General features: G+C 39.4%; 2 protein-coding genes and 1 pseudogene across 4 annotated transcripts; all 3 read right to left on the bottom strand.

The window, feature by feature from the left end:
* Nucleotides 1–8,388: 8,388 nt before the first annotated feature.
* Nucleotides 8,389–30,730, bottom strand: TENT5C (terminal nucleotidyltransferase 5C). Of its 2 annotated transcripts, none has more exons than XM_025361627.1 (2): nucleotides 30,512–30,730; nucleotides 8,389–13,936 (listed from the first exon to the last, which is right to left on the bottom strand). In XM_025361627.1, exon 2 carries the CDS (start codon nucleotides 13,907–13,909, stop codon nucleotides 12,734–12,736), a length of 1,176 nt encoding a protein of 391 aa, XP_025217412.1. In that variant the 5' UTR covers nucleotides 13,910–13,936; nucleotides 30,512–30,730; the 3' UTR covers nucleotides 8,389–12,733. The 2 variants fall into 2 exon arrangements, with proteins under 2 accessions (XP_025217412.1, XP_025217404.1); XM_025361619.1 differs by lacking the exon at nucleotides 30,512–30,730 and adding an exon at nucleotides 29,684–29,876.
* A 55,934-nt stretch (nucleotides 30,731–86,664) lies between these two features.
* LOC112609587 lies at nucleotides 86,665–87,173 on the bottom strand (annotated as a pseudogene).
* A 22,760-nt stretch (nucleotides 87,174–109,933) lies between these two features.
* MAN1A2 (mannosidase alpha class 1A member 2) lies at nucleotides 109,934–276,587 on the bottom strand. 2 transcript variants are annotated; one of them, XM_025397250.1, is made up of 14 exons: nucleotides 274,910–276,587; nucleotides 240,237–240,492; nucleotides 237,017–237,113; nucleotides 227,814–227,932; nucleotides 221,972–222,052; nucleotides 202,016–202,110; nucleotides 183,838–183,961; nucleotides 178,083–178,176; nucleotides 143,523–143,638; nucleotides 139,887–140,106; nucleotides 137,214–137,386; nucleotides 133,792–133,907; nucleotides 113,730–113,842; nucleotides 109,934–111,604 (listed from the first exon to the last, which is right to left on the bottom strand). In XM_025397250.1, the coding sequence occupies exons 1-14, from the start codon at nucleotides 275,209–275,211 to the stop codon at nucleotides 111,534–111,536; spliced, it is 1,977 nt and encodes a 658-aa protein (XP_025253035.1). In that variant the 5' UTR covers nucleotides 275,212–276,587; the 3' UTR covers nucleotides 109,934–111,533. The 2 variants fall into 2 exon arrangements, with proteins under 2 accessions (XP_025253035.1, XP_025253041.1); XM_025397256.1 differs by having other exon boundaries at nucleotides 110,124–113,842.
* Between the last annotated feature and the right edge of the window lie 11,771 nt (nucleotides 276,588–288,358).

Here is a 288,358-nt window from a genome sequence, read left to right as displayed (position 1 = left end):
TGTTCTACTCACCACAAACCCCCTTGATTTTATCACCACTGGAGCATAATAATTTCGTATCAAAATCTGAAGTAAACATGTGCTGTTCTAACAACAGGCCACTAAAAACACAAAACAAAATTGTCTTTCCACCCCCAATCTAATAGTCTACAAAAATGACAGGCAAATTGATCCCTTTAATCAAATCCATCTTTTAAAAATTGAATCCTAAGTGTGGACATCCAGCTTACTGGTCTGATGTTTTCCTCGTGCAGATCTGTGACATGGGTTCAAGTGTCCTCTGTCCCCTGGGATGTCACCTTCTAGGCTGGTCGCCCTCATTCCAGCTCTAAGGACTCTCCCACTGTACCTGTTCCCATCCTGCACCTCCTCCTTAACCCTTATGACTGCGGTTTCCAAACTCCAGGGCACCCGAGAACTTTCTGGACATGATTCCCTGGCCCTTCCTCAGCCTTTCCCCCGTCCCTCTAAATCAGAATCTGAGGGCGGGATTCTGGGAGTCTGCGTTTTGAACTAGCACTCTAGGTGATTTTCATCAGGCATCAGAAGACCAAAACGAAGGTTGCTACTTTACTGATGAATCGCCTTGTTGACGCACCCGTACACACATATCTGGGCTACCGTTTATTAACCGTCGACATTGTGCTAGGGTCTTTACTAAGTTTACCTCCTCTAATCCTTATACTAACTGCAGCAGGTAAGCATCCCCATTTCTATAGCCGCAGAAACAGAACTTGCCAAATGCCAGAGGGTTAGGAAATGGCAGGGTAAAGTCCATCCGGCTCCCCAGCCCACTCAGTTCTCACTCTCAGTGCCTGTTCCTTCTGCAATGGAAAAGAGAGAAACCCTGGAGGAAGCAAGCACTGGGCTCTCCTCGCAGCCTCATCCACTTCAGTCTCCCCTCCCTAGGCAGTAGAGCCATCCTCTACCTGTTCTTATTGAAACTTACTATTTTTCAGATAGCTTCCTTCATGGCTTAAGCATTCTTTTAAAAATAAATTGTTTTTAATGACTTGAGATGGGGTCTCGCTATGTTGCCCAGGCTCGTCTTGAAATCCTGGGCCCAAGCAATCCTCCTGCTTCAGCCTCTCAAAGCACTAGGATTACAGGCGTGAGCCGCTGCGCCCAGCCAACTTGAGTATTCTTGACTTATTCTCGGCAGGGTGAAGCCTTTTTCATGATGGCCTCTCCTTCATCTTTTCCCTTGCAAACCTGAACGGCCCGCAGAGTCACACTGATATCGTCGGGGCCCTCCCTATCCCCCTTTGGATTCATCAAGGCTGAGTCTGAATGGATAGTTTTCCATTTGGAACGTTCCCCCATCAGGAGCATTTGGCATGTCTGGATCTCATTTCTCCAGCCTCTGACAACCTGCATGCCTGCTGCAAGCAATGAGGCTGAGCTCCTGGGCCAGAAGTCTGGTTCCAGTGGGGCCAACTCTGCTGGCCGCACTTGGGAGTCCAGTGGGTTGCTGCATTTTCAAACAGTCCCTACCCCGTTGCCCCCTCAGGAAAGTGGTAAAGGGCTCTGCAGTCCACCCTCAGGACACCAGAACAAAGGGCTTGCTAAGTTAGCCTCGGAGGTGCACCTGGGGACTGTGGGCAAGAAGCACATATTGACCCAACAATATGGGGTGCAACTTTAAATTTCAAACAGATTGTCCCAAGCTCTTTCAGAGGAGTTCTAAGGAGTAGAGCCAGCCTGCCTAGCAGGTGTACTAACATTTGCGGGCTCTATGAAGAACCGAGGAAGGAAGTCCACACTTGCTGGGAACATAAGAAATTGTGACCCTGATGGGAAGAGGAGATTCTCCAGCGGTGAGGGGCATGGTGGAAGGTGGGCCAACAGGACCATCCGGGACCAGAGGGCAGTGACGCCCACGTGATTGGGACTTCGAGGCCCAGCTTCAGAGTTGCAGTGACAGCAACTCATGCTGTCAACGGGCAACTGCAACCAGCCCTGAGGAGGGGCAATGGAGGAACCACTAAGGAGGCAGGTAATACCCAGCTAACAGGACTGGCAGACTGCGGTCCTACCTCGCTGCGGAACATGGTGGGGGCACGGGGGAGGCAGACAACAACAGGGGGAGGGTCTTGCTGTGAGGCAGCCTGTCCTCTAGTTCATGGGTTGGAAACTCCAGCCAGTGGGCCAAATCTGTCCTGCTGCTGGTTTGTGAACAGCCAAAACAGGACTGGATTTTAAACGATTGGGGAAAATCAAAGGAATATTTCATGTTACGTGAAAACGACATGAAATTCGAATGTCAGTGTCCATAAATACAGTTCTATTGGAACAGTCTTGCCCATGCATTTGTGTGTCATTGGGGGCTACTTCCGTGATACAACGTTGGTGGAATATTTGTGACAGAGACGCGCAAGGCCTACAATATCGACTATTTAGACCTTTGCGGAAAAAGATTGTTGCCTCTGGATCCAGAACAACCCTCATCACGCCCCCAGTAAGTTATTTCTCGAATTGGTTTCCACCATGGTGGGGTCAGGTCACCCAAGCTGATCTCCCTGCCCTCTTTCACCAGGCCTGGACTGCTGACCCTATTGGAAGTCATTAAATGCTCTTAGGGTGGAAGAGGTACTTGTCTCACAGGAAAACACAAGCATGTTAGGGAGTGTGAGTTCGTCCCAGGTCCGGGGCTTGCATGGTGGAGGAACCTCTGAAACAGCAGCTTTGGAGGGAGGGCACGCCCCTGCCATGCAAAGTCCTCTTTGTTGATCAACACCATTATTAGAAATGTGCACATCCCAGCAAAACCAGCAGGTCACACATTTACAAAAGCGCCTGCCACACTAGAGCAGGAGGCTTCTGGGCCTTTTCAATGTGCAGATTCTAATTCCTGGTACGGGGAAGTTGCTCAGTGAAAGGACAAAATCACTTCATTGTATAGAGTTTGCCACAGTCCTCTGGAGCAGTACCTTTCATTCTCTGCTTACCCTCAGCAGACGAGTGGGGGAAGTGGGTCTGAAGTTCTGGGGAACTTCGGTGAGTTGGCAGTACCTCGAGAGTGAGGCTAATGGGTTGCTTAGTAGGAATTATGATGATATTGCAACCCACAGGCCAATGGGCATCGGGGCAGTCAGCCAGGACAGAGCACTGGCCGGTGCCCTAGGCTCCCAGCCCAGCAGCTGGACACGGTCCACGCTATCTTGGCGCCAGGTGTGCAATTGCCAGCCCAGGCAGCTGTGCAGGCTGTGGCATGTTGCTCAGCCTCTCTGAACTTTAGTTTCTCTTCAGTTAAGTAGCGGGTGGAGTAGGGGGAGAGACAACCGTCCTTAGCTGGCAGGGCTGTCACGAGCATCGTGAAAGTGTGTAGCGTGCCCTTAACCAGCCTCTGTAGGTATTAATCAATTGTAACCAGTGTTTTTACTTCCTGATGTCCAGCAGAACCAAAGAAGCTGCGGCACACATGTGTTAATGATTTAAATACCACTTAGACATTTCTCTTAACTCCCCAAGCAGACTGTAAACTCCTCTAGAGCAGAGGATATCAAGTAATAGATACTGTCTATGGGCACCTGGTACTGGGCTTGGAGCTTTATTAAAAAATACCTGGCTTTCCTAATTCTTAGGAACCCCAAAACTGGCATCATCATCACCTGCATTGTTCCCACAAGGACACTGGGCTTGGAGCGGTGTATGCAATCACTAGGGGAATGAGGAGCATGCTGAGCTGGAGTCTCCAGCTCCAAAGGTCCAGCTCTCCTGCCCCACTGCCTCTCTGTAAAGGGCTCCTCACTTTGAATCCCTTGAACCCTACTGGGCACCAAACTGCCACTCAAACAACAAGCCAGAAACCTGGCCACAAGCCTCTGGTTTAACGTTTCCTAAAGGAGGGACTGTGCCCGATTCAGCAGCATCCAAAATTCAAAAGCCGAAGTCAAAGAAGAGTTCATTTCCTTTCAGTAATATCTAAAGTAGGATGGAAAATAAGCCTGCTGAAAAGCTGCCTCTTTTGCCAGAGCTAGAGAGAGAGGGGACGCCTCTCCTGCTGTCCCTGGTCAGATCAGGTGAAGGCCAAGGAAACTGATCTCTCACGGTAGGGGGAGGGGATGAAGGGCACAGGGACAACGAGGTACATGCAGTTGACTTAAAAACAGGGATAAAACCACAGAGGAATGTTTTGTGTGGGATCCTGAGATAGCAGGGGATGTGAGGACCAGAGGCTACCGCAGACCATTCACAGCCACCCAAGCGCTGCTTCTCCCAGGCTCCCGCTTACCTGAGCCAATGTAAAGATTCAAAAAAGTCTTTGCTCCCTGTAGTGTTTATTTAAGGATAAGATGACCCAACTTCCACTATATTTAGTGCATGAAAACCCACAGGTGTTTGACTCCAGGAACTGCTTGGGGTTGTGCTATTAGTTGTCTGAGTCCCCTCCCTTCTTGGTTTCATTGTTTCAGCATTGCAGGTGAGCTGGTTTCCCGAGTTCTGCAAAAGCCGTCCTGCACTACGCCCCCCTCCTCTCCAGCCTGCAGGTAGTTTAAATACCCCCAGAGTACACGGCTGCCTGGATAAGGCGTGGGGGAAACCGTGATGCTGTTTCCATTTCAATTCTAATTTAAAACGTCATGCCAACCACAATAGGCACCCTATTTTAACTTCATCAGTTGGCTTAATTTTCAATTTTAACTAATCAATTTAATCAGTGGCTTTGTCCTCCTCCTTATTTCTCTTCAAAGGCTTCTAATGGAAGGCAGGATATTTGCTCTCCTGTGCCTCTTCTGTGTGCCACCCTGTAAAATATAGGACAAAGACAAAATAGCATACTGTGAAAGAACTGAGAGCTGGAGCCCCACAGTCAGACACCCCAGAGCTAGGTGCTGGCTGTGGCAGCTGTATGACGTTTAGAATTCCTCACCTGTAAACCTAATCATCCTATCTGAGAGTTGTTGGAAGATTAAATGCTAATGCCTAGCACGGGACCTGGTGCTCCATGAGCATTCCCCAAACATGTTAATGAGCCTGCAATGGGTCCCCCCACACCTGATTCACAAAGGGAGGGTTGTCTGAGGAAAGCTGCTGGTTTGTCCAAGGAATTCCTTTCCTGGATAAGTGGAAACGGATCTATTACCAAGCAACTCAACACCTCTTAGGCCCTTGAGAGGGGGTGACATAAAAATTAATATTTGCAGGGCGATTTATGGTTTACAGAGTGTTTCAGGGTTGCAATAGTGGGGGAACCAGGCTTTGCCAAATCTTTGTGCACCGCCTCTGTCTCTTACAAGATATGCAACCTTGGGCAACTCAGAAGTGCACTGAGCCTCTGGCTCCTGTGTACAGTGGAAACACTGCTACCAAGCCCACGTTTCTGAGGCCTGCAAGCTACGTATATGCATTGTGTACTTGGTCAACCGAAAGCCTTCGTCTAAAGCAAGGAGTTGTCATTCTGTTTTCTCATGGGTTTAGTTCCCAACAGGCCTCTTGAGCAAAACCTCATGCACTATCCATATGGAAGGGATGGATTGAAATGGTTGAAAACAGCCTGGCCGAAGTTGCTGTGGTGCTGCCCGTCTCCATGTCTCTCTCCTGAACACTACAACCTTGGATACCTTTTTCCCAGGGAAGCATCCGAAAGACAGGCGGCGACTCCAGCTTCTCATGCCTTTCCCTTAGGGACGTTTCTCATTTTCAGAAACTTCCTAAGTAAAAGGTGGCCCTGGGATGGCCTGCTATGGTGAAAATGCCCTGAGTTGTGATCCAGTCATGGCCAGAACAGGTAGCCTGGGTAGCTCTGAGCTGGGTGAGGAATAGTAGGAAACCAAGCCTCCTGATGTGTTCCAGCTCCCTGGATTCTGGGCAGCACCGACAGAAACCTGCTTGAGAGAATAATGATAGTCAGGGTCTGAGGAGTGGTTCATCGCCAGGGCAGCACATGCTTCTAGGTAGCACTTATCCCCAGGGAAGGACACAGTCCTATGTTGCAGAAGGCATAGGGCCAGGAGGCAGGAAAGCAGCACCGTGGCCCCAGCTCCAATGCCATCACTTCAGACAGGAAGTCACTTGACTCAGCTTTTAGGCAGGGGGCAGGGGTAGACCACTCAGCCCAGTATGGGCACCACCCCTAACTTGCCTCTGACTCCACCTGCCATAAGTGCATACGGAGCTGAAGGCCTCTGGAGAGGATGAAGCTCTATGCCAAGGTAAGGTGGCAGAGTGGCACCATCACACTGAGGTTCTGGCGGCTCAGAGGTCATGTGGGAAACCCCCACAGGTCCCGTTAATGCTCTCAGCATCTTCCAGCTGATACTCACCCCAGATTACAACCAAGTACATTACTATCCCGCCCAGGCGACTACTCGGACAGTGAAGGAGAAAAAGAATCCCCGCTCATTTAGAAGTGTACTTCTGGAACCCTAGAGGTCCCGGGTGGCAACGACGAGAGCTTCATTCCAAGGCTAAGGAATGAACACTTGGAGATGGCATGAGAGGAATTCTACTAAAACACCAGAAGGGTAGGTCTGCCAGGAGGACTGGGTGGGTGGGGAGTTTGAAATAATACCGCTGAGTGTCAAGACTGCAACCCTTAGTACTGACCTTGCTCAGGGGCCAAGAGCTTGTGTTCAATTGTGTTAGTGTCCAGGACATGACGACTCATTCCAGGAAGCCGAGCACCAGCACATCCCACACAAGTTGTCCTGCGTATAAATATTGGTCTGGACAATGTCTGGGACTGAAATGGTTTCTGGCACCAAAATGAGGCATTACAACACATTCAGGTAAACATCCAGGATTCAGCCTCTAAGTGGCTAGTGGCCCAAGGACAAGTCCTTCAGGGAAAAACCCATCCAGTTCAACATTTGAAGCACCAAATCTATGCCAGTTACATGAAAAGTGGGCAGAGAATGAAGCATGCAGGTGTTCACAATGTGGGTGAAGAGCTGATGCAACCCAGTAAGAATACGAATAGAAAGAGTAGGAAGGGGGAAGTGGCAGACATAGAGCCTGGCAAGCCAGAGGAGGTGAGGATGGGGGTGACGTTTAGCCGAGATTTTAGAAGCCTGCTGGGGTCATGTGCACAGAAGAAGCTGTGTGCTCCAGAACTCCAAGTAGGCCAGCTTAGTAGAGTAGGTCAAAGGATAGGAAGGTAGACTGGGACTAGCTAGCTATAAAGGGCTCCAGACATCTGCTCCTGCACAGTAGGGTCTTACACAGGTTTTAATGTATGGGAGGGGCCCAGGCACATCTGTTTTAGAAAGAGCCCTTGAAAGAGTCAAGAAAAATAGAGACAAGACTCATGAAATAGCCCAAGCAAGAATTGAAGACAACCAAGAGGGCAGAGTCAAGGAACATTTCAGAAGGCACGCACAGTAAAAATGAGGAGGAAGAAGATCCTGGGGATGGCAGATGGGCAAACATAAGATCAGAAAACTGCTCTTCAGTGATCCCAATTCTTGTAGGGAAAAGAGAAGAATGTCACTCCAGCCTTCGTGAACAGTTCTGGATCCAGATAGTGTTTAACCGATGTGAGTAAATGACTAGAACAGATGTAGTCCATCATAAAGCTAAAGAGGTCACTGACATCACGGATATGGATGGGCAGAATGAAGGGAGGAGTGAAGAGACAACATGGATAGTGTGAGCTGGCAGTCAGGGCTTAAGAGGAGCAAGGGTTACTTACTGAGTAACCATGCCAAAGAGGGACTCATACCAGACTCCAGAGCATGTGCATCCTAGGCTGAAAGGTTTGAGGAGGAGCAGGGACAGGTGGAAGCAAGGGGATGAAGGATTTTACACAACCAAAGACATAAGTTTAATGAGGACAATTAGGAGAATGCCATAGGAGTTCAAAGATATTCCACACAGAAGGGAGGCCATGGAAGGGGCAGGACTTGGGGTGGGCAGGGGTTGTTGTGAATTACATCAAAGGAATGAGGAGGAAGGTTGCTAACCAAAGTCTATAGCATCTCTTTATACCCTTCAAATATCGATCAATCACGCCAAGTATCACTTGTTCACTTCTATACTTCTTTAAAAATGTGAAGAAACTACAGTCTTTGTACATGTATGGCTGAAGTTGTTTTCTTTGCTGTTGTTGAAGTGGGCTAGAAGTTAAGGGGACTGAATCAAACAAGGTGCCAGCAAAGGCGGACTGCAAGACTCCACCTGCCGTGGGTATTAGCTGGAAGGCTGTGGTCAACAACCAAGACTAGTTTATGTTAGCTGGGCTCCTTGAAAAAGAGCCCAAATATTAAGGGATTTGTGGTCTCCAAGGTAACCACACAACCCTCCCCCCAAAGAAAGCATCTGTCCTTCAGAGAAGTATCCAAGGCTGATGTTGACAGCCTCGTATCTCTATTCAATATGTTTCCTGAAACGTAAAATAAATTCATCATTGAGGAGAAACAAATCAATGAGCATAAATGACAAGTTTTATTTAAATTTTAAATATACTTTTATTTCTCAAACTCAAAGCTTTATCAAGTTCTAACACATTTTGCATTGACAAGTGATTTTATCTGCATCAAGTAAGGTTAATGACCACTACCAAAGAGGAAACCCCAGACCTCCTAGGCACTGCTAAGAAATTAATATTTCAAAGGCTATGCAAATATAGAACAAAAAGCTTTCAATTCAGTCTAATGGGTATCTATTTTTCATCTATATTAATTTGGAAATAAGTTGCTACCTTAGGAAAATTACATTTTTATCCATTAAAATAAAATACCAGATAGGTTGAGTTTTTTTAAAAAACACCCACAGATCCGTATTTAGCTACTTCCTCTTTAGTAGATGGTCATCTCACCTTCCTATGCAAACACACACGAGAATTTGCACCAAGTCTCACTAAGCCCAGGCAAAACTCCAAGCATTTTATTTAGCTTACACTTCAATTATTTTTTAAAAAGTGATAGGTAAACAAGATTTAGGCACTTGAACTACACACACACACACACACACACACACACACACACACACAGTCTTTTCTTTCCTGATCTTCACCTTAGAGTTCTCAACAAATAATCCTGAAAAGTTGCCAGATCTTTAAAACTACCACTCCTCAACACCGCCCCCCGGCCCCACGACTTGGTCCTCTGATCTTAACTGGTTGAATTCGAATATGCTCCAAAGTGAGCTGTGAAATTCTAGTCTCTGCAAGATTAGGGATGTGAATCTAACCTTGGAAACTGGATTCTTACAGAATCCACCCAGAAGGTTTTGCCTGACACAGAGCCCTGGTCCGACACCCAGGAAGGAATGGCCCCCATGAGTATCAGGGTCTCTTCTCACCATTGGATAACTACTTTGCTCTCTAAAAGAGGACATCTGAGCTAAGAATATAGCTGTATCCCAATACAAGGCACCAACCAGTACCAGAAAGTAAACTACAAAGGAGTTATTCCTAAAGTTAGGAAGTTGCTTTTGAGTGGCACCATTTCCCAAAGTCAACAAAGCAGTACTAGTTAAAATCCTAACGTACCATAAGGGTGAGGGGTTAGTGCAGAGGTGAAGCTGAAGAATAAGCAGATTCAGGGCTTTAGCAATTTGATTATTAATGTGTCACCACAAAACACAAGTTCATACACAGCTTGCTGTGACTCAAACCCCAGTGAAAAATCAAACTGGAAAAAACTGAAATGCCAAACTACATCTGTAGCATCTATCAGGAACTAAGCATCATCTTCCTTACCCAACTCACCCCATCTGCCAGGTCCCCCAGGTGTGGGCCATACCACATCCCATAGGCATCCCATCAGGAACTCTGACTGGAAGGCATTAGTAATAGAGTTCAGTTTCAGCACTGAGATTATTGAATGAGGAATAGTGTGTCACTGCCAAGGTAAGATTTAAAGGGGAGACTAGAGCTCAAGGTCAGGCATCCCGTGCGTGCTGTTCTGCCAATGTTAGAGGAAAAGGTACTGTCTTCATCTCACTGATGCTCAACCTGACTCCAAGCAGCAGGCTAGGAGAACAGGCTGCAGACATGCCGAAACCATCAGAAAACAGTCAAACCAGAGTCCCGAAACAAACAAGAGACTGCTTAAATTTAGATTAGAACTTGCATGTGAACTTCAGTGCCCCCTGCTACTGCCAAGTTTCATGTTACTCAACATACACACACATACACACACACACAAAATAGGAACCACTGGACGCAGTATAAGTTCAGGGTACCTGGTGCTTGTGTGAGCATTAGGAAAGGCAGGTTTCAGCTAGAATTTCCAGGGACCTGAAATTCAAGGTCACCTCGCCTATTCTGAGGCTGGCAAAAGGCTCACAGAGCAAGTGGAGACATCACTAGCCCAGGGGTTGTGTTTTAAAAGTACAGCTTTGGTCAGTGAAGCTTTTAACCCTGATAGCTCTTGAACACATGTCTATTCTCAAACTACAAAAAGATCTGAGCTGACTAAAAAGATCAGGTGAAGGGACTCCGAGGCTACCATGGTGCAATGGTGGCAAAGACTGGGGACTGGGTCTTTCTTGCAACTTCTGTGCCTCCTTTCATCCTCAGAAGAGGACTATCACCAGACAGGAAAAAAAAAATAATAATAATAAGCAGAAAGAACCCCAAGGACAAACTGGAAATGTAATTACTTGATGCAGATCTTATCTCCATCTGGTGCCTCATTACTCTGGTCCCCAAACCTTCTAGGTAGAAGAAATACTGATTTCTGTTACGCAAGTGCTTCTGTTGGTGGCTTCATCCCATTTCAAAGCTTTGGTTAAACACATCTGTCATTTTTGTGCAAACACATGCCATTTGACCACAATGGCAGCTTTTTAAGGTCATGAATGACCAGATAGTTTTCAAGTTGGGATCACTCTTCATCGGGGTTCACTCTTCATCGCCCCACTCTTAACACTGAAGCACCCTGGGTCCCCTCAATTAGAACCGGCCTTGACTCAAAGCGGCTGAATTCAAATATAACTAAGGCTCGCAGCGAAACAGGAGCTGATTACACTAATAAGTGGCTTCTAGTCACCTAATACAGCACAACATAGATACCAGCTAAGCCTTGAGTTTCAGTCATGTCTGATCCGCTTTTAAGAGGACCAAGATATCACATTCCAGAATAAACTTGAAAATATACTTTTAGAAAAAGGTAAACCACTCATTTTCTACTAAGCTCTTTTGCATTAGGGTAACTTCATTGCTTAAAGCAAGGAGAAAACAATCACTCCGGGCTTTGGGTTTTTATAGCCAAAGGAAGGGAAAAAAAAAAATCAGGAGCATGAATTTGATTAAATCACTTTGGAACCCAAGCTGGCTGGCAATATTGAGTGTCTCTGCCCTAAAGTTACGCTAAGGGACCCCACAAAACATTTCAAAACACATAATCTCATCTAAATCTACTGGAAAAAGCCACAGTAGCCTAGAACTCTCTCATTTACTAAGCTTTCTTTCGACTAGAGATTAACACTGTTTTCCTTCTAAAGTGCAGAATATAAACAAGTCAAATCTACCAGAATAAGGAAGAGCATTCTCATTCACTCAATTCTTCCCAAATATACTGGAATGATTTCAAAGTGCCTTGGTAGCACCAATGCACACAAGGCCAAACTTAATGCTAACCCCCTACTTTCCCCTTCACACACAGCACGAAGACAGCAGGTTAGATTCTAAAGCAGTTCCACAGGTCACTCAGTTCTACTGAAATTCCTGAATTGAGTTGCTGTCAAACACACCTGGAGAAGGAAGTTACTATTTTTGAAAAAAAACAAAAAGAACAAAAACAAAAAATAGCCAAAGTACTCCAGAAGAACAGCTGTGTCATACTTGGAATGTGACCAAAATGGGTTTCCAATTAAAACATGGGAAGACCCTCATGTCAGTTACCACAATGACTCTGGACTCAGCACAATCCTTAGTCTTAGGAAGAATAAAACAAAAGTCAGCCATGAAAGAGCTGATGAGGAAAAAAGAAAAAAAAGGCAGGGAGTCATTTAATAAGAATTCTTTAAAGAAAAAAATGAACATTCATGTTTCCTATTTACAATTATTCCCTTCCACTACCACCAGCACAATTCTAATTAAACATTATGTTCCACATTTTATTTTGTTTTCAAGTTACATTTCAAGAAAAGGTCATTTTTTTTTTTCCTCAGCAATATCTCGCAATTCCTCAGGATAGTACAGCATGTAAACCATAAACCACTTTCAACCAGATCTCAATTCTCCAGCTATTGGCTTTGGTTTATTGATGAATGACATTCTCTGCTCTGCTGACAGGGAATAAACATAAGCAATTCAGTCCCTTGAACAAAAATTAAGTCACAAGAGCACCCTCATGTTTACCATTTTCTGCCTGACTAAAATTGATACAAGAGAAGAGATTGTCAGCACAACTTTCACGTAACTGCTGAGAATCCCAAGTGAGGGCCAACGCAGCCTACTCAGGCTCAAGTGAGAAAACAAGTAGCTTAGCACTTCTCATGCGCTGCCCAAACTCTCCCAATGTCGATTACTGCACAGAGCTCAACCCCCACATGCTAACGTTTGGGACGTGACATGGTAGTGTCTATCTTGGAAAGATGTGGCTAGGTCATGCTTCCTGTAGCATTTTCCAACGTGGCACTGTAATATGGGTCCTTTTAGGGTTGGCTCATGATACACTGTAGACCCATTCCAATGGGTACACAAAGAAAAAAAAAAAAAAAAGCAGAATCAGAGCTGAGTTCCCCTTTAAAAGCCAAACACCTACATCTAGAAGGAGGCTCCCCTACCTGAGAGCCCTAGCCCTATTGGGGTTGCCATTGTGGAAACCCTCAGGTCTCAAGGTTAGTTACAGGGCAGCCAGGTAGGGTAAGGCTGGCTGTAGGTAACTGGAGGATGGGCAACGTAGTAGTTGCTGAAGTTGCCATCACTGACATAAGGAGCCGGCTGGTAGTAACAGGTGACATTGGTTGCATTGGGGATGATGTTTTGTTCCGCCAGCACACGCAAGGCCAGGAGGGAGATGAGGTTCAGGGTCTGCCTGCGTTCATGCCCCATGAGACACACGGTGCTCTCGTTCACCACCCTGCGAAGGATCATGAGGTAGTCGTACTTGCTTCTCTCTTCTTCAGCAAAGTGGTTTTGAAGGTAGGTCTCCAACTTCCTCTGCTGTTCAAGGATGTCCGGGAAGTCGATGAAGAATCTGGAGCACATGTAGCGCTCTAGAGTTTTGATTTCTTCCTGGTCCGTGGGCCTGAAGTCCCGTACGAGAAGGTTGCTGTACTTGAGAAGTCCCCCGCCTCTGATTTCTTCTGGGTTCTTGGTGGCAATCAGTCTGTTCTGCAGATGGTCAAAAGCTTCCTCGAAGTCCCCGTACATGCTCTCCCCAATCACGGTGGGGTGGAAGTGCTCAGAGATGGGGTTATTGGAACAGTCATAGAAGAAAAGCAAAGAATCCAGGATGATTTGGAAAGAGTCCACACTGAACTCAAACTGACGCCGAATGGAGTCGACAAACTTCAGCTCCACGTTCTTCCCATTCTTGTTGGAGAGGGAGATCAGGCTCCAGCGGTCAGTGTCCGTGCAAACCTTCACTAGCTTCTGCACATATGCCTCCTTCAGAGTGACTGGACTGATTTTGAGCTTGTTCACACCCTCTGGCAGGAAGTTCAGAAGGGAACACAGAACCACATCTCTAACCAGCTGAAATTCTGCCTCTGTTGGAAGAGCCACATGGAAGATTAGGTCCAGGTCTTTGCAGCCCAAGCCATTGTCTTTGACCAAAACGTGGCCAGCTGCAGAGCCATTCAGCCGGACGTCCTGCACTTTGATGCCTGCCTCTTCCAGCCGACTGCGGACGGTCTGGACGATGTCCTTCAGAGTTATCTCCAAGGTTGGAAAGTTGCCTCGTCCGTGGATAGGTACAACCTCAGTCAGGACCTCGTGCAGCCGGCTAACCTGATCCCAGTTGAGCACGCTGAAGGACATGCAGTCCCTGGTACAGCTGCTCTCCTCTGCCATCTTCGGGGGATGTTCTGGCTGGGGAAACTGAAAGTGAGGGGTAAGAAACAGAGTTAGGATTCGCTTCTACATGGCAAAGCAGCTCAAGGAACTCACTATTTAATCTCTGAACATCTTCCTATAAAATGGTGATAAATAGCACTTACTGCTCAGTGTTGCTGTGAGGACTCAATGAGTTAAATATGTAAAAAACAGTGACTCCGCAGAGAAGGACAAAAACACACAAACTCATTCCATATTACTTTAGATTACTTCATAGTTTTGTTTTGTTTGGGGTTGTGTTGTTTTGCTTGTTTTTTCTGGGTGAGGGTGGAGTGTGCTGAGACAGAGTGTGTTTCGAATGTGCTGAAAACAGAATGTTAGCAAACCATATAGGACCGCAGAAGAATTAGTTACTTCTCCAGCTTTCTGGCTCCCTAACCACATCTTGACCTGTTTGACACCTAGGCTACAACACTCACACACAGAATATACAATACACACACACACACACACACACACACACACGACTTCCTTCACTCCACAAGTAGATGGATTCTCAACTTTGGGCTACCATCTCACCAATAAGTGGGAGTCCAACCCCTTCTACTGGAATAAAGCATGTTCCTTTAGCAAAATTCTCATGTCCCTTTCATTTACAGGAGAAGTCTGTCCTAACAAGTACTTGTCATCTAGGGTAGAAGCAAGGAGTTGTTTTTACGACGAAATTTCTAGTCAACAAAAGGTTAGGTCATCTATGTGGTGGAACCACTCTTCCTAGGATCGATGCCCGACACAGGACATGGCCAACTTCCTCAGGGCAGTGTGTACCTTTAAGTGGACTTGGGAAAAAAAAATAGTACCTTAAAGCTACCCGAGGAGAATAAAGTCGGCACTGAGTACTAGGAGAAAAACACCACTTCATCTGCTAGGACCACAAAGTTTCCCAAGTAATTTTCAGCTACGTTATACTTATCAAAAAATAAAACACAATGGATCCCTGGAAATCCTGATATATAAAAGCAAATACTCATATATTAAAATGTCAAGGTGCCTGTAGAGCCACGAGTCGAATATTTGCTAGATGGATGTAAAACCCAAAACAAAGAGTCAAGGTGCTGTCCTCAGATTTCACTGTGAACAGTTTTCCCACCCCCTCCGCCTTTCTGACTTGCTAGACACACACAAAACCCATCCCAATGACTTCTGCAGTTTCATTGTTTGGAAGCTGCTGTGTCTGAATACACATCGGCATGCATTCTCCTAGGGTTCCAACATGGATTTCTGGCCTTGCACCGGTGCCAGGGATCCCCTATGATTGTTACTTGGTTGTCAGGGCATTGCTAGGTACATGAAGATGAGCTCTTCAGGCTCTCCCATCAAGAAGGTAGTGAAAATATGAGGTATCAATACAAGGCAGTGTGTGGTATAGACAACTCTAGTAGTAGAAATAAAATGTAATATAAAAGTAGAAGAAAGGGTGTCCCTGGTTGGGGTGAACAGGAAGGCCACAGAGTTCACTTATAGAGAGGGGACACAAGCCAACAGAAAGAGAACATGAGCTCTTGGCTGGGGCCAAGAGGCAGAAAGCAGTGGGCTGAGTATGTGATCACAGCAGGATCTGCAGGACCTCTCTGGGGATGAGTGCTCTATTGCTTGCTACAGAGTACTTGTGGAGGGGAAGACAAAAGTGTCTCTGAACAGCATTAAAAAGTCCTAGGCTATCTACATCATCTTACAAAGCACTCGTAGGTTATGGATCGCAAGCAAAATCTGTGATGAATAATGTGACTGGCATTTGGTTTCAAGGCAGATTTGGGATAGTAGAGTTCTCTTTTTGCCATATCCTTTAAACACTTAGCAGTTCTTTGTGGTCTCCCATGATTAGCACACAGTACATTTGTGTCCACTGTATGTGCCACACCAGTGGTCCCCAGCCTTTTTCGTATCAGGGACCAGTTTTGTGGAAGACAACTTTTCCACGGACGTGGAAGTGGGGGTTGAGAGTTGCAGCATGAACCTGTTCCTGTTTCACCCTCAGATCATCAGGCATTAGAGTCTCATAAGGAGGGCACAACGTAGATCCCTCACATGCTCGGTTCATACTAGGGTTCACACTCCTATGAGCATCTAATGTGCTGCTGATCTGACAGGAGGCAGAACTGCGGTGGTAATGCTCGCTCACCTGCCACTCATCTCCTGCTGTGCTGCCCAGTTCCTAACAGGCCACGGACTGGTACTGCCCCGTGGTCTGGAGGGTGGAGAACCCTGAGCTACACAATTAAGTTCAAATAATTACAGAAAGTTATGGCACTGGCTTTACTGTGACCACAGCTAGACTATGATTTGGTGGCATGGGTTTTATAGATTTCAGGTACGTTGGTCTACCTAAAGAAATACAACTCACTTGCTACTGTGAATCACCTGTTATGTTTTCAAGGCTCATCTTTATGACACAGGCATGAGAAGTCACACGGCAACCAGAGGCAGTAATGCAATCAGTACTTGAGATACAAGCAACAATTTTTTAAAAAAATCTCCAGCCAGAACCTCAATAATGTTACAGAGGAGAATAACTGTAGGAATACATTCTGACTCAAGTCTTTTTTTAAGGAGTTGTTCAAAAAGACGACTTGTAGGATTAAAGTCACGCCTATGCTAGAACCGTGGTTCTGAACATTAGAGGAGGGACATCTGAGACTGGTGATAGTCTGGAAGCTATGAGCCTTTTTTTTTTGGTGGGGGGAAGTACACCAGGTTGAGAATTTTCATATATTTTAAAGTATGTGAACTTCTAGTAGACTCAAAGTTAGAATTTGTTTTAGACAGAATTTGTAAGGTTCATATGGTAGGAGAGGCAGAAATAGCCAGAAAACATTGTGAAAAATAGGAATGATACATACTAGCCTGTAACAGATATCACAAAACCACAATAATTGAAATGGCATGTTATTGGCCCAAAAAAACAAATCAATGGAACAAAATTTTTTAAATCTAGAAATAAAATCAGATATGTAAAGGGATTTAGTATATAATTAAAGGAGGCATTTTAGAATAGTAAAGTGAAGAAAAACATCTGGATGGTTATCTAAATTATCAAAAAGAAAAAAATAAAAGGGGCTCCCTATTTCATGCCAAACTAAGATCTAGATTGGACAGATCAAAGACTGAATGTAAAAGCATGAAATTCTAAGAGTACTGAGGGGGAAATGCGTTTATATATACTTACACACAGTGGGTAGTTTTTTTGTTTTTGTTTTTATAAGTCACGTAAAACCTAAAAGCCTCAAAAATGGCTATATTTGACTATATAATTCAAAAACACCATAAAGTCAGAAGGCAAAAGTTGGAAAAATATTTGTAACATGAGGCAAAGTACTCATTTTCTTAATGAATAAGGAGCTTCAACAAATCAGAAATACCAGAAGAACCCCAACAGATAAGACACAAAGGACACAAACTACATCTCAAACACATAATACAGTCACAACCTGACTTAAGAGACAGGCAGATTAAAACCTCAACGTATCATTTTTATCTATCAAATGGGCAAAGATCAGTAAGTCTGATGTGTGGGAATCAGACTAGTATACTGCTTGTGGGTTCTCTCTGGACATAAGGCACTTAATTTTAAGGAGATACACTCTTTGACATAGGGATTCTACTTCTACTTTGAATTTTATCCTTGGTATATTTGCAAGTATACACAAAATATTCATTGGAGAATTATTTATAAAGCTATAAGTATTCACCAATAGAAGATGGCTAAATGAGCTGATGTGTTTATAAAACAACAGAAATGCATGCAGTGGTTCCTACAGATTTAAGTATTCAGGGTTTGTTTTTGACAATTCAAGATGGCTGTTCTTTCTGTATGACTGTGAAATGCTCATCAAGACTCATTAATAGAAAAACAAGTTAATAGCAAAACTGTTAACAGCAAAACTGTTCAAGTCTATGCTTACGCAAGCATATAAAGTCTCTGGAAACATACACAGGTAGTAGTTACAGCCTGTACCAAATACTTCCTCTAGTTTGGGAGAAGTAGATTCAAAGTTAGAAGAAGAAAACTTATTTTGTACCCTTTGAATTTGGAATCTATATATGTATTAGTTGAAGAAAAATTAAAACCTTATGATCCATGTCCTAAAGCTTCTCCCTTAGGAGCCTTCTATTCATCTGTTGCCTTACGTAACTTCTTCAATTCCCGTTTTCCTCCCCTCCCCCCTACATTCCGCATTCCCACATCCATGTGCCAAAATTAAATACACTTGGAAGCTTCCTCTCCAAGACATAAATGTTGATCTCTACAGATAAGGGGATGAACAGGGGAAGAGAGACTTTTTTCTCTAGAATGCCTTTCTGTCAAGTTTCTACTCATCCTTTTTAAAAGATGCTCATTTAAAAAACCCTCAAACTCTCTAAATCACGCAAATCCATCTCCTCTCATCTCATTCAACGTTTGTTAACCAAAAGAAATTTTTTTTTTTTCAGTTTCACAGAATTGCTATTTCTCACTTCAAACACGGAGCTACCCTTGTGATACTGTTAAGTTGGTTACTGGCTACAGTTGCAAAAACTTTAACAAACACTTTTTTCAGAAATACATTATGCCTGTGGTTAGCATCTTCCATGCCAACTTCTTCTCATACATATATGAATACTGGAGTTAAATTCTGGGGGAGAAAGTCTGTATAAAAGCACAGTGTGGGACATGATGAATGCCAAGCCCATGGTGGAGTTTTTCACTTTCCCAATTTACCATGATTTACACAGAGAGGAGTTTAAGCCACTGGAGACACAAATTTAGGCTGAGTGCTTAGCTCATTAGAAGAGCATTAAATAAGTCACTTGTGCCTATTAGAAAGGGATTCTTCATTGTCCCTCACTCATCCAAACAATTTCAAATACCAAAAGTACATTTTTAAGTTACTTAGACAAACACTGGTATTACTAGAATAAATCCAAGTCATAGGCCCTCAGTGTTTAGATAACACATCAGTGCTTAGTCCAACAGTTTTTAGTTTTAATTAACCACGTTAAATCAACACTGATATAATCCCCACATAAAAGAATCACGTGGAACACACATTCCCAATTCATGAAAGGCCCTGGTTAAAGGCAAATTCTAGTTAGCAGAATTAACAAAATAGAGAACAAATTAATTTGAAGCCTAGTAAATTCAAACTAAAGTGTTTGATTTCCCTTTTACTGTTTGAGAAACAGATTAATTGTATTTGCACAGTAGAAATGGGGAAAGGTGGAAACCATCCTTTGTTCCTACAGATTTGAGAATTCAGGTTTTGTTTTTGACAATTCAAGATGACCAACTATCTCAGGTACTTTCGAACTCCCTTCTCTTCGGTTATCTGACTGCAGTAAAGGTAGAATACACACACTGAAGGTGGGGGAGAAAAAAAAAGAGGTTTGCAGAGACAGCAGCAAAAAAAGGAAAAGACAAACTAGGCCAGAAGGTTAAACCAAGGTCCCTGAGAAAAAGTTTGATGTCTAATCTAATCATTTCCCATTGCTCAGGACAGAGCTGCTCAACGCAGATTGGTCTGAAAAACCTACGTTTGAGCATTAAATAGAGGGGGGAAAAAAGCTATTTCTAGTCCTGCTTCATAGCTTATCTAGATTTCTGGACTAGCCAGTGAACTCCAGAAACACGATGAAAGTGTGAGGAACCCAAGGTGGGCGAGCAGGAGAGGCAGGTGCACAAGCTGGAGGGGAGGTAACTGTGAGCATTTATAACATTGGCACGCAGGTCTTTGGTCAAAGCAACACTAATTCTTATTTTGTGCCTGGCATTAGACATAGAAACTGTCCACAAGGTTCTTGGTATGTGTGGAGACATACATCTATCAAGTTAAGGACTGCATATATCTTAAGTCTAGGTCTGTGATCTTTAACATGAAAGCTATAGAAATGATTGTCTAGAAAATTTCAGGAAAATGCTCAGGCTTGAACTAAGGCTCTCAGCTATTGAGGGCTTTCAGCAGTCCAGAGGCAACTAAGCGTTACCTTCTTCTGACTCTCCTGAGGGTTTATGAATACAAAAGAAAACCAAACACATTTCAGCATTCCTTTGGTAACAAATTCTCTTTCACAGTTTCTGGATGTTACCTCAAATGTGTGGTTCTTCCCAGTAAAACTTTCTAACCCAGGGTAACAGCTGGAATCTTGGGCAATGGACCAAGCCTGGTGGCAGACTCCAAGAGGAGTGTGTACACGGAACAAAGACACCTGTGGGCCCTGGCTCCTGGCCAACAGGGGACCCGTGCACCTGTGGCTCTTCCCACACATCTTCCACACAAACCGCTCCGCCGTGTACAAGAGCTTTAGACAAAAAGAGACCATTCCATTATATATAAAAACCTGGAGAATTTAAGCAGAAGTAAAAGTGGTGGCGATATACTTCATGCTATCCTATCCCACTTCTTCCCTTAGCAAGATGAATGAGAACCACGACTCTGAGACTATTTCTTATTCACTTGTGAAATGAAGGGTGTAGCGGTGTGTGTCAAAGCAAATGAAATAGTACTCAGTATGAGCCACTTCACATCAATTCCCATCTAATCCTCATAGGCACTCTAAGGAAGCGACAACTGTCCCTTTTTCACAAATTAAGTAATAAGGTTCAGAAAAGATTAAGCGAATTGACCCCAGGTCCCCAATTGCAAGACGAGTGTCTGGGAATTGGTGACTCCCTCCCACCAAGCTCAAGGTCTGCCATGGTGGATGGGAGGTGGACACAGAGTGACAAGCACATGTCACAACCCACATGTGCACTGGGATCACCAGTTCTCAACGCCACTAAAGTGATCTTTTCTAAAACAGACGTTATTAGTCCTAACAAAAAAGGACACAGCAACCTTCTGTTCACTATGTAACCGTGACACCTAATCTTTCCATTGCCCCATCCCCACCATATGCACTGAAGATAACAAAAAGCTGGAGTCAGTCTTTACTCTCTCCTTTTGTGCAGATTCCAGTTAAGCAAAAGATGCCAGGCGGCTTAGAGGCGCTCCCCTCCACCCACCCGGCCAGAGACACCAAGGAAGATAATATATTGCCACAGTGTGTGGGAAATCCCACTTCTCAGTAGGGGAGCACATCAATTGTTTCATAATATAAACGTCTAGTTCTGCCCACATCCTTTTCTCCAGCAGGTGCTAATACATGCAGAGCCCTCCAAGGGCTCTTCATATAGCGGCAGCCACAGCCATGGCCAGGGGACACCAAATGTGACTAGATATTTAGCCGGGTACCCTAATGAGCCACCAAACTATTTTACAACATCACAAATAGGCAGTAAAACAGTGCTTTCAGGGCTCTGTCTGGATCAATCATTTGATTCCTATAACAACCCTATAAAATATACCATTCCCCCTACTCCCCCACTTAACAGATGGGAAAACTGGAGAACAGAGAGGATGTGCAAATTGTAAACTGTCCAAAGATGCACTGCTGGTGAGTAGCAGAAAAGGAATTTAAGAGTCTTCCTAAAAGGTGGATAGCTTTGGTGGGGCAGGGAGCTTGAAGAAGAGCTGGTTGCGCTTAGGTGGTCAGAGGAAGGAGATGGCAATAAGTAGAAAGAAAAGGAAGGAAGGTATAAAGATTTTTTAAAAATAAGATTCTAGGAAAGAAGTTTGGCTAGACCACTAAGGCCACCTGAGTGAGGTAAGGCCACATGGCAAATTCTGAAAGCAACGGAGAAGCATTTAGAACTGAAGTATCTAACAACTGTCAGCACAGAAACTCCAGGCTGGAGCCACCAGAACTGAAAGTGATTAAGTGTAGAAATGCTCATCGTTATGCTACTATTTGTTTTAAAGGAACAATGGCTGGGAGAAGAAGGCCTAGGATCCTAACTTCCCAGGGCACTCCAAGATGCTGGCTACGTTGCAGAGCAGTGGTTTTAGAGAAACCAAGTCCAGAAGAGAGAGAGAACCCAAGAGTGGAAGGTGCTGGGACAATCGCCTTGCTGAACTAGTAACAAGAGGAAAAATTAATGGCACAGGAGGGAGATGATCAGGAATGGGCTGATCCTGATCCAGAAAACAAAGGCATGCTGCTTTGCTCGTGGAATAAAGGAACAACTACTGAGAGTCGCTCTGATGGCTAGGAGATCAGAGTGTTGACAGGCTGATGAAGCAACAGAACAGGACACAAGCTGCAGTCAAGATGGCAACCTTCTCAGACCAAGAAGCCAATAACCCAACTGAGCTACAGAGAAATGGTTGATAAATTTGCAGCAAGTGACCAGGACTTAAAGGGCCAGCCTAGGAAGGAGAACTGGAACAAAACTGAAAGCAGAAAGTCTGGAACCTACACGGGACCTCATGAATGCTGAACCTGAGACCGGACACTGTCACTTCCCCCACACGCATGTAGTTTGACCCTTGACCCTTTCACCCATAAGAAAAGAGCCAGGCGCTTTGAATGACCAAGGACCTTGGTCATTTTGCTTGGCATGTGCAGCAGCAGATAATTGGGCAGAAAGGAGAAAAACCAGGGTCAACATGGATATGGCCTTCTGAAAAAAATAATCCTCCCTTACTCCTTGAATTCCTTGTGGGATGAAGGCCAGAAGTTATCTAGGAAGGGTTTGGAGGCAGTCTGAGGAAGCCTTTTGTCTGCCAGCTCCTCCCTAGGGCCTGACCCCCCAGTAAGGGAGGGGGCCGCATTCTGGAGACTCCTCCACAGCCCCAAACACATGAAAGTTACAGATAACAGACACTCGAGTGTTTCACGTACATGGAAAAGGAGCTCAGAGTATGAATGGCCTGAAGCAATAAAACCAGATAAAATAATGCTTTACTTTTTAAAAGGCCAATAAAATATATCCTATGCTCACTATTTTTCCAAGACTTTATTTTTACAGTTGCCCACTTAAATGCCCGCAACACATTCTACCTGAGTTTAAAGAAATAACTGCCCCAGGCCACAAAGCTGTGCCCAGAGAAAACATTTCTAAGTCAGTGACACAACAAACCCCACAGTTGGTCTTTTCTCACTCTCAGCTCCATGACATCCAGCCAGAGTCTCATTCTGTTTCCTCAAGGTTATCATCATCCTCCAGCCATTTACCAATGATGTTTACTAGGGTCAAAAAATTTGGTTAGATTCCCACATGAGCTGTGGAAAGCAGCCCTGGACTGAAACCCAGGCAGGCCACAGAACCAGGCTGTGATCTCGGCTGTCTAAGGGGCCTCCATAAATTCTCACTTCTGAGAAGTGAGAAGCCAACACACTGTCCGAAAGGTTATCACTGGGCTCCGTCCATAGACACCCACCAATGACAACTCCAAACGGAAAGCTCTTTCCCACCTTTGCAAATAGGATGCTTAAGCAAGTGTGGGTGGAGAGATAACGCTGGAAGAACCAACGCTGTGGCCGCAAAACAGCAAACAGAATCAAAACACTGGCCCAGATATTACAACAGGGGATGCCACACAAGTTCAAGTGTTGAAAGGAATACTCTGACGTGGTTGCAAATGGAAATATTAACAAGGTCAGAACACAGACATCTTTAGATGGAAGCTGGGCATAAAAGCCTTGATTTTTTTCCAAGGTGTCAGCATGAAGTGCTACACACACAACTCGAAATGGAAATAATCCTTGTTGCTACTTGGTAACCACCTTCCCACCATCAACTGCTTCTCTCTAAATCAAAGGTGTTACTGGTCTGAATTCATTTAAAGAGCTCCCCAAAGAGAGCCTGCCTTTCTGTTCTAGAGATCGCCTAGACTTGAGAAAAATGAGATGATTCCTACGGAGGAGACTGCTTACTGTAAGAACGACTCAGTTTACACGCAATCCACAGGGTTTAAGAGCTGACAGCCTCCCTCGGGGTTTCATCAAAGGCTGCTTCCACCGGCTACTTTACCATCTAACTCTCCAGCCTACAGCTTTAAACAGTTGTCCAAAAGGAAGACCTCAGTCAGTTAAAAGTCCTGTCTAATCACTAGCAGCTTCCCTGGCTGGGCCTTATCAGGAAAGGGACAAGCAACTCTTAGTTCCTCAAATGCCACCCTTATCATACGTTAGACCATAAACATACCCCGTTCACACGTGTCTAAGTGTGGGCTGACCTCCATTTCAGAGCAGATGCTAATTACGGGCACAGTTCCGTCCAGGTTTGGGTTTTGCATGGGTCCTTCCCTTAGGAGTTGGCATTCAAGTTGCAGGTTCCGGGCCTCCAGGTACTGCGCACAGCAGCAGCCCATGTTTAGCATTTATCAAGTAATTAATGTGCTGTCACTAGACAGTTCAAACACCTTTGACTCGAATGTTATTTCCTCTTGCAATTTCACTCAAATTTTAAATGTTGATAAAATTTAATTGTTGATAAACTGAGTCCTGGTCCCCCGCCAGTCTCAGAAGATTTTATCAGCAGTTCCTTGAAATTCTATTGCCTTATTATTATTCTCTAAGAAACTATAAAAAATGAGAGAATGGGCACTGGGCTAGGAATCCAACACCATGTGTTTTAGTGTCAAGTCTGACGCACAGGGTGAATGAATGTCAGTAAGTTAGCATAACTGACTTTCCTTTCACTCTTTCAAAAATGTGCGTGCCTACTGTGTTTTGAGCACTGCTCCAGGAGCTTGCGATACCCTGGGAAGAAAGAGAGAAAGATCCCTGGCCCTGTGGAGCTTATATCCTGCTTCATACTCTCCTTCCATAACTTTGGGTTGTTAACTCTTGCCTCCCACACACGCAGAATCAGAACTTGAGAGTGAAACATTTTTGCTGATGGTCTAGACTTATGCTGCCCAATACAGTAGGCACCGCTATAAGTGCAAAAACACACACTGAATTATCAAGGATATGATAACAGGAATGTAAACTGTCTCATTTAGATTTTTTACACTGACTACATACTGAAATGATGAAATTTGATATGTAGATTAAATACACTTACTAAAATGGATTTCATTCTTCTTGGACACAGGGTCTCACCCTATTGCCAAGGCTAGAGTGCAGTGGTTCGATCACAGCTCACTGCAGCCTTGACCTCCTGGGCTCAAGCAATTCTCCTGCCTCAGCCTCCTGAGTAGCTGGGACCACAGGCATGTGGTCACCACACTCAGCTAATTAAAAAAAAAATTTTTTTTATATAGATGGGGTCTTGCTGTGTCATACAGGCTGGTCTTAAACTCCTGGACTCAAGGGATCACCTGCCTCAGCCTCCCAAAGTCCTGAGATGACAGGTGTGAGTCACTGCCCCTGGCCAAATTTCACCTACTTCTACTCTTTAATGCGACTACTAGGAAGTTAATAGTGTCTCTCATATTTTTACTGGAAAGCACTGATCTAATTTATTGTCCTTATTATAATGAAGAAGCCGAAGACTGAAGAGGTAAAGGCTCTGCCAGGACCAGAGCCCAGGTCTCCCCACAGCTAAAGTCAGCCTCAGAGGCAGAGGAGGTAAAAAGATGACAAACAGCCTGGGCACAGGAGATAGCAGCAGCGCTAGCTCCAGCTGAGCTAGCTGTAAGCAAGCCTCTAGACACATATCAGGCACTCGATGAGTGTATGCGTCATCTCTGCTTCTGGATCAGTCCTCTGTCTGCTACTGCTGCGCTGCAGTTATTCCACAGGAATGGCAATTGAAACTGCCCAAGTCCATACAGCACTGGCCAGCTGTGGAGATCCTAATACCCATCTCTAACTACGACGAGCAGAGGGCAGTGATGGATAGACCGTGTTTGGGGATCGGGGGCAGGCAGCCAGGCAAGGTGGAGGATTACCTCTTCTATCTTCGCAAGGGCTAAACAAGTTGAGAGACACTTATGGCAATGTAAGAGGGTGTGGGCAGGTTCATGGATAATTTTCTTCTCAAAATGTTTTCACAGGAGGCTAAGTATGGTAACAGTATGGGACTTCGTGCTTACCCAATCAAAGATAAAATTTAAGAACTAGAAAAGAAGGTAGAAGGCAGAACTGTAAGAAAGTATTGGCCGGACGCAGTGGCTCATACCCGTAATCCCAGCGCTTTGAGAGGCCGAGACAGGCAGATCACAAGGTCAAGAGATCAAGACCATCACAGCCAACATGGTGAAACCCCACCTCTACTAAAAATACAAAAAATTAGCTGGGTGTGGTGGCGGGCACCTATAGTCCCAGCTACTCAGGAGGCTGAGGCAGGAGAACCGCTTGAACTTACAAGGTGGAGGTTGCAGTGAGCAGGGATCATGCCACTGCACTCCAGCCTGGTGACAGAGACTCCGTCTCAAAAAAACAAACAAACAACAACAACAACAAAGTATTAATGAAGCGAGGTATGAAATGAGCGGGTCCTCAGACAGGATAAGTTCAGTCAGAAGCCTGTGGGAAAGGCCTGAAGCTGGACTCAACGTTTGGTGAGAAAGGAGTAGCATTCCTTTGTGCAGATATGAGTATCTGTTCTGTGAGGCAAAGAAGGGCAGTTAGGGAGACTCGCCATGGGGGCGGTCAAGAGTAAAGAGTAAGAAAGGCACGGTCTTGAAGAGGAGGCTCAGCTTCCAGAGGTGCAGGCAGTCCCTGTGCGCTTGGATGGAGTTCCCAATGTACGGACTGTAGAACTAGCCAGAGGCAGAGGAGGTGGACTCACTTACTGCCCTCATCAAGTTGCTGTCTACGGGCCCCTAAACCAGGTCGGTGATGACAGTGGGAAACAATAAAAAAGAGAAAGAATCAGCAGAACTAGCAACTGAGTGAACAGAGAGAAAAGGCTGAGTGAGCCATGTGAGGCTGGTGTCAGGGAGGGTGGGAAGGATGGGAAGTGCTTAAGGGAGTGGGTCTGGAGCTCAGCTTGAGGAGTTTCAGCTGTTGGTCAATTAGCTAGTCACTGCCCCTCAGCTCCAAACCTATACCCCTGTGGCCTCTACTTAAAAGGATTCAGCCATTGGCCTGCCTGCCTCAGTCCACCAGGAGGACACCCACTTCAAGTACACCTCCCTCTTTGCAAGCCGCCAACTGAACATGTATCCAAATGACAGAACACCTTCTGTGTGCCAGGCCAGCTCTACAAGCAGGCACTGGGGAGTCAGCAGTGAGCACAGACCCCGCTTTCCGGCGCTCATATGCCAGTGGCTGAGACTAATGAGAGAAATCGGAGTGCCTCGACTGTGTGATAAAGCCAGCCCAGCTCCTCTCGCATCCAGAGCTCTTCCAGAGGCATTTCCAAACACCATTGCCTTGGCGTCCTCAGCACCTGGCACTAACTACTGCCTAGGAAGCACTTAACTACTTACTGACTCAATCACGGTTATCCAAGAAATAAACAACACTCCATGCAGTTTTGTGACCAAGACTCCAAGACTTTAGTCTCAAGCTCCGAAACTAAAAAACATACTACATGGAGAGAGTTGTTTAACATCAGCAATTTTTTTTCATATTTTTTTTTTTCCTGTTGTTCCAAGAAGTTTTCAAACAGTTCTAGAACAGACTGTAGGGGCCAGCTGTACAAAATCTATTAATTCTAAACAATTCTTAAGGTTTCCTTACCTAGTTGAGCTATATAAAGATGCTTCCTCTAAACTATTTGAATTCCAAATGTAAGCTTCTTTATGAGGCCTGCAATGAAAGTGTAAAAACGTTTGAGAGATCTTACCGCCTGAAAACATCACAAGAAATCAGCAGTACTAATGTACTCAAGCAGCTTTAAACACATGAACATTTCTTTAAACACAGAGGTGTCTGCTTCATTATAATACAATTTATGCCAATTTAATGTACTATAGTCAAAACATCAAGATGGCAGGAAGCATTTTCCTACAGTACCTTGTTTAATGACAACACAAAAAGCAACAGACCTTATCTAACCCAAGTAATGTTTTATTCCAAGTAACCTCACATTCCACATTACTCCTTAACTCCTAAACACACACACATGCACACAAAATAGCAAATGTTACACGCAGAGACAGGTGTGAAACCAAGAAATCCCAAAACACAAGTTTAGCTTAAACTCATGAAACTAGTTTTGGGCTTCCACGACTTCTCTCGGTAATACAAAAAAAAAAAAAAAAAGGTTCAACTCATCCACCGAGAGCCTTTGGGTTGCCATTCTTTAGTAGGTAACTCCATGAACACAACATTGACCGGAAACAAAAGATGAAGACAGGGTCCTATGTACTTTAGCAGTAAAAACAAGTTTTTAAATGAAGTTTTAAAATTTTCTATCAAATGTGTCTGGTTAAAGGTACTGTGAAAACACGTGCACTACCGTCCACTTTTAAGTTATCTTTACCGCTGCGCTGTTCCTTGGACTTCCAGAAATATGAGGAATTCTGTTGTCTGACCGGCAGTGCGAGATGTGAATGATCTGCTCCGGCCTTGAACACAGGAGGATGTGGGCTGAATGTGTGCACTATGGGGAGATACGGCTGAGTGGGGACGGGCCTCTGGAACTCAGGAGATTTCAGTGCCTACCTGTGCTCACAGTAGAACAGAAGAAACCAGGTAGAGACAGCCACAGGTGCACAACTAAGTCGTGCTCCCTCTGCCAAGCAGGCCAAGAGCCAAATCCTTTCCTTCAGAGTTACATGAATTTAATCCCTGGATACAAGGTAGGTATTGTGGAAAAAACAGCATAAGGAATATGGCTGTTAATTCTATGTGCTCACTAAAGTTGCTTATGAAATTAGGGGCCTTTGTTTTGGTAACAATTTAGAGGCCTCCTGGCAGAGTTTTTTTTTTTAAACTTCGTTATGGGAGCACACCCCCCCCTCAACGCGCCGCCCCGCATAGCTACCTGAACAATTATATACAATATACCAAAATCTTCCTCAAAACTCTTTATTGGGAATATATGTACTCTAAAGCTATGGGTATACCTTAAGAGAAAAAGTTTGTTATCTGAAATAAACTAAGCTTGACTCCAGAGATCATTTTCCATCTTCACAAACAAGAATGTCAAAGGACAGAACCCCTGCAGCCCAGCTCAGAGGTTTCCCTAAAAGCCCAGAGAAAAGTCAGCATTCTTTACTCCCCATCCCCCTCCCCCTTTAACACTGCAGGACCTAACGTGGCTGGTCTCACACCCTCAATGATACCCTTGGGGATTTAAGACAGTAACATTCTGGGTAAGCTCTCCTACCACTCTTGCGGCTGCCCAACTTACTTCCTGGCTCACTTCCTTGCCAAGTTACTCACGTTGAAAGGTTGCTGTGGCCAACAACGGTCACCCTCCTTCCTGCAGGCAGAGGGCAGCTGAGCCAGCCAGGAGTGTACTTTGGGAGGATCTAATCACCCTAACTTTATTTCCTGGGCTGGTTCAGTCTCCTAACCCACCTACAAAGTAACCTGAAGACCAAGTTGTCACAATACGAATAATTATGCACATAGTATTTATAAAAGCTTTCTTACTATAAGCGCATTTAAGCACTTCATTTGTATGCACTTTATATCTCCGTAAGAAAACAAATGTTAAAAAGGAAGCAGGCCCTGACTTAATTAAGCCAGGGAATTTGTTAGAGCCCTAGAAACGCCTACCTCCGGACAAAAAAAAAAGGCCGAAGGGGAAGGCAGCTGACACTATCCCTCCCGCAGGGTCCAGCCCTAACAGTGGGTTCTCCAGAAGCTCGCCAGGCATTCATTTCTCCAGGGGAACGCCCTTACTTAGAGGTAGCGCTGCTTGGTTCTCTCGCCCGCCGGCGTTGAGTTCAGGTGTGCAGGCTACCAACCTGTATTCTTCAGATAAGTCACCCTCCTCCGAGACTCGCCTCCCACCCTGCTCCCTCCTGCCTCGCTACCAGTGCGAAGGGAGTCCCCGAACTGCGACACCTCACCGGGCAGCCGCACCGCTATCCGTCCGAGTCGACCCTCTCGCCGTGGCTTTTCACCTACGCAGTAAGCAAGTTTCATTTTCAAAAGGGGAGGAAGCAGGTTTCACAGACACCGCATTCCCAAGAAGTTTCCGAGAGACGCGCAGCGCACAAGTCACTGGCTTGGATCCCTTTGCTGCTCATGGTGTCCATAGTCGAGTGAGTGCATTAAACTTAAGGATCTCCGCCCTTCTCCTTAAAACCCAGGACTTGGCAATGAGCCTAGGAAGCGCCCCTCCCCTCCCCTCCCCGATCCAAGCCCCGGACCGCTGCGTCTCCAACTGCGCCTAGTGAAACCGCCGAATTCGAATTCGCACTCCGCGGGCTGGCGTAGGTGTGCGCGCCAGCCGGAGCGTCGGGACGAGCCCGAGGGACTGCAAGCCAGGAAGGGGGGCAGGGGCGTCGTCTGATCCAGGTAGGAGCGGAGACGCAGATCACACACTCTTCGGACGCCCTGCCTGCGCTCAGCCAGCGCGCAGCCCGCAGGACGCGCGGAGCAGGAGCTCGCTGGAGTTTGCCAAGCCCCAGGTCTCTGGAAAGCTGTAGTTCCCTCTCGGAGCGTCTCTTCTGGCCCTCTGGGACCGCTGTGTCAGGGGCGGGGGTCCTCGAGGGAGCAGGAGGGGAAAGGAGCACCGGGTCTCGGCACCCGTCCGCAGCTCCCCTCGGGTCCGCCTGCCCCCTACCAGGCTGGGCAAAGACCTGAGCACCGCTTGCGGGGGGCGGACCCCCGCCAGAGCAGAGCTCGCGGCTCACTGGGGCTGCCGCCGCATCCCCGCACCTTTAGAGAAGGGGATCGTGGACTCACCTGGGCGATGGAAGAGGAGGCAACAGAGGAAGGTCCTTGGCGTGGGCAGGCCCCAGCAGGAGCAGCGCGACCTCTACAGCCCCCAGGCAGCGGCACCGAGTGAGCCGCCGCGCCGCCGCCCCCTCCGTTCTTATACGGCGGGACCACGCCCCCGTCCCCGCCCCTGAGCCGCCCTCCCGGGGGAGCCAGGGGCGGGGCGGGGCGGAGCCAGTCCTCTCGGCACCCTTCCGCCGGGTCCTGACGGCGGGGGCGGGGCGAGGGCTGCCCTCTGATTGGCTCCTCGGGTGAATGGTTGCCAAGAGACGAGTAAATCCTCAGCGGCTGGAAGGGGCGGGGTGCACAGGGAGGCAGCACTGAGCAAGCGCAACAGAGGGGGTGCGTCGACAACCCCTTAACTTCGGAGTTAGTGGGACACCTTTCTTTTTGCTTAGTACGCTTTTCTGCCATTCCTGCCGCATAACTCTCTCTCCCCCAAGGTTTTCCCATGTCCATCCTGTTCTCTTGCAGGCCGGTTTTTCTTCCGCCTCTCTGGGGATTTTTGCGTTGGTTCTCCCTGCCCCCAGGAGTGAGGCGGCTAACGCCCACACCTACCTGGGGTGTGTGTTTGCGAGGTCGGAAAAAACTTAATGGTTTCTGGGCCCTGGGGACCTTTCAGATTCCCCAAGCAAACTGGCTGGAGGTGAAGGCGTGGTCTTCGGGGAGAGAGCGCCGGCGGCTCTCTGGCCCCGGGGACCACCTGTGTGCAGTTAGTGGGACGAAGGGCCTCGGGGAGTCCATCGCCAATGTCGACAGCCGCAGCCGCTTCGGCCCCACTCGGAATGCCACAGCACTTGGTCCAGTGTGTTACATAACATGCAGGCAGGGCTTGGACACCATCCATTCATTCCATAGCGAGTGGTTTACAGCCCAGGTTCTGAATTCAGACTAATCTGACTTGAGATCTCCATTCACCGCTTAAACTTTCTGTAAGGCTTTAGGCAAGTAACTTAACTAACCCTCCAAAAATCTGCATCTCCAATCTGTAGGACAAGACTAAGAATGGGACAGCTTTGTAGAGTTATATAAGTATTAAGAAAATACTTGGGAAACAATTAGTGCAGTGACTAGTGCCTGTTAGAAAGTGTGTGGCAAATGCTGTATGTATCAGATAGTAGCCAATGTTGGACAGTGTTATTTATCAATAGACATTATTGTCTTGTATTGATCCTCTACTAGGTACTGGGGGAAAAGATTCCTTCCCAGATGCAGTATTTACATCTCCTCCGCCCTCCTCTCCCATCCCTGCCTGAAATAAGTGTGGTCCTCCTGTCTGTCAGACTTTGAAGAGTTCTCAAATACGTCTTTCCCAGTGAGGGAGAGGTGAGTGAGTATCCAGGAACTTAATGGGATAGGACATCAATATGAGTGCTTACAGGGAAAGCCAGTGATTCTATTGCTAGACACGAAATCAAGACGTACGATCTAATTTTTTGTTTTCCTTTTTTTTTTTTTTAGGTATAACATTCAGTAAAGTGCACAAATCTAAAGTGTCCAGAATGATAATTTTTTACATATGCATACACCCATGTAACTGCCACCCACATCAAGACGTGGAACCTTTCCAGCTCATTCCTGCCCCTTCCCATTCAGTATCCCACAAGGGTTACCACTATTTTAACCTCTGTCACCATAGATTAGTTTTACCAATATTTGAACTTGATATGGATGAAATACATAACACGTACAATTTTATCTCTGGCTTCTGTTGCTCAACAGTGTGTCTACGAGATTCATCCATACTGTTGTGTGTAACAATGGTCCATTCTTTTTCACTACTGTGTATTACTTCATTATATAAATATTCAACGATTTGTGTACTCATCCTACTGTTGGTGGACATTTGAGTTGCTTCGTGTTTCTGCCTTTAATGAGGCTGCTGCGAACATTCTTACACATGTCTTTTGGTGGACATAGCATTCATTTATGTTGGGTATATATATACCTAGGATTGGATTCCTGGTTCATAGAGTGTTCACATATTAAACTTTAAATACACTGCCAAATATAACAATTTAGGTTCCAACCAGTGACATGAGATTTCCGGTTGTTTCACATCTTTGCCAGTATTGGTATTTTCAGTCTTTTTAATTTAGAAACTGGGGGAGGATGTGTATTTCACTGTGATTTACAATTGCATTTTTTTTTTGATGATCAAGGATATTGAGCAATTTTTCAGATGCTTATTGTTCATTTCAATACCCTTTTAATAAAATGTCTGTTCAAGTTTTTTGCCCATTTGTGGGGAGTTGTTTGTCCTAATGTCTATGAGTTCTTTACATATTCTGAATATGAGCCCTTTGCCCAATATGTGTATAACAAATATCTTTTCCCAATCAGTGTTGACTTTTAATTATTTTAATGTTATATTTTGATGAACAGAAGCACTTAATTTTAAAGACATCTGAAATATTAATCTTATCTCTTATGATTAGTGTTTGGTATGTCCTGTTTAAAATAATCCTAAGCCCCTAAAAATAATCTTCTTTGTTTTCTTCTAAGAACTTCATTGTTTTAACTTTCACTATCTGTAAGGCCTTGGGCAAGTAACTCAACCATCCTTCCATGAACTTCCAACCACAATAAAGTTAATGCAAATTATTACATTGGCCTTCGGACCATTTCTACTCTTTCAGGACAAGACTAGAAACCTAACACAGTTAGCCTCAAGGTAGAACACAGGACAGAAATTCTTAACCTAACATTTGACCCAGCATGGTTTAGTTCTGCCTTTTCCTGGGTGAAATTTTGTTCAACTTCCTGAACAAAATTATTCTGTGGTAGGTAAGAGGTGAGAGCTAAGAACCAGAAAAGAAACTCATTATATATGAGTTCTCAAATATATATACATGTATATATGTATTTTTTTTCCTTGGGCCTCTTTTTATCCCTGATGCATTAATGGACTTTTCTATAATTTTGTTTTTTTTAATACACTGTGTTCTTTCTGCCTCATAAAACTGGCATCCTGGAGCTGGAAGGAGTCTTAGAAAGTGGCCAAGTTCTGCCCATTGGACATGGAACCACATATTGAAACTCTTCTTCCTGGATTATTGGTGCCTCCTTCTTGCCAAATTCCAGCCCCTGCTGAGCACATCCAATCAGAATGGTTTAAAGACCTTTTTTGCATTCTGAGTGATTCACTGGCTTCACTGATTTATACCTAGGGAAACCGAGGGACAAAACAGTCTTTAAAATGCAAGCGTACCTCACTTGTAGTGATGATCCTGAGTTTTCTGTCTCAATAGATTCTTATTTTAAATACTTCAGAAAAGCAAAGAAATTCTATCATAGTCCTACTGTAAGTCAAGAAAGACCTTTTGTATAGTGTCTAGTTATCTCCTGATCAGTTTCTTTGAGCTATTTCTTAAGTCTTGAGTTTTTTGTAATAAAAACATTACAAATGTTTATTCAAATGCGCTCATCTAAATATTTTATCTTTCTTGAAATGATTTTTACGTGAAGTTCTTATCCACATTTAACATACGTGTAGAGAAGTACACTGCTCATAAGAGCACAGCTCGATGAATTTTCGCAAATGGAATGAACCTGTGTTGCTAGCATACAGATCAAGAAACAAAGGAACATCAAAGCACTTGTGGACATATTTTAAAACCATCACAGTGGCACTGTGTACATCCTAGTGAGTTTCTGGTGGGGCAAAGACATGACTTGGCTTTTCAGTTCCCACCTACAACTCTCACCAGTAAATCTCTCTCTCCTCTCTGGCTCCTGCAGTCCGATATTTTTCTCGGGTGTTGCAGAAGGAGAACTGGGTTTGGAATAAAATGGTGTAAGTTTTATTTGGACAGATTCCAGAAGTAGTGGAACCTAGAGCTGGTCATATTTGGTGGGACAGGAAGAGAGGAAGGGGCTGCATCTTCAGGCATGGCTGTAGCAGCAGGCTGAAGCAGAGCATGGCAGCAGAGGCACTGCCACCAGAGCAGCATGAAGGGGTAAGGTAGGGATCCAGAAGGGGAATGGGAGTGATGGTGGCAGTGCCAGGGAAAAGATGATGCCAAATATAAACAGTGCTGACTTTATCCCTCCAATCTAGATGTCTCTAGACTCCTTTCCTGCCCACCCCACTATCAGTATGTCCCTGGAGAAAGGATGTAGACTTGAATGAGACAGCGGGCAAACCTTTTTTCAGGCAAGGTGAAACCTTAGACAAATCACTTAACATCTCTGAGTCTGAGCTTCTTAATCCAAAAATGGAAATGATAACAGCAGTTAGCCTACCTGCTTCGTGGTGTCTGGTTGCCAACCTTGTACCCCTTTCTCATTTCACTGTCAGGACACCTTGGGCAGCAAGTTGGATGAGAGCAGAAAAGGGTAGATTCTGAATACCTTGCTGTGGCTACATCACTTCTAGGGCCCCAGATTTCTTATCTAAGGATTAACATTTTTTCAAATCTCCCTTCTGGGAAAAGGGATTTCATAAAAATGCAAATTGTGAATTGATTATTTCATTACATCTCATGATCAACCACTGGGTCCACTCTGAACCTGCCTTGTATTTAGGCCCAGGATGTCTTTCCCACCATCCTGCCAGAATGCCTGAAGCTCCCAGCCCTGGAGTCCATTCCTGCTGGGGAAGAGATTCTGGTCATTCCCACATAGCTTGCCAGAGGAAGAGTACAGCCAACTGCCAGGGATGGCAATCTCCCCTAACATGTGTCATTCTCAGTGTTCATACGCTGGTCTTCCAGTCCTCGTATCAGTCTTGATTCTTAGTTGTCAGCACTCAAAAATGACTCTGGCTGATTTAAGCAAAATGGAATTTAGTTCCAAGATATTGGTGAGCCCACAGAATTAGCAGAATAGCTGGAGAACTTGGCCAATTGACTCTGCCACCAGAAACAAGGTCGAAAACTCATACTGTGGCACTGGCCCAGGAAAACACCATGAAGGACATAGGCAGCCTTGCCACTCCTGTCTCTGGAAACTGGATGTAATTGTCTCTGCCACCACACTGTCACCTGTAGATAGTGGGAGTCTCTGTGAACCTGTGTCCCTGCTTCTTCCCATCACTGGTTTCTGATTCGAACCCAGAGTGGGTGGGATTCTCTCAAATCAGCAAAGCCCAGATGCTATGGCCAAGCCCTGGCTTGGCTGCAAAGAAGGCTGGTGAACAGATCATCTGATATTTTGAGCTTTAACTCTGGGAAGTAGACTTTGCCTCTTAAAGGTAGAGGATTCTCTAAATAGAGGAAGGAGGTTCAGATGCTGGATGGCCAGAATACGCACATCTCCCTTCCAGCCTTCCGCCACAATCTCTTGTGAGCATTGCCTAAACAAATTGGCATTCTTTATTCCAGCTAGCTGTGGGACACAGATGCAGACAGGATTCCGAAGCCTCTGCATCTGAGGGCCAGAAAAATGGACTCTTGGGAAGCTCCTAGGAGGGACACCATCCAGCTGACCTTGCCCTGCCAATACTTTCTGCTCTTGGCCAGGTGACACTTTTCCTCTTCAGAATTCCTAGAATAGGCACTCAGCGAATATCTGATGGAAAAAAAAAAAAAAAAAAAAAAAGAGGACTTGGGTAACCACCCCTCCCTCAGGTCCTGGGATCTATCCCTGGCTCTGTGTGCTATGGTTCACTTCACTGCTGTGGGCTTCAGTTTCCCCATCTGTTTAAAAAAAAAAAAAAAAATGCAGCTTGACTAGCCTGCAGTGCCTTCAGCTCCAGCAGTGAGCATCAAGGAGCTAAAGGGTGTGGGGCTGTGCCGCCCACGGTGCTTCATGGGGTTGGCTGCACATAATGACAGTGTCCCAGAGCTGGCGCTTGTGTAACAGGCGGATTTACCGAGAGGGGACGACTGTTTGCTCAGCAGCCGAGAAGTCTATAATTAGACTGTCACAACATCAGCAAAAGTACAGGATCAATGTAATCAGAGAAGAAATGGAAAAGAACACGGCATCAGTAAAAGCCTCCAGTGGTTCCCCGTGGTTTCCGGAGCACTAATCACCCAGGCGAGGTTCAATGTCCTGCTTGTGGGTTTCCTCCTGGGTGACGACCAGGTTGGTTTAGGCCTGCTCTGCCTACCCCTCTCAGCAGCCTGGTGCTCCCCCTCCTCTCTCCCTTCTCCACTCCCTCTGCGCACTGAGTCTTAGCGATGAGGGGCCAAAAGATACAGGACTTGCACCCCAAACTCTGTGGCCCAAGCACCTCTATTCCTCATGATGTGCGTGGTGGGAGGAGAGGGGAGGGAGGAGAACCAGTCGCTTTAAAATGCAGATTCCAGGGCCCCATCTCAGCCCTATTGAATCAGAACCGATGGTGGAAGAGCCCTCGTATCTGCATTCTCAGACGATTCTATGCATGCTAAAGCTTGGACACTGCCAGGCTAAGCCACCCTCCTGCTGGTGATAGACTCTCCCTCTTGCATCTATTCTGTACCTGGTGTAGTTAGAGCACAGTCAGGCTGCAGTGAGATTCAGGGCAATCCAGGTTAAAGGGCCTTCCCAAAGTCAGGGAATGATAATGGGCTGCTTATTTCCTTTCTAATCACATTAAGAATTCAGAGGTGCCAACACGCTCCTCTCACTAATCCTCATGGCCTCTGAGCCAGGGGTAGTGTCTAGTGTCATTAGTTTCTTTCCACCAAAGTAGATCTGGGCTCAGATATGTCCCCAAAGGATTGGATCTGAGGGCTTCTAGTCTCCCCTGAGCCTGATCCTCATGGAAACTATTTTTTAAATCTGTAAACTTTTACTTTATTTCTTAAAAAATTTTTACATAAATGATATATAAAATTACATTACAGAAAAATCAGAAAATTCTGAGAAGCAAAAGGAAGAGATAAATCATGACTAACCCCACAGCAACTGTTCTATTAATGTGTTGGTGTTCATCCATCCACACGTGTGTGTGTGTGCACACTCACACTCAGACTCACACATTCTATTCCTGTCTCAGTCAGGGTCTCTGAGGAAACGAAGGGCAAACACTGGAACCGGGGATTGAGGAGAGCTAGTGGGGGCAAGGTTAAGGGAAACCTTAAGGCATGGGCGGCCCCATAGGATTGGCAACCAGTGGGGAACCATTTCCACTTAGGCCTAATGGGATGAGAGGGCAGAAGTTACCAGAACCTGGGAAGACTCACTGCGGCTCCGAGGAGCTGCCGCCTTTGGTTGAAGATTGTGATCACCCTTAATCTGCTCCCAGCAGGGAGGGAGCCAGAGGAGAAACACCTGAACTCTTCTTGCCCTCTGCCTGTGTGTGCCTCCTACTGGGACAACCCAATCAGGAGTCAGCCTCTGGAGACCCAGCAGAGTTAGAACGTTGTCTAGACAGGGTGTGGATAGCCAAATGGAGACGGTCTCAGTGCACTTCTTAAGTGTGTTTATGAGTTTCCAATACAGTAAACGATAATGGAAATAACTTAGATTTTAAAAACTCTTTGTATTCTCAGTAATTGTTAAGCGTACAAAGGGGTCTCAGCCATCCCATTACCGGGGATATACCCAAAGGATTATAAATCATGCTGCTATAAAGACACATGCACACGTATGTTTATTGCGGCACTATTCACAATAGCAAGGACTTGGAACCAACCCAAATGTCCATCGATGACAGACTGGATTAAGAAAATCTGGCACATATACACCACGGAATACTATGCAGCCACAAAAAAGGATGAGTTCATGTCCTTTATAGGGACATGGATGCAGCTGGAAACCGTCATTCTCAGCAAACTATTGCAAGAACGGAAAACCAAACACCGCATGTTCTCTCTCATAGGTGGGAATTGAACAATGAGATCACTTGGACACGGGAAGGAGAACATCACACACCAGGGCCTGTCGAGGGAGGGGGAAGAGGGGAGGGATAGCATTAGGAGGAATACCTAATGTAAATGACGAGTTAATGGGTGCAGCACACCAACATGGCACATATGTAACAAACCTGCACGTTGTGCACATGTACCCTAGAACTTAAAGTATAATAAAAAATAAATAAATAAATAAAAATTTAAAAAAAAAAAGAGTAAAAAGGGGTCTGAAGACCAAAATGTTTGAGAACCATTGCACTACTCTTTTCCTGTGGGGGTTCAGAGCAGGAGGATCCTATTAGATTATGGGATCAAACTGATTGTCACTAGTTCCCTTTCCTAAATCATAGATGAATACAAAGCAGATTCTACATTAGAAAACTACAGAGTCTGCAGGAACATGGAGAAGTCATCTGGCCCTTTTTTCCTAGCTTTGGGGAGGGGGACTCCAAGTGGACTGTGGGCTTCCCTTCCCCTGGCTGCCTCGTGGGCTTGCTGGTGGCCAAGATGGCCCTGCCAGTCTTGTCCAAGACCCCTGGGCCAAGTCCACATCAGGTCAGGGTTGGAAATCTTCCAAGGGAATTGAGAGTATCTCCTTTGCCTGTTTAAAGACCACAACTGGTGTGTGTGTGTGTGTGTGTGTATAAACACAACAGTAATATTTATCCTCTCATTTGCGATGCAGACTGAAGTTTATGGTTTTGCATTTTTCAGTAGAAGAGTAAAATTTTGATTATTTGTCAAGAATTATAAACATGCTTGTAATACGCTCTAGTTTTTTCAGTCTATGAAATAACGAGTTAAATAATAGCAATTGATTTTTATTAGTACATATTGGGAATTGTAACAAATGAATTTTAGACACTCTTAGGGAAAGGCTGGATACTAGGTAGGGTATAAAATAATTGGTGTTCCTTACTTAAGAGAGAAAAATAGGAAAATGTATGTCATGGGCACTCTAGGCTGGTGCCGAGCATCCATTTTGCCTTCCCTAACTGGGGAGCCAGGCTGCTTGAGTGGAATTGACACCCCCAGCCTCAAGGCTGGGTCCTCACTGGCCTAAGCCCATCAGTGTAATTCCATCCCCTCGCCCTGTGATCGTTCAAGGATGAGCAGGTATCTCATGCCTGCATTCAGTGGTTGGACAAAGAGAAGCAGAGAGCATTCATCTTGTTTGGGCAGGATGCTGGAATGGCTGTGTTGTTTTCCTGCCTGAGAAAAGCCAGGGAATGATGAATTCTACACACTGGCAAGGGCAGAACGAAAAACTCAAGGACAACCAAGCCAGGAGACCATACTGCCCCCAGACTCTCATCTTCCAGAAGCCCACGGCTCAGCTCCTTATAAGTGTTTAAGCCAATTTAATTATATTTTCTGATGCTTAGCAACCAAGAGTGTCTGATATAATTAAATATATTTTCCAATTCAAATACAATTTGGGAAAAAGTGGGACTGTGATGTTGACCCAAGAAAAACTATCAAATCTGACCAGTTCAGGGCAACCCTGATTTTACATCATCCACACTGAAGCTGACCTCCCAAATGATGCCTTCTTTGACTTAAAGTTCCCCTACTTGACCTTCCATGTAGGCATTTCCTGTAACGATTTTGTTTTTCTTTCTAAATAAACCCTCCCTCCCTGTTTTACTGTGTGGTGATCAAGCAACAGAAACTTTAGCCTCCACGATCAATGTTTCTCAAGTGACGAGGAAAATGGAACCTAGATGGGCAGCCCCACATGCATCGTGATGGGCATTCAAGCCGACGCATGTTCCAGGTCCTAGAACACAGTAACTTCCCATCTCAACACAATAAAATGGTGATGTAAGAATACCTGTCTCATGCGGATGTTCTGAGGATGAAGTGGGCTAATTCGCAAACAGGAAGTTTTCAAAAAATGTCAGCTATATTATTCAGGAGGCTTCCCTTTCTGGGACTGAGATTCTTCTCCTGAAAAAGGAGGGAATGTTCCAGAAAATCTTCAGGGCCCCTACCAGCCTGACATGCAGCTCTTGGCAGAGAACGGAGCTGAGGCAGGAGCTTCTTCAGAGACCCTCTCATTGAGGAGCAAGGGACCCTGACCAGCCATTGCCCACTATTCACCATGTGAGGCCACAGGGACTATCTGCTAGGCAGCCCCCATGCCCCTCAGGGAAGACACTGATGTTAGTTTTGTTTTTGTTTTGTTTTCGGTGTAGAAACTGTAGTCGAGAAACACAGGGCAAGTCCACCCTGATCATCACATACATAGGATATCCAGAGCAGGGCTGAGCACGCAGTCTAAGACACTGTGTCGTCCTCTGGGGCTCAGGCTCCTCATCCATACAATAGGGTCACCCTGCCTGTCACTTGGAGTGACCATGAGAATTACATAAGATAACCTGTGTGACCTGTGAAAGTGTGTCCCATCACAGCGCCTGGTGCATATCTGTTTTCCTTCCTCTTTTTGGAACCTGAGGCCACCAGCTACCACTGCAATGAGGAACAGAGTTGGACAGAGCTCTACCTTAGGTTGCAACAGAATAGGCTCTTACAGCTGGCTTCAGATAATGAATTTTTTGAAAGTTGCTGGGCTAATGAGGAGACAGGAGTCTCACAGGGACCCCGGACAAAGGTGAGGGAAAGCTGAGTCTACAGGACTGAATCTGGGGACTCAAATATGTCCTGGTAAATCTAGGAACCCATTTTTCTCATGGCCCTCTCAGCAGCATATTAATGATTTCTGATTATTAATAAGACCTGACTACTTTCTTTTCTAGAGTCTTCTTCCACCACAAATTTTCAACTCCTTTGGTATCCCTTTTTTTTTTTTTTTTTTTTTTTTTAAAGACAGGGTCTCACTCTGTTGGCCAGGATGGAGTGCAATGGCATGATTACATCTCACTGCAGCCTTGACCTCCCAGGTTCAAGCGGTCCTCTCACCTCAACCTCCTGAGCAGCTGGGACTACAGGTATGTACCACCGTACCTGGCTCATTTCTTTTTATTTTTTTGTAGAGATGGGGGGTCTCGCTATGTTACCAGGGCTGATCTTGAACTCCCGGGCTCAAGCAATCCCCTGGTCTTGGCCTCCTAAAGTACTGGGATTGCAGACATGACCACCACACTCGGCCTCCTTTGCTATCTAAAATTCAAACTCCCAGAGAGAATCCAACAGGGGAAGCTGGTACCAGCAATTTTATTTGAGAATGAAGTTTGTTTCTGGCAGCTTCTAGTCCCTCATCCAAATGTGCTCAGCTGAGGGCATGGGGGTGAGATCAAAGGGCACAGAATACGGCACCAGTGATTAAGGTACAGCCCAGGGAAACTTTTCTCAGCAGAAGGGATGCCAAGAGCCCCAGCGTTCATGGCTGGATTGAGCCGTCAGCTCCAGGGACACATCTGTGTCTACAAGCAGCCAGGTGATGCAGCTGTTACTCGGCTTTGGACTCTCCCTCCCTCCTTTCTCATTGTTTTATTTTGGGCAGAGCCATCCCGGGCCAAAGATCCTCTCCAACCAAGCTGGTGACATTCCCAAAGCAAAAGGGACTACTGTGCTCTGAGTCTGTGAGCTGCTGTAGCTGTCTCCCCAGTGGTTCATTTTTGTATGAAAGAGTGAAATAATCACAGGCCTGGCACCTGCAGACCATACAGGGAAGGTTTTATAACCACTTTGGCCCCAACTTGTGCCAAATTAGCTAAAGCAGAGGGTGAGATGCCTGTTATGGCCTGGCCTCTGGGGGTGCAGGTTTCCCGTAACAGTGTTTAGAAACCTATTTCTATTTCTGAACCATCAGGTTCACAGCCATGTAAACTGGAATGAGGTGACAGCTCTCTTTCTTTCTTGCTTACTGGGGGAGATGGGCAGAGGGCAAGACAGAGTAGACAGCGGAAAGTCACAGCAGTCAGGGGAGTGCTGACAGAAGATGCTCTGATCACTGTGCTATATCTGGACAGAGGACCCACACCGAGGACAAGACTGCCCTGGAAGAGGATGGAGGGTCTCGTCTCCAGGTGTCAGTTACCCAGATACAAGGCATGTCTCTCAGATTGGAAACAGGGCAGAGCTCCCAGGGAGGAAGTCCTTCCCCTGAGTCTTGACCTGAAGGGTCAAGAGAGGCCTATCTGTGAGCATTAAGTTTATTCCGTCACTGAAGACATTGTTCTTCAAACTTTGAGACCATTGAAACCCCCTGGGGGCACTTGTTATAAAGGTGCATTCCCATGTCCCGGCCCTATTCAACCCCTTATTCTGTAGCTCATGGATGGGACCCAGGGGTTTTTGATTTTTATAAGTAGCCCCGGATAGCCCATGTTCTGCAGGAATGAGTGTTAATTCTAACGTCCTGAAGAAATGCCAGTTTAGGCAGTTCCATTCAGAATCTTCATTGATAAACAAGTCAACCCTAACACCCCTCAGCCCTGGGCATACTCACGCCCTCCTTCCTTCTCTTTCCAACCCATCCTGGAAGTCCGCAGTGCTCCATATGCCTGTTTGCACAGGCTATTCCTCAGCCAGGAGCACGTCCCCCACCTTCACATCACAGCTATGCATATGCCCATGCAGCCACCGTGAGTGCTCTTAAGTCTTAGACTTCTGGTTTTTCAGTCTTCCAAAAACCCATGTCCATCACTGGAGAAGTAGGATATTCTGCATTGCCAAATATCCGGGCACACTGAGAGAGGTACAAATTAGATGCTTCACTGATTTTATGCACATTAATCTTTGAAGATGCCGACTTTTATTTATTTAATTGTTTCTAGAGACAAGGTCTCACTCTGTCACCAAGGCTGGAATGCAGTAACATAATGATAGCTCCCTGCAGCCTCAACTTCCTGGGCTCAAGTAATTTTCCCACCACAGCCTCCTGAGTAGCTGGGACTACAGGCACGTGCCATGATGCCTGGATTTTTTTTTTTTTTTTTTTTTGAGAGGGGTCTCGCTCTGTTGCCCAGGCTGGAGTGCAGTGGCGAGATCTCGGCTCACTGCAAGCTCTGCCTCCTGGGTTCACGCCATTCTCCTGCCTCAGCCTCCCAAGTAGCTGGGACTACAGGTGCCCGCCACCATGCCTGGCTAATTTTTTGTATTTTTTTTTTTTTTTTTTTAGTAGAGATGGGGTTTCACTGTGTTAGCCAGGATGGTCTCAATCTCCTGACCTTGTGATCCACCTGCCTTGGCCTCCCAAAGTGCTGGGATTACAGGCGTGATCCACCATGCCCAGCCTGGATAAGTTTTTCTCTTTTTTGTAGAGATGGAGTCTCCCTATGTTGCCCAGGCTAGTCTCACACTCTTGGGCTCAAATGATGCTCCCAAAGTGCCGGGATTGCAAGTGCTAGCCACTGCATCCAGCCTGAAGATGTCTACTTTTATGTTGAGCATTTGGCAATTCCCAAACTCTGCTCAACATAATTTAATCTTTGAAGATGAAAAAATTACTTTTAAATCTTCCAGAGCTCTGCTGTACTTATTATGGATAACCATTATCATTATATCTGAGAATTCCTAAATGGGCATTTCTAATAGTTAGAATTCAGGGCAAACCAGCTTCTACTTCATTGAGCTTAAAGCTCTGGAAAGCATCTAAGAATTATTTCTGTCCCATACAAAACCAGCTGGGGAACCTGGGTAGAGAGAGGTTCAGAGGTGTGGGTTCCAGTGTTGGCTCTCCTTAACTTGCTGTATGTCCTTGGGTAAGCTGCTTCTCCACTCTGAGTTTGGGGTTCCCATTCACACAGCAAAGGTGTTATCCCCAGGTCCCATGCCCCTTCCGGCCTGTAGTCTGTATCTCTTGAGGGGTGGGGGACTGGCCTTCATGGTTCCATGGAATGACACTTGGTCTTGGTTCTAGTTTAACAGGTTAGAGGGCAGTTAGAACTGCCCTTGCTGCCAGTGATCCAATTCAAAATACATTTTTATTTGTTTTGCACAGAACAAATTCCCCAGGGCAGCCATCCAAGCAGAGTGGGGTTGGTGGTCATGGAGAAAGCCCAAGATGAGGACGTACTTTCCAGGACCAGAAACAATAGCCGAGTCTTCCTGACGCCAGGACAGTGAGAGGAAGAGTGGACAGCTCTTCTGGGCAGCCGCTTGTTTGGTCACAGGGCGCCAAGAAGCGGCCTTGCACGGTCATGTCTGGGAGGGCAGGGCTGGCTTCTTAGCATCTGTCATTTCCAAAGTGGCACCTGGCAATGTCAGCCTGAAGGTCTGGCTGGGAAGGTGGCTTGTCCCTTCATCTGGCCTGCCTCAGTGGGCCCCTTGTCACACTGATTTGAGGAAAGTCTTTGGAGGGTGGATGATGAGGCCTTTTGAGCAAAGCTAACCTGAATCCTCTACTGGGTTTGCCTCATCTCTGCACTCGTCCTTGTGCCTGTTTCTTCCTGGCTGAATCCGGCCATACACCGGAGAATTTGCAGCTGAAAGTGAGGAGAGACCGCCTGGTCTGGTAGCGATAGTCACAGTAGCAGCCAACAATTATTAAGTGCCCATGTGCGCTGGGGCCTGTACCCAGGGCTGTTTCCTGGAGGTAGAATCTATTGTTTCATAAGGAAAAAAGTGAGGCTGAGAGATTAAATGACCTATTGAAGCCTCAGGGCTAGGAAGCTGAGGAGCCAGGATTCGAACTCAGGCCAGGTGGCTCCAGAGCTGGCCACTCTTGAAGAGCAGTGCATTTTTTAGGATGACGCTGACCCCTGGACAGCTCCTGGGTAGCTCTGGCACCCTCCTTTCCCTCTCCTTTTCTCCACTTTTCTTCCTCCTCTCCTCCTCTCCCTCTCCTCTCCCCCTCCGCTCCCCCTCCTTTCCCCCTCCTTTCTTGGAGCTTAATGCTGAGCCCTGGAGGGAAGCAGACCTCTACCTGGAGAAGTTTCTATTGTTTACACAGTACAACCTGTTTTGTTCCTTTTTCTCTGAGGGACTTGGTTGTAGCAGCCTCAGCTGGGAGCCACAGGCAGTGGGCAGAGCCTCCGCCCATCAAGCACCATCTCTAGGAACGCCCCTAGGTTGCCAACAGGGGCGACTGCTAAAAAGATCACTTCTTGAACACACCTCAAGCCCTCTAAATCAGAATTTTAAGCAACTGGGGAGAATATTTGGGAACCCCTGGCATAGGGAATGGAGCACCCAGCTTCTGGGTAAAAGACCTGGGCATGTGTGGCAGACAGCCCTCCACATAACCTCTCTGAACCTTTGCTTCCTCTGTAAAATGAGGACAATAATAATGCCTCATTCATATCACAGCTGTATTGGGAGGGGGAACTGTGATCATGTATGCAACAGCTTTTTCATGAACTTTGGTAACTAGCTAACAATTACTGAACTTTCAAACTCAGGGCTTGACAAGAATTATCTCCATTTTTAAGACATCCAGACAGGCCAGGAAAGCTCAGGAATGGCCCAAGGTCCCACTGCTTAGAAGTTGAGCAGGACCCAGGCTTGCTCTTGGCTCGGTCTGAATCAGAACTAACTTCCCTTCCAAACACTGGCTTCGCACAAATGCAATGTCATGCTGATCCAGTACCCGTTGTGAGGTAAGCCCCGCATTCTAGAGATCAGACAAAGCAGAGATGCTTAGCAGAGGCATAAGAACCACTCCACACACAGGAGAGCCTGAGGAACGTCTCCTGCTGATCAAAACCGCCACCTCGGGCATTCAGCCCACCTGCATGTATCCCAGCCTGCAGATAGGGAACCCCAGGGTGACTAGAATCTTCAGCCAAACCTGAGGCCACGTTGTGGGCAGTGGCTTCAACTGCTGCCTCCCATTATATGTTTTGTCTGAAGCATTACCAGGGAGCACGGAGACATCGAATCAGATCATGGCCCTGGAGCAGCTTCCTATGCTGATTCTGTTCCCTTTGCTCCCAGCTCCTCACAGCTGAGTCAACATCATCATCTGCAGACTTGCTCCACCCAGCCCTCAAGCCACACTGGCCTGAGAGGCCAACCTTCAGCTGCCTCCGCTCCCATCAAGAAGCTTAGTGACCTTCCTGAGAGCCTAGACACAGGCCACAGTATACCCATGGCCCAACTGGTATTCCTGGGAACTCCCGTTCTGCAAATGAGCTCTTGTGCCTAAATCTCCAAGCATGAGTCTTTCTAGGTCTCCAGTTTGTGTAACATACATTATTTTATGAATCATGTTAATTGTAAAAGAGATGTTAATATTTAACTGAGGACTGACTGGCTGTTGGGCATTGTGCTGTGTGCTCTACCTGCATTATCATAGGGAATCATCACAGCTGGAACCATTATTATTCCCGTATGACAGATAAGGAAACTGAGGTACAGAGATATTAAGTGATTAGCCAAGTCCAGTGAGTGACAGAGCTGGGAGTGAGCCAGGGCTCCTGGACGGTAAAGCCCGTGCTACACTGACATGGCCACCATCCTGTGTCCCTGGTTTGATAATCTGCCCCTCCGTTCCAGATCCTGCCCACGCCCCAGGGTCCTGCCTTCCTACAGACCTGGGTGTGTCATCCATGGACAGACCCTGTATTAGTCTGCGTTCTCCAGAGAAACAGAACCAATAGGAGATATATGTATATGTTCATTCTAGGAATAAAGTCACGTGATTATGAGGAACAGGAAATCCCACAATATGCCCATTGCAAGCTGGAGAACCAGGAAAGCCAGGGATGTGATTCAGACTGAGTCTGAAGGTCTGAGAACAAGAGAGACTGCTGGGTTTAAGTCCCAGAGTTTGAAGACCTAAGAACCAGGCACTCTGATGTCCAAGTGCAGAGAAGATGGATGTCCCAGATCAAGAAGAGAGAAAAAAAATTCATCCTTTCTCTGCCTTTTTGTTCTGTTCAGGCCCTCAAAGGATTGGATGCTGCTCACCCACATTGGTGAGGGTGATCTTCTTTACTCAGTCCATGGATCCAAATGTAAATCTCTTCTGGAAACAGCCTCACAGACTCACAGAAATAATGTTTTGCCAGCTATCTGGTCACCCCTTAGTCCAGTCAAGTTGACATATAAAATGAACCATTGCAGACCCCGAGCCCCTAAGTCTCATCTTCCTGGACTTGGTTCCTTCTGTACTCGACAAGCAAGTCCTGCTGGTTCCTCTTCAGGCCTTGGCAAGTCCATTCACACTGACCCCACGCTAGTCCATGTGACTCCTTAGCTAGGCCGACAGTATTTCCAAAGCCTCCCAACCTGGGTCTCAGCTTCCAAGTTTATCATGCTTCCAACTGTCCTGCTGGTGGCCGCCAAAGGTCTCCTCCTGAATGATTTTCTCCTCCATCCTCAGCAAGGCATTCCAGCCCCTCACTGCAAGGTACAGGGTCAGAGGCAGACTTTAGGCCTGGCATTTAAAGCCTCACAGACTGACCCACGTTCCCTTCAGGCTGGTCTCCTCACATTGCCCTTGACCCCTTCAGTCTGTCCAGGTGAGCCTCCTTCCTGTGCCTCATAATGTACCTAGTGATTTCTCAGTTCCGTTCACATCAATGTGTCCGTGTGGAAACTGCTCATTCAGACACTTGAAAATATGAATTGAGCACCTACATGAGCTAAGGATCAATTCAGCCACTATGAAAATGAAAGAGCCTAGTGCCTGTCCTGTGGAGCTTGTAGATGAGTGAAGAAGCAGAGTTCTGTGTCTCTGAGGAACTAAAAGCCAGGGTCATGGAGCGGGGTGAGCTAGGGGAGTGTAGCTGGAGAGGAAAGTTGAAAAAGTCAGCAGGGCTGGGTCATGCAGGCGCTTGTCAGCCACACAGAGGGCTCAGTGTGACTCTTGGTACAAATGGAAACCACTAGTAGGCTTTAAGCATAGGAGTGACATAATCTGATTTCACAAATACTGCTGTTATTCTTGAACCATTCCTGGGTTCCTGTCTGATCTCTCCACTTCCACTAGACACAGAGCTCCTGTCTCACTCCTCTCTGCGTCTGCAGAGGCTGGACCACAGGGAAGGGAGCAGGACGGTTAGTGGGATGCCACAGTGTTGATGACTGACACCCCACAGTGGCCCTTATCAAGCTCCAGCCCCAGTGGAGGAGCAGTGTGGAGGTGACACGTGGAAAAGAGTGCAGGACAAACCTTGTGCAAGGACCATCCCTCTGCAGGGTTAACAAGCCCCCTGGAAGGAAACGGTGATCGAAGAACACTGAGGAAGAGCTGGAATTGTTGAGCAGGAGGTGGATGGAATCAAGGAGGTGGGACTGCCCAGGGGTTGACAGGGCCACCTATGAGAAGCCATAGGAGGTGTGTGTTGTGCAACAGTAGGAGAATGGAGGGCTGGTCTCAAGTGGGACACATGATGGCTTGCTTGACTTGGGAACTGGGGCCTGAAGCCCGGTGCAGTGGGGTGCTGTTAGATGGCTGGAAAGTCCATGGGTGCCCACCAGACTCGCACCCTATTCAGAGCAGAGCACTCCCAGGCAGCTCCTTATACCCCATGCTGGGGGTCATGTGACCCTGCAACTATAGCTATAAATAACCACTTGATTTGTGGCTCAGCACCTGACTCAAAGAGAGCCATCTATAGGCTCATGATGATGATGCCAGAGACCTGTGAGTGGCCTGACACAGAACTCAGAGCCAGAAAGAAATGATCGCCCCAAGCTGCGTGCTCTTGAGGAGTACCGCTGTGGATTGAACGGGGAGGACCAAGGCTGTTGAGGTGGCTAAGCTTTGCTCCTGCTCCCCACATCCTGCCGGCAGCCCCCAAAAGTGCCTGAGTGCACTTCTGGTCCTTGTACCCTGAAAGCACCAAACACAACAGAGCACACGCTGCTACGAGCTGGGAGGGGGCTGGGTGCTGCTGGGCTGCACAGGCGGCTTCTCCAAGGCTTTCTGTGACAATTGCCCAGAGCGACCACACGGGCAAAGGAAAGTCTTCAGCGCAGTGAAAGCCTGCAAGCACTGGGTGGTAAATGACAGGACTGGAGACCACAGAAAGCCACAGGAAAATTCTTGTCAGGGCCAGCAGCAGACACGAGGAGTGAGAGGCTGTGAATGGCTGCCTGGTTGGGAGAGATGAGCAAAGCCACCAGAGCTCAGCGAGATGGTATGGAAAGCAAATGGAGAAACGATGGAACAATGCCTGGAATCCCCACGTGGTGGCTGGCAGGGAAAGGGGAACTATGCAACCAGATGTTTGCTTTGCCTCCTGGACGGAAAGCACTCCACATGGAAACTTTCCCGGCCCTGTGAGGTCAGAATCCATGAGCAGCCCCTCTTCCACAGAGCAAGATGGCGGGGTCCGCCAGCCAGACCCTCTGTGACCACTTGTGAGGACCACTGGCCAGAGGGCAGCACCACAGCATAGTCCTTGGCCTCTCCCTCTTGGGTTCCCACTTCTGGATTGAACAAAGTAGGACCACAAACCATTTTCTCCCCAAGTTTACAGACCTGGCTCTAGAAAGAAGACCCACGGGAAGGGAGCCACAGCCAACCGGAGGCCAGGAAATGTTTCCTTTGGTCTGTGGTGGGGGCTGATGTTGGCGTGCTTCCTTCTTGTCCACAACAGGATGGCACAAGTGAGAGCAAACAAAACAGAAGCCAATGCAAAGGGTTTCTTGGCCTTCCTCAGTGAGAACAACCCAGGAATCAAGGCCAGGAGTAAGAGAGGGGCTCCTGGGTTTGAGGTGGGGACCAGGAGAACTTGTGGGAAGGCTAGCTAGCTCCTGTGTCCTGCTAAGTCTGACAGTGACTTGTGTAAATAAAGGGCAGACAATGTTGAGGGCTTCTGTGTATGTGGTTCATGTGTGTTTTGCCTACCCCAATCCTCTCCTTGACTTCAGATGACAGGACTAAGCAGCTCTTCTCCCTGGTAGGCCACAGGACACCTCCTTGGAGATCCTTCTCCTTCTTCATACTGTATGTGTCAGGTTGGCTGTGGTAACAAGCAACCCCCCAAGTCTCAGTGGCTCACACCTATGAGCATTTATTTCTCACTGACATCACAGTGAGTGGGCAGGCCATTCTCATGGCAGTGGATAAAGCAAGCATGGTGGTGGTACAACTTCTGCTAAGACCTAGCGTGTGTCATGTGCTTTCACATTCTGTGAGCTGAAACATGCCATGCAGTGAAGCCCAAAGTCAAAGGGGTGAGGAAGTATGTCACTTTCAATGGGAACAAGAGCATGAACAATTGCAAATAGCAATACAGTCTACTTGCAGGCCAACAGACCTTTCTATAGCTCAGCAGTCTCCTCTGTGCAAGTTTGTTTTGTTCTTGTAAGAATCTTATGAAATAATAGCAATATTGGCCGGGAGTGTGACTCACGCCCATAATCCCAGCACTTTGGGAGGCCAAGGCGGGCCAATCACGAGGTCAGGAGTTCGAGATCAGCCTGGCCAACATGATGAAACCCTGTCTCTATTAAAAATACAAAATTAGCTGGGCGTGGTGGCAGGTGCTTGTAATCCCAGCTACTCAGGAGGCTGAGGCAGGAGAACCGCTTGAACCCAGGAGGCAGAGGTTGCAGTGAGCTGAGATCATGACATTGCACTCCAGCCTGGGTGACAAGGTGAGACTCTGTCTCAAAAAAAAGCACTATCAATGGTAATTAATATTTACTAGCCCCTTTCTTTATGCCAGGTGTGGTTCTGAGTGTTTTATAGGCATTATTTGAGTTAACCCTTGCAGCCCTATGAGGTAGAGATCACTGGTATCCCCATTTCACATACTAGAAAACAGACTGAGCAGTTTAGTGACTTGACCAACAACTAAGGATCTAAAGGTATCAAAGGCTGCACTTGTAACCCCAATATTAATCTGCTTTTTCCTATGAGGTAGGATTGGGCCTGGATAGGGGTTGTGGCCCCATTTGGCAGATATGCAAACTGAGGCTCAGAAAGGTGATTTGACTCGTCCAAAGATACATATCTTAGAACAGAACTAAACACCCTTGTCTAGGCCGAGTCCCTTTTCTATCCACCCACTGGCCTCCTGGAGCCCTCCTGCCTGCCCTGGCTTTCAAAGGCTTCAGGGCTGTCTTCTACTCAGCAACTCCTCCCCAACTGCAGGCCTGGGGCACTGTCTTCCAGCACTGCAGAGTCTTGCTCTCTGGTGCCCAACATCAACCACTCCCCACGTTGGAGCCAGTTGCCATCCCCAATATGAGGTGTCAATGCATCCTCTGCACATGCAGCTATGCCAAGTGAGGCCCAGTGACTGCACTAACCTCATCTGTCTCCCTTTCCCTAAGAGACAGTCAGGGTGGTGAAGGAGCCCAGGCCCCAGGATCAGACAGACTCTTGCTCCAGTCCTGGCTCTACTACTGATGACTCGAGGCAGGTTCCTCGACCTTTCTAAACTTTTCTTTCCTTGGCTGCGACATAAGAGCCCCAGAGCTTAGAGTACAGCATCTACTGCAGAGTAACTGGTCTTCCTTTCATCCTTCAGTCCCTTCAACCCCAATCCTGCTGAATTTCTTTGGCCAAAACATGTTTGTACCTCTTCTTACTTGCCACCCCCATCTTCCCCATCCCTCCTCCTTAGGTCTGAGTTACTTCCACTGCCCACTCAGATAGGTTCACGCCAAGGTGTGAAATGAGGTGGAGGCACATTCCCATCTGCACTCTAACAAAGAACCCAAATGGGCTGACTCTCTGTGCTCATCACATGGACACTCACACACACACATTCCCACACACAGTCGAATGTGTACACAAACTCTGACATACACACACACGCACATGCACACGCACACATATGCACAAATGTATATACACTTAAACATATATACACACATACACATGCACATATCAATGTAAACTAACGTGTATACACACATGCATACACAAACATACATATGCATACAAACACATAAATACACCCATACAGGCACATATCCACACATATATAAGGCACATATCCATGTAAACTCGCATGCATACACAAACATATACACACATGCATACAAACACAGATACATGCACACAATACAGATATGCAAATACCATGCTCACATGTATATGCACATACACATGTACAAACACATACATGCATGAATGCCAACACACACATACACATTCGTATACATATACACAAACATACATGTGCAAACACATACATGGATAGGCACACGAACACACACATACATGTACACACAAACACATGCACATGCACATATGTGTACATGCATGTACACACCAACCCATATATGCACATGTACATACACATACAAACACATATACAGTTGACCCTTGAACAACATGAACTTGCATTGCAAGGGTCCACTTATACATGAATTTTCTTCTGCCCCTGCCACTCCTGAGACTGCAAAACTAAGCCCTCCTCCTCCTCTTCCTCCTGGGCCCACACAACATGAAGACAATGAGGATGAAGACCTTCATGATGATCCACTTCCACTTAATGGATAGTAAATATTTCCTCTCTTATAATTTTCTTAGTAACACTTTCTTTTCTCTAAAGTACTTTATTGTAAAAATACAGCATTTCATGTGTGTTAACCAACTGTTTATGTTATCGATAAGGCTTCTCATCAACAGTAGGCTATTAGTACTTAAGTTTTTGGGGAGTGATATGGTTTGGCTGCGTCCTCACTCAAATCTCACATTGAATTATAATACTATCCACGTGTTAAGGGTGGGGCCAGGTGGAGATAATTGAATCACGGGGGTGGTTTCCTACATACTGGTCTTGTGGTAGTGAATAAGTCTCACAAGATCTGACGGTTTCATAAAGGGGAGTTCCCTGCACAAGCTCTCTTGCCTGCCGCCATGTAAGATGTGACTTTGCTCCTCCTTGCCTTCTGCCATGATTGTGAGGCCTCCCCAGTCATGTGGAACTGTGAGTCAATTAAGCCTCTTTCCTTTATAAATTACCCAGTCTTGGATATGTCTTAATTAGCAGCATAAGAACAGACTAATACAGGGTGTCACAAGTTATATGTGGATATTCAAGGGCACGTGGGTCAGTGCCCCAACTTGTGTTGTCCAAGGGTCAACTGTATACATATCATATACTCATGCATATATGCACACACACCCACAAACATATACATATACACACGCTTATGCACACACTCACACACACATTCCTTGCGTGCACAGCTACAGGGGGGTGTGTGGCTTGTGGGACCTGTAGTGCTGTCTGTCCAGCCAGTTCCTCCTTGGAGGGTAGGTGCCCTCCTGAGGGCAGGGCCTTGTTCATTGTGGAGCCCCATGCTGCTCCCACAGCCAGAGGACCCCAGCATGAAGACTGCCCTTGTTGGTCAAGTCCTACCCTCAGCTCCATCTTGCAGGTGAGGAAACTGAGGCCCAGAGAATAACAATAGGTAACACATAGTGCTCACAGTAGGCCAGGCAGAGTTCTAAGCTCTTTGTATGTATGAACCCATTTAATACTCATGACCATCCAGTGAGGTGCCTATTATTATCCTTGTTTTCCAAAGGAGGAAATTGAGACATGGAGGGGTCACTGGTTAGCGGTCATACAGCCAGTGGTAGAGTGGGATTTAGACCCACTGGCTGCAGTGCCTCTGCTCCTGCCCACTGAGCTGTGCTGCTTATCTGCCAACAGCTATATGTGTGAGCTGGGCAGAGGGACTTAGAGCAGCAGAGCGAGGGCTCCATCCCAGCCCTCTGACCCTGGGCTGCCTCACTCTGCTGTCTCACCTGGCTGAGATGCCTGCTACCAGGCCACATGGTGGATAGGAAGGCCTGGGGTGCAGTGGGGTGCTCCACTCCATTCTCCCCCACTGCCCACAGCTCCTGAGAAGCAAGGCCAGCATTGGAGAAGCCAGAGCAGGCCGGACGCCTGGTGTCTTTGGCAGGCTCACTCACATTCTCCTGGCTGTGCTCTTTTGGACTTGATTTAAGTTTAATTCCAGCTGGAATGACTGGAAATACCAAGTATTTCACTAGGATTAATGCCTGACTGGAAGAGCCAACTGCCTCCACCACAACCAGGTACCATGGACTTCAGAGGATTCTTAATCCCAAGGAAATCCTCTGTGACTCAGCTCCAATGGCTCCTCAGCCCCAGGAGGGCCGGCCCACTTTACAGATGCCCAGGCCCTAGCTTCTCCTTCACTGGGGTGAGGAGAGGACAGAACAGGATGGCTCAGCTTAGAGCAGCCCTGTTCTTCTCACCCTCACCCACAACAACAGCCCAGCCCACCCACCCCCATCACCAAGTTACAGGAAATGGGGAGCAGAGGGGAGGAACGGAGCCGGGCAGCTCAGTGCCCCGGGGACAGGCCGGAGGGCTGTGCAGTGGTTAGGGGCACAGCTCCCAGCTGCTCCATGCTTGGAGTTGCTTGGCCTTGGTTGTGTCTGGAAACATCCGCATGCCTTGCTTTTTTGCCTTTAAAATAGGGATGATGACCACCTCCTGCACAAAGTTGGAGTGAAGATTAAGTGAGACAAGGTTTCCAAACACAGCACAGTGTCTGGCACATGGGAAGCTCCACATAAATATGGGGTATTACTGCGAAATGTTAGGCTTGTCACACCTGCCAAGCCATGGACATTTTTTTGAGGACACAACCCAAAGTGACACTCTCCTCCCTGAGGCGATTGAGTTTGTTTTCCCTCCTGCCTGTAGGCTCCAGCCTCACCAAGGTCTCAGCCAACTATGCTAGAGGAAGAACGGCTAGCAGTGGGCTCAAGCCCCACCATGCGGCTCCCAGCTCCACTCTGCACTAACCCCTCTGCTGCTCCCCAGGACCAGGCATCCGGAACCGATGCCTTCACGCCACCACCCAAGAGGGAGAGGCCAAAATGGGTTTGCTCCGTTTTCTCTATCCCAGTTCCTATGCTGGTTCTGACCAGGCACCCTCCACCCTGCTGATACCCCAGCTGCCCTCTCAGGTAGAACCCTGCGCTAAGCTCCATTTGATGATCAGTGAGCAGTGAGGGTGCTTGCCCGTCCTTCCCTCTGCCTGTCTCCATGACTGGGGGCCTGCCACCCACAGACAGGTTCCAACCTGTCCCCTGAGAATCAACTGCCTCCTGGGATCCCTGCCCTGCACCTCACCTCTCCAGGCCTTGTTGTGTGACTGAGCAAATCCCGTAGTGACTTGCACCCAGAGAGGCAGGGGAATTCAAGGAAAAGAGAAGGGCCCGGGGAAAGAATGGCATGAAGCAGAACCTGGGGGAATGCCGACAAGACGTAGCTTGAGGCTGCAAAGCCATCAGTGTAGAGTTGCCCACGTTGTGAGATGAGCACCCTGCTTCCCAGAGCTGCTCCTGAACTCTAGCAACTCAGTAAGGACATTGTCAGTGATTATAGCTCTGGACCCTTCATTCTTCAGTCCTCCCTGTCCCTGCAGAAGCTGTTTCCCGCATGTAAAATGCCTGCCAACCTTTCATAATACACACCACGAATGAATTCCTATTTATCCTTCAAAACCCAGCTCAAACGTCACCTCCTCCAGGAGGCTTTCCCTGAACGCTCCCTCCACAGTTAATCACACTCTCTTGTGGTGTCTCACAGAGCCCTCTGCATCTCTGGTTCTTCTCTGTGTTGTGCCCTATTGGCTCATATGTCATCTTCCCTTGCTCTAATCAGGTCAGGGAGTAAGTCTTGTCCATCTCTACATCTCCACCTCCTATCACAGAGCTTGGCACTGGGTGGAGGCTCAGCTAAAATACGACGAAATGGATGACAACACCTTTTGACCAATCTTTCATGACCTCCTAGCAAAACAAATTTATTCCCAGTCCAAGCCCTCTGTGGGGCTGGACATCTTAGATAGGCAGCAAGACAAGGTTCCAAGCATCACATGGCCTCATGGAGGAACCAGGACATGCCCACTCTTGAGAAGGGGTGAGTCAAAAGGAAGCATGGAGGCAGCAGTGCACTGGGTGGGTTCAGGCAGGATTCAAGAAGTCCCAAGCTGGCCACTGTGAAGAGGAAAGAGCAGATGCAGATGCATGTGTGTGCATGAGTGAGTGTGTCTGTGCATGTGTCCACCTGTTTGTGTGTGTGTGTGTGTGCAGATCATGGAGGGGGCACAAATTCCAGTTCCATGTTCTGAGTGGGCCTAGGTATCAATCTCACAACCTTCTGCAGGATTGAGCACCACTAGTGTGGATAGAGCTTATTGGTAGCTGGCTCTCCAACTATGCTGAAAGCCCATGGAGGGTGGGGATTGGGCCATCTCTGCATCCCCAGGGTCTCCCTCCGTGCCTGGCACTGAAGAGTGCTTGGTAAATGGTGGGTGGATTTAAATGGTGTTGATTCAAACTGAATCACGCTGACAGGATTTGAAACTGTCTATGCCAGTGGGAGTCCCCCCAGGCTGGAGGAGCGGGGCCCAGCAAAGCTCGCTGTGGCTTTGTGCTGTGATAACCCTGTCTCCAGGCTCAAATGTTCCTGGGTGATGTATGAGGAGGGACAGTTGAGGCAAATACAGTTGATGATGCTAGACTCACTTTGCTTGTCAGTCATGTCCGGCTCCACACCCTCAAGGACACTAGGTTTCCCCCAACTCTGCCCTCACACCACAGGCCCCAGCCTGGGCCTGTATTCAGTGGCCTTAAGCCTGGGGCCTGTCAGCCTCGTCTGTTTTCAGGGACAAAGAAAGAGGATAGAAAAAGACGGCCAGGCAACTCAGGAGATCACACGAGGTTGGTTGGCAGAGGCCTTGAATGCCTGTGTCTGCATCTGTCACTGGAGATGCAGGCGACACCACTTTGGAAATTCTGGAGAACAGAGTTGTGAGGAAAAGATAGACTTTGAGAGGAGAGGAAACCCCACGTTTCTTGAGCAAACGCCATGTTGTAGGCACTGAGCCAGCACTTCACCTCTGTCATTGACGCACATTCACAGCAAACTGCAAGGGGCCCTGGGTCTTCGTTTTACAAATGTGGAAACTGAGTCACAGGGCAACTGAGTCATTGCCCAGAGCTGGTGTGGCAGAACTGAGGTTCAGTCCAAGTCTCCTCTGATCCCACAGTCAGCGCCCTCAGAGGCAGAGTGAGGAAGGGGCACTGGGAGGAAAGGCGCCCCCTAGAGGAGCTGGGAGGGACGGGGTGAGGGGGGCCCAGTGGCCGCAAGAGGGTTGTTTTGGCCAGAAGCCAAGGGGTGAGCCTGGGGCTCCGGGCAGAGAAGGCCATGTTTCCCCCAGGCTGAGGGTCAGTAAACCTGTTAGGGGCCTGGGGACAGAAGAGGTCCCAGGATAGGATTCGAGCCAGGGGCTGGAAGAGAGCACAAAAGAGAGAGGAGCTAGGAGACTTCACTTTCAACCTGAGTGTGGTGAGCCCCCATACCTGCAAGCCCTCCACTGCAGGGCCACAGACATAGCTTCTCAGGTCTTGGCAGGGTGCCATGTTTCACAATACCTACGGATGTTCATACATGACCATGTCCCGTTGCAAAGGCTGCCTTGTAAATCTATCAGGGCACGTGAGGAAACTAAACCCAGGAAAAGTTAAGTGATTGTTCAAGGTCCCACAGAGAGTAGATGGCAAACTCAAGGCACAAGCAGGCCCATCAAAGGACAATATCCTTTCCCTTGCCGACTTGTATCAGTGGTCTGTGTGCCTCCAGAAGGCCTCAATTACCAGGCTGGGTTGCCCTAGATGGGAGGTGGGAGGGTTAAACCAGGCCAAGGATGTCAGGATCTCAGCCTTTGGAGGAATAATATCACCCCTCTCCACCTGTGCTCCGTAGGGCTAAGGGCTAAGGGATGAGTTGACCAAAGCAAATGGTCCTGAGTTCAGTCAATGGCCATTTGGTTTGAGGACTGCATTTCATTTTAGCACTGGGGATGGCAAACATGCAGAGTGAAAATCATCCATCCGTCCATCCACCTATCCTTTCTTCCATCCATCCATCCATCCATCCATCCATCCATCCATCCATCCATCTATCCATCCTTTCTTCGCTCCTTCCTTCCTTCCTTTCCTTCCTTCCTTCTTTCCTTCCTTCCTTCCTTCCTTCCTTCCTTCCTTCCTTCCTTCCTTCCGTTCATCCATCCATCCATCTATCCATCCATTCATCTAACAAACTGAGCCTTGCTCAGAGCTTGGCACCGGGGAACTCTGGGAGGCAAAAGCCAGATCATCTTGAACCTCTGCAACCCGGTCAGGGAAGCAGATTTTAATTGGGTAGCACAATACAAGCAAAATTGCAGCAACAAAAAATGCTTCAAAGAACAAAGACATAGCCTTCTAAAATGAGGATTTGACCTGGTCGAGGAGGTCTGAGGGAAGAGTAGGTAATGAGCAGAAGAGTGGAAGGATCACTAGGAGAGAACAGCACCTGCCAAGGCTCCTGGGGTGTGCAGCAGCATGTCAATGACAGCGGCAGAGGCATGTGAGTGTGGCTGGGCTGAGAGAATGGGAAGGAGTGGGGAGCACAGTGAGCCAGAGCCTGGGAGGCCAGACCAGGCAGGGCCCTGGGCCTCACTCTTCTGAAGACAATGGAGAGGAAAGTGGTTGTGGGCTTTGAGTAGAGGTTTAGGAGCTCAGGCTTACATTTCCAAGAGGTCCCGCCCCTGGGAGTCTCGGTGCTGAGAGCCAGCTGGCTCCAAGCTCTCCCAGCACCAACCTGTTCAGCTGCTGAGAAGCTGGCACTACCCACAGGGTGCTCAGTGTCCTGCTGCCTGGCTCTCCAAACCATGGGCCTGGAGGGGCCTCGCTGCGTGCGTGCACACACACACACACCACACACACACACACACACCACACACACACACACACACCACACACACACACACACACCACAGTCCAGCTGCAGTCACTCAGGGTAAATAGAATTTGTAGGGTTTGGGGACTTCCCTGCATGTGCAGGTGAGCTGAGGCCCCAGTACATTCCAGTAACCTGGAAACAGGGTGCAATCCTAGGTAGAGAGCTTGGCGGAAGTGTTTTCCCATTTCTTGCTGCAGCCCTCCTGGTCCTGGCCTGGTTGTTGGGCTAAGCTAGGAATCCACTAATCTCTTAAAGGGCCAGCTCTCAGATTTTACTGTCTGAAAGCTTCCTATACCATCTCTGTGATACTGGAGTGCCCAGGATCTCTGTGACCACAGCAAACACACATTGGGTGGGCCCACACTGACCTCCCAGCAGCAGTGAAGAGGGTAGGCAGAGGTCCCATCCCTGCCCCATGATTCAGAGGTGAGGACTTAGACTCTGGAGATTTGAATGAGCAATGCTCAAGGCCTCAGGCTCAGCCAGGCACAGAGCTGAGCCCCAAATCCCACACTCCACAGGCCACAAGGGAGATGACTGGACAACACGGGCCTTTCCCCGCCTTGCCCATCACTGTTGTAGGACATTGTGCTATTGGGAAGGAGGAAGGGGGAAAAGGTAACCCCAGATTCTTAGCAGGAGAATGACACTCTCCCCTCTATTCTGCACAATTAGACCTGAACAGCTTTATGGAAACCTAGAAACCAGTGCCAACATCAGCTCAGGGAGAATCAGACCATCCCAGAAGGGCTGCCCATGCCAGGACAGTACCTGTGCTCCAGTTACCCATGGAGAGGCCAAGGGCAGATGGATTCTCTGACTGTAAGACTCCAGGGACAATTTCTTGACATAGCAACCCTTCTGTGGGCTCCAGGTTTTGTAGACTTTTCACCACTGACGGCCAGGGAAGCCATGGCTTTAGGAGGCCACAAGCTGAAGCAATGAAGGCCATCAAGAGTTGAAGGACAGACTAAAGTGAGCTTCCAGAAGGGAAAGGCTAAGGCAGCTGGAACTCTGGCTGTTATTAGACACATGTGGTCCTCCCTGCCAGCACTGCCATGGCAGAAGGCAAAGGGGCCCTGAATAACCGTCCGTACCTGTCTGATGAGGTGTCGCTGCCTCTCAGCAAAAGCCTGGGGACTCCCATCAGCACTAGTCTGTCTTTCTCAATGTCCTACTCACTTCTGAAGCGTAAAGATTCCCCGCCAAGACTCCAAACATGGAGCAAACAGGATGGATGAGGACAAGAGGAGGTGAAAGCCCTGGGACTGCTGTAGGCAAGAAGAGGGCCAAGGAGGCAGGTGGGAGATCACGCTGGGGCAGGGCCTGTCCCAGGTGGGTGCCAGATGAATGGGGGCAAAGAGAGGAACAGCTCCCCAGTGGTCTCCAGGGATGGGGGCTGCTATGACGGACAGACCTAACCTGTGGCCACACTGTACCCATGGAGAGTGGCCTGGGAAGACATAAACAGAGGCCCCACAGCCATACACCCACTGAGACCACTTTGGGGAAAGGGCCCATTCCAGGCCAGAGGGGCTCTCACTGGATGACGATTGACTGAGGTGAATGAGGTTCTGGGCTGGTGTGAGCCATTACCAGGTGTTCAGGAGACTCTGGTCTAGCCCCACGTCCACTCTGCTCTATCCCCACTCCTCCCCATCTCTGAGCTTCTCTCCAGAGCAATTAGGACTACCTCCCACCCCACTCCAACCCTACTCTGGCCTCAAATTGAGAGGCCCCTCCTGGGAGTCAAATTCGCTCTGTCATCTTCTTCCTCCTGCAGCTCTACTGGAATGGAGCTGGGACACCGTCCTCTGGGTGTCCCCCAACAGGGCACGAGGCCAAGGAGGCTTGGTGTTGACATTTGCTGTCTCAGATCAGCTGGGTGACGAGGGATTCTGCACACCCTCTCCTCTAACCACAGTGGGTGGGTGTAACATTCCACAGGTGTCCCAGAAAACTTCTTTCCCAGAGCTCCAGAGAAAACCTCTCTCTAGAAGAGGAACCTGAACTGGCAGGACCAGGAGCCCAAGCTTCCCACGCTGGGCACAGATGCCCTCCCTGGTGGTTAATCTCCCATGCAGGGCCTGGGCATAGCCCAGCTCTCCCCGACAGGGGCTCCACCCACGCCCACCCTGCCTTGACCAGGTCCCTGGGGGATGCAGATCCTCAAAGAGGGCAAAGCTTACTGGCTGTCATGAAGCTGGGAATAGGGAGGATGGGATGGCACTACCTTCCCTCAAATGCCAGCTTCCAGCTCACTCACTTATTGGTGATTTCCACCCTGCTCTGTGCTCCTGACCTCACATGCCTGGACTGTCAGAACACAGCCCATCCTGTGTCCAGACAGGAGGCGAGTGCACGTTGAGGGCATTGGGAACGCTCCTCTAAACTCTCGTCCAGCTGTCTGCCCATATTCCCGCGAGTCTTCCTCTATATCAAGGGTCCTCATGTGGGGTGACCATGACTCTATTTCCAGTGGCCTGCGGCTACAAGGCTCACGTGTAAGTGCGTGTGTGTGTGTGTGTACAGAGAGACCTCTGACCCGGGTATCAGGCTCCTCAGTGTCCTTGGCAGTCACCCCCCAAGGCCTCAGCATCTCTGTGGGAGTCTAGGGAAGGGGGAAGCCTCTCTAAGGCCTCCCTGGTGGAAGCCTGGAAGAAAAGGAAATCTTCCTTCCTACGCACAAATTAGAAGCTAGGTGAGAAAATGAAAAACTGCCTTCATTCCCATCCTACCCCTTACCTTTACCCTCCACCAGGTTCCCAGCCGTAGGGAGCAGATGCAAACCCCTGGGCAGATGACCTGGGGGCAGGTTCTCATGGTCTAAGAACCTGGGAATGGCCTGAGGCAACCCCTCCCTACCCCATGCTCAGAGAAGTCCCCCAGTGCATGGACGAGTTTATATTTATTGACGTCAGTGGTTCCCAAATTTATTATCTCTAGGGTGCTTTTTGATGTTTAGCACCTATTAGCCTAGGGCACTAGCTGCCATGGAACTCACTAGAAATCACTGTGCCAGAGAAATTTCCAACCTAGAAATGTCCCGGTAGGGGATTCTCATTTCCCCACTTGGGGTCAAATGATCAAGGGCTTTGCACACATACCCGCAGGGCTCTCACAGAATCAAAGTGCTTTGTTAAAGAGGTGTTTTTGGGTGTGCATCTGGAAAGCAGCTTTTGTGTTCTCTTATTCAACAGATATTTATTGAGCTTCTTTATTACCTTTCCCTTTATTAAATAATTGCTTCCTATGTACTTTTCAGCTGGGTCCACAGGAAGCAAGCATTTCCCAGCAGGACCAACACATTCCTGAGCCTTGGGTCCTGGATCCTTTACTTACTGTCACCTTCGCAAAGTTGGAGGAAATTTCCAAATAAGTTGTCCTGGTCAAACACAGGGCCCAGCAAGACAAAGGCCCAGGCTGGTGAGAGTTGGGTATATGTGGGAAGGGAGGACAGACAGGCGGGAAAGCTGCAGGATGAGGAGGACGGGGCTTCAGAGGCAGTGAGGGAGGCCCCTGTGAAAGCAGGCCTGTAAGGTGGGAGGCAATCCTGCAGGGCATGGTGGGCCTGGCCAGGACAGGAAGCTTCACAGGGGCCCCAAAGGCTGATGGAGCTGGGTTCTAGCAAAGGCTGAGGGAGGAGAGGAGGGTGAGTGGTTCTTTCTCTCCACTGGGCAGGGAGCTCCCAAGCTCAGTCCAGGTATAAGCACCCTCCCGAGCAGAGGGCTAAGGAAGCAGAGGTGGTCGGGGAGAAATGGTGGAAGGGAAGGGCCGGGGGGACAGAGCCGTGACAGATACCAGCGGCTGCAGCGGCAATGGGTGTTGAGGGTCCATGCTGAGCCACCCAGCAGCTACCAGCCTACAGAGGCTCCCAGAGCCCCTTGCTGGTGACATCAGACCTCAGCACCCTTTTACGTGGAATTGAGAATGCCTGGCAGAGGTGGGCCTAACACAGTTCTCAAAGGATGAATCATCCAGGAACTGGTTGGAAATGCAGATTCCTGGGTCCTACCTCCAACCTGCTGAATTAGAAATCCAGGGGTGGGGTCCGGGCATCTGTGTTTTTCCAAGACCTCCAGGGGATTCCCGTGCATACGCAAGTTTAAAAACCACGAGACTAATGGAATCCTTGACATGACAACCCCTGCCTTAGCATCCTACCGAGGGCTGGGATCAGGGCAGGCTGGGCCGGTAAGACTGTGCCTCTGAGAGCCAGACTGAGCAGAACTCAGGGCCACAGGAAGCTGGAATGGTTTGCCTCTGTGAGTCACGCCCTGCCTGAAGGGAAACCCCACAGATGAAAGGCAGCTGTCCTGCTGGGTTTTGCAGCCTGGCTTCTTGGACCTGGATGGTGGAAGCAGTGCCTCAGCTCCTCCACAGACCCACAGGCCCAGAGCTGGCTGGGGCCTGGGGCACAGCCACATGCAGGGACATCCTTCCTAACTCCAAAAAATGGAATGCTTTATTCAAATGTCTGACAGTCCTACAGCACCTGCCACCATTCATTCATCTAACATTTGTCCCCTACCAACCATGCATCGATTAGTGTTAGACCCTGGATACACCACAGTTAATGAAGCAACAGGGCCCCAGCTCTCATGGAGCTTACAATCTAGTGCAGACTAGTGAAAAAAAATGGTGCTGAGCTCTTTATCTATTTATTTATTTAGAGGCAGGGTCTCGCTCTGTCACCCAGGCTGTAGTGCAGTGGCACGAACAAGGCTTACTGTAGCCTCAACTTCCCGGGCTCAAGGGATCTTCCCACCTCAGTCTCCCAAGTAGTTGGGACCACAAGTATGTGCCACCACGTCTGGCTAATATACATATATTTTGCAGAGACGAGGTCTCACCATGTTGCCCAGGTTGGTCTCGAACCCCTGAGCTCAAGTGATCCTCTCACCTCAGCCTCCCGAAGTACTGGGGTTACAGGTGTGAGCCACTGCACCTGGCCTGAGTTCTTTATTGATCTATTTATCAATTTTTCTATCCATGCACATGCCTGACCCTTCCTCTCTCCATCCATCTCTTGGAGCACATGCTGTGTCCCCACCACATTGGGCTAGCACAATGCTTTCTGCCACGCAGGGCCCAGGTCTCAGTGTTGCACATTGCTGCACCAGCAAACCAGGAAGTGAACGTGACCGGCACACCATACCCCTCACAGCCCTGCGCAGGAGGGAGGAGAGCAGATGGGCATGGTTAAGCAGAAGCCAGAGGGTCTTGGTGGCCACATTGATTCTTAGTCCTGGTCACTCTTGGTAGCACGGGGAATAGGTACAAGGAAGAGGTACAAGGAATGTACCCTTTACCAGATGCCAAGGAAAGGGATAAAAACCATTTGCCATCTGCATTTTATACTTTGTCTCATCCAGTGGACAACAGCACCTCATCAGATTGCCTCAGGTGCTGCCAAAGCTTCTTTTCAGTGCTGTTCTCAGCAGTGTTTACCAGGAACTCAAGACTGGTTGGCCTAGAGTATCTGTTGCCCATCAGTCAAACAGTAGAGCAGTACAGTATGGTGGGTGGGTGTGTGGTCCGTAGAGTCAGACTGACCAGAATCGGTCCGGATCCACCACCTGTTTACTAACTGCGTGACCTCAGACAAACCACTTTCTGCATCTTATATAGTTTCCTCATTCCCACTATTAAAATGAGCATACTAATAAAGTCCACCTCCTAAGATTAATATCAGGATTACACTGATAAATATGCATAATGTATTGAGTAAATAATAAATGTTAGAATGTATCATTACTGGCAGGTTTGATGACAAGTCTTGTATTTCTTACACACAGGCTTAGTATTTTCATGCGGCAGATGACACCTCAGATCTCACCACAGAGTCTCTGGCCTGAGACCTCCTGCAGGACTAACTCCCCCTTGACTCGTCCACCTGGCCAAGCAGCATCCGTGGGAAGGTGCCTGCGGATGTTCAGAGATCCACAGAATAGGCCCATAGAGTTGACTATTCCAAATTACTTGCTACCGTACGTTTTAACAAGTTGAGGTTGGATAAGACCCGTCTTTGTGAGATCATCTGAACAGATGAGAGAAAAAACAGAGCTGAGCGTGGTTTCCAATCCTCCTGCATGGCCATCTCCTGTATGCCTCTCGTGGGAGTGTCGGGACCTCAGCTTTTCTCTTCTGGAAAGCCGCTTGGCAGCACACAGGGAGCAGTAAATGAGTTCATGCCCTTTGACCTAGTAACTCCATTTCCAGGAATCTACCTCAAGGAAATAAGCGTAGAGGTGCACAGAATTTTATGAGTTTGTCCACCATAGCGCTGTTTGTGTCTTAACGTACGAGCAAATGTCAAATACAAGGGAAATGATTAAAGGAGTTACATGTCTATGACGGAGTATTATATAGCCTTTAATAATCTCGTCAAAGACAAACAATGAATGTAAAGTTTAATGGAAAGAAATTAGGCCACAAACCTGCTAGCTCCTGTGCCTCCAATTGCTCCTCTGTGAAAGAGAGTGACCTCACCTCACTCAGAGGGTTGCCGTGAGCTTTACTGCCACTGCCACTTGCAGTTGCAGGTCCTGTGTCCGGTGGAGTGCAGGTCACCGGGTAAGCACTCAATAAACCGGTTATTATCAGTCCCCAGCTGCTCCCATGAAATAAGAACAAACCTTCCCACGTTAACAAGAAGGAACATAAAGCTCAGCATAGCTGATCAGGGGCTACACAGGTGGAAACAAATGCTGTTTCTGCCTCAGAAAAAGTGGGTGTGGAGTGACTCTCCCAGACCACACCTCTCCCATCGTCACTGGCTAAAACGATACACCACACGGCAGAGCACCTGCCACTTCTCAGAACAGGTTCTCGGACAGTGTGCTACGAACTCTCAGCAACCCAGTGACCCAGGCTGGGCAGATATTACTCACAGTGCCCAGCCTGACGGAAACGAATTCAAATCCACACACCACCACTTAGCAGCTGTGCGAGCCAAGGCAACTTGCCCTCACAGCACCTCAGATTTCATTTGTTGCTTTAACCACTTCTTGCAGATGCTGCAAAAAGCAGGTATGAAGTGTTCTTTCAACTGCACAATGCAAAGTGGCGTTATGGGCCATGTTTTTCAGATAAGGAAACCAAGGCTTGAAGATGCTGGGAAGAAAGCTTTCTTAAGGTCCTGGGATTAGCCAGAGACAAAGTTGGGAAGGACCCAGCTCTTCCAAAGTCTTAATTTTTCTTTTATTTTCTACATAGCTTTATAAAATATAATTCACATTCCATAAAATTCACCCCTTCAAAGTAGACAGTTTAGTTGTCTTTAGTATTATTTAGTATTTAGTAATTCACAGACTTGTACAACCATCAATGCGATCTAATTACAGAACATCTTTACACCCCAAAAGCAACGAGATGCCCGTTAGCGGTCACTTCCATTTCCTCCCAATTCCTTCCACCCTAGGCAGCCACGAATCTTTCTATCCCTATAGATTTACTTAATCTGGACATTTCCTATAAATGGAATCAGACTATGTGATCTTTTGTGAGTGGCTTCTTTCATTTAGTACTGTTTTCAAAGTTTGTTCAGGTTAGCATGAATGACTACTTCATTCTTTTTTATGGCTGAATAATATCCATTGTATAGATATTTTGCTATCTGTTCATCAGTTGATGGACATTTGGGTTGTATCTACCTCTTGACTATTATGAATAATGCTGTTATGAACATTCATAGACAAGTTTTGTGCAGACATATGTTTTCAATTTTCTTGGGCATATACCCAGGAGTGGAAAGGCTGGGTAATCTCTCTTTACTGTAATATTTCTCAGAACTTTTGACATGTTAATGTGCTTTTTCCAAACTTATTTGGCTGGGAAATTCTTTTTCCAAAAGAGCATCTCAGAAGACTTTGGAAAAGTCTGATTTAGTCCAGCTCCCTCCCTCAGGGGAAACGGAAGTCCAGAAGGGTTCAGCAACCTGCCAAGATCACACAAGCAGGTGAGAGGGGAAGCCATCGCAGCACAGGAAGCCAGGAGAAGCTTGTGACTTTTTGCATGGGAGAGAACTTCCTAAACATAAAGGATACAGAAGAAATCATAAAAGAAAAGGAAGAGAAATATGGCAACATACACAAACATTTAAACTTCTGAACCTCAAGTGTATATAAACAAAATTAGCAAGCAGATGACAATGTTAAAATAGAATACTGCATCTGAGCCCTGGCTGCAAAGGAGAATCGTCTCAAGTCCAGCCAACCATTCGGATGCCCCGGCTTTACCTGCAGACATCGATTTAACTTTTAAAACCTCTCAGATGATGCTGATGTGTATCTAGTGTCCAAAATTTAGAGGGTCTAATATTACATAACTAGCAGAGGAAGACGTGTGAAAAGATCAGTTAGAAAAGTCCTGTGCTTCAACAGTAAAGTGGGCAAAAATAAGTAAATTTTTTTTGCCAGAGTTCTCCTTTATTAGGCAAGACAAATGAAAAACAGTTCAACTTCACTGTTAACTAAGGAATGCAAGTAATGTACATGGAATGCAAATAATGTACTTTTTATATAATTTGTATATCATTTATAATTATACATCGTTTATATATTATATATTATAATGCAGGTATTATGCTGTGCACAGCTGACGTTTTCTTATTTAAGCCTCACAACAAGTCCATGATGTATTCCCATCCTACAGATGAAAAAACCAAAGCGAAGGAGCCTGCCCTAGGTCACACAGCCTGTAAGGGGCAGAGCCCCCAGAGCTTAAACCAAGACACCATGCTTAATCTCCACAATGGGGTGCCTTCTTACCACCAACTCAGAAACGATCTCGAAAGCTAACTCTCCATGATGAGGAGGACACAGGGAGCGGGGCGCTCTTGCCCAGTACTAGTAGAATTTTTAATGGGTGCCATCTCTCCAGAAGACGACTTGGCAACATGTAGGACAAGTCTTAAAAGTGCCGATGCCCTTTGACCCAGGACTTCTATTGATCTATTCTGCGGATAAGTACAGATGAAGACATAGATTCATGTGCAGACATCTTCTCTTGAATGTGAAGATGAAAGGATTTTTAAATTAATTTCCTTTCTAAACTAGCTTATGTTAAGTTCCTCAAGAGAAAGAGCTGTGAAGTGCTCTGGCCCAACATCACCTTCGATCCTCCAGATTCCTATACGGGCCAAGCAGCTGTTGGGTCTACCAGCTTCCCTGTTCCTGATGCAGCCCAGGCCAGGAATCGCTGCCTTAAGTCCAACCAAAATCTATTTCCTGGCCACTTCTAATCATTCTTTGGTTCCGGTTGGATATGGAACAAGTTTCATTCTTTTTCCTGGTGACTGATTTTCAACAAGTCAGCTATCAACCTTTTGATCAGTTTCCTCTGAATAATACCATTTAGAAGGTATCCTTCTACAGCTAATTTAGCTCTAACTCCTACAACAACCAGGCAAAGTAGACTCTTAAACCCATTTCACAGGACAAGAAAACTGGGTCGGGGAGATCAGTAATTCGCCAAAGGTCACACACAGGTACATGGTGGAGGGATGTGGGAACCCAGGCCTGCCTGAGCTCAGGTTCTTTCTACACTTTCTTTCCCTGAAGAGGTTCCAGGTTTTCTGCCTTCTCTGCACGGACTGATGAATGCAGAGGGAAAGTGACTTCTCTTTCTTTTGTTCTGGGCTCCAGTGTGGCCAGGGATCAAATAGGGCCAGTTTGGCTCCATATCCCATTGGGCCCCTACACCCTGCACAGCTGCCAAGGGGGAGCGCTGGGCCTGCTGCCACCCGACCATGCCTTGGACATTGGGTTTTTATGTAGCTGGACCTGACTCATACTCATCTTGTTAGAGTCATCGTCACTCTGGCTAGACAAAACTTTTTGGACCCTGGTTCTGTCACCAACAAATGTTCTACCCTGCAGTCCAGCGTATTAGTCCATTGACAGGAACATTTCTGAGAAGCAGTGAAATGGTGCCAGGGACTCAGAACCGGAATCAGATTTGGGGGTGAATTCCAGCTCTGACACCTGGTAACATAAGACTTTGGGTAAAGGAGCCACGCACTTGGAATTTTAACTTTCTGTCCATAATGGAAACAGTGGCAGTACCTAGCGCCCAAAGGTAGGGAGCATCATGAGCAGGGGGCAGTGACCTGGCACAGGGAAGTGTAACAGGTGTCAGGCGGACAGTGCCAATATGGACGTGTGATCCCCACTGTGCGCTAAGAGGGAAATTCTGAACTACTTCTCTTCAATTCCATCCAAGTATGTCCCCTCCGGCCAGCCTGGGTCCCATCCTCTACGAGGGCATGGCTTTAGAGTCCCGAGTCATTGAAGAAGAAGTGTTGCCATGCAGGGTCCAGTCGGGAGGCGTGGAGGAACACCTCTCTTCCCGGAGGCCCAGGACACCATGGGATGTCAGGGGCTCTGCCAGTTCTTGGCACACATTCCATACACTATGGAGACTCCCTCCAGGGGCAATGCCATGTCTATGGGAGCCTGTAGGTGCCTGGGCAGAGCTGGACAGTGTCCTCCACACTGACCCTCTCTTTTTCCCAAAGACGCCTGATCTGGGAGGCTCCACTGGACTCCACCGGTTCCTTCCACACTCCCCACCTCAACTTTACCCCCATCCTCAAGCCCACAAGGCGGGGTAATCCCAACCCCTCCTGGGGCAGAATAATTCCTTATCTGTTCTTTTTCCCACTATGTATATGGAGAAACAACAGCCTTAGCATCCAGAACAGTGTGTCACAAAACAGGTTCTCAGGAAATACCTGTTGAATAAGTGAGTGTGATCAATTTGGATTAGCAAAAAATCTTTTTTACCTCTCAATGCTCCTTGATTTTATAAATTAAAAGCAATGGCTTTCATAACTATTGCTTCTTAAAAATCTCTTTTGGAAGTAAACAATCTGTGTAATGAATTTCTTTCCTTTGTATTCCTGCTGTAACATCCCAATCCTCTTGAAAGCAATGGATGGCTCTGTCTGACCTTGGAGAAGGCTGGTGCAAACATGGAAGCAGTGGGAGTGAAGGGAAAGCCCAAAACACAGTTCAACACACACTCTCCCTGCACAACAGGTGTATGTTGTGTTAATATTATTATTTATCCAAGGATGCCAGGGGCAATGCCACCAACCCATCACTGAACACGTGAGGCACCACCATCCAGTAGCTGTGAGTCCATCTCCAGCCCCAAGGTCCTGGAGGTCAGAGTCCACGGCTTACACCTATCCCACTGCCCAGCACTTGGCCCAGGGGTGCTGTTTGGATCACTTGAGTTCATGGACAGAAAGTTTTTAATATTTAAAAAATATTATTCTTATGTGACCCTTCGCCCATTGGATTCCGTGTCGGCTACAAGAGTGTGGCATCAAGGATTTGGCAGAGAAATGGAGGCCCCTGCTGCAGAGTCCTGCGGGAGAGTGAGGCAAGCCCTATGCTTGGAGGTATATGGCCTGCTTTCCAAGCTTTCCAAGCTGTGTGACTTGCGGAAGTCACTTAATGTTCCCTGAGTCTCAGATTCTTCAGCTGCAATAATAGATTGAGTAACCAGCAAGTTTTCTTAGCAAGGGGATCCTCCTGGCTTTGTCCTGATTCTGGCATTTCAGGGCCCGTGACAGGCCAGAGGGTAGGCAGATGGCACACACAGGCCTTTCCGGGGCTCTCATCACATGCTATGCGTGGGTCACATCTGACCCAGGTCTGGCAACCATATTCCACAGACAAAAAAATCAGATGATGCTGTCTGGCCATGAGCCAGGACACTGGAAACCAGGTCTCAGGTGCCATGCTTTTCCCGTGTCCATGAGCACTCCACGCAGCTCAACAGGATCCCCCAAAGGCAGTGTGGTCACAGCCCTTCCCCCGCCCCCGGCCTTCCTGAGTCCCACAGGGAGCACCTCTCTGCACTGACTGGACAGATGGCAGCTCCCCCCACTCCACCCCATGTTCCACTCTATCGCCAAGGTGATGCTGAGCACGGGTCTGCAAGAGCAGAAGGCAGGTGCCTGAACTCTCCCAGGTCCATTAGTTGCTAAGTTGGAACTGCCTTACAGCTGGGAGCCTGCGGGGCAAGCAGATACCCACAGGGCCTGGAGAGGGCATCTCCCTCGGGGCAGTCTTGGGGCCTCCATGTTTGCTGGCCTTGTTCTCTCCCCACGTGTGGTGGCTGCACCAGCTCACTTGGAGGTGCCCAGGGAGCCCTGCAGGGGAAATGTAGGCAAGGAGACCCTCTCCACAGCTCCTGCAGCAGCTTCCAGAGGCAAGAAACATGGGCTTCTATAAAGCCATCCCACAGCACACCGCCTGTCCCCCAAACACCCCTACGTGCCAGCCACAGGATCTAGAATCCACTTTTTGAGCATCTACCATGTTCTGGGGACTGACCTAGGCTATAGAGAAACTGACTGTAGTCCCTCTAGCATGGAACTCACAGTCTAGCTGGGGCACTAACAAATAAAAAGAAAATATAATACGGAGCAACAAGAGCCATTTGAGGGGTATGTGTGGGCTTCTTGTTTTTCATCATGCCTGGGGTTGAACCAGGAAGGCTTCCTAGAGGAGGAGGCTGCTGCAGCCCTAGGTTGAGAAAAGCCAGGAGGCTGCGTCCGTGGCTGTATCCTCACTTAGTGCAGAGAATGCCCTCATTGATCAGTGATGTCGGTAACAGAAGGGAGGGTTAGACAGCCCTTGGGCCAGATATCTGCTGACTCTGCCTTAGGCCTTATATGAATGAGTACATCAGATTCTTTCCAAGGAAGTGACAAACGAAACTCATATTGTTTTGATTACAGCAGACATTTATTGATTATTTCTTAAATGTCAGGCGTAACCATAGATGATTTCACAACAACCCTTGGAGGTAAGAACTATTTTTATCTCTGTTCTCTAGATGAGGAAATAGAAATCCAGAGAGGTTAAAGGACTTGCCCGTAACCACAGTGGTCAAATGTTAGTTCTGGAAGGAACTTCAGAAATCAACTGCTCTAAACCCTTCTTTGACAGATAAGGAAAGGAAGCCCTAGGAAGAGGCATTTTGCTCATGGCCATTCAGAGCTGGAAGGCTGATGGTGAGAGGAGAGAAAAGGTCGGCAGCTCAGCCGGTCTCAGGGAGGGGCTGTGGGCAGCCAGGGCTTGTCTGGGAGAATCAGGCATTTGTTTAGAGAGAGACAGTGAGTGACTCTGTTGAAGCCCACGAATTATCCCCAGTATCCATTCTCCCTTGTTTCATTTTAGTAATGAACATGGCTGAGTTTAAGATGGACACACATCTGCTCCACCAGAAACTACATTTCCTAGGCTCCCTTGTGGGTGGGCGTGGTCATATGACAAAGTGCAGGCTAAAAGACGTGAACAAAGACACCTCCGGGTCATCTTCCTAAAGACAAGTCGTTGGTCTGCAGGCCTGCCTCCCCTTCCTGCTGTCTGGGAAATGGTGCCACTTGGGGAGCTGCCTTGGACACTTTCGGATGCAGAGATCCACTGCTGGGACCCACAGCTGATTCTTGAATAACCTCCAGGTGCAGAGCTGCCTACCTAAGAGAAAAGCACCTTTGAGGGTCTTACACGGGCAATTACATTGGCCAATTGTATGTACAGCTCAGAAGTGATCTGTGCCACTGCTGCCCTGAGCTAGCTCCATGGACCCACCCAACCACAGGGGCAGAGAAATCTAATCCTGCCACATGCCTAGAAGGGGAAGGACTCTTGGGGAATAGCAATAATGATAATGGGGCTTACTCCACAGATCTGCCTGGGGCCAGTCCTGAGAAGAGCTGCCCCCTCTTCCCTGAAGCCCAAAAGCCGCAGTCCCTGGAGTCACAGCTCACCACAACTGACCCACAGACCAGTCTGAACACAAGAGGCCTCTTAGATTCCCCTCACTACATAACCTGGCGCACTCCAGCAGCTCCAGGCAGAGTTCACGGGTATGTGCCCTTGCCTTTGCCTTCCTAGCACCCAACCAGGACCAGACACAGAGTAGAAGTTCATCCCCTAGGTGATGGATAGATGAGTGAATAGAAGGCGGGGTGGGCCAGTAAAGGAAATAATGGCAGAGTTCCTGGGGCCTGCACAAATCTCCTTCCTAAGGGAGGGCTTGCCTGAGGCAAGGCCAGCTTCCTTCCCTGGTCTACGTGCAGCTGAATTTGCAACTCTGGTTTCTTAGCCACGTGTTTTGGATTGTTCTAACTCAACGCTGCAAGCATTGACTGAGCACCTGCCAAGTGCTGGGGCCTTTTCTAGGCTCGTTGGGGCAACAGAAATGAACCAACCTCTTGCTGGAGCTCTTGACCAAGAAGGACTGAGACAAGTACCCAAGAAATGATCCACCCAAGGCAAAACAGCATAAATGCCACAAGACAGAAAGGAAGCAGGTGCTTGGGGAGCACCAAGGAAGAAGCAGTGGTTTCTGCCTGCCAGAGGTGGGAGTGAGGGTGAGGAGCGGGTTAGGAAGATTCCCTCAAGAGGTGAAAAGTGAGCAGGGTCATGCATGATGAGTCCTCCTGCAAATGTGCTTGGGTAGGAGGATTTCAGGTGAAGGGACCTGCTGGACAAAGTGTGAAGGCAGGCTCAGGAATGCCAGGCTGTGGGTCATGCTGGCCGAGCCCAGAGGGCAGGGACAGCTGTCTGGCAGATGAGTTCTCATTCCCAGCTGAATAGCTTAGTGAGGGCAGATCTTCCCTTTGCCTTGAAACAGAGGAGCCGGGCAGCCCTCACTGCTCTCTGGCTGTTTACCTTTGAAAGTCATCTCTCTCTTTGGAGCTCAGGTCCTCATCCATGAATGAGGGAACCAGAACTGTGTAGGCTGTCAAAAGCCACCCCATTAGGAAGCTGTGTGTGGGAGGTGTGTGTTGTCTTTGGGGGCTCCGGTGCCAGGTTCTGCTCTACCCCCAGGGACTCTGGTACCTGTCAGACAGCTGGCTGGTTCCCCGAGGTCGCACCCTGGGGCCTGGGACTCCCACTTCTCTCTAAAGGTGAGCTGAGGAGGTCAGCCAGGTCCCTGTGGACATTTCCCACCAGCTCTTCCTTCTCTTCTCACACGTGGTAACAGAAATGTACCCTGGCAGCTGTAGAGAGAAAGGGCCTTTGACTGAGGGGCCAGGGAGGGGCTCAGCTTTATTTGTTGACTATAAAAATGTCAGCTCCTTTGGGCAGCTTCTTGAATCAATATTTGCTGTTCTGAGGCCGAGTTCAAATGCTCAGTAATCCACTCGGCCTGTCCATTTCCTCCCTCACCTGCGTGAGGGCTCACACCCACACATATTTGGCAGGGCCCCTCACTGACGGGGATGGGGAGCCTGCTCCAGGCCCTCCACCCATCCCTGAGAAGGGCTGTCTGAGAGCTCTGTAGCCCAAAGGTAGCTTGCTAGGAAGGAAAGATCTGAAAGGCAGGATTGCTCTGAGTTTCAATCTGTGCATCTCAAAAATGAACAGAATAGTAACACCTACTTCCCAGGGTAAGTTCAAATAAAAGAAGGGATGTGCACAGGTTTCCTCAGTCATCAGGCTGTGCAGCATAGCAACAAAAATGACAATGACAACAATGATGGTCAAGGTGAAAGCATTTGCTGAAGCTTCCTAGGTGTTGCTGTGCTGCTGAGTAGCCTCTAGCCCAGTCTTGTGGCCGTGATCTGAGAGCACACACGTTCTAGAATATTTTTCCCTGTGATCTCTGCACCAACCACTAGCTCTCAGCCTCCAGCAGCTGCACACCTCACGCTTTTTCCTGGTAAGGGGCCAGGGGAATGTTAGTGAAGAAATATGGGGCTGTGAAGGTAGATGGATCCTTGATCTTCCACTTCGTACTGTGTGTCTTTTGACCAGTTACTTAAGCTTTCTGAGCCTCAGATTCTCATCTACAAGATGGACCAAGGCCTAGCCTACAGAGCTGTCGTGTGGCTTAGAGATAATGCATGTAAAGCACCCAGCAGGGCATCTGGCACTTAGTAGGTGTTTCTCAAGTATTTATTCTTCTCTCTTGTGGTTGGCGCATCCTGGTCCAACACAACCCTCTCCACTCACACATGGGTCTGTGCATTGGGTGAGACCAGCCTGGGCCCCAGAAACCATGAGGCTTCTTTGCTGGCACACAGGAAGCTCTCACAGTAGAGAGTGCTTTCCAGTTACTCCATCCTCCATCTTTGGCTTCTGATTTGGCTTGGCTGCCAGAGTTGGTGCACAGCTTAATACCTGCAGGGCGCAGGGAGAGCCATCAACCCCCCGGGGCAGGTGGAAGTCTTGCATCTGATGCCAAGAGTGGCCTTGGGATGAGAGGTACACATTGAATCTGACTCACACAACACCTGCTTGGGCTTATCACTTTCAATCTTGTGGTCATCGCAGATGGACACAGGGCCCCACAACCCCTGTCCACCCACTGCCGTCTGCCATGAGTTTCTGAAAAGATGGCTCTACCTTTGAGGAGGCCTCATGGAGAAAAGTCTAATGTGCACTGTGGAGCAACAGTAAAATTTAATCTTGTGCCAAACTAAAAGTAGCCATCGAGCCCCTGGGAGCCTCAGGGCTCCCCAGAAGACACTCTCAGAGCACCCATTCTGAGACTTGCTGGGCCCAGCTATAGTTCAGCTGATGTTGAACAACAATGTACCCCTAGGGCTGGGGCTGGTCATGAGCAAGCTGGGAGGAGGCAGCCACTCCTTCTCCAGCCTGTCTGAGGCACAGCCCAGGCAGTACACACCCAAGCTTTTTTCACTGGTGCCCAGGGAGGCTTCACGCAAGAGAGTTTCCCTCCAAGACATATAAAAATTCAGGGAGTAAGGAGTACCTTGGCCCACCAGAGGCACAACAAGCTGTCCCTCCTCCTCTCTCTGCTTGAGATTTGAGCAATCTGTCCTGGGTCCCCGTGCCATAGCATGATAGCTATGAGAGGCCGTTGCTCAGAATGAGAATGAGGGAGGAAAACAGCCAGCGAGTGAGAGCACATGTCTTAAACAGTGTTCCTCCAAGGTTCTTCCAGGGGCCAACAGTGGCAGAATAACCTGGATTGTTTATTAAAAATGCAGATCCCTGGCACCACTGCAGATGACCTAGATCAGAATCTTTAGGGTGAAGCCTGAGCATGTCCACTTTTAAAAAGCACCCCAAATGATTCCTATATACATTAAAGTTTAATGACCCCTGCCAAAATCCCATGTCCAATACATGCTTGCTCTGAAATAACGTGTGCCTTTTAATTGAGGTATACTTTACATACAGTGAACCTCAAACTTGTCAGTTTTAATGAATGCATATCAAGACACAGAACATTTCCATTATTCCAGAAAGTTGCCTCATGCTCCCTCCTAGTCAGTTCCACCTCCTAAGCAACCACTGATCTGATTTCTATCATTATAGGTTCATTTTACCTCTTCTCAAACTTTATATAATTGAGTTCACATAATGTGTACTTTTTTGTGGCCAGCTTCTTTCACCCAGCATATTTTTGGGATTCATCTATATCAAAATGTCTGTCAGCAGTTCATTCCTTTTTGTGGCTGACTAGTATTTCATTGCATGAATATGTCATAGTTTGCTTTTCCATTCTCTGTTGTTAGACATACAAGTTGTTTATAGTTTTTGGCTATTTTGAACAAAGTGCTGATGACAATTTGTGTTCAGGTTTCTGTGGACATATGCTTTCATTTCTCTTGGGTAAATACCTATGAGGGTGATATGGCTTGGTTGTGTCCCCCCTACCCAAATCTTATCTTGAATTCCCATATGTTTTGGGAGGGACCCGGTGGGAGGTAATGGAATCATGGGGGCAGGTCTTTCCCATGCTGTTCTGGTAATGATAAGTCTCACAAGATCTGATGGTTTTAAAAAGGGGAGCTTCCCTGCACAAACTCTCTTCTCTTGTCTGCCACCATGTGAGACGTGCCTTTCACCTTCTGCCATGATAGTGAGGCCTCCTCAGCCACATGGAACTGTAAGTCCAATAAACCTCTTCCTTTTGTAAATTGTCCAGTCTTAGGTATGTCTTTATCAGCAGTGTGAAAATGGACTAATACAGTAAATTGGTACCATAGAGTGGGGTGTTGCTGAAAAGATACCCCAAAATGTGGAAGCAACTTTGGACACTGGGTAACAGGCAGAGGTTGGAAGGGCTCAGAAGAAGACAGGAAAATGTGGGAAAGTTTGGAACTTCCTAGAGACTTGTTGAATGACTTTTCCCAAAATGCTGATAGTGATATGGACAATAAAGTACAAGCTGAGGTGGTCTCAGATGGAAATGAGGAACTTGGGAACTGGAGCAAAGGTGACTCTTATTATGTTTTAGTAAAAAGACTGGTGGTATTTTGCCCTTGCCCTAGAGATTTGTGGAACTTTGAACTTGAGAGAAATGATTTAGGCTATCTGGCTATTAGGCTATCTGATTTAGGCAGAAAAGCATTCAAGAGGTGACTTGGGTGCTGTTAAAGGAATTCAGTTTTATAACAGAAGCAGAGTACAAAGAGCATAAAGCAGAGTGGAAAATCTGCAGCCTGACAATGTGACAGAAAAACAAAGTCCATTTTCTGAGGAGAAATTCAAGCTGGCTGCAGAAATTTGCATAAGTAATGGGGAGCTGGAGGTTAATCCCCAAGACAATGGGGAAAATGTCTCCAAGGCATGTCAGAGGTTTTCATGGCAGCCCCTCCCATTACAGGCCCAGAGGCCTAGGAGGAAAAAGTGGTTTCATGGACTGGGCCCAGGATCCCCATGCTATGTGCAGCCTAGGGACTTGGTGACCTGTGTCCCAGCTGCTCCAGCCATGTCTGAAAGGGGCCAATGTAGAGGTTAGGCCATGACTTCAGAGGATGCAAGTCCCAAGCCTTGGTAGCTTTCACGTGGTGTTGAGCCTGCAAATGCACAGAAGTCAAGAATTGGGGTTTGGGAACCTCCACCTAGATTTCAGAAGATGTATGGAAATGCCTGGATGTCTAGGCAGGAGTTTGTTGCAGGGGCAGGGCTCTCATGGAGAACCTCTGTTAGGACAGTGTGGAAGGGAAATATGGGGTCAGAACCCCCACACAGAGTCCCTACTGGGGCACCACCTAGTGGAGCTGTGAGAGGAGGGCCATCATCCTCCAGACTTCAGAATGGTAGATCCACCAATAACTTGTACCGTGCACCCAGAAAAGCCACAGACACTCAGTGTCAGCCCATGAAAGCAGCCAGAAGGGAGGCTGTACCCTGCAAAGCCACAGGGGTGAAGCTGCCAAAGACCATGGGAATCCACCTCTTGTACCAGCATGACCTGGATGTGAGACATGGACTTAAAGGAGATCATTTTGGAGCTTTAAGATTTGAGTGCCCTGCTGGATTCTGGACTTGCATGGTCCCTGTAACCCCCTTGTTTTGGCCAATTTCTCCCATTTGGAATGGCTGTAGTTACCTAATGCCTGTACCCCCATTGTATCTAGGAATTAACTAGCTTGCTCTTGATTTTACAGGTTCATAGGCAGAAGGGACTTGTCTTGTCCAAAGACTTTGGACTGTGGACTTTTGAGTTAACGCCGAAATGAGTTAAGACTTTGGGGGACTGTTGGGAAGGCATGACTGGTTTTGAAATGTGAGGACATGAGATTTGGGAGGGGCCAGGGTCGGAATGATATGATTTGGCTGTGTCCCCACCCAAATCTCATCTTGAATTCCCACATGTTGTGGGAGGGATCCAGTGGGAGGTAATTGAATCATGGGGACAGGTGTTTCACATGTTGTCTCATGACAGTGAATAAGTCTCATGAGATCTGATGGTTTTAAAAAGTGGAACTTCCCTGCACAAGTTCTCTTCTCTTGTCTGTCTCCATGTGAGATGTGTCTTTCACCTTCTGCCATGATCATGAGACCTCCCCAGTCACATGGAACTGTGAGTCCAGTAAACCTCTTTCTTTGGTAAATTGCCCAATCTCAGGTATGTCTTTATCAGCAGCATGAAAACGGACTAATACAGAGGAAAAGCACTAGGTCATACGGGAAATGTGATGAGGTGAGATAAGCAGAATTCTAAATGGTCCTTATGATCTCTGCCTTCTGGCTCTACACCCTCTCCTCTTGAGTGTGGGCAGGATCTATGACCTATTTCTAATCAATAGAGTATGGCACCAGTGATGGATGTCACCTCTAAGATTATGTTATTTTGCATAAGACTCCATCTTAGCCAACTGGAATGAGAGACCTTTCTTTGAGCTGCAGGGGCCTCTAGAAACTGAGAGCAGCCCTTTGCTGACAGCCAGCAAGAAAGTGGGACCTCAGCCACAAATGAATTCTGCCAATGACCATGTCAGCATAGAAGAGGACCCCAAGCTCTGGAAAGGAACAAAGACCAGATGACATTTTGTTTCTATTCTTGCGAGGCCCTGAGTGGAGGTCTCAGCCAACCTGTGCCTGGACTCTTGCCTGCAGAAACTGTGAGATAATTAATGTTCACTGTTTTCCATCACTATGTTTGTAGTAATTTGTTATGCAGCATAGAATACTGATACATGAGGAAAGGAAAATCACATCGATAAATGGGTCACAGACCTAAATGGAAAAGCTAGAAAGTTACTAGAAAAAAAGCACTGAAGAATGTCTTCATGATCCTAAAGAAGAAAAAAGTTTTCTCCAGAGGATTCAGAAAATATTAGCCATAAAAGAAAAAAATTGCTAAATTGAGAAAATACTTAAGTCACAGGTTGGGAGAAAATATTTGCAACACATAACATTGACAAGTGACTTGTATGTGCATGCATAGAGACTCCTATAACTAAAGAACGAAACAAGTCAATTAAAAAGAACATAAAAGAAGATGGACCAATGGCCAGTAAGTCCATGATGCCCATGACAAAATGCTCAACCTCATTAGGCATTAGGCAAAATGCAAATTAAAACCACAATGAGGTACCACTACATATCAACAGGAATGATGGAAATGAAAAAGACAATACCAAATGCTAAAATAAAAAGAGATCGACAACAATAAATGTTGGAGAGGATGTGGAACAGCTAGGATAAGATCTTATACATTGCTAGAGGAAGTGTAAAATGTGCAGTCACTTCACAAAACTGAAGTTTCTTCAGAGTTTAAATATCCACCTTAATTTGATTTTATAGCTTACAGCAATAAAACCACAGGCCTTCATCAGTAACTAGCATTTGAAATGTGTTTTTTAAAATCAACGTTATAAGTGTACATGATAGAAGAGTCCGTTACTTAATTCAGTAAGACCTAAAAAAGAGGAATTGTCAACTCCCTATTTCCTTTTCTCAAGAGGGGAACATGTCAATTCCATTAGTTTTCTTTTCTTTTTTAACTTCAACTTTTTTGATTTTTCAATCTAATTGACTTTTTACTAGTGAAGACAAGGATTTATTTCTGTTTAACCACCACACTACATGATCAATATCTCTTCCCTCACCCTATTCTTCCAGTGTAGCTATATCTCAATTGTTGGATATTTAATATTTATAATGTTATGACTAAATTCTATTAAGGATTGAGCCATATAATAATAATAATAGCCACCCTATTATTTTTTCTTTCTTGCACTACTTTTCGTTTTCTTTGAAGTTTCTTCTTTAATTATTTGCTTAGTTTTAATCTTAGCCTCTAAAAAGTAGAGTCTGAAGCAAAAATTAAAGTACTGATACTCTATCTGGGAGATGCAAATCCAGATCACTGAGGTTGAGGAAAAAGAAAGGGAGGCAAAGAAAGATGTGAAGCAATGTAAAATGACATGTTACTGCACTTGGCTGCTGCTGAATAAAGAGCCACTCAGTGACACAGCAGGTTGTTCAGCAGGTCTGTTCATTTGGCACCCGCGACTTCTCCAGATGGGTTGCAAGAATAAATCATGCTTCAATGTCATCCATAGAAGAAAAGGAGGAAAGTGATTTGTCCTCCTGGCTCCTTCTTGTCTGTGGATTCTTGTTTGGTAAAGTTCATCTCATGTGAATTTATTCCCTTGTACTTCTAGATTGCATCAACCAGCCCCTTCATGGGATGCCCACTTGGGATCCTAGATCTCACACCCTGTGCTGTAGTGTTTTATCCAACCCTGGAAGAGATGGAAGGAGAAAAACTCTGGAGGAATGGCTAGTTGGCCCAGCTTCAAGAATAGCTAGAAGAGGCTTAGGGAGCTTGCATCTGATACAGGTTTCTATACACTTATCGCTGATACAACCCCAGCTTTCACCTATCCACTGAAAACTCCTCTCAATCACTCAAATAAATGGGGGTATTCCATCATTTTCCACTTCCTGGAGCTCTGTCTCTGGATCCATTTGACCATGTTCCACTCCGGACTGGTTGACATCTATACTTGGTACATAGCTGTTATCCTGAAATCTCCTTTCACCATCATTTGGAGTTTTTCCCCTTCTGTCTCTTAAGTTGAAGCTGTTTCCTGAATTACATATCTTCTTCTTTCAACCTATCCATCTGACAAAGGGCTCAAGAATCTACAAGGAACTTAACCAAATTAACAAGAAAAAAACAAACAACACCATCAAAAAGTGGGTAAAGGATATGAACAGACACTTCTCAAAAGAAGGCATTTATGTGGCCAATGAACATATGAAAAAAAGCTCATCCTCACTGGTCATTAAATAAATGCAAACCCAAAACCACAGGACATACCATCTCATGCCAGTTAGAATGGTGATCATTAAAAAGTCAGGAAACAACAGATGCTGGAGAGGATGTGGAAAAATAGGAATGCTTTTACACTTTTGGTGGGAGCGTAAATTAGTTCAACCATTGTGGAAGACAGTGTGGCGATTCCTCAAGGATCTAGAATCACAAATACCATTTGACCCAGCAATCTCATTACTGGGTATATACCCAAAGGATTATAAATCATGCTGCTATACAGACACATGCACACGTATGTTTATTGCAGCACTATTCACAATAGCAAAGATTTGGAACCAACCCAAATGCCCATCAGTGATAGACTGGATAAAGAAAATGTGGCACATATATACCATGGAATACTATACAGCCGTAAAAAGGGATGAGTTCATGTCCTTTGCAGGGACATGGATGAAGCTGGAAACCATCATTCTCAGCAAACTCACATAGGAACAGAAAACCAAACACCTCATGTTCTCACTCATAAGTGGTAGCTGAACAATAAGAACACATGGACACAGGGAGGGGAACGTCACACAGCGGGGCCTGTTGGGGGGTGGGGGATTATGGAAAGGATAGCATTAGGAGAAATACCTAATGTAGATGACGGGTTGATGGGTGCAGCAAACCACTATGGCACGTGAATACCTATGTAACAAACCTGCAGGTTCTGGACATGTATCCATGTATATATATGTAAAAAAGAATCCTTAGAGGAAAATTACCAAATTATTATTATTTCCCTATAAAATTAAAGAAAGAGGCAAAACACAACTCAGATAAGGTTTCTGCCCACAACACATTTACAGTTTTAAAAGAGATTAACAGGTTGGTAGGTTTAAGTTATACAAACATTAAGCAGTGGCCGGGCACAGTGGCTCATGCCTGTACTCCCAACACGTTGGGAGGCCAAGGCAGCCAGATTGCCTGAGCCCAGGATATCAAGACCAGCCTGGGTAACATGGTGAAGCCCCGTCTCTACAAAAATACAAAAAATTAGCCAGACAGGCTGGCATGCTCCTTTAGTCCCAGCTACTCAGGAGGCTGAGGTGGGAGGATCGCTGGAACCAGGGAGGTTGAGACTGCAACAGGGCATGACTTTGCCACTGCACTCAGCCTAGCAACAGAGCGAGACCCTGTCTAAAAATAAATAAATAATAAAAATATTAAGCAAAGCAAGGTGTAATTTAGTACTAACTTGATTGATGCAGAACCTATAGGAGATGTGAAGCCATTTTCTTGGTTTATACTTTTATTTTGGTAAAAGACCTCCTAAGAAGTGGTGCATAGTATGAATAGGGTGCACACAGTTCAATTCTGGCCTTGGTATTAAGCCTCAGCCTTAAAAAGGCCAAAAAGCCAAATGCATACTTAAACATAATTTCTGGCATGTATAAATTTTTACTAATCAATATTCTTGTGACCTTTAGGGTTACCACCATATCTAATTAGTGCTAAATCGTCAGTAATGTGAATCAGCCACACCATTCAAATTATTGCTAATATTAGAATATTCACCTTCAAATATCAGTAGTCACTTTAGATGACTTTTGGGGTGAGAAGCTACTTGTGTGCTTTATATATTGTAAATCTATCAGTTACTTGAATATGTACTCCCAAACACAAAATGCGTTGGTATTATTCAAAAATTGAACGTCTCGTAAAATTTGGCTGTGAATTCACCTAGCCCTGGGCTTTTCTTGGTCAGGGAATTTTTTATTACTAGGTCAATTTCATTACTCGCTATTGGTCTGTTCAGGATTTCTATTTCTTCCTAGTTCAATCTTGGAAGGTAGTACATTTCCAGGAATGTATCCATTTCTCCCAGGGTTTCTAGTTTGTGAGCATAGAGATGTTCAAAGTAGTCTCAACTGATCTTTTGTATGTCTGTGGTATCAATTGTAAGTCACCTTTATCATTTCTGATTGTGTTTATTTGAATCTTCTCTCTCTTTTTCTTGGTTAGTCTAGCCAGTGGTCTATCAATTATGATTATCTTTTCAAAGAACCAACTTTTTGTTTCATTGATCCTTCGTAGCACGTGTTTTTGTGTCAATCTCATTTAATTCTGCTCTAATCTTTGCTATTTCTTTCTTCTGCTAGCTGTTGGTTTGGTTTGTTTTTGTTTTTCTAGTTCCTTGAGGTGTGACATTAGGTTGTTGGTTTTAGGTCTTTCTATCTTTTTAATGTAGCCATTGAACACTATAAACTTACAGCACTGCTTTTGCTATATCCCAGAAGTTTTGGTGTGTTGTGTCTCTTTTCATTTGTTTCCATCTTTTTAATTTCTGTATTAATTTCATCATTTACTCAAAGATCATTCAGGAGCAACTTGTTCAGTTTCCATATATTCAAATAGTTTAGAGAGTTCCTCTTGATATTGAGTTCTAATTTTATTTCACAGTGGTCTAAAAAGATATTTTATATGATTTTTAAAAATTCATTGAGACTTGCCTTATGGCCAAGAATATAGTCTATTTTCGAGAATGTTCCACATTCAGATAAGAAAAATGTATATTCTGCAGTTGTTGGGTGGAAGGTTCTGTAAATGTCTATTAGGTAGGTCCATTTGGCCTAGAGTCCAGTTTAAGACTTTGCTGATTTTTGCCTTGATGATCTGTCTAGTCCTGTCAGTGGGGTGTTGAAGTTCCCCACTATTATTGTATTGCTGTTTCTTTTCTTAGGTCTAGTAGTATTTGTTTTATGGATCTTGGTGCTTTGGTATTGGGTGCATATATATTTGGGATAGTTATATCTTCCTGTTAAATTGAACCATTTATCATTACATAATAATCTTTTTTTGTCCTTTTTTACAGTTATTGGTTTAAAGTCTGTTTTGTCTGACAAGTACAGCTCCTCCTGCTCATTTTTCTTTTCTGTTTGCATGGTATAGTTTTTTCATATGTTTATGGCAGCACTATTCACAATAGCAAAGTCATGGTATTAACCTAAGTGTCCATCTACAGATGACTGGATAAAGAAAATGTAGTATGTGTATTTATACACACACACACACACACAAAGATGGAATGCTATGCAATCATAAAAATGAAATTATGTCTTTTGCAGCAACATAAATGGAGTTGGAGGCCCCATTACTATAAGTGAAATAACTCAGAAACAGAAAATCAAATACTACATGCTCTCACTTATAAGGGGGGCTAACCAATGGGTACACAAGGACATATAAAAGGAACTAATAGACACTGGGGATTTCAAAAGTGGTAAGAGTGGGAGGGGGTACGGGCTGAAAGTTACCTGTTGGGTACAGTGTTTACTACTGGGGTGATGGACAGGCTGGAAACCCAAACTTCACACACACACAACACATCCATGAAGCAAACCTGCACCGGTACCCCTCAAACTATTAAAAAAATTGAAATGCTACAAAAAGTAATGAGCAATTTTACATAAGAAAACAATTATTAAAAACACCGAAATAGCTGAATATATAGGAAATAGAGTGTCTGTTGATTTGAAGGTTAGAAAAGAGTGGATTAGTGAGATAAACATAGGAAGAACTTCATATCCTTTTTGAATAAAATGTTGATTAAAAACTAAATGATACAAGAAAGAATAACAAAGATTAGATTATATCATAATTCACATCATTATAGAATTGTTTGAGGTACTAGCACTCAAAACACTAACAAAATAAACTTTAATAACTATATTTAACTTTTTGTTATTTCCCTTCAGGCCAAAAGTATTTCCAAAAAATTTGTCATGGCTTCTAAGGATATGCTTTGCCCTCTCAACATTTCATGAAGAGAAAAAACTCCAAAACCATGTACATCATCGTCCGTGATCAATCACCTTCAATGCAGACATAACAAAGATACAAATAATACATTTCACAATTTTAGAAAAAACTGAGGTAAACAAAACACATAAATTTTTCTTGCTGATAAAATATCAAAGGAACAGACCTCACAAGAGTTCTTAAGTTTTTTTTTAGTTTTGAGTCTTTGGAGGATAAACATGTAAATAATATACTTGTTCAAAGAGTTGCAACAGACTATGATCAATTTTCAGTAATTAAAGATGATGGATTTTTGGCCGGGTGTGGTGGTTCATGCCTGTAATCCCAGCACTTTGGGAGGCCGAGGCGGGTGGATCACCTGAGGTCAGGAATTTGAGACTAGCCTGACCAATATGGTGAAACCCTGTCTCTAATAAAAAAATACAAAAATTAGCCAGGTGTGCTGGTAGGCACCTGTAATTCCAGCTACTCAGGAGGCTGAGGCAGGAGGATTACTTGCACCCAGTAGATGGCAGTTGCAGTGAGCTGAGATTGCGCCACCGCACTCCAGCATGGGTGACAGAGTGAGACTCTGTCTCAAAAAAAAAAAAAAAAAAAAGATAGATTTTTGAGATTTGTTCAAGCTATGAATTCCAGATTAAATAAAAAGATATTACAAAACACTCCTGATTATATTCTTTTATGCAATAGAGATATTATTATTAGTCATGCTCTGGATGTTAATATAGTTATATCTGCTTTCTTTTGATTAGTATTTCCATGGCATACCTTATTCCTTCTTACTACTTTTTACATTTCTAATCATTATATTTCAACTGAATTTCTTGTAAGCAGCATATAGCTCAGTTTTTATTGTCTGAAGTGGGGGCAGTTGAGATTTTAATAACATAAATCAATGTTGGGCCCTGCCCGTCAGTGCCGGGCCCATGGGCCTCCCATCTTCCTATTGCTTGGATGGCTGCCTGCAGCCAGGCTTCCCACATTCTCTAGGAAAGATCCAGCAGCAGCCTGACAAGGGAGGCAACAGCAGCTAAGGGGATGGAAGATGGAGGAGACAGAAGCATGTGCAGGTGCATGTGTGTATGAATTTCCACATGTGAACACACATAAAGTGTTAGGTTTACAGACCCTGGCTCAGAGGCAGTCTAGGATAGGAAAGGAAGGAGGCAAGCTTTGAAGAAGCACATTTTTCTCTGGAGTGCCTCAGCCTCACCCTATCCCAGGACAGACATGTGGGGTATGAGAAACCCACCCCTAGGTCCCAGGCTTCAGGACTGGAGCCCTTTTGAGTCTGGTAGATTCACAGGTACAGTGTGTGGGTCCACAGAGTCTGTCTCCTTCTGAAAGCCCTGGAGAGGTGGGAGATAGAAAGTAAAAGGAAGCAGGTCTCTGACAGATGGACCTGACACCTCAGCCATCACTGGTCTCTGAGTGAGATGGTGATGATCTCAGCCTTATGTACCTACTGTGGGGCCTGCAGAGCCCACAGAAGGCCTCCTTTAGTCCATGGAACAACTTATTCTCTATGTCTTCCCTGTTGGTCAGCTCATACAGGCTAAGTATGGAGTTGTTCTGGCCACTCCTGGAGACCCACTGATAGATGAGTTTCCCCCCTTCTTCTGGCCTCTGCCACACGATTAGGAAGCTAGACTTGCTCTTATCCAGCCACTGTAAGTTCCCATTCTTCCTTAGTTCCTCTAATACAACCTGGACTGATCCCACAGGAAGCTTCCACAGCTTGACGGTGCTGAAGAGCAGGATCTCCTGAGCATCCACCGCCATCACGCTGGACTGTTTGTGTAGGCAGCAGATGGACAGAACCAATGAACACCAGGTGGCCAGCTGTTTCTGCCAAGTGGCCATGTTCAGCTGTAATGTAAAGGGCAGGAAGCGATACTGCCACAACCACTTGAAATTCATCACCATCATGATAGCCCAGGAAATCCCACATTTTTTTCTTTAATTTTTAATTTCTATTTATTTATTTTTTCGAGACGGAATCTCGCTCTGTCGCCAGGCTGGAGTGCAGTGCCGTGATCTCGGCTCACTGCAACCCCCGCCTCCCGGGTTCAAGCGATTCTCCTGCCTCAGTCTCCTGAGTAGCTGGGACTACAGCCATGTGCCACCATGTCCAGCTAATTTTTGTATTTTTAGTAGAGACAGGGTTTCATCATATTGGCCAGGCTGGTCTCGAACTCCTGACCTCAAGTGATTCACCTGACTTGGTCTCCCGAAGTGCTGGGATTACAGGCATGAGCCACCATGCCCAGCCTCATAGAACTTTTGAATCTGTTGACTGAATTTTTTTTTTCACAGTTTTAGAAAAGTCTTGGTTAGTAGCTCTTAAAATATTGCTTCTGCTCCATTCTCTTTTTGTTTTTCTGAGACTATTACATATTGTTACATATTAGAACTCATCACTGTATCACATATGCCTCATGGTCTTTTCTGTACTTTCCATCTCTTTTTTTCCCTTCTCCCTGAACTTCAGGATGGATATTTTCAGTTAGTCTGTCTTCCTAGTGATGAATTCTCTCTTCTGCTGTATAACGCTCTGGTAGGGAGGGAGAGACGGAGCAGATCATATTAACCCCTATTAATCACATTGGGATTACACTGGTTCAGGACTAGGTTTTCGTCTTCTGTGAACACCATTTATTTCTGGGTTACCTTACCTCTTAGAGTATAGCTTCTGGGTGTCCTAATGGGAGGTCTAGCGTGTTTACTGGGGCCTTTTCTTGCTGAACCCTGAACTCTAATTTTTGTTTCTTAGGCTTGTTAGACTGCTGAAAGCTCTGCTCAGCTTTCTAGCCTCATTTAAGTGTCTGTTGCGGCCCAGCTTCCTAGCTTCTCAGCCCTGTGCTTTTAAATTGGCAAATGCCTCAAGGAAAAAGCCCTGCAGGATTCTGGGTTTATTTCAAAATGTATTTCTTTGCTTTGCTTTTAAATTGGCAAAAGCCTCAAGGAAAAAGCCCTGCAGACTTCTGGGTTTATCTCAAAATGTATTTCTTTGCTCTGATATTCTCGCCACTCAAGTCTGGCCACCTAACTCTGACTGACTCTGTATCTATTAATAGCTATGTAATGTCTTCAAAGAGATTTATTTTTGTCTTTTGTCTTGCTATTACAACTTTTTTCTTTTTTTTTTGGTGGCGGGGTTGGTCTGCAAAAAGCATTCCCAGAAGTATAAACTTTAATAATGTTATTTAATATGCTACTTCTGTATCCTGAACATTAGTCATTTGGATGTGCAGAAACAGAAGGCTTTGTTCTTAAAGATTGCCACTACCGGGAGAGGCGGCTCATGCCTGTCATTCCAGCACTTTGGGAGGCCAAGGCGGGTGGATCCCTCGAGGTCAGGAGTTTGAGACCAGCCTGGTCAACACGGTGAAACCTTGTCTCTACTACAAATACAAAAATTTGCTGGGTGTGATGGCATATGCCTGTAGTCCCAGCTACCGGCTACTCAGGAGGCTGAGGCAGGAGAATCGCTTGAACATGGGAGGCACGGGTTGTAGTGAGTTGAGATCGAGTCAATGCACTCCAGCCTGGGTGACAGACTGAGAATACAATGGATTAATGATGAATGCTTGCAAAGAAATGAGGTGGGGGATCAGGGTAAGGCAGTTTCACCAAGACAATGGTGAAACTGACAGACATATTCATAGAGTAGAAAACAGATCTATAGACTGACCATGGGAAAAATGTGGTGAAGGTAATGAGTGATTTAGGAATCACAAGCAAAACATTTTGTACGCCTCCTTAAGTTGTGTATTTAAAATGTAATTATAATAGTATATTTTTAACTGAATTACAGGGCAAAGCATGAAGATAGTGAGCCATTCTCATCATTCTTCTTTAAAGAGAAATTGCATGGTTTTGAAATTGTTTTGTTATTTACTTATATGAGATGTTAAAACAAGATGGAAATGCAACCATCACATACTAAAAAATCGCTTGAGTTTTGAAAATACCTTAATATTGTATGCTTCAGGTAATAATAATAATGATAACTTGTTAGCAGGATTTGCTAATACCCAGAGGTTAACTGGAGAGAAATCAATTCATATGCTGGACTCTATGTAATCAAAATGATGGATCTTGAGAGGGTAACTTTTTCTTGAATTATACTTGTTGAAAGACCCACCTTTCATTCTACTTAAGAAAAGATGCTGACACTGATATGCATGCAATGAAATCTTAAATACAGATGGAAATTCATAGATTTTGTTATCCTGAAATCTAGTTACATTACTTTATTTACACCCTTGTTTATCCAAGGATTAAAGAAATACACAATGTATGTGAGGGCAAAAATCTGAAATTTCCTTCTGAAATATTCAGATAGCACAAAACTTCAACATGCTTCAAATAGCATCTTTACCAGCAATCAAATCTTCAAGTAGGTGTTGAAAGGGAAATAAACATTACCTTAGTTACTATGGAGAAAAGAGAATATTAATTATTTGGGAGCAACATCACCACTAGTGTGCTGGCAAGAAGATACTAAAAAACAGCTTGTGTCCTCACCAACCTCAGTTCAAAGTTTCTATTTGTATGACAAATGTAATGACACAGAAGTTATCCAGCAGATTGAAGTGATGACAAATTATTATTAGTGAATTCTAATGACAAATTTTAAAAACCGACCTCTTAAACTTAATAATAAAATTATATTAGTAAGTAAGCCTTAAAAATAAATTTTCTAGCTTACTCATGTGTCTCAGGGTTTCATTCCATTTCATCCATTCATTCAATGGTGACTTATGGCTTCAGCTAAATACTGATTCTAGTGTAGCCATCTCTCATTAGGTGGTAAATTTTTTAAGACCTTTCTTGACTTAAAATGTCTTTTATTGATTGATTGATTGATTGACAGATAGATAGATAGATAGGATCTTGCTCTGGCTCCCAGGCTGGAGTACAGTGGCCTGATCACAGCTCACTGCAGCCATGACCTCCCCAGCTCAGGTGATCCTCTTGCCTCAGTCTCTCGAGTTGCTGGGACTACAGGCGTGCACCACCACTCCTGTCTAATTTTTGCATTTTTAGTAGAGAGGGGGTTTCACCATATTGATCAGGCTGGTCTCGAATTCCTGACCTCAGGTGATCCAGCCTCCTCAGCCTCCCAAAGTACTAGGATTATAGGCATGAGCCACCGTGCTGGCCTTGAAAATGTCTTTATGTTCCTTACACGCTTGATAATTTGGCTGAATACAAATTCTAGGTTGAATATCATTTTCTCACGGAATATTGAAAGCAATGGTCCACATGTTCTTGCTTCCAGGGTTACTTTTGAGAAATCCAAATCCATTCTGATTCTTGATCATTTTTATATGACCTTTTTATCCCCCTACTCTCTCTAGAAGCATTCCAAATTTTTTTGTTCATAGTGTTCAGAAATGCCAGTTTCAGATACGTAGCCTATTTTTTTTTTTTTTTCTGTGATAGGTACTGGAGAGTCCTTTCAATTTGTAAAGTCATGTTTTTCTCAGTTCTGGGAACTTTTTTTAAAATTTCTTTTTTGCCTCTATTTTCTCTTTCAGGAACTACTATTATTTGGATATTGTTCATTTTCTCAGGAACTGCCTCCTCCAGTTTAAACTTGAGAAACCTACTGTTAAAATCTAAATTCAGGGTTTTATATTTACCCCAAAATTTTCTTATTTGTTGGGGGAAAAAACACTCTTTACCTAAAGGAGGAGGAAGACTAGTGGGTGGCAGAGGATGAAAATATAGGCTGGAGTTGGCCAGTTTCTATTCTCCTGACTCCCTCCTATTACCAAAACAAGTTCAAACCTGACAGCACAGAGAGCCTGGGCCCACACCAGACAACCTGGTTTCCACTCTCAGCTCTGCCACTGACACTGGGTGAGCTTCAGCAAGCCATATCAACTCTCTGGATCTCCGCCTCCTCTCAGTAAAAAGAAATGTGAACAATAATATCTGCACAGCATAATAAAATAATAGCATCTCCTCACATGGCAAGGTGTGAAGAACTTCTGAGAGCAGACATCTGAACCAAGCAAGCTTTATTTAAGTGGAAGAGATTATTTTTATTGGAATAACATGAGGGTTGGTAGTTTTCAGATATCGTGTGAGTTTCTCTCTACTTTCTGAAGGGGCAGAGCCCCAAACAACAACTCCAGAGGCAGGTTTTCAACATGACGGCTTGACAGCCACCTGCCTCGATGGCAGGATTAGGAGGCTCAGAGGCCCCGTGAACTGATGACATCACTTGGAAGTGAACAAAGGTCAGACTTACCCAATTCCCAAACCCTTGATTTTGGGCTCACAATGCAGGCCAGGTTTTGATTTCCCTGTTTGAGACCAGAGGCCTGTGGCTGTCATTTTAACTTTATCTCAGCATAACTGAAGTGGCCTTTTCATCTCTCCAGCCCACCCAGCCTATCCCCACTGTCACTGCCACAGCCTTAGTGCAGGACCAAGCTAGCTCAAAGCTTCCGAAGCCCAGGCCTCCATCTTGTCCTCCTACAGCACACATCTCACGTTACAGATGGCTGCAGTCAGTCTCACCTTCCTAAAGCACAAGTCTGATCATGTCTCTTTTATGTTGAACCCCTCAAAGTGTGTGGGATGGGACACTTAACTTTTCCATGTTCTTATCATTTAGCTATGCCTCACATAAATAGGACATCACTGTTTCACCATAGCCTGATCATTCCTGTCTTTCCTCATTCTTGCCTTTTATAAAAATTACCAAGCTATTTCCTTTACTTCATTGTGTTCTCTCTCTACAGATTTGGAATGTTTCTATGCTGTTTCTATTCTTTTAGTGGTTACTGCAAAGTCGACTGTACATGTTTATCATAAAGTCTTGCAGTCAATCTAGAACTTCATTCCTCTCCTAAGATTTAGCTCCAGTGCTCCTGCCCTGAACTCAGAGTATTGTTTAGAATATTTTAAATCTGATTTTTTAGTAACTTTGCTCTTAACTTCTTCATTTTTCTTTATTCTTATATTTATTTCCTGCACTCTTGGATACATTCTCTTTCAATGTGTCTAATCTTTTGTTTAATCTATTGACTGTGTTTTTCATTTTGGTGGTTATATTTTTCATTCCTAGAATTTCCATTTGTTTGTTATTCAAATCTGTCATTTTTGTTGGTTTTCTGCAGTAAACTCATCTTTGCAATTGCGTCCTTTTTTGAAATAAAGACAGGAGGCAGGGTCAAAGATGAATTCATCACGAAAATTTAAAAATACTTAGATGTAAGTGATAGTGAAATCACTACATGTCAAAGTTTATTGAAAGCAGCATATATAATATTTGACTTTTTTTCCAAATATTTGAAACAAATTCAACATTAGAAGCAAATACCTGAAAGAAACCTTTCAAACAAATTTTTACAAGCCTTAAATACTTGTATTAGGAAAGAATAAATTAATCGGGTAAGTCTCTACCTTAAGAAAATGAACAGAAACCTTAAAGACAATAGAAGGAGGTAAATAATAAACAGCAGAAATGAATGAAGTAGAAAGCAAAGAAAAATAGAATTAACAAAGCTGAAATCTGATTCTTTTGAAAGAATAATCTATACTCACTATCTTCACCCCCGCAATGTGGCTTTTAGCTCTTCTGTCATTCTATGAATGTTAGTATGGCAAAAACAAAACAAAAAAAGGTTCTAATAACTTCCTGGGCACTGAATCTTAAAGAACTATTGTTAGTCCCTATCTAATTTGCCTTCTGGGTGGCAATGGGTATTCTTGACTACTTCCTGAACTTCAGACTCAAATATCTCACTGCTTGTTCAAAATCCCCACTCAGATAGCTCATCAGCATTTTACACTTATGACCAAAATTGAGTCCATGAAGTCCTCCTTCCCCAAATTTACTCCTTTATTTTCCCTGTATCAGAAATGTCAACTGTGTTTTTCATTTCTCAAATGGGAAATATTTCTCAAGCTCTCTTTGCTTCCCTTCTTGATCTCTTAAAGTTTATTCTAAATCCCAAAGCCATAATAATCTTCAAAAATGCAAATCAGATCATATGACTCCCTTTAAAGCTTCCAGTAGCTTCCTACCACCCTTAGAAAAAATAATCCATACTTCTTACCTTGGCCTTCATGATCTGGCCCCTGCTTGTCTTTCCAGCCTAGCTCTCCCCATCCTTCTGCTCATTGCCATCCTCCTGCCATCCTGGGCCATCACATGTGTGTTTGCCTCAGGGCCTTTGTGCTGGCCACTCCTTCCCTCTGCCGAGAATACTGTCAGCCCAGAGCTCCTGTGGTTTCCTCTGTCCCTCCATTCAGGTGTCTGCACAAATATCTCCATTTTAGACAGGCTTTCCTTAACACTATATTTAATACAGGACACACATGCCTTCCCCATCTGCACTTACTCTTTGTACCCCTCCCATTATTTTACTTTTATTTACAATATCCATTACAATTGACATTCTATTTGTTTATTCATTTGTAAGTATCGTCATCCATCCTTGCCCTACTAAAAGTACGCAAATTGTCTTACTCACCAGTGTGTCTCCCATGTCTAGAACTGTGCCTGGGACATCATGGGCTTAATGACTACTTGGCGAATGTCTGAATTACATGATTACATGAATTAATAAACAGACCAGATTTGGAAGAGAAAAAGAAAGGACTCATAGATAGAAGGGGTTGCAGGCAGTGACTTAACCCTCTGATGCCACCTTCTTCATGAAGCTTTCCTAATTCCCAACTCTCTCTTCCCACAGCACATTAGGCCTGTTCTATAGCACAGAGTCCACCTTGCAGCTTGGGTATGTTTAGACTGCTGTGATATTCTTGAGAAGAGGTGCCATCTTTCAGTCACCTCTGCACCTCTGGTGCCTAACCTAGTCCTTGCCATAGAATAGATGCTCAATCGATGCTTGTCAAATTGAATTAAACCCATAATGGCTACACTCACTCCAGTCAAAAATGCCTTTAGCTTAATTGTTAAATGAGTCCCTTTCACCAACAAAAACCAGATTTTGAAATTATTGACAAAAAGACTAAATGGAATGAAGCTCTTTGCAGATGATTTTCCCGCTTCAAAGCAGCCTGAGAACAAAGTAGAAATGACAATATATTGATAGCTCCTGTATGGTAGGGACGAAATATAATGAATCATTGTAAATCCTACAGTAACTCAGCACTAATGATTACCAGTGTGATTCGTAAATAAACAAATGTTGCATGACTTTTTAAAAAGCCCCTCCCCCCTTTGCAGTTTTTGAATTTGCAAAGTACCCCCAGAAACGATCTCTAGGTCCCCCTCAAGCTAGATGATTAAAAACTTCTAGTTTCCTTTAGGAGGAGTTTTATGGTTCTTAAGCCCAAGAAAGTGAAAGCTCTGGGAAGCATCACTGCGTGGCTGAGGTGTGCTGAGTGGCTGTGGTTGTGCCCTCTACAGTCTTTGCTCTCCTAGTGTTGCCAGGAAATCAGGAACCATATTAACCAAGGTCTCTTCTGGCTTCCACTGGCTACTGGAGAGGCCAAGGAGTACTCTGCTCCCTGTTCTTTTCAAGAACCTTTGCTGGCCGGTGAACAACAAGCCATGGGCTCTGGGTGAATGAGGCTGCTGCACCTCTCCAAGCCGTCTCCCTTGGGCCTCCCCACAACACCGGAAACATACTTCGAGCTGAGTCTGCACAGGTGATCTTCCATGCTCTCTTCCTGAGCTAGGCTGACAGTGAATGTGGGTGAAGAAAGAAGGAAACGAATAAAGTATGTGAGGAGCAGCACTACGTGCCCTTGAAATCACAGATGTTTGTCAAGTGGAAAAATACCAAACCCTCAGCATGTTTCACTTTGTGTTTCTTGGAAACATTTCATCAAAGGGGCAAAATGAAATGTGCCATTTCTACTGGAGCCAAGTGTGAGCTGCTTCCTTCTTTTCTCCACAAACAGGTTGCCGTTTCCCAGTATTGGTCTGAAGAGGGCTGAGGCCCTGAATGCCCAGAGGGAACTGTGGATTGCGTCACACGGGTGCCCTTTCAGGAGAATAGCCCTGACATGCCTTTGGGAGGCATCCAGCAGTCTCCAGTTTTCTTCTCAGTCCTGACGTCTTCAGGGACTGCACTGTGGACAGTGCCGACAAGAGCTAGTCCTGCACGGCTCCTGGAAGCTTCAGCCCACCGTGGCCCCTACCCCAGGCAGAGGGTAACCTCAAGGTCATGACTTCCTCCTCCCCTGGTGCTGCTTTCTGTGAGCCAGGAGGGTGGCCTGGCCAGGCTTCCGAGCTCCTGGTCAGCTGTAGACCCTTGTGGGGCATCCCAGAGCTCCAGCGAAACTTACCCAGCCCAGGCAACAACTTTGGACCAAGCTGTGGAAGAAGAGGCCGCCCCCCGGCCCAGCTCTGAAGGGGAGTGAAGGATCCCTGTAACATCTCCAGTGGGCACTGGCTCTCAGGGATGGTTGGTTTTGTATTCTAAGCTGAAGTGGTGAGGGCTGGGCCCGCAGGCGGATTCAACCAGCCCTTGTTAGAGGTGGTACTACCTAGTGGTTAGGAGTGCAAGCTTTTGTTTCAAAAAACCATGGGGAAGCCCCTTAGCCTCTCTGAGGCTCAGTTTCCTCGCCTGAAAATGCGAGGGATGCTACTACCTCCCTCAGTTTGTTATGAGGAATACATGAGATGATGTTTGCAGTGCGATTAGCAGAGTGCCTGGCATTTTAGAAGGGCTTGACATATAAGGGTGTTATTGCTAAGCTGAATGAAAAGAGCCTGAGGTGTAGAGAGATTTATAGTCTTCACAGGACATGCGGCAACTACCTTCCACTTACAAACGTCATGGTAGACTGGAAGGTGTTGAGTAAGGCTGGAGCCAAGGGGTGACTGTGAGTGAAGTCCGGGACTCCTCTGCCCCAGACTCCGGTCCAACAGGACAAGCTGTTCCGGAAGGAAGGATAGTCTGAGCCTCAGCTAGACGGGCCTAGTGATGCCACGTGGGACAATCTATTTAAATCTTCACAACCACTCTGTAATAGGTGTATCACTATCCCATTTTTCAGATGAAAAAATGGAGGCTCAGAAAGAGATGTTATAGTTGTGGCCCAAGATCATACAGTGAATATGCAACAGAATATGCAACAGACACTGTTCACCTAAACACCTAAACTCAAAGCTTGCATGAGGCTGTAAAGCAAGGGGATGCTAAGAATAGGTCTGGGGTGGTCCAGCAATGAGGCTGTCCGGCCAGTGGCCCCTGTCCAGGGGTTACTGTGGCCTGGTCTCTAAAACCCCTGCTGTCTGCCTATTCTCCAAGCCTAGGCCTCTGACTCTCTGCAGACTATCTGAGCTCCATATATCCTTCCTTCCATAAACACCTTTTATGTAAGTAGCCAGGGTTGGTTTTTGCTCCTTGCATTGAAGAACACTGACAGACAATCCAAAGCCTCAGCAGGCTGTCTCCTCAGTGATGCTGCCTGCCTTGACTGGGAATAGGAGGAGGGTGTTGCTTTGGCCCTACAGGGCTCAGCTGGCTACCTTTGGCCTTGCTCTTTCTCCCTTGAAATGCCTTTGCTAAGCCCAGGAGTATAGGGCTTTCTGCTGGTCTCCATTATGTAAGCCTAGCTACATAGTCAAGTGGGGTGGGACTCCAGCAGACAGGGTTGGGGGCCACCCACAGCAGTAACCCCTATGATATATAACCCCTCCCACTGGTCACACAGTGACACATGTACCCATAGACCCTTGCATTCTTACAAACAATGCCAGCTTCACATCCTCCCCCTCCTCCATCTGCATGTACACCCCACATGTGTACATTCTTTGTCCTTCTGGCTCCCGTGGCCCAGTCTATTTCTCTTCCCCATCAGCCAATTGAGCCACCCATCCATTTTGGTGCTGGAACAGTGTTAGCTGGGAAGCAGGAAGTGGTGGGTGATGAGGCTAGAACAATATGGAGGGGCTACACTGATACCTCCCCGTGAGGACAGGGAACCTCTGAAGTGCCGTATCAGATACAAGATCTTGGGTTGCCAGCTGGGGGCTGCTGCTGTCTGTAGCTCCCTGCTCCAAGAGGTTAGCAGGACCATGCTGTGGTTGGAGGCCTGCGTGAAGAATCCCTGGATGACCCTACTGCTGCTTCCATTCTGAGTCTATCTTCTTCATTTTTAGAGACAAGGTCTCAGTCTGTTGCCTAGGCTGGAGTGCAGAGGCATGATCCTATCTCACTGCAGCTGCAATTATAGCTTAAGCAATTCTCCTGCCTCAGCCTTTGGAGTAGCTAGGACTACAGGTGTGAGCCATCACGCTCAGCTAATTTATTATTTTCTGTAGAGTCAGGGTCTCACTATGTTGTCCAGGCTGGTCTCAAACTCCTGGCCTCAAGCAGTCCTCCCACCACAGCCTCCTGAAGTGCTGCATTCCAGGTGTGAGCTACCATACCCTCCTCATCTGGGGTCCTCTCCTTTTGCCATACTGCTTTCTGCTTCCTAAGGCAGATAAGATAAAACACACAATCCAATCTCCAGGGACAACTGCCTGGCTTCCCCCTTCCTCCAACCCAGCAGATTATAAGGCAGAGGCTCTGCCTTGTTCCTCTTCCTAGAGCATCCCATAGACTTATGAATTGAAGGCGAGCCTAAAAGGACTGGGAGTGCAGATGGGTGGCTGATTTCGATGCTCCCCTCCGGGCAGAGTTGAGGAACTCAGTGTCCTGGATGTTTCTTCCTGATTAACAAATGCCTCCAGGTCAAGGTAGCCTGGAATGCTGGGCAGTTTACTTCTTTGGGTTCATTCCTCCTAGATTTTGGTCTGGTCATCCTTCACTAGGCTTTTAGTTCTTCAATGCTTTTTAAAAGAGATTTCTTTTCTTTTCTTTTTTTTTGAGATGGAGTTTCGCTCTTGTTGCCCAGGCTAGACTGCAGTGGTGCAATCTTGGCCCAATGCAACCTCTGCCTCCCGGGTTCAAGCAATTCTCCTGCCTCACCCTCCGGAATAGTTGGGATTATAGGCACGTGTCACCACGCCCTGCTAATTTTTGTATTTTTAGTAGAAATAGGGTTTTGTCATGTTGGCCAGGCTGGTCTTGAACTCCTGACCTCAGGTGATCCGCTTACCTTGGCCTCCCAAAGTGCTGGAATTACAGGCGTGAGCCACTGCACTTGGCCTCATTTTAAGATTTATTTGGCTTTTCAAGTTGTCCTCAGTAGGGGGGTTGGTAGAGAGTCCACGGGTAACATTATTAGTCCAGTCTGACAGAAAATAAAACAGGCAGTTTCCCTAGTCCTTCGGACTGCCACTTCCTATAAAACTATTTCTTATCCTTTTTCTCAAGTTTTTTCCCCTTAAATGCCGACATCTTCTCCCCCATTCCCACTCAATCTTACTTCCTATTTTGTTGAGAAAATAGAAGCAATCAGAAGAGAACTCCCCTGTGCTGCCCCTCGTACTACCTGCTTCTCTTCCCAGTGCTTAGCTTCCCTTCTGTTACAATGAGGGAATCGTCCAAACGCACTGGCGAGGCCACGCCTACCACCGACCTAAGGACGTGGGTCCCACAGTTATCCTCTCTCCTGCAACACCTTACTTTTCTGATGGGAGTATTCCCATCAGAATGAAACAGACTGTAGTATCACCCTCCAAAAGAAAATCTCTTCTTGATCCTCTATCTCTAATGCCTGGCTACCACCTGTTTTTATGCTCCTCATTGCAAGTGAAACTCTTGTGAAGGGTTGTTTACACTCAATGTCTCTACCTCTTCTTCCATTTCCTCTTGAACCTCCTCTGAGCTGGCTTCTGCCCCCTTATTCCACAGAACAGTTTTTGTCAAGATCACCAGACACCACCACGTTGCCAAACCCAATCCAATTCTCAGGACTCATTTTACTTAATCCATCAGTGGCTCACTCCCTCCTTGGTTTCTGGGTTTTCCCCCGAGTTCCTTGGCTCTCTCTGGTCTTCTCTGCTCCCTTCTTATCCCACAGACCTCTAAACACTGGATGGCCTCAGGGCTCAGCCCTTGGGTGATTTCTTTTCTCAACCTCTAAGTGGCTTTACCCTAATGGATCTCAAGTCTACAAGGCTATACCCTGACAATTGTCCAAATTTGTATCGCAGGCCCAGGCCTCTCCTGATCTCCAGGTTCACACGGTTAACTACTTAGTAAACATGTAGATGCTTAATAAGAAATGAAAATTTAACATGTTCAAGAACAAATTCCTCATTGCACCCCTCCTAGATCTTAACCTTCTCCATTCAGAAATGGTCACTGCATTCTTCCAATAGCTCAGATCAAACACACTGGAGTCAAACCTTTTCTTTTTCATACCCATAATCAATCTCGTCAGCTTTACCTTCAAAATATAGACCATAGTTGTTCTCTCTCACCGCTGGTCTGAGTCACCAGTATTCCTCACCTGAATTATTTCAGCAGCCTCCAAACTGGTGTCCCTTCTCCCATCATGGCTCCCCTACCATCTGTTTTCCACACAGAAGCCAGAGCGACCCTTTGAAAACAGCATATCATGTCACAACTGTGCCCAGTCTCCTGGGGCTTCTATTTTACTTGGTGTAAAAGTAAAAAAGAAATTTTTTTTTTGAGACAGGGTCTCACTCTGTCACCCAGGCTGGAGTGCAGTGGCACGATCAAGGCTCACTGCAGCCTCAACCTCCCAGGCTTCTCCCGCCTCAGCCTCCCCAGTAGCTGAGACTCCAGGTGTGCATCACATCTGGCTAATTTTTTTGTATTTTTAGTAGTGACAGGGTTTCGCTGTGTTGCCCAGGCTGGTCTCGAACTCCTGGGCACAAGTGATCCTCCCACTCAGCCTCCAAAGTGCTGGGATTACAGGCGTGAGCCACTGCACCTGACCAAAAGTCAAACTCTTGACAAGGGACTACAGGGCCTTCCAAGACGGGGCCGTGTTACTTTGCTAGTCTCCCCTTCTGCCTTCCCCTAGTTCATTCTGCTCCAGCCTCTTGCTCTTCTTTGAATGGGTGGTGCACTGTGGGAACCCTTCGGCAGCCCTGCCCAGAAGGACTGGGTGCTGGAAACTGCAGCGCCCTCCTTGCCTCCTAGCCATCAATGTCTCCTCCTAAAATGTCTTTCCCTCATTTGTTGCAGCTGGACTCCTATCACATCCTACAAACCTCTCATTGCTCAAATTTCAGTCAAATGGGTAATTCCTCTCTGAAAGCTCGAGTTATAAATTCCTCACCACTCTCTCTTCACCACCACGTAGCTCCTCCCTACTTCAAAAGGTTCAATTCTAGCCCCCCACCTCACCCTTAATTAGGTAAACTCACTTCCCCTGTTCCCTGACTCAACTTCCTTCTACACTCTAGTAGCATTTGGTACACACCTTTACTAGCAAAACATAACCTTCAGCTTGCCCATCATCCTCTACCGGCTTGGAGGCTCCAGAGGTTAGATGTCACAGTTGGCTCTGGATCTCCAGTGTCTCACACAGTTTTTAGTACATATATATTCAACAAATGTTTAAAGAAAAATAATTTCAAAAGGACTTAGGCAGAGTGATGTCCTAACAACTATGGACAACTACAATTTATGTCAGGAAACATACTATTCCACAACACACCTATTGTTCTACATGAGCTAAAATCATTCGTAGGGTTCAAATCAGATTTCTTCTAGGCTTCTCTTCTGTCATGAGATTATATTTTTCATCTTCTAATAACTCTTACCTATTAGCTCAATGTCTTTAAAAGAAGGCAATCACATTTTAAAGGAATGGGAAAAGTCTTTTGTCTTCTGTTTGTAGAATGTTTCATCACTGATTTGGTTCCAGTGGAGGCTGTGGAGGCCCCAGCAGGCTGCTGGTATAGTAGTCTTGCCTGAACAACCAAGAACCTTGGCATCCTGCTGTCAGCCAGCAGCAGGGTGTATTGACAAACTTAAGCAAGGTGTTTCACTGTATCTCCAGCCTCCCAGGCTTCAATTAGCTGACGATGGGAGGGAGGGAGAGGCGAGGGAGAGGGGAGAGGGAGGAGAAGGGGGGGGGGGGGGGGGGGGGAGAGGGGAGGGAGGGGAGAGGGGAGGAGAGGTGGAGAGGGAGGGGAGAGAGAAAGATATTACTGCCCTCTGGTGGCATAAATTTCTAGACTCTTACTGATGAACTGCTTCAAAATACTGAGCCCACACCAAATTCGTTTTGAGTCATTCTAAGTTTTGATGAGTGATAAGTATTTTTGAAAGCCATTCCCAGGGGAGTCCCTTAACCTCTTCTTAAGTAACATTCACTTTTGCATCTTATGGGCTCTTTGGTACTGGGGGAGGATTGAACCCTGACTTTTAAAAGGAAGAATCACTCTTAGGGATCTTGGTAGGTGCCCCTGTTGGACCCCCACTCAAGGCCTTTAAGAGCTACAGGAAAGGGCACTCTTAACGGTTCTCAGTAAAATGGATGTCCTTGTTCTTCAAGTTCAAGGCCAGTCTCCCTACCTGTGCTTTGGACCTCATAGTCCTGGCCCCTTCTTCAGGTATCTTTGCCTTATCAAATAGCTCCCTTTCCCCTTGTTTTCAAATTCAATTACCTCTTAAAATTCAGTCCCAGTGTCAGTTACTTTCCTGTTTATCCTCCTCCCTCCCAAATCTATGCTAAGCTTGATGAGGATCATACTCTACCCACATAATACTGAAAGCCACACTATTAAGCAACCCAGTCCTGTTTGAGGGTACAGATTTTATTTTGATTTCTATATACCTGAAGCCTATGAGAGCTTCTGGCAAACAGTAGGTGAAAGCTCAAAAAATGTGTGGAATAACTATATTAATGATCTCATAAATTACATTCGAATGTTCTAGTCCAGTTCCATTTTATAGAAAATAAACTGAGGTCCAGAGAAGTTTAATAACTTGCCAAAGGCCTTACAACCAATCAGTCAGGGGAAGATCAAGGACTACAATTTTTGGGTTCCTGACTAATTAAGGATCCCCGACACTAGGTCCTCCTGACACTGTGAATCATTGTTTGCCATGTATTTTCTACATTTGTAGAAAAAGAAAGCAATACATGCCATATATTTTTATAAGGTGTGGACTTTTCTTAGTGTGTATGGTTTTGATAAAGCTTTTATTGATAGAAAACTCAGAATCAAGAGTAATGGACTACAATCACCCTTAAATGAGGCAGCCTGGCCTGGTGGAAAGAGTATTGGCCTCTGAGAACTGGGGTGTTTATTCAACAAATTTGTTGTTAAGAGGAATAAAAAGATGACTAGGATACTGTCTACGTCCTTAAGCAGCTGATAACCTAGAAGAGGTAGACATGTCCACAAATGATTATTATAAGGTAGAATGTGAAGGGTTGTAGAAGTTATGAACAAACTATGGATGTACAAATACGGAAGAATCACTCAAAGTTTGGGAAATCAGGAAAGGTTCTGTTAAAGTTTTTAGTCTTCTAAGAACAGGAAAGATGAGTAGGGCTTTGCTGGAACTGGATAAAGGCCTCTCAGATGGGAAGAGTAAAGCTTTAAGAAGACTGAAAATCGGCTGGTCACGGTGGCTCATTGCTGTAATCCCAGCACTTTGGGAGGCCGAAGCGGGTGGATCACCTAAGGTCAGGAGTTTGAGACCAGCCTGACCAACATGGAGAAACCCCGTCTCTACTAAAAATACAAAATTAGCCGGGTGTGGTGGCGCATGCCTGTAATCCCAGCTACTCAGGAGGCTGAGGCAGGAGAATCGCTTGAACCCGGGAGGCAGAGGTTGCGGTGAGCCAAGATCGCACCACTGCACTCCAGCCTGGGCAACAAAAACAAAACTCTGTCTCAAAAATAAAAATAAAGGCTGGAAATTGTAGAGGAACTTATAAAGAATATGAACAAAGGTATCTATATATACATCTATCTATTCATTTCTGGAACGGCAAATGGTAGAGTGAGAAGCTCAGCAAATCATTTCCCTCAAAAGGAATAAAATGGACAATTAAAATACTTGAACCATTTAGGATTCTGGAAATTGACCAAAGGCATACAACAAAGTGAGAAGTATTTATCCAAGAAAAACTCCCGGACCAGGAAAGAACAGTGTGTCTGTGATGTTTTAGCCCAGAGCTGCTCTCATCCCCTTCCAGCTCCATCAGCATGGCAGCTCTGTCAGGGCAGGACAGGTTTGAGGGTTACCTGATTTGGAGTGGAATGCAGAAAAACTCCCGTGCTCCTAGGCATTGCTAGAAACAAAAGGAATCTCAGTAGCAAATGAATGGGAAAGGCCGATGCAGTTAGCCTAAGGTTTTTGTTCTGGTTGGGGCAAGCAAGAGATTGACAGACAAGCCAGAAACTTAACAGGGAGATTCATGGAATGAAACAGCCATAGTGTACTTGCAACACATCTCTGGTGGCATGGAAGGATGCATGCAAGAGCAAGGTTGAGCATAATTTAAGAGAAACCAGAGAAAGCCCTAGCTACCTCTGAACATTTCTGACTAAACGTGAGGCCTTAGACATAAGACCTTGAGTGAAGTAAAAGCTGGGAAGGCTTGTAAACTGCATAAACTTTGAATGTGTTCTCCAGTTTACACATGGATCCACTGGCAACACGTAGAAGCCCTTCCTAGTTAAATGTATTTGGGTACAACCCCTGACAAATCATTGGCTGACCACTAAACTATACTGACACAGGGTTGATCCTAGGAAGCCAGGCTTAAAAAATATAAACAAGATTTTAGAAATACAAAACTAAGCAAAGACATCAATGACTGTGCAACATGGGGAAAAGAGCCTCCAAAGAATTAGTCTACACCAATCACTAAACAAACAGAACATCAGCTGCAACAACTACCACCTCGCTGGGTCAGAGAGATCAGATCAGAACCCAGAGGTCTACAATAATGTTATCTAAAATGTCCAGTTTTCAACAAAAAATTACAAGATATGCGAAGCAGCAGGAAATAGTGGCCCATTTTCAGGAAAAAGAAGTACCTTAACTCTACCCCACTAGATGCCAGAATCACCCCCTACCCCCAGTCATGACAACCAAAAATGTTTCCAGACATTGCCAAATGTCCCTGAAGGGAGGAAGGGCAAAGTCACCCTCTGGCTAAGAACTACTGCTCTAACGCTAGTTATCACATAGTGTGATACTGGGATAAGACATATATCAATGGAATAAAATTAAGAGTCCAGAAATTAGTATCAGCTGACATTTCACAAAGGTGCCAAAGCAATTTCTAGGAAAGGGATAATCTTTTCAATAAATATTGAGATAACTGGATATTAATGCACAAAACATTGTTAGACCCTTCCTATACATGAGGAATTAACTGAAAATGAATCACAGACCTAAATGTAATAGCTAAAACTATAAAACTTTTAGAAAAACAATTTAGGTCAACTCTCAGTGACTTTGGATTAGGAAAGGAAAGCATAATCCATAGAAGACAACATTGATAACACTTCAGTAAAATTAAATTTTTCTGCATGTCAAAGACATGAATAAAAAATTGAAGACAAACCACAATCTCAGAGAAAATAAATACAGAATATATAAAGAACTCTTACAACTCAGTAAGACAATTCAATTTTTAAAATGGGCAAAATTTTGGAATAGGCATTTTGCCAAAGACATGAACAGTTACTATCACAGATGGTCAACATCATTAGTCATTTGAGCAATGCAAATTAAAACCACAATGAGATACAACTTCACACTCGTTAAAATGGCTATAATTAAAAAGGCAGATAATAAAAAGACAATAACAAGTATTAGTGGAGATGTGGAGAAACTGGTACCCTTGCCGTCATACATTGCTAGTGAGAATGTAAAAACAGTACTATGGAAGACAGTGTGGTAATTTATTGAGAAGTTATATATAACTTTACCGTATGACTCAGAAATTCCACTCCTACGTATATACTTGAGAAATAAAGACATATATCCACCCAAAGACTTGTATGCAAATATTCTTAACAGCATCATTCATAATAACCAAAAACTGGAAACAACCCAAATGTCTATCAATTAGTGAATGGTTAAATATGGTACATCCATACAATGAAATTTGTTCAGCAGTAAAAAGGAGTAACTCTTGATAGTTGCTATAGCGTTGATAAACCTTAATTGCAAAACATTATGCTAGGTTAAAGAAGCCAGATGCAAAAGACTACATACTGTATGATTTCATTAATATGAAATGTCTAGTTAAAAGGCAGATCTACAGAGACAGAAAGCAGACCAGTGGTTACCAGTGGCTGGGATGGAAATGGAGATTGACTGTAAATCAATAAATGGGATCTTTGTGGACTGTGGGATAGTTGTAGTTTTATAAACTTACTAAAAAAATCATTAAATCATACACTTAGAGTGGGAATATTTTATGTAAATCACATCTCAATAAAACATTTTTTAAAAAGTTAAACAAGGAAATTGCAAGAAATTTTTATATCCTTACCATATAAAGATAACTGCTATTAACTTTTTGTATATATTTTTGCTGTGTATCCAACAAAAAGTGACGTCTGCCATAGTTTTTAAACTGCTTGGTTCACATGCATTATCAATGTATTTGCATATTAAATTTTTTTATAACCACAACAAAAATACACGTCTTATTTCATAGAACCATGAAGGATAACACTGAAAGACTATCTTAAAGATCATCTAATGCCTTCATTTCATCCTCCCTTTTGGGTTTCAGTTTCCTTGTGCCTAAAATGAGAAGGTATAATTAGATGTTTTCTTGGCTCTTCACTGCCCTGTTTTAATTGCCCTTATTATTTTTTTTCTATTCCTTTAGAAATGATTACTCCAATCTGCTAACAAAAATACGTAAAAACAACTAAAGCTTTAAGCTAAATTTGGGCTGTCTGGATTTTTCTCATTTAATTATCCTAGAAATCCTGTATTATCCCTCTTTTAGAGGCAAGAAAATTGCGATTTAGTAGGGTTAAGAAATTTGTCTTAGAAAGTAGATTCAACCGGGAGCGGTGGCTCAAGCCTGTAATCCCAGCACTTTGGGAGGCCGAGGCGGGCGGATCACGAGGTCAGGCGATTGAGACCTTCCTGGCTAACACGGTGAAACCCTGTCTCTACTAAAAATGCAAAAAATTAGCCGGGCGAGGTGGTGGGCTCCTGTAGTTCCAGCTATTCGGGAGGCTGAGGCAGGAGAATGGCGTAAATCCGGGAGGCGGAGCTTGCAGTGAGCTGAGATCCGGCCACTGCACTCCAGCCTGGGCGACAGAGCGAGACTCCGTCTCAAAAAAAAAAGAAAGTAGATTCAAGGTTACCAGGTGACATGGTTTGCTGTGTCCCCACCTGAATCTCATCTTGAACTGTAGCTCCCATAATTCCCATATGTTCTGGGAGGGATTTGGTGGGAGGTAATTGAATCATGGCGGTGGGCTTTTTCCCGTGCTGTTCTTGTGATAGTAAGTCTCATGAGCTCTGATGGTTTTATAAAGGGCAGTTCCCCTATACAAGCTCTCTTGCCTGCTGCCACGTAAGACATGCCTTCGCTCCTCCTTTGCCTTCTGCCATGTGAGGCCTCCCCACCCATGTGGAACTGTGAGTCCATTAAACTTCTTTTTCTTTATAAATTACCCATTCTCAAGTATGTCTTTATTAGCAATGTGAGAACGGACTAGGAGTTGGGGGAGGAAAGGGAGCACTGGGGAGTTATTGTTTAATGGTTACAGAGTTTCTGTTAGGAATGGTGAAAAATCTGGAAATAGGTAGTGGCAATATGTTGCACAACATTGCTAATGTAATTATTAATGACATCAAATTGTACACTTAAATGGTTAAAACAGTAAATTTTATGTTAGATATATTTTACCACAATAAAAATAGAATGAAATAAACTTGTTAGGTCAACCAAGAAGGGTGCAGGCTCACTCACTATCTGAACCATTCTGAGCACTATTTGCATAATGACAGTTCCTTTGCAATCCAATGAAATAAAGATGGGTATTTCAGTTATCTGGCAAACAAAGAGAAGTCCAGATTTTATCAAATTATAGTCACTTAGAGCTCCTTATTTTTTTATTTTTTTTCTGGTCCTGTTTTTTTTAGTTTCAGTTGTTCCGGAAAATGTAAGTCTGCAATTAATTTTGATACATCCACAATGTAATTTCTTAAGTTTAAAAATTTTATCAAGTTGAAATCCACTGTGCCAGGAAGAATTAAGAAATCAAGGATGTAAACTGGCTGTCATTTCAGAAGGTTTTTACCACTACCTTATTTGATGCTCCCTGGGTAAGGGGTTTTAAATATCCTGTGCTTTTACAATATTGGCAGACTAAACCGCTATCTATAGTCCAGCTGATAGTATTGCTCAAGCCTTTTGGGCCTATATTTGCCCAAGAATCACTTAAGAAAGGTCAGGTCAGATTTTAATGTGACAGAATGAGGTCCAGTGACTGAGGCAGTCTTTAAGCTTAATGATCTCAGAGGCTGGACTGGACTAGCTCTTAGAGATAACATTACAGTAATACTATAAGGTTGTCACGTAAGTCTATGGTTTGTTTTCTCAAAATAGTTGGAATAAAATACGACTCTCTAAGTGAGTTCTTCATCCTTCTGTAACATCAAGAATGTAAAGATTAGCTGATCCAGAAGAAAGACTCTCTGAACGAGAGACTGAAGGCCACCAGTTACTGTAAAAGCCAAAGTTGCTCTTCTGTACATAGGAAGAAACTAAACTGTCATCAGTGGGTAAAAATGAAGGCTAAACAAAGAATTTTCACTTAAAGAACATCTTTATTTGAACTTTAATATACAATATTACCTTTAATTTATAAAAACCACATACTAGAGGACATGACTGGAAATCAGTTCAGGAGCAGCCAGTGGGTACCAATTTAGGAGATTATACTTACCCCACTTATTAGTTTAAGAAAAAATTCTATCAATGAATTTGAGACCAGTGATATTGAAGGATGGCATTTCAACTTCCAAATGCAGTAATTAAAATTGAAGATATTTTATTTAATTCAGCAAAAACTTCTAAATTTTCTTTAAAAAATATTTTTTTCCCAATGAAGAACTGAGCTTATCTTTATTATGTTTTCTGGTATACATCTTACAGTAGAATTTTGTAGAAATCAAATAGCCACAAGATATTTGCAATTGTTTAAAATCCTCTGCATATTAGTATGTATGTGTATGGGTGTGTGTGTGAGTCCCCACACTTACATTCACACCGAGCTGAAGCAGCCTGATAGCATGTTGGACCTGGAAAGGCAGTTCATTTATAATGTGGAAGACAGACAGTAAGTCTCTGCTCCCTCTATCATTCTGAATACAGGCTTCCCCTCCTCTAAAATTTCCCAAGATAGTGAAATATTTGACAAACTTCTTAAAGAAAAATCTATTATCTGTTAGCATGATTGGTGCACTGCAATGTATCTGCTAGTAATATGGTGTGTAATTTCACAAGCATTTTATGATTTCTGCAATTGTTAGGCTCAAACCAAGTTTGAAATGGATTAGCTGTTAAATAGTGGAAGTTTAAGGATGAGGTATGCTTTAGTTGAAAATGATGCATATAGACATTCTGAAATAATGCTACTGACTTGTAAAGGAATTGAGGAGAGTTACGCAAGAGAAACGGATTCTCCTTTTGGATACACCTTTTCCCTGCACTCCTCAGACTCAGGCTATTCTAGAGGTAACAGGGGCAGTACCGTTCTGCAGTCTAAAAAAGGAATAGTGGCTGCCAAATAGCAAATGAGTCACATAACCCATTTTCTGTTGCTTAGAATTCTTCAAAAGTTTGCTTTCTGCAGCACAAAGATCAAACATTCTATCATATTCTTGTTGTAGAGCTCTAAGAGTACCCAAGTGGATGAATTTCTGCAGCTCCAGCAATCCAGAATCCTGGTCAATGAGGGTCAATGAGCATGAGAACTTGGAGAACATAGTATTTTGACAATACACAGACCTTCATTTTACATAGAGAATCTGAAATTATGGCATTAAATGTCAAGGCAAAGATAATGGCGGATAGCATACCCATCTTCCCTTACCCCCATTCTGCCTCTTTCATTATAGTCAATCGTCCTGAAACCTGAACAGACTCCAGGAAGAGTGTATCTACTTTCAAGATAACAAAATAAATAGCTTTAGGTTGTACAGGTACACACAATCATACATACGCACATCATTTTGATTTAAAAATGAATTACATAAATCAAAACAGAGAGAAAAGACGCAGATCAAAGGTTAGAGGGTCTAACACAAAATAAACTTGGGATCGGAGTCACTAACTATGACCCATGGACCAAATCCAGCCCTCCATCTGCTTTTGTAAATAAAGTTTTCCTGGAACATAGCTACGCCCATTCTTTACATGGTATCTATACCTGTTTTCAACAATTCAACAGCAGAAATGAGTAATAAGAGAGACTGTATAGCTCCCATAGCCTAAAATATTATCTGGAAGCTTGCTGACCAGTTATAGATCAAAAAGAGCATGTCCATCATGCTCTGAATGAGCTAAAGTAACAGAAAATCATCTTTATTCGTGTTCTTGAGCCAGAATAAATGGATTAAAATATCTCCGTATCATATATAGTTACTCTAAATTCTGCTTATTAGTGCAGCCAAAACCAGTTTCCAACTGTTAATTAACAAAAAGTATTAAAAATTTATCTGTGTATAATTGTATTTATATACATATATAGATCTTGATCATATATATAATAGAGAGAGAGGGGAAATCATAGGAGCTAGCCAATTTGAGTATAAGGAAACCTAAAGAAAAATAACTCAAAATATTACTACTAGGAACTGTTATTTGGAACTCTGAATATTTTAGCATATTTTTCTTTATATTTAACAGCATGGGACTATTAATAGGGCCCATACCAGAGGAAAGACAATTTACAATTGCAAATTTTACCCATGAATTATGTGACAAAATCTTTTTGAATATAAAATAACCAGCATTTCTATAAAACACTGCTTTTTAATTATGCAATTAAAGTGATATAGCAAAATAAGAATGTTTTTATTTCTAAAGTAAGTATTTTAGTCAAAGTTGCATCAGAAATCAAGTACTTCTTTGACATTTTCAAGAGATTTTACTTATTAACTACAATTATAGTTGTTAGTATTATACAATAACACATTGTTTTAAAATATATTATAAACCTTTTCTTTTTCCTCTTTATATGAAATATAAAATTAAGAATTTTGTAACACGATTCATATTGGAAACGTTTAAAATGTTGTGAGCTACTCTCATACAGAAAATGCTGTGGAATCACATAAAACATTCTAATGATTGAAAGTGCCAGGCACAATGCTTGGCACATATTAGATACTTCATAAATGTTCATTCACGCATTCTCTCATTTACTCATGCACTCATTAAAAAAACTCCAGGCTTAAGGAGAAACTGCATTATAATGAGAAAGGCAAACACAATCTTTTATCAACAAATTTGGAGTTTTGACAAAGACTTTGGCAATGGAGAGCGGAGAAGATGAGAGGATGATGATTAAGATTTCAAACTGCTTGGTTAAAATCTAGCAAGTATAGCCCTGAGTTGCCCTATATGACATCATAGAGGATCAGGGTCAATACTCCATAAAAAGAACGCATTTCCTTTCAATACCCAGGTTTCATTTTACATATAAACATCTGCTTGAAAGTCAGGAATACGTTGATGTTAGAGAGACATAAAATATGCAACCCACAAGAAAGTAAGAACCACCTGACTGGGGACTTATTTTTCGAGTTGAGACTTCTTTTTGGTTAGGGCCCCATTCTCTTGGTTTTAACAACTTAATACTGGTTGAATAATAATAATAATAATAAATCTGGTTTAACATAAAAAGTGTGATTCTAAAATGAAGAGAAATAAATGTAGAAGGAAGAAGAGTGTTCAAAATTCCTGTTTTTTCTATTATGCACCAACTGATCTATCTATTCTGCACATTTGTGCCAAAGGCACAAGGTAAAGTGTCAGCTCTTTGAAGAGGCACCTGGAAAGGACCATTTCTGGGCTTTTTGCAGAAGGTCTTATAAATGCAATGAATATTTAACCTGAGTATTAAGGTCTAAAAAATGCAAAGAGCTGTAAAAGACAGAAGAAAGGAAAGAACATTCTTGGAAGCTAAGCATTATATGGGATAAGAATTGATCCTGAAGGAAATAATTTAAAAATCTATAACAAAAATAAAACATGACACTGGCAAGTCATTTGTAGCTGACTTTAATTGCCTTTGGTATTCAGGAGATTAAAAAAATGGAAGTAATTTTATAAGCTCTAGTCTTTCCATCACACAGAAGGTAGGGAGTGGTAAAGAAGACCCTTCCATTGTCCCTGTCAAATTCTTTGTTTGTACCAGAACTGGCTCTGCTTGCATACTTCCCTGCCTTCTCTTAAGCTTCAGTCATCTGGGTAATACAAATAGAGCACTTGGGAGTAGGGGTTCTGTCTCCTCATTCCTTGAGAAGTTCCTGCGGAACCAAGAAGGTCCCTTTACGCTGCATTCTTCTCAACAAGGTGAAAGAGAGTTCAGAGAGTTCAATGCCATCTGCACTGCTGCTCTGGGTCTTGGCCAACTCAGGTTTTTCACTTTTTCTCAGTGATTCATAAGTGGGCTTGTGCTACTTTTATGAGGAAGGCTAATGTTTTTTAGAACCAAATACTTTCCCTTTTCCCTTCTACAGTTACAGTAGTATATATAACTTTCTCATTTAGAAATTTAAATGTTCAAGTAGTAAAAGATATTACAATGTCAAAACATGTGCTATAATTTAACTCTCTTAAGGACTATTGTAACTGGCCCTGCATCTTTGTTTTCTATGTATACTGAAAACTTTTGCAGTGGTTATCATTTACGGATCATCAGCAGAACTGTCAAAATTAATGATTTGTGGTGTAAGATGATCAACCTTAGAAAATATTATATTAATTAATCAAGTCTTTTCCCAACTTAAAAGCTAAGTTAAAAAGAAAAGCTATCAAACAAGAAAATAAGCCTTCAGAATTCCAAGGTGGGCTTCTTGTACGAACTTTGTTTCATGAAATCTTCAAATTCAGAGTAAATATTATACTAAACTGTTTCTAACTTTTATTAATGTCAATGGAAGATGTCTACATTAAATGAAAAGAGCAAAAAAGTATCTTGCACTGTCACATAAATTTAAGGACAGAAAATTTGTTAAGCACTAGATATTTATCTTATAGTTCCTGATAAAATTTAAGTTCTTTTTGCCGAAATATAAAGAACTAGTAGTTTATTTAAAAAGAAATATCAATGCAAAACCTACTGATAAGATAAAAGTCCCTTAGACATGTTCCAATTTTAGTGTAATAACACCACTCTTTTAACACTGAAAATTGTTCTGAAACTATTCTGATTCTTTGGAATTCTATAATATTCTTGGAGAAAATTAAAATACATAAAATATCTGTGAACAACTCACTCATCTGATGAGATTATAAATAAAAGATCCCCTATCCCTATTCCAGATAGAATATTTAAGAAAGTTTCACTGGGTTTGTTTTGCTTTAATAAGTTATAAAAGTAACTTATTTAGCTTATCAAGGCAAATTTAGAGCTGCCTAATAGTATAGTGAATTTTGCCAAGCCACATAAAAAAAGTTGTAAGTTGAGTGACTCTACTAACTTTATTATGAAATTAAAGTGAATAAAATTTACTTGGTAGATGTGTTGGTCTGGAAAAATAAAGTACCAACAAAACCAAGGATTGCTCTTAGAATAGGTTTCAAGGCAACAAACTGCGGCATCTTCCCACTTTCTGTCACGCTACTAACTGCAGACTGAACTACATGCAAAAAATCCCAAACCCAGGCTCATAAGTGGTGATTATGATAAACAGCAGTTTCGATGATTCCATATGAAGAAAAAGATTTGAGTATTCTTTGTGAGATCATGCCCCCAGAGAAAATTAAACTTAACCAAGAAATTTCAATGAAATAGATTGGGATTTGAAATGGTTGCCAGTCTGGTCATCCAATGGGGAACCTGAAAATTCAGATAGGGTTAGGTACTCCTATTTCTTTTTTGAGTCTTCTTGTTACTGATACAATTATACTATTCTTTCATTCTTGTTTATTTTAGTTCATTCCATTATTAAAATGGAGAAAAAGTGATAAGCAATATGTAAATATTTGATTTGAATGCTGCTCCACTGTAGGAGGAAACAAATATATAATTGGTTCCAAAGGCCATCTTGAACTCCTGCAAGGTGCTCTATATTCTTGGCTTGCTTTCAGGAAGTCTAGCCTCCAGACTTCAGGACTCTAAAAACAATACAGTAGAAACAGGCAACATTTCTCATGTGACCACCTCATTAACGATCAAAGCACATCCAGGTCTCTGTCCTACATATACCAGAACATGTTTTGGTCAGGTATAAAATGGAATAATTTCAAAGTTGACGTATCTACAAGTTGAAAAGTCTTAGGGGGAATAGTTTCACCCTGTCATGTTGACATAGAGGTCCAGGTTTTCAAAAGCCGCCTCTCCAAACTAATTTCTGTAGTGGTCCATGTAAACAAAACACAGGTGAGAATGGTCCTTCTGGAACTGCTTTCATCGGACAGCAGGATTACCTGAAAGTGTGGTGTTGGCTAAATGTAACACAGGCAGAGGGTGAGCCTCTGTATTAAACACCCAGTGGTCTAAAGGTAAAAGGTCATCACCGGAGAACAGCAGATACAAATATCTGAAAATAAAAAGGGGAGAAATGAGCTTCAGTTAGAATTCAACAAGAACATGAAGTGAGCTCACTTATAATGGCAGAGAAAACCAGCAACCTATTTTGAGCAGCTTTGATGAAAAACATCACAGAAATAAACCTCAGTCACCCAAATGATCTAAACACAAAGACAAGAGGTTTCAGAACAGTGTATAAGAAATCCAGTAAGATGAACAACTAGACCTGCTGAAATAAAACAGTTAAAAAAAAATTCCGGCCAGGCGTGGTGAAGAGGGCAGACACCTTTGTCTTGTTCCTAATCTTAAGAGTAACACATTCAATTTTTCAATATGATGTTAGCTGTAAGTTTTTCATATATGCCCTTATCAGGTTAAGAAGTTTCCTTCTATTCCTAGTTTGCTGAGAGTTTTTATCAGAAATGGGTGTTGGATTTTGCCAAAGACTTTTTCTGTGTCTACTGAGGTGGTCTTTTTTAGTTCATTGATTGATTTTCAAACGTTAAATCAACTCTCCACACCTGGGATATACCCATTTAGTCATAACGTATTATCTATTTAATTTGTTGTTTGATTTGTCAAAATCTTGTTTAGTTCTATCTATGTTCAGAAGGAATATTTGTTCTGATGAGGACTCTGCTGTCATTCATTTTTTTTCTATAAGTTATTGGGGTACAGGTGGCATTTGGTTACATGAGCAAGTTCTTTACTGGTGATTTGAGAGATTTTGGTGCACTCATAACCTGAGCAGTACATACTGCCTCATATTTGTAGTCTTTTATCCCTCGCCACCCTCCCACTCTTCCCCCAAAGTCCCCAAAGTCCACTGCATCATTCTCATGCCTTTGTGTCCTCATAGCTTAGCTCCCACATATCAGTGAGAACATACGATGTTTGGTTTTTCCATTCCTGATTTACTTCACCTAAAATAATAGTTTCCAATCTCATCCAGGTCACTGCAAATGCTGTTAATTGGTTCCTTTTTATAGCTGAGTAGTATTCCATCATATAAATATACCACAGTTTCTTTATTCATTCATTGATTAATGGGCATTTGGGTTGGTTCCATGATTTTGCAACTGTGAACTGTGCTGCTATAAACATGCGTGTACAAGTATCTTTTTTGTATAAAGATTTCTTTTCCTCTGGGTAGATACCCACTATGGGATTGCTGGATCAAATGGTAGTTCTACTTTTAGAAGTTAAAAGATAGTTCTTTAAGGAATCTCCACACTGTTTTCCATAGTGGTTGTGCTAGTTTATATTCCCACCAGTAGTGCAGAAGTGTTCCCTGATCACTGCATCCACGCCCACATATAGTATTTTTTGATTTTTTTGATTATGGCCATTCTTGCAGGTGTAAGGTGGTAGCACAATGTGGTTTTGATTTGTATTTCCCTGATCATTAGTGATGTTGAGCATTTTTTCATGTTTGTGGGCCACTTGTACATCTTCTTCTGAGAACTGTATATTCATGTCCTTAGCCCATTTGCTGATGAAATTGTTTCTTACTGATTTGAGTTTGGTGCAGATTCTGGATATTAGTCCTCTGTCAGATGTATAGATTGTTAAGATTTTGTCCCGCTCTATGGGTTGTCTGTCTACTCTGCTGGCTGTTCCTTTTGCCATGCAAAAGCTCTTTAGTTTAATTAAGTCCCAGCTATTTATATTTGTTTTTGTTGCATTAGCTTTTGGGTTCTTGGTCATGAAATCCTTGCCTAAGTCAATGTCTAGAAGGGTTTTTCCAATGTTATCTTCTAGAATTTTTATCGTTTCAGGTGTGAAAGTCCTTAATCCATCTTGAGTTGATTTTTGTATAAAGTGAGAGATGAGGATCCAGTTTCGTTCTTCTACATGTGGCTAGCCAATTATTACAGCACCATTTGTTGAAAAGATGTCTTTTCCCCACTTTATGTTTTTGTTTGCTTTATCAAAGATCAGTTGGCTGTAACTATTTGGCTTTATTTCTGGTCTGTTCTGTTCCATTGGTCTATGTGCCTATTTTTATACCAGTACCATGCTGTTTTGGTGACTATGGCCTGAGGTATAGTCTGAAAGCAGGTAGTGTGATGCCTCCAGATTTGTTATTTTTGCTTAGTCTTGCTTTGGCTATGTGGGCTCTTTTTTGGTTCCATATCAATTTTAGGATGTTTTTTCTAGTTCTGTGAAGAATGATGGTGGTATTTTAATGGGAATTGCATTGAATTTGTAGATTGCTTTTGGCAGTATGGTCATTTTCACAATATTCATTATACCCATCCATGAGCATGGGATATGTTTCCATCTGTTTGGGTTGTCTATGACTTCTCTCAGCATGTTTTGTAGTTTTCCTTGTAAAAGTCTTTTGCCTCCTTGGTTAGGTATATTCCTAAGTGTTTTATTTTATTTCATTTTTTGCAGCTATTGTAAAGGGGGCTGAGTTCTTGATTTGATTCTCCACTTGGTCACTGTTGTTGTATAGAAGAGCTACTGATTTGTGTACATTAATTTTGTATCTGGAAACTTTGCTGAATTATTTTATCAGTTCTAGGAGCTTTTTCTGGAGGAGTCTTTAGGGTTTTCAAGGTAAATGATCATATCAGCAAACAGTGACAGTTTGACTTCCTCTTTATCGATTTATATGCCCTTTCTTCCTCTTGTCTGATTGCTCTGGCTAAGACTTCCAGAACTATGTTGAAGAGGAGTGGTGAGAGTGGGCACCCTTGTCTTGTTCCAGTTCTCAGAGGGAATGCTTTTCAACTTTTCCCCATTCAGTATTATGTTTGCTGTGGGTTTGTCACAGACGGCTTTTATTACATTGAGGTATGTCCCTTGTATGCCGATTTTGCTGAGAGTTTTAATCATAAAGGGATGCTGGATTTTGCCAAATGCTGAATCTACTGAGATGATCATGTGATTTTTAGTTCTGTTTACGTAGGGTATCACATTTATTGACTTGCATATGTTAAACCATCCCTGCATCCCTTGTATGAAACCCACTTGATCATGACGGATTATCTTTCTGATATGTTGTTGGATTCCGTTAGCTAGTATTTTGTAAAGGATTTTGGCATCTAGGTTCATCAAGAATATCAGTCTGTAGTTTTCTTTTTTGGATATGTCCTTTCCTGGTTTTGCTATTAGGGTGATGCTGGCTTCATAGAATGAATTAGGGAGGGTTACTTCCTCCTCTACGATAGTGTCAAAGGATTGGTACCAATTCTTCTTTGAATGTCTGATATAATTCTGCTGTGAATCCATCTGTTCCTGGACTTCTTTTTGTTGGTAATTTTAAAATTACCATTGCAATCTCGCTGCTTCACTATTGGTCTGTTCAGGGTATCTAATTCTTCCTGATTTAAGCTAGGAGGGTTGTATTTTTCCATGAATTTATCCACCTCTTTTAGGTTTTCTAGTTTATGTGTAAAGGTGTTCATAGCAGCCTTGAATGATGTTTTGTATTTCAGTGGTGTCAGTTGAAATATCTCCTGTTTTGTTTCTTAATGAGATTAACTGAATTTTCTTTCTTTTCTTGGTTAATCTTGTTAACAGTCTATCAATTTTATCTTCTTAAAGAACCAGCTTTTTGTTTCATTCATCTTTTGCATTTTTTTTTTTTTTGTTTTTGTTTCAATTTCATTTAGTTCTGCTCTGATCTTGGTTATTTCCTTTCTTCTGCTAGGTTTGGGTTTGGTTTGTTCTTGTTTCTCTAGTTCTTTGAGGTGTGATCTTAGAATGTCAGTTAGCGCTCTTTCGGTCTTTCTGATGTAGGCATTTAGGGCTGTGAACTTTCCTTTTAGCACTGCCTTTGCTGTATCCCAGAGGTTTTGATAGGCTGTGTCATTACTGTCGTTCAATTTGAAGAATTTTTAAATTTCCATCTTGATTTCGTTTTTGACTCAATGCTCATTCAGGAGCAGGTTATTTAATTTCTATGTATTTGCATGGTTTTGAAGGTTCCTTTTGGAGTTGCTTTCCAGTTGAATTCCACTGTGGTCTGAGAGAAGGCTTGATATAATTTCAAATTTCTTAAACTTATTAAGGCTCGTTTTATGGCTTATCATATGGTCCATCTTGGAGAAAGTTCCACGTGCTGTTGAATAGAATGTGTATTCTGCAGTTGTTGGATGGAATGTTCTGTATATATCTGTTAAGTCTATTTATTCCAGGGTATAGCTTAAATCCATTGTTTCTTTGTTGACCTTCTGTCTTGCTGACCTGTCTAGTGCTGTCAGTGGACTATTGAAGTCCCCTGTTATTGTTGTGTTGCTGTCTATCTGATTTCTTAGGTCTATCAGTAATTGTTTTATAAGTTTGGGAGCTCCAGTGTTAGGTGCATATATGTTTAGGACTGTGATATTTTCCTGTTGGACAAGACCTTTTATCATTATATAATGTCCCTCTGTCTCTTTTGACTGCTGTTGTTTTAAAGTTTAAAGTAACCATCATTCTTCTTAAAAATTTTTTCTTTACTTTTTTTTTTAATCAATTTTACTTTCTTCTGCTAATATTTTTACAGAATGGTTTCACCTCATAAAAGATGTGGGCCATCCAAAACATTTCATCATAAAAGAAAACATATACTACATCCCTTTCTGCTACCATGTTTCTATTAGTGAATATGTACTTATAAAAGGGATTTGAACAGTGATTTTCCAAGAATAATGTGAAAAGTAAAAATAGTTTTATCTTTTCTCCAGTATTCATTGCCAAAGTATATGTGCTGCTAAATAACAAGTTTTCTTTTATTCTTAGATAGTTCATATTGGCACTTTTTGGGTTTTTTAAAATTATGCATTTTCACTGGGTAATCAGATGGGCTTCTTTATAATAGGTTTTTGTCATGTTTTATAGTAAACTCTTGCTTTTTCAGAATTTGAAGTCAATCTTCAGCAGCAAATATTTTTATTTTTATGAAATTCATGAGCTGTCATGATATAAAGATCCTCTGCAAAATTACTTTAAGTCTTTCAATTTCCTATATTGAAGGTTTAAAATTTTGTGGTTTATTCTTGTTGCCATTTTTATATTTGCTCCTTTTTACCTAATTTGTCTTTCTCCTCTGGTTGCTTTAAGTATTTTTTTTTCTTTACCCCTGGTTTTGATCAATTTGATTATGATGTGTCTTGGTGAAGTTTTCTTCATTCATGTTTCTTGTGCTTGGAGTTTGTTTAGCTTCTTGGATCTGTGGGTGTATAGTTTACATCAAGTTTGGAAAGATTTTTGCCATTATTTCTTTTAAAACAGGGTTTTTTTGGGGTCCACCTTCTTGTGTCTTCTTTGGAGATTCTAATTTCATGTATTTTATGCCACTGTAAGTTGTCTCATAGTTCACTGATATCTATTTTTATAAGATTCTTATTTTTTGCTCTTGTTTTATTTTGGATAGTTTCATTGCTAAGTCTTCAAGTTCACTGATTTTTACTTCTGCAATGTCTAACATGCTAATAATCTCATCTGGTATATTTTTCAACTCAAACATTACAGTTTTCGTTTAGAGAAGTTTGATTTGGGTTTTTGTATCTTCTAGGTCTTTACTTAACTTTTTGAATAGAGGGAACATAGTTATCATAAATATTTTAATTGTCATTGTCTACTAATTCTAACATCTTTATCAGTTCTAAGTTGGTTTTATTTTCATTATTATTGATCACATAGTACTGCCTCTTGGTAAACTTTGACTAGATGCTAGACATTATGGATTTTACATTGTTACGTGGTAGTTATTTTGATATTCCTTTATATAAATCTTCAGTTTTGTTCAGGGATGTAGTTATATCACTTAGAAACAGTTTGATCCTTTCAGGTCTTGCTTTCATTATTTGCTACATAGGTCCAAAGCAGCTGGTTATTCCCCACTATTCAGGCAGAACCTTCCTGAGTACTCGCTCTACCCAGTGCCACTTGAATTATGAATTTTTTCAGTCTGGCTGCTAGTAACAGGCACTGTTCCTGCAACCCTACATGGCCCTATGTGAGTGCCAGAAACTGCTGCCTTTAATCTTCTAGGATGATTATTTCCCTTACCTCAGGTAGGTTCTTCACATGCATGTGATGATCAGCACTCTGCTGAATGCTCCAGTGGGTTCCCCTGGTTAATTCTCTCTGCAGCTCTCTCCTCTCTGGTACTGTCCTGTGAATTCTAGCTATCTTAGTTTCCCCACACTCACAGCTTCATCTCCTTAGGGAGTGCGCTGGGCTTTGTCTCAAGTCCCCTCCCTGTACCATGTCCTGGGAACTCTATCAAGACCATCAGCTGGGGCAATCACAGGGCTCACTTCATTTGTTTCCTATCTCTCAGAGATTACTGTCCTTCCTTGCCTCCTGTCTGGTGTTTCAAAACCATTGTATCATATATATTTTGTCATTTATTTCAGGCAGAAGGTTAAATCTGGTTCCATCTTTAGAGAAAGCAGAAGTTCCACTCATCCATTTTGAAAGACTGTGTCAAACAATTTGCTGAATGACATGTAATTATGTTCATGGAATCCCCTACCCTCATGTCTATTATTAATCCAACCCAAAAAGAACATTAGATGGTCCAGCAAGAACTTGCTTTTAGAAATCCTTTCTGATTCTTCATGATGACTAGTTCCTTTCTGTCTTCATACCATGACTTCCTAGAATTTTGTGAAAATGGACATTAAATACATCTATATTTTCTTCAGTACAACTGCATTTGTAGCAGTAATTTAACAAGTTACTTTTCTTTCTTTGGGGTTCTAGTTTCATCTTAGCCATAATTGTTTACCTGGAATATAATTTGTTATTTTAAATTACTGCAAGAATCCAAATAAATTATATACCAAGGTACTATTTCAAATGCGATTTTGCAATCAATATTAACATTTTAGGAATAATGGAGGGAAACAGTGGGATAGGAGAAAGATAATTTTAAAGAAGGGAAAAGTTGGACTGAAGGGGTTAGAGGAGAGGAGGTTAGAGTTAAAGTATGAGTGCTTTGCATTTTATCTTATAATTCCCTTTTTAGCATGCCATTGCTTTCCTTATTTTTTTTTATTGTGGTAATAAACACATGACATAAAGTTTACAATCTTAACCATTTTTCAGCATATAGTTCAGTAGTGTTAAGTATATTCACACTGTTCTTTGCAAAACTAAAACTAATTTCCATCCCCCTCCCCAAGTCCCTGGTAACCACCATTCTACTATGCTTCCATAAATGTGACTACTTTAGGGACCTCATAGAAGTGGAATCACCCCATATTTGTCTGACTTATTTCACTTAGCATAATGTCCTCAAGGGTCATCCATGCTGCTTCCCTGATTTTGATTCTAGAACTCTATTTCCTACTACTTCTCCTAGTGAATGTACTGTAGTCGGTCTAGTTTCTTTAGCGTTTTTTAAAGGTATTTTTTCAGGCTGAATCCTTCTTTTCACAAAGCTACTTTCTGTTTTACCTCACCTATTAACATCTTACTAATTCAGCATCATTTTAGTCTTTCTTCATGACTACTCTAGCCTGCACCAAAATTTCCTTCTCTGAATTTCTAAAACATTTATTTTCTATTTAGCACCAAATACAGTTGTCCCTCAGTATCTATGGGAGATTGGTTCCAGAACCTCTCGCAGATACAAAAATCCTTGAATGCTCAAATTCTTGATATCAAATGGTATCATATATTCATATAACCAATGCATATGCTGCCATACACTTTACATCTATGTAAATAGTTGCTATATTATATTGCCTAGGGAATAATGACAAGAAAAAGGTCTACACATGCTCAATACAGATGCAAGTTTTAAAAACCTGTATCTTCAATCCATGGTTGCTTGAATCCATGAACCCATGGATATGGAGGGCCAACTGCATATACTTCGTACTTTTATTAAATTTGTCCATGCCTAAAGGTAAGAGATTTCTAAACTAGACTCCAAGCTCTTTACGGGTGGAGTATATGTTTCATATACTTTAATTCTCAAATAACACAACTCTGAGAAAGTAGGTATTTAATAAGTACATATTGATTTGACTTAGCTTTTCTCCAGGAGTAAGTGAGCAGAAAACAGTAGAATAGGGGACTTGGTGTTACTCTTTTCATCCAGCTGGAAAAATAGTTCTCTCATGGTAAGAGGCTAACTTCAAGATCCAGTTACAGACAAGATAAAAGATAAACGAAAGGAAACAGTGGCTTTGTTTTTCAGTCTTCTCTAACTTTTTTTTCCCCTCATCTGAGAATCCTCACCCTCAATGATCCCACTGATTCTCTCCCTCTCCAAAATATATTTCTTAGCACTTTTGCTTAGAAATTAAAAAATTACACTACTACTGATGTTTTATGGACAAAGCCACTATCAGAGTTGTCTTTGAACTTACTTCAAAACCTTGCTCAGGGAATTTGCTTTAATAGTCTGATAGCTAGCTAACTATGCATTCATTTGCTTGTACTGAGAATAACTTCATAAGCAAATGAAGATAACAGTAGCAGTAAAAAAGAGAATTAAAACTATGAGGGGATACGACAATAACATTAGTACTAATACCTATTCTGGATAATTTACTAGTTTTCCCCTCCCTTTGGCCCCCAATATTTTATAAAACTTTCTTACTTTTTTTTGAGATGGAGTCCTGCTCTGTTGCCCAGGCTGGAGTGCAGTGGCACAATCTCGGCTCACTGCAACCTGTGCCTCCCAGGTTCAAACGATTCTCCTGTCTCAGCCTCCTAAGTAGCTGAGATTACAGCTGTGTGCCACCATGCCCGGCTAATTTTTGTATTTTTAGTAGAGACAGGTTTTCACCATGTTGGCCAGGCTGGTGTCAAACTCCTGAACTCAGGTGATCTACCCGCCTCAGCCTCCCAAACTGCTGGGATTACAGGCATGAGCCACCATGCCCAGCCTGTAAAACTTTCAAACACAGAAATGTTGAAAGAATTTTACAGTGAAGTGCACATATACTTACCTCCCAGAGGTAAATTGGTATCACACATTGGTATCACAAATCTATTACTCTATTCATTTACTACTAGCTTTCTTTACAATACGACAATACATTCCTTTAGAAAAAGTAGCTAAGTTAGCAAACCAAACTAAGAATCAAGAATAACTTGCTTACTAAAATTGTCTGCAAAGGAAGAACTAGAAGACAATGACATTTTTTAAAAACCAGGACAAACTTAGGGCAATAAACTGCAGGCAACAATATTTACCTGAGTTTTGAGAGAAAAATTGTTGCCACAAATTTTAGCTCCTATGTTTCTGATTTTCGAAGCACTAGATTAAAAACATTTAGAATTTTAATAAATAGCAAATTATTTTATAATATTTATTTATTTAATAACAGCAAATTAGATGAAATTACTTTTAACGGATGAATTTGAAAATTACTGGAAAGAAAAAATTAAGAGCAAGATTAAGTGTAGTCAAATGGTAAACAATTCTTTTTTTCTGATTCCTTTCAAAAACATATGATTAATGGACCATCAAAAAGTGAATGGACAAATAAAATGTGGTATATCCAAACAAGAGCATAATACTCATTAATACAAAGGAATGAACTATTGATAAATGCAACATGGATTAACCTAAAAAGCAGTATGCAATAAAAGCCAGACATAAATGTTATTGTGGTAAAAGCCACGTAACAAAATATTTACCAACCATTTTAAAGTGTACAGTCCAGTAGTGTTGAGTATATTCACATTGTTCACTTTGTAAAACTCAAACTCTATACCCCTTAAACAATGATTATCCTTTACCTCTTCCCTAATACTGCATGAATCAAATTATATTAAATTCTACAAGCAGCAACCTATAGTGACAGAAAGTAGGTAAGAATTTGGGGGTGGGTAGAACTGACTGCCAAATTAGAATGGAAATGTTCCATGTATCAACTAAAGCTGACGTTTACCCAGGCTTAAACATTTGCCAAAATGCAATAAACTGTACACTTAAGATATTTCAATAAAGCTGATTTTAAAAGTTTTTAAAAAAAGACTAATGAACAAGGATGGAAAAGGATAGCCTTATTGTGTGTTACTGCTACATAAGTAAAATTTGGGTTGTAGCTCCCTCTACTGTAGCAAAAGAAATTGGCAAAGAAATTGGCAAGCATATTTCAAAGATTAAACTTTTGAAACTGGAAAAATGCTTATATTAAATAGTACAAGTGAAATTCACTCTGTGTGTTCTTACGCGTGCACGCACATGCGTGTGTGTGTGTGTCCCAGTGCCTAATGTTTAGATTGCACTGTGACAGGACATAGGAGGCACTTAAAAATGTGAAGACCACGGTTCTCATCTTCCAGTATATCTATTTGAAGAGACTGAACTACAAAAATATAGCAGTTAAGCAAAGACTTGCCCACCTGACTTTATGCTAGGTTCTCTGCCAGTATAGTTAATTTCTTAATCCCTAATTGCCTCCATAAATGTTTTACTGGGTCACAGATATCAGTGGTTCTCAAAGTGTCATTCCCCCAGACCAGCAGGATCAGCATCACCTGGGAACTTGTTAAAAATGCAAATTCTTAGGCCTCACTCTAGACCTATTAAGCAGAAACTCTGTCCAGAGCCCAGCATACCCCGTTTTAAGAGGCTTCCAGGTGATTCTGATACATGACGATTCTCAGGTTTGAGAACCACTTTTCTAGGTTACCAACTTTGTGTAACTTCTAACAACGGTTAGTTTGTACTGTTTCTGCTTTTCTCCTTTATGTGGGCACCTGAACCTTTGACTCTCTACTGAAAACAAATCCATAGCCCTGACATCCTCAGCTTTCACATTTTTCCTTGGGTCCCTTCTTCTTGCTTTATCAATTCTTTTACTCATTATCAGCTACCTCCTAACACTAAGTGAATTCTGAGATCAAGCTCTAAGCCCCAACCAGAAAATAAAGTAGGTCTATTATTCTCTTCTCTTTCTCCCTCCTACTCTTATTATATACAAGATCTTATAACATTGCTGGGGTTTTTTAGCTGTCTCCTTTGAAATCAAATGATTCAATCCTTTATTCAGCAAACATTTAATGCTGAAATACATATTATATGTGTGGCCCTACTGTAGATACTGGGGATAAAACAATAACCCAAATATATAAAAATACTGTAAACTCTTCACGTACTTTGTATTCTAATTGGGGAATGCTTATGAAAATTATGTGCTGTGTTGGAAGACAGGTGCTATGATGAAAAGTAAAGCAGGGAAAAATAAGAGGGAGTAAGGGAACAATTTGAAATTGTATACAGGATGATCAAGTAATGCCTTAAACAGAACTGATAAAATGATATAATTAAAAACTAAAGAGTGATCAGAGTAAAGATGCAAATAGCCAACTTCTTTTCTTGCCTAACAGACTAAAAATTCATCAACAAAATCAATACCTATTTACTCAGTGCCTCATGTGCTAGGTGCTAGGGAGATCATAATAGTTAAAAGGAGAAGTCCTAACAGCTATGAAGCTTACATTCTACTGGAAGAAGATAGATTAAAAAAAAAAAAAAAAAAAACTAAGCTGAGCGTGATGACTCACACCTGTAATCCCAGCACTTTGGAGGCTAAGGCAGTAGGACTGCTTGAGCTGAGCACTTCAAGACCAACCTGGGCAACATAGCAAGACCCGCATTTCTACCAGACAAGAACAACACATACCTATGTCAGATGGGGATATGGTTTGGTTCCGTGTCCCACCCAAATCTCATCTCGAATTGTAATCCCCATAATCCCCATATGTAGAGGGAGGGACATGGTGGGAGGTGACTAGATCATGGGGGTGGTTTCCCCCATATTGTTCTTGTGATAATGAGTGAGTTCTCATGAGAGCTGATGGTTTTATAAGTGTTTGACAGTTCCTCCTTCACATGCTCTCTCTTTCCTGCCACCACGTAAGATATGTCTGCCTCCCCTTCTGCCACGATTTGTTTCCGGAGGCTTCCCCACTTATGCAGAACTGTGAGTCAATTAAACCTCTTTTCTTTATAAATTACCCAGTCTTGGGCAGTTCTTTATAGCAGTGTGAGAATGGACCAATACAGATGATGATAGTGTTACAAAGAAAAATAAAGGAGGACGAGGACAGAGAATAATGAAGTGTTCGGATAATATACATAGAGCATATTTTTACAGGCAGGCACTCAAAACAGCATAATTACAAGTTAGGGAGAGACTGAATGAAATTTTTAGGATATAAGTTCTTTTATGTCAGGATTATTCTATTATATTCACTGATATAGCCCTAGCATACAAAACAGCTGGCACACATCAGGTATTTAACAACAAACATTTGTTGGATAGATCATCTCATATATTACATGTATTGTCTATATATTTTAATCACTATTTACTTAGTAGAAAGAGCTCACATCTTGATAAAGAACAAAGAGGTGGAATTAAGGATTCCAAAAAGCACTAGTTTAAAAGGATGAGCAAACACTGAAACTTTCATTCCATTTACTTCCTGAGAATCTGATTGTTTGACTTTTCATCTATTTTCTTAACCTACAGAAAACAAGTTTTAAGTGATTTACTCTGTTGTCTAAGATTTACTTAAAACAAAAGGTTTGTTCATTCAAATCTTACTACACACTATCAGGTACTGCCTAAATGTTTCCATACTTCTCAGAATACCCATCTGATTTTAACCATTTCTAATTAGTTAATTTTCTAAAACTCTCTGAGTTTTCTGAAGAGTTAGCTCTCTCAGCGTATTTTGCTTAATTATGTTATATCAAATGCACATGCCATTGCCCTAGCCATCCATTTTACTTCTAGGAATCTAACTAACATTTATCTTCACACAGGGAGCAGAGATATAAGTAAAAAGATATTCACTGCAGCACTGTTTATAAGAGCAAAAAAACAGAACCAACCTCTATATCTAACAATAGGGTATTGATCGAACAAATTATAAAACATTCCTCAGTGGATTTATATATGCCAATATGGAAACCTTTCCTAGATAAAAAGATGAAAATGCAAGTTTCAGAATAACAGGTATATATAATCTTACATATGGAGAAAAAAGGGTAAAGGATATATATTATATATATTTTTATATGTTTGCATATACCCAGAAAATTTCCAGAAGGCTGTATCAAGAACTATTTAATAAGTATTCTCTTTGGGAAGTGAGACTGGATATGAGGCACAAAGAAACTTATTATTATTATTTTTTTGGTCATTTCTTCAGTTCTATACTATTTAACTCATTTTGCAATATCCACATACTATTTTTATAATTCAAAAAAAGCACTATTAAAAACAACCTGATTTTTTAGGAGCTACACACTGTAATAGAGCTACACATTGTAGTGTCTACACAACTGATTTTAATATGACAAGTGCTATGCTGTTATGTATATACAGCTCTACAAACATGTTGATTGCATGCATGCTTGTTCTAACTCAAAACCCTAAACTAAAGCACTGAGGATATTAATATTTCATATAGACTATCAGGACAAATGAAGTACTGATAATACACACTTAAGGATATTTTCAGAATATATTTCCAAGTGGGGGCGCGGGCCACGGGTAGACCCTGCTTCCTTAATAACAACAACGAAAAAGAATATACTTCCAGTGTACTCTCACTTAGAGTGTTTGAAAGTGACTAGATTCTTACATCCTTGCCAACACCAGAACACAAACTTTTAAATCTTAAGCAGCGTGATAGTAAATAAAACATAGTATCTGATCTATTATTTCATTCATTTCTTACAAGTGGATCAAGCATTCTTCACGTGTTTATAGCCATTTCTTTTCTAAGAACTGCTACTACCTTTTTTAGTAGGCTTAGTATTTTTTCTTAATTTCTAATTTTAAGAAATGTTTTCCCAGTGTGCCATCTGTCTTTTACTTTATTTAGTGCTCTTTTTTTTGTACAGATGTTTTTATCTTTATGTAATTAAATTTTCAATCTTTTCTTTAATGATTTCTGGGTTTTGAATCATCCCATCTTCATCCCCAGGGTTGGAAAAAATTTCCAATTGTTTCATGATTTTATTTCTCTTTTTAATATTTAAAGTTTTGCTCTACAGAAAATTAGTTTTGGTACTTAGCAGGGATCCAGCCTTCCTATTATTTTCAAAATAGAGTATGTTTAAAGATGTTTTTAAATATTTACAGAGGCAAAAACAAAAAGTATTTTAAAAACTAAAATAACTTCAATTAAGCTAAATTACAGTTCACATTTTGATATTGTTGAAATACTATTACCATGTTCATCTATGTGTTACATATGCACATGTGGACTTAATAGCCCACTTAATATTATACTGTGAAAAGTCTATAAAAATGCAATTGTTTTGGCTTCGTGATACTATTGTGGATGTGCCATAATTTATTTAACCATTCAGCTATTATTGAACAAATAATGACTCTTATTTTTATAACAGCAATAAACATCTTTGTACATGAGTCTTTGTTCATAACTCTGGTTATTTAAGATTATTGACATATTCTTATATAGCTTTCCAGAATTTTACTACTATATTCAAAGTCTGAATTTCAAGAGATAGGGAAGGAAAAAGCACACAAGCAAGAGACACAGACATAATTTCTGCCCCAGAGACTTTGATACCAGTGAAAGCAGACATACTGTGGTGATAAATTTGATCTTAATTTTATGCTATTTCTCTTTCCTTTAATAACAAATTTGTTAAGAAGACTATGTTTCCAACTATCCTGTGATTTCTGAGCTGCCTAATGCCTAATATATATGAACTCAGAAAAAAATGGTTGAAATGTATCCTTAAAATGTATACTTCTCTCAGTTGATCAGATCTTCAAATAAATGTGAAACAGAATTGAGGTAAGATGTAATGAAAATCTAATTCAATTAAAGATCTAGGTGAATGGGTGTAGACACTAAGGTACATACATAAAATAATACATTCCTTCAAAGTTTTTGATAAGAGGCTTATGACAGTAAATGGTATAAAGTGATAGAACTATAGAGAATCCATGTGGGAGACATTCATTAAACAATTCAAGTGCCGCTGCTAGAGAACTGCTCCTAGGAGTCTTGGTGTTCTATCTGCTACTTTCCTCGCAATTCTTTCAGCTTAAGAGACTTTTGACCAACTGCTATTTCACGGAAACTAATGAATAAGACAGTCCTTGGAGGGACAAAAGCCATTATCAAAGAGCATACTTCTCTTTCTTGCAGCTGAAGAGAGGGGGCAGTAATACCATTTAGCTCTTCTTACAAAACAATCAAGACTCCAACCAAGTGTCTTTAAACAAGTTCATATGTTAACTAAAAGCTATTCATGGCTTTTCCTTTCTTGCACGACTCCTCCCGTTATTTAAAAAGCAAGCTGACTTGTATTTATTAGTGATAATGCACCTAAAATCTTCACCAACTGTCTAAATCTCATCTCAAAATATTCAGATATAAACAGTCTATAAATTTAATCTTGAAGAAATTTCTCTAGAGCCTCTGTCCTCCTCAAACTCAATATATCATTCCCTTAATCTTCCTTTCACTTCTTCCCTGTATTCGTGTCTTTTTTGGTTTATATCCAGTTTTCATGGAGCATACCCTCCAAAAACTTACTGAGAAAGAGGATTGGAAGTGGATTTTTGATACCTTATGTGGCTAAAAACCCAGAATTCTAAGTTGGAATTAATTTTCTCTCATGAGTCAACTGCTCCAATGCTTCTAGCTTTCATGACTGTTCTTGAGAAGTTTGAAGCCACCCTGAATCCGTATCAATGAGACTTTATTCTACTCTCTCTCCCTGTGGAAGCTGAGATCTTTCCTTTACCCCAGGGGTTTTGAAATTCAACGTGCTGTGCCTTGGTGTGGGTCTGTTTTCATCTTCTATGCTGGGATCTTGATGGTTTCCTTCAAGCTGGAAACATACCCTTCTATTTTTGGATATTTTCTTAAATTACCTTGTTATATTCATATTTTAAACTTTAAAAGTCAAAGTATAACATACATATACAAACATGCCGATCTTACATGTTATAGTTCAATAAACATTTCTAAGTTAATACTGTTTATTAATATTTAAAAGGCACTGACATGCTGATTAGAAACTGTAGTCAGGTTGGCACTGGAAACTTTAATATTAACTCTGATTCTTCCTTCTTACTGAATCTCCTTATATAAAATCAGATATTCAGGTTTGTCAAGTCTACCTTTAGAGCTCTCATCTCATTCTTAATATGCCATGGTCTACCTTACAGCTATTCCCCTGCATACCAATTCTGCCTTCAAGTCTGGTTCAAATGCTACTACTTCCAGGAAATCTTCCCTTGTTTTCCAGGTTAAGCAAACTCTCTTCTCTAAGACTTCTGCATTTTGTTAATATTTCTCTTATACACTTAATGTATTTAAAATTTGTTGTATATATTGCATGTGTTTTATTTCCTGTACTAGAGTATAAGAGTTTTTGAACCTTTGAAGGAATCTATCTCTGACCTTCCTTATTACATAGGTTTTGTTATGCCATCAGTATATATGCTAGATAAATATTAATAAATGAAGTAAGGACTATTAAGGGAAACAAAAAAAAGTAGGAGACATGGCCTCTTCTGGGGAAAAAGCTATAGCAATAACTAATCCATAGTATAGCACCTATGACAACATGTAAAAGGTAAAATGACCCTCAACTTAGGTCAAGAATACAGGCTTTTTCATTTAACTTTGCCACTGCCGTGACAATCAGTTTCCATCTCTGGTAGCTAAAACACATTGATTGTTGCCTTTTAATGAATTCCCAATAAATTCCCACCATTTGGTAGAATATACAATCTTAAATTGACAGCTTCTGACAAAGCCTATTTAAATTAACTGATCTTTGAGAAATATTTAAGGGATCATACTTATCTTCATTCCTCTATAAAGTTTTACGCTCTATTTTTACAATAAGACTACAGCTACATTAATTTACATCTTCACAGAAATGACTTTATTCAATTGTATTTTTACATCAGTTTTTATAAAGAGTAAATCAGATTGAGTGTTTTTGTATCTTCTCTAAGATCACTGTTTCAAACAAAATAAATATTTTCAAAATATTTACCATTACCATTATGTATTAGGTCGAACTGTATTAAATTGCCAATATTCAAATTACCCTTTTTAAAAGGGTAATTTCATATGGTTCACTTAATAGCTCAGTATTTTCAGAGTTATCCAATTTAAGTCATTTTATAATTTAGCAACATAAAAAATTCTGTCTCATTTGTCAAAGTAATATGCTCCCTCAACTCCCAAAAATGATAATGACACTGCGCAGAATGATTCCTTTTTGCTTTTGCTGCCAGGAAGTACAATGCTGAACGTACTGCTCAACTGTGACAATTTTCTTAGCCTAGGTGATGTTATAATTATTTGTATGTTTCTTTTTGTTTGACCTTTTTCACTTTTATTGCTCTAAATGTATGTTTTTTTAAAGGCAAAAATTGTAGCAAACATCTATCTATCTATCTATCTATCTATCTATCTATCTATCTATCTATCTATCTATCTATCTATCTATCTATCTATCTATCTGACTGGTTACCTAGCGTACTGTTGTGTTGAGAAGAATTCTGCCTGAACTTGGCAAGGAAAAGTACCAAGATTAACTGGTGATATTCCATATAGGTACTCAAAGGGGATGAGGCAGCAAACCATCTATTTCCAGCCCTATGCCGTGTACTAAAGTGCTAAAGTTTGTAGTGATGAGAGATTTGAGAATTAATTATGAAAGCCAGTCTGCAAGAGGTGAAATATGAACTGAAATTAGAAATGAGAGGCATTAATTGATAGAAAGGATAAAGGCATTCCTGCCAGAAGCAATTAAATATAAAATAGACAAATGCAACAGAACAAACTTTATATATATGTAAATATTTGAATGTACATTAGGTTGGTTTAAGAATAGAATCTAGGATTAAAAGAATATTCACACAGTCTCAAAATTATCACTCCACAGATAGGTTATTAATTACAAAAAGAAAAAAGATTGTTTACATGACAATAATCAAGTATAACCTATACTCAAACCTAAACTCACCAATAATGGGCTAAACTGCTATGTGTCTCTTTAAGGGATGCAATGATAAGAACACAGATCAATATAATATTCATGCTGAAAATGTTTAACCTAAATCTGATCATGAGAAACAATTAGAAAAAAAATCTAAAATGGGGAACATTCCTCAAAGCAACTAGCCTGAATACTTTAAAAATGTCAATTTCATAAAAGATAAAAGAAAAACAGGAAAACTGCACTGAAGGAGACTAAAGAGACATGACAACCAAAAGTAACAAATGATCCCATACTGGATCCTGAATTGGCATTAAACAAAAAAAAAGTACATTACTGGAACAATTGGAGAAATTTGAAAATGGGACTACATATTAGACAATAATATTATGTGAATATTAAGGTTCATGAGTGTGAGAACTAAATGGTGATTATGTAAGATAATGACCTTTTCTTGAAAGTTACTGCTGAAATATCATAATGCTGGTCACTATCAACTTGTCCAGCAAAATGAAAAGCTATTAAAAAAAAAAAAAAAGTAAAACTATGTGTATATGTGAGTGTATGCAGAAAGAAAGAGAAGGAAATGTGGCAAAACTAGGTGAAAAGACACAAATAATCATTAACCTATCTTACAGTTTTTCTAAAGTTAAAAAAGAAAAAACTAAAACAGGAGATACTACATAATCTGGGCCAAATTCCATAGTTTACAGACATGTAAACCAAAACCAAAGAAATTTTATTTTGACATGTTCATTCAGCTAGATGTAGCTAGTGTACAACTAAAGTTCCTGTCGCTTTATTTTCTAGTCCAGTGCTCTTTCAACTTATACAGTCTCAAGCCTAATTACACAGGATAAGTCAGAATAAGAAACATCTAGATATAGGAAACTGAGTACCAGGCAGATGTTCTAAACCATCCCAGAAGTAATAAGGGGCTGGATTAGGGTCAACTGTAGAAATGGAAAGGAGGAAGCAAAATAAAAAAAAACGTAACAGAAAGAAGCATAAAGAACTGGTGATATATTAAAAGGAGGAAGCAGAAATGATTCTATAATGTATAAGCTAAAAAGACAGGAAAACAACAGTACTAGGGGTAATAAAAGAAAAATTAGAATAAGATAGCATTTAGGATAGACATTTAGAAACTTAGTTCGATACAGGTACATTTTAATTGTAATATATGAGAATGTAAACTACAAGTATACTAGAATGTAAAATCCAGAAGGCAGGAATTTTTGTCCTGCTTGCCTATTGAAACATCCTCAAGTGTCTTGAACAGTGCCTGGTAATACACATTTGTTGAAAAAATAAAATGTTTACAAGGCTTTCATGTACAGATATGCAAGAAATACAAATAAGAAATTTAAGAGAGAGTACAAAGAGATATTTATTTGGTCAGTCTTCAGGGAAGTGGACATATTTACAGCCTCCATCTTTTCCAGGTCTGCTTACAGAGAGCTCTACCTGGGGTTTTGAGTATAAGACCAAAATAAAGTTGTCTACTCTTTTCCATTGTTCCTTTTATGTGTATCTTTACAGTAAACCTCATCGGGAGGATAAGTGGCTATGATCATTTAGTACCATCAAAACTGCATGATTATTCCTAACAGATTTCATTAGCTACAGTAGGGAGCTCAGGTATGATCCCAGGACCAGCATTATCAGTAACACGTGGAAGCTTGTTAGACACGCAAATTTTTAGGCTAAACTCCAGATCTGTTGAAACTTTGTGGGTGTGGACCTAGTTACCTGTGTATTAAGAAGACTTCCAGGTGATTTTAATGTACATTAAAGAACAAGGAACAAAAAATTTTAACAGGTACTAAGTACTTTTTGGATAAAATACCTACCTTACAGTCTAAGTCATTCTTCTTGAGATGTAGCTGAAAAGTTTACACACCCAATTACATAAAAAGATATTTACAATAAAATTTAGTGTAACCTGTCACATAGTCATAATTCATCATCTAGTGATCACACAGCAAAACCAGTCTAGTATAAAAATTTTTTTAAAGCAATATACTTACTTTAATGTTTCAGCAAGAAAAAAGCTCTGCTGTACATCATCATGTGTAGGAGTAGAGGAATATACATCTTTAACTCCAGAAAATCCACCACTAACTCGGCAATACTTTTCAATGGCCTATGAAAGAGATCAGACAAAATAAGCAATTCCGCAGAATTTCAAGTTTTGAAGGACAACAAAACTCTGAAGGATAATAGTCAAAAGTTCATAAAGATTTGCATGAAAATTTGATGGCTTAAAAATAATATATTATCAAAAGGAAATATTCTCATACTGGAAAAATTAACTCATACAAGAAATAGGATATTTCCTATAGAACTTCTCTCTCTCCAAAACCCTTTAATCTTTTTAAGACATCTTATATTTTCCTAACTTAGAAATCAAATTTAGGCTATTTTTTTGAAATGAGGGGTCTGTCTGGCAAAATAAAGGTCCATTAGTTCTGACAAATCAAGATGGAGGTCAGTTTCGATTAACAATTTTTATTGCAATTTTACCACTTCCAAGGACAAACAATAATCCACAACATGCTAAAAAAGTATTACTTAGGAGCACTCTATAGTAATAGCAGTAAGAGATCATATTTACTAAATACATACTATGTGCCAGACATTGCATTATCATAATCCTATGAGTTAGCCATTACAGGTGGTACCAACTGGCAGAAAGAGCCCACCTACCATAATAATAATTACAGTATAAAGAGTTAACAATTATAAGCTATTTACTATGTGCTAAAAGCTGTTCTAAGAGCTTTAAATATAGTCACATTTGAATTTCACAACTCTATGAGGTTAACAGCCTCACTTTTCAGATGGGAAAACTGAGACAGAGTACTTTGCTCCACATTATTAACTACTGTGCTTTACTGCTTGACTGAGAGTTAAAATTCTTCCTCTTTTTGCATCTTTGGGCATGTCTAAATAAAATATACTGAATCAAATGGAATCTATTCACAACCTTATTTTTTAATTCAAAGCAACCAAACAGTCTGCTTATGCAGGTACAGCACAGTCCAGAATTCAGCCATTCATGAAAAGTGGAAAGCACATGTGGTTCTGTTTTTCTATTCTACCTAACCCCGGGTGGTCATCCAATGAAGGCATGGGTACTTAACTAATCATCGCTGTCTGCCATGGCTTGTTGTTTCTAGTCTTGCTACTTTTCTTACTCTTCTGGGCTTCTCCTTCCTATGAAAAGCTAATTAACATTAAAAAGGTGTTTATTTAATCAATCTGTTCATTTTATAGCTCCATTTTGATTACAGCTAAGTTTAAGGGGTTTGGTGCTTTTCTCTAATACATTATAAAGAAATTTTGGATACAAGACTTTTTAAGTACTTTTCTTCACAATAATCATGTGTCTTCACCACCATATGAATTATCAAAATGGTTGAAGAATAATACGAAAGTAGTGGGGAGGCAAGACTAATCTTTAAGACATTTAGAGTCATGAGGGCAAGTTTGGAAGTTTCAATATGTAAACAGAATAGCCAAGGCTACAGAAGACATGCTATACTGCTATTCTGCCTCACCCAGCCTTCCCTTTGCTTTCTTCACACCCAAGAGGAGAGGCCAATGGTGATGCATGAGCAAGTACTATTTAAGATGTGACACTGCCTCTTTTGCCGCCATTCCTCCCTCTTCTCATCACTTCCACTGCACACTTCTGAAACTCGAATTTAGAATATAAGTACTCCAGTTCTTGTTCTTGACCAATTACACATTGAGTTTGTGTTTGTCCACATAGGCTATAAAAGCAAAATTCTACCTCCCATAATTCAAATTTAGACAGACATGGACTAAAGTCTGACTCTGTCACACCTCTCCTTAACAGACAAAAGTAGGGTCATACTTGAAGAAAGCACACAGGAAAAAAGGACCTTAGGAAATGGATGAATTATCCTAAAGTACTCCTCAATGACAAAAAGTGCTTCTGCCACCACTTTCCACTCCTCACATGATTCAGACATATCCCCCTCACTCCTCTAAATAAGAAGCATTAAATAACAGGGGATGTTCAAATGAAACAGGTTCATTATAAGATTATTTTACCTATCTATTTCCCTTACATAAAATAGTGCTTAATTTACGGAAGCATTAGTAAGCCACTGCTAACAATAGAAGTGTGTGTGCATTCTATTCCCAAACCACTGTGGCAATAGTTTGGCTGTCTTCTCAACTGTGGCAGCACCCTCCTACACAGAGAATTTCACTAGTAGCTGTGCTCCCACTTCTGGACCCAAGGAGCCAAGGAAAAGCAGCATCAATAAATGCTGCATCTGTTCCTGTCCTGTGTAACCACTTGCTTCCATTAATATGCTCTTATTGTTAAAGTCCAGGAGGACTACCTAGGTCTGAATGACAGGTGAAAAATAAGTGTACTCCCCTTAGTTCAAGATCTCACATTATTCCTAGGTTATGGCTGTGGTCTCCCAAACCCACCAACTTGTGGATTACAATCAGATCCTTTTGCTTTGTTACTCCCCACTGAAAAAAGCCTTCAGGAGTTCCTTCCCCCTTATAAAACATTTAGTAGTTCTGTAAGGAATTCTCAAAAGTCAAGCAGTTTTTGCAGGTAGAAGATGCTAAGGAAAAAAGAAAAACAAGATTTGAAGGGCTTTTTGGATAAGCAAAGAACTTTCTATTACCACTTCCCATATGACAGCACTTACACAGTAGCTGACAGAAGTAACTAAGATAGTGTATATTGCAGGGAGGGAGTTGTGCACACACGTCTTATTTCCTGAACAACTAAGAACCTTTGATTTGGTGTGTAAGGCTGTCTACTATAATGTCTCCAATCTTCTCTCCCGCTTTGCCACTGTGCAACATTCTCTTTACACAAATTGGTACACATCTCGCCCTAAAACATATCTCATACATTCCTGTCTGGGCAATTTACCAGCACTACTGACCTCATTTGGGATTCCTTAATCATTCTATCTAGATTGTAAGCTTAAGTTAAACAATTTGAATATGAATAGTCACCATAATTAGTGCTATTTATCACAATTAGTAAATCTCAAAGAATAAAACAACCCCTTACCCCTGGGAATAAGCTATACTTTTATAAAAGACTAATAATTTTTTCCTCCCTAGGTACTGATAGCCATGGATTCCCTGAAAGACTAGCATTTTAAGAGTAAACCCTTGCTTCCTTTACCTACTAACCATTAAAAATTCCTCCTTTGAAATATATATATTTATATATTTTAAAAATATTTTAATATATATTTAATATGTATTGTAAGATTTATTTCTACTGCCAAGAAACTTAAATTGACTAAGAGTTTCTTCATCAGATAAACAAAAACTGCCCTACAGATACTAAAAATGAGGTAACATGGGTGAGGATACATGGCATCATAGGAGGGCATGATGTAACACTCTTTCAGATAAAATGGAATATTGGCTTATTTACCAGTGCTGCTTCCCAGCCCCATTGCCTGTATCTTGGATCATGAGTGAATCGCCATAGGTACCAATAGGTTTCAATTACTTCTGGACGGAGGATATAATACTTTTCAGCCTGCCGGACAGCCACAGCCTCCACTGCACCATCAAACTTGAATGATTCAGGACCTAGCTTTAATGCTGTAACATGACAAAAGAAATAACTGAGCAAAATAAACCATTTAAGTTTGTTTGCAAGGACTTCTTTCTTCCCTGAAAGAATAGAATATGAAGTAATTTTTGTTGTTTATTTTTATTGTTGCTGTTTGCACTCAGTGCAAAATGAGTCATTTTAAAAGATCCACATTTGGTTTTCTTAAAATAGACTTATAAATATTCCTATTATTCTCACATAAAATGTTTCTCAGAATAATGTGTATCAACATACTGCTAAATCCAGTTCTACCAATAAGAGTCTAGTAATCTTTTGGAAACAAATGCAAACCTAGACATTTGCACATCATATAGTCCACTGTGGTCCGAAATAAAAGTACATAGATAATTACACTGTGTGGATTTTTTTTTAAGGCAAGGTAATTTTTAAAGACATTTTGCCATAATACACACGTATAAGAAAACATTTTAGAACTTAGATCATGAATTGATTTAGTTGTAGATAATTACAGTATAAATTTAGCTGGAATAACTACTAAGGAGAAATGAATGGATATTTTAAAATATGGCGGCCAAAAATTATAGCACAGCTATAAGAAAACACAGCAGAGGATTAATAACCTGCTGGAAAGTTAGCAAAACTAGGATTGTACTTTTTAATTAAAGGATCTAAATTGAGATTAAAGACAAGTAAAAACAACAGAAGACTTGAAAATACAGGACACAAATCAAATAATCATGTTTTGGTTTACCATAACAAAGAGGGTCACAGGTTCATCAACTTGCAATGTGAAAATGACAATCAGAAAAAGAATCAGCATCAGCAATGTCATTATGAAATGTGAAAACCAGAAATATAAGGAAATCCTTTCATAACTCCGATACACTATGAATTTCTGAAAGGCAGGGAATGTATCTTGTTCATACTTTAACCTATAAGCATCTAGCATAATACTTGGCATATAATGGCTGTTCCCTATTTCATGGAGCAAATATTTAATTATAATAACTATGATATACCATATTTTAGTGTGTATGCTATATGAAATTCAATTATTTTAGGTATATTATTTGATTTTCGGTCAAAATCTGTCAAATAACAATCCTTATTCTCGTGGATCCTAATATAAAATTGAATATCCATCCTGGTCCTCAATGTTTTGCTAATTTTAGCTATATTTTAAGTGCATAATTGACATTTTATATCAACACAATAATTTAATTTAGCCTCTATGAATATCCATCCTGGTCCTCAATGTTTTACTAATGTTTTAGCTATATTTTAAGTGCATAATTGACATTCTATATCAACACGATAATTTTATTTAGCCTCTATTTCAAACTCAGATCACTGCCTTTATATGTATTACACACCAACACTTAAACTACCCTGAAATAACACTACTTCACTGTCCTCTTGACTTATATTCTTTCAAGAAAGGGAACCCTTGATTTAGTTAACGAGAAAACTGAAGAATCAATTTTGCCATAAGTTAATAATTCCTTACTGTATAAAAATAACTTGACAGATTTATGAACTAGCATAAATTTTAGGTCAATCATATTTGTTTCATGGTATCTGATGATAAAGTAACCCTAAAACAGAAATTGTTATTTGATAAAATTAATGATTTGACTTCTGAAATCAAATAGCAATTTCTAGTTTTTTGGCTTTCAGGGAGCTCATTATCCATTACCTCATATAGAAACTCATGTTTTTAAAGCCAGAGAAAATCTTGGAAGGTCTAGTCCAGTGTTTTTCAGCCCCTTTTCATTACTGCACCCCTAAGAAGCGTTTTGCCTTTTTAAAAAAAGTCTAATTGCCTTCTCCCTCCATAAAATTTTAATACCAAATATATACTGTGTATCTATGTATGACTACATGTATATCTGTGCTTTATACACAAAGAGTAAAAATTTTTTCAGCCCCAACCAAACCAATTTTTGTCACCATTTAAGAATCATCTCCTTTTCTAAGTAAGGACACTGAAGTTCAGAAAATATTTGCCCAATGCAATGTCAGAGGATCTTTTTAGTTAAAGCCATAAACAATTCCAAAAACTATTGGTGAACTAATTGAAAAACTACTAGTTAGCCAGACACCAATAAAGATAAATACTATCATCTTTTGGTTATTTTTTTATCACAAGAGGATAGGCAAGGCAATGTAACTGAAATCAGTCAATTTTATGTTCTTTTAAGTAACTGTTTTTATAGAAGCTGAAATGGCAAAAATGGATTCTTATATTAAAATAAATGTTATTCCATTTATTCCCAAATACCCCACGATTCTTGTCTTTAAAACAATTACTTCAAAATCTTTAACAGAAATAGCAGCAGAATTCAGAATTTAAAAAATAATGCAGAGACACATTTCCAGAATTAAAATTCAAGTTTTTAAGAAAATGATTTCCCATGTTGGTGTAAACTATCTGGAAGTAACAAGCGCCTACATATTCTTCTTATTGCTAAATACATTTTTAGAGATTATTTTAGACTATATAATTAGCCTTATTAATATTCTTACCAGTTCTGTCATATGACTCATGACAAGTACGTGCAATTTCTGCCCCCAGTTCTAAATAATGACCAGCTTTATCTGTTCTGGAACCATCCGCTCCCAGTGCAAACATTCCCCCAGCAAAGCAGGCCAAATGCCCCATCTTTTTTTCCAAGTGCCCATTCTTCCATTCTCCAATAAAGACAAGACCTCCACGAGATTTCTTAATAAGATGTTTTTCTATAGCCTATAGGAAAGAAAAGATATTCAAAGTTTTAGATGCAAACTATTAAGTGTTCAAACTTACTATATCCTTCTGGCCATTATAAAACCTGGGTAATATGATAGTCTATAAAGTAGTAACTTTCCCAAACTAAGAGACTTAATTAATAGTAAGTGTTGGAGTGGAGGATCAAACTGCATATAATCGGGAACAAATACCTGAATCACTACCATAATAAGACAGAGTGGAAGAGGAGAGACTTGGCCTAAAGATTACCTTCTACATAGTATTATCTTTAGTCCCTTACTTCTCAGACTTAGGCATTTGTTTTGGATGCATTGTCATGGATAAGAGAAGCCATATTATAAACATTGTCTATCTTCCTGGAATATCAATTTTACTCAAAAGATGTGGGAATGGTGAGAGAAACAGTCTATACTAAACTTGAGTATATCAGAGTATAACAATCACATTTCATTTTTAAAATGAGATTTTCAAGAGCTTTGCTCCTTTGGAATATGTTCTTAGACTTTGCTGAGATGAGCTATTTTCTACCTTTAGAGGTATTTCTATGGAAAAGTATAAGCAATGGCCATTAACTCAGTTTTCTTTAGTAGAAATTATTATGTATGATTAGTAGTTAACTTTTCTTTCTGACAAAAAGGAATATTTTTATTTTCAGTTGTTCGCTGACAAGTTTAATAACAATCAGGATTGGAAAATTTTATTCTATATTCTCTATAATAATAATGTGAGTTTTACAGAACTGGAGTGACTATGTCTTACCGATCACCTATATTCCGGAAGGCATATAATGTAGTGTGCAGTCAATACATGTTTAATTATTAAGTAGTAAGTTTTTGTCATTGTTTTAACCATAGTACTCTGAAGCACAAGTAAAGTTTTTTGAGTATGGGGTGGTATTTTTCATGTTTCTGAACCTCATGATACTAGCATGTTTTCCACATAAAAGGTATTCCAAAAATGCCTAAAAGATGGTATTCATATGTTTGTCATTTTGTCATTTCTGTTCATTATAACATAAATCTTACCATATTACAATTAAAAGATATCCAAGTATATCCACATGGACTTACTAGAACTAAAGTAAAAGGCAGTTCACTAGGGTTTTTTTTTTTTACCAATAATTTTAAAAGAAAGTAGAAACCAGGGATATGGATATCTGTAAGAATACGGTAAGGTAGAATGGGTATGGAATAATTTAAGTAAAATAGCTCAGAAAGACAAAGTTTAAAAATAACGTATTTCAAATTAGAATGAGTCTTAAGTGGTCATTCCTATCTCTTTCATACATTCCATATGTCATTTATTTTACAATACTCTAACAATTTTTGAAAATAATTAACACTGCAAAGACTGCATACTTGAGATCATGTCTCAAAGTGAAAGCTGACCAACTATTAAAAAACATTTATTAGGTACCTATTCTTGACTTAATAACTTATAAAACTAATAAAAACAGGGAAAAGAAAGCAAGTACAGAAATATTTACAGAATACACAACATATAGCAGATGATTCATGAAAAATAGTGTGAATTTATAAGGTTAACTTTCAAAATAGTTATCATGCCTTTCAAAGCATGTACAATTAAAAAAGCATGACAAATATAATTTTTTTCCTTTGGAAAAAATTAAGCAAAAGTCAAAATAGTTTTAAAGAAAATTACAAGAAAACAGCAAAAATTAATTTATTATGGGATATGATACACCACATTTTCTCAAATATAATATTAAATATATTCATGCATTTATCAAATACTATTGAATACTTATTATGTTTCAAGTAACGTGCTAGATGCTGAGATAATGATAAGCAAATTAGTCTCTGCCCTCAAAGGAGGCCACAGTCTAGTGGGAATTACTAAGAGCTATTTTAAACAATATGGTTCTAAGAATATTAAATTCTTCCCAGATAATAACCTATCTGGATCATAAAACTTTCTAGGTTTAAATTTTAATAAAAGAGAATAAAGTTCTCCTACTAAAATTTATATTCTTTGTTGTACCTTTAGTTCAATTTATTATTTCACACAATATCTCAACAAACACTTGTTGAGTACCTATAATGGGCAAAACACCATGAGCCACATACTAAGTTCAACCCCTGCGCATTTTTTAAAAACAATTATAGCAAATTAGGTGCCTAAAGAGTAGGGATATAAAATGGATAAGATTCTTGGTTTAATGAAAAAGACAAACCAAACAAAAATTATAACTCTGACAACTAATTACTGACTACATCAGCACAGTGTTGTTATATACAAAATATACAACTTTTAAAAAGTAATTAAAATCATTAAGTGGATATCAGTTTATAATAAAGCAGGAAGCTAATAACCTGCTAAACACACTTACTTAACACACTTTTAACTTTACTTTTCTATTTCAGTTTTTTCTTAGAAATACTCCATATAAATTCTTCCTAGAATGAATCTTGTTCCAATTATAAACTGTCACAATATCATGGTATGAAGTCATTTAAATATGAAACAATATAAGACAGTGGTTAAAAGCACTGGCTCGGCAGCCAGACTGTTCAGTTCCAGGCCCCATCAATTACCAGCAACACAACCTTCAGCAAGTTACTTTAACTTCATTGTTTCTTAAGGTCCTCATGTGTAAAATGGTGATAATGATTAAATGATCTCATACATGTAAGAAGGGTTAGAACAGTGCCTGGCACGTAGAAAATACTATATACATGTGTTGTCATTAGTTAAGTATTTACCCATAAGGCTCTCAATGTGTAAATTCAAAGGGGTCATTTGAAAGAAAAAACATTTATGAAAATGTATACAAAGTCAGAAGTTTTCCAGTCTCTGCAAACATTAACTAAAAGTAAATAAAATCAATTTTCATGAATACACTAAAATAAATTCTTATTTTATTTTATTTATTGTTGACACAGAGTCTCGCTCTGTCACCCAGACTGGAGTGCAATGATGAGACCTCAGCTCACTGCAACCTCCACCTCCCAGGTTCAAGTGATTCTACCACTGCAGCCTCCCAAGTAGCTGGGACTACAGGCATGCACCACCATGCCCAGCTGATTTTTGTATTTTAAGTAGAGATGGGTTTTCACCATGTTGGCCAGGCTGGTCTTGAACTCCCAACCTCAAATGATCTGCCTACCCCGGCCTCCCAAAGTGCTGAGATTACAGGTGTGAGCCACTGCACCCAGCCTACAATAAATTCTTTCTTCAAAAATTTCTTTAAAATGCCACAAATAAAAGAAGACTTAATATGAGGCTTTTCTATTAAAATAGTAGCAAACTCTATAGTGAATGCATATAATAAAATGCTTATACATATTTACTGAATGTCTATAATAAAATGGTTATAAGACAGTCATCTAGTCACTACCAAATACACTGTATGTTCAGTCTGTTAAGTAGAAAAATGTTCTGGAAATAATCACCTCAATAGCATCATCATACATCTTTCTTGCCTCATGGTCTGTTTTATCTGACATCAACCATGCTTTCAGTAAGTATTCATAAAAACTGTCTCCCAGACCGCCGACAGATGTATGGTCTGTAACGAAGGAGAAAACAGAAGGATAGAGGTAAAGGCAAGGGAAGACAAGACAAATAAAGCAATATTTTCAATTATAATGACTCTGTTACAGGTCAATAATTTTAAAATCACACTGACAACCCCATTTCCAACACACTTCAAATTTAGTCCTATAAGTATACACATAATCACTTTCCTCTACATGTGTATCGAATTTTCTAGAAAATCTTTTTTCTCTGGATGTGGTGCTTCACGTACTTAGTAGTCTTTTTCTTGAATTAGTTTGTACACTGTCATAGAGCCAAACTTTTCCAGAATTGATAATTACCTTTTATATATTAATAGCTTTAAATAAATAAGTTATGACTAAATATGAAAGCTCGACTTAAATCGGATGTTAAGCAAAAAGAGCTTACTCTTAAGACATGTTCCTATACAATGGTTAATGGTAATTCCTAAGCCAAAGATAATAAATTAAAATACATCTACAAAAAGAAAAAACACCCAAGAATTCCTTTATAATATCACCTTGCATAACATAAATAGCTGTTGACTTCCTACCCTTGATTACTATTTATACAAATTTTAGTACACACAGGCATACCTCAGAGATACAGAAAGTTTGTTTACAGACTACTGCAATGTAGCAAATATGGCAACAAAGTGAGTCACACAAACTTTTTGGTTTCCCAGTAGGTATAAAAGTTGTGTTGACAGCATTGTGTTTAAATAAACAATGTTCATATCTTAATTTTAAAAATACTTTATTGCTAAAAATGCAAATGATCATCTGATGCTTTCAGCAAGTCACATTCTTTTTGCTGGTGGAGGGTCTTGCCTTGATGATGGCTGCTGACTCATCAGGGTGGTGGCTGCTGAAGGCTGGGGTGGCTGGGTCAATTTCTTAAAATGAGACAACAATGAAATCTGCTGTATTGAATGATTCTTCCTGTTTGATTTCTCTGTAAGACGAAAGATCTCTCTGTAGCATGTGATGCTGTTTGACAGCATTCTGTCCACAGTAAAAATTCTTTCAAACTTGGAGTCCACTCTCATATCCTGATGCTGCTTTATCAACTAAGTTTACATAATATTCTAAACCTTTGTTGTCATTTCGACAACGTTCATAGCTTCTTCACCAAGAGTAGATTCCATCTCAAGAAACCACTTTCTTTGCTCATCTGTAAGAAGCAACTCCTCATCTATTCAAGTCTTATTCAGTCCTATCTTCAGGCCCCACTTCTAATTCTGGTTCTCTTGCTATTTCCACCATATCTACAGTTACTTCCTCCACTTGCGCTTGAACCCCTCAAAATCACCCATGAGGACTGGAATCAAATTCTTCCAAACTCCTGTTAATGTTGATACTTTGACTTCCTCCCATGAACCACAAATGTTCTTAATGGCATCTAGAATAGTGACTCCTTTCCAGAAGGGTTTCCATTTACTTTGCTGAGATCTGTCAGAGGAATCACTATCCATGGCAGCTATAGCCTTATAAAATGCAATCCTTAAATAACAAGACTTGAGAATCTTAATCATTCTTTGACCCATGGGCTGCAAAATGGATGTTGTTAGCAGGCATGAAACCAACATTAATATCCTTGGGCATCTTCACCACAGAAAATGGGTGACCTGGTGCATTGTCAATGAGCAGCAATATTTTGAAAGAGATCTTTTTTGCTTAGCAGTTCCCAACAGTGGGCTTAAAATATTCAGTAAACTCTGCCATCAACAGATGTGCTCTCATCTGAACTTTGTTGCTCCATTACAGACCACACAGGGAGTAAGATGCAGCAAAATTCTTAAAGGCCCTAGGATTTTCAGAATGGTAAATGAGCACTGGCTTCAACTTAAAATCAACAGCTGCATTAGCCCCCAACATTAGCCTGTCCTTGAAAGCCAAGCACTGACTTCTCTTTAGCTATGAGATGGCATCTTCTTCCAGTAGAAATCTGTTTCATCTACATTGAAAATCTGTTGTTTAGTGTAGCCGCCTTCATCAATTAATTTAGTTAGATCTTCAGGATCACATGCTGCAGTTTTTACATAAGCATTTGCTGCCTCACCTGTCACCTTTATGTTTTGGAGGCAGCTTCTTTCTTTAAACTTCATAAACCAACCTTTGCAAGCTTCAAACTCTTCTCCTGATGCTTCCTCACCTCTCTTAGCATTCACAGAATTGAAGAGAGTTAGGGCCTTGCTCTGGATGAGGTTTTGGATTCAGGGAATGTTGCAGATGGTTTGATCTTCTACCCAGACCATTCAGACTTTTCCCATGTCTGCAATATGGCCATTTTGTTTCCTCATTATTCGTATGTTCACTGGCATAGCACTTTTAATTTCCTTCAAGAACTTTTCCTTTCCTTTCACAATCTGCCTAACTGGTGCAAGAGGCTTAGCCTTTGGACTCTCTCGGCTTTTGAGATGCCTTCCTCACTAAGCTTAATTATATCTAGCTTTTGATGTAAAGTGAGAGACATATGACTCTTTTACTTGGAATAGTTAGAGGCCATTAATATTGATGCATACTAGGTGTACATTGTAGGGTTATTAATTGGCCTTATATTAATATTGTTGTTTCAAAGAACAGGGAGGCCAAAGGAGAGAGACAGGGAAATGGCCAGTTGGTCGAGCAGTCAGAACACACACAACATAATTTATTAAGTTTGTCATTTTCTATGGGTGCTGTTCATGCTGCCCAAAACAATTACAATAGTAACATCAAAGATCACTGATTACAGATCACTATAAGAGACATAATACTAAGGGAAAAATTTGAAATATTGCAAGAATTACCAAAATGTGACCCAGAGACACAAAGCAAACGCATGCTGTCCAAAAAACGATGCTGATGGATTTGCTCAGCACAAGGTTATCACAGATCTGTAATCTGCAAACACACACACTAACCCTGCAATATCTGTGAAGAGCAGTAAAGCAAAGCATAGAGCTAAGCATATAAACATATGGGTGTGCCTATATTTGTCTGTCCTAGATATACTCTTACTTCATCCCACCTATACTTTTAAACCTATCCAGTTTGACACTACAGCAGCTCCCAAGGCAACCACATTCTTTTATCCTTGACTTTCTACAAACCCTGTCCTATATCGTTGACCTCTGCTTCAAAACTGACATCCTCCTCTCTGCATTAAAAAAAAAAAAAGTACATTTCTTATAATCCTCATTCATTCATATAGTACTATCCCTGGTTTTTAAATTGGTGAGGAAAAGATAGATTATTCAGTGGTTTATGGCAAAAACTGGCTATCCATTTCGGGGGGGAAAAAAAGCTTACTAATATTCATATATTTAGCTCACGAAATACATTTGTGGATGATTAATGATTTAAAAGTAAAATGCAAAAGAGTAAGTTTCCAGAACAAAATATAAGAATATATCTGGTCTTCCTAAGTAAATGATCTTAAGAAAATACAAAATGAAGGAGTCATAAAGGAACAATGGATAGCTTCATAAGGTAAAGCTAAAAGACAAATAAATCTAAAAGACAAGAAATTGGAGAAGAAATTTGCAACATACGTCATAAGAAAAGGATTATTCTCATAAACGACGACTCCTGACAAATAAGGAGAATTAAAATAGGGCACACAAAATTAACAAAAAAAGAAACATCAATCGATAATTAACATAAGAAAGGATGCCCAATTTCACTAGTGATCAGAGAAAGGCAAATTAAAACAGTGAGATTCCATCTTTGTCTATTAGATCAGCAAACATTTTAAAAGATTGATAATATCCAATGTTGGCAAGATTATCGTTCCCAGTTGCTGAAATTGAAGGACAATTTTGTGGCAGCTAACAAAATTTAACCTAGGAATTGTAGTTCTAGAATTATCCTATAACAATATTTACAGAAATATACAAATATAGATGTAAAAAAAAGTTAATCAGAATTATTTTCATTAGTAAAAAACTAAAGATAACCTGAAATGTTTAGGGAGGAGGCTAAGTTACAATATAAACATACTATGGAGGATTGCACAATCATTAAAGAGAATCAGGGTGAGTCTATAATCTGACACTAAAAGATATCTATTATATGCTGTTGAGTTGTGGAGGTGGAGCAAATTTCAGAATTATATATATAGTTTGATACTTCTCAAAATGTGTGTTTAAAGAATGTTGGTGTATACACAGAAAAGATTTTATCTCAAACTCCTGGACTCAAGCAATGCTCTAAGGAAGGAGACCTTCAATTTTAACTTTAGACACTTATAATTATCTAAATACCTGTAACTTATATAATTAAAAACCATCTTGTGTTGTAGAAAGTAACAAATGGGGGAAAAGAGCTATCATTCACCTTAGGCAATATGTCTGCTAATACTCCCATAATTCACTTTCACCTCATCTCAAATGCTATTACTTCTCACTTTTTTATTTAATGCTAAGTATATAATTTTGATGTCTACACATGTATATACCAACAAAGCCACTAAGATAAAACTATAGAACATTTCTGGCATCATAAAAGTTTTCCTAATGTGGCCTTCACAGTCAATACAAAATGATACCATTTTTTCTAATTTCTATTATCACCATAAATTTGTTTTGCCAGGTTTTGAACTTTATATAAAATGGCCATTTGCAGCCAGGTGTGGTGGCTCATACCTGTAATCCCAGTACTTTGGGAGGCTGAGGTGATAGGATCACTTGAGGTCAGGGGTCCAGACCAGCCTGGCCAACATGGTGAAACCCCATCTCTACTAAAAATACAAAAATTAGCCAGGCATGGTGGCGCACGCCTGTAATCCCAGCCACTTGGGAGGCTGAGGCATGAGAATACCTTGAATCCGGGAGGCAGAGGTTGCAGTGAGCCAAGACTGCAACACTGTACTCCAGTATGGGCAATAAAGTGAGACTCTGTCTCAAGAAAAAAAAAAAAAAAAAGCCATCTGCTTTCAACTAAGATTAGTTTAATGATATTCTTTATTTTCCATCTAAATATCTAAAAGGACACCTCTGCTTTATGAAAGCTTCCTGAATCTCAAAGATTAAGTGGCTGGGTATTACAGAAGTCACTTGGAGGAGCAGAAGACAGGGCAATAATAAGATGTCTTATTCTACATTTCAGATAGCACAAGAAATTCACAATTAAATTTTGAATAGCTTTCCATACTCATCATACTTACATTTAATAAGTTTATAATGATGGATTTATATAATATAGTTAGAAGCCAAATTAATTCTAACAAATTGACACATTTTATAATCACAAAAAATCATAAAAGTTAACATATAACTTGTAAAATATTAAAACAATACCAAAATGAAGAGATAGGGAGAGTTCCTTATACTTAATGGGCATTTGGGATGGGGTAAAGGTTAGTGGTACCTTTTGGGCACATGTTTTGGTAATGTACAAGAGAGCAGTGATTTTACATTTGAAGAGGAACTATTTTAAAACATTTATGTATCAAAACAACTATGACAAAATATTCCCATCAATATTACAACCTCAATTTTGCGGTTAAGTCAAAATGTACTGACTCATTCAGTGACATTACCATCTTATCAGCTGCCCAGTCTTTTCTTAGACATCAACTGTGTAAAATCATGCTGCATTTTAGTTGTCCTTATGTTTTAACTATGACTTTCTTGTATAGCTTTTCGTTTTCTCCAGATTTTCTAACTGGTTTCCTATTGTGTCCCATCACTTTCCCTAATCATTTATTGTATCCTAGCCTATCAACCATGTTACTTATACTGAGTTACCCCTCGCTCCTTACTACCCTAGAGACCTTCCTCCCAATCTGGTCATTTACTAGGCATAGTCCACAGCTGTCATCTTGTCACTTCTCTTTTCTTGCTTTCCAGAGTTATGCCTATTGCTTCTTCAGTCCTATGTCTTTGTTTATACCTGCTTTACTGAATCACATTCTGAAATAACTTCCCACAAAAGTGTGTGGGATGTAAACCTTTTCATCTGAAAATGTCATTGTTATGCTCTCTCATTTAATTTTATTTCATATGGGTATCAAATTCAAGGTTGGAAATAATTTTCCCCCAGAGCTTCTTGAAAGTACCATTCCAATACCTTCTAACATCCAGTATAATTGATAAGAAATCTGATGTTATTTTTTAATAGGCTTAATATGTTCCCAATCTTACTTCCTCACACTCAGGTCTCTTCTCCGAGGTTGATAATCTTCACTTAAACATTGATTAAATTTAGGTACAGTCTTTTTTTATTTGTTTGTTCCGACAGTCATTGTGCTAGGCACTTTTCAAACTACAGATCAGTATCTTTCGGTTCTGGGAAAAATCTTTTCTATTTCTTTGATATTTTCTGTATTCCACTTTTTCAGTTATTTCCTCTGAAATGCTCATTAATTGGAAATTGAACCTCCTGGACTGAGTTTCTATTATTCTCTTCTCTCAAATTTTAGTCTTTTAGTCTTCCTGTATATTCCAGGAACTTTATTAAATCAATAATATCTTTAGTCTCGTCACTGAAGCTTTAATGTCAGCAATCATACTTTTAATCTGAACTCTTTTTTCATTCTCTAATTGCTTCCTTTTCACAGTATCCTATTTTTATTCTATGAATATACCTCCTCCAAGTTATTTGACTCAAATGGAGAATTAAAAATGTTTATAGAATTGTCTCCTGTGGGATCCCTTTTTTGACTATAAATATTTTTTACTGTGAAATTTAACATGTATACAGAAAAGTATATAAAACAGAAATGTTCTCCTTATTATAGAGAACCTTTGTATAACCCACAGTCAGAACAATACCTTCCACGTATCCCACAAAATCATAATTCCCACCCACCAAAAAAGTAACCAATATCTTAACTTTTGGGGTAACTACTTCTTGGAATTTTTAATACATTTACCATCTGATACCCTCTCCCAATTACTATGAGCTTATTTTGCCTATTGGTATATGTAATATATTAATTAAATGTAACTGTATTCTCACGTCCAGCTTCTATAGTTCAAGATTCAACCATGTTGTTATATGTAACTGTGTATCATTTATTTCCACTTCTGTATGATATCCCACTGTAGTAGTCAACCATTATTTAATTATCCATGCTTAAGAATAAAGTTCTGGGTAGCTAGTGTGGGTTTCCTCTATTGAATAAGAGCTGTTCCTCCACTGAGTAGAGCTAATTGTCACCAATTCTATCCTGAGTGCGGATACTGACTGGATGCTTTCTATGTAGAATGCTTTGAGGAAGGATGGGCTAACTGGTAGGCTTTGTTTCAGAATCAGGAATGGATACTGTGGGACTGTGGACCTGGTTAAATTTCAGAATGAAGGGAGACTTTATTTTGGGAAACAAACATCCATGTTGAAAGCTTTAACTTCCCTCAATGAAATCATGAGGTTTTTAAAAAGAGAGAGCTGTATAGTTATTCCTAGTGGTAAATACCAGGGATGGAGGTGGCACATAAGGATTTCAGGTAGAGCCCATGTTCCATATAATGACCTTGAATAAATATCTGGTTTTTGTTGTACTTTTCATATATTTGTTTACTTGTATTGATTGTTTATGAACCCAAAATCTCTCTAGGATTCCATCAGTTACCTTTCCTGTAGTCCCCCTGTAGCCATTCCCAGCCACTCTATGTTCTGCAAATTTGTTGAAATATATTGTCCATTATTACCTCCCCCTTGCCTTCAAATCTTTTTATTAGTATGAGTTTATGCCTATCTATAAATATTTCTCTACTTTCATTTCATTATGGTCTCAAGAAAGATGACTGGCCACAGTGGTGACGTTATAGTGCAATCTTCTTCCATGAAGCAGAAGTACTACTATAACTTTATCAAGTTCGCTACTTCTTTGATAACTGCAATTAGTTAATACTATACATGTTTAAATTCTTATTCCTCTGTCTCATAATCTGCTCCCATTGTTTGTCCTATCATGAACAAAAACCAAAGCACATGGAAGCTAAAGGAATCTTGGTTTAATTTCTGTATTTCTTTATGGTATGGAACTTTTAAGTTTATAACCACTTTGTTATTCAAGATGATTTTACATAGAAAACCTTTTTAAAATGTGTTGCACAGAAAAACCTTTTAAAAATCAAAAAACATTTATCCTTGAACACAGATTTGAACTGCATGGGTCCACTATATATGAATTTTTAAAAATAAATATATTGAAATGATCTTTAAGATTTGCAACAACGTGGAAAAACTCAGAAAAGCCACAAGGCCTAGAAATAGAGAAAATATTAAGAAAGAGTTGAATGTGTCACGAATGAATAACAGATGTGTAGATACTAGTCTATTTTACCATTTAGTATCATGAAATCTATTATAAAAAGTTAAAATATATAAAAACTTACATATACACAGACAAACATGGTGCCATTGATAGTTAAGAGAAATGTATAAAGATGCAGTATTAAATCATAAATGTATAAGATTAATTGTAGTACATACTTCACTACTGTAATAATTTCACAGACACCTCTTGTTGCCATGCAGTGAGCTCAAGGGTTATATCAACTTAAAACAACTTGTGATACTAATCATCTCCGTGTCTTCAGTAAACTGCGTATTGCAGTAAAAAGTGATTTCTCGTGGTTCTTGTGTATTTTTCATTGTGTTCGGCACAGTAGTCTAAACCTTGAATAGCACCATGGGACCCATATGAAGTGCCACTAGCAATCTGAAAGTGCTCCAAAGAAGCAAAGAAAAGTCATGATAAAAGAAAAAGTTGAACTGCTTGATTTGTACCATAGATTGAGGTTTGCCACTGTGGTTGCCACCATTTCAGACAGACTAGTCATCTTGGAAACAGACAACATAAATTTACGCATCAATAAATAAAGTACAGTACTGTGCATGCATTTTCTCTTCCTTATGATTTTCCTCATGACATTTTATTTTCTCTGGCTTACTTTAAGAATACAGTATATAATAAATAAAACATACAAAATATGTACTAGTTGACTTGATAAGACTTCTGGGTCAACAGTAGGCTATTAGTAGTTAACTTTTGGAGGAGTCAAAAGTCGTATGTGAAGTTTTAATTACACAACAGGTTCGTGACGCTAACCCCCCTGTGTTGTTCAAGGGTCAACTGTAGTTATATAATGATTCTTTGTCAAGACACTCTTAGAAGTTCATGCAAAATCCCACCCCATAGCTGAAACACATACCAATGATAAAAGATTAAATATTAAAAATATATAGCCATATTCGAAAACAAAGTAACATCTGCAGTCAAGAAGAAATACAAAGAAATTCATAGTGTCAAAGGCAGAAGTTTCTATTTCTTGAAAATGAAGTAAACAAAGACATCTAGGAGTTTATTTCCTGCAAGGTAGGAAAAGCATTCGAAGCACTCAGTTGTGGTGAAGACTCTGGTTATAAAAAGTTATTTTCCTAAACTACAAGGAAGCAGCAGAAACAGCTACACAAGACCTAGGATGAATTGTTACATATTTTGGAAATGTGTAATATCTTCAAGAGAAAAGAGAACTGTGATTCCAGTATAAAAACTACTAAGTTCTGAACTGATGAACCTGTGAAAGTAATAATAAAACTAAAAGTAGGGAAAAGTTAGTGAGGGGAGTCGTGAGAGAAATATACATCTTATGAAGCTCTGACTCAAGATAAGCTTGCAAATAAAAATTCCAGTGCCCATGAGAAAAACTAAAATAAGGAAAGAACTGCTAAGAAATTCAACTATACAAACAGAGAATTCACTGTATTTTTTTAAAAAGCAAATAATGGAGCAACCTTTTCAAAAGAAGTTTAAAATTAGTATATTTTGGTGTCCTAAGGAAACAAAGAAAATCTATAAAGCAAAACGGATAAAATTACATTGAGAAATTGGCAAATATAAAAGATTTTAATACATCTACTTTAAAACAGATAGATCAGAAAAAAAATCAGATAATGAATCTGAAAAGTCTTACTTAATATTCTAAGAAACATGAATTAAAGAAAATTAACTCTCTGGTAAACTCTTTGCAACTTCCCAGCAGACACTAATTTCACTGGCTTAAGCTTCTTTAAATGCCCTACAGTACCTAGCACAATTCTGATAGTAATGTATGCTTATACACAATTATAATTAACAGCTAAATTTCTATTTTCTAGTATAAGTAACATTTCAATTATAATAACTTTGAAGGTACTTTTTGTTTTTTCTAAATCAACTGGACCGGGGCTGGGCACAATGGCTCACGCCTGTAATCCCAGCACCTTGGGAGGCCGAGGCAGGCGGATCACAAGGTCAGCAGATCGAGACCATCCTGGCCAACATGGTGAAACCCCGTCTCTACTAAAATGCAAAAAAATTAGCCAGGCGTGGTGGCGCACAAGTGTAGTCCCAGCTACTCGGGAGGCTGAGGCAGGAGAATAACTTGAACTCAGGAGGTGGAGGTTGCAGTGAGCTGAGATCGCACCATTGCACTCCAGCCTGATAGAGTGAGACTTCATCTCAAAAAAAAAAAAAAAAAAAAAAAAATCAACTGGACTGTATTTCTTTAAAAAACAAATGCATTTTTATACTCTCACTCTTTTTGAAAACAAATAATGGATTATGGAATAAATACTAATACCTAGCATAATACCAAATACAAGTTCAACAAAAACAAGGGGTTGGTAACTCTAACCCCCCTGTGTTGTTCAAGAGTCAACTGTAGTTATACAATGATTCTTTATATAATCATACATGCTGAATGAATGTATTAAATAATATCTGAAGTACTAATTCTTTCAAGTTTTAATAAAATTTCCATGTACGCATTTTTAAACACTTTCCTAACTCCCCATTACTAAAATTGTACTACATTCAATTATTTGCATTAAATATCCATTATGAAGATAATTTTTAAAAACTAATAAGATCTCATTCATGTAGATTATCAGAAAAATGCATAAAAATCTTGATTTAAAGATCCCCTTTTGGAGTTTTTAAATATTCTGTAAATGTTATCTTTGTGCCTAGAGCTTTTACATTTTCCACATAAAATATTTCATACCACTCAGTTGACTGTAATAAGAATGTATCTTACAGAAATACTTGAACGCACAATTCCATTCTGCTCCTCTCTCAAGAGTCTGAATTTAAATGTTGCTTCTTTTTCATAATCTACTTGCTCCTTAATCCCCCACATTCTGGCTTCAGCCTAAACCCAAGTCCTAATATATCAAATACATTTTAAGCATGGGAAGAAAATTATTAGATTATACAAGAAGTAACAAGGTTGAACTGATAAGGGGTAATATTGAACTGAAGGTCTAAATTAACTAAGGATAATAAGAAATGAAGAAACAGATTTATGTGTTACTAACAACGTAGAAACAGTGGACTGGTATCTGGTCAGACTGTCAGGTTTTTGGCACAGGCCAGGAAGACTATGTAGAATGTGGGTGAAATAAGAAATTAAGAGGAGAAAGTGTTAAAGCAAAGATACTAAACTCAACTTTGTATATATGGAGTTTAAAGTACCACAAAATACTCAGACACAAATATCCTGTACATGTACAGATAGAAGTTCGTAACTCAAGAAAGATCAGTAATGAAACACTGATTAACATGGGGGAGAATTTTTTTTTTTTTTTTTTGAGAAGAAGTCTCACTCTGTTGCCCAGGCTGGAGTGCAGTGGCGCAATCTCGGCTCACTGCAAGCTCCGCCTCCTGGGTTCACGCCATTCTCCTGCCTCAGCCTCCCGAGTGGCTGGGACTACAAATGCCTGCCACCACACCCGGCTAATTTTTTGTATTTTTAATAGGGACGGGGTTTCACCATGTTAGCCAGGATGGTCTCGATCTCCTGACCTCGGGATCCACCTGCCTTGGCCTCCCAAAGTGCTGGGATTACAGGTGTGAGACACCGCGCCCAGCCAGAATTTATTTTTAAAACAGCAAAATAGCACACACTCTGTTGCATATCTCTCTGCTTTACCGTTAGAGTTGCTGATAACTATGTTGTTTGTTTAAACAATCCTTTAAAAATATAAAAACCACTGGTAGTTTTGAAGATGGCTGAATAGGAACAGCTTTGGTCTGCAGCTCCCAGTGTGATCGATGCAGAAGACGGGTGATTTCTGCATTTCCAACTGAGGTACCTGGTTTATCTTATTGGGAGGGCGAGCTGAAGTGGGGTGGGGCATTGCCTCACCCGGGAAGCACAAGGGGTCAGGGGATTTCCCTTTCCTAGCCAAGGGAAGCCACGACAGACTACCTGGAAAACCAGACATTCCCACCCAAATACTGCACTTTTCCCAAGGTCTTAGCAAGCGGCAGACAAGGAGATTCTCTCCTGTGCCTGGCTTGGTGGGTCCCACACCCTTGGAGCCTTGATCACTGCTAGTGCAGCAGTCTGAGATCAAACTGAGAGGCAGCAGCCTGGCTGGGGGAGTGGTGTCCACCCTTGCTGAGGCTTGAGTAGGTAAACAAAGCAGCCAGGAAGCTCGAATTGGGAGGAGTCCACTGCAGCTCAACAAGGTCTACTGCCTCTAGACTCCACCTCTGTGGGCAGGGCATAGCTAAACAACAGGCAGCAAACAACTTTTGCAGACTTAAACGTCCCTGGTCTGACAGCTCTGAAAAGAACAGTGGTTCTCCCAGCATGGCGTTTGAGCTCTGAGAACACACAGACGGCCTCCTCAAGTGGGTCCCTAACCCCCATGTAGCCTAACTGGGAGACACCTCCCAGGAGGGGCCGACAGACACCTCAAATAGACAGGTGCCCCTCTGGGACGAAGATTCCAGAGGAAGGATCAGGCAGCAGTATTTGCTGTTCTGCAATATTTGCTGTTCTGCAGCTTTCGCTGGTGATACCCAGGCAAACAGGGTCTCAAGTGGATCTCCAGCAAACTCCAACAGAAATGAAGCTGAGGGACCTATTAGAAGGAAAACTAACAAACAGAATAGAATAGCATCAACCTCAACAAAAAGGTCATCTACACCAAAACCCCATCTGTAGGTCACCAACATCAAACACCAAAGGTAGATAAAACCACAAAGGTGGGAAGAAACCAGAGCAGAAAAGCTGAAACTTCTAAAAATCAGAGCACTTCTCCTCCAAAGGATCACAGCTCCTCACCAGCAACAGAAAAAAGCTGGACGGAGAATGAGACTTTGACAAGTTGACAGGAGGCGGCTTCAGAAGGTTGGTAGTAACAAACTCCTCAGAGCTAAAGGAGGATGTACAAACCTATTGCAAGAAAGTTAAAAACCTTGAAAAAAGATTAGACAAATGGCTGACTAGAAAAAACAGTGTAGAGAAGACCTTAAATAACTGGATGGAGCTGAAAACCATGGCACGAGAACTTTGTGATGCAAACACAAGCTTCAATAACCGATTCAATCAAGTAGAAGAAAGGGTATCAGTGATTGAAGAGGAAATTAACGAAATAAAGCAAGAAGACAAGGTTAGAGAAGAAAAGTAAAAAGAAATGAACAAAGCCTCCAAGAAATATGGGACTATGTGAAAAGACCAAATCTACATTTGACTGGTATACCTGAAAGTGATGGGGAGAATGGAACCAAGTTTGAAAACACTCCTCAGGATATTATCCAGGAGAACTTCCCCAACCTAGCAAGGCAGGCCAACATTCAAATTCAGGAAATACAGAGACCACCACAAATACGCTCCTCGAGAAGAGCAACCCCAAGACACATTATTGTCAGATTCACCAAAGTTGGAATGAACGAAAAAGGGTTAAGGGCAGCCAGAGAGAAAGGTCCAGTTACCCGCAAAGGGAAGTCCATCAGACTAACAGCGGATCTCTCAGCAGAAACCCTACAAGCCAGAAGAGAGTGGGGGCCAATATTCAACATTCTTAAAGAAAAGAATTTTCAACCGAGATTTTCATATCCCGCCAAACTAAGCTTCCTAAGTGAAGGAAAAATAAAATCCTTTAAAGACAAGCAAATGATCAGAGATTCTGTCACCACCAGGCCTGCCTTACAAGAGCTACTGAAGGAAGCACTAAACATGGAAAGAAATAACTGGCACCAGCCACTGCAAAAACATGCCAAATTGTAAAGACCATTGACACTACGAAGAAACTACATCAATTCATGGGCAAAATAACCAGTGAACATCATAATGACAGGATCAAGTTCACAGATAACAATATTAACCTTAAATGTAAATGGGCTAAATGCCCCCAATTAAAAGATATAGAGTGGAAAATTGGATAAAGAGTCAAGATCCATCAGTGTACTGTATTCACAAGACCCATCTCATGTGCAGAGACACACATAGGCACAAATTAAAGGGATGGAGGAAGATCTACCAAGCAAATGGAAAGCAAAAAAGCAGGGGTTGCAATCCTAGTCTCTGATAAAACAGACTTTAAACCAATGAAAATCAAAAGAGACAAAGAAGGCCATTACATAATGGAAAAGGGATCAATTCAACAAGAAGAGCTAACTCTCCTAAACATATATGCACCCAATACAGGAGCACCCAGATTCATAAAGTAAGTCCTTAGAGAGTTACAAAGAGACTTAGACTCACACATAATAATATTGGGAGATTTTAACATCCCACTGTCAATATTAGACAGATCAACGAGACAGAAGGTTAACAATGATATCCAGGACTTGAACTCAGCTCTGCACCAAGCAAACCTAATAGAAATCTACAGAACTCTTCACCCCAAATCAACAGACTATACATTCTTCTCAACACTACATCACACTTATTCCAAAATTGACCAGAGTTGGAAGTAAAGAACTCCTCAGCAAATGTGAAAGAAGAGAAATCACAACAAACTGTCTCTCAGACCACAGTGCAATCCAATTAGAACTCAGGATTAAGAAACTCACTCAAAACCACACAACTATATGGAAATTGAATAACCTGCTCCTGAATGACTATTGGGTAAATAACAAAATGAAGTAAGAAATAAAGATGTTCTTTGAAGCCAATGAGAACAAAGATACAGCGTACCAGAATCTCTGGGACACATTTAAAGCAGTGTGTAGAGGGAAATTTATAGCACTAACTGCCCACAAGAGAAAGCAGGAAAGATCTAAAATTGACACCCCAACATCATAATTAAAAGAACTAGAGAAGCAAAAGCAAACAAATTCAAAAGCTAGCAGACGGCAAGAAATAACTAAGCTCAGAGCAAAACTGAAAGACATAGAGACACAAAAAACCTTTCAAAAAAATCAAGGAATCCAGGAGCTGGTTTTTTGAAAAGATCAACAAAATTGATAGACCGCTAGCAAGACTAATAAAGAAATGAGAGAAGAATCAAATAGACACAATAAAAAAGATAAAGGGGATATCACCACCAATTCCACAGAAATAGAAACTGCCATCAGAGAATACTATAAACACCTCTATGCAAATAAACTAGAAAATCTAGAAGAAATGGATAAATTCCTGGACACATACACCCTCCTAAGACTAAACCAGGAAGAAGTTGAATCTCTGAATAGACCAATAACAGGCTCTGAAATTCAGGCAATAATTAATAGACCAAAAAGAGTCCAGGACCAGACAGATTCACAGGTGAATTCTACCAGAGGTACAAAGAGGAGCTGGTACCATTCCTTCTGAAACTATTCCAATCAATAGAAAAAGAGGGAATCCTCCCTAACTCATTTTATGAGGCCACCATCATCCTGATACCAAAACCTGGCAGAGACACAACAAAAAAAGAGAATTTTAGACCAATATCCCTGATGAACATCGATGCAAAAACCCTCAATAAAATACTGGCAAACCGAATCCAGCAGCATATCAAAAAGTTTATCCACCACGATTAAGTTGGCTTCATCCCTGGGATGCAAGGCTGGTTCAACATATGCAAACCAATCAACGTAATCCATCACACAAACAGAACCAACGACAAAAACCACATGATTATCTCAATAGATGCAGAAAAGGCCTTTGACAAAATTCAACACCCCTTCATGCTAAAAACTCTCAATAAACTGGGTATTAATGGAACATATCTCAAAATAATAAGAGCTATTTATGACAAACCCACAGCCAATATCATACTGAATGGGCAAAAACTGGAAGCATTCCCTTTGACAACCAGCACAAGACAAGGATGGCCTCTCTTACCACTCCTATTCAACATAGTGTTGGAAGTTCTGACCAGGGCATTCAGGCAAGAGAAAGAAATAAAGGGTACTCAATTAGGAAAAGAGGAAGTCAAATTGTCACTGTTTGCAGATGACATGATTATATATTTAGAAAACCCCATCATCTCAGCCCGAAACCTCCTTAAGCTGGTAAGCAACTTCAGCAAAGTCTCAGGATACAAAATCAATGTGCAAAAATCAAAAGCATCACAAGCATTTCTGTACACCATTAAGAGACAAATAGAGACCCAAATCGTGAGTGAACTCCCATTCACAATTGCTACAAAGAGAATAAAATACCTAGGAATCTAACTTACAAGGGATGTGAAGAACCTCTTCCAGGAGAACTACACACCACTGCTCAACGAAATAAAAGAGGACACAAACAAATGGAAGAATATTCCATGCTCATGGATAGGAAGAATAAATATCATGAAAATGGCCCTACTGCCCAAAGTAATTTATAGATTCAATGCCATCCCCATCAAGCTACTGATGACTTGCTTCACAGAATTGGAAAAAACTACTCTAAAGTTCATACAGAACCAAAAAAAGAGCCCACACTGCCAAGATAATCCTAAGCAAAAAGAACAAAGCTGGGGGCATCACGCTACCTGATGTCAAACTATACAATAAGGCTGCAGTAACCAAAACAGCATGGTACTGGTTCCAGAACAGATATACAGACCAATGAAACACAACAGAGGCCTCAGAAATAACACCACACATCTACAACCATCTGATATTTGACAAACCTGACAAAAATAAGAAATGGTGAAAGGATTCCCCATTTAATAAATCATGCTGGGAAAACTGGCTAGCCGTATGTAGAAAGCTGAAACCAGATCCCTTCCTTATACCTCACACAAAAATTAACTCAAGGTGGATTAAAGACTTAAACATAAGACCTAAAACCATAAAAACCCTAGAAGGAAACCTAGGCAATACCGTTTATAGGCATGGGAAGGACTTCATGACTAAAACAGCAAAAGCAATGGCAATAAAAGCCAAAACTGACAAATGGGATCTAATTAAACTAAAGAACTTCTGCATGGCAAAAGAAACTACCATCAAAGTGAACAGGCAACCTACAGAATGGGAGAAACGTTTTGCAATCTACCCATCTGACAAGGGGCTAATATCCAGAATCTACAAAGAACTTAAAACAAATTTACAAGAAAAAAACAACCCCATCAAAAAGTGGGCAAACGATATGAACAGACACTTCTCAAAAGAAGGCATCTATGCAGCCAACAGACACATGAAAAAATGCTCATCATCACTGGTCATCAGAGAAATGCAAATCAAAACCACAATGAGATACCATATTACGCCAGTTAGAATGGCAATCATTAAAAAGTCAGGAAACAACAGATGCTGGAGAGGATGTGGAGAAATAGGAATACTTTACACTGTTGGTGGGAGTGTAAATTAGTTCAACCATTGTGGAAGACAGTGTGACGATTCCTCAATGATCTAGAACTAGAATTACCAGTTGACCCAGCAATCCCATTACTGAATATAATACCAAAGGATTATAAATCATGCTACTGTAAAGACACAATGATGAGTTGTAAACGATGAGTTGATGAGTACAGCAAACCAACATGTCACATGTATACCTATGTATCAAACCTGCACGTTGTGCACATGTACCCTAGAACTTAAAGTATATAAAATATACATATATACATATATGTACACACACACACACACACACACCATTCTAAGCTAGTGGGCCATATAAAAATAGGCCACAGACTGGTCTCCCATAGCTTGCTAATTACTGATTTGGATGTCATCAATATACAGGGCAAAGTTCGTCATCCTGTAAAAAGAGATGAGGCTGGTGAGGCACAATGGAAAGGGTTAGAAGAAGAAATTCCTAGGAATATCAACATTTAAGAAGCTGCATAAAGAACATGAAACACATTTCCATCCTTTGAAAGTGGACTGGCCTTGCATTTTGCATTAACTGAATCTGGTAAAAAGTAACAGTGTGCCAGTTTCAATCCTAAGCCTCAAGAGGCCTCGCATGCTCCACTTCTTTTTGTGGAACTGTTACTACCATGTAAAAAGCATGGTATCTCCTGATAGATGATGAGACCACACGAAGCAGATCTGAGTCCTCCCCAGTGGAGCCAAGCTAGCCTCTAGCCAACTTGTCATCTACCTGCAGACACATGAACAAATCCAGATAAGATAAGCAAAGCCCAAGCCAGATCAGCACAATCACTCAGGCAACCTGTTGATTCCAGAGAAATAAATGTTGCGGGAAGTCAGGGACCCTGAACAGAGGGACCGGCTGGATCTGTGGCAGAGGAACATGAATTGTGAAGATTTCACAGACATTTATAAGCTTCCAAATAATACTTTTATAATTTCTTATGCCTGTCTTTAATCTCTCAATCCCGTTATCTTCATAAGCTGAGGATGTACGTCACCTCAGGACCACTGTGATAATTGTGTTAACTGTATAAATTGATTGTAAAACGTGTGTTTGAACAATATGAAATCAGTACACCTTGAAAAAGAGAATAACAGCAATTTCTAGAGAACAAGGGAAGACAACCATAACGTCTGACTGCCTGTGGGGTCAGGCAAAAAGAGCTATATTTTTCTTCTTGCAGAGAGCCTACAAACGGACTTGCAAGTAGGAGAGATACTGCTAAATTCTTTTCCTAGTAAGCAATATTAATATTAATACCCTGGGAAAGGAATGCATTCCTGGGGGGGATGTCTATAAACGGCCGCTCTGGAAGTGTCTGTCTTATGTGGTTGAGACAAGGACTGAGATACGCCCTGGTCTCCTCCACTACCCTCAGGCTTATTAGGGTAGGGAAAAACTCCACCCTGGTAAATTTGTGGTCAGACCGGTTCTCTGCTCTTGAACCCTGCTTTCTTTTGTTTAAGATGTTTGTCAAGACAATACATGCACAGCTGAACATAGACCCTTATCAGTGGTTCTGTTTTGCCTGTTGTCCTGTTCCCTCAGAAGCATGTGATCTTTGTTCTGCTTCTTGCCCTTTGAAGCATGTGATCTTTGTACCTACTCCCTGTTTTACACCTCTTCCCCTTTTGAAATCCTGAATAAAAACTTGCTGCTCTGAGACTCAGGTGGGCATCATGGTCCTACCAATATGTGATATCACCCCCAGCAGCCCAGGTGTAAAATTCCTCTTTTCGTATTCTTTCTCTTTATTTCTCAGTCACTGACACTTACGGAAAATAGAAAGAACCTACTTTGAAATATTGGGGGCGGGTTCCCTCGATAAATAAAAAATTGTTTTAAGCTACTAAATTTTAGAGGGTTTTTTTATATAGCAATACCTAATACACTGTCCTTTCTTGGACTAGTCTATAAGACAGTCAGAGGGTAAAATTACTTTTAGTGAAGTGAGGGGGAGCAGAGCCCAGAATGCAATGTATTGAGAAGTGAACAGAAGGTAAACAAGAAAAAAAGACTATTCCTTTTTTTTTTTTTTTTTTTTAATAGGCTTTACCAGGACATGAAGAAGTAGTACAGCGTATTTGCTACAAGGAATCTATGGCATTGAAAAACAGTTGAAGTAGAGAGAGGGACCTACTGGCTATGAGAAAGGAACCAAGAACTTTAATATATAGCATAAGTAAATGGAAACACCAAAAAAGAAAATGTTCAAGAGTTGAGAGAAGATAGGATCCAGAGCACAGGTCAATGGATAAATACTGGACAGAACAATGAATGCTGGATTCTCCGAGACTGGAGAAACAGAAGATCAAGTGGGTAAATAAATTAGTTTATAGGTAAAGAGATTATTTGCAGGATTTTTTCTTTCACCTTGACTTAGGAAGCAAGGTCACTGCGGTGGGGTTGAGGGAAAAGTGTATGGTGACAAACCATTAGAAACTCCTAGAGGAAGTGTTCTAAAAATTAAAGCAAAAAATATAGGAGAATAGAATGGAGTGTGCAAAAAGCAATAATGAAAAGAGAGATTAACTCTTTGAAACTCAAGTTCATGATAAGGCTGGGCAATGGGGCAGTGAAAGTACACAAGTTTTCATGTTGTTCAGAGGGAAGATACAGTAATGATTAAGTCTAGGTGTCATTAGAAAAAATAGAAACAAGACTAAGTTAAAATTCAAGGGCAACTGTTAGAAAAAGATGGAAATATACATATATACAAATATTCAAATGACTAAAAAATTGAGGCAGCATGGGGTAGGATATTTTAAGAATGGCCAGTAAATAGGAAGAAAAATAACATAATAGGAATTGACTTTTTTTTAAAAAAGTGCTTCTGGCTAAAATAGAGTAATGGGTACTTGAGCTTAGCCTGAAACCTAAAACAACCAAAACTTTGGACAAAATACATGAAACACTGGTTTTCAACCCAATGAACATCAGACAACAGAGGATAGTAATCGCTAAGTGACGGAAAACAAACAAGGTGAGTCCCATTATTGCCCGTAAATTACTGCATCAAGAAAATTTTCAGGCAAAGGCACAGAGAGAAAAAATTAAGGCATAGACCTATGGACTCTCTAAGTTTAAGAAATATGACTGAGTCTGGAAAGACTGAGGGAGCTACAGTTTATAGAACAGTATACCAGAGAGAACAGACATGCACAGAAAGAGAACGCCAGAGATCTGCAAAGGATCTCCCTTGAGTATTCAGGAGAGTACCAAGCAGCACATGCATGTGAAGAAACTACCTAAGACAACGGAAAGAACCACATGAAAGGACTGGCGGGAACACTGCCTGGTGCTTACAAAGAGTCTACTGGTAACAGTGGATGTTCACACCAGCCAGACAAGAAAAATTCATAATTCACAGGACATTTAGCAGAGTACTCAGGAAGATCTTGCCTCACTGAGCAATGCACCAGATTCACCTAAAAAATCCCAAAAGCAAAATAGGAAACAGGTCAAATTATTTCCAAGTAACTTAACTGTATCCCTAAACAAAGTTCAACAAGATTTCTAGGGATAAAAAAAGTATCCGGGACCTAGAATCTAGTCAAAAATTACCAGGCATGCAGAGGCAGAAAAAATAATGCACAGTAAGAATAAGGATTCCATCAAAATCAATCCCAAACTGATCAACTGATCAAACTGATCCAAAGCTCAACATCATTGATCATTAGAGAAATGCAAATCAAAACCACAATGAAATACCATCTTACATCAGTCAGAATGATTATTAAAAAGTCAAAAAATAAAAAATGCTGGTGAGGTTACAGAGAAAAAGGGATGCTTTTATACTGGTGGTGGGAGTGTAAATTATTTCAACCAGTGTGGAAGACAATGTGGTGATTCCTTGAAGATCTAGAGGCAGAAATATCATTTGACCCAGTAATCCCATTACTAGACATATACCCAAAGGAATATAAATCATTCTATTATGAAGATACATGCAAGCTTATGTTCACTGCAGCACTATTCACAATAGCAACGACATGGAATCAACCTAAATGCCCACTAATAATACACTGCATAAAGAAAATGTGGTACATACACATCACGGAACACCATCCAGCTACACATCATGGAATACTATTCAGCCACAAAAAGGAACAAGATCATGTCCTTTGCAGGGACATGGATGGAGCTGGAAGCCATTATCCTCAGCAGACTAATACAGGAACAGAAAACCAAACACTACATGTTCTCACTTATAAGTGGGAGCAGAATGATGAGAATACATGGCTACTTGGGGGAACAACACACACTGGGGCCTGTTGGGAGGTATAGGAGGAGGAAGAGCATCAGGAAGAATACCTCATGGATGCTGGGCTTAATACCTAGGTGATGGGTTGATGTGTGCAGCAACCTATCATGGCACACATTTACCTATGTAACAAGCACATCCTGCACATGTAGCCCAGAATTTAAAATAAAAGTTGAAGAAGAAAAAAAAGAAAGAAAATGCAAAGGACCTAGAGAGCAAAAACAACTATTAAGAACAAATTTGGAATACTAACACTATTTGACTTCACTTATAATAAATCTACACTAATCAAAACAGGATGGTATACACAGTGTTGATTGTGTAGATTTAATGATACATAGAATAGAGTCTAAAAATAAACATACACTTAAATGTACAACTGATCCTTAACAAAGGTGCAAAGGCAATGCAGTGAAAAAAGGATAGCCTTTTCAACAAATGATGCTGAAATCACAGAATATTTATATGTAAAAAAAAAAAACTTTGATCCCTATAGAAAAGTCAACTCAAAAGGTCTCACAGATGTAAATACAAAACCTGCATCTATAAACTTTTAGAAGAAAACATAGGAAGAAACCTTTGTGTGCTTGGGTGAAGCATGCTTGAGTTAGGCAAAGATTTCTTAGATATGACATAAAAGAACAATTCATAAAGATCAAATTGGAAAAATGGACTTCCTAATTAGAATCTTCTGCTTTTCAACACTATTAAGAGAATTAAAAGACAAGCCACAGACTGGGAGAAAATACTTTCCAAGAATATATCTGATATACGAATTGTATCCAGAATATATACTGAAATCTCAAAACTCAAAAATTAAGAAAAGAATCTGTTTTTTAATAGGCAGTAGACAAGAGGTTTGATCAGATAATTCATCAAAGAAGATAAATGGACACCAAAGAGTATATAAAAAGATGTTCAACATCATTAGTCATTTGGAAACTGCTAATTAAAACGAAAATGAGTTACCACTACACATCTATTAAAATGGCTAAAATTGTAGTTCTCCTTGAAGAGGTCCTTTACATCCGTTGTAAGTTGGATTCCTAGGTATTTTATTCTCTTTGTAGCAACTGGGAATGGGAGTTCACTTATGATTTGGCTCTCTGTTTGTTGGTGTACAGAAATGCTTGTGACTCTTGCACATTGATTTTGTACCCTGAGACTTTGCTGAAGTAAATTATCAGCTTAAGGAGATTTTGGCCTGAGACGATGGGGTTTTCTAAACATACAATCATGTCATCTGCAAACAGAGAATTTGACTTCCTCTCTTCCTATTTGAATGCCTTTTATTTCTTTCTCTTGCCTGACTGCCCTGGACAGAACTTCCAGTACTATGTTGTATGGGAGTAGTGCGAAAGGGCATCCTTATCTCTCCGTACTGGTTTTCAAAGGGAATGCTTCCAGTTTTTGCCCACTCAGTATGATATTGGCTGTGGGTTTGTCATAAATAGCTCTTATTATTTTGAGATACGGTCCATCAATATCTAGTTTATTGAGAGTTTTTAGCATGAAGGGGTGTTGAATTTTGTCGAAGGCCTTTTCTGCATCTATTGAGATAATCATGTGGTTTTTGTCGTTGGTTCTGTTTGTGTGATGGATTACGTTGATTGGTTTGCGTATGTTGAACCAGCCTTGCATCCCACGGATGAAGCCAACTTAATCATGGTGGATAAACTTTCTGATATGCTGCTGGATTCGGTTTGCCAGTGTTGTATTGAGGATTTTTGCATCGATGTTCATCATGGATATTGGCCTGGAATTTTCTTTTTTTGTTGTGTCTCTGCCAGGTTTTGGTAACAGGATGATCCTGGCCTCATTAAATGAGTTAGGAAGGAGTCTCTCTTTTTCTATTCTTTGGAATAGTTTCAGAAGGAATGGTACCAGCTCCTCTTTGTACCTCTGGCAGAATTCACCTGTGAATCTGTCTGGTCCTGGGCTTCTTTTGGTTGATAAGCTATTACTGCCTCAATTTCTGAACTTGTTATTGGTCTATTCAGGGATTCAGCTTCCTCCTTGTTTAGTCTTAGGAGGGTGTATGCGTCCAGGAATTCAAACCACTGCTCAAGGAAATAAGAAAGGACACAAACAAATGGAAAAACATTCCATGCTCATGAATAGGAAGAATCAATGTTGTGAAAATGGCGATACTGCCCATGGTAATTTATAGATTCGGTGCTATCCCCATCAAGCTACCTCTGACTTTCTTCACAGAAATAGAAAAAACTACTTTAAATTTCACATGGAACCAAAAAAGAGTCTGTACAGCCAAGACAATCCTAAGCAAAAAGAACAAAGCTAGAGGCATCATGTTACCTGACTTCAAACTACACTACGAGGCTACAGTAACCAAAACAGCATGGTACTGGTACCACAACAGAAATATAGACCAATGAAACACAACAGAGGCCTCAGAAATAATGCCACACATCTACAACCATCTGATATTTGACAAACCTGACAAAAATAAGCAATGGGGAAAGGATTCCCCATTTAATAAATGGTGTTGGGAAAACTAGCTAGCCATACGCAAAAAACGGAAACTGGACCCCTTCCTTACACCTCACACAAAAATTAACTCAAGATGGATTAAAGACTTAAACATAAGACCTAAAACCATAAAGACCCTAGAAGAAAACCTAGGCAATACCATTCAGGACATAGGCATGGACAAAGACTTCATGACTAAAACACCAAAAGCAATGACAACAAAAGCCAAAATTGACAAATGGGATCTAATTAAACTGAAGAGCTTCTGCACAGCAAAAGAAACTATCAACAGAGTGAACAGGCAACCTACAGAATGGGAGAAAATTTCTGCAATCTATCCATCTGACAAAGGGCTAATATCCAGAATCTACAAGGAACTTAAATTTACAAGGAAAAAAAAAAAAAAAAACTCATCAAAGAGTGGGCAAAGAATATGAACAGACACTTCTCAAAAGAAGACATTTATGCAGCCAACAGACATATGAAAAAAACTCATCATTACTGGTCATTAGAGAAATGCAAATCAAAACCACGAGGACATACCATCTCACACCAGTTAGAATGATGATCATTAAAAAGTCAGGAAACAACAGATGCTGGAGAAGTTGTGGAAAAATAGGAATGCTTTTACATTGTTGGTGGAAGTGTAAATTAGTTCAACCACTGGGGAAGAGAGTGTGGCAATTCCTCAAGGATCTAGAACCAGAAATACCATTTGACCCAGCAATACCATTACTAGGTATATAACCAAAGGATTATAAATCATTCTACTATAAAGACACATGTACACATATGTTTATTGCAGCACTGTTCACGATGGCAAAGACTTGGAACCAATCCAAATGCCCATCAATGATAGACTGGATAAGGAAAATGTGGCACATACACACCATGGAATACTATGCAGCCAAACAAAAAAAAGTATGAGTTCATATCCTTTGCAGGGATACGGATGAAGCTGAAAACCATCATTCTCAGCAAACTATCACAGGAACAGAAAACAGAACACAGAACATCAGCTCCTAAGTGGGAGCTGAACAATGACAACACATGGACACAGGGAGGGGAACATCACACACCGGGGCCTGTTGGGGGTGGGGAGCTAGGAGAGGAATAGCATTAGGAGAAATACCTAATGTAGATGATGAGTTGATGGGTGCAGCAAACCACCATGGCACGTGTATACCTATGTAACAAATCTGCACGTTCTGTGCATGTACCCCAGAACTTGAAGTATAATTTTAAAAACAGAAAATAAAATGAAATAAAATGGCTAAAATTAAAAGACTGACCATATCAACTGTTGGCAGGTATATGGAGAAACGCTACTGATAGCAATGTAACATGGTATATGTACTCTGGAAAACAACTTGGTAGTTCCTTAAAAAAGTTAAACATACATATCTGCTATTTGATAAAAGCAGCCTATTCCTAAGTATTCACCCAAGAGAAATGAGAATATATGAAGGTGTCTAAGTCAGTATTCATAGCAGCTTTATTTGTAATAGCCCCAAACCGGAAACAACCTAAATGTCCATCAACAGGAGAATGGATAAACAAACTGTGGTATTCCATACAGTGGAATTCCACTCAGAACTAATGATATACACAACATGGATCAATCTCAAAATAATTACGCTGAAAGAAGCCACATAAAGAGTAAACATAAAGGATGCCATTTATATAAGATTCTAGAAAAGGCAACCCAATCTTTAATGACAGAAAGCAGATCAGTGGTTGTTTTGGGGGAGGGGGAAGGGAGAAGGTTGAGAGAAGGAATACGAAAGGGTATAAGGAAAGGGGTGATAGATGTGTTCACTATTTTGATTGTGATCATGATTTCCATAGGTGTACACATATTATAAAACACCAAGTTGTACATTTTAAATATGTACAGTTTATATGTAAATTATACCTTAATAAAGTAGTTTTTCAAAAGTAAACAAACAAAACCAAAGGATATTTGGAATTAGTCCAAAGCTATCAGTAACCTTCACAAATTTAGTTGTTTTGACTCTGTTTTTCAAACACTGAGACTCTCAAACTGAAATATGTAAAGCCTATATAAATACCATTTTTACTAAAGATATATCTAAACTAAAATTGCCTAGGAAATTGAGAATAAAGAAATGGTCAAAAGAAGAGTTGGAGATGGATAGAAGGGTTACATAGAAGACTTAAGGAGAGTAAAGAATAGGAAAGTAAATTGATCAAAGTAAAAAAAAAAAAAAAAAAAAAAAACTCATGGAATACTAGTGATCTACATAAAACTGGAAATTGTAAGTTTACAGTAACTTTAACCTGTACTGTTATTTTCACCAGCAATGTTTAGTTGGCTCTGTATATAAGTGGGAAAAGTAGGTGGCTGGGTTGATACAAGTTTTGGGATTTGTTAGATAAAAGAGAAAGAGAAAAGTATACATATATATATTCTCAAATAAGTTTGGATCCTATGCAGTCAGGTTGAATAGGAAAGAAGCAACAGGTAATTCATCTTGTCTAACCATTCAAGAAACTTACTCCATTGTTCACCTGTTGTACCCAATGAGGTAAACATCAACTATGGATTAGCCCAGCTGTCAGTCTGTTTTACTATTATCTCCAAATTTATCATTTTCACCATCAACATGAGCCTCAACACTGCCTGTCAACTTTTCTATAACTCCTTAATTAGTGTTCTTTCCTATTTCCTGAAGAAGATATTTGTTCTTTGTCATAAGTCCCCTACTGCTCTACCTTCTTCCCTGCTATCAGCAGTTAAATGCCTTCTAATTCACAGAGAAAATATGGACCACTCAGTGGAAGGAATCTATAAAACATAACTTTCAATTTTCTGTATTCCGCTTATCAGGTAAGGTGACCAGGAAAGACTTCATTGAAAAGGTAACTTTTGAGTAAAACAACCTGAAGAAAGTGAGGGATTGAGCTATGTGAATATCTCTGGGAAAATCATTCCAAGCAAAGGGAGTAGTGGCTGCAACAGCTCTGTGGTGGAGAAGTGCCTAGTGGATTCAAGTGAGAGAAGGCCAATATAGTTTGAGAAGAATAAATCAAGGAAAAGAGATAATGAGAGCCAGATTACAGGGCCCCAAAAGGACTTTGGCTTTTACTCTGACATGAAAAGTAATGAAGAGTTGCACAAAATGGCATAATGTGACTTACTTTGTAAAAAAAAATACTGGCTCCTGTATTAAGAATAGACTAAAAGGAGCAGAGGCAGAAACAGAAAGGCCAATTAGGATGCTATTATAACAATCCAGGCAAGAGATGGTGACTTGGCTCAGGGTAGTGGCAGTTGAATTCTAGTAATATTTCAAAGGCGGACAGAACAGAATTTGCTGAGAAACTGGAGTGGGGTGTGAGATAAAGAAGTAAAGGGTGATTTGTGGCAAACAAGATTTATGGCATAAGCAAGAATAGACCTGCCATTAACTGAAACGGGAAAGACTGGAGGAAAAACAGGTTTTGAGGTGGATAGAATTATTATGAAGAGCTCACTTACAGATCTATTAAGTTTCAGGTATCTATAAGATATTCAAATAAAAATGTCAAGTAGGTAATTGGATATATGAATACAGAGGTCAAGGACAAGGTGAGGACTGGAGTTCTAGATTTGAGAGATGCCAGCATGTAAATGGTATTTAAAACTATGACACTGGAGAGAAGAGAGAATGGAGGACTGACCTCTACAGCAGGTTTGTCCACCAATCTTTTGACTTTCCTGGGTTACACTGGAAGCACTGTCTTAGGCCACACATAAAATACACTAACACTAATGACGGCTGATGAGCTTTATAAAACTTGCAAAAAAAAAAAAAAAAAAAACACACACAAAACATAAAACTCATGTTTTAAGAAAGTTTATCAATTTGTGTTGGGCTGCATTCAAAGTCATCCAGGGACCCAGGCTGGGCAAGCTTGCTCTAGGGCATTCTAACACTAAGAGGCTAGGAGTAAAGGAGAAGACTAATAATAATAAAAAGACTGAGTGAAATATGAAGCTAAGTAAGTCTATGAGAAAAGCAAAAGAATGTATTGTCCTAAAAGTGCTTTAAGAAAAAAGAAATTCTTATCATTATATTACATCACATCATCTATTTGTTTATTTCGTATCTCTTCAGTAGAATGTAAGTTCTCTGAGGGTATTAGGGACACTGTCTACTTGTTCTCATCTATATACCCAGCATCTGGAACAGTGGTTGATATTTAGTATCAGTGAAATTAATGAATGCAAACATCCTGTAGAGAAAATATATTCCTATAATACTATCACACATAAAATTGATATTAATCTTTTAATGGGTATTTATATATATACACCCTAATATTTTTCCTTTTCCCTAACAGGTGGTTGCAAGAGAGACTACTAATTTAAAGAGCTTATTTAACTTAGAAGTTTCCTTTTCTGTTTTAATTGAATAGGTAGGAATTTATTGATAAGAGGACATAGAGAAGGTGGAAGGTATTCCAAATGGAAAAAGGTACAATTAAAATGGGGAAAAGAATATTTTAGAAATAGAACTGACAGGACTTAGTGAAGAATGAATGTAGGATACAAAGGAAAAGATAAAATCTACAATGACTACCACTCCCACAGACAGCTATCCTAGATCCAGATCCGTATTATATTGGCTTTCTAGTATGTCCTTCTGCTTTAAGCCTTTCCTTTTCTTAATTTAGCCTATTTATTACAATGTGTTCTATAGACAGTTTTAATAGAATAAAAGTAATCTTGTTCTCTCATTAGTTTTCTCAAAACCTGGTCTGGTTTCTTGTCAGTGTCTGAATATGAGACCTTATGGTTTATGCCTTGTTTAACTTTTAAGAGAGTATATATTCACTGAGTGCAAAAGGAAGAATGTGAATTGGAAATGTTATAATAACAAATCATATTAAAACAAAATTAACCTTATTATTGAACAGTACAGAGAATATTACATTTTCTTGTCAATTATCTTCAATAAAAAAAAATATACAAACAAAAAAAAAAACCCTTCTCAAGTGAGAATTCTGTCCATCTTGCTTTACAGGCCATCTGAAATTACATTACAGCAAAAGGATACCACTAAGGAACTTGAAGCTACTTCTCTTTCCTGTAGAGTATATGCCTACATGTCAAATTTGATAAACCATGTCACTCTAAGGTCCTTTTGATATTCAGAAATGGATAATATATTATAAAACACTCCTAAATAGCAATGATTCACATGATTTATTTCAACATGTTATACAGTTAATGGCAGGTTTCTAACAGAAGCTATTTCTTGAAGTCTTCTTATGGGAAATTCTACAGTAAAAACTAATTTGAAGCATTTTCAAATATATTTTCTCATAAATATGACCCATATGAATTTTCTATTAAATAAGTACAATTAGAACAGATAAAGATGCATAGAGAAGCTAAATAAATTATCTAAATTATTAAGCAAGACAATCAGAATTCATTTTCTAACTCAAAATAACATGTTCATTCTTGTTTTTTCCACAATTATAAATTTAGTAATATAACACAATGAATCAGTAATGACTGATTTCCTATATTTTCTTCACTTTAATCATTAAATGACATAGGTTAAGTATTGTGCTTAAAATAGTAAAAATATAAAGTTTAAGAAAAGAAAAAAAAAACTAGTAATTTGCCTTTAAATCTAGGTTTCTTACTATATTCTTTTATATCTGTTGCCAAGTACTTTTCCTGAACATAATTACCAGTAATTATTCTCTGTGATTGCTATGTGCAAGTCACAGACATTATCATTACTCTAATTATAATACAGTTAGCCAAAGCTGAATTGTTAAATTTCAGTTCAATTAAATGTTTGTTTTGCAGACTATTTATAAATATGACAGATGTATACTGCTCAAAGATAATAAAATTTGATATACTTTTCAGAAGCTGATATAAAATATACAAAAACATTAAAAGGAACAAATTGGGCAATTTTGTAAGGACTACAGCTGTTAAAAGGATATCAGGGCAGCTCACTAGGATTTTAAAGATCTTCTGCCAAAATAACCAGTGAATGGCTCTTTCTATAACATCGAAATTAAAAACTGCTGAGAGTGAATATATTATAAAGTAATTTGAATTTATTCTGTGAGGAAAAAACAGAGGAATAAAAGTTATCTTTTTTGTTGTAAATTTTATCATAATGAAATGTATATAACACAAAAGTTGCCATTTTAACTATTTTGAAAGTGTACCATTCAGTAGCATTAATTATATTCACAGTGCTGTAACACCATCACCACCACCTATTTCCAAAACTTTTCATCACTGCAAAGAGAAACTCTAGCAATAACTCTCCATTCTCCTCTCCACTTTCTTCTCATCCAAAGCTTCCAGTCAACTCTAATCTACTTTATGTCTCTATGAATTTGACAACTCTAGATATTTGATGTAAGTGAAATCATACAACATTTGTCCTTTTGTGACTTTTTTTGATTAGCATAATGTTTTCAAGGTTCGTTTATATTATAGCATGTATCAGAACTTCATTCCTTTTTATGGATAGTTCATGGTATGTTTATACTCACATATTATTTACCCATTCGTCTGTTGGACATTTGAGTTACTTCTTCCTTTTGCATATCATAAATAATGTTGTAATGAACTCTAGGATACAAGTATCTGTTTCAGTTTCTGTTTTCAAATCTTCTGGGTATATACAGAGGAGATGAAGTGCTGGGTCATATGGTAATTATACGTTTAACTTTTTAAGGAACTGCTAGGTTTTTACAGCAGCTACACCATTCCTACTAGCAGTGTACAAGGGTTCCAATTTCTCCACATCCTTGCCAATGCTTATTTTTCATCCTTTTGATTACAGTCTTCCTAGTAGCTGTGAAGTGGTATCTCATTGAGTTTTGATTTGCATTTTATTGTTAATCATCTTTTTCGTGTACTTATTTTCCATTTGCTTAACTTCTTTGCAGAAATGACTATTCAAGTCCTCACCCATTATTTAATTTGGTAGTTCGCCTTCTGTTGTTGAGTTGTAGGTAGTTTGCCTTCTGTTGCTGAGTTGTAGGAGTTCTTTACATATTCTGTGTATATACCCTTGTAAGACATGTGATTTGCAAATATTTTCTCTCATTCTGTGGGTTGTCTTTCTTTCTCACAGATAGTATCCTTTGATGCACAAAAAATTTTCAATTTTAATCAAATCCAATTTATCTTTTATTTTTGTCTTGTTACCTCTGCCTTTGGTGTCATACTGAAGAATCCAGTGTCAAATCAAAGGTCATGAAGATTTGCCCCTATGTTTTCTTCTAAGAGTTTTATAGTTTTGGTTCTCAAATTTAGAGTCTTTGATCTGTTTTGAGTTAATTTTTGTAGATAATATACACTAAGGGTTCAACTTCATTATTTTTCACGGGGCTATCCAGTTTTCTCAACACAATGCTGAAGAGAAAGAGTTCTGTTTTTTGGGTTTTGGTTTTGTTTTTTGAGAGAGGGTCTCGCTCTGTCACCCAGGCTGGAGTGCAGTGGCACAATCTCAGCTCACTGCAACCTCCGCCTCCCGGGTTCAAGCAGTTCTCCTGCCTCCATGTCATCAATGCTCTACTTTTGATCATTTCAAGGCTGGCAATTCCCAAACTGTGATTTACTTTTTTAAGTATCCTTATGCTGGCATGGAAAATGGGATTCTCTTTTTATTTAAAAATGTTTTTAAGCTAACATCAAAAGTAAGAGATGTTCATAATCAAATGTGGATAGTAACAGTAAATGAAAAGGAGAAAATAAAAACAGTAATTCAGAGAAAATCACACATAACACTTTGGTTTCTATTGTTATACTGTTTCCTCTCCTTTTCTAAATATCTTTCTAGATATGTCATATTTATCTATGTCAGGTATTCTAAAATATAACTTTTAATGGCTGAATAGTATACTGTATCTGGACAGGCCAAAATGTATTTAACCAAATCCCTATGTAAGACATTTAAAAACTGCCCTGTCCAATGTAGAAGCACAAGCTACAAGTAGCTAATTAAATGTAAGTTAATTAAAGTAAAATTTAATATGTAATTCCACAACCATACTAGCAACATTTCAAGTGCTCAACAGTCACATGTGGCTAGTGACTACTGTATTGGATAACACAGATAATAGAATCTTTTCCTCATTACAGAAAGTTCTGTTAGGACTGCTTCAGATTGTTTCCAAATTATCCCTATTATAAACAACCCCAAGACTGTTGTAAATAAACTTTAATATACAGCTCTGAAAATTTATTTGGAATAAACTGCTGGAAATGAGTTGGTGGTTCAAAAAGCATACAAATGTACACACTCTGGAGACTGGGTACAGGAAGATGTTTTACCCCCATGCTGTTCTCTTGATAGTGAGTGAGTTCTCCCAAGATCTGACGGTTTGATAAGGGGCTTTTCCCCACTTTGCTTGGCACTTCTCCTTCCTGCCACCATGTGATGAGGGATGTGTTTGCTTCCCCGTCTGCCATAATTGTAAGTTTCCTGAGGCTTCCCCAGCCCTGTGGAACTGTGAGTCAATTAAACCTCTATCTTTTATAAATTACCCAGTCTCAGGCAGTACTTCACAGCAGCATGAGAACAGACTAATACAGAGGTTAACAATAATATACAGGAAAAACTGACACCTTTTTTTGTAGTTTCTGTTTTATGTGACATGCTTAGAAAAGGCTTTCCTGATTATATATTCAACCCTGTTTTTAGTACTTTTATGATTTCATCTTTTACATTTAAATAGTAAAACCATATAGAATATACACTGGCATATAGTCTAAGACAGGAACTGAACATAATTTTTCATATATATTATATCATTATATTATCATAATATTCTCAAATCTCAATACAACTCACAGGGGTAAAGATTGATAATAGAATTCATCGAAATTACTAAGTAGACATCCAATTCAGTCACTCTTATCTGAAATAAGAAAACTATGGTTTTACATTTTAGAAATGCAGCTCTCAGGGTTTTGTTTTTCCAAAAAATATCATTCCCACTCATTCTAGGCAGTAGAGCTTTTATCTTCTTCAAAATAAAGAGAAAAATGAATCATATGTAAATAATTTCAGGAAACAGGAAACGTAAGTATAAAAATAGTCAAAAAAGATTGAGATCTATTTCCAGATTCATGAAAGACATAATTATATTGACCTATCTGCTTTCCTTTCATAAAATAAAAGACAATTTCCTGGAAAGGAACGAGAAGACAATTCCAGGGCAAATGTTCTCCTATTCTGGGTACTCACACCAGCATATTTTCTTACTGGCAGAATCAGCAGTGCTTTCAATACTAAAATTAAACGATCGTTACTTTTGTCTCTTATTTACTACTTAGGATTTTACTAGTCTCAAAAATAACTGAATCGTGTTTTGTTAGTGGCAAAGTTGCAGTCTCTATTATTTGTTCTTGTTTTCCTAACCTTTAAAAAAGAATAGCATTGATAAACCTACAATTACTAAAATTCTGTAAGTTCCACATTTCCACATAAATATTTATTAGTTGTTACTTTTAAAAATCAATTTCTTCAAAAATAAATGAGCTCTAATAAGAAAACTTACCCTCTCCCTAAACAAAATACTTTCCTCTCAGGCAGAGGGAATCATTTTTCCCACAGTTTCATGTAACAATTGGTACCTTCCTATACAATAACATTTATGTTTCGGCCTACCCTGCCAGCCTGTGAATTCAGGCCAAACCCTATGTTCTTTCTCCATCTCAATCTCTTCTAAGAACTTAGCACAGAGACTGGTAAATAATGAAGGCCAGGATGCCTTCTTCTAAAATGAATGAATAGACATGGCTTATCCAAGAACAACTGCCCCGCTTCTAGTAATCTACTATATTCGTTTGCTTTTCATACTCCTCCTCTACCTCCCTCTCCTAAGCGGTGCTTTTATTTACATGAAGAGGTAATTTATTAATAAGCGTTTTTAAGTACAATCTTCAAACTGCCACACTATATTTTAGCAATACAGGAAATAAAATACTCTTAGGAGACATGTTATTAACATTTCCATTTCACAAGTGGGAAAACTGAAGCTAAGAGAGATAAGAAATATGGCTAAGAACAGCACCAGTAGACCACAAGGCTAGACACTGAGGGTTTCTAACTCCACGTAGTATACTCTGTACTACATCAAGCAAAGAGTTTTCAGACAAATAATTCTTTAAGAAAGCCTCAGGTATACTAGAATACTTACACTGACCCCAGCGCCCTGTCCTGGGGTTCAAATAATTTGGATAAAGACCATTTGGACGATCCATTTTCTGAAGTAGTTTCCGAATGTGCATAACCTAAGTAAAATAAAATTAAGAATGCAATTAATAAAAGAAGTGTCATCAAGGCTTGGTGTTAATGTAGGCTTTGTGTTTTTCCTTACTCAGAATCTATACCTATTCCCTGCCTTTGTGTGTGTGCTGGAGGGGCAGGGGGGAGTCAACAAAGCCTTCTATTTCTTAAATGAGTCATTTTTATAAAATATGTGTTATTTTAAAATCAAGCAATAAAAATAATACAGAGGAAATAACACAGACAGAAACCATTTTAAATCTCAACATGCTACTGCCTAGAAATATCATCTGAAACATCAGTTATAAACATCATTCCAGACACAGTCAACATGTATATATTCAAATATAAGAACAGAAATAACTTCACGGGAATTGAATCATAAAATGCCATTGTATTTTGAAAAGTATTAATTTGAATTGAACAGATCAAAAAGTAAATGAAGTAAAACAAACTGTTGAACTTTAAAAATTGTTCCCGCAATAGATATCTTTAAGTTCCTGAAATTCCAAATTTTAAAATATCTTCCTGAGGGTAATGGGGAAAGAAAAATCGTGAAATATATTAAGAAGCCGGAGACTTTCCTAGGGATTTATTTTGATTCAACTCTAGATTGGGTGAACTTTGTAAGTGCTTTTAAGGGAGCCTCTGGGGGTGGGAGGAGGTGTTATGTTCCTTGTATTCTTCTTTGTTTGAGAATATTGTCATTACATTTGATGAATAACCTGGCTGGTATAAATGACTTGGGAAAATCCTTCTTTTTCAGAGGACCTGATATATACTTAACTTTTCTGGACTTGAGTACAATATTAATTCTTCTGCCACAAGGTTTCCCATTGTCATTCATTTGGCTGGATTTTGTCTTTAAGTAGTTTTAGGAATGGACTCAAGGATGCTGTCTGTATTCCCTGTGTTCTTTCATGTTTGAGACCAACACTATGTATAACAATCTCAATCTGAAAAATTCCACAGACTACTTTTTAGATAGTTCTGAATGATGTTATAAAAGGGGAGAAAATTAACTCTTCTGTCATCCAAAAACTGTATACTATTCAATTCTTTCCGCCTTTCTTCCTTATCTGTCATTTTCTTTCTAACTCTTGTCTCTTTTTATTTCCACACATTTACTAGTTTTTCTCAATTTCGTCATCTAAGCGCCTTATATTCTGAACACTGTCTTTCTTTGTATTGCTTCCATTTTGGCCTTCATTTTGTTGATAACTATTTTTTCTTATATTTTGTTACTGACATGAGATCTTATTGTCTCTGAGCAATTGTATCTCTGTTTATATACTTGTTCTACAGAGATGAAATCTTTATTATGTTTTCTCTCATGGTGATATTTGGTCGGAATTTTCAGTTGCTCTTTTTACATATTTTGTGGCCACCATTTTCCTTCCTTTTTTCTGGTAATATCTTTGTATAAATTCTGTACCTGTTCTTTTTTAACAAATTACTCATTACTATTTTCCTGAAAGTTTTGACATAAAACACCAGGTAAGAGTCCAGATATAAATACGTTTTTTTAGACTTTGCTTCTCCCCAGCCACTTGAGATTGGAAATGCAGCACTGCTCACAATAGTGAATCTGTCGTTCATTCCCTTCTCTCACCAAAGTCTGCAGGCGCAAACAGCTTATCTGTGAGAATCCTTACTGACTTCTGTTTTTCCAGCTTCTCAACACATTATGTTTACTAAGGTCCAAAGAAGTATACCCCATCAGCCTGTGATCCTGTTCTCATTGCTGCTCATAAGAATTTGAGTTCTGTATGTCAAGTTACACCACCTAATTCAGAGAACTGGGCTCTACTGGTTTTGTATTTTGTAGTCTGCAGCCCCAAACAGCCTCTCTTCTGTTTATACCAAACCTCTCTCTGATCTTTACTGCTTATATGCCTACTTTTCTTCCTATTTGGTGATATGAAGTATCTCTTAATTTTGTTAAACATGGAATTTGCAGTTTTTTTGTTTGTTTGTTTTGTTTTTGACAGAGTCTTGCTCTGTCGCCCAGGCTGGAGTCCAATGGCTCAATCTCAGTTCATTGCAACCTCCGCTTCCCAAGCTTGAGTGATCCTCCCACCTCAGCCTCCCCAGTAGCTGAGGAGTACGGGCATGCGCCATCACATAGGGCTAATTTTTGGTAGAGAAGTGGTTTCACCATTTTGCCCAGGCTTGTCTCGAACTCCTGAGCTCAAGCAATCCACCCACCTTGGCCTCCCAAAGTGCTGGGACTACAGATGTGAACCACTGTGCCCAGCAGTGTTTCTTCTTGCTGCTTTTAGGTTAATTCCTATGATTTAGGTTTTCTACTTCAAGAAGGACCATATGTTAAATTATGTTTATTTTACAAATTTATTATCTTTTTAATCTCTGCTTTTCCTTTGTTTTGTCTATGACTATCTCTTGCTTTTATTCCATGTAAGTAATTCAGTTTTTCACTATATGCAATGAGTTCTTTGTTATTTCCCATTTTATTAGCTAGGGGATACATCATTTTAAGTCTCCATTTGTTTCTTTAGCTCCACAGTATTTTTGTATCATTTTATTGTTTTATTTTGGTTTTGAGTTCTGTTAAATTTAATTTCTATTATAGTATGAATTACTCATGGTGACTTTTTTTTTTTTTTTTTTACTGTTTTTGAAATTTGAAACTGGATTCTTTATCAGTCTTTTACATGCTATTTACCACTCCGCTTTTGTTTCCAGCAGTATGTTTGCACAATTGCCATGCTTTCTGTTTTATATTGTTCACATTTAAAAGGGTCAGTTCTGGCCTGAACTTTTAAATTTCTCCTTGAGTTCTTCGTGTGTGTGTGTGTGTGTGTGTGTGTGTGTGTGTGTGTGTGTTTCTCCCTTCCTCGATACAATTTGAGATCTGGAGTACTAGTGTACTTCTATCTGATCACTTGAAGCCTATGTGTTCAAGAAGGATGAGAGGTGAGAACTCTGCTGGAACTGTGGACAATTAAATATGTGATGCTCTGGGCACTGGTCTCCTTGGCAAGACTGATAGGGAATACTAGGAATTTGTTGACTCTCTTTTCCCAAAAAGGTTTCAGGATAGGGTAGGGAGCAGACTTATGTCTCATGCCAGAAATCAGAAATCTTTTTGTTTTTGTTTTTTTATTTTGGTTATCAAATATGACATGAAGTTACATCTTTTCCTTCTTTTATTGCTTTTGATGAATTTTTACTGTCTTTAATTTTTTTTATTATTCATTTAGTCAGGACAGGGAAAATTCTGTCATCTAGTTCCGTTTTGCTGTATTTACCTGAAAATTCTTCTCTGTTGAAGTATTTCATAAACAGAAAGGAATATACATATATATCTCAACTCTACTCACATCTCAATTTAAGAAATACAACACTACAAACATCTTTGATGGTCTGTTTACCACTGCCCATTCACATACTACTGCCTATATCCCAGATGTATCTGTAGTCTTGAGTTTCATATTTGTCATTATCTTGACTTTGTGAAAGCAAACTATATGAATTGGGTCATTCCTGTCATACCCAACTAATTCAGAGTCAAAGGGCCCAGCGGAAAATCACCTGTGGCACATAATACCGGCTCCAAAAATTACGTTTTCCACAAGCTCAGCTGCTATAACCCTAACATTATAGTTTTACCTACTGCTGTCACCAATCAGGGCCAGACAGCTTGTAGAAGCTTTACTCATGTCAACACACTTCCTTTCAAAATGATACATAACATTTCTCCTCTAATAAAACTTCCAACCTTCTCTTTGTTTTCTGGATGGATTGAGGACCAACCACCCTACTCTGTGTGTATGCCCTGAATTGGAATTCTGTGCTTCCAAATAAAACATTTAATTCAGAGATTCATCTCTGTATGTTATTTTTACTTCAACAATTTATCAAAACTATTTTGAATCCCTAAGCAATATACTGTTCAGCTTTGTTTTGAACTTTACAAAAATTGTATCGTATTCTTTTAATTAATGGATACAAACATAATTCATATTTTCATTGCTGTTTTGTATTTTATTATATAAACTGCCAATACAAACAATGCTTCTATGTATATAATGTAAATGTACATACCAAATAATGGAATTGCTGGGTTATAGGGTATTTTTACTAGGTAATATTTTTTGTTTCCCATTGTAGAAATCCTTTTTACCCCAAGGGCATATATTTTTTATTCTCAAAATGTCAGTGTTTTATTTTTTAAAGTTAAGCCTTTAATGTTCCTGGAATTAACTATTATAATCCACAGTGCAACACTTGTTATAACAAGTTTCTACATATACATAGGTCTGTTTAAAGGCTATCTATTCTGTTCGTCTGTTTGTCCCTATTAACAAATACTACACTGTCAATGTTGATAATTGGGCAGTGTAAATCCAGCCAGGGTGTTTTTCCTCACAAGTGTCTAGCATGTTTCTTTACTAGAAGTGTCTTTTCAAGCTCCATTGGGAGGAAAACAGCCATTAGAGATTTCACTGGCACTGAATTTAGCTACAAATTTGGGGATGACTGAAATTTTTATGATATTGTTTACCTATACATAAATATGATATCCCTCCATTTATTTATATCCTCTTCAATGTCATTTAATAAAGTTTTGTATTTTTAAATTTTAATTTTTAATTTTTATGGGTATGAAAGAGTTGTACATATTTTGATACTAGCATATAACGTGTAATGATAAAATCTGAGTAACTGAAATGCCCATTACTTCAAACATTTATCATTTCTTCTGTTGGAAACATTCTACATCTTCTCTTCTAGCTATTTTGAAATATACAACAAATCATTGTTAGAGTCACTCTATTGTGCTATCAAACATTAGATCTTATTCATTCTGTGTAACTGCACTTTTGTACCCACTAAAAAACCCCTTTTTATCCTTCTCTCCTCACTACCCTTCCAAGCCTCTGATAACCATCATTCTATTTTCTACCTCCATGACATCAATTTCTTTTAGCTCCCACATATGAATGAAACATATAATATGTGTCTTTCTGTGCTTGGCTTATTTCACTTAACATAATGTCCCCCAGCAGTTCCATCCATATTCCTGCAAAGGAAAGGATTTCATTCTTTTTCATGGCTGAGTAAAAATTTGAACTTTATCTTTTGTTAGATTTATTTGTAGGAAACATATATACTCTTGCTCTATTACATAAGGTATCTTTTTGCAAAATGACATTTTCTTGCCTTTTGTAGCTGGTGTAGAGAAATACTACTGATTTTTAACATCCATATTGATCATCTATTTAAAAACATATTAAACTCTTATTTCTAGTAATAGGTCAATAATCACGTAATCTGTGAATAACTACTATTTTCTTTCTTCCTTTTCAGTTCTTAAACATCTGGACAAAGACAGAACATATTTTGTCTTTCTTGTCTTACCAGGCTGGCTAGGTACTGCAGCACAATGCTGCATAAAAATAGCAATGAAATTTTTAAAAAATGTAATAGTAGTTATAACTTCTCAAATAACAATAAATATTTTAAATATGTCCTAAATAGAAGGGACATTTCTTTGAGTAACTTCAAAAGAGAATATAAAGGCTAAAGTCCTAATAAACATATATCTAGAAAGGCAAACATTTTAAGCATTAATCAAACCTTTGGGCCAATTTTGAAGGACTCTTTATAACAAACAAAGAAAAGAAGGCAAGAAAACAAACCTTTTTGTAGTAAATCAGGTCCCCTGTCAAGTAGCTGAGGTGGATGAACTCCATATGTAGTGTACCAAATTCAGCCAGAATGCTGCTACCTGCAGATGCCCAGCCCCAGTTTCGCCCTACTCCACTGAATGAAAAGTAAAAGGAGACAGGATTGGGAAAAGACCAAAACATTTGTTTAATGAATATGTAAATTTTAAATAGATCTCTTAGAAATTATTATATCTGACACAATAGCTTATTTATATCTAAAATTGCATTAAAAATTTAAATAGGTAATAAATCCATGTTCTAAAAATTAAAACAGTATTTTTAAAATCCAGTAAATATATTTCACCCATTCTCATCTCCATTCACCTCACCAGGCCCCAAAGAAAATCACTTTCATTCCTTTCTTACGTATGACTACAGAATGTTTTATGCAAATGTAGGCAATCCAAATATATATTCTCACTATCCTCCTTTCTTAAACAAAACATAGCAAGTTGGTGGTCTTTCCGTATCAGTTCACAAACAGTTTTCTCGTTTTTTTTTTTTTTACAGTTGTACAGAATTCCATAATATTAATGATTCTCAAGTGGAATGCACCACCCTAGAGGCACATGAAAATGTGTGGCAGCATTTTGAGTTGTCTCAAAACTTGAATGTGCAACCTCCACTTATTGTGCCAGGTCCAAAGTTACAAACTGCCCTGTAGCAAATGATTGGGACAGTATCATACAATAAAGAACTGGTTTGCACCAAATGATGATAGTGCCTGTGTGAAAATTAATATATTATATAAACATACACAATTTGTCTAATAAATTCCCTAATGATGGTCCCTTGGGCTATTTCCAATATTTTGTTATCATGAACATTTTTCAGTGAATAATCTCATAAACATTTCATTTGTGCAGATATAATCTCTAGAATATGCTCTTGCATTTTCTTTTTTTAAACTGTTCAGTAATTTTTTATTTGAAGCCAGACTACATAAATGAAAAATTGTAGAGGCTTTGAATTACATTATCTTCTAAAAAGGTTAAATTTCTTCTAAACACAGACTGAGTAAACGCAGACTATATTGTGTTTTAGGCTTTGTTAAAGACAGTCCATTTCCGTTTTTATCCCAACTTCCAGAAATGGACCTGGGAATTTCAGCTGGAAGCCAGGGGTATTTACCAAGGGCACCTAAGCAGCCTAACCTGTTTCCCCACTATCATGTGGCTGTTAAATTTTCTCCTTAGCCCTTTAATTTCCTTCTGCTATTTTCTGCTGGGTTTCTTTGAGTCTTGTTTGCCCTATATATGTGGTTATAGAATCACCAATGACTTGAGGGAAATTTGTCCATAAATTTTGGGCTTTTCCTCTGCAATTTCTTTCCATATGAGATTTTGTCCCTATGTTTCAGTCATTTTAGCAGCTCCAGGGCCTGACCATTGTCTCCTCTGCCCGAAATGACTGCCACTTTAGATATGGCCTCTATTGCTCTGAACATGATTTAGAACATATCCTCAGGGAAAAAGCCAATGTTTACACGGCGATGACCTTAGGATCATAGCCCCTCAAGTTCTACCTGAGTTAATTGAATTTCAGTGTCTTCAAACCATTTGGTTTTACATATTTTGTCTAGCTTTCATGACTGCTTTTGGTAGGAGGGTAGTCTGATAAAAGGTATTTCATGGTTGGAACTGGAAGTCTAGATTGTTCAAGCAGCAGAGTTCCTAGATTATTCCTACAAGAACTCTAGACCATTCTCTAGGATCTAAAGGGAGAAGTATAAATATAAATATTTTTGCCAGGTGGGGTGGCTCACGCCAGTAATCCCAGCACTTTGGGAGACCGAGGCAGGCAGATTACCTGATTTCAAGACCAGCCTGACTAACAGGGTGAAACCCCATTTCTACTAAAAATACAAAAAAATTAGCTGGGCATGGTGGCAGGCGCCTATAATCCCAGCTACTCGGGAGGCTGAAGCAGGAGAATCGTTTGAACCCAGAAGGCGGAGGTTGCCATGAGCTGAGATTGCGCCATTGCACTCTAGCTTGGGCAAGAAGAGCGAAACTCCGTCTCAAAAAACATATGTATTTATACATATTTTTTCTCATCTTATCTTCACTTGTATTCTGTCAATTCCACATCTTATATTTTATTTGTGTTTAGAAAACATTAAAATAAATGTAAGAACATATTACAACCTTGCTTAAAGTTCCTTGTTTGGTGCTATTTTTAAATTGTCTGAAAATATGGAAGGCAAATACCACTAAGATATTTTATAGCTAGAAGTGAGAATCAGAGAATAAATATGGATATAGTAACTACATAAGACAGTCATTCATTTCACAGATGTTAGTGTTTACTATGCTGTGAGAGAGTGGTGAACCTGACATATACTATTCCTGCTCCTACAATAAATAAGATCATTTTAAATAGCGATAGTTGCTATGAAGAAAATTAAAAAGGAAAAATAGAATGTTGAGTACTAGGGATAGAGAGTGAGTTAGAAAAAAGGCTCTTTATATATTATGTTCAGAGAAAATGTTTCTAAAATGATGTGATTTGAACTGAGACCTGAATGATGAGGAGCCAGTAATGGAAAGATCTGGAAAAACAGAATTCCCAGTAAGGGAAACAGCAAATGTAATGGCCTTGAGGGAAAGGAAGGAGGCTAGTTTGGCTAGAGTTCAGAAAGTAAGGGGAAGTGAATGACACAGGATGAGGTTAAAAAGCAAGGTATAATCTGGACTACGTAATAATTTTGTAGGCGATGGTAAAATTTTAGTCGTTAAGTGTGATGGAAAGTCACGAATAACTTTAAGGATTATAACATACTTAAGGAATAAAGCATACCATTTAGAAAGATTAACTAGGTTTCAGCACAGTGGATGAATTACAGTGTGGTCAACTATAAAAACAAAACTTAGGAAGTCCAACAGTTTGCCATTCTCTATAAAAAGAACTTCTAGCCAAAAGTCAAAAAGGAACACTTTTCAAAATACTAAATTCTAAACAAAGTTTTTACATTTTTTACATCATGTCACAGGAAGAATCTAAAATATTAAATTTGATACTTACATATATCCTAGCAACTCAGAAAAATAAGAAAATTCCTAAGAACAAGATATAATGCTGCTGAGGACAAAAATATTCCAACTTAAAATGATGATGAGCTGTCAAAAAATAACCGGATCATAATTTCATGCAAATTCATGTTTTGTTTTTTTCAACTGATCAAAGTAAAACGTCTGGATACTGAAATTTACATATATACTCAGAGAACCTGAGTAACAAAAAATTTGCAAGGAATACCAGAAAACAAAAACAAGCAAGCAAAACATATGATGTTTCTCTTACCTGATCACCAGCAAAAGGAAAGACTCTAAAAATGTTTGGTAAACTCTTGACAGTAAATCAACCTAAGCATTCTACAATCATATTAAATTGTTTTGATAATGAGTCTTCTATATTTTGATTTGCATTTTGTTGAAAGTCAGTTGAATATATTTAATCAATGTATTGAAAGAATGGAGTAAAGCTTTCAGGAAACTGCAATTATTGGAAACAAAGCTTGCAAACAGGCTGATACTGAAATGCATTCCAACAAAAGCAAGGAACGAACTAAAGAAATTAAAGCATTCAATGTGTAAGCTTAAGTTGAAGTATCTTCATTTGTAGGAATAATGGTTTGATGGAGCTCCTATTTTCAATTAGATTTATTTACATTGTATACTTCAATGGAATGAAATTGAGAAGCTATATGATTCTGTGTCATCTAAACTGGAAGATTACTTAAAATAATTACAAATAAAAGTCAATGTAAAAATATCTGAGATTTGTAGAAGGTATTCTGAATGAAAGCAAAAGAATGGCATTTGTAACAATATCTGGTCTGAAATATTTAAACGTTTTAATATGCAGAAATTTAGAATTGAGAATATCCTGCAATTAAGCAGAATTTGCTCTGAGCAACTGTAGGGAGAATACCTTCTCTAATAAAAGCATGCAAGAGTCAATTGAAAGTGCCAATAATTTCAAATTTAGATAAATACACAAGAATATATGTTTTTAATAATTTCATTTTAGAATATAGGTTTACAGCAGAATTACTTTACAGGATACCCAATAAAATAAAACCAATTTGTCGGTGATTAAATACTCTGAAAATTAAATAGTTTTAATTATTTCAGCTCCCCCATTCATTCTGAAATTGTACTCTTATGAATAACACACTATATGGTCATTCTCATTATATGATGCCATAATCTGGCTTATAAAATATTTTTAATATAATGTAAATATTTTATGTATGATATCATTTATGTGGCAACATATTATTTTACCTTATGGACTACCAAATTTGCTTAACAAATGACCTTACTCTTGAACGTTCGACCTGTACTTATGATTTTGTGAAATATGCTGTGATAAACATTTTATAGATGTCTTCCTTAGTCCATACATCCAATTTCTTCGGGTATATTAACAAAGGTTGAATTGCTTTAAGGGCTTTTGACAGATAATACACTAGTCTACAAGTAAAGCTGAAATGTAAGAATGGCTTTCTTGTCACCTTTTTATTATAGCAGATGCTTTAAAAATTTTTTAAGTAGAAAACTTCCTTGACAGCAGATGAATATAACAACTTTAATTTTTATTTTTAAATAAAGTCTGATTTTTGTTACATTTTCATTTAATTTGAGGGGATATGTAATATACTCATAATTTAAAATGTTAAATGGCACTGAAAAAGCATAAAGTAAAAAAAAAAAAAGTCTCTCTCTAAGACCTCTACCTCTTCCAATCACTCTCAGTCCCAAAGCAATCTGTTAACACATTCTCATCTGCCCTTTTGGAAAACTGTATGCCTACATAAGCATAATTTGAGTTGTCTATTACATTTTAAATACTCATTGGTCTCTTCTAATTTTAATTCTGTATTTTTACAAACTTTTTTTAAAATATGTTTTCAAAGTTAAGATTGTCCTTCAATTACAAGGTAATGTTATTTTTTGTTATTACACAGCCCCTCAGCCAAGCATAGGATCTGGTTTATTTTTCTTTTTAACTATATATTGACGTATAATTTACATACAAAAATGCATCCTTTCAGGTGCACCATTCAATGGGGTTATGGCAAATGAAAACAAAGATTGGTATACAAACCAAGTCGATCCTTCCAAAACATGTCCTTATCCCTTTTGCAATCAACGCACACACTTCCCTACCAAGTCTCAAACAACTCTCAATCTGCTTCCTCTCACTACTGATTAGTCTTGCATGTTCTAAAATTTCATGTAAACATGATACAGTATATGCTCCTATGTTTGGCTCTTTCACTCAACGTGTCTTTGAGATTCACCCATATTGCTATGTGTCTCAGCAGTTAAGGTTCTTTTTATGGCTAAGTGGTATTCCATTGCATGAATATGGTAACTATTTATCTATATACCTGTTGATATGATAAACATTTGAAAAACAGTCAAACTGTTTTCCAAAGTGTCTCTACCATTTTACATCCTACCAACCTAAGTTTACTGTCTTGCCTTTTCATTGTCTATTTTTCCCATTAGTTGTTTCGTTCTCCATTCCTGCCTTCATTTGGATTGAGTAGTTTTTAGTATTCCACTTTCTTTACTGGCTTATTTTTTTACGACTGCTCTAGGCATTACAACATAAACCATTAACCTTCCCACAGTAGACCTTTATGTATTATATCACCTCACATATAATATAAGGGCTTCACATTTCTATACTATCCTCTGTGTAACTGTGGTAACAAATTTTTCTTCTATGTATATTATAGGCTCCACTATGCAAGTTATTATTTTTGCTTTAAACAAAGACCAAAACAGAAAAAAATAAGCATTTTACATTTACTCAAATATTTACTGTTTCCAGTGCCCTTCCCTTCTTTGTGTAAATCTGCTTTTCCATCTGGTATCATTAGAAAGTTCCTTAAAATTTCTAGCAATACAGGTCTGTTGGCAATAAATTCTCTAAGCTTTTATTTGCCTGAAAATGTCTTAATTTCACCTTTGTTTTTAAAGAATATTTTCAGTGGCTATAGAATTCGAGATCGACTTTTTTCTTTCAACAGTTTCAAGATGATTCAATTGTTTTCTGGATTGTATTGCTTATGATAAGAAGGAAGTATTTCTATTTTGGTTCCCCAGTGTAAATGTCTTTCTTCTCTGGCTGTTTAAAACTTTTCTTTTTCTAGTTACAGATTTTCAGGCATCATGTTTCTTTATATTTATCCTGCTGGGTTCCAGCAAATGTTGAAATCTGTGAATTTACAGCTGTTTAACAAATCTGATAAATTTCTAGACATTACTTCTTTAAAAACAGGCATATCTCAGAGATATTATGGGCCTGGTTACAGACTACTTCCATAAAGCAAATATTGCAACAAAATGAGTCACACAAACTTTTTCATATCCCAGTATATATACAAGTTATATTTACATTACACTGTAGCCTTTTGGTGTGCAACAGCATTATTTTGAAATAATGTTCATATCTTAATTTGAAAAATGCTTTATTGCTAAAAATGCAAATGATCATCTGAGGCTTTCAGCAAGTCATACTCTTTTTTGCTGGTGGAGGGTCTTGCCTTGACAAATGATGGTTGCTGACTCATCAGGGTGGTGGCTGCTGAAGGCTGGGGTGGCTGGGTCAATTTCTTAAAATGAAGACAACAATAAAGTCTGCTGTATTGATTTGATTCTTCCTGTTTCAGTTCTGTGTAACACGAAAGAACTCTCTGTAGCATGTGATGCTGTTTGACAGCATTTTGTCCACAGCAAAAATTCTTTCAAACTTGGAGTCCACTCTCATATCCTGACACTGCTTTATCAACTAAGTTTACGTAGTATTCTAAATCCTTATTGTCATTTTGACAATGTTCATAGCTTCTTCACCAAGAGTGGATTCTATCTCAAGACCACTTTCTTTGCTCATCTGTAAGAAGCAACTCCTCATCCGTTCAAGTCTTATAAGACTGCAGTAATTCGGTCCCATCTCCAGGCTCCACTTCTAATTCTAGTTCTCTTGCTATTTCCACCACATCTACAGTTACTTCCCCCACTTCAGGTTGAACCCCTCAAAATTACCCATGAGGACTGGAATCAAATTCTTCCAAACTCCTGTTTGATACTTTGACCTCCTCTCATGAATCATGAATGTTCTTAATGGCATGTAGAATAGTGACTCCTTTCCAGAAGGTTTTCCATTTCCTTTGCTGAGATCTCTCGCAGGAATCACTATCTACGGCAGCTATAGCCTTACAAAATGCAATCCTTAAATAATAAGACTTGAGAGTCTTAATCACTCCTTGACCCATTGGCTGCAGAATGGATGTTGGAAAGCATGAAAACAACATTAATCTTGGGCATCTTCACTGCAGAAAATGGGTGACCAGGTACACTGTCAATGAGCAGTAATATTTTGAAAGAGATCTTTTTTGCTTAGCAGTAGGTCTCAACAGTGGGCTTAAACTCTGCCATCAACAGACGTGCTCTCATCTGAACTTTGTTGTTCTACTTACAGACCCCACAGGGAGTAGATGTAGCAAAATTCTTAAAGGCCCTAGAATTTTCAGAATGGTAAACAAGAACTAGCTTCAACTTAAAATCATCACTTGTATTAGCCCCCAACAAGAGTCAGCCTGTCCTTGAAAGCCAAGCATTGACTTCTCTTTAACTATGAGATGGCATCTTCTTCCAGTAGAAACTTGTTTCATCTACATTGAAAATTTGTTGTTTAGTGTAGTCACCTTCATCAATTACCTTAGCTAGATCTTCTGGATCACCTGCTGCAATTTCTACATCAGCACTTACTGCTTCACGTGTCACATTTATGGTATGGATACGGCTTCCTTCATTAAACGTTATGAACCATCCTCTGTAAGCCTCAAACTCTTCTGCAGCTTCCTCACCTCTCAGCATTCAGAGAAGTGAAGAGAGTCAGGGCCTTGCTCTGCGTTAGACTTTGGCTTAAGAGAATGTTGTAGCTGGTTTCATCTTCTATGCAGACCACTCAAACTTTCTCCATGTCAGCAATATAGCTATTTCACTTTCTCATCATTCATGTGTTCAGTGGCACAGCACTGTTAATTTCCTTCAAGAACTCTACCTTTGCATTCACAACTTGGTTGACTGTTTGGCATGAGAGGCCTAGTTTTTGGCATGCCTTCCTCGCTAAGCTTAAATTTCATGTGCCTTCCTCACTAAGCTTAATTATTTCCAACTTTTTTTTTTTTGAGATGGAGTCTTGCTCTTGTCGCCCAGGCTGGAGAGCAGTGGTGTGATCTTGGCTCACTGCAACCTCCATCTCCCAGGTTCAAGAGATTCTCCTGCCTCAGCCTCCCAAGTAGCTGGGATTACAGGCATGCATCACCACGCCCAGCTAATTTCTGTATTTTTGGTAGAGATGGGGTTTCACCACATTGGCCAGACCGGTCTCAAACTCCTGACCTCAGGTGATCTGCCTTCCTCAGCCTCCCAAACTGCTGGGATTACAGGTGTGACCCACTGCACCTGGCTGGGTTTTGTTTTTTGTTTTGTTTTGTTTTTTGAAACAGGATCTGGCTCTGTCCCCCAGGCTGGAGTGCAGTGGCACGATTTCAGCTTACTGCAAGCTCTGCCTCCTGAACTCATGCAGTCCTCCTACCTTAGTTTCCCAAGTAGCTGGGGCTACAGTTGTGTGCCATCACACTACATTAGTCCATTTTCACACTGCCGATAAAGACATACTTGAGACTGGGCAATTTACAAAAGAAAGAGGTTTAATGGCCTTACAGTTCCACGTGGCAGGGGAGGCTTCACAATCATGGTGGAATGTGAAAGACACACCTCACATGGCAGACAAGAGAAGAGAGCTTGTGCAATGAAACTCCCCTTTTTAAAACCATCAGATCTCGTGAGACTTATTCACTATCATGATAACAGCATGATTCAATTACCTCCTGCTGAGTCCCTCCCACAACACATGGGAATTCAAGATGAGATTTGGGTGGGGACACAGCCAAACCGTATCATCCGGCCCCTGGTCCCTCCCAAATCTCATGTCCTCACATTTCAAAACCAATCATGCCTTCCCAACAGTCCCCCAAAGTCTTATTTCAGCATTAACTCAAAAGTCCACCATCCAAAGTCTCATCTGAGACAAGCCAAGTCCCCTCCACCTACATGCCTGTAAAGTCAAAATCAAGTTAGTTACTTTATAGATACAATGGGTGTGCAGGTATTAGGTAAATACAGCCATTCCAAATGGGAGAAACTGCCAAAATAAAGGTCTACAGGCCCCATGCAAGTCTGAAATCCAGTAGGTCAGTCAAGTCTTAAACCTCCAAAATGATCTCCTTTGACTCTATGTCTCACATTCAGGTCACACTGATGCAAGAGGAGGACTCACACAGCCTTGGGCAGCTCTGCCCCTATGGCTCTGCAGGGTATAGCCCAACCTCCTGGGTGCTTGAACCAGCTGGCATTGAGTACAGCTTTTCCAGGTGCATGGTGCAAGCTGTTGGTGGATCCACCATTTTGGGGTCTGGAGGATGGTTGCCTTCTTCTCACAGCTCCACTAGGTGGTGCCCCAGCAGGTACCCTGTGTTAGGGCTCCAATCCCACATTTCCCTTCAGTACTGCCCTAGCAGAGGTTCTCCAAGAGAGAGAGCCCTGTCCCTGCAGCAAACTTCTACCTGGACATCCAGGCATTTCCATATATCCTCTGAAATCTAGGTGGAGGTTCCCAAACCCCAATTCTCGACTTCTGTGCATTGGCAGGCTCAATACCACATGGAAGCTGCCAAAGCTTGAGGTTTGCACCCTCTGAAGCCATAGGCCGAGCTTTAGGTTGGCCCCTTTCAGCCACAGCTAGAGAGGCTGGGATGCAGGGCACCAAGTCCCTAGGCTGCACACAAGGGGACCCTGGGCCCAGCCCATGAAACCATTTTTTCCTTCTAGGCCCTGGGCCTGTGATGGGTGGGGCTACCATGAAGACCTCTGACATGCCCTGGAGACATTTTCCCCATTGTCTTGGGGATTAACATTCGGCTCCCTGTTACTTATGCAAATTTCTGCAGCAGGCTTGAATTTCTCCTCAGAAAATGAGCTTTTCTTTTCTATCACATTGTCAGGCTGCAAATTTTCTGAACGTCTATGCTCTGCTTCCCTTATAAAACTGAATGCCTTTAACAGCACCCAAGTCACCTCTTGAATGCTTTGCTGCTTAGAAATTTCTTCAGCCAGATACCCTAGATCATCTCTCTCAAGTTCAAAGCTCCACACATCCCTAGGGCAGGAGCAAAATGCCACCAGTCTCTTTGCTAAAATATAACAAGAGTCACCTTTGCTCCATTTCTCAAGAAGTTCCTCATTTCCATCTGAGACCACCTCAGCCTGGACTTTATTGTCTATATCGCTATCAGCATTTTAAGTAAAGCCATTCAACAAGTCTCAAGGAATTTCCAAACTTTCTCACATTTTCCTGTCTTCTTCTTCTCCAACCTCTGCCTGTTACCCAGTTCCAAAGTTGTTCCACATTTTTAGGCATCTTTTCAGCAATGTCCCACTCTACTGGTACTGTTGCTTCACCTGTCACCTTTATGTTTCGGAGGCAGATTCCTTCCTTAAACCTTGTGAATCAACCTCTGTAAGCCTCAAACTTTTCTCCTGCAGTTTCCTCACCTCTCTTAGCATTCACAGAAGTGAAGAGACTTAGGGCCTTGCTCTGCATTAGGCTTTGGCTTAAAAGAATGTTGTAGCTGGGTTCATCTTCTACACAGACCACTCAAACTTACTCCATGTCAGCAATATGGCTATTTCACATTCTCATCATTTATGTGTTTCACTGGCTTAGCATTGTTAATTTCCTTCAAGAGCTCTTCCTTTGCATTCACACCTTGGCTGACTGTTTGGCACCAGAGGCCTAGCTTTTGACATGACTCTCTCACTAAGCTTAATTATTTCTAGTTTTTTTTTTCTTTTGAGACAGGGACTGGCTCTGTCACCCAGGCTGGAGTGCAGTGGCAGGATCTCAGCTCACTGCAAGCTCTGCCTCCTGGGCTTAAGCAATCCTCCCACCTTGGCTTCTCAAGTAACTGGGATTACAGGCACACACCACCATGCCCAGCTAATTTTTGTATTTTTTGTAGAGGCAGGGTCTCACTATGTTGCTCAGGCTGGTCTCGAACTCCTAGGCTCAAGCAATCTGCACGCCTCAGCCTCCCAAAGTGCTGGGATTACAGTGTGAGCCACTGCACCCAGACTATTTCTAACTTTTAATTTAAAGTGAGAGACATGCTATTCTTCTTGTCTCTTGAATACATCAAGGCCATTGAAAGGTTATTTATTGGCATTGTTCTGTCTCAGGGAGTAGGGAAGCCCAAGGAGGAGGAGAGAGAAGGAAGAATGCACTCTGTGGAGCAGTCAGAGCAGAGACAACATTTAGTGATTAAGTTTGCCATCATCTATGACTGCTTGTTCACGGTGCCCTATATAATTACTAGAGTAACAAGAAAGATCACTGATCACAGATAACTATAACAGATGTAATAATAATGAAAAGCTTAAAACTATTGTGACAATTATCAAAATGTGATATATGCTGTTGGAAAAATGGCACTGATAGACTTGCTCAACACACAGTTGACACAAATCATCAATTTGTTAAAAAATAAAAATAAAAAGGAAAAAAGCAATATCTGCAAAGAACAATTAAGTAAAGCACAATAGAACAATTCATGCCTGTAGTTTTTCAGCCACTCCTCCCACTCCCAAATTCGCCACTCCCATCACTCCATTACAGGTATGTTAAACCATCTGACACTGCCCCATAGGTAACTGGATATGCTTCTCTCCATACTCCAGCTTTTTATTTCTCTTTCTGTGCTTCAGTTTAGGTGGTTTCTGTTGTTTTGTCTTCAAGCTTACTGATCTTTTCTGATGCATTGTCAAATCTGCCTTTAAGCCTGTCAAGTAAATTTTTTATTTCATATATTTCTCACCTTTAGAAGTTCCACTTTGGTCCTTTTTAAAATCTCTTTTCCCATTCTTCACATTTGCCTTTAAATCCTCAAGCACACTTACAATAGCTATTTAAAGTCCTTTACTGCTGTCTTCATCACCTCTGTTATTTCCATGTCTGTTTCTATGAACAGATTTTTCTCTGGGCTACAGAATAATTGGCTACATTTTTCTGCTGCTTCTTTGCATACCATAAAGTAAAGTAATTTTGGATTGGATTACGGATATTATAAAAGTTTACTGTTGGATATCTGAATTTTCTTTCTTTAAAACATGTTCAGTTTTCTTTTAAACATATTCAGACAAGCAGAGAGCCAAATCATGAATGAGCTCCCATTCAGAACTGCTGCAAAAAATATCCAGGAATACAGCTAACAAGGGAAGTGAAGGGCCTCTTCAAGGAGAACTACTAGCTACTGCTCCAGGAACTCAGAGAGGACACAAGCAGATGGTAAAACATTCCATGCTCATGGATAGAAAGAATTAATATCATGAAAATGACCATACTGTCCAAAACAATTTATAGATTCAATGCTATTCCCATTAAACCACTCACATTCTTCACTGAATTAGAAAAAACTATTTTAAAATTCATATGGAACCAAAAAAGAGCTCAGATAGCCAGGACATTCCCAGGCAAAAAGAACCAAGCTGGAGGCATCACATTACTCCACTTCAAACTATGCTATTAATAGCAAAAAAAAAATTTGCAATTTACATGACAAAGTACTAATCTAGCTAATATACAAAAATATCTTAAGGATTGATTTTTTTAAAAATAGCCAATAAAAAACAAACAAAGGACATAAAAAGGCTATCCACTGAATAAAATAAACTCAATCTCACTCAAAAATTAATAAAACAAACATTGAAACAAGATTTTATATTTACCTATCTGATAAGTAAAAGTAAACCGTATTTTCAAAAGGTTAGATAAGAGTCATTGTCACCCACTTATTAAGCAAATGTCAACTGGCATATCCTCTCTAGAACACAGTACGTTATCAACAGAAAAAAAAAATGTATGTAATTCTTTGATCCACTATTTCTGCCAAAGTCATACCAACACATGTATATGTACACACACACACACACACACCCACACCATTTCCAACATATGCAGGATACTTCATCCAATATTTTTTGATAGTATTAAAATCTAGAAATAATCTATTAGTTCACTAATACAGAATTAATTTTAAGTCAATATTTTCCTAAGCATTATATTATGAAGCTCTTAAAAACTATGAGATAAATATATATAAAGTATTGATACAAAATATTTTTCTAGACCTATTGCTAAATGATGTAAAATGCCAATATTGTCAGACTGAATAACAAAATTTGGATTATGATTCAAACTATATGCTATCTCCAAAAGCAGCACTATAGTTAAAACAATACAGTGAAGCTGAAAATAAATGGAAAAAAGATAAACCATGAAAACAATAAGCATAAGGTAGAGCAGCTACATTGATATCTGATAAACTTCAAGACAAAAGCATTACCAGAGATGAAGACACACTGTAATAACAAAAGGCTCAAGTCATCGGAAAACATAATAAATGTCTAAGTACTTGAGAGTAAAGCTTCATCAAAATGCATGAAGCAAAAAATTGATAGAAATAGAGAAGAGACAATTCCACAGTCATACTTGGGATATTTTAACATTTCATTTCAGGAATGCATAAAACAATTATACCAAAAAATCAGGAAAGATATACATGATCTAAACACCACTAACCACCTTAACCTAACTGATATATACGGAATGTTACACCCAACAACTGCAGAATACACATTCTTATCAAGTGTATTTACCAAGAAAGACTACACGCTGAGCTATAAACAAGTTGTAATAAATTTGAAAGGATTCAAATTGTAGAGTAATTTTTATGACCACAATGAAATTAAATTAGAAATGAAAACAATAAGATATCTAAGAAACCACGTAAAATTTGGCAATTGAACCACACAATTATAAAAAAAACTAATGCATCAAAGAAAAAGTTCTACAGGAAATGAGAAACTATTTTGAATTGAATAACAACAAAAAAAAATCAAAATTTCTGGAATGTAGCTAAAGCAGTCCTTGGAGGGAAATTTATAGCTCTATAGAAAAACAGTAGTTTATGGCAGGAAAAGAGAGAAAGGAATAAGATCAGTGTAGAAAGATACAACCTACAGTTCCAATGTAAGAAGCCAGAAAAAGAGCAAAGTAACTCCAATAAGAAAAGAGAAGGAAATAATAAAAATAAATCAGAAATCAATAAAACCAAAAACAAGTTAAAATTAACAAAAACAGAAGTATTTTTTTGAAAAGATTAACAAATTTGACAAATGCCTCAGTAAACTAGTAAAGAGAAAAGAAAGAATACAAATTACTAGAATCGGGAATGAAAGTAGCTGTCGCCACAGAATCTACAAAGATGAAAGGTAAAAGAAAGTAACACAAGAACAACTTTACACCAAATTTTCTAATTTAAGTGAAATAAAGAAATTTCTTTAAAATTAACTAAAACTGACACAAAATAAAACAAAATCTGAATATAAGATATATGTTTATATATACCTTATATATATTATATAAATGTATATATAAATTTTCATATATACGTATACATATAAATTTACACACACACACACACATGAAAATTTGGGCAGCGTGCAGTGGCTCACACCTGTAATCCTAGCACCTTGGGAGGCCAAGGAGGATCACTTGAGCTCAGCAGTTTGGGACCAGACTGAACAAGACAGTGAGACCCCATCTCTACAAAAATAAATAAAACTACCTGGGTGTGGTGGCACACACCTGTAGTCTCAGCTACTACAGAGGCTGAGATGGGGGGATCACTTAAGCCCAGCAGGTCAAGGTTGCAGTGAGCTGTGATTGTGCCATTGTACTCCAGCCTGTACAAAAGAGCAAGACCTTGTCTCCAAACCAGGCCCCTCCAAACACACACACACACAAATTTTAATTTGTTATTAAAACCTTTCCAATAAAGAAAATTTCTGGCTCAGGTAGTTGCACTTAGGTCTATCTATCAAACAGTTAAGAAAGAAGTAACTACAGCACTCCACGAATTACTTCTGAAAAAAACGATTTTAATAATTTAATAATGCCTCATTTAAAGAGACCAGGTAACTCACACCAAAATCTGACAAAGGCATTCCAAAAATAAAATTCCTACCAATATCCATCATATAATTTCAAAAGGTATTAGGAAATAAAATACAGCAAAATATAAAAAGGATACATTTTGGCCAAGGAATATCTAAGAAATTCAAGGTTGATTTAATATTTGAAAATCTTACACGTAATTTACTATATTAAAAGAATAAAAGTGAAAAACCTTATGATTATCTCCATAGATGGAAAAAAAAGTATCTGGCAACATTTAACATCCATTCATGACAAAACAACAACAATAACATCTCAGTGAAATAGGAATAAAAGGAAATTTCCTCAATCTTATAAAGGAAATTGATGTAACTGATGAAAACTCCACAACTAATGCCATACTTCAATTTTTTTAGAAAAGCAATATTTCAAAGCTTTTATGGAAATCTCAAAGAATGTAAAAAATATATAGATGGAGACAATTTTTTTAACCAAGACTGTAAACTAAAAGTTATAAAAGATATATTTGAATATATAAAAGTTTAAAACTTATTAATCATAAATTATTATAAAGACAGACTAACAGAAGAGTAGAGAGAAAAGAATTCTATAATCTACAAAACACCTTATAAATTAATTAGAAAAAGACAAAGAACTCAAGCAAGACTCAGGAATAGACAATTCACAAAAAAGCAAATCTACATGTCCAATAGATTTATGAAAAGGATGTTCAAATTCACTAGTCAGAAAATACAAACAATGAATATTTTATAGCAACCACTGTGTCAAAAATTAAAAAGAATTTATACCTGCAGACATTTAAAGACTCTCACATATTGTTGGTGGAAATGTACTACGGCCTTTCTGGAACACATTTTGGCCATATCTATTAAATTTAAAACTACATATCCCTTTGATCCAGGAATCCTACATCTGGAAATCTGTCCCACAGATAAAGGAAAAAAAAAAAAAAAGGCACACGCTCTTTGATATAGCAATCGTATTCTTGAGAACCACTGTCCAAGAAATAAAATTCCTACTACATAAGGACATGTATAACAGGATGCTATTGTAGCAATGTTTGTGGTAGGACAATAATGGAAACAAATACCACTGATATGAAAATTAATGAATAAATTATAGTATAACTATCCCATTTCTCACTCGGTATTCATCACAAAGACTTATTTAGATCTTTACTGAGTAACTTGGAATCATGTTTCCATGGAGTATTATTGAGTGAGAAAGATAAGCAGAAAAGCAAGCCATTAAAGTGATAAAACAAATAAAGATTACAAAAAAAGCTCTGCTTTTATTTCTGTCTGCTGTATCATATTGTAGAAGATAAATACGATAGACTATTAAGATGGGTTGGCCTTTCAGTCATCAAGACTGACGGAAGGCCTATGTGTGGGAAATGCGTAGACCCCAGTCAAGAAAAAAAAAAAAACTTTAAAAAACAGGTAAATAATGCTAGGTGCAGTGGTTCACACCTATAATCACAGCACTTTGGGAGGTAGGAGAATCGCTTGAGCCAGGAATTTGAGATCCGCCTAAGCAACAAAATAAGATCCCTTCTCTGCAAAAAATTTATTTAAAAAAATTTAAATAGGTAAATAATTACATTCATGATATAAAAACTCAAGTAAAATTATGTATTTGTTTATATACCAAATGAATTAAATTAAAATTTATCTTATAAAAAGCTCACAACATGGTCCTTGGAAACCTTTTTACTTTAATCTCAATCTTAAATTAGAAGTTCTGCAATTTAATCTTGATTTTCAAGTTCTTTTCCTCTACATAGACAAATAAAAGAACCTCCAGTCTGTCTTCCTATCGGAATTAAGTTTTAATTATTATCTAAGTAGATAATAATGTCTGATTCTGACAATGATCCTGAAAGAAATATCACAAAATCTGTCACAAAGCTAAGGAAAGAGAACAAGTGTATACACAACATCACTTGGCCATATCCTTCCATGGAGCTTGCTCTGGAACGCCAACCAGCTTTTTCCTCACCAAGGAGGTAATCTGCACTATATATAGTGCATGAAATCAGAGATAGTAAAGTTAGATTTAATGTTCAGCATTAAATGCTGCTGACATCTCAATGTAAATCTAAACTCAATAAAGTTCTTCAATTAGAAACATTTTACTAAAATCGAGTCATTTTTTAAAATAATGTCATAGATTCACATCTCTAGAAAAATAAACGTTCCTAACTTTTATTCTAAAGGGTCTGAAGGCAAGGAGAACAACAATCAAATTTTTAGGTAATTTCCAAATTCCAACATTATGATGAATAAATTTTACTAGGAGAAAAAATGAACAGAACAAATTTCAGTCAGCATAAATTACTTAAACGCAAGTTCAAATATGCTGACATTATTCAAATGTTAATTGTGTATCTTTACATAATTTATAAAGTTGTCCAAAGAAAACATTTCATCTATTTCTATGTAAAAAACCAATGTTTTCAATTAGAATAAAACAGATTATAAAGAATAATGCTTAAGAGTTCACTTTGAACTTCAATAGCATAGATGCTACAATAAAAACCCCGCAGTCAACATCATGAATTATGTCTTTATCTTTAATATGACATTCAGCAATAGGAAGCCCTCATTTCTAGGTATATTATTTTCTATTTTCACTTAGAAGATCAACAGGTGGCATATAAAAAGAAAAACAGGGGGAATGTACTTTGACCCTATTCTAGCACTAAATGGAAACAAATAAGCAAATAAAAGAAACAAATACTGTATACCATACAGGTAAAGAAGAGAAATCTAGACTTAGAGAAACAAGTGGTAAAAACTGCAATGAAGTTAAGACAGTTAACCTGTTTCAAAGTAAAGGACATATTTTAAAAATCAGAAAATGTTTTAAAGAAACATATTTATGCATATACACAGAAGAAAATAAAGATTATATATAGAGGAAAAACAATATAAGTCTTTAAAAAATGTGGGGGTGACTCATTAGAAATTTCTAAGACTAAAAAGGTCAAAATAATTCTTCCAGAATAAGAATACCCATATAGAGTTACCTTTTCAAATTCACCATTGCCCAAGGAATCCCAGTAGGTGTGTTAAAGGCAGGAAGGAGTTTCTCAGCCAATTGCACTGCTTTAATCTTGAATATCTGAGATTTAAAACATGAATATTCATAAATGATAGCCATTAGGAGGCATTTACTTATTGCGCTCTCTCTCTCTCTCATAGTATACATAGCACAAGGTACTGGGTACACGGGAGCACAGGGTAGGAAAAAGCATCTCATTGGTACTATGCAGCATCTGGCAATCAGAGAATATGTTTGTAAACTGGATACTAAGGAAAGCTAACCATTCAAAGGCCTGAAACTACAACTAATTGAAAAGGAAGGACATAGTTTTGGTGTTGATAGTCTATTTTCAGCTGGCAAAAAATGTAAGAAGAAACATTAGGCTATGGATTTTTCATCCAAGGTAAACAGGTTTAGTTCAAAATATAAGCAAAAGAGGTAACTTAATTTGCATAAATGCCCTTAAGTTACTCTGAACATGTTATGTTTCAAAATTTTCCATCAAGGTTTAATCATATTATTTAAAAAAAGGAAAGAAAACATTTGAGTTCACATGCTAAGTTTACTTTGAGAGTTATAAACGCTTCATTTGTCAGTCCCAATTGCTGCTTTTTTGATATCCAAAATTAATTGCCTAAATATCAGTGGTTTCCAAACTTTTAAAATCATATAGATAGTAAAATTTCTACTATTTTCTTAGCATGTAGTATTATCAAGATGTATATAGTAAAATTTCTACTATTTTCTTAGTATATCCCAACAGATAAGTGTGTGTACTTAATTTTAGAGACCACTCACTTACAGATTCCAAACTGTGACTGGGTCATAATGTTCTGTTAGGAAAAGTAGCACACTCTCCTATATGCGTCAAGTCTATCCCCTCTCAAATGGTCTGCAAATTGATTGGTTACTTAAAATTCCATCTTTTTACTGCAGCCAAATACTTTTGATAAAAGTATTATTAGATTCTACTAATAATATAATAAGTAGTTGAAGATCTGGAATGAATCAAAATTTTGAGTTAAGATTATATTATAATAAAGCATACCAACATTACTGGGGATAGAAAACATTAGAGAGAAATACGTACAAGTAGATAAGGAAATATCATAGAGGTAACGTATCCCCATTACTCTCTCTTTCATGCACTCACCTGCATTCACTCTGTCCCTCATTAAGATGTTCCAAAGTTCCCTCAACAAGGCAAAAGTGCCTCAGCAGAACTTTTAATTAGATATACTCACACATCTACAGTTTACCATTTCCTTCAACACCTACTTTAACATCAAAACTCCAAAGAAAAACATTATAATTTAAAGTCAAAGTTGTAATAATGTTCTCATATCCATCTCATTAATTAGGAAAAGCAAATGTAAAATCAGTTCTCTCTTTATTAACATTTACATGCTAGTAAAGACAAGTTACCTTATATAGCAAATGATATTGCTTCTGTTTACCATGAAGACAAAGGAATCAACCTTCTTATCTAGGAACTAATATTAATACTACATATTTGTTAATCACACATTTTTGTATCACATCTTTTCTACATATAAAATTACAAGTGATAAAACGACCTACAAATATAAACTTTTTCTCAATAGAAAGCATGCTCAATTCACTCCCAGAATAAACCAATAATATATTGTCTAATTTTCAGCTAAAAATATTGTGTCATTAATAGCAATTAACATATAAACAGTTATAGTAGACAGGTCTAAAAGAAAACAACACCCTGATGTCATTGAGAAAAAATCCCTCACATAGTATGTAAATCTTAATTTATTCACAAATATATAAACTCTTTAACAATATATTTTAGACTTATCTTCCCTATTTTCAGAAAAATATTTTGGTAGGCAACAGAAAATTAGTTTTCAGTATGCAATGCAGGCAAATAATACAAAATCCAAACAGTATCAAAAGTAAAAAATTAAGTCTCTTTTTCAGTTCTGTCCCTCAGCCACACGATTCCTTTTATAACGCAACCACCTAGTAGCTTCTTTGTATTTTGTGCCAAATCAGTTTCATGGTATACGTGGTTCCTGATCATGTCAAAGAAAATCCTCATTCCCAAACCCTCACAAAAACAGAAATTCTGTTGCAATTTACACACACTCAGAGTCTCTGTCTATCTCTAACACAGAATATCACACATTTTGAACTTGCTTCTTTAACTTATTGTTTTGTACCTTGGAGAGCTTTCCAAAGCAGCCTACAAATGGCTACCATCTCATTCTCTTTGGTGACTGCAGAATTTCCTCTTTTATGGATATACTGTAATTTATTTACTCAGTCCTCTATTAATGGACGTTTGTTTCTACAGTATATGGCTATCTAAGATAAATTCCAGAAGTGAATTTGTTGTCTCAATTAGTATAAGCATTTGAAATTTTGGTAAGTTACTACCAATTTGCCCTTATACGTTTTACTAATTTACATTTCTACCAGCAATTGATGAGTGGCTCTTTCATGATATCTTCGTTAATACAAAAGTTATCAAACTGTTGACTACTACCCATCCGATGGTAGAAAAAGGATATTAACTCTCATTTCTTTTATTATGAATGTAACAGATACTCAAAACCCATTCAAATCCTCTTTTAAGCATACCTTCATGTATTGCACAGAATGGAAAATTATACATAACATTTGCCAGACTCCACTCCAGCTAAGGGGCTAGAATGACCAAGGCACTGCCAAGTATAAACAAGTATGTGACATTTAGAGGGAACAAGTGAGCACATTTGAAGCAGTGGTCACATGATGGGAGGCTGCTTGTCTTGGAAGCACTGTGGTGGAGGTATTTGATTCTTCTGTGGTAGTTCTAATAGACGTTCTAGTGACTGGTCTCTAGCTTCATAGATACCATAGGGGTAATGAAGACAATAAAACTGGTACTCATCAGCTACATCCTACGCTTAAGCATTTCTCCTGGCTTCAGGGATTCAAGTGTGTAACAAAAGTATCTGATTTCCTAACTTTCCCAAAGATTGTCAGCTGTCAGTACCCTCAAATAAATCACTAGCTAAAATGGATTCTGGTTCCTGAAACTAGGACTCTTGACTGATAAAATGATGAAAGTAAATAAATTATTCGCAGGTTCAAGAGGCTCAAAAGTACTTAAAAGAAGACTTCCAAACATTTCAGTCATAGAAAAAAACTTTCATGTATTGATTGTATGTAAAATGTAAAACCTTCCAGTTATTTTTATCAGAATAAATTATAAGTAATGGAACTACACTAAAATCAGTCCTAGGTTTAGAAGAATTAGGATCAGAAGAATTGACCCTAGGTCCAGAAGAACTGGAAGAAATAAAATTTAACAGACACAATGTAGCAACATTACGAAGAGCTTTAAAGTATAAGTAATGAAAGTCAGGTTGGGAGTGGTGGCTCACCCCTATCATCCCAGCACTTTGGGAGGCAAAGGTGGGTGGATCACTTGAGGCCTAAGGTTTGAGGCTAGCCTGGCCAATATGGTGAAACCCCATCTCTACTAAAAACACAAAAAATTAGCCAGGTGTGGTGGTGTATGCCTACAGTCCCAGCTACTCAGGAGGCTGAGGCCGGAGAATCACTTGAACCCAGGAGGCGGAGGTTGCAGTGAACCGAGATTACGCCACTGCACTCCAGCCTGGGCAACAGAGCGAGGCTGTCTCCAAAAAAAAAAAAAGAAAAAGAAAAAAGTTAAGACAACAACACAATAGGTAACACAGAACCACTGTAGATTCTTGAGGAGGGAAGTGACATTAGGATCTATATATGCTTCTTATGCTTGTTTTATTTATTAGAGTACTTAAGTTACTAAGATAATATTTTTGCAGCCTATTCTCAATCAAGCAGTCAATGTGGGAGTGTTAAATAGAAGTCAACAGTTTAGAATCCTCAAATGGTTCCCTATCTCACTCAAGCAAAAGCCACAGTCCTTAAAAAGGGTATATACCTATATCAAAGATGTATCCCCATAACCTTCTATGGCTTCACCCCCTCCTTCATGCACTCTCCTTCATTCACTCTGTCCCTCACACACTCTACATCAGCTCCACTCACCTCTTTTGTTGTTCTCTAAGGATGCCAGGTATGTTTTTATTTCATCGTCTTTTCATTTGCTAGGCCTATTAAATGTTCTTACAAAAAATATCCTCACCTGCTAATCTCCTTCAGGTCTTCACACAAATGTTACCTTTTTATGGACTCCCTAACCACCCTATTTGAAATGTAAAATCCTTTATGCCCCATCCCACTTTATTTTTCTCCTTGGGGGCTTATTGCTAACAGTGTATGCTCCATCATGTATAATGACAGAGATATGTGCTAAGAAATGCATCATTAGGCAATTTTGTCATTGTGTAAACATCATAGGGTATACTTACACAAACCTAGATGGTAAGGCCTACCACACACCAAGGTTATATGGTACAGCCTATGACTCCTATACTACAAACCTATATAGCACATTACTTTACCGAATGTTGTAGGTAATTTTAACACAATGGTAAGTATTTGTTTACCTAAACATAGAAAAAGTACAGTAAAAATACAGAATACAAGATTAAAAATGGTATATCTGTACAGGACACTGACCATGAACGAAACCTGCAGGACTGGAAATTCTCTGGCGAGTCAGAGGATGAGTGGTGAGTGAATGTGAAGACCTAGGACATTATTGAACACTACTGTAGATTTAAACACTGTACACTTAGGCTACACTAATTTATTTTTTACAATTATCCTTCAAAATAATAAATTAACTTTGGCTTACTATAACCTTACTATATAAACTTTTTGGGTTTTTTTTTAAACTCTTTGACTCTTTTATAATAATGCTTAGCTTAAAAACACAAATATATTTTACAGCTGTACAAAAATATTTTCTTTCTTTATATCCTGATTCTATAAGCCACTTTCTATTAAAAAAATTATTTTTTTTACTTTTTAAACTTTTTTGTTAAAAACTAAGACACAAACACAAACATTAGCCTAGGCCTACACAGGGTCAAGATCATTAAAATGCCCCTAGGAAATAAGAATTTTGCAGTTCCATTATAATTTCATGGAACCACCATCATATCCATTGTTGACTGAAACACAGTTATGTGGTACATGACTGTATAAGTGTATACACACACACTCTCTCACATATCTATCTTATTTATTCCCCACAGTAAAACATAAGACATGGGGTACAAGAATTTCTTTGTTTTAAATCTGTTTGTTCTCAATGCTTAAAACAGTGCATATAGAAGATGCTCAACAAGTATTGAATAAATTAAGACAAAAGGTGCAGAGATTTAAAATAAACAAATTATCTCCTCCCATTTCCATACCAACTCTACCCCCCTAATATGTGATATTAACAGGCAAGGGCTTTAAGGACTTTTTAATATGTTCTACAAAAATGTTGGGATGATGATGATGATGATGATGATGATGATGATGACAAACATATTAACTCATAATCCTCACAACAAGCCAGTGAGATAAGTATTAATTTTGCCTCCATTTCGCAGAGTAGAAAAACTGACATAAAATGAATAAGTAATATATTTCCCAAGGTCAGACAGGTAGTTAAGCAGTTAGTCTGAATTTAAACCCAGGCAGTCCAGCTCTAGAGTCCATGTTCTTGACCACGCACACACACATGCATGTGCACACACATGCATACACACACTCCTACACCTTGCATTATCTAATCTTAATTTTTATAGTTAATAAATTCCTCAAAAATATTCTATTAATTGATGTGTATACCTCTTTGTCTTTTATCTTGTATCTTCCCTCTTGAATGACAGTTTGTCTAATAAAAAATTCTGGGTTGGTAGCTATTTTATTTCAGCAGTTTAAAGATACTACTCTAAAATCTTCTGACATAAATTGCTACTGAGAACTCCACTGACAGCTGTCATTCTTTTTTAAGTAATCAGCCCTTTCTCTTTGGTAGCTTTTAATATTTCTTCTTTGTTCTTGATTATCTTTTCACATATTATTTGTTCCATTAAACTCATCCGAGACTTCTACCAAATATTCTCTGAAACCTCTCAATGTACCTTCATCTCTCAACTCTTTTGCTTATTTTCCCTCTTTCACTCTCTATACTGCATTCTGGATAAATTTTTCAGTATCACCGTGAGCACGTGTACCCTTAAAGGCTAGATGGCTGTTCCTCAGGACCAAGTGGAGGTCACCGCAAAACTGAGGGTTAACACAAAGAGACAGAAACATATTCACACACACTTCCCTCTTAAAATGAAACTGCAAATAATAATTTTAAAACTCATAATGAAATCTAAGATTTTATTATACTTGCAAGCTAATAAGTCAGCCTGCCACAATTTCATAAATGTTGGCAGAAGACACAAGACTACTTGGTCAGAGTTAAAAGACTTTATTATTTATAGTAAAGTAGCAGCCAAAGCTTCAAGTTCATTCGCATTGACTGTATATGCCCCACCTCCATCCCGATTGCACTGGGATGATGCACAGGGCCCATGATGAATGCCTGCACACACAGCAGGTTACATTATAGGAGAACATTCAGTTTGTGGTATCTCTTCCATAGTAAGTGAAAGTAAGCCTGTTTATCCAGGGTAAGACATTACCTCATCCCTGCAAGCACAATTCTGATTATACGGGTAAAGAGCAGTCAGGGACTTGCATTCCTGGTACATCTGGCACAAATGTGCAGGGAGGGATATGCTCAGGCCCCAGTGTTGGATTGCTTTTCTAAGACTTCACATCAGCAAGGGGAGTCCCGTCCTATAGCAGCAGCTGGATCCATTTGGAAGTTTCTCCAATACTCGTAGAACCAGCTTTATCACCCTCAAAGACATCAGTAACTATCACCCACCCCAAAGACATCAGCACCAGCAATAACCTGCTAGCCCACTCTCATCAGAGGTCTGAGTTTCAGCTTCGGATACTCCTTCCTCTTAAAGTTTCTAAGTTTTACTAATTAAAACCTCTTCCCCATCTTATGCCAACCCTGTTTGCTTCCTGTAGGAGCCACCTCTGTGATTCCTATATTCTTTTTAATCTAGCATTTACCTAGTTAACAACTTTATACCTAATTAAACTTCAAATTAAATTTTCTCTGTTCAAGTAACTAGATGGATTCTGTCTCTTAACTAGACTTTTGACAAATAAATAATCTATATATATATTTTTTTTTGAAATGGAGTCTCACTCCGTTGCCCAGGCTGGAATGCAATGGCGCGATCTAGGCTCACTGCAACCTCCGCCTCCCGGGTTCAAGTGGTTCTCCTGCCTCAGCTTCCCGAGAAGCGTCTGCCACCATGCCCAGCTAATTTTTGTATTTTTAGTAGAGACAGGGTTTCACCATGCTGGCCAGGCTGGTCTCAAACTCCCAGCCTCAGGCGATCCGCCCGCCTCGGCCTCCCAAAGTGCTGGGATTACAGGCATGAGCCACCGCACCCGGCCGATAATCCATATTTTATTATCTATTACAAAATATTTGCTTAGTTTAAAAAGTAGAAAAACTAAAAAATAAAGTTTAAATAATAAACACTTCCTCTATCTTGAACCAAATACTGTTAACGTTTTTGTGTATTTCCATGCCTTTTTTCTATACATAACATACAATTAAGTAGCTGGATTTTTATTCCACGTTTGGCTGCTACTGACATAAAAACACAAGTAACTTTTCCAGTTTTACAAAATTGTCTATTTTACTATATCCATATCCTCTCCTTTTTATTCACTCCTCAGCCTATTCCAACATGGCTTCTGCTGCCATCATTTCACTGAAATAGATCTTACCAAGGATTGACCACACATGTGAGCAAAAGCATTTTCAGTTATTATTGATGAGTTCTTCCTTAAAATACATTCTTCCTTTGTGTTCAGTAATCCTATCATCTCCCTGCTTCCTTTGGTTTACCCTCATCTATCTGGCCTTTGATGTTGTATTTCTTGGGGCTTGATTCTAGGCCCCTTTCTCTTCCTATCCAAAATTGTCTCTCTAGACAATTTCACAATGTGCTTGATTTCAATTATCAGCTACCCAGCAACTGACTCCCAAATTTATATCTCTAGTCAATAGTTTTCCATTGAGCACCAGACCCATTACATGTCTCTACTACTTATTTTCGCTCAAATATAACAAAATCTCCTCAAACTCAAAATACCTAAAATTAACTCATGATCTCCCCCCTCTAATCTAGTATTCTTTAAGTGTTTGCTATTTAATAACTATCCTACCATCAATCTAGCACCAAAAACAGAAACCTGAGAGACAAAATCAATTCCTTCTGTCTTATATTCCCCTCCAAATATCACCCAATCCTTTTAAATTTATATCCAAAATACCCTGAAATCATTTATATCTCTCGTCTCTACAACATCATCTTAGTACAAGTTGCCATTATTTCTTGGCAAAATACTGTAATGACTAGCTGACTGAATGGATACACACACACACACACACACACACACACACACAAAGCTGTAACCAACTACTGGTCTATAACTTGCTTTAGTCACTGAATACATCAAGCACATTTTTCCTAGTTAAAATATATCAATTTAGGTTTATAGTTGAACATTATCCTACGGTAACAGATATATCAATTTCTTCAGTCACTCTCCTGTGGATGAATATTCAGGTCTTTTTCAAATATTTTCTACTACAAACAGTACTGCAATGAAACATCCTTTCGAGTATACCCTTGTGTATGTACTCTGTTACTTCTAGATAAGAGATTCCTAGAAGTGGGTCGCTGGGTCAGAGTATTTTAAATGTTAAATATTTACTTCACACAGCCAAATTATTTTCTGAAAAGATAGTATCAATTTATATTCTAACAGTTTATCACACATTTGTTAAAATGCAAAGTATACATTTAATTACATATTATACATACAACACAGGTACATTTTATTGCATATAAGTTAACTTCAATAAGGTCTTGAAAGTCTCTACCAGGCAAAGAATGTGGAAGAGTGAGAGACTATTACAGAGAGAAAATCATGATATAGCTCTATAAACACAGGAAGATAAAACAATGTGGTCTAAATAAATAGTTTCATAATACTGTGGTTTAATATAAGTGTTAAGTCCGGAAAATCTTAGGAAATAGTAAATAGGTCCCTCAGATGATCTCTTTTACAGCTTTTGACCTCTTTAGAAAGTACTCCCTCTACTTTCTATGGAAACTGTCATTCTATCTGTCTGACAAACAAGAAACTCCATTCCATCTATTACCTTAAAGCTGCTGCAAATGCCATATAATCACGTTTCCAAGCCTCCTCTGCCACTAAAGTAGTAAGCAACACGGCCTTTGTGTTATCACTCAGGGGCATGCAAATTAGGTTGTAAGGGGAAGTTACAGACAGGAGATGGTGGGAAATTCATTTAGCCATTCAGCTAACAGGTAGTGGCAAGTTCATCTCACTTCCAAAAATTTTTAAGGACAGTATCCAGTAACAGTGGGGCCATCAGTGCAAACTGCAACGTGTATGCGGTTAATAACAAATCAGTATTGCGATGGCATTCCTGGCTACATAGAATTTAGAAAAAAAGGAGATATACAACTGTCATTATTTGCAGACAACATGACTGTGTATCTCAGAAATCAAAAGGAATCTGGTCAAAAGGAATCTAGCAAAAAAACTATACAAGCGAATATGAGCAAGGTATTTTTCTTGCTTTCTTGCAGTGCTAAGATTTTCAGTACAATGCTAAATGTAAACAGTGAAAATTGAACACCTTCCTTTATTCCAGATCCTTGGGTAAAAACACTTTAATATTTTATAATTAACATACAGTTTGCTGTAGAGTTTTCGTAGGTGTCCCTTATTAGAATGAAAAATAATAATTACCTTCTAGTACAGGTTGAGTAGCCCTTATCTGTAACGCTTAGAACCAGAAATGTTTCCAATTTTGGATTTTTTTAAATTTTGAATTATTTGCATTACACCAATTTAGCATCTCTAGTCTGAAATCCTGAACACTACAACGAGCATTTCCCTTGCGCTCCATGTTGGTGTTCAAAAAGTTTAGGATTTTGGAGCATTTCAGGTTTTTGGATTGAGAATAATCATGCTGTACTAGTTTACTGAGAGATTTTCATCATGAATGGGTGTTGCATCTTGTCAAATGCTTTTACTAAATTTATTGCAATAATTACACGATTTTTCTCCTTTATTCTGTTAATTAATATGATTAATTACATTAACGGCTTTTTCAAATGTTTAACTTTGCTTTCCTAACAAAAAACGAACTTTTTCTTTATATATTATCTTTTATATTATATAAAAAGTTATATAAAAGGTATCTTTTATATATCTTTTTAAATTCTTATGTATTATATATATCTTTTATATTCTTACTAGCTATGCTTTACAAATATTAATAGTTTGCTCAGCATTCTTGCTAATGTACTCAAAAAGTATACTGGTCTGTAATTTTCTCTTGCTATATTGCCTTTCAGGCTATGATGTTAGTGCTATGCTGGCCTCTGAAGTATAGTTGCAAAATGTTCCCTATTGCTCTGTGGAAGAATGATATTTCTTTCTTATTTGATATAATTCACCAATAAGGCCATTTAACTTGGAGTTAATTTTGTGAAATAGCTTTTTATTACGAATTCAATTAATACTACAAATGGCATACTTCTTGCTTTACTTTGACTCAGTTTCAATAAGATTGTTTTAGAAAATCTGTTTTGTCTATGTTATTAAATTTTGCAAAAAAAAAAAACCGCTTATAATATTCCATTATTATGCCTTTAATGTATGTGGAATCTGCAATGATAGCCTAATATTGGCAATACCATTTGCTCCTGCTATTGGTAATCTGTCTTCTGTTATTTCTTGATCAATTTAGCTAAAAAGATTTACCAATTCTGTGGATACTTTGAAAGAATCAACTTTGTAATACTTTCCTTGTTTTGTCTACATTATTAAGTTTTGCAAAAAAACTGCTTATAATATTCCATTATTATGCCTTTAATGTATGTGGAATCTGCAATGATGATAGCCTTTTATTGGCAATACCATTTGCTCCTCTATTGGTAATCTGTCTTCTGTTATTTCTTGATCAATTTAGCTAAAAAGGTTTATCAATTCTGTTGATACTTTGAAAGAATCAACTTTGTAATATTTTCAATTTCCTTTGTAATTGCTTACTTGATGTCTATTTATTAACATATTGCTTAATTTTCAAATATTTGGAGTTTTTCCTGATGTCTATTATTGATTTCTAATTTAATTCCATCAGATCTAAGATCGTGCTTTTTTTGTTGTTGTTTGTTTTTGAGAGACAGGATTTTGCTCTGTTGCCCCAGCTGAAGTGCAGTAGTGTGATCACAGCTAACTGCAGACTCAACCTCCCAGGCTTAAGTAATCCTTCTACCTCACCATCCTGAGTAGCTGGGACTACAGGTACATGCTACCACACTCGGCTAATTTTTGTATTTGTTGTAGAGACGAGGATTTGCCCTGTTTGCCCAGGCTGGTTGGTCTTAAACTCCTGAGCTCAAGCAATCCACCCACCTCAGCCTCCCAAAGTGCTGGGATTACAGGCATAAGCCACTGCACCTGGCCATACTGTGTACTATTTCTAATTTTTTTAATTGACTGTGTTTTATGATCCAGCATATGACTTATTTTGATAAACATACCATGTGCACTTGAAAAGAAAGTGTATTCAGCAGTTGTTGAGTAAAGTGTTCTATAAATAAATATCAATTCATTTAAAATAGTTCATAGTGTCACTCAAGACTTCTACATCATCTTTTTCTGTCTGCTTATTCTATCAATTTAAGAGAAGAATGTTGAAGGATCCAACAATCTTTGTGGAATTATCTTTTTAATAAAAAATTAAAAAGGAATCTCCTTTTAATTCTTCCATTTGTGATTCATACATTTCAAAGCTCTGTTGTTTGATGCCTACACATTTGCTTATGTTTTAATGTTGGGATTATGTCTTTCTAATGAACAGAACCTTTTTTCATTATGAAAGGTCTCCTCTTGTCTCTGACAATACTTTTCATCTTGAAGTATAGTTTAATATTGATGTACTCATTTAAACCTTTCTACACTTGCTGTTTATATATTATGTATCTTTTTTCTCACCCATTTACTTTCAACCTATTAAGTGTGTCTTTTTTAGACTGTGAATAGTTTGGTCTTGCTTTTATGTCATTTTAACTATTTTTGCCTTTGACTTAGAATATTTCATTCATTAAAATTTAATGGCATTATTGATATTACTGGATATAGGTATACGATATTATTTTTTGTTTTCTGTTCGCCATTTCCATTGCTTTTTGTTGTTGTCTTCTATTCCTTCCTGTTTTTTTAATTCGAATATTTTCTAGGCAGGGCGCAGTGGCTTTCACTTGTAATCCCAGCACTTTGGGAGGCCAAGGCAGGAAGATCTCTTGAGCCCAGGAGTTCAAGACCAGCCTGGGTAACATGGAGAGACTCCATCTCTACAAAAAATAAAATAATTAGCCAAGCATGGTGGTGTGCACCTGTGGTCCCAGGTACTCAGGAAGCTGAGATGCAAGGATCACTTAAGTCCAGGAGGTTGAGGTTGCAGTGAGCCGTGATCACACCACTGCACTCCAATCTGTGATCACACCACTGCACTCCAGTCTGGGTGACAAGAGTGAGACTCTGTCCTCCAAAAAAAAAAAAAAAAAAAAATTGTAGAATTACAGTTTATTGGTGGTTAAGCTACACGTGTTTGCAATATTTTTCTTTAATGTTTGTCCTACGGATTAATTATGACCTTAACTTTTCACAGACTATTAAGAGTAATATGGTGTAACTTCATATAAAATCCCTTACAATCTTAGAGTTCCATTTCCTCCCTCCCTCTTTTATTCCATAGCTGTATTACATCCATGTATGTTATAAACCCAATATAAAACGCTATGGATTTTGCCATAAGCATTCGTGTAATTTTAAAGAACTTTTGAAAAAGTAATCTCTGTGGTTTCTGATGAGTATTAAACTTTTCTCTTTGTATTTGGCTTTCAGCTGTTTGTTTAGGATCTAATTAGCTCCTTGAAATTCAGGTCTACCACCAAATATAGAAAAAATATAGTCAATATTTCTTCAACTATTTTTTACAGCTATTTGCTCTCTTCATACAAGATTCCAATTATATGTATGATGGAATACTGTCCTACAAGTTTCTGAAGCTCCATTCATTTAAATATTTAATTCTCCTTCTTCACACTGGATAATTTACATTGATCTATCTACAAGTTCACTGACTCTTACCCTTCCAATGACAACAGTCAACACGATGACTTTTTGTTTTAAACACTGAAGTTTTCATTCTAGAATTTCCATGTTATTTCATTTCTGATGAGATTTTCATCTATTTGGTCATTTCGGAAATATTTTCCTTTATGTCTCTGAGCATAGTTATAACAGTTGCTTTAACATCCTTGTCAACTAATGCCAGTATCTGGGTTACCTTAGAACAGGTCACCATTGATTGACTTTTGGGGAAAAAAATGGATCATTTTCCCTATTTTTTCATACATTGAGTAATTTTTAAACTGTATCCTGATCACTGTGATTGATAGGCTTTAGAGGAAGCTGATTGTTATATCTTCTGAGAAGTGCTCATTTTTTGTTTTAAAAAGCACTTAAATTTGTCTGAACTCAAAATCTAACAATGAATCCAAGAGCTATGACAGCCTAGTATATGTATATAATTGGAATCCCAGAAGTGGGGTATGGGGCTCTTGCAATACATGAAAAGATATTACATGTAAAGGAACAAAGAATTAAAGCAGATTTCTCATCAAACTACGCAAGCTATAAGATAATGTAGTGACATTTTAAAGTATTGATAAGAAAAAATACAGATGGTCCCTGACTTACAATAGTTTGACTTAGGATGGTTCAACTCATGATTTTTCAACTTTACAATGGTATGAAAGCAATAAGCATTCAGTAGTAACTATACTTCAAGTGCTCATATGGCCATTCTGTTACTCATTTTTAGTATTCAATAAATTACACAAGCTATTCAACACTTTACTATAAAATGGGCTTTGTGTTATATGAATTGGCCCACTGTAAGCTAATGTAAGTGTTCTGAGCATGTTTAAGGTAGGCTAAGCTATGATGTTTGGTAGGTTAGATGTACTAAATGCATTTTCAACCTAGGATGTTTTCAATTTGCAATGAGTTTATCAGACATAATCCTATGATAAGTCAATGAGCATCTGTATTTTTAAAAACAATAACTGAGAATATTTTAGAAAATAATTAAAGCTATCAACCCACAGACCCCAGCAGCTCAAAGAACCCCAAGCAAAATAAATAGTCCCACTCATGCTACCGCCGCAAGACATATACACACACAAAGTAAAACTACTCAGACTCTTCATACAAAACAAAATATGAACAGAAAATTTTAAAGGCAGTCAAATTTTTAAAAAGACCTATTACATATAGAGGAATAAAGAATTAAAGGAGATTTCTCATCACAAACTATGCAAGCTATAAGATAATGCAGTGACATTTATAAAGTGTTGATAGGAAAAACTGTCTACCTAAATTTTATACCCAAAGAAAAACTTTCAAAAATAAAGCGGAAATAGACTTTCAGACTAATAAAAACTAAAAGAACTCACTACCAATAGACCTATACTATAAAAAATGTTAAACGAAGCTCTTCCCACAGAAGAAATAAAACACCTGAAAAACCTGAAAAATCAGAAACCTGAACCTGCAAAAAGACCAACAAAACTGACTGAAATGAAGACAAACAAAAAGGCATTTCTTTTATTTTTAATAGTTCTAAATAACCGACCACCTAAGGTAAAAATGGTAGCAATGTATTATGGATTTGCAGCATAAAACTGAAATCTATAATAACAACAACACATACAAAAAGAGACAAAGAATATTGTTAGCTATAGGCTTTTTGTAGATGCCCTTTATCACCTTGAGAAAGGTCTCTTCTACTTCTGGTTTGCTGCGAGTTGTTATCATGAACAGATGTTACATGTTGTCAGATGTTTTTGCGGTATGTAATAAGATTATATGATGTTTCTCTTTAGTCTGTTGACATAGTGAATTATATTGGTTGATTTTTGAACATCAAACCAGACTTGCATTCTTAGGAAGAAACCCCACTTGGTCATGCTGTATTATCCTTTTTATATATTGCTAGATTTGATTTTGTGATATATTGTTGAGAATTTTTTGCATCTATATTCACATGAGATACTGATCTATAGTTCTATTTTAATACCTCTGTGTGTGTGTCACATAGGATTAATGCTGGCCTCATAGAATACGCTGAAAAATTGTTTGCTCTTCTTTTTTTCTGGAGAAATTTACATATAATTGATATTAAATATTTGGTAGAATTGGCCAGTGAAGCAACTTGGGTTTGGAGTTTTGATTTTTCCTTTCCAAGTTTTAAAACTATGCATTTTTTTTTATAGATACAGGTATGATCCTTCCCCCTTCCCTCCCTACTGCACCCTCCTTTTCTTCCTTCCTCTTTCCTTCCCCCTTTCCCTTCTTCTCCCTTCTCCCTCCTTTTCTTCCCTTCTCCCTCTCCTGTTTTGTCTCCTTCTTTTGGAAAAAGAAGTCGGTTTTATTTCTCTTGGCAGAGCAATGCATGAAGGTGACTATCTCCTGACCCCATGTATCTCTTACATAAAGATGTCCTTCAAATATGTCCAGTTATCTGCCACATTTCAGTGTTAGAGAATTGGCAGTTAGCAGATGAAGCAACTCAGGACGATTCTTAAAGACATTTTTGTGGGGAGGAAGTTTTGGGTCAAGTGGAAAAGATGAGACCCAACAATGAATGTTCCATCCTTCCCGGGGAAACCTAAATCCCAAAGGTTTTATAAGGAAAGGCACCTCTCTGAGTGACGTTTGAGAGAAAGAGCCCAGACTTACTGTTTGTATGTAAGGCTGAGGTAGACAGAGGATGGGGTAAGCAATAGACTACAGACTCAAGGCAGAGGAGTGAAACACATATAGTAGAGCTGAGGGGACTGAAAGAGACTAGGGGTCCAAGTCATAAATCCCACTCCTTCCCAAGTCATGAACAAAAGCTCTCCCTCTGGGACTAGTTTTTCCAGGAACTATCTTCACTCCAGGGCACAGAAAGGACAAACCAGGCAAAAATCTTATGGGTACAAAAGGTTCTGGACAGTTAAAGTAGCAGACCAAGAGAAATAATAAACATTTATGGATCACAGTACTTTTGAAGCCATATGCCATGATCATGGTAGAGAATAAAGCTATGACTGCAATTCCTAGGATCAGGAACCAGGCAAGGATGCCTACTCCACCCATTACTATTCGACTTTGTAGTAGAGGTCCTAGGCAATGCAGTAAGGCAAGAAAAAGAAAAGAACCACACAAATAAAACCATTCTCTGCCTCAGGAGAAGGGGCAGGAAAATAACAAAAATAAATAAATAACCATTCTCTACACAGAAAAATAAAACTCATCTCTATTTACTAATGACATGATTGTTTACAAGGTATATCCCAAAGAATTCATTAAAGTATATTTTAAAGCTACTAGAATTAATTAATGAGGTTAGAAAAATCAGAGGATAAAAAGTCAATATAAAAATCAATTGTAGAAGGCTGAGGCAGGAGAATCACTTGAACCCGGCAGGCGGAGGTTGCGGTGAGGCAAGACCACGCCATTGCTCTCCAGCCTGGACAACAAGAGCAAAACTCTGTCTCAAAAAAAAAAAAAAAAGAAAAGAAAAGAAAAAAAGAAAAATCAATTGCATATTGCACAACAATGCAAATGTTATTTTTAATGCCACTGAACTGCACATTTAAAATGGTTAAAATGATAAATTTTATGTTGTGTACCTTTCAGCACTTTGTTTTTAAATGAAAGTATCACAAAGTTACCTAGAAGAAACAAAAAGTCCTGAGCCAACTGAGAATTTAAGTCTTTATTAAAAGTTTTTTTAAAATATCAAATGTATTTATATATACTGACAATGAACAATGGGAAACTAAAATTTAAAATACAAAACTACCAAAATCATGAAATATGTATAAATTTATCAAAATACATGCAAGATCTGTAAGCTAAAAACTAGAAACACCAATGGAAAAAAAATAATTAAATAGATGGAGACATATACCATATTCATGGATTGAAACACTCAATACTGTGAAGATGTCAAATCACTCAAAATTTATAATCTCAATTGAAATCCCAGATTATTTTATAGAAATCAACAAGCTGATTCTAAAATGTACACAAAAAGGAAAAGTAACTAAAAGAGCCACAACAATTTTGAAAAGGAATAAGGTTGGAGGACTCATACAACCTGATTTCAAGACTTTCTATAAAGCCCTAATAATGAACACAACGTGGTAGTACCAAAGACAGACACATAAATCAAGAGAACAAAACAGAATGTCTAGAGTAGACCCACACATACATAATCAACCGATTTTCAACAAAGGTACTATGTCAATTAATGAAAAAGTAGTCTTTTCAACATCCATACGGAAAAAAAATAGACTTCAACTTACACCTCACAGTGTATATAGAATTTAACTCAAAATCAATTATAGACTTAAAAATACAAATAAAGTAAAACTATAATACTTTTGGAAGAAAACTTAAGAGAAAATCTTTGTGATGTTGGATTAGGCAAACATTTCTTAAAATACCAAATGCATGAACCATAAAAGACAAAATTAGTAAACTGTACTTTCAGATTAACAACATCCATTATTCAAAAGACACTGTTAAATCACTGAAAAGACAAGCCACAGATAGAGAAAATAATTGCAAATGTACAGATTATAAAAAACCTATGTCTAAAATATGTAAAGAACTATCACAATTTATTAATTCAAAAAAAACCAAAAATTTTTAAATAGGCAAAGGATTTGAACAGCTAATTCAAAAAATATGCGTGACAAATAAACACAGGAAAAGATGCTCAACATCACTTGTCATCAGGGAATGTAAAATAGAACAACAGTGAGATACTACTACGCATCTATTAGAATGGGTAACAATAATAAAGAGACTCACAATACAAAGTACTCGCAACAATGAGAGGCAATTTTTGGAAAAGAATCTGACAGTTTCTTCCAAAGTTAAATATACACTTAACCTTCGACTCAGTAAATCCCATTCCTATGTATTTATCCAAGATAAATAAAAATTTATTTTCCCACAGAAATCTATAGGCAAATGCTTACAGCAGGTTTATTCATAATCTCCAAAACTGTAAATAATTCCGCCGATAAATATATAAAATGCATAATGGAGTACTGTAATACAGTAAAAAGGAATAAACTACTAATACATGGATAAATCTCAAATGCATTATGCTAAGTAAAAGAAGCCAGCATTCTTAACTGTAGAGACAGAAAAGAGATCAGTAGTTATCAGGGGCTGGCAACAGGATAGGGTAATTGTAAAATGGTAAATGGAAATTTTCTAGGATACCAACATTCTGTATCTTGATCGTGCTGGTGATTACAAGACTATGCACTGTAAAAACTCGTAAAACTATATGCTGAATTTTACTCTACATAAATAATACCTCAATAAACCTCACTAAAAATATCAATTAATTCACAATGATTTTATTCTTATAAGCCAGGTTAGAGTTTCTCAAAATATAGAACCAATGTTTCCAAAATCACCTTTAACAAGGAGTATTTGGCACAAACAACGTAGGATAACGCTCTCCACGCTAAACCCAGTGAATCAGTCCTTCGGGTAGGGCTTGGAATCCTCATTTTTATAAAACACCCTATGTGATTCTAACACATACTAAAGTTTGATAACCTCTTGGCCAGAGTATAAACCAATTTTTTTCTATTTTATTAAATGTGAATTTAAATGTTCTGACTATAGAAATACAGGTTAGAGGTATAAACAAATCACACAATATAATTTGACAATAAAATTACACATTAAGATAAATGTAATCGAATATTATATATTAAATACCAGCATCTTTAAACATATTTCTTCTTAAAAAAATAGTAGTAAATAGGTCACTCTTTACACACAAAAGAACAATACATGAAATATAAAGATAAAAGTATATAAAGTCATAAAAATCCAGATGAAAATGGGAATTTTTGTTTTGTAATAACACAGACATAGGAAAGGGTTTCTAAGGACCAAAATCTAGAAGCCATAACAGTGGGGGAAAAAATCCTTTAAATGATTACTTTAACGATAACAAAAAAAATTAAATAAAATATGGATAACATAGATATATATCTTTATAATACATATAACAAAAGATAAATTTTCTTAAATCTACAAACAGCTCAGATCAAAACACCAATTCTAAAATATGGGTGAAACAGCTTCTCAAAAAACAAAGAAATTACTTATAACCTCTTCCTTTAGTTTCTCTTTCTCCCTCTCTTCAACGTCATTCTTTAACCTATTTGAATAGTAAAAGGGAATTTCCTACACCCAATTCTCCATCACCTTAAGTCTCAAGTGTCTCCATGTGTTCTGTACCAAGATTTCCAGAGAGGAGAATTCAGAGTTATTATTTAAAGCCAAAAACTGCATTCAATTTCCAAACAGTAAGCTTTAATTATTAATTTTTTGTCTTAGGAGGATCCATATTAATTCTTTCTGATTCATTATTTAATTTTGTCCTTATTAATTTCCCTCCTTTACTTGGACCATGGAATTAATTGCAATGGCAAAATCCTGGAGAAGGATCACTCTTGCAAAGGAGACACGGTTGTATATAAAGCTCGGATCTGTAGTTTTATTGAGATTCTCAAAATGGAAAAATTATTATTCCCAAGGAATAGTTCTGCCTGAAGCATCCAGTTCTAGACTAGTTCAATATTACCAATTTAGAAAAATAATACGCTTCTAGGGAAATTGTTCATTTTATTAAATTCCAACCCTTCCCTCCAAAACAAACAACGTGTTGCTTGATTTTGCTCACCTCCTCTCCTGATAGGTAATATGCTGCAAGTAGGCCTCCAATAAATCGAATGTTGACTTCAAACACAGACACCTCTGAATTCTGTGAAAAAATATTGAAAATATTCACAAATACGTAATGCTTTATAGTTTTCAAAACATCAATACTTCATTTGTTTTTCACAAACACCCTATGGAAAATATTTTTCTACTTTCTGCATCTTCATTTCTCATGCAACTGCAATCTCTCCTCTCATTTGTTAATGTTACTGAAACCTCTCTACTACTGTCACCACAGCTCCCTAATTGCCAAAATCAACAAGCCATTTTTTAAGTACCTTACACAGTACTGTGAAATTATCAAGATATTTAATACTGTTAACTATTGCCCTTTCTCATGAAAGCCTTCATTTCTAGAATTCTGGGTCATGATTCTAGAATAGCACTCTTTACTGGTGGTCCTTTTTCTTATGTTTTAATCACTACAGTATAATTTTCACTTCTCTCTCTCCTCCTGGATTTTAAGTATTTTTCCTAGAATATATAATAAATTTAAAGGAGGCACCAAAAAAATGGCAGAATGATGGGATTATTCTATAATAATGTTGAGAAAATTGCCTCCTGGGTAAGAAATTAACATAAATACTAATTTCACAAATATCAAAATGAAATCTAAATTATTTAGAAATAAATGTTAAAAAAATTTAAAAAGTAGAAGTGTTACAATATATAAATTTCCTTGAGAAAGCAGGTACTTAAGCATAAAACCAACAGTTTTGATACATTGATGACAGACATGAAATTTTTCTAAAATGCAAATTACCTATAAGAAAAAGAATCATGAACAAAATTAAATGGCAAACAGATGGAAACAGCACAAATATAGCAATATTAATAACCTTACTAAATATAGTCTCTATGTTTGTATTTAGATATTGATATAGATATTGCTAGAAATATTCTAACACATGGAAAGAAAAGTAGAAGTGGCAGAGAACATGATCAAAGAATCTACAGAAGATATACAACTAACATAAAAACATTCATAGTTAATTTTAATAAAAATTAAAAGGAAACTGTATTACTCTAAAGTCTTTCCAACATTCATAGGCAGGCACATCATCTGCTAACATATTTCTCCAGTATAGAATTCTTACAATATAATGTAATTTTTTGATAACAAGATCGTCATTCCATCTCACCCTGAAAGCAAACTGCTTAATATTACTTCATATATTCCCAACATCTAACATACTACAGGGCACACAGTAGACATTCACTAAATATGAGGAAGGAAAAAAGGGTGGAAGGGCCTCCATCCCTCACCAGAATAGCAACAATAACATTCCAACCAGTCCTTGCTTTAATACTTACCCTCCTCCCCTACCCTCTATTCAGCATACTATAGTTAAAATGAGCCTTTTAAATCTTACATCAGTTTAGGTCACTGCTCTGTGCAAACCCTTACAATGCCTTCACATTATATTTAGAGTAAAATGACCAATAAGGTCCAATATGCTCAGATCCCCTACAACCTCTGACATCTGTCATACTAATATCCCTTGGATTCATTTAACTATATGGGTCTACTTGTTGAACCCAGAATTGTTAAACTTGAGACTCCTATGTCAGTCTTTAGTTACCCTCTTATCTGGATGCTTTCCTTTCACATAACTGAATAAATCACTCTCACTTCCTACAGGTCTCTGAATAAATGTCACCTTATCAGAAATTTTTTCTGACCATCTAATATAAAATATTAATACCAATTGCTTTGCATCATTTCCCTAATTAACACATCATCATCTAACTATATAATCACATGGTAATAAAATAGTTTCATTTGTAAAACGATCTTCCTTCACTACAGAAACAAAAGGTATGAGAAATTCTAGAGGGACAGAAGGGAAAAATGGATAGAGACATTTTTGAAAGAAGTAATAACTGAGAATCTACTAAACTTGATGAAAACATAAGTCTTCAGATTGATGAAACATTATGAATCCTTTAAAGAATAACCCACACATAGATGTATGGTAATAGAATTATGGAACAACAAAGTGAAAAATAAAATATTAAAACAAGGCAAAAAACAGATTGCCTTTTTAAAATTAGACTGAAAACACACTTTGCAATAGTATAACAGAAGCAGGAAAGACAAGGGAACTGTACTTCTATTCTCACTTTTAATATCTATTAAGACAGAGCTGTATATCCACATGTCTCCCCTTGGGTCTCTTCTCAGAAGTGTCACTGTAACAAAGAGTTCTTCCATGACCACCCCATGTAAAATACTAATAGCAGTACCTCACCACTTACACCAATCCCACTTATTCTTCTTTACTACTCTCCACAGCACTTATCATCACCATCTGATGTACTATATAAAACTTGTTTACTGTTTTGCTCCCGACACTAGAACACAAACACAAAAAAAAGATAAAACTCGGCTTTGTTGATTACTATATCCACAGAATCTAGAACAGTGCCTATTGCATTTGATAAATGTGTGCATTTATTTATCTATTACTTAATTTGGAAGTTTAAAATACAACTTGGGATCAACTAGACAACAATGACACATAAAACAAAAGGGGGATGAGTTAAGTTAAAACATTCTAAAAACCCTTATATGCTTCAGAAGGAGGATCTTACTCTATTGCCCAGACTAGAGTACAGTAGCATGATCATGGCTCCCTGTAGCCTCAACCTCCTGGGCTCAAGCAATCCTCCCTCCTCAGCCTCCCAAGTAGCTGGGACTTATTTTCTGTAGAGTTTAGGTCTCACTATGTTGCCCAGGATGGGCTCAAGTAATCCTCCTGCCTCAGCCTCCCAAAGTGCTGGGATTACAGACATGAGCTACGATGTCTGATCTGAAATTGATTAATTTCAAATACATATATATATATTTATCTGCCTGCTTAGGGTTACCCTTAAAGTTTATATATACTTATATATACTATACTTTGATAAGAGAGTGTGTGTGTGCACATGCCTACTTTGGAGTTACCCTTAAAGTCTGAACATATATATTGTTTATTGTTTTGCTCCTAACACCAGAGCACAAGCACAAAAAAGAGATAAAACTTAGTTTTAATATATTTTATAAATATATATATCATATATGTGTGTATATATACATATATATATTTTTAAACTTCAAGGATATCTCCAAAGTCAATAGAAATGGAAGGTATAATGTTAAACTAGTAGAGGGAAAAAGAGAGATGATGTAATTTAATCCAAAATAAGGAAAACAAACTAAAAGCAAATGAAAAGTACAATCATAACATAGGTAGCAAAACAAAGACGAAAGACCTAACTCCAAATATGTTATCATAAATGTAAATATATCAAACTTAATAGTTAAAAAGACTCTAAGATTGGATAAAAATAACAAAACCCAAATACATACTATATGCAAAATAAGCAGCTAAAACATAATGACATTAAAAGGTTGAAAGAAAGGAACAAAAAGTGACAGTGCTGATGATTAAACTACTTCTCTCAGATTCAAATCCATTCTTCTATACTCTACTTTGATATATAGGATTTGGAACTACGCAAATGCATTTAATTTAGCAGCTGGCTCCCTTTTAGACACTAACAATAGGAGGCTCTAAAAAGACAATACAAGACTGGAGGAAGAAGAGTCTTATTCCCTCCTATTTACTTCTAGTTTCTGATAGTGTCACACCAGCCAGGGTTCACCCTGGCAGTGGCAACTGGTTCCAGAGTACCCTATCACACATACAGACACACAATCCCCAAATCAGCCTCATGGTTTCCTTTACAGATATCAAGCACTTGGCTAGGTGTCTCCTCCTCAGAGTTCTGAGTCCCAGCTCTGACACAGTCTTCCTAAGGTACCGGTAACACCTGGGCAGCACAGGTACTAGTTCTACAGAGCCCAAGCTACTGCATTTTAATGATCCCAACCAACCTCTTCCCATTGTTCTTATAGCCCCTACAGGTGGCAGCTGTTTCCTGTTTCCTAGAGTTAAACACCTCTGGTGATATCACAATGCTCTCTTTTTGCCTTTCTGGTTCCCCATTAGTTGGATAACAATTCTAAACCTTAAATACTCTAGTTAAAATAAATGGTATAGTTCTGGTTCCTGACTGAACCCTGACTGATAACAATTATACAGAAGGAAATTATTAGCCATAATAAAGCTGCCCTGTCAATGAATGGGAGTATTGCACATATGCTAATTCTCCCCAAATTAATCTGTAAATTAAATGCAATCCTCATCAAAATTTCCACATAGTTTTCCAGAACTTGAAAGAACAAAAAACTGAGAACTAAGATAATTTCTGCAGAGAACAAAATCAGATACCAAGATTCAGATACAGACATCAAGCTTCTTATAAAAAAAAAATTGTAGTTAAGACAATTTAGTATTGATATATGGGATAAATAAAAAAGCCAAAGTTAAAGAATCAACTATAACATGACTAATATATGACTAATGTGGCATATACAAATAGCAGGGAAATAAATGGTACTAGGATCAACTAATAGTGGCCTATTTCACCCTACATTTAAAAAAAAAATCAATTCCATTTGGATTAAAGACTAAATACAAAAGCAAAACTTTAAAACCTTCAGAATAAAATATAAGAAAATATATTCGTGATCTAGGAGTACGGCTTTCTTAAAGAAGATACAAAAAACACAATCTCTTGTATAAAGGCTACATAGCTACAGAGAAAAAAAAAAAAAGACTATATTTCTCAGCTTTCCTTTGGAGTTAGTTGAGGCCGTATTAGTAAACTCTACAAGCAAAACTGGGGGAGACTACCTCCTGAGAAGTCTTCTTAAAGAACAGTCACATATCTTTCTGTCTACTGGATAAAATGCCTGGATCTTTAGGAACCATTTTATACCATGAGGTCTAAGATCTACACTGAAGGCAACAGAACAACAAGACAAATGATCCTAGATCCTCGATGATCAAGGAGCCACCCAAACCAGCCCTGAAATGCTTATCTCTGTGCTTGATTTACATGAAAAAATAAATAAATATCTATCTTGTTTAAGCTATTTTATATTAGGTTTTCTGCCACTCACCATCAAACCTAAACTTAACTGATAATAAAATTTGTTCTCATTGAGATATGTCCAAATGCCACAGTAAAATAAAGGAAAGTAAACCATTTTTGTCTAGTTAGCACCAAGAAAGGCATCAGAGAAGAAATAATTATGGACTTATATCACAATTTAAATAATGAAGAGTCTGTCAGAGAGAAGTACATAAAGAAGTAGTCAAAAGGAAAAGCAAGCACAAATATCACAAAAGATGTGAATATGACAAAACAGTCCACACATCTTTTAGGTGAAGACTGGTGATAATGAAAATAATTGCCACCATTTACTGAGCACTTAATATGTACCAGATTATCTCAAATAATCCTCACAATACTATAATGGAATAGTAATTTTATGACAGGTTTAGAAAGATAAGGAACTTTCTCAAGTCGCACGACTAGAATGCAACTGTGCTGGGCGTGTGATTAACAACTATGCCAAACCTAAGCAGTACCACTTAACCATGCTAAAGTGCCAGAAGAATGGGTGTAGGCCTAACTACGAAAACTCATCGGAGCTGTGCTAATTACTAAACTTATATATATATTTTTTATATATATATATATATATATATATTTTTTTTTTTTTTCCATTCATGAGAGCTCAACCCTCATGACCTAATCACCTCCCAAAGTCCCCATCTTCTAGTACCATCACATTAGCGATTAGGTTTCAACATATGAATAAGAAAGCACAAATATTCAGACAATAGCAGTTAGATATTGTCTTTTCATGGTCAATCTAAGAGATCAGTTATCAATCATACACTCACCACACTGAAATCAAGGTTGTCTTCAATCCATCTTTGCCCATCTAGGAATTCAGCATGAAGTCCCATGATATAAAGGGTATCCAAAGCATCTACTATGGTAGCACCCATTTGTGAACTTCCTATATTTGGGAGAAAAAAATTATCATTAAAAAGATCACTTTACGCTCCTGTTCTCTTTGGGGGAAAAAAAAAGATTCCCTTCACATTCAGTGTATTTTAATTTCTTATACATAAAAGTAAACTAAAGTAAGAGTACAAGGACTAAAAATTTAGAATACCCAATATTGTTCACTTTTACATTAGAAATTATAAGTATATTAGAAAATATACATAGTTTAATATATTTTACTAAAAAAAGTACTTTAGTAAAAATAGGAAGATAAAAGAAAACTAAAAGCATACTTTTCCTTAATTTTCTGCCTGGTCAGAATATGAGATATCTGTATACTTAACCAAGAAAGGGGGAAAAAAAAAAAAGAGGATTAATTCAAGAAAAGGGGAGAGTAGTTCACGATGACAAAGCTAAATAATAAGACAACCGTGTCCTTCTGCTCTGGTCCAAATTCATAGGACGAACAAAAAATATATTTTAAAATAATAAATGTACAACAGGGCTGGATAACCACAGTGGAAAAAAAAACTTAACAATCCTTAACAATCAACAAGCAGGTAGATCATACTGAAAAAAGGAAACCATCAAACAACATGAGTAGAGAAAATCAAAATAATACAATGTATCCACTTTTAAGAAAGAGATTATCCTTATCATTAAAAAAAAAAAAAAAAGTTCCAAGGGGAAGAAAGCAAGAGAGAAAGGGAGGAAGAGAGGGAAGAATTCATTCAAAACCAGCCTAACTGATAATGAAAACATAAGGGAAGAAAACAGGCCAATCTTACTAATGAATGTAACTGTACAAATCCTAAATAAAATAGTAGCAAAGCTAGGTTTGTTTTGCTCCTAATAGAGTAAAAAATCTAGTAGTACAGCAAAAAAATAAATATGAAGGAGGAGATGGGTTCTCCCCAATCCCATAAATGCAATTATTATTTCTGTCCTATAAAAATTCAAACGATCCACACAGCTTACTGCCTGCATTAACATGGCTTTACTATTACATTGTCTTCAACAAGGTGAATTTACTGTTCCAGGAGCTCTTGCCCAGAAAGCTAAAAGTTGCCAAAAAAAATTTATTGTTCATTCCAAGAACTTCCTGAAAGACCCATCAACTCTTCAACAGAAAGTACCAAATGATGATTTATACCCCAAACTTTGAAAGGCTACAACTCCAGTGAGGTAGTGATCTCCCTACCAAAGTAATAATTAACAGCTTTGTCTTATCAACAGGTTTTCCTGGTGACATTTTCAGAGCCAGCATTCAACATTACTTAGTTCACATTTTCCATTTACTATTTTCTTCTTTTCTTTCTTTTTCCATTCCTCCTTCTACTGCGTAGAAATTGTTTTCTTCCAATGATTTAAAGCTACATAAATTTGTTCTTATGATGGTTGTCCTTAATTTACGTGCCATTTTCTTGTTCATGTGTTCCTAATAATTTCTTCAACTTATCAATACATCTATCTTCTCTTAGCTAACAAGACAAGTACTCCAACACACTCTGATAAATTCCTTGGTCTTCTCCCTGCTCAGTTCCCTTCACGTTGATATTATCTAGAAAGTCAATTATGTGTTATTACGTCCCTCGGCTTTTTATTGCGATAAAAATGGTATCAAGCCATTTAATCACTCATATATCTCTATCTCTTGCATAACTTCTTGAATATGTATCTCTTTTAATTTTAACATTTCATCCAAAACATTTACCAAACTTATGTTAAATCCTTGAGACTACTGTTTGTGTCCTTATTTTAATTTTTGTAGATAGTTCTGCTCCTTCAGTTATCTAGTTATTTATTTAGTTCTCTAAGTACATATTTCTCTAAGGCATTGACTATTCTGGAGTGGAAAAAGGCCTGACCCACCTATTCTGTACCAGTCTCGGTTAGTTCCACAAGGTGCCATGTGCTAAAGGGCTCAAGGAAGAAAAGTATAAAATTGAAATTACTGGCTATTATCATGATTGTTTACCTGGACAAGTCAAGATTTGAACAGGAAAAAATGAAAAAGCCTAACACTATTCTTGGGTCAAAGAAGCAGCAAAACATGGCATCGCAGAATATATAAAACATCATAAAAATTTAGTATGAGAGCATGGGAATCAACTAAAGCAGTTCTCACAAAAAAACTTAAAATATTTATACTAGTTAATAAGAACAAATGAAAATAACTGAATTTAATATTCTAAGAAAGAAAAAACAAATTTGAGCAAAATAACACAAGAATGAGAAAAACTAAAGACAGAAATGGATGAATTAGAAATGAAGAAAATTATTGAAATAATAAATTCAAGAAATGGTTCCATGAAGAACCATACAACGAATCTACCATTAACCTCATTTTTAAAAGGTAGACGAAACACAAAGTAATAAATAAAAATGCAGCAACAGACAAGCACAGAGAAAATTTTTTAAAATTATAAAAGACCCGTTTTATTCATATATTCACAATAAATTTGATCTTTCTCAAGAAATACTATTTTTGACTTATGAAAGAAGAAACAGAAAATCTAAACAAAAAGACTGAAAAACAGATGAAATAAGTTTTTGAAGAGCTACCCGCTATCAAAATACCATACTCTGGAAGTTTCATAGAAAGAATACTACTTTAATTTTAAGGATAACTCCTATTCTATACAAACTTTTATACAACATAGGGAAAAAGATCTTAAAATTCAATTTGTAAATTCTGTATATCGATGAAAAAAAAATCGAATTTACTAAGAAACATACAACTACACCTGATCTCATTTGTGAACACCAAGGAAATATTTAGGAGTGGAATTGCTAGGCTATACATTAAGTTTATAAGAAACTGATGAACTGCTTTCCACAGTGTACCATTTTACACTCCCAATACAATGTATAACAGTTACAGTTGCTCTAGCATCCTTGTCAATATTTGGTATTGTTGATCTTCAAATTTTAGACATGTTAACGGGTGTGTAGAAATATTCCATTGTGGTGTTAATTTTACTTTCCCTGCTTATTGATGTGCTTATTGGCTATTCATATACCTCACTGGGTGGGGAAGTATTTATATATTCTGGATACATCCTTATGTATGTATTTCAAATATCTTCTCCAAGTCTGTGGTTTGTCTTTCCAATTTCCTGATGTCTTTGGGGAGCAGAAATCTTCAGTTTTTATTAAGTCAAATTTACCCACATTTTTCTTTTATACTTGATGCTTTTTGTATTCTAAAAGCATCCTTGCTAACCTCAAAGTCACAAAGATGTTCTCAAGTGTTTTCTACTGAAAGTTTTTTACTTTTAGCTTTTATATTTAGCTTTGTGATCCATTTTTGTACACAATGTTGAAAGAAGAGGCAAAGTTCATTATTTCCCCATACAAATATACAGTTGACCCAGCACCATGTGTTGGAAAGGCTATCCTTTTAATCACTGAATTGCCTCAGCATCTTTGTTGAAAATCAATTAACCATGTATGTGCACTTCTATTTCTATTCTTTTCCACAGATCTCTATGCCCATCCTTATGCTAAAACCAAGCTGTCCTCAATTGTAGCTTTACTGTAAATTATAAAATCAGGTAGTGCAAATCCTTCAACCTTGTTTTTTTTAAAAAAAATTACTTGACTATTCTAAGTGCTTTGTATTTTCACAGATTTTAGAATCAACTTGCCAATTTCTACAGAAAAGTCTAGCGTCATTTTGATTGGACTGCTCTAAATTTAAACATAAATTTAGAAAGAATTAACATCCCAATAATATTGAGCATTCAAATTCACGAACATGGCATTTCTCTCCATTAAGTCCTTTTAAATTTCTCTCAAAAACAACATAAAGTTTTCAGTATACAGATTCTGTACATAGTTCATCAAATTTATACACATACAGTTCATATTTTTTGATACTACTGCAAATAACTTTATTTTTTAAACTGCATTTATAATTGTTTGTTGCAAGTATACCAATACATATAATTGGTTTTGCATATTAAACTTGTATCCTATAACATTACTAAATTTGTTTATTCTAGTACCTTTTTTTTTTTGGTACATTCCCTAGGATTCTCTCTATGGGCAATTATGTTGACTAAAAATGTAAAGATAGTTTTACTTCTTCATTTCCAATATTTATTCTTTTTTTTTTTTCTTTCTCTTTTTTCTGCCTTAGTGCACTGGCTAGGATCTATGTACAATGTTACATAAAAGTGAGAGAGTAGACACCTTTGCCTAGCTTGCAATCTTAGGGGAAAGCATATAGTCTTTCAATATTAAGTATGTGGGGTATATTTTGCATTTTTTGCTTATTGTTGTTGTTTTGAAATTTTCTTTATCAAGTTAAAGAAATCCCCTTTCTAATTTAGTGTGCTGACAGTTTTTATCATGGATGGTTGTTAAATGTTATTAAATGCTTTTTCTCTGACTCCTGGGATAATCCTATGATTTTTCTCTTTTATTATTCTGATATCTTAAACTACACTAATTTCCAAATGTAAAACCTACCATGTATCTCTATGATAAACTCCACTTAGCCATAACATAATATACACTCAGCCTTCAGTATTCACCAGTTCCATATCCACAGATTCAACCAACAGTAGATGGAAAATATTTGGGGAAAATAATTTTTTAAATAACAATACAGCAATTTTTAAAAACCAAAAATTTTAAGATACAGTATAACAACTATTTCTATTGTATTAGGTATTCTAAGTAAACTAGAGATAATTTTAAATATATGAGAGAATATGCTTAGGTTAAATGCAAATATTATATACTATTTTATACAAGGGACTTGGGCATCTGTGGATTTTGGTATTCTCTGGGGTCCTGAAACCAATCCTCCATGGACACCAAAGGACAACTCTATTACTCAATAAGATTTACTAAAATTTAGTTAAATATTCTTACGTCTATGTTCATAAGGGATACTGCTCTACAGTTTCCTTTTCTTATAAATATCTTTGTCTAGTTTTGATACTAGGGCTTTAGTGGTGCTCCTAAGAATGCGTTATCCTTAATGGACAAACACCTGACAAGAGTACCTCAAATTACATGAAGCAAAAGTTGGCAGAACTGAAAGAAGTCCAAAATAAGAGTTGAAGACTTCAACATCCCTCTCTCAGTAACCGACAGAACGAGGCAGAAAACCAACTAAGATAGAGACAGCCTGAACAACCCCATTAACCAATGGGATCTAACTGACATCAACAGGCCGTTCCACACAAGAACAGCAGAATATACACATACCATTCTTTCTAAGCACAAATGAAAAATTCACCAAGACAAACCTCTGTCAGAAAGCAAACCAAAAGTAATTTAAAAGAATTAAACTTACGTGAAGTACATTCTCTGATCCTAACAGAATTAAAACGAGAAATCTGTAACAGAAGGATTTTTTAAAACTCTAAATACTTCAACTTACTCAAGGAAAATTTTAAAACACTGAATTGAATGAAAATGAAAATATATCAAAACCTCAAGAATGCAGCAAAAGCAGCAGTTAGAAAGTTTACAGTAATAAATACATTAGAGAAGAGGATCTCTGGTCAATAATCTAGGCTTCTACTTCACGACACTAGAAAAACAAGAGCAAAATGAACCCAAATCACGCAAAAGAAGAAAACAATAAAGAGTAGAAATCAAAGAAATGAAAACACAAACAAAATATTACAAAGATCAATGAACCCAAAAGTTGTTTCCTTGAAAAGATCGATAAAATTAATAAACTTCTAGCAGGACAAGAGAGGAGACAAAACATAAATCACTAATATTAGAAATGAAAGGGGATTATTATTACTACAGCTGCCACAGACATTCAAATGACAAGGCAATACTCCAAACAATTCTATGCATAAAAAATCAATAACTTAGATAAAACCAGACTAATTACTCAAAAACGACAAATTACCAAAATATACCCAAAATGAAACAGATAAACTGAATGGTCCTTACTATTAGAGACATTAAGTTTGTAGTTTAAAAACCTTCAAGAAAAAAAAAAGTTCCAGATGCAAGTGGTTTCTTCAGCCACATATACCAAACATTTAAGAAAAAAATAAAACCAATGCTAAACAATCTCATCCAGAAAACTGAAAAGCAGAAAACACTTCCCAAATCATATTCTGAGTCCAGCATTACTCTGATACCAAAACAAGACAAAGATAATTTAAGTACAGAACAATATCTCTTATTAATATAAAAGCAACAATCTTCAACAAAATATGTACAAATCAAAACACCTTAAGTCAGAAATAACAGAAGTAACTTATTTACATATAAATACACACACATACACACACACACACACACACACCCCTGGAAAATAAAATGTACCCTTCAAAAAGCATTGCAAAATCAAAGAATACTCTTTTTCCAAATTAAAATAATTTCTTCTTCATGCAAAAAGACCTATCCTTAATAAGACTTTCTGTTTTCCAGAACATCTAAATAGAATTCATTCTGCATTTTTTTTTTAAGAGAAAGGGTTTTGCTATGTTGCCAAGGTTAGGGCACAGTGGCTATTCACAGCCATCATGATCATGGTGCCCTGTAGCCTTGGTCTCCTGGCCCCAGGCGATCCTCCTATCTCAACCTCCGGTAGAGCTGGGACTCCGTGCCACTGCACCCAGCCATTCTATTAATCACTGTTAGAATAATTAGTATCAGTGCTTACATCCAGCAACATTTCCCTCTCCCCTCTCCTGGCTCCAGAGCCAGGCCCTAACTAAGCAAAACAAAAAGAACATGTCCCATCCTCCTAAGTACAGCATTTGGTTCAACAGTGGGCACAAGACCTAATCAGAAACAATAAGAAACAGTGAGTATTTCGATTATATTTCTAAGACATCCAAGTGCTCTCTTCTTTATAGTGTTCTCTTTCCTACAGATGTGGTAGTATGAAGATATGAAGCTTCAAACTGCTGCAGCCATCCTGCTAAGAAACCAGCTTGATTATATTAACAAACAGGAAAACAGAAAAGATAAAGTAAAAAAGCTCAGATAGAATCAGATATACACCAGGAATTCATTCAGCAAGTTTCCTTTTTAGTTTAAGCCATTTTGCAATGGATTTTCTGTTATCTGTACATAAAGAGGACTCTGATGCCAAGAACTAACTAGACAGAAATCAGAGGAGCCCCTATCTCAGTTACCATATAAAAGAATTGTTTAACAATCGAGGGTAACAAAAAGGGGCGTGTTTTAAGTTAATGTTTTCCCTAAAATCTAGAATATTGCAAGCAAAGGTTCCGTATCCACCTATATATTCCTATTCTGTAAAGGTGTACTAAATTTGGGATGTCAAATGAGACACTGAGAACTACTTAACCACCCTTCTCTTAGACTTTTACTGTTTTTTAAAAAAAGAAAAAATCAAAAAATATATTAAAAAAAAACTCAAATTGTACTTACTGGTAAGAATTTGAGATACACAACAGAAACAGAGTAAGTAGGAAACAAAGTATTAAACTATAAAAAATAATCCTTTAACAAACTAACTGCATAGCTACAAACACGAGACAAAACATAATAATGATCTATTCCTATGTAGCTTATCTGGCCGGAAAAGTAACTGTAACCACTCAAAAATTTAATAAAAAATAAGCAGCACCTAATTTTGACTACTGAAAATTCTGCAGATTTTCTTTTTCTACCATTTCACTATAATTTTCTTCTCACAATAGATGTTTCCCAAGTGTCAAATTAATTTTCTTCTATCTTTAAAGTTTACTAAAGCAGCAGTATTTATTTGGTAAACAGATAGGACCAGTATCTATTTGATAAATATTAATACATTAGATGTTCTGAGAAATATCATTTGAAAAAAGTAAAAAATTAACATCCAATTTTTATTTTCAATACATTTTTATATTTCAATCCTTTTAAAAGGCTCACAATTTACCATTGAGTTTAACATAAAAGAATAGTTACTCGAAGGGAGGTTCTAATTTTAACTGACTATTAAATTTAATGTCTTTATTGCACTAACGCCTCATACTGTGACATCCACAAAGCAGTAAGAACTTTCCAGTCCAAAACTTTGCTAAGAAAATATACTTTATTTCATTACATGATGGCTGATAAATTAAATATCATATTATGAAGTCTCTGGTAGTCACTGATTACCTAGAAGAAACTTTTTTCCTTTACTCCTCTACCACAACATTTTCCAAACCCAACAGAAATTATTTTTTAAGACATTTTCTTTTTTGACCAAAAACAAGCAACAATGAACAAATTATAAGAAAAGTCACAGCATTAGAAAAATCCTTCCCTAGTGTCAAAAAGAAAATTGCTGTTATTTGAATTACTGTGATGGTTTACTACAGGTAATAAAGAGAATCAGACTGCATATAACTAGTTTGTGTCTTTTTAGCCCATTAAAATTTTCTTGCCTTCATCACTACTTAAAAGACAATCATCAAGTCACATCAAGAAGCATTTAAAATGAGGGAAAGGAGTAAAGACTACAAAGAGTAGCTTAACAATTCTCAAGACTTACCTCAGGATTTAGTAAAAGTTGTTAAATTAGTTGAGTAAGTCAAACTGGGAAGTTTTATAAGTGAACTGAGCTCAAGGAAAATAGGATGAACAAACTCAAGATGAACACAGCGCTTCCCCAAACCTCCATTCACAGAATACATTGTTAATTTTTCCTTAGGAACTGTGAATGTACAACATAACCCACTGAATTCAGTAACCCAATCACCCTGGGTAGGTCACTTTTTTAAAAAATGTACATAGAACTACAAGAATTTCCTATCCTTCCCCTCTTCCTCTGTAACATGAATATCAGAATAGGTATTGTGTTGAAGAAAAAAATGACAAGTAGGTGCCTACCTTTCCTGACACTAAAGAAAAAAATGCCAAAAAAAAGCTTTTAAATACTCACATAAATGACTAAAGCATCCATATGTAAATGGAAAATCTACCACATATATGTGTACTCGAAAGCAACTGGAACTTAATCGTGACTGACACTTGCAAAAATCATACATGCTTCTTCAAATTATAGTTCCACAGAAATACTCCGATTTTAGAAAGTACTTTGAAAAGTTACATCTTGTTTTAAAAGATGGAAGTAGAAAATGGAAATAGTAATTAGAAAAAGTAAACTTACCAAATATGTTAGGGGAGTGTCCTTTCCTTGCAATAGGTCTGAGTTCATTATGTCCCCACCCATATGTCCTATAGTTATCCCAAGCATGTTTCATCATCTGAAAAGAGAAAAATTATAATCCATCAAGTTAAATTTTTCACAAACTGTTTTTTTATTTCATATAATTTTGGGTTCTATTACTATATCCTTGCCCATTTTTCTAGATCTACATTAGTATATTATTCAATTAACATTTGTATCAGTATGAAAACATACATAACTATGTTTAATATCATCTATATGACAGGAAAAAATGGGTATAATAGACAAGTCCTCTTTCTTCATGAGGTACATATCTGTTTGGCATTCTTTCCTTTTGAGAAATGTTAGTTTTTTTGGGAACAGCTCCCTTTCCTCACATATGACAGAGCTGTCAATCAAGAGGCTCTGCTTCTACCATCAATTAACTCAGTCTAGCTAGAAAACCCCTTATCCTTAGACCAGAGATGAACAAACTAACTCTGCTGTTACAGCACAAAAGCAGTCCCAGATAATATGTAAGTAAATGGACATGGTTGTATTCAAATTAAAATTTATTTTTATTTATTTTTGTTTTGTTTGAGATGGAGTCTTGCTCTGTCACCCAGGCTGGAATGCAGTGATGCAAGCTCAGCTCACTGCAAGCTCCACCTCCCGGGTTCACACCATTCTCCTGCCTCAGCCTCCTGGGACTACAGGCGCCCACCACCACGCCCAGCTAATTTTTTTGTTATTTTTAGTAGAGACGGGGTTTCACCGTGTTAGCCAGAATGGTCTCAAACTCCTGACCTTGTGACCCGCCCGCCTTGGCCTCCCAAAGTGCTGGGATTACAGGCGTGAGCCACCGCGCCCGGCCTAAATTTTATTTTTGAAACAGACAGCAAGCAGAATTTGGCCCACAGGTTGTAGCCGTCAACCCCTGCCCTAGACAAAGTGAGTGGATACATGCGATTCAAGTAGGAACAATCAAGTTCTTTTTACACATTGTTATAGACACCAGGAGATAGAGGGACTTTTTTATTCTGCAATATCATGATCTGCGTAATATATAAACCTAGAGCTGATAATGGCTCTCTGCCAACATGGAGAAACTAGCAAAAGGAAAGAGAGACAGATGCTTAATACTCACAATAATATCTACAGGCTTGGATTCAGCCAAACTCGAAGCCCTTGTTTAGAGCCATTAAACCAATAAATACTATTTGTATTACTTAGTTTAAGCTGAGTGTTTTACAACCCAAGGAGTTCTGAGCTACACAATAGCAGAGTATTTAATTATATATCAGATGAATTATATAATAGTAGACTGTGGTGTACCAAAAATCTATTCATTTAACAGCATACTATTCATTAAACATTTCCCAACTTGCTTTATGCAGCCAGCATTAATCAGACACCAAAATCAGCAAAGATATTACAAGAAAACTCAAGACCAATGTATCTCAAGAACACAGATGCAAAATTCCCTAACAAAAATTAGCGACATCTAAGAAGGATACTATACCATAACAAAGTGGAGTTTAATCCAGGAATATAAGACTAATTTAACATCCAAAAACCAATGTAATTTACCATGTTAACAGAATAAAGGAAAAAAAATCATACAGTCATCTAGAGACAAATGAAGACAATGCATCTAACAAAATTCAACACTCATTCATGATAAAACTCTCAGGAAACTAGAACTACAAGGAGACATCCTCAACCTAATAAACAGCATCTTTTAAAAACCTACAGTTGATACAACATAGTTAATGGCAAAAGACTAGATGCTTAACCCCTAAAGTTGGGAATAAACCTAGTATGTCCATTCTCACCACTTATTTTCAACAATGTATTAGAACTCCTAGCCACTGCAGTACGACAAGAAAAAAAAAAAAAGGTATAAAAATCAAGAAGGAAAAAGGAAAAGTACCTCTTCAAAGAAGACATGACTATGTATAAGAAAAATCACAAGCAATCTACAAAAAAGCTGTAAGAATAAATAAATAATTTATTTCAGTAAAATAACAGGATAAAAGTTCAGCAAACTAAAACATATTTCTATATGCTGAGTTCTGTGAGTACTTCTGGGGAATCACTGAACCTGAGGATCATCTGGGGGTCCCCTGAAAACACATGGTTATCCACCTGAATTATTACGTATTTGAAAAAAGTATTTCAGTACATTGTAATGACATCTGAAAAAAAGCAAGTCAGGCATCTGAAAAAAAAAATCTATCACTGTCTCTCCCAGCACTGTCTGAAGGAAGTGCCTTAAGTAGTCTACATACAAAACAGACTCTAGACATGAGGTAAAATCAGAGCACAGCTCTATTTCTACTCCATCAAGGTCAAGGTTTTATAATAATTCATAAGGCTAAGCTTAAAACATCTGCTGTACCTTCCATATCCATTACTAGAATATATCCAAATAGATATTTGATTACTTTAACTAAATTTATCTTACTTTATAAAAATTAAACCTTCTCAAATATTGTTGGTACAATTACACTCTGATAAAATATTTTTCTTCATAGGCAGTATAATCACAAACTCCAACCAGAATTTTTAGGAGTTCTAATTAACAAAGTTTAACTCAAATATTCGCTAGATGTTTCCCATCTGGTATTCTCTTTACTTTTAAGTAATTACAGAATAACAAATTGAAAGACTTCTGAGGCTAAATAAATTTAAAGAATTTTGAAATCAATTCTTTCCCATTTTTCAATCCATGGAGACTTTTTGGAAGGAATGTGTTTTTAATCTACAGTATAGTTGAGGGGTATCATGACATGTTCCTTAAAAAACTGGAGATACAATGCTAGCTCTTTAGAAGCACGTTTATGAGGGGGTCTACATAGTATCTAGCAGAGTCCCTTTGTAACTGAACATTTAAGAAACTGCTTAGACAATGGTAAGTTATATACAGATATATTATTAATAAAATGCTGAATTTCAAAAGATCTCTGAACAAGAATGAGTGGCACTAACCATCTAAACATCATATCAAAAATATTTTAAGTGCCAAATAATTACATTATAACCAACATTAAAAAAAAAAAAAAGAGAGTTCTAGTCCTTATTACCAACCTGGAAACTATACTACAACTATGACCCAAGAACAAAAAGATCAAAAACAGGATACCATAGATTATATACATTTGTTTATATCCAAATACAAATCCATAAACACTCCATATCACAAAACTCAGCTTATTACCTCTTTAATTTTTTCCCTTTTCTCTCTTATGTCATTATCTTCTGGGTCTCCACCACTTATTCCTACAAGGTTGGGAATAGGGACTGGTGGCAGTGGCTTGTTCTCTTTTATCTTCATTTCTTGGACTACCTTATTTTTCTCTGTCTGAATTTCTGCTCGAATTTCCTCTCTTGACTTTCTTAATTTTTCTTTTGCTTCTTCCAAGGCCTTCTCATGATCAGCTCGAATTTTATTTCTCAGACGTTCTTCTTCTTCCCTGTGAGAAAAGGAGGAAATAAAACATAAGAGTGAGCCTACTTAAGAATGTCAACCTTTAAATATAAAACATAAAGTTTTCTCCATTAAACCCAGGAACTTGTTTTCTACTTTTGCTATTAAAAGGAAAGAATTATCAGTGAGAGAGATTCAGATGTGGTATGAGAAAGAAGAGGAACCCTGAATGCCTAAGATCAAACTCTCTTTATAATCTCTTTATACAATTTCCATACTAAGAACAGAGATAACAGTAACTTATCCATAGACACTTGCAAAAAATAGACACCAGTGAAAACTAAATGGAGGAGAGAAAATAAAAATAGAATAAGTATCAGAGAAGAGACAAAAATATAAACATAAGGCCAAAGAAAAAGAGGAAAAGATAAGAGAACAGGAAGTTTTTCATTTATATAGTACAGCATATGCTTCTAAAACCTTTAAACTTTCAAAAGTGCATAGATATTATAATGTAACATTCCCAACAGATGTGGGCATGACTACTTAAAACTCTCTTGAACCTTTGTTAAAACCAGATTCCAATTTAGTAGGTCTATATGAAACCCATGAATCTACATAATGAAGAGCTCCTCAGATGATTCTGGTGTGCACACAGATTTGAAAACCACTACTGCAATGGACACCTACACAGTTTCCTACCCAGCCCCACTTTTGTGAAAGAGAGTTCAATATTCCCTCTATATCTACCCCAATCCACAGGAATGAATACAAGAGTAGTACTTACTGTAAACCATTCTTTTCCAAATCAACCAACCAACGAAGACTACTCTAAGGGTAAACACCTAATCTAACAGTCAATAGGGTCATTTCTCCAGAAATTTAATTCAAACTTTGCAGATGGCTGAACTTATAACATTGCTAGTAAGAATGTAAAATGGTGTAAAATTTTCCACTTTGGAAAAGTTTGTGGTTTTTTTAAAAAACTAAAGATGTAACTAACATAGAATCCTGCAAATGCACTTCTTGGCATTTATCTCAAAGAAATAAAGACTTGTGATCATTAAAAAAAGAAAGAAAGAAAAGCTTTATATAAGCTGGTCACAAAAAGACAAATACTGTATGATTCTACTTGTAGAAGGTATTTAAAGAAGGCAAAACCCTAGAGACAAAAAGTAGAATGGTGGTAGCCAGGGACTAGAGATAGGACAATGAGAAGTTATTGTTTAATGGGTACAGTTTCAGGTTTGCAAGATGAAAAGAGTTCTGGAAATGGATGATGGTGATGGTTGTATAGTAATGCTACTGAACTGTATACGTTAAAATGGTTAAGATGGTAAATTTTATGTTAATTGTATTGTGCCATAATGAAAAAAATGGAGGACTATACACAAATGTTTATAGCGGCTTAATCCATAATAGGCAAAAACTGAAAACAATCCAGATATCCTCCAACAGTAAATGGTTAAACAAAACTGTGGTATGTCCACACTATGGACTACCACTCAGCAATAAAAAGGAGTGAATTGTTTATACACACTCCTTGAATGGATCTCAAAGGCATTCTTATCTGAGTGAAATAAGCCAATTTCAAAAGGTTGTATACTATATAATTCCATTTATATGACATTCTCAAAAAAGAGGGATGGTGAATAGATTAGTGGTAGCCAGGAGTTATGAATGAGGGATGGGCTAACTATAAAGAAATAACACAAAGGAGTTTTTTTTTTTTTGATAGAATTGTTACATATATAATTATGATGGTAGTTACATGAATAGCACATGTGTTAAATCATAAACCTGTATGCCGAAAGAAAAATTCACAATCTAATATTATCTAGTATTAACAATAAAATGTTAAACACTAGAGAAAAAAATGGGTTATTAGCACTGAGAAGGTGCTGATAAAAGAAACGAGAGAGAAAAAGGAGAGGGAGGTGAAGCAGGCTAAACAGTCAGCAACAGAAAAGGTCAATCATCAGTGAGGAAGAATCCATGGGGCCTACAGACAGACTGGTGGATGTAGGAGGAATAGGGCAGGGAACTTAGGCTGGCCCCTGAATGAATCCATGAGAAAATGACATGAGGGCTGATCTGTTCAGGCGACTCAGGCAGACAGGGGCATCATCGTGCTGAATGAAGTCTTAAATAAGATATCCAAGGCAGAAACACCCAAGGGCCTTCCAATCCCAGCCCCACATTTTGCCAACAGAAAAACACTGCTACTCACTACCCCTAGAGAACAGATCATAATCCGTCTACGTTAATCAAGTCTTTCCCAGCTGCCCTTGCAGCTAAGGGTAGCCATAAAACCCTATTTCAACCAACGAGAAAAAAGGGAACTACCAGGAATTTTCCTTTATATATTAACAAATGGACAGAGCCAGTCGAGAAAAGGGCCTTTAGCTGCTAAGTCTAAACCTACCCAACCTCCTACTCCTGTCTTCAAACGTATTTGTGAAGCCTAAAGCTAAGAGAGCCATCTTGCAATCAAGAGACAATAAGCCAAATGGCCAATAAGTCAAATGGCCAACATGGTTCAGGACAGAAGAGAAAGAGGAAAAGTGCCTGCTATCATGAGTTACCGCCACGGCCCTCAATTGTCCCCAGATTTCAGATTCTACGGAGTAATTATCAGTGGGTACTCTGACATTCCCAGCTGAGAATTTCCCAACTCACCCACTCACTGTGCAAGCATGCACATAGATTCAGAAAAACAGAGGACCTGGAAAAGGGCCCCAAGGAAGAGCAACATCAAATGGGGAAGACTGGCTCTTTCAAGGGGAATTTTCTATCCCGATGACAAATGGGGAGATTTCCCCAGGAAAACAAGCTTTCCATTTCTATCTCCGAGTACCATGTTATCCCCAAGTTATTGCTACATGGCATGTGGAAGCCCCCAACCATGTTTGCAATAGCTCATATGTTATCACTCGGAAAGCATCTTCACCTACCAGTGAACTTCCATGAACAGGTATTATACACCACTTTCTAGAGCCCACCCTGTGTAGGGCAAGACATACATGCCACAAAACATCCCATATCCCCTCGCAGAGTTTCACCATGCACATGGGCATTTTAAAAGCCCTGAGAAGTTCTGCAATACAGTTGCCTAACACAACACTTCTTGAACTTACTTAGTCATAGTCCTTCTTCTCTGCATACTCTTTTTAGCATGCGATGGAACCACAATAAGGAGGCTACCGTCATGCCTCACCTAAACTATTGTAATACGCTTCCAATAGTCTTCACACATTCACTCTCCAACCACAGCCCCACCCACCCACAAGCTATTCACCATCCATACTATAGACCCAATGTGCTTTCTGAAATTATTCAGACTATGACTCTCTCTCATTTAAAACACTTCATGGCTTCCCTTATCCTAAGGAATTCTATTATATTATGGCCTATTAAGGAATTCTGCATAATGTACCTTCTGTCTATCTCTTAAGCTTCATCTCATACACACTCCTCTACCTCTCTGTTCTACAGCCACACACCTTCTTTCGTTCTTTTTTAGAAATGGAGTCTCCCTCTGTCACCCAGGTTGGAGTGCAGTGGCACAATCTCAGCTCACTGCAACCCCCGCCTCCCAGGTTCAACAGATTCTCCTGCTTCAGCCTCCCAAGAAGCTGCGGCTACAGGCACATGCCGCCACGCCCGGCTATTTTTTTGTATTTTAGTAGAGACGGGGTTTCACTATGTTGCTCAGGCTTGTCGCGAACTCCTGATCTCAGGTAATCCGCCCGCCTCAGGCTCCCAAAGTGCTGGGATTACAGGCATGAGCCACCACACCCAGCCACCTCTTTTCAGTTCTTTTACGCACCATTTTCTTTCCCATCAATAGTCCCGTATGCATGAGGTTTCCTCACTTAAAACACTCTTACAATTCCTTCTTTACCTTCAAGTCACTGATCAATCATAACTTCTTCAGGTATCTCCTATATTAGACAAATCTCCCTAATATACATTCTGATGGCACCATGTATCTTTCCTTCATAGTACTTAATCACATGTGATTCTTTGAGTAATGCCTGTCTCTCCTGATGACTATTAACTCCATTAAGTTCAGAGACTCTATCTGATTTTTGTTCCAATGTATCCCTCAATGCCTATCTAGCACAATACCTGGCATATAATAGGTGTTTGAAAATATTAAAATGCAAATACAGATTCTAAGACCCCATCTGAAATGAATATGACATAGAAAGTCTACAGACCATCATGAGGCTACAAACAGTCAAAAGAGTTGTAAGGCCGGGTGTGGTGGCTCACACCTGTAATCCCAGCAATTTGGGAGGCCAAGGCGGGTGGATCACCTGAGGTCAGGAGTTCGAGACCAGCCTGGCCAACATGGTGAAACCCCGTCTCTATTAAAAATACAAAAATTAGCTGGGCATGCTGGTAGGCGCCTGTAATCCCAGCTACTCAGCAGGCTGGACCAGGAGAATTGCTTGAACCTGGGAGGCAGAGGTGTCACTAAGCTGAGATCACGCCATGGCACTCCAGCCTGAGCCAACAAAAGCGAAACTCCGTCTCAAAAAAAAAAAAAAAAAAAAAAGTTGTAAACAGCAGCTCTGACTACAAGGTAGGCAATAAAAATGAATATTAAATATCAAAATCCATATTAAAATTAATGACATGGGCTATGATGAGACCCCTTAAAAACACTGCCATGTAACAGTTTTCCATTTTCACTTACTATTGCTGTTAACTTCGTGTTAGCATCAGTTGTTCCTCCACAGATGAAAAGTACATTTGATAGTAACATGTATATGTAAATAATTTACAAATGACATAATTTTTATAATTATTTTTAAAAATAAAAAATCGAGCCCTGTAAATGTTTGCTCTAAAGGAAAGCTCCAGTCATCTTATCCCACTTGTTATTGTTAAGGCAGTCAAACTTTGCTCATCAGAACCTATACTGTTGCAATATTGTGAAGAGCCTTATTCAAACACATTTTGAAAATCTAAATAATCTATAGATTTATTTTTATTTGTCCCTCAAAAAGCACCATTTGCTTAAGAGTTTAGTGAGTAAACTGTTTCAGAAGAACCAATATCAACTAGAGGGCAAGAAAAGACTAACCAGACTGGTCCTAAGAGAAACTCCAGAGTTCCAGGAAATTCAATCAGACCTCCTATTAACCGGGTTCCAAGAGGAATCATTTTGCAGTTAGAAAAAAAAGTATACTTAACCCAAAAGTTAGGAGACAAAGATTTTACTTCCAGCTCTGCCCATGTCTCACCCTACAACCTGGAACAATCACTAAAAAAAAAAAAAAAAAAACCTCTATGATTAGTACCTTCATCAACACAGAGGAAAACATACACTATTTTGACTATACCACTTTAAAAGCACTATAACCCCTTTTTGCTAAGTACTTCCTTCTACTTACCTTGGAATCAAGTAAAAAGTAATGTTACATACACATGTAAGTCATTAATAATTTCAATCCTTCTCACCTCTCTGTTCCAAATTACATGTGAATGCAGCAATCTTTACAACTGCCAAAGCAAATAATGTACTTTATTTCCTTTTTTCCTTGAGTTTTCACAATAATTATTTAGTAGCACTATGAACTTTCTTGCTAGTTTTCTTCTCTATATGACTCAAAATTTTATTTTCAATTTTGATCTCCATGCAAATGGTTCCTCAAATTTCGCTTTAGCAGCCAAATTTCTAGATTTTTAAATTACTCCAGCTGGGGGTTTTATTTTCACTTGGATGATCTTTCTCTTATATACATATTTTTAAGATTTTTTTTAACTTTGGTATTTTCAACAGATCATTACGTTAGACTTTCATTTGTAAAGATCATTCCTTTTCATCAGTGTCTTGTATCCTCCTGTGTAGCAAAGAATTTGGCTTTGCCCAAACAGAAGTCTCACCATTGACTTCAGCTTCTGAGAGGTAATGTGTCACAGCTGATAGAAGTGTGCTTGTTTATGATGGGTGCTGGCCATACCAGATCTTTAGGTAGGGTTGGCCACAACTAACGGTTTTAAAGCAGAAGCTGGCCATGTCATAAATACCAACAATATGGCTTAGGACAAGGCTCTGGGTTACACAGTATCAGTCCACTGGGAGACTGAGTTCAACCATACAGGCAATTGAGTAATCAATCAATGATGCCTACATAATGAAGCCCCATAAAAACTCTATACACTGAAGCTTGAATGAGATTACCAGGTTGGCAATCATGCATACTGTCACACACTGGTGCTGGAAGAACATGTCCTGACTCCATGGGAAGAGGACACTGGCAGATCAACACGTGGAACTTTCCTGGACTTCACCCTAAGTGTTTCTTCCCTTGGCTGATTTTAATCTGGATTCCTGTAATCTGTAATCCCTTTGTGAGTCCTAGTAAATTATCAACCCAGAGGGTGGTCTGGGGAGCCCTCTGAATTTGTAAGTGGTGCCAGAAGTGACAGGGGTCATGTGAAGAACTGTGCCCTCGGACTTTGCAGTTTGGCTGAGTACCTTCCAAGGTTTCCAATAAAATCTAGTTTTATATCTACAAGTTCTCAGGAGATTTGAAATTATTCTTTTCAACTGTGTCTCAATGTGTAATATTTAATTAACTTTTGGATATCCCATAAGTAATACAAGGTATTTTTTGTTTTTGTTATCTTATTTTGTTTTGTTTTTTGTATCTTGTATTTTTGCCTTGAAGAGCAAGGGCAAATGACAACAAAACTAGTAATTGTGGGCCGGGCGCGGTGGCTCAAGCCTGTAATCCCAGCACTTTGGGAGGCCGAGGCGGGTGGATCACGAGGTCAGGAGATCGAGACCATCCTGGCTAACATGGTGAAACCCCGTCTGTACTAAAAATACAAAAAAAAAAAAAAACTAGCCGGGCGTGGTGGCGGGCGCCTGTAGTCCCAGCTACTCGGAGGCTGAGGCAGGAGAATGGCGGAACCCGGGAGGCGGAGCTTGCAGTGAGCCGAGATCGCGCCACTGCACTCCAGCCTGGGTGACACAGCGCGAGACTCCGTCTCAAAAAAAAAAAAAACAAAAAAACAAAAAAACAAACAAACAAAAAAAAAACAACTAGTAATTGTGGCTTAGATGTACAAGGCAATGGTTTCATCAATTATATATATTACCTTATTTAATTCTCATATCAATGTATGAGGCAGTCTCTATCAAACACCACTATTCTCCACCTTATTATGAAAATATTAAGGCATAAAGAGAAAAATAATTTGTTCAGGGTCAAGGAGCTAGTAAGTAAAGAGTCTAGATATAAACAAATGCATTTTGACTTCTGAAACACTGAGAGAGATAAATTTTATTTAAGAGTTTTCTCACACTTACTGTGCAGATACTGAAAACTGTCTCCCCAAATCTCTTCTTTCTTATTCCTTAATCCTAGAGCCCTCAAGTTTTGGCTAGGCCCATGATCCTGCTAAATAAAAACTCTATTTCTCAGCCTCTCTTATTGAAACTGTCCTGCAGAATTCATATGTGTGAACAGAAATTAACTTCTATCTTGCTTAAGCCGCCTAGGCTCTTGAATCATGTTTGGAAGCATTCTGGATGATTCTAATTTACATAGGGATACATAAAATTACACCGGAGTTTTGGTTGGCAGAAATTTTCCTTTATATTCACTCTTTCCCTCTCTACTGGAGCTTTAACCTTCACTTACAAATATGAAGTCTCACCTATCCTTTAAAAACAAATAAAAACTCCCCTCAAAACTGCCTCCACTTCAATCTTCATTGGTGTTCCCCCCCTTCCTTCACTTCACTTTTTCAAACAGTACTACACTTGCTGTTTCCACTTCGTACACTTTACACGACTCTTCTATCCACCACCGTTAAAAATTGGTCCTTCCTCTGAAGCTCCCTCTTCCTCAAACCTGCTTTACCAACAGGCCTCTAATCATTGGCTTTATCATCTTCAATGTACCCTCAAAAGTACAGGGTTCCATCCTTTTAGTCACTTCTGCTCTTACACTCATTCAGTAGAAACAGAGGAAGAAACTGAACGGAGAAAAAAAGAACTTCTTCAACCTAATAAAAGGTATTTCCAAAAACTACAGCAAATCACATTCTTGATAATCAAACTACAGAAGTAATTCTATCTCAAAGTGAGGGAAACAAGTAAGGATGCTCACTATCACGGTTTCTATGTGATTGTACTAGAAGTCCTAGCCAGCAACACAAAAAAAGAAAATGAAGGCCCATACAAAATTAGCTGGGCATGGTGGCAGGTGCCTGTAGTTCCAACTACTCAAGAAGCTGAGGCAGGAGAATGGCGTGAACCCGGGAGGCAGAGCGTGCAGTGAGCCGAGATCGCGCCACTGCACTCCAGCCTGGGCAACAGGGCAAGACTCTGTCTCAAAAAAAAAAAAAAAAAACCACTGTCTTTTGTCACAGGCAATATGAACTCTACATAGAAAACTCAAAAGAATCAACAAACAAGAGTGCAGCAAGGGAAGGAAACTGTGAGAAGACAACAGGTACTCAGTTAACGTAATTTCCTACCCTTCCTATCTATTGGGTCCCATCTCTAGACTCCACACATTCAAACTTCCATTGATACATTATTTCTTCTATGATAACACCACTGTTTACATCAGCTTTCATTCACATCCATTACTACTTTGTTAAGATTTCTAGACCATCTTCTTCTGATTTAGGACTAAGAATATGACAGCCCTTTAAAGACTTTGGCAGATAACTATTGTTAACAATCATAAGTGAATTTTACATTGACTCTTATCGCCAAATTCCAAGAATAACTCCCCATTGCTCTATTTAATGACTAAAAATATATATATATATGCTGAATGAATCAACAATGTAATGCTACCTTTTAAAAGATAAGTAACAATGGCCAATACTAAAAGCTTTTTTATGACAAAGTTAGATATTAAATAGCTTTCTCCAACATCCTATATTTTAATAATATTCTAAAGAAATTTCAGATAATCCAGGAAGACACACACACACAAAAAAAATAGTTGAAGCAGTTATGTAAATAGTTACTTGTGCACAATATAGGCCAAGAATGATTTTGGGAAATGACAATAGGATAGTAAGCAACTGGTACAGAAAATAATGAAACAACAGCATTCTACACTGCTTTAGTGGCAAGTGCCTGAAGGAATTTAAGGCCTTCCGAAAAGAAATGCCATGCTTTCGAGGTAATAAAAAGAAGATCTCCTTAAACTTGAAAATAAGCAAGAGGTTAATTAAAATGGTGTTATTATAAGGGAGATGTTTACAAATCTGGTCTAAGATGATTTTCAACAGCAAATAAACGTATTCTACTTGCACAGAATAATACTGTCATACAAATGATCAAAAGTTTCTGAAGGTTATCATCTTAAGAATCATATACTTTCCAGTGTCCTGACTGTAGTTAAAAGCCAAACAGGACAAACTGTATCACATTTGGGATCACCACTCCTTAACAGTAATCCCATTCCTAAAACAACACGTTAATGAAGAAGCCCAACTGTTTCTCAATATGAGTAATTGGTTGGCCACATGAAAGAGGCTAAAAAAGATTTAAGGCTAAGCACTGAGAAATCCACAGAACCTCAAGCTTTTATACCAAATCCAATTACTTTGGTCATGTGGCCCCCACAAAACACTAAGTGCTTTAGCACTCCCATTTTAATAATGCAGCCATGGACCATCAACACAAACTTACTGTCTCTATCTTTAGTTAGGTATAGGTCACCTATTTGGCTATTAAAAGATTTTGTTTCTGTAGAAAGCAGTTATAGATTACTCTAACTAGGGTTTTCAAAGGATTGCAGTTTGCGTTTATGGTAATTTCCGATTAAATCAAAGGTTATCTGTCATTCAAGTAATTTCAACTTAACTCAATAATAAAATTTACCAAATGTGAAAGGCAAGGGATACAAAGAAAAATAAGACACATGATTTGCCCACAAGAGTTCACAATCTAATGAATACGTAAACAAAGTAGTACAAAATGTGTGAAAGAGAAAGTAAATACCACGGACAGCTATAGAAAAGGTAAGATATACATAGAAAAGAATAGTCACTTGTTAACCATACAAGTATATGACTTGAAAGCAGATTTACATAGGGAAATAGAGAAAGAAATACATGATCTTCAAATAAAAACTACAAGAGTAAGAGTTTGCCATGCAGATCAAGTAATAAGGGCATTCTAGATGAAGAAAGCAGAGTATACAAAGACACAGAAGTAGTAACACAATATACTAGTTAGCAATTAACTTGGTATGGCCACTAATGTATAGTGTGCAGTGTAGGGGAGAGTGCAGTAAAGTAGGATAGACAGCATAGCAAGGAAGCTAGAGAAGACAAAAGCTCAATCATTAATTGAGCCAACAATGCAGCCTGGGGAAAAATGCAAGGCACTAAAGAACTTCAAGTTGAAAATGGCATGACTGTACTTAAATCTTGGAAAGAATGCCTCCTCAGGATTGACTTGGGGCAAAGTGGGAGTAGAAAGGGAGAGGATATAAGGCTGGAAGTAGGAAAAGGAGTCAGGAGGTCACAGCAGTCCTCCCAGGCAAAAAATGACAAGAGCCTAATAAAATGCATTTAAAGTAGATACAGAGAAGAAGGACCAACATAAGAGAGCTTAGAAAGCTAGAAATTTAGGCAAGTGATTCAACATGAGAAGGAAAAGGAATTAACAATAACAGATTTTTCACAATACTGACTGGATAGAAAGGGGTGACATTAACTGAACCAAAAATAAAGAAAAGAAAGGGTGATTTGGAATAAATGGAAGGAGTGAGAAAGAGATGAATTTGTATGATTTTAGACCTGTTAAGTTTAAAAAGTCAACAAAGCTCATAGGTTCAGATGTCAAAGCCTGAAAACACATTTGGAAATCATCGGCCTATATATAGGAGGCATAGCTCCCACCTAACTGTACACTTAACATGGGTAAATTTTACAGTGTGTAAAGTAACTCAACAAAGTTTAAGGGAGAACAACTATATTAAATCAAACAGTAGCTTTTAGAGCAGGTATTAAAAGGGTCACTTTATATTAATGAGGTCAATATGTCAAGAGACTATAACAATGATAAACATTACATACCTAATAACAAAATTTCAAAATACCTGAAGCAAAAACTGATAGAAATGAAAGAAGTAAACAAATTCACAATGTTGTAGGTAATTTCAACATCCTTCACTCAATAACTGATCAAAATAGAAGGAAAATCAATAAGGACATAAAAGACTTGAACAACACTATCAACCAACTTGACCTAATTGACATTTACAGAACACTCTACTCAACAGTAACAAAATATACATTGTTTAAATGCAAATGGAACATGTACCAATACAGACCAATTTCTAGGCCATAAAACAAGTTTCAATGAAATTAAAAGTATTCAAACCATAGAAAGTATGCTTTTTGCTACAATGGGATTAGAGTAGAAATCAGGTAACATAAAGGTATCTGGATAGTCTCCAAATATTTAAAAACTCAGTAAAACACTTCTCAATAATCACAGGTCCAAGAAGAAATCAAAAGTAAAACTAGATGACTAGTGATAACTGCAGATAACTGTGAATATACTAAATATACTAAACTCTGAATATACCATTGAATTGTATACTTTAAATGGGTGGATGGTGTGGTATGTGAATAATATCTCAATAAAGCCATTTTTTAAAAAGTGAAATTTGAAAGTGCCTTGAATTGAAAGAAAATGGAAACATCAAACTGTAGATAAAGCTAAAGTACTTCTTAGACTGAAATTCATAGCACTAATAGCCAATATGAAGAAAAAAAGAAAAGTTAAAGAGAGAATTATAGCGTTAACCAATCTACATTAGGTGGAAAAAAGATCTTATATCAAGAACCTCAGGTTCTAACTTAAGAAAATGGAAAAAAGAGAAAATTAAACCCAAAGTTAGAAGAAAAAAGAAAATAATAAAGATAAAAGCAAAACAAGAAATAAAATTCAAAACAGAAGAAAAGAGAAAAACCAATACATCCAAAAGCTAGTTCTTTGAGATCAATAAAATTGATAAATTTCTAATAGTGATAAGAGAAGGGAAAAAAGAGAAACCACAAATTACCAATATCAGCAATGAGAGAACTGATATAATTACAATCCTACAAATACTCAAATGACAGTAAGAAACTATTATTAGCAACTTTATATCAAAAATTCAATAATTTACATTCCTTGTTAAAAAAAAAAAAAACTACTCAAGAGAACTCAAGAACAAGATTGCCTTAACAGCCTGTATCTATTAAAGAAACTGAATGTATAGTTAAAACCTCTCCACAAAGAAAACTCCAGTTCAGATTATTTCACTGATGAATTCTACCAAGCATTAAGGTAGAAATCAATACCAGTTCTATGGAAACTCTTCCAGGACACTGGAAAAGGAAAACCAAACTCATTTCATGGGGCCAACATTACTCTGATACCAGAATCAGACAAATACAATAAATAAATAAACAAACAAACAAATATCCCTCATAAACACAGAAAACTACTTTTAGGATTACAGAATAATTACCAAAGGGTGTCTAACATTCAAACCTCAACCAATGTAACAACTTGCTACATTAAAAGACTGAAAAAGAATGACCGCATGATCATCAAGAGATGCAGAAATACTATTGACCAAATTCAATATCCATTCCTGATGAAAATTCTCAGCGAACTGGGAATGCAAGGGTATTTCCTAATCTGATACAGGGCACCTATTAAAAACCTATAGCAGACATCATACTTAAGGGTGAAAGACTGAATGCTTCCCCATTAAGATCAAGAACAATGGAAGGATGCCCACTCTCACCACTTCTACTCAAAAATCTATTACAGGTTCTAGCAGAGCAATTAGACAAAAAAAAGAAAAAAGGCACAAACTTTTTAAGACCTTTACTTTGTTGTAGTTTTAAAATATATAATGAAAAAAATACTAAAAATCACTATCCCAGTATACAGTTTCTAAACAAAATAAGGCCTGGCCTTCCTGTAATGCAGGGATCCCCAACTCCCAGGCCACAGAGATCAGTACCAGTCCAGGGCCTGTTAGGAACTGGGCTGGCAAGCAGGAGGTGAGCTGTGCAAGCAAGCATTACCACCTGCGCTCCCCTTACTGTCAGATCAGCGATGGCATTAGAATCCCATAGGAGCACAAACCCTATTGTGAACTGCTCATGTGAGGGATCTAGGTTGCACACTCCTTGTGGTGATCTGAGGTGACACAGTTTCACCCTGAAGCCATCACCCCCCACTCCACCCACTGTCCATGGAAAAATTATCTTCTATGAAACCGGTCCCTGGTCCCAAAAGATTGGGGACCACTGCTGTAACAAATCAGAAACTGAAAAAGGTATAAAACCCAAAGAAAAAAGAAGAAACTATCATGTACACAGTAAAACTCGTTCTTTCTTTTAGCTTCAATATTTTATGAGATTTTGGGGGGGTGTCTTAGATAGTGATTTGGTATTTTAAGTAGTCAGTCTCAGTGACATTTTGATATAAAGGATAAAAGTTGAAGTGGATTTCTGATCACCGTAAAGATCCTTTACCAAAAATCTGCATATTTTCATCAAAAGTTACCATCAAAAAGAGGTCAGAAACAGCACTGATACATCAGGATGCTGATTATCAGAAATCACCATCAGTACAAAGCAAAAAGTCATTATGGGTTATCTGTGAAGACATGAAAATAATTTATTGTAAACATTATTTTTAAAAAGGTTTTGGTACACTATTCATTCTTTTCTTGTGGAGTAAAACATCACCCATTCAGTGTTTGTACAGCCCTTGGCCCAAAGCTGTTATTAGTACTACAGGCATCCGATACAGTTTGAATGTATGACCCCACTAAATCTCATGTTGAATTGTAATCCCCAATGTTGGGGAGATGGGGCTTGTTGGGAGGTGTTTGGGTCATGGGATGGATCCCTCATGGCTTGGTGCTGTCCTCAAAATAGTGAGTTCTCATGAGACCTGGTTTGTGACATCTCCCCACTCACTCTCTCGCTCCTGCTTCTACTGTGTTAGATGCCTACTCCCCCAGTCCATCACTTTCTGCCACAATTATGAGCTTCCTGGGGCCTCCCCAGAAGCAGATGTTGGCACCATACTTCCTGTACAGCCTGCAGAACTGTGAGCCAATTAAACCTCTTTTCATATAAATTACCCAATCTCGGGTATTCCTTTATAGCAATGCAAGAAACAGCCTGATACAGCATTTTTACCATGTCTCCCCTACCTACATAAATCTAAGGCAGTAAGAACCCCAAAACAAAATTGTTATAGCCATCACTCCTTGTTATTACAGATAATTTCTCAAATCTCTGCCATCCCATTCTCAGGCTTTGAACCTTCCCTCTCTTCATGTGTCTCTAATTTGTCTTATCGGCTCACATCTTTCCTTTCTGTCTGGCTTCTCCAAACTGACAACTTGTTTCTGTGGTCAGCCTAGATTTATCTGGTTTGTTACTAAGATATTATCTCTCAGACTGTCTCCATTATAGACTAAATATTTGTGTCCCCCCAAAATTCATATGTTGAATCCCTAATTCCCAAAATAACAGTATTTGGAGACGACACCCCCCCACCTTGGGAGGTAATCAGGATTAGATTAAGTAGTGAGGGTGGGGCCCCATAAGGAAAGGAAGAGAAAGAGAGCTGTTGTCTCTTTCTTCACAAGCACACATGGAGAAAAGACCATGAGAGGATACACAGAGAAAGTGGCAGTCTACAGGCCTGGAAGAGGGCTTTCTCCAGGAACTGAATCAGCCAGCATTTTCATCACTTCTCAGCCTCCAGAACTGCGGGAAATAATGTCTGTTGCTTAAACCATCCAGTCCATGGTACCTTGTTAAGGAAGCTCAAGCAAACTAAGACAGCCGCCAACCCTGAGTTCCAAGCACTGAAACCCAAAAACTAATGGCACACCTTTACCTCCATACTTTTGTATTTACTACTACCTTTTACATTGTTTTAAATGTACTTCATTTGCACTTCATTTACTGAACCTACTGATACGGAATGATCCACATCACTCATGTAAGATAGAAATGAGATAGCTTATGCAATTTGTCCTCACAGATACCAAGAACCACATACTGTCAGCACTACCCAATTGAAATCATAACAATCACTATCAGTCCCAAACCAACTGCTACTTTTATTAGAATCACAACTACTGGCTACAAAAGACTGCTGAAAGGAATACAATATACTGTTTTCTACAGCAGCTACACCATTTTACATTCCCCTCAGCAATGCACAAGGTTTCCAATTTTTCCATATCCACTCCAACACCTGTTACTTTGTGTTTTTTTTAAAACAGCCATCCTAACAGATGTGAAGGGGTATCTTATTGTGGTTTTGCTTTATATTTCCCTAATGATCAGTGGTGTTGAACATCTTTTCATGTGTTTATTGGCCATTTGTACATCTTCTTTGGAAAAATGTCTTTTCAAGTCCTTTGCCCAATTTTAAATCAGGTTTTTTGTTGTTATTGAGTTGTAGGAGTTCTTTATATATTCTAGATATTAATACCTTATCAGACATATGATTTGCAAATATCTTCTCCCATGCTACACGGCACCTTTTCACAGTTGTTTGTTTTCTTTTTAGAGATAGGGTCTCACTCTATAACTAAGGTGGGAGTACAGTGGCACAATCATAGCTCCCTGCAGCCTCCTGCTTCAACGATCCTCCCACTTCAGCCTCCCGAGTACCTGGAAATATAGGTGTGTGCCATCACATCTGGCTAATTTTTTTATTTTTTTCTAGAGACAGGGTCTTGCTATGTGGCCTAAGCTGGTCTCCAATTTCTGGCCTCAAGCAATCCTCCTACCTTGGCCCTCCAAAGTGCTGAGATAATAGGGATAAGCCACTGAGCCCAGCCAAAGCCAGACTTTAAAAATAAAATTTTTGGAGCTTGAAAGGAATCAAGTCCCTTGAACTAAGGAAAGAAAACAGCAAAGCAATGAAATGAGAAATCATCATCAGCCAGAGGGTGCAGACAGTAAAGCAAAGGAAGCTAGTAGTAACTTTTAGTCCTTCATCAAAATGATCCATATAACCTGGTGTTTCTTAAATGCACTACTGGCATTATGAGGAGGATAATTCAATTATTTATTGTGGAGAAACACCAAGGCACCATGGGATGTTTAGCATACCCGGCCCACATTCATTAAACGCAATAGTGCCCTCATCTCCATCATTCTAACAACCAAAAAATGTCCCCATGTTTCCAAGCTCCCTCTCAGGTGAACAGTACCAACCCCTACTTTAAACCCCTGAATGGAAAGTGCCAAAAGGATGGAGTCTAGAAAGTCTATTTATATCTACATTTCTAAATAGCACAGCACAAATAAAAACTTCATCCCCTTATTTTATTACAAGTCACTGTAATAAAATGTAGGATTCCTTTCAGTTTCCTTTATGTTTCTTAAGCTGCCAAAACATTCAGGAATTAATTAGTATAATGGTAGCAGAATCCCTCCTCTTCCTACAGAAGCCAGAAAAAATTAAGATACTTAATCTCCCTAACATCTAGCAGCAAAGGTATTGCCTATCACCTATGTGTAAGCAATGAGATGCTAAGGCTGGTACTATATACCTGTAAAGAAACAAGGACTCAATTTAAGAAATCACTCTGGAAGCAGAGACATCCAGTATCCAGAGGTAGCAATGCCATAACCAATGCTCATTAATCAGCAGCACTGACAGTGGTTCTATGTATCTGGTTTCACTTAATGCCTATTTACTAAGCCTAGTTCTTCAGACTTTTATGTCAATTCTGAAGCAACCAAACATCCTTCCAATAAATACCTTTACTGCATGTGTTACAATTGCTGTCTACTCTCTGTATCCAGGATTCCTCTCCTGTAATTATTTGTAATACAAATGGAAAAGTATTCTGGTAATAAAACTTAAGCACATGCCTTTAACACATCACCCTGCCCCCTCAATTCTTGCTAAGGCAAGTCAAACAATACAGAATAGAAAACTCTAATCCATCACAACGTCCCTGAAAAATAGAGAAGGATCCTACCTACATGATTAAAACTCCAAGTTACTCTGAAGATGTTATAGATAAGAATAGAGTGGAATGCAGGAAAGCAGTCAATCAGCCCACAATTACTATTACACATTCAGACAGAAGGCACTGTCAGGAATCTAGGAGGAGACCTGGAACCTAGCAAGGAACTCACCTATATAGGTTCTTCTCCTGGCAAGTCTATCACATGACTGAGTTAAGAACTGGTATATCCTCCAGCACAGGTTAAGAGAGCTTGTCTCTGTTACTACTGGAAAGATGCCCTCCTGCTCATCCACCTGGGGCAAAAACCTCAGACTACACAAGTCATAAAACTCTGCAAGGCTCTACTGAGAAATGGCCCATTCCAACAGGCATCCATTTTGTCTGAGGTGAGCTGCTGGCTATTCAATTCCAATTCTACAGGGAAGAGGTCCCTCATAGACTGTTCCACTGACTGCTTATCAAGACCTAATCAAAGTTCATACACTAAAATTCAGACAGCCAGAGAGCATCAGTAAGTAAACCAAAATTTTCAACCCCAAATCCACTCATCTATATAATTCCAAATTCAGTCATCTAAGCTCATGATGCTAGGGCTTAGACTCTCCAAATTACATCTTTCTTTTGTCAGATGGTTTCCTACTAGGTTCCACCAACAGAAAGCACTAAAGCGAAACCTGAAGGCACAAGGATGGTATCTTGATAACCTGATTCTAAAATACTTACGGAAGTCAATTTAAGAACATATAAAAACTATAAACATATACATTAAACAACAGAACTCCCAAAATATAGGAAGAAATCATTGTCAGAAATGAAGGGAGAAACAGACAAAGTCACAATAATAGAAACTTCAATACCCTCATTTTCAATAATGGCTAAAACATCTAGAAAGATCAATAAGGAAAGAGAAGACTAACCGACATATGCAGAGCACCTACCCAGTAATAGCAGAACAGACATTCTTCTCAAGTGCACATGAAACATTACCCAGGACAGACCACATTTTGAGCCACAAAATAAGTCTCAATAAATTTAAAGAGATTAAATCATACAACGTATCTTCTCTGACCCCAATGAAATGAAGTTAGATATTAATAACAGAAGGAAAATGAAAAATCTTAAATATGTGAATATTAAACAACACACTCTTAAACATCCAATATGTCAAAGAAATCACATGGGAAATTAGAAAATACAGATAAATGAAGACAAAAACACATACCAAAACTTATGAGATGCAGCAAAAGCAATCCTCAGAGGAAAATTAATAGTAGTAAATACCTACGTTTAAAAGATCTAAAATCAATAATCTTTACAACTTAAAGAATTAGAAAAAGAGGTGCAAACTAAGCCCATAACCTGAAGAACAGACAAAAACATGAAAAATTAGAGTGGTGATAAAACAGAGAATAGAAAAACAAGAGAGAAAATCTAAGGAAACCAAAAGTTGGTTCTTTGACAAGATCAACAAAATTGACAAACCTCTGGTTAGATGACAAAGAAAAAAACAGATAAGATGCAAATAACTAAAATCACAAATAAAAGTGGTGACACTGTGGCTGACCTTACAGAAATATAAAAGATTAAAAGAGAATTTTATGGCCCGGTTTGTCTGGTGTGTGCACCTGTAGTCCCAGCTACTCAAGAGGCTGAGGCAGGAAGATAGCCTAAGGCCAGGAGTTCACGGCTGCAGTGCACAGTGCACCATGATCACACCTGTGAATAACCACTGCACTCCAGCCTGGGCAACACAGACCCCCAACGCTTTAAAAAAAAAAAAAATTTACAGAATATTATAAACAATTATTCATCAAAAAATTAGATAATCTACATGAAGTTACAAATTCCTGAAAACAGACTAAAAAAACTAACTCAAGAAGACAATCTGAATAGATTTGTGACAGGTAAGGAGACTGAATCAGGAATCCAAAACCACCCAAAAAAGAAAAGCCCAGAACCAAATAGCTTCACTGGTGAATTCTGCCAAACCTTTAAAGAAGGATTAACAGCAATCCTTCTCAAGCTTTTCTAAAAACAACAGAAGAGGAAGGATTTCCTAATTCATTCTACAAGGCCAGAAATTATCTTGATACCAAAGCTAGCCAAAGACATCGCAAGAAAACTACAGACTAATATCTCTTATAAATAGTGATGCAAAAATCCTCAAAATACTAGCAAAGTGAATCCAACAGCATATTAAAAGAATTACAGGCACAGGCAAGTAGACTTTATCCCAGAAATTCAGGGATGGTTCGGCATAAGAAAATCAATCAATGAATGTACTGTATCACATTAATAGAGTGAAGGGACATATGCTCAAACTAAAAATAGAAGAGAATTTCCTCAACATGATAAAGGGCATTTATGAAAAACTCACAGCTAATATCATACTCGATGGTGAAAGACAGAAAGCTCTGCCCCTAAGATAAGCAGTAAGACGAGGATGCCCACTTTCACCACTACTATTTGAAACTGTACTGGAAGTTCTAGCAAGAGCAATTAGGCAAGAAAAAGAAAGAAAAGACATCCAAATTGGAAAGGAAGAAGTAAATTTAATTCATTTCACAGATGGCCATGATCCTATATCTAGTAAATCCCGATGAATTCATAAAATGACTACTAGAGCTAATAAGTGAATTTAGCAAATTGCAGTGCATGACATCAACACTAAAAATTAGTTGTGCTTCTATACACCAGAAATTTAAAAACCCCAAAAAAAAAATTAAGAAAACAATTGCATTTTTGATACCATACAAAAGAACAAAATACCTAGGAATAAATTTAATGAAGAAGGTAAAACACTTGTACGCTGATATAAACATTGCTGAAAAATTAAAGAACACCTCAAAAATGGAAAGATATCCTGTGGTCATGGTTGGAGGACTTACTCTTATTAAAATGATAATAGTACCAAAACAATCTACAGATTCAATGTAATCTCTATCAAAATTCCAACAGTCATTTTTGCAGAAACTGAAAAGCCAATATTCAGATTCATAAGGAACCGTCAGTGGCCTCCAAATAGCCAAAGCGATTTTGAAAAAGATTAACAAAGCTGGAACACTTCTCAATTTCAAAACTTGCTACAAAGCTACATTAAGCAAGACTGTGTATATTGGCATAAGGACACACATAGATAAATGGAATAGAACTGAATGTCCAGAAACACACCCATACATCTATAGCCAATTGATTTTCAGTAAGGGTGCCAATATTATTCAATAGGGGAAAATCTGTCTCTTCAACAAATGGTGCTGTGACAAACAGATATCCACTAACAAAATAGTTAATTTGGACCTCTATCTCACTCCATACACAAAAATTAACTAAACATGAATCAACAACCTAAATAAGACTTAAAACCATAAACTCTTCTTAAAAATTTTAAGAAAAACTCTGGGGTAAATCTTCATGACTCTGGATTTGGCAATTGATTCTTGGATATGACACCCACAGCACAAGCAACAAAAGAAAACAGATAAATTGGACTTCACCAAAATTAAAAACTTCTGTGCAAAGGACATAACCACCAATTTAAAAGATGGACAAAGCCTGGATAGACATTCCTTCAAAAATGCAAATGGTCTGCAAGCACCTGAAAATGTGTTCAACATTATTATTCATTCCTATTCATCATTATTCATTCATTCATCATTAGATATCACTTCACACACACTAGGATGGATATAATTTTTTAATGAATAAATATTAGAGAGAATATAAAGAAATTAGAACCTCTATATTGCTGGTGGAAACATAAAACATTTCAGCTGCTACAGAAATGTCTGGTGGTTCCTCAAAAAGCTACGCGTAAATTATCATACAACCCAGTAATTCCATTCCTAGGTATATAACCAAGATAACTGAAAACAGGTACTCAAAACAAATACAGACACACATATGTTCACAGCAACACTATTCACAATAGCCAAAAGGTAGAAACAACCCAAATGCCCAACAGCAGATGAATGTATAAACAAATCACATATACACAAACAATGGCATATTACTCAGCCATAAAAAAGAAATGAAGTGCTAATACCTGTTACCTGTTACAGTGTGATCAACCTCAAAAACATTATGCTAGGTGAAAGAACCCAGACAAAAAAGGTCTTAGATTGCATGATTCTATTTATGTGAAATATGGAGAGCATGTAAATCTATAGAAAAAGCAGATTGATGGTTGTCAGAGGCTGGGGGGAAGCAGGGAGAAGGGAGTGGAGAGTAACCACTTAATGGTTACAGAGTTTCCTTTTGGAGTAACGAAAATGTTTTTGAACTAGATAGAGGTGGTGGTTACACAAACATGTGAACGTTGTAAATGCTACTAAGTGCTCACTTTAAAATGATTAATTCTATGTTAAATGAACTTTACCTGAATTTAAAAAAAAAATGCTTATGAAAGAGTTTAGAATTAAGGGCAAAAAATTTTGAAGAACAAGGTAGAAAAGCCCACACCATCTAATGTCAAGATGTATCTAAAGGCTATACTTAACAAAATGGCACATTATTCCAACAGAAATATACACAAGAGCCAAGTGAAATCATAAACAAATCTATGAATATATGAAAAAATTTATATTGCAGAAATGACATTACAAATCCATGAGAAAAAAAACAGACTCTTCAATAAGTCACACAGGGACAACTAGATACCCATATGGAAAAATTAAACTCAGTCCCCACCTCATCATACACAAAAATCAACAAGTAGATTAAATCCCTAGGTGTGAAAAACAAAACTTTACAACTACCAGAAGTGAAAATACAGGAAACTGTTACTTCAGAGTAGAGACCATACACGAAAATATTAACAATTTTAAATATATTAAAATTTCAAACTTGTGTAAAAATAAAAACATCATAAACAAAATATAAAAATAGGTACTCACAGGAGGAAACATGTAATGCATATTAACTAACACAGAATTCATCCAGAATGTGCAAATAACTTCTACAAATAAATAAGAAAAAGGCAATGACCCAAAAGAAAACTAGCAAAAAAACTGAACAAGCAACTCAAAGATTAAGAAACTCAAACAGCCAATAAATATGTTAAAAATACATATCTCACTTCATTAGTAATCAGGGAAGTACAAACAAATTGACGTCAGGCTGGAAAAGAGTTTTAAAGTCTAACAGTATCATGGCTTGTTAAGACACAGGTGGAAGTAGAAACTGGTATAATAACCACTTCAGGGGCTATAAACAAAAAAATTTAGAGTCAACCATACACATACCCTACAACCCAGTAATTACAGTTCTAAATTTTTACCTGGGAGAAAAACACATGTGCCCAAGAACATATGTACAGAATGTTTCTGCAACAACCACCACCACCACAACAAAAAACTAAAAATCTGTCAACAGGGGAATATACAAATAACTTGAGGTTTAATCATTGAATAGGTGGATAATTACATAATTGAACCAGAGCCCAAACATCAAATTGTAAAGATAACACAAAGGGGAAAACAACTTGCAGAATGATACATAATGTTTAAAAACATGAAAAACTGTATATAATTTTATCAACAAATACACATTATGGAAATATAAAACCATGTACTGAGAATGACAATGTCCAACTCAGTTTAGGAATTTACCTCAAGAAGGGTAATCTTCAGCTAAAATAAGAAAATGTTAAGATTTGACAGAGCTAACTAGCAGTTACACTGACATTTAGTAATATTATCCATTAAGACTTATGAACACTTATAACTTTTTTAATTTTTTTTTTTTTTTTTTTTTTTTTGAGACAGGAGACCCCTCTGTCGCCCAGGTCCTGGAGTGCAGTGGCGTGATCTCGGCTCACTGCAAGCTCCGCCTCCTGGGTTCACGCCATTCTCCTGCCTCAGCCTCCCGAGTAGCTGGGACTACAGGCGACTGCCACCACACCCGGCTAATTTTTTTTGTATCTTTAGTAGAGACAGGGTTTCACAACGTTAGCCAGGATGGTCTCGATCTCCTGACCTCGTGATCCGCCCACCTTGACCTCCCAAAGTGCTGGGATTACAGGCGTAAGCCAATAACCTTTAAATTAAAACAGTGTGGTGCTTTTGGGAGTAACCAGAGAGATTCACAGCACCAAAAACAAAATGAACAAAAACAAAAAAACCCTTTGTAAATATTGGGATAGGATATATCATTCATTTAACTGATCCCCTGCTGACAGACATCTAGGTCATTTACAATATGTCATGTTATAGATTCAGGGGACATTCTTGAACATTTCTTTGTGCACTGATGTGAGAATTTCCCAAGGATAAATCCCCAGAAGAATTGCTGCATCAAAGAATATGCACTATAAATTAGTTGATATAAGTAAATTGCACTTTATGAAAATTCCATTAATTTACATTTATACCAACAGCGCTCAAAAGGAGCCAGAGGCTCAATGTTCACCTTACCCAGGGTGTTACCAACCTTCTTATGTAGAGGGAAAAAATCTAGTCACGAAAACATATTTATTAATGACATCACAAATAGAAAAATAATTCTCATTTATTATATTTAACAGATATATACCAAACACATACAAACTCTGTATCAGATGCCACCTGACTGCCAATTGGAAAAAAGTCATGTATAACATTATAAACATACAGACATAACCATATATAGCCATATGTAAATATGTATATGCATATACGGCTAAATATAAACACAGTTGTTCCTTGATATCCATGAGGAATTGGTTCCAGGACCTCCTTTGGAAACCAAAACCCACAAATACTTAAGTCTCATATAAAATAGTGTGGTATTTGCATATAACCCATGTACATCCTCTCCCATACTTTAAAATAATTCTAGATTACTTATAATACCTAATATAACATAAATGCTATGTAAATAGTGGTAATACTGTATTCTTTAGGAAATAATGACAAGAAAAAATAGTCTGTACATGTTCAGTACAAACATAGTCATCTTTTTAAATTTTTTCTGAATATTTTCAATCTGCAGTTGGTTGAATCCGCACATGTGGAACCTATGGATACAGAGGGCCAACTATACATACAAATGTACCAGATCTCAACTTCACACAATGTCAGGCATTCTTTCCAGATGCCAAAGCCTGATTCCTTATCAAAAAGCTTCAAAATATTTGTCTCTTATTTCTAGATGTCAGGTTCTAACTGAGGTCTGAGGAGAGTTGGCGGGTGAGTGGCAGGTAGTTGGAAAAACACTAGAGGAATCATAGACAGTATCAACATGGCTTTACTCTCTCTCTCTCTCTCTCGGGATGAGCAAGCCTTGGCACGAGCCTTTTGTGCCATGTTAACAGGGTAATTATACCTTTCACAGACAACAGTGGCTCCAAGCCAAGCACAAACGCACATGGGTGATCACCTAATACGTCTCACACGGCATGGTTACATAATAAGCAGAGTTGTACGCCTGCACTCCAAACTTCCTGAGTCATGCTGGACCGGATGTCTGCCTCAACCTATTCTTGACCGCAGCATCCATTTTCCTTATACCAGATAACCCAGACCGTATGTTAGAAATACATAAATTAGGGCCGGGTGCAGTGGCTCCCGCCTGTAATCCCAGCACTTTGGGAGGCCGAGGCGGGTGGATCACAAGGTCAGGAAATCAAGACCATCCTGGTTAACACGGTGAAACCCCGTCTATACTAAAAATACAAAAAATTAGCCGGGCGTGGTGGCAGGCACCTGTAGTCCCAGCTACTCGGGAGATTGAGGCAGGAGAACAGCGTGAACCCAGGAGGCGGAGCTTGCAGTGAGCCGAGATCACGCCACTGCACTCCAGCCAGGGCAACAGAGCGAGACTCCATCTCAAAAAAAACAAAAACAAAAACAAAAACAAACCATAAATTAATGATATTAAATACATCTTAGAAAAAAAATGGGGAAAGATAAACCAGTAACTTATCTGAACTCTTAAAAAATGCCAATGACCTAAATGCCTGTACCAGAACCTCCCATAGGTGGAAAGGTATCTCTAAGACTCGTGGAATCTGGCTCCAAACACAATAATACACTTTAAGAAAAATATTAAGATGTGAGTCTAAGATCTTAATTTTTCAATAGACAAAATTAATCTTCTGTAACATTCACTAATAATCTCCAATACTTAGCAAAATGCTTGGTACATAATACTCAAAACACTTGCTGAATAAATGATTGTGACTAATATTTTTTAATGGTAACAGCAACATCACTAAGGGGAGGCCAAGAGATATACGTAATAGGTTGATCATTTTAAAAAGTCAAAAGGAAACACAACACCTGCATTGTTCTTCGTAATCTCCAGATTACTTAATTTCCTCTTTTTTTAAAAAAAACTACTTGTATAACTTGTACCAAAAGTTGTTCTTAAGATATGGAGAACAGGAGAGAACACTTTCAGTGGTAGCTCTCAGTATTAAGGTTAGAAAATTATAGTCCTTCCCATGACAGGTGTGTTTTGTTAAAAAATAAAAATAAAATAACATTTTTTAAAAAAGGAAATTATCGCCTTAAATCAAAGAAAATTGCGCCACAGGAGTAGTAACAGCCTTCAAAGGGTCTGAGGCCTCAGTCAAGGGCTGTTTTCCACAGAATCTATCCTAAAGTCTTAGGTAACAGGTGAGGATGTGTAATTGATAACTGGGCTCAAGAAATGACACCCGAAAACAATTTTGTAAATATACCCACTACTTTCAGGCTGGCATGTAAAATGCTCAATAAACTATACTTTTAAACTAATGAGAAACAAGAATGTATAAAAGTCATTTCATTCATTTTCACATTTTAAATTGGTATAGATTTCATTATGTAAATAATCATATTATGATGTAAATAAATTTTAGTCATTTCTAAAGTGATTTTAAACTAATTTTTATATACAAAAAAGACTAATTCCTTTAGTAGAATCCATTTTATCTTTGTAATATTTGAGACGTATGAACTAAATTACTGCACACTCTTCAGTTCCCTACTTCATAAAATTACTTGTATTTCATATGCATGAGCTAGAAAAAAAATCTTTAAAGATTCAATCAATTCCCTCATTTCATAAATAAGAATATCAAGGCACAGAGAAATTGAATAGCTTATCTAAATATACTTCAACAACTAAGGACAATGGTGAAACTAAAGCCCCTGTCTCTTAACACTGAGTCCAATGTTCTTTCTAATATATAATGAAGTCTTCCTTATGGTCTATATTAAATTCAAAAACAGATATTTGGAAAGACTCCTCTTTGAAGGAGATTTTTTTTAATGACAAATCCTAATACCCAATCTGAAAATAAAACTCCAGTGCAGACTTCATTACAACCATGTTCCGACAGGAATAAAGTTCTAGCAAAAATTCAACAGCAGTGAAAATAAACTTTTCTGACAGAATTTGCACAACTAGGGAAAATAAAAGTAGCAATATGATTTTCCTATCCAAGAAATATGTTGAGTCAGCCCAAACCAGAAGTTAATTTTTTTTAAAGAGGCAGAGTCTCTGTCTCCCAGGCTGGAATGCAGGGACACAATCATAGCTAACTGCAGCCTCGAACTCCTGGGCTCAAGTGATCCTCCCACCTCAGCCTCTGACTAAAGGCAGGCACCAACCACCATGCCCAACTGTGTGCATATGTGTGCGTGTGCAAGCGTGTGCAGTGACAGGGTCTCACTATGCTGCCCAGGCTAGTCTCCTGGCCTCAAGCAATCAATCCTCCCACCTCTGCCTCCTATATAAGTTAAATATTTCTATAATTTTCAAACAATAGTAAACAAAACATTTGCCCAGTTAAAAATAAATTAAATTGGCTGCTCTGTCTATGGAGTAGCCCATCCTTTGTTTCTTTCCTCCTCTAATAAACTTGCTTTCACTTAAAAAAAAAAAAATCAATTAATGTTTACCATGTACTACTGATTTCTAGAAGATACTTAGCTTCTGCGTTACCAACTTTCCAATCTTAAGCATGAGCTCCATTTGAAAGTATCCATATCTGTAAAAACAAGATTCGTTTGGGTGCAGTGGCTAACACCTGTAATCCCAACACTTTGGGAGGCCAAGGTAAAAGGATTGCTTAAACGCAGGAGTTTGAGACCTGCCTGGGCAACAAGTAAGACCCCATCTCTACAAAAATTAAAATTTAGCCTAGCGTAGTTGCTTACACCTGTAGTCCCAACTCATGCCCATAGTTTCAGCTACTCAGAAGGCTGGGACAGGAGGATCACTTCAGCATAGGAGTTTGAGACTATAGTGAACTATAATTGTGCCACTGCACTCCAGCCTGGACCACAGAATGAGACCCTGTCTCAAAAAAAAAAAAAAAAAAAAAAAATTATTAATACCTAACTTACAAATCTGACATAAAGATTAAAGAAAATATACGAAAACACTCATCATATATTCTCTATTATTTTCTTCCTTTTTTCCTAAATAAGAAAAACTTCCATGTGGGGCATGCAAAATATTTTAGATACATTTAAAAGAGTATATTCTAAATACGGAAAACACAAATTATTCCTAATCTTATTATTTTTTATAAAGGGCCTTTATTAAAGAACGTATTCTCACTTTAAGACATCATTCCCTCTGCTTTCGCATCTTATTTCTCAACACTTCCTGGCATTTTGTTTATATTTTCTCTCGTGGAATTTGTTACCTTGCCATGGACAACATTCATTCAACAGGCATATAATTTTATTAAGGACCAAATGTACTTCAAACACTGGAGACACAAACATAAATAAAATATAGTAATTTGTTCTCAAGGAGTACATCTTCTATTGAAAGAGACAGATACGTAAGCAAATGATTGTAAAACACTTTATGCAATCATGAACAACACGTGAGAAAGATTAAAAAAAAGAAAAACTACCTAATGACAGGGGAGGTAAGAGAGCAAGTCTATACGTGATGTTACGGTTTGAATGTGTCTTCCTCAAAGTTCATGTGTTGGACACTTAATCCCCACACAACAGTGGCAACAGTGGTGAGGGGTAAGACCTTTAAGAGGTGATTATGTCCTGGGGGCAGAGCCCTCATGAATTAATGCCACTGTCACAGGAGTGGGTTCCTGATAAAAGGATGATTTCTGCCCACTTCCCTCTTGCTCTCTCTCACTCACTCTCTTGCCATTCCACCTTTCTCCATGGGATGACACAGCAAGAAGGTCTTCATCAGATAGATGCCAGTGTCATGCTCTTGGACTTCTCAATCTCCTGAACCATGAGCCAAATACATTTCTATTGTTTATAAATTAACCAGTCTGTGGTATTCTAACAACAAAAAAATTGACTAAGACATGTGGATGTGGGCTACCCTCAGCTGTTAACAAGTAAAATACTAACAAGAACCTGAAGATCAGGAAACACTATTAGAAATAACATTAAGTGAAAAAACTCAAAGTAATTCAAGCAAACATTTACAGTAAACAGCGATGGTAGAAAACAAAATCTCAAACTACATATTATAGAGACTAAATCTATATAAACCCATTATAATATTGGAGGAATATTCTGAGATTGTGAATTTGACATTTTATCAAGAAAGCCCAAAAGAAGTATTAACAAGAGAAAATAAATATTTCATAGCCCTGAAAATCTTCTTATAAAACTCAAGAGAAACTGTGTAAAAGTATTATAGCTTTTAGAGCAAATAAACTAGTACTTGAACCATTTTGAATTCCCTGAAACATTTAACTACATCCAATAAATACTTTTCACTTATTATGGACATTACACATTATGTCACCTCCTGAAATGTCCAACCCTCACTGACCTACATGAAAATCAGGACTCACACTTTGGCATTCTGCATTTTAACTATGCCATAATAATACTCCTCATTTCTGAGAAGAATGAAACATACTGAGATATTCAGTGACTTTATAATGCTGAACTAATAAAAGCAAAGTCACTGTTATTTTGTTTCAAATCAAAATCAGACTTTAAACAAACGTATACAAAATGTTATCTGATAAGCCGCCCCAGAATATACAGCCTCTTCTAAATTACTGTATCTGTGAAAGGCACAGAAAATGAAAACTCAGACTGTCAAAAAAAATAAGAGCCATCACGAAGCTACTGTCAGAATCTGAAAGAACTTACTAAAAAAAAAATCTAGATTTTCCAGAACAACGCCTTACTTCATGAAACAAAAAATGTCCAAACTATTACCTTATCCCAATTGTACCCTATCTCAAGGACCGAATGTTCTGTCTCGATGAGAAAATGGGACAGAGACCTCCATGCAGTTCAATCTCCCTTTCCACACAGTTCCTTCCTAATTCTTACCTTTTTAGCTACATTTTGTCAGAAGAGCAACTCTTGGAGTATTTGTGCGAGTGAAGTTTGATGAGCAACTGCATTCTGTGTGGTAAGAGGCAAGACAAAAAGAATCTCAGTGACTGTCCACACTTCTAAATGTACCCTGAGTTTGGGAATTACACAAAACCCTATTCTAGCACCAAAACAGTTGAGACTACTGAAGAGGCTACCATTATAACAGAGGAAACTAGACTGAGAGCTGTATAGATCAATTTGTTCTCTCCAACTACAAAGATGAAAAGGGTATTCATTCAGTATACAAGTGGACCAAAAAGAAATGCAGCAAAGGCATCTACACCAGTCTGTTGTTGACAAATGTCAAATATAAACAGACCTCACAATAATTCATGTCTGAGTAAACGGAAGTGGGAAAAAGAATCATGAGCAATTTATAAGGGAAATGGAACATCCAGCGGACTTATTAGAGGATAAAACAATGTGACGTTGCCCACATTGGAGCAGAAAGCCCCAAATAAAAAACAGTATAGAGAAAAAAAAAAGGTCTAGAAGAGGGATGAGACAAAGAAAGATGACAAGAAAATTAAAATTGCAATAGTGAGATTTGAAATCTCTACCCTTGTAATAAAACTGAATCAAGCAAAAAAACACAAATCATGACATAAAGAACTTGAGAAACTCACTAAAGCACACTGCAGCCTGGATTAGCCACATTTTAAGTGCAAGAGTCATATACAACTAGTGGCTGTGGTATTGGACAGCGCACAGGTTTGAGTGATTACATCTAGCACAATGTCACACAGCTAGTTAGTAGAATTAAGATGCAGCCTTATTTATAACTCCAATGCTTATATTCTTCCCCTTTGAGGAAACTATCAAAGGTAGACATATACCTGACCCTCAAGTATTCAATTCAGACTAACAAAATTCTCACTGGAGGGTGAAACTTATTAGCTATTCAAATAAACAGCTCATAAGCTGGGTTTTTCTTTTTTTTTTTTTTAACTCACAAAGCCCATTTATATAATGCCATTATATAAAATAGATGTCAGTTTTTAAAAAAAAGTTTTTAATTCTTGAGATCTATTATGTACACAAAGTATACTTTATGTATATTACTTTATGTATATCAGCATATAACAACATGTATATTACAACGACTTCTGGTTTTGGGTACTGCAAAATCATAGATACTATAAATAACCATAATTAAAACCAAACTACACATTTAATATGTCCTTATCTATAAAGTGTATCTATAGTGCTTGAAAATTCTGGATTATTTATGAACTACTTAATAGAAAGGAATATATTGGTTTCCTCATGAAAATATACTAAATTCATGTAATACCACTAATATAAATTAAAGCATTAATTAAATATAGTATATATTTCTTACTAATCCATGGCCATGTCACCCAGAAACCTAGAATCTATCTTGGACTCTCTTTTCTTCCTACTTTAGCCCCATATTTAACCAACCACCATTTTCTGTGAAACTTAATAGTTTAACCCCTCTTGAATCAACCACCTTTCTCCACTAATTTATCTCATTCTCCACTATCACCACTGTCGTCTAAGCCAATATATCCTCTGTGACCCAGACCTCCTCTTAACTTGTTATCCTCCTGCTTCTCACCATCCAGTAAGTAATCACTGCAACCAAAGTGATTAATTTTTTTTTAGTTTAAAGTGATCATGTCATTCTCTTGCTTTTATTACAATCCTTCAATAACTTCTCTTAGTATTTATGATAAAGACCAAAATACTTAACTACAAACTGTCTAGAATCCTGACTAGAATTTGCAAACTCAACAACAACCAGGTTAAATATCGATTCATTTATATTTACTTATTTCGCATTCTGAGTGGCACATGCCCCCTCTAGAGGGAGCAGCTGCTACTAGATTGTGGCTTGAATATTACCATCTGAAAATACATTGGATAATAACCTCTAATTTTTCAAGAGAAATCAGAAATCCAGACTTCTACATGAAATCTCCCGAACTGTGAATGCTGACAACTAATTCGAACTTTTGTAACAACAAGAAAGAGGACAAAAAACTTGTAAGCAGGCCAAACCTGACCTCTCATCTAGTCTCATCACCTAGACCCACACACTCTGCAACAGCCATACTTAACATTTCTCAGATCCTCAGTGATGCCAAGCTTTTTTGCCTTAGGGCTCTCACACGTTGTGTCTTCTGCTTTGACCATAACTCCCCTCAACCTCCAATTCCACTTCACTAAGTGATCTCCTACTCATTCTATGTTTCTGAGGCACACTTCCTCAATGAAGTCTTCCTTATTGCCACTGCCCCTCCACCCCAAACTCCATAGACCAAGTCACTCATTACATGCTCTGATACCACTGAGTACAACTTCATAACATTCATCACACCTCAAAATCAAAATTATTTATTTAATGCCCATCATCTCTCCCTAGATGGAAAGTTCCATAAAAGCAGGGTCTGCCACAGTAGGCACACATTTGTTGCCAACCGGTTATAAAATGTTCCTTTAGACAGTAAGATTCTAGTATATACATTTAAATATTAATCAAACTGTACCCAACTTTTCAGAAAATATACAGTATTTAAAGGAAAGTAGGTTCCGAATAAAAATATTCCATTACAATTATAATCACTGATGATGATAATAAACATTTATTGATCATTTACTAAATGTCAGGAACCATGTTAAGTGCTTTGCATGTACTATCTCTTTCAATAAAACAATCTGTACAGTAGATACATGCCACTAGCATACAAAGGAAACAACACAGAGTTTCAAAATTTCTCAGTATCATAAATCTAATCAGTGGCAAACTAGGGTATGAATCTATACTGTCTGACTCCAGAACTTAAACACCAAATTATTATACTAATCTATTAATAAAGAAATACTAACAAGTATCTCTTAAGTACTGCAAATAAGAAATCATGGCCATGACTTATTTTCCATTATTTATCAGTTAAAAGTAACATTCCTCAGCTCTCTATCCTGTACCCTTACACGCACACACACTAAATTAAGATAAACTGACAATTTGTTTTTTCTAAATTAGGTAAGGTCTGATCCATACCCAAAATACATAGGATCTTAGTACCAACTGTAAAAATGCTATTTTTCTGAGTTATTTTTAAATAAGTTAATGTTTATACATTTGATATTTTGTTTCCACATTTGAAACATACACTTAATTTAAAATGTATTTCCTTGCTCAAAGTAAAAGAAAGTTTATTACTACAGACTCTTTTCTGATACAGTAAACAACAGCAAATAATACGCTAAAGCAAATGTAAACTGATATAACCACAGAAATATAAAGAGATAATACAAGGATCCTTTGCTACCTGAACTCTATTTGAATTCTCGTTTTCCAAAACTCAGGAACCGAACAGATTCCAAAAACTGCATTAGAATCTATCCAGACTCACATGTATCTCTTGCTATCCAGACTCTTACTAGCCAAAACTCAGGGCATGGCTCACAAACCACTCCTTGCTATCAGAAAAATAACCAATCTCTCATTCCAAACTCAGGAACCCACTAGTTTCAGATAGCTAAATACATATGCATATATATCCAAGGGCTTTATAAATTTAAGAATTCTTGTTTACACTATTTATACAGACTATTAAAAATGTGAATGAAAGGCACATATCTGTATTTTCATTCAAATTTCATATTTTAACTCCATTTACTGAGAATTTTTGTGTAAATGTTTTTCAACTACAATGTGGTCATATTTTAATCTTTTAGACCATGCAAAATGTGTTTTTTAAACTGCTTAGTACATGACAGATACTATTAATAATAGAGCTAAGTAATGTTAATGTGTGAGTGCTGTGAAACAGCTCTAAAAACAGCCTTAACACATTTTCTCAATATATTTCATAGGTTATACAAACATCATGGGAAATAAGATTTTCAAGGAAAACTACTTTCACTGTTAATTTTTCAATAACATATTTCACAGGTCATGTTAGTGTTTATTCTTAAAGTCACAACAAACACAGGGTAAAATTAAAGAAAGAAATCCAGTACAGTAGTTGAAAATGGGAAAAATTCCAAATTAACAACTACTCCATAAAGTTCACCCAAAAGTCAAAGAACCATCACACAAGTAATGAATTAACTAGGTTGAGAAAAAAAGAAAAACCAGTTCTCATAAAACAGTGCATTTTCCCAAATACTTAATGTAGGCTCACCTGTGAACCTAAGCTTTTTCGGTGCTTGACAAAAAGTTAAAACTATCATCAGATGGGAACTGAATTCAAGCATATGATTTTTTTCCCACATACTCAAGAATTATTTTAAGAAACAGGGAAAAGATGGCAGGTTTAAGAAAAGTCAACTACTTTCCCAAACTCTTCTTTTGAGTACAAATATAAAAATTATGAAAATTGTAACTAAAGCTCCCATTTTATCCTAGTTTGGCTATGCTCTCCCCAGAGCTCACTTTAGATTTAGTGATCTGAAAGAATGTGAACCCCTTAATCAACCAAATTCTAACAGCTGCTTGACACAGTCCATCTATTACATTAAAAGAGAGAGCAAAATTAAATTTTACAAAAGTAAGTCTTGTCTACAAGCCTCACAAAGTGCAATAACTTAGGATTCAATACCTTTTAACTGATTTCATATAGAGCACCAACACACATCCCCCAAAAAAGAACAAAAACCAGGATATTTTCACGTTAAGAAATGACAGGTATATTCTGCCCACGTTTGTCATCCTAAAAGGCTAAGATTCACCACTAAGCTTCAACTACAAGCCAGAAAACGAGAGCCCTCTGGGAGAGCAAACCCAAAAGAGCTGTCAAGGTTCAATGCTTTAATTTCACATGGTGGCACAAATGACTGACTGCAACACGTTCTTAATAAATGCAGGCACAGCTTATGTCACCCTTTCTTTAGGTTAAGTTTTCGTACCTCCCTTCCCAGATGTCCACATTAGACACAACTCTGAACGCAAATGTTTTTCTTATATAAAACCAAAGAGAAGAACGACTTAGATAGGACTCTATGAGTCCCTCCAGTCTATGGTTTTATTCAGCCTGTGTGGAAGTAACAATACAATTCCTACGACTCGGAAAATTACATTTTACTGCAAGGAGGAAAAAAAAGACAGATTCGATCCAATCACCGTACCTTGCTCTGCCAAATGTTAGTACCAGAACTTCTGAAATAAACAAACCTGTGTCTATGTTCATCGGGTCCATGGATCAGGAAGACTCCAGGGTTTTTAGCCCCTTTACCGGCATCTACATGTGGAATTAACACATCTTCTAAACCCAAATCAAAGCGTTTGTGTTTTGAAGAGTCTGGAAGGAAAAAGAATGCCCCAAAACACAGGGTGATGAAGGCACTAAGAATAAGGAGAAGAATAAACTTCTCAGAAAGTCTCAAGGTAGCCCTGTGATGTGGGAAGGAGGGCGGCCCCAGGTTCAGAGGTGGTATCCTACGTCCAGAGAGGGGCAGCAGGGCTGGGGTAGTCATCGTTTACGCTCTCGGAGAGAATACTTTAGAAAGTTCTCATCTTATGTCAAATGTACAATACATTGAACTGTCTTCAAAATCTTGGCCGAAATGGGAAAACTCAATTTCGCTCCTCTTAAAGGATTGTTGTGCTTTTTAAGAGGGCACGTCGTTCACGCCCGTCCATTTCCACTCAGAAACGTGTGTGACCTCCCCCAAACGATCACAAGTTTAGGTTCTGCGATATCCTCTTTAACATCTGTACTGCACTGGGTTATTACAAGCCTCCTCTTCATTCCCAGGGGTAGATCAGGCAAGCCACACTGCAGAAAAGCTGCAAGGTGGGTTCTTCCATTCCTGCACCTCGGTGAGATGCTCAAACGTAGTCTTCCGCCCCGAAAGGGAGCCTGGCGACATCCGAGAAGTTGTAGAAGGTTCACTTGATCTCCTCCGACGCTTCTATTCCAGAATCTCTTAACCTTAGCGGTGAAAAATATAAGGGTCTCCCACGGACGTCTGCGAACAGGGAGGAAGGTCTCCCACCTCGCTGGGAAGCCGAAGCAGGGGCGCTGGGCGAAGTAGCAGGAAGGAGTTCTCGGCCGCCCGCGCTTCCCGGCGCTGCCTGGCAGGAGCCCGGCGCCCGGCTGAGTTCTGAGGCTGCCCACTCGACGGGTGGCGCGAAGGGCAATCGCGTCCGAAATACCTGAGCCCGGCCAGCCGCCGCGGCCGCCGCCGCTGTTGCTACCGCACGAGTCTGTCAGGGAGCGGAACTTCCTGCTCCAGCGGCCACTGAGAAGCCCTGGCGTGTACCGGGGGAGGGGAAGCGCGGCGGCCGCCCCCGCCGAGCTCCTCCTCCGCCGCCGCCTCCTCCTCCTCCTCTCCGCGGCCGGTTCAGTGAACCTCGGCGCGTGCTCCCCGAGCTAGGCCGCCGGCCGCAGTGGCCGAGCCCCCGCGCCTAAGAAGCCGAGCCGCGGCCCACGCTCCGAGAGCCCAGGGCAGGCGCTGGCTCATTCCTCACTCAGCCCTGGGGCGGCGGGAGGCCCGGGGCGCGCGGGAGCAGCCGCGCCTCGGGCAGGCAGAGGTCGGCCGCGTCTCCTTCCTGCCCGGCCGCGGGGGCCTCTTTCGCGCCGCCTCCGGTGGCTCGCAGCTGCTCGCTCTGGCGGCGGCTGCCGAAGAGGCAGCGCACCCACGCCGCGCGGGGCTGCGGCCCGGTCCCGGTACCCTGCCTCCCCAGGCCTGGTGAGCGCAGCAGCTGCTGGGCCGACACCCGTTGGGCTCACGCCGGAGAGGAACCGGAGGGCGGGGGCGACGGGGCCCGGGCCGGCCTACCGGCCCCGACTCGCGAGTGGGCGTCCCCGGGCGGCGGAGTGTAAGGTGCGCGCGCACGCTCCCGGCCCCGCTGCCGCCGCCCCTCCCCCACCCCGCCCGGCCGCCCGGGCTCCGGCCTCTCGCCGCCGCCGGCTCCAGCAGCCCGAAAGCGTCCTGCTGCCTCCGCCGTCTGAGCGCGAAAGAAGAGAAGGTCGCCGATCGGCGCTGCCCGGAGAACTTCACCGGTGCCCAGGGCCTTGCCACCGCCAGTTCGTGGGGTTGACCCAGCGTTTAGGCGAGAGGGAGTGAGGGGGTGGGTCGCGAAGGTTTCGCTGTAATTTAGTGTCACGGGAGTTAACGGCTTCTGATGGCTTAGGTTAATGTTTAGTGTGATTCTGTGGAAGTCTTGTCTTCAGTGATAGATCATCAGGCCCGAGGATTCAGCAACAGGGTCTCAAACTTCCATGCAGCCCATCCTCACGAGGCTCCATTAATGGAGAGAGGGCGCACCAACATGTGCCATGTTTTGTGTTTAAAATAAAGTGGTGACCCTGCTCCTTCAGCTGGGCTTCCTTTCACAGGAATCTAGGTACCCCCGATATGACAGGCGCCTCTTCTTGGTTCAGTTTCTGGGGCACGTTCTATCATCTTCACACACCTCACCACCACTCTTCCCATAAAAGAAAAAAATAGGGATGAATAAGGAGGTGCTGAAACCCAAAAGGCAACAATATTGTTTACGTTCAGGCTTGAAAACATTCTGAATCAATTCTGTTCTCCATAGTATTGAGAAGAGCCATGTTGTGATTAAGTGCAAAAGATTTCCTTGCAAGATACATAGACTCATGCATCCGATTTACTTGCAGGTTGTTTTTGCTCTAATATTGTCATTCCGTGTACACATCCTTTACTGATGACTGGGAATTGGAGAGGAGGCCCTTAAATGTCAGGAGAGTAAGTCAGCCTTAGCTTAAAAATCAAGCAAAAAAATCTCATGTTCATTGGCACACTTGGTAACTACATTCCAGTCTCCCAGTCTGCACTATTTCTAGAAGCTCTGCATATCTGACTGCCTACCACATGACAAAAGAAGTCATTGTCATTGATCCTGCTTCAGCAAATAAAAAGTAAAAACGTTGAGGGTCACCTCTCACCAGTTTACCGAGGGAGACTGGTAAGCAAGGAGTGCCCAGTCCCTAGTGAGATTTACGGTGGACAGTTGTGAAGAGTATATGTAAAAAACTTTCAGCCTTCCCAATGTGTCTCTATAAAATGTGCCAAATTTAAGAATAAGTCTCTAATGTTGAGACTCTGTGAGCCAAAGGAGGGGGAAAGAAGAACACACTGTTTTCCTGCTGTTGAGATCATTATTTTCCATGAAGAGTTCACAGGGAAAGTAAATACTGAACTCTGAATGAAATAGCAAGTTATATAAGTCTTGGAAAGTAAATATTACCTAGGTCAACACCAGACTTAACCACAAGAGATTTCAATCATGAAACCTGACATAACGTAGTTGACAAGTGTAGCTTGAGCAAGTAAGACCTCAAGGCTGATGAAGACCCCTTTTTCTTTGCTTGTCTGTTTTGCAAAATTCATTTTTCCTTCATGAGAGTAAAAACAATTTAGGGGTTATTGCAGATGTCCAAATGCAGCCAGCAATTTTAAAGTCATTGATGATACCATCAGTTATACTCCTACACTACCAATGAAAATATTGTATATGTAGTATTACATATATCCACTCTTCTAAAGGCAAGTCTGAGTTTTTAAAGAATTGTGTTGTTTAAAAAAAAAAAAAAGCAAGTTGCAAATGTATTCATTATGATTATATGCACTTAAAAACACAAAAAGACAGAGAATATTTGAAAAAGATTGCACCTGTTCTGTTAAGATACTGGTATTACATATGATTTTCTGCATTGTGTTCTGTTGTATTATATTTACCATTAAATAAAAATTACAAAGGAATTGGTGCCTGAAAAAGTTAAGGTCAGATTTCAGATAGGTGGACTGAGTCGTATCAAGATGAACACACAGACCGGCCCATCTGAAGGCAGTCAGCAGAAACAGTATGCAGCCTGTTCTATGTATGTGTGTATGTGTGTGTACATGTACAATAGGGAAGGGTTTCATTCCAGAGAGTCTAAAGAGAGTATTTCATTTTCAAAGAGTAGTTAACCTTTGATCAGAGATTCCAAAGTGATGATTTCCCTTTTACAAATCCATATAAATTAATATTTTAGAAATCAGAATTAATAAATTACTAAACAAAATTTACTCCTACAGATTTACAGGACCACTCCTAAGATCCACTCGTGTATTGCAATATGGAAGTTACTTGTATTTGTTCAACCATATGTTTTCTATGATTGAAACCATTTTCACACCTATTATACACACAAACACACATGCACGCACACACACACACACGTAGCTCTGTTTTAAGTGAAACTGAAGTGCTACAGAAAAAAAAGCTGGTATGCAAAAAGAGGCTTTTGATTTACTTATGTAACCTGTTCCAACTGGTGCCCAAAATGTACAAGGAAGATAGTAGAGGAGAAATTACTGGACGTAACCATTGAATGTGTAGGGAAACAACAGGCTTCAGCCCTGCTCCTTCCGCTCTTGCTTTCCTCTATGAGGCATTTTCCTCAGAGGTCAGGGATAAACTGAGGTTCAGTGCTATGAAACCCTCAAGTGAGATCCATGAAAGTCAGCAAAGCCAAAAAGCTTGGATGCCTCTCTAAGCCAAAGTACTTGAGGCTCATTTGCTTATAAAAGACTCATTTGTTGGAGGACTACTATTTGACAAATCCTGTACTAGGTGCTAGAGATTTGGAAAAATAAGTCAGAATCCTTATGCTCAGTGAGTTTGCAGTCTGGTGTGGAGGAATAGATGAACACTGATAATTACAGGACGGTGGGAAGAATGCTGTTGGAGCAGTGTCACGGGCTTTATGGGAACACTGAAGGGGCCACCAGAGTGAGAGGAGGTGGATTGGGAAAGTGTCAGGGAAAGTTACCCAATCCAGGGTCACCTGAGCTGAGACTTGAACTATAAGAGAAGGATCATGCTTCAGCCTAGGGAACAGAGCATGCGCAGGCACCCATAGCTAGTTTTTCCTGCCATTTACGCAGAAAATTTCCTGCTCTACTCTTCCAGTAAATAGCTTGCCTGGCCCTAATCTGGCAACACTCTTGAGTTGGGAAAGTGAAAATGGTGGGGCAGTGCTTATTACATTGCAAGTAAAATGGGTTCAGAATGACTAATGGGTATTGCCAACATGTTTCTATAATCAGATAGATGGTATTTGTGCTTTCACAGGCAGTACCCTCTTATTTCAGGCAATGTTTTACCTCTTTCAATCCATTAATAAAATGAAGCTCTTTAAATGTATATGACGTACTGCACTAGGAGTCAAAAGACATGGATTTCAAACCTAGCTCAACTCCTTACTGAGTTTCCTTATTGATAAAACATAATAGTCCTTACCTATTTTATAGGACTGTTTAAAGATCCAAGAGCTATTGTTTCTAAAATACTCTAAAGACTTGTTTGTTCTATTCAAAATGATAGGTTGCTGATGGTTGTAGTGTTTGTGTGACTTGGAAACATGAAATTCCAGTTTGTCTAGCATCCCTTTAGAAAACTACCTTTTCCCCAGTCTTAGTCTATGGGTCTATATTGGGATGATCTCTCAACCACCCACCATAGCACTTGATCCCGTCATCAACTAGATCCAGGGATGCTAGCCAGATTTGACTAACCTGTGTTCCACATTTCCCTGGCCATAATGATTGGTTTGGAGAAGGGCAAGTGACTCAAACCAAGCTAATCCAAACCCTCCGTAGGTCATTTCCTAATGTCATCAGCAAAAGTGGTATCTCTTCCTTAGAATTACCAACCCTGAGCATGCTGTAACCTTAGAGCTGCTGATGGCCTTCTTGCCACCATGTGAGGACGTTTGCTACTAATGAAGCAAACAGAGAAGAAAAGAGCTGAAACACTGAGAGAAAAAGTATCCATGTGGTATCACTCGAGCCCCTGGCAAGGGTGGATCTGGGTCTTGTGGGGCTGGAAGCATACATAATTTAAGGAGTCCTCTTTAAGAAAAATAATACAAAATTACAAATACAAAATGAATTATAAAAGTGGATTTTAGGGCTGGTGTGGTGGCTCATGCTGTAATCGCAACACTTTGGGAGGCCAAGGCTGGTGGATCACGAGGTCAGGAGATTGAGACCATCCTGGCCAACACGGTGAAAACCTGTCTCCACTAAAAATACAAAAAGTAGCTGGGTATGGTGGCATGAGCTTGTCATCCCAGCTACTCAGGAGGCTGAGGCAGAAGAATCGTTTGAACTCAGGAGGCAGAGATTACAGTGAGCCAAGATTGCACCACTGCACTCCAGCCTGGCGACACAGGAAAAAAAAAAGTGGATTTTGCTAAACTGAATTCCATTACAAGTGAGTATGTCTTAGTAATGCTGCGACCACACCAACACCACCCAACCCATGCGACCACCAATGGAGCAGTGTGACAGATAGGAAATCAGAGTAGAAAAGAAACCACAATCTTAACGAATCATGATTGAAATATTTTATTTTTACAAGATTTAGAAAAACATGATTATGTAAACACGTTGCTAGGACCTCTCCCAGAGCCTAAGACAGGACCGAGCAATTAGTAACCCGGAAATTTAAACTTCAATGAACTCATTGTAAATCTACTTCTCTGAATCCAAGTATATCTAAGGCTAGTTCATCTTTTGAACTTCTCAGTTATATAAGCCTATCAATTTCTTTTTCAGTCAGAATTAGTTTCTATGGCTTACAATCGAGTCTTGACTAATACACAGCGTGCCTTTACGTGGAGGTACTGTGGCTGGTAGTAGTATGTGAAGTTTCAGTCATTTTACAAGTATAAATGATCAGGGACTAGGAAGAACCCGCTCTTTCAGGTAGGCAACAAGCTTGGGCCAGGGACGAAAGCAGAACAAAACCAGCAGAGAAGATGTCTCTTTGGTCAGCCAGGGGAAGAAAACCTAAAATTGGGAGAGCTGGACGGATGTGACTGCAGAGATACATCAAACCTAGCAAACCCTACAGTAACCTTCAAAGCTGGATCCTCATATCCACCTTTATGAAAAGGAATTTGACTCCAAAAGAGGTTAGGAATTCTTTATAAATCCTTATATTAAAATAATTTTTTTTTTTTTCCGGAGACGGAGTCTCGCTCTGTTGCCCAGGCTGGAGTGCAATGGCTGGATCTCAGCTCACTGCAAGCTCCGCCTCCCGGGTTTACGCCATTCTCCTGCCTCAGCCTCCCGAGTAGCTGGGACTACAGGCGTCTGCCACCTCGCCCGGCTAGTTTTTTGTATTTTTTAGTAGAGACGGTGTTTCACCATGTTAGCCAGGATGGTCTCGATCTCCTGACCTCGTGATCCGCCCGTCTCGGCCTCCCAAAGTGCTGGGATTACAGGCTTGAGCCACCGCGCCCAGCTAAAATAGTTTTAAATCCACTCTAGACAGCTAGTTTGAAAATATGTTTCATTGACTTATATGTTCATTCATTATTATTGAGCACTCACTCTTTGTTGGTGTTAGGCTGTGTTTTAGGCATCCAGAGATGAATAAAACATGAGAGGCAGCTGTATATGATGAAAAGAACATGGACTCTGGAGCTGGAGAAACCTGGGCCTAATCCTGACATTTACTTGTACAATCTTGGAAACAAAGGAAATCTTACTTGTTCTTAATTTATTCATCCATAAAATCAGGTTAAAAATACATACCTCATAGGGTTGTTATGAGGATTAAACTCAATAATGTATGTATGTGATAGTACTTCTCCCCATAGTTGGGATTCAATAAGTATTAAGTATTGTTTTTATTATAGGCATTAGAAAAAGTAAGAGTTGGCAGATAAAGAGAGGAGGGAAGAGCTTTTGAAAATACTTAGAGGGACCAGGTGAGGTGACTCACACCTGTAATCCCAGCTTTGGAAGCCTGGGCAACATGGTGAGACTGTATCTCTACAAAAATAAATTAAAAATTAGCCAGGCACGGTTGTGTGCACCTACAGTCCTAGCTACTCAGGAAGCTGAGGTGGAGGATAGCTCGAGCCCAGGAGTTCAAAGTGTAATAGAGCAAGTCCTTGTTTCAAAAGAAAGAGAAAAGAGAGGGAAGAGAAAGGAAAGGTAGGGGAGGAGGGAAGGGAAGGAAAGGAGAGAAAGGAAGAGAAGAACGGAAGGGAAGGGAAGAAGGGAGGGGGGACAAGGAATAGAGGAAAGAGAAAGGGCATGGCATGTGTTAAGGGAACCTCCTCTCCCATAGCTTGAGCCCAGGAGTTCAAGGCTGCAGTGAGCTAAGATCGTACCACTGGACTCCAACCTGGCAAGACCTTGTCTCAAAAGAAAGAGACAAAAGGGCCAGACGCAGTGGCTCACGCCTATGATTCCAGCCCTTTAAGAGGCCGAGGTGGGAGGATCACCTGAAGTTGGGAGTTCGAGACCAGCCTGACCAAGGTGGAGAAACCTTGTCTCTACTAAAAATACAAAATTAGCCGGGCATGGTGGCACATGCATGTAATCCCAGCTACTCAGGAGACTGAGGCAGGAGAATCTCTTGAACCCGGGAGGTGGAGATTGCAGTGAGCCAAGATTGCACCATTGCACTCCAGCCTGGGCAACAAGAGCAAGACTCAGTCTCAAAAAGAAAAGAAAAGAAAAAAACAAAAGAGAGGTAAAGAAGAAAGGAGGGAAGGAGGGAGGGAGGGAGGGAGGGAAAAAGACAAGACTTAGAGGAATGAGAAAGAGCGTGGCCTGTGTGTTAAGGTGTTAAGGGAACTTCCTCTCCCTTGGCACCATGTTTCCATGGGAGGAGAGGGGAATTTCTACTGGAGTACTAGTTCTGTCTTCTTATACCACTATTCTTCACATTCAGGAGTGAGTTACTTGATTGGTGAGTACTGTTACATTAATTAACTCATAGTTCTTGACTGGGTGGAACTAATCTAATAAATTCATTCTTTTTTTTTTCGCTTTCTGCCCTAGATCACTGCAATGATCTTGGTTAAACACGTTAGGCTGCAGACCCAAACTTCCCCTTTATTGGGTTGTTTCAAGGCTAGATTCTGCGGGGGTTGAGAGTCAGCAGAGAATGTTGGCAAGCCCTTTTGGGTTACAGATCTAGAACCTAGTTTTATTAGCTCATCTTTAATGAAGCATAAGGGCAGATAGATATAGATATAATATAAATACCAATTTTTTTGAGTCTCTATTTGACTTTTATCTGTTGTCTTATTTCATCCAAAGTTGGGGGTTGGGAGACAGGCGTGCAATTTATTGACCCTCTGGAAACTGAAAGTAGTTCATTACGGCTAGAACATAAACTGTAAGGTAGCGATGGTGAGAGGTAAAAATAGAGAAGTACACACAGAAATATATCTACTCAACTTGGTGCAGTAACACCATGGTTTCATCTACTCCTTTTCCTCCACACAAAGAGAAATGATGGCTAAAAAATAGAGAAAACCAAAAAGACATAACCAGGCTCAAGAACAAAATGATCATTTTCATGGATCTAAAGTGGAACCAAACAGAAAGCATTCAGCAAGGCTGAAGCTACAAACTCACGAGGGTCTCGGGTTCAAAAGCCAAGATTATTGTCTCCTGCAAGGTGAAAGGAATTACAGATGCTTCAGTTGAGAGCCGGAGCCAGGCTTAGTACTTGAAGCCAGGAACTCGTGAAAGGTGGCTGAAAATAAACCACTGCCAATCCACTACCTGGGAAAGTAGAAGAACAAAGACACAGCCTTGGAATCAGGAATGAAGTCAAGCAGCTGGCCATGTGGTTTGGCCTGTGGCATCACTAGGAATAGCAGCATCAAGATGTCAGCTTTAGATCTAATTCTAGAATGGAGGTCTGGGGAGACACGTGAAGGCAAAATCACTAAGCATGGAGAGGTGAGCCCAGAGGGAGTGAGAAAAAATAAACAAACTAAAACAAAATAGGAAAAAGCAAATAAAAACTTCCCCTCAAAATGAGCCTGACCACCAAGTTTCAACACATAAAAATATCTAATACTATGAAAGATAGCCAACAAAATGAACACTCAGAGCATGTATTCCCTCCAGATAAAAATAATTCTATGGAACTATCTGGCAAATATTTTTAAATTAAATATTTTTGAATTTGATATTTTATAAGTGGATGCATAGCACCCATTTTGAAAGGACAAGAAATTAAGGAACATATACAGGCTGAATTAAAAAACAGGTAAATATGAAAAAGAACTAATAAAAATTTGAAAAATAAAAATATGGTCATTGAAATCAAAAGATATCTGGAGCTAACCAAAGTTGAAGAGAAAAAGTAGTGAATTAAAGGGATGTACTAAAGAATTCACCCAGAACAGAGTTTAGAAAAATAAAGGGATTTTTTTTTTTTTTTCGGCCGGGCGCGGTGGCTTACACTTGCAATCCCATCAATTTGGGAGGCTGAGGCAGGCAGATCACGAGGTCAGGAGATCGAGACCATCCTGGCTAACACAGTGAAACCCCGTCTCTACTAAAAATACAAAAAATTAGCCAGGCGAAGTGGCAGGCGCCTGTAGTCCCACTACTCGGGAGGCTGAGGCAGGAGAATGGCGTGAACCTGGGAGACGGAGCTTGCAATGGGCCAATATCGCGCCACAGCACTCCAGCCTGGGCGACAGGGCAAGACTCGGTCTCAAAAAAAAAAAAAAAAAAAAAAAAAAATTAATTAAATTAAATAAATAAAAATAAAGATATTTTTAAATGTGAAAGAAAATTTCAGATTCCTGGGGTTAGACTGAGTGTCTCCAACATATGTGTAATAGAAGTTCTGGAAGGAAACACTGAAAGGAAGAGTAGAGAAGAAAAAGAAATGGCCGGCAGGGTTCGGTGGCTCAGGCCTATAATCCCAGCACTTTGGGAGGCTGAGGTGGGTGGATCACCAGTTCGAGACCAGCCTGACCAACATGGTGAAAACCCAGCTCTACTAAAAATACACAAAATTAGCTCGGCATGGTCGCTTGAACCCAGGAGATGGAGGTTGCAGTGAGCCGAGATCATGCCGTTGCACTCCAGCCTGGGCGACAAAAGTGAAATTCCGTCTTAAAAAAAAAAAAAAGAGAGAAATGGCTGAGGTTTTCTAATGAAAACATCAGAGCATCATGTGTACTGAGCACATAAAGATAAGCTAACACTTTTGTCACATTATAGTGAAAGCACAGAACAATAAAGATAAAGATAAAATCACAAGTTACCAAAGGGAAAAAATACTGATTATCTACAAAGGAACTTTAACTAGATTCCTCAAAACAACAATAGAAACAAGAAGACAACTAAATGATAGAAGTGCTGAATGAAACACTATCAAACAAGAAATTGATTTCCAGATAAACTACCATTTAAGGGAAAGGACAAAACAAACATTTTCAATCATAAAAGACTAAGGGAGCTTACTACCAACAGACCGACACCAAAGAACTACTAAAGGAAAATAAGCCCAGAGGGAAAACATATGATATAAGAGATACTTGTGAGGGAAGAAATTAAAATATGTGGTAGAATTAAAAATAACCACTTTTTGTTTAAAAAAAAATAACAAGAGGGAAGGAAGTGTAAAATGGGTAAAGTAAGCTAAGGACTTTGTCATATCTGTTTGGAAGAGGGCTAGAAATAATGACTTTGTCTGAATACTTTGGTTTTTGTTTTGTTTTGTTTTGTTTTGTTTTTTTAGAGACAGGATCTCACTATGTTGCCCAGGCTGGCTCTGAACCCCTGGGCTCAAGGGTCCTCTGGCTCACTCAGCCTCCAAAGTAGCTGGGATTATAGGAACAAGCTACACTGCCTGGCTTCTCTGAATGCTTTGTACTTAAAATAGTTTATATTGATAAAAATATCACTTAGAGCTTCTAAATAAGCAGAGAGGAAAGAGTGGCCAAGTGTTGGGGAGATGCAATATAGAAAACTGGTAACTTAACCGAAAATAGAAAAAGTTTTAAAAAATAAAGTTATAGGCCAGGCGCAGTGGCTCATGCCTGTAATCCCAGCACTTTGGGAGGCTGAGGCGGGCAAATCACGAGGTCAGGAGATCGAGACCATCCTGGCTAACACGGTGAAACCCCGTCACTACTGAAAATACACACACACAAAATTAGCCAGGCATGGTGGCAGGCACCTGTAGTCCCAGCTACTCTGGAGGCTGAGGCAGGAGAATGGTGTGAACCTGGGAGGCAGAGCTTGCAGTGAGCTGAGATGGCTCCACTGCACTCCAGCCTGGGCAACAGAGCGAGACCGCTCCCAGTTATAGCAAAGAAAACAAATATACAAACAAAGTAGAATTAATTTCAAATCTGTATTAATAAGCACAATAACTAAATAGATCTAAATTACGTTTAAAAGACAGAGATTATCAACTTGGCTTAAAGCAACACAAAATTAGGCCAAGTGTGGTGGCTCATACCTGGAATCCCAGCACTTTGCGAGGCTGAGGCAGGTAGATCGTTTGAGCCCAGGAGTTCAAGACTAGCCTGGGCAACATGGCAAAAACCCATCTCCACAAACAATAGAAAAGTTAGCCCAGTGTGGTGGCACTTGCCTGTAGTTCCAGCTACTTGGGAGGCTTAATGAGAGAATCACTTGAGTCCAGGAGGTTGAGGCTGCCGCTGCACTCTAGCCTGGGAGACAGAGCGAGACCCTGTTTCAAAAAAAAAAAAAAAAAAGACCACAAAACTAAACAAAAAGTCTTGATATGAGAGAATAAAAAGAGATGAATTATCAAAACACACACAAAAAGAAAACTGATGAAACATTACTAATATCAGACAAAAAAAGTCTTTAAAATCAAATATATTAATAGAAATAGAGGGTCACTACCAAGAAGTTTAAGGCACCTAACAACACAGCTTTCTATTACAGAAAGCAAAACCTCTAGAATTACCAAGATAAATTGACAAGCCCACCATATGAATGAGAGAGTTTAACAATCAGAAACAGCTAGATCAAGCAGACAAAAAGCAAGTAATAGAGATTGAATCATACAGGGCCTGAAAGAGGCCACATTAAGTAGTTGGGTTTTATTTTGAGAGCAGTAGGAAGCCATGAAAGGGTTTTAAGCAGAGGAATGATTAGATCAGATATGCATTTTTAGAAGAATCATTCTGGCTATAAAATGGAAAAGGACTTCAGGGTGGTCAGACTACATAAAGGCAGAGAAACCCGTTAGAAAACTTCCTGTCATCTAGCATGGAAATATTCATGGCCTGAACTATAGCAGTATTATTGGCAAAGAAAGAGCAGGCATTTAAAGAAGCATTCAGATAACGTAGTTGATTTGATGGCAGGGGAGGGGATCAAAGATAACGTACATAGTTCTACCCTAGACAACTTGATACATGGCATTGTGGAGGGAAAGCATATCTGGTGGGTAGGGGAGAGAAGAAGATATTGCTTCCCCTTGTTTTTGATTATAGCACTTAACTGCTAGTCCCTCAATTCTGACATTCAAACTTGTTCATTAAAAAGTTAAATTATATTCAGTACACAAGGAGTATGTAAATCAATTTTTAAAAATATCTATCTAAAAGCATTCTATTTTAAACTATTGAGGCTTAGGGGATTTTTCAATCATCTAGAGGAAATCACACCTTAAGAATGTCAGAAACATGTGTGTATATTCTAAATAATTTTTCAAATAGTAATGATAGTTCTTTACAATTATGTTTTTATTACAGCTTTTTTTTCTTTTTTTTTTAAACGAAGTCTCTCTTTGTCACCTAGGCTGGACAGTGGTGCAATCTCAGTTCATTGCAACTCTGCCTCCTCA

Source organism: Theropithecus gelada, chromosome 1 (assembly GCF_003255815.1).
Source record: "Theropithecus gelada isolate Dixy chromosome 1, Tgel_1.0, whole genome shotgun sequence".
Taxonomy (NCBI): domain Eukaryota; kingdom Metazoa; phylum Chordata; class Mammalia; order Primates; family Cercopithecidae; genus Theropithecus; species Theropithecus gelada.
This window is presented reverse-complemented; position numbering and strand designations above follow the sequence as displayed.

Coding starts and splice junctions, on each gene's coding strand:
- TENT5C (XM_025361619.1), bottom strand. CDS start 29,746: ATGAAACTTGCTTACTGCGTAGGTGAAAAGCCACGGCGAGAGGGTCGA. Junction 13,937..29,683: donor GTCGACTCGGACGGATAGCG/GTGCGGCTGCCC, acceptor CCTCACTTTCAG/TTTCCCCAGCCAGAACATCC.
- MAN1A2 (XM_025397250.1), bottom strand. CDS start 275,211: ATGACTACCCCAGCCCTGCTGCCCCTCTCTGGACGTAGGATACCACCT. Junction 133,908..137,213: donor GGGGCTGGGAAGCAGCACTG/GTAAATAAGCCA, acceptor TCTCTTTCATAG/GCCATTGAAAAGTATTGCCG. Junction 113,843..133,791: donor TTTCTTGCTGAAACATTAAA/GTAAGTATATTG, acceptor TTTTATTTTCAG/ATATTTGTATCTGCTGTTCT.